This window comes from Mus musculus, chromosome 11 (genome assembly GCF_000001635.26).
Source record: "Mus musculus strain C57BL/6J chromosome 11, GRCm38.p6 C57BL/6J".
NCBI lineage: Eukaryota > Metazoa > Chordata > Mammalia > Rodentia > Muridae > Mus > Mus musculus.
In genome coordinates, this window is record NC_000077.6 from 104332372 (window position 1) to 104551620 (window position 219249).

Consider the following 219249-nt stretch of genomic DNA (forward strand, 5'->3'; position numbering starts at 1 on the left):
CGAGGACTGGGGCTGAAACAAACTCAAGCCAATCAGCTACAAACCCAGCACGCATACACAATTGCACTGCTGCCTTTGTGCCTTGGAATCTTACCACATAGAAATCAAGGAATATTTCTGCTGGAGATAGGACAGCTTCTTGCTCACAGTATTACAAAGGAAAAAAAAAAAAAAAAGACAACCCATAGTCTCTTGAGACAGGGTCTCTTCATGCAGCCCAGGCTGGTCTTGATCCTCCTGACTGCTGGGATTATAGAGGTGTACCATGCTGTTAATGAAGTGCAAGGTCCTCATGCATGCTTAGGCAACCCACCCTCAGGCCCAATTTCTTGTTGAATGCCATGGCATGTAGACAGAGTACCACTGCTGTGTGAGCCTATCCACTCTATGTTTGAGACATTATTTTCCTACACTTGTGCCATGTTATCTGGCCTCTTAGCTGCTTAGGGATTCTTGGGCCTCAGTTTCCCATCTCACATAGGAACACTGGGATCACGGATGCCTGGCTTTATGTTGGTTCTAGATTCAAATTCAGGGTCTGATCCTGCACTTCACTGAGCTGCCTCCCTTACTCCCCAGTTCTTTGGTAAATAGATCAAGGTCACGATCTTTAGATTCCCAATTTTAAAACATTTGTCTTCCTCAGTTCCCACCAATGCCTGGCCTCTGCAGACAGTTAATGCATATAGGAATTTCCTGCCTAAAGGCAGGAAAATGATCTAGGAAAGAACAGCTCTGAGCCTTGGAGAAGGTGCACCTGCTCACCAGCCCTGCATGTCAGAACTGGACCCTTACACTCTTTATAAGTAGCGGTAGTCTCTCCCAGATGATGTGCTTACTTACTTCCATTGATTGCAACACCTCAAAGAAGAAAAATCCCTATTGGCTAGAATTTGAAATTTTACCCTATTGACCTCTCAGAAGAAAGAGTCAATGCATCAACCATTTTCACTCAAGAACAGATAGTATTTTTCACCTTAGTGAACTGAACGACTGATCACATCACACACCCAGTGTTCCCACAACTGAGAGAGACCACCAGGGCTTAGCAATGCAGCCCCACAGAATGCTGGGGCTGCCATCTCTGTCAGACACACAGTCCAGTGTATCAAGAAAAGCCTGACAAAACTCTCTGTATCTTTTTTTATTATTATTTTTTTCATTTTTCCTTTCTTTTTTTTTTAAGCACTAGTCTGTGCTTTGCAAACAGAATCATGACATTAACAAAGATCAGCTTCTCTGAAGAAAAGCATTTCTATAGAACAAAGACAGCTACATGTTCGCTGCCATTACACAGCTCAAAGCAGGAAAAGAAAATATTTACAAAATACAAGTTTTTTTAAATTTTTGTCTTTTTTGGTTTTTTTGTTTTGTTTTTGTTTTTTACAATGCTAAAAGGGTTATTCAGAATTTTCAACCTTATAAATAGAAGAAGCACTTTATGCATAGGGATATGGTGCATTATTGTTGTTTAAAGAAACAATGACAAACCTTTTAACTTGCAAACAGAAAGAAAAAAAAAATCACTAATGTTGAAAATTGTGAAAAAACCCCAACCATTAAGCAGTCTGCCTACTATTTTTGTACGATTATAAAATGGCAGAAAAAGAAAATTCCTTTCCCCCTCCCCTTTTTTGGTGATGTGATTATACATAAGACAGGCACAAGGCTAACAGGAGGTTCATGGGGAATGATGGAAACCACAGCTAGGACCAACAGCGTTCCACAGGCAAGGGGTGTGGGGAAGTGGGAGGGTCTAAGTGGCTGTCTGACAGGGCTGTGAGGGAGACACGACATGTGAACTCGTCAGTGAAAACATGATACAGAAGTGATGATGTGTACTCCACAGACTTCCTAGTTTGTAGGGGAGTGGGAATGGGTCATAGAAGCTCTGACTGGAAGGACTACCGTTATCTGTGTGAAGGCATGGAGGGAGAAAAAATGGGGAAGGGAGGGCAGGGTGACCTGAGCAGCTGCAGCAGGGCACTGCAGTCAAAGAGCCAAGACGGACGACCAAATGCAGATGAAACTGAAAATGGGCCTTCCAGGTTTAGGTGACAAGGTGAAGCCAGCTATCCTGCTGGCCCAGAGTTCAGTGACAAGAACTAGCCAACAGAGGCTGGCTGGAAGGGTACTCCATCCTAGAAGACCAAGGAGGGGGTGACCAACCAGAGCTAAGCCAAGTCACAGATTAGAGGGAAGGGAAGAGCCCAGACTGCTTTTGCTCTACTCCCCTAATCTAAGGAGGCTGTGCTGATCTACCTGCTGCCATTTGGCTGGCCCACCCTACCCCACAGGTGCAGGGGAGAGGGGTGATCATCTAACATTCCAAGTCCAGTGATCCAACAGTGCAGAGGATATGCAGGACCAGGCCAGCAGGGTCTCTTCCTGAACTTGTCTGCCAACTGGAGGAAGTGCTCAGGTGTGACATGAAAACAGAACAAGAAAACAAACAACAAAACCAAACCAACCAAAGGAGGATCTAAATTCCTTAAATTCACTAAAAACTGTGAAAATTTCCAGCATATGATGTTTGAATATCAAACGCAGAGATTTCTGAAGCTTTAATGCCAATAGTAGTGAGTCTGTATAGTCTCATTTTCCGCTCATCTGTGAGCTGGGCGCTGAGCTGTGACTGTTGCTGCCAGATGCCGACTCTTGAGCGGGACAACAGGAGGCGAGGTGGGTGCCACCTCTGCCTCCCGGCCAGTCTTGCTGCCTGAGGTGCGGCGAGTGCAGCGGGCTGCCGTGTCCTGTGCATCCAGCTGCTCCTCACATTCTGCCTGGGGACTGTAGGCCAGAGGGAAGGTCCGTCGTTCCCATGGCTGGACTGACTGTGGACAGACAAGATGATCTGGTGATGACCAGTTTCCAGAGCCAAGGCCCTGACCTCAAACTTGGGGAGAAGTTTATCGAGACTGCTCCCAAGGTGGGCTTCCCTAGGAACAATGACCAACCACACTTCATTTCAAAACAACAGAGAGAAGAGCTTTATCTTCGGCACATGCTGCCCCCCTCCCTGTTCTACCTCATATCTTGCCCTCCCTCCACTCAAAGGAGATACCCTCTCCTCACCTGTTCATCTAGTCCCAGCTCTGGTGTGGAACATCGGGTGTCTTCACTGGCCAGGTGTCGCAGACTGTCCCGAGCCACAGGGGTGAGAGGGGCTGAGTGTAGTTCTGGGCTAATGGGACTCCTAGGAGATTGACCATGGGAGAATTCTGACAGAGAGTGGCTACTACTGACATCAGGGGACGCAGGCTGTGGGGTGGAGGGGTTGGCACTGCCCAACTGAGGGGTGGTCCGGCCGTCTGATGACCTGTAAGACCTATGAGCCAAGAAATACACCAATGAGTAAGCACTTTTTCTGCTTCTTTTTGGGGGTGGGGGTAGTAAGAGGAGTTATTTTAAAAAGGCATCTACACCAAAGCAGTTAACTCGAACTGAGAGCAATGGCACTCTTTTAAGATCCATCAACGGTACTTGCTTCCACTTTTACCCACACAGGGTAGGGTCCATAACACAATATGTAAGAGCCACGAGGAACTATCAGCCCTGCCTAGTGAATTCACAATAGGGACTAAAGTTCAGATTTTGAAAACAAGTCAAAGAAAAATAGGTGGTCTCCTACCACTCTTTTAAGGAAAATGGTTCATGAGACTTGGAGGGCAAGCACTTCTAACTCCCTAAGTCATCTAGAATGAAGATTGCAAAACCAGACCCCATCAAGAAGACCAACTTTTGAGGCCTTATAAATCACTATGATAACCAGTAGACCTTTAATCATATTACCGTGGCTACCATCCTCCCTCATTCAATAGGTACTGGGAACCCATGCCTGCCTATTACCTGCTGCCCCGACGCTGGGGTGGCACACTTGTGGTCCACAGCCACCTTGCCCTTTCCATCTCCTCACATTTGGCATGCAGGGCCGCAAAGGCTGCATCAGATAGGTCCTCGATCTGCAACAAAGCAGTTTTATCAATCTCTTTTCCCCAGGAAGCTAAGGTTATGAATCAGCAGACTAAGTCTAGAATCAGTCTCGCCCCATTGAGGATGCTGTTAGTCATAAAGAGAATACGACAAGCTGGCATATGATACCCTATGTCTTAAGGCAGTGAGTGTTGGGGTGGGTGTGCATGTTCTTCCAAGACAGTGTAAATAAATAAGGTAATACCTCCTCATTCTCTTCATCAGGACTCCCCTTCAGAGACTGAACATCAACCTCTCGCCAGCTGCAAACGGGAAGAAAAAAAAAATCACAGTATTGTAGGCAGGCAATGATGCTCCTACCTCTAAATGAAGCCCCACATGCAAACACACACAAAGGTTAGAAACAGCAACACAGAAGCAGCAAGCTGTTAGAGGTGAAGCCGATAAGACTGTCAATCTCAATTTTAAATAAAGAATATTTAATATTAGTTGATTCATATCATACAGAACATACTCTTTGAACTTTCCTAAAGAGACTTATTTTAAGAAATCTGGTTTGATGTTGAGACAATACATTCAGTATTTTTTTTTTTTTTTTTTTTTTAAAGATTTATTTATTTATTATATGTAAGTACACTGTAGCTGTCTTCAGACACTCCAGAAGAGGGAGTCAGATCTCGTTACGGATGGTTGTGAGCCACCATGTGGTTGCTGGGATTTGAACTCCTGACCTTCGGAAGAGCAGTCGGGTGCTCTTACCCGCTGAGCCATCTCACCAGCCCCTACATTCAGTATTTTAAAACATATAGTCTGAATGGACTGTTAGATTTGACCTTTGGGTTGGTGGATTTGTACAATGGAATAAAAGAAACAGAAATAATTTTATTCCTATCAGGTATTCCTCCCTCACCAATTTGCTCTTAATATATAGCCCAAGTGAGTAGCAAACCTCATGGCAATCCACCTGCCTCAGTCTCCCAACGGCTATGACTAAAGGTATACACCACCCATGCAAGAAAAGCTGCTCCCTGGGCTGGAGAGATGGCTCAGTGGCTAAGAGCAATGACTGCTCTTCCAGAGGTCCTGAGTTCAATTCCCAGCAATCACATGGTGGCTCACAACCATCTGTAATGGGATCTGACGGCCTCTTCTGGTGTGTCTGAAGACAGGGACAGTGTACTTACATCATAAAATAAATTAAAAAAAAAAAAAAAAAGAAAAGAAAAGCTACTCCCAATGAAAACAACAACTCCTCCTCCCACCCACTCCCCAAAACAAAAACCCCTCATTCTATAGCCTAGGCTGGCCTTGAACTTCTGCTGCTTCCTAACGTCTGGAATTACAGGCATGAGCTATCATGTCTTTTGACGCCCCTTTTCATTGTTGTTTCTGGAAATAAAGTCTAGACCTACAGCCCACAGTATTCTGAGGAACCAGGATGGACCATCATGCCTGTCCCCAAACCCTTCTTTTAAAAAGAAAACAACTTGGGCTGGTGAGAAGGTTCAGCGGGTAAGAGCACTGATTGCTCTTCCAAAGGTCCTGAGTTCAAATCCCAGCAACCACATGGTGGCTCACAACCACCCATAAGGAGACCTGACGCCCTCTTCCGGCACGTCTGAAGACAGCGACAGTGTACTTATGTATAATAATAAATAAAATCAGAAAGGAAGGAAGGAAGGAAGGAAGGAAGGAAGGAAGGAAGGAAGGAAGGAAGGAAGAAAGAGCAAGCAAACAACTCAACTCAAGGATAGGGACTGCTTGGTCAGAAGAGAAAGAGAAGAAGGAGGAGGAGCCGAGTAAAACAGGTCTTCTTCATACCTTGGAGTAAGGATTTCTTTGTATTGTAGTTTCTCAACACGAGTTGTTGCAGCAACAGACATTGGGATGACAATGTTGTTAATATCAAATGAGCTCTCTCCCCTTCTCCTCCTCACTGGCTGCTGTAAGATAAAAGTTTAAGTTTCAAGGGAGGTACAAAGTCACAAATTTAAAACCATTAGTCATATGATAGAATGACCATACACACAGGTCCTTGGGTAGCAGTGGCCACCACAGCAGTGTATCTAAACTCTTTGGAAGCAGAGGTCTTCGGGTGCACATGTACGGCTGCATGTGCGGCAGCCCCAAGGAGTAAACCCCATTCACAAGGCACTCTCCATAACCACCCTTCTCCTTCACTAGATTCTTATACGTGGGTATTCTAGATTTTAAGCCAATTTGGTGGTAGTGGTGGTGATGGAGTTCCTATTACTTCATTCTATTAACATTCCTTTTTTTGTTTGTTTTTTGTTTTTGAGGCAGGGTTTCTCTAGATAGCCCTTCATGTCCTGGAACTCACTCACTCTGGAGACGAGGCTTACCTCAAAGTTAGAATCCACTGTGCCACTACTGCCCGGCTTTAACATTCCTCTTTTTTTAAAATCTAAAATCCTTGTTTTAGAGCTGGAAAGATAGCTCTGTGGCTAAGAGCTACCCTTGGAACAATGGTAACTAATTATATTAAAAGCACTAAATTCTTTTTACCAGAAAAGAGGCTAAAAGAGTAAGCCCACCTTAACAAACCACTTTACCTTAGCTGCTGTGACAACACCTTCCCTCTTGAAGATCTCAACTCCTCAGCTAAGTCTGTACCAACCACCTTCTCAGCCCCCACATAACTCTCATCTTTCTATTATTTTGGGGAAAGAGAAGAGTGGAAGGAAACTGAAAAGAAGGACCAGTCTATAGCTTCCACCCCAAGAAGATGTGTTTCCACAGTAAGTGAGAACATTAAATCTTTGGGGAAATAATATTTCCAAGGGTCTAACAGAAGCAGAGTTGGGCATCTATGTTAGGACACTAGAAATGAATAAAACCAGGTGTAGTGCTATACACATTTTTAATCCCAGCACTTGAGTGAGAGGCAGATACAGACAGATCTTTGTTGAGTTTAAGGTTAGCCTGGTCTACACAGCAAGTTCTAGAAAAGCCAGAGTTACATAGAAAGACTCTGTCTTTAAAAAAAAAAAAAACAGACAGCCAGGCGTGGTGGCACATGCCTTTAATCCCAGCACTTGGGACGCAGAGGCAGGCAGATTTCTGAGTTCGAGGCCAGCCTGGTCTACAGAGTGAGTTCCAGGACAGCCAGGGCTACACAGAGAAACCCTGTCTCGAAAAACCAAAACAAAAAACCAAAAACAAAAAACAAACAGAGTGAATAAAGCAGCGAGCCAAACGATTGAGTCTCCTAGACAGAAGAAAATCTCTATTAGCTGCTTCTGCCCAGAGAGCAAATACCTTGTTCTGAAACAGCCTGTTAACTGAGCTATAAGAGGTAATAGGGAAACAGTGGGATGACAAATATGTTGTCATGGCAACAATACAGCTGGAAACACCCAAGAGGTCATACCCAGACCACCAAGTGTGGTCAGCCCACTGGGAGGGTTAGTAAGAAAGATAAGCTACTACCCCCTAATCAACTATTGTACCTCTTTGGAAGGTGAGATAATCTATTCATTTCATTATCTTAGGACACTATAAGAATATTAAAACACAGATTTTCAGATGGTGTCATGAATGATTTCAGGTCATCATATTTTAAAATTTATCCTATATCAGCAAGACTAAACAGTCATTGACCTCAGAAATGGTTGAGATTTTTGGAAACCTTATCCAGCTGAGTTCTATGAGTGAGCGTTAGTGACCCAAAGGCTTCTGTTACTGTTACACCTTGGCTTAAGTTCTCTGATCCACACAAGAAATGAATCTTGAAGGAGCCTTGGGAGAGACAGCTCTTCCTCTCTTAGTCAAGAACGAAGCTCCTGCTAGAAAGAGCTATGTATTTCTCCGGTACTTCTCAGGCCTCTAGCCTGCACCCTCTGCTTCTACACCCCCTTCTGCTAGCACTCATTTACAACAGAAACAAACAAAGAATCTGGCCTTTCCCCCTCTATTTAAGTATCTTTTGGGTGGTCTTAACTATGTATGTAGCCTGAGCTGCAAAACTCATGCTCCTCCTGCTCAATCCTACCCTAAGTGTTACTGTATGTCTGATTTTTTTTTTCCCCCCGAGACAGGGTTTCTCTGTGTAGCCCTGGCTGTCCTGGAACTCACTCTGTAGACCAGGCTGGCCTTGAACTCAGAAATCCTCCTGCCTCTGCCTCCCAAGTGCTGGGATTAAAGGCGTGCGCCACCACACCCGGCTTTTTTTTTTTTTTGGTATGTCTGATTTTTAAAATTTGCTAAGTATTTTTTAAAATTAACAGGATTTCAAGATGCACACAAAATAATCACAATGTGTTGAAAGACCATCCTGTTACCATCTTGCTTATCAACCTAAATTTGGCATATCACTCTGCTCATTATTCAATAAATCTTGATTCCCTGAATAAATGAGGCAATAAGAGCCCAAAAGGAGCTGGGTGTGGCAAATGTCTTTAACCCCAGCACTTGGGAAGCAGATGCAGGAGGATTTCTGTGAATTTTGAGCCAGTGAACTATAGGACTATATAGAGGAACCTTGTCAAAAAAGGGTGGGGTGGGGGCAGGGGCTAAAACATTAGCACGCTATGCATAAAATATGCATTTAGTAAGTTAATTCTAAATGGTCTAAGTCACCACTCTCCAGAATCATCAGGGCTGACAGAAAGAAAGAAAGAAAGAAAGAAAGAAAGAAAGAAAGAAAGAGACAGACAGACAGATTTACCAAGTCCTTAACCTTCGAGTCCATGGTTCTGTTGTTTTTAAATGAGAATTACTCTCATTACTCTTCTCTCTGTCTGATTATGTGAAACCCTTGGCTAGTGTGTGAGGAATACTATACACCTATTCAGACAGAGTCTTTGAGACGAGAAGGTGAAGGAAGAAGGCTATTTGGAAGAGGCTCTCTGTAAGACCAAAGAACAATGTGAATTTGTACCTGATTCCAGGAGCGTAGTGAGCACATTTTGTGAGCTTAGAGCTTCTCTGACACCCCATCTCAGGCCAAGGCTGTGTGATGTACTGGTCAGAGAGCTGACCTTGTAGTCAGACTACAAGGGTTTGAATCACAATCACACCCCTCAAACTGTCTCACCTTATGAAACACACACAACCTTGGGAAGTCTTAGTTTTCATGTCCACAAAAATCAGTATTCATAATGCTATCTATTTATCAAAGGACAGTATAATTTAAATGGGATGGCATGTATTATCTATTGATCCTCTTTGCCTCAGCCTCCCAAGTTTTAGAATTACAGACCTGTACCATCAAGACCTGTAGTGCAAGTGTTTAAAAAATATCACAGCAACAGATTTTATTATTACAAGTACAGTTACACTTGTTATTGTAATTACCATAAAGGATGGTTGGATAAGTATACCCGGCTATAGGTTTGTGTTTAACTAGGCAATGTTTGGAATGGTTATCCAAATAACTTCCAGAATGGGGTTTGATAGTGTAGAAAGTAGTGAGTATGCCTTAAATGGCTCCCCCTATGCACACACTAAGAGTAAATATGGCCACAGTAGCCTGCTGCATATTTCTGCTCTGTACACACGGAAAAAGCGTTGATTCTACCGTCTCCCTCATTCATTCTTAGCATCCCACTGCCATTCATCAATAGCAGAAACAAGAAAATTGTAGCCTTAAATGTCTAAAAATAGCTCTCCTTCATTCTTCTTCTCATGTTTACTTCTTGTGCTAAAAAGATTAGGGTGCCATGGTATACAAGTTCTGGGTGAAAACAGATTCCAAAGAGTCAAAAAGCACCTTCAGAAAACCTGTCTCTAGACAGTGTGTTGTAGGTCAGACCATGCCAACTATGGATAAAGTCCTAGTACTTTCCTGCTCAAAAATCAGCCAACTAAACCCATCAAAGTATTATCATCATTATCAGTAACAAGACCACCACCGCCACCACACACCCTTGCTGCTACAGCAACTGTCTACCCATGACTTAGCAGAGATCCACTTTTACTATAAAAAGCAACCATAAGAAAACTTAGCAGAGGATCAAGTATCTACATTGGTCTCTAGAACTATTATGAGTGCCCTGTAATCTGGAGAATGTCCTATCAACTCCACATAGGTACTTACAGATGTGCTGGCTGCAACTTGTGAGCCCGAGCTGGTGGGTGTGGAGGTGTCTGATGAGGTGGAGAGCTGTCTCACCAGGGGGCTGTGGGGTGGATGGTGGGTAGCTGTCAAGTAGCTCGGACTGCTCATGTCTGTGTGATGCTTCAACACTGCAAAAGTCAACAGAAAAGAGAGAAATACATGGCTAAATGGCTAGCCAGTTCGACTTCTGACATATGTTAGGAAGGCCAGCAATATACACTAAAGGCAAAAAGTGCTTTTTTAAGCCTAGAGGATAAAAAAGCTGCAGCAAACTAGCTGATGGGAAATAGGGGACAGGGCAGATATTGTAGCAGTAAGAAGTGACCTGCATTTAGAAGAAGCAACAGTGACCCTGCTATGCCTTTCTAGCAAGTGATGGACAAAGCTTGGGTTAGGGGTTTTAGAGAAGCTTGGGCTGTCCCAGAAAGCTCTGAGCAAGTACCAATGCAGGTAGAGGTGCCGGGCCTGGCCGTACCTTCACTTCTCTCAGATGAATGATCTCGCAATCTCATTTTGCTGTGGGTGGGGTCATGCACAGGTGGCGGCAGGTGGAGCAAGCGCTCTGCTTTTGGAGCTGTCACTCGCTCCACCATGGGCACAGCCCCCACGCCGTCTAAGTGCTGCCTGTGGGTCCTGTCAGGCCGTGTTTGCTGATGGCACAGCTCTGAAGAGGGGAACAAAAAAGAGCTGTGAAATACATTTACTCAAATCTTATTTGAGTGCTGAGCTCTTCAGTACTCCTAAGGCTATATACTCAGGGCAGCAGGATAGTCTGGGACTCGATATTCTAGTTAATGGTACAATAGCTAGGACAGGGACAGGGAGGGAGTCACAAACAGAAATGCTAACACTAGGCTTCAGAAGTCAACCTGCCCACATCATATTGCTGCTGGCTGTTCACTCAACATTTAAGGTCCTGCCTGTTTGAGCTTCCAAAGTCTATCAGAAAGCACCCCAAACAATCAGATGGAGTAAGCTGTGAGCTGAATTAAATAACTCAATGCTTTCCTCAATTCCAGAATACTGGTGTAGAAAACCAAAAAATATAAGAGGTAAAAATCGTAGCAATAGTGATTCCAGAGGATTCCTCAGTGCCTGGAAACTTACTGGCTGTTGTAAGGAAGGAGTTGACCAACTTGTGTCTGTCTTTACGAACTGGATCTGACAGACTGCATGGCATGGTCGCTCTGTGCTTAAGAGAAAACTTTTTGGTAGGTTTGATCTTGTCAAAAGGCTTGTTTTGCCACTGAGACTTCAGCATGCTCTGGAAGTGCAGGCTTGTGGGAACATCTGTAAGAAACATAAAACACTGCAGGTTAGTCCAAGAACCTGACCCTCCAGCTCCTTTGTCCTTAAAGTGTGTTCAGTTACTGACTCTCCAGAGGTCAATATACCGATTTCACACACCTTTCTGGTTTAACAAGTAGTCTCACTTGCCAAAGCAGGGGCTGCCATATGGAAGAGCCACTTATGTCATCTTTATTGTTGGTCATTCTATCATAAGTAGTTACCATCTCGGCCTTTTATTTACAAGTTCCAATAGGGGTAAAAATATAACACCTTTTTATACATTGATGGGAGAATTCCTTTCCCATGGATTACTCTAAGTTTGCTGGTCTTGTTGGTGTGGCATATTGTAAACATACCATTTCTAGACACTTATATTTAAACCTATTTCTATTTATGTATAAGCATGATATACTCACTGAGCAATTACTTATGCTGGCTTATGACATAGCACATCCTATGCTATCTGCAGCTATAGTTGGTATCCCCTTCCTCCAGTGCAAGTTATGCCACCCCCCTTGCTCTAGAACCCTATCATCTTGCCTTTTGACTATCTATGTTTTCTTTTAAAGCTAACTAGGTTTAAACAAACAAACAACCCCAAAACAAAAGTCACTCCCTCTGTACCCTCTAAGACAAAGTCTTCCTATGTTCCTTAAGCTCTAGTGATCCTTCCTCCTGCTTTAGCCTTCTGAGTAGCTGTGACTGTAGCCATGGACCACCATGGCTGGCTCTAAATTAATATGTATTTTCCTAAGAATTAAGTATTTTAGTAATTCCTTAGAAAATTAATTTTGAGGATCCCAATTATTTTCCCGTAGGCTTTAAGTTAGTCTTCCATTGTACTCTAATACTGAGTACTTAGTTATTACTAAAGACAGTATAACTGTTTTTCAAGCTTTTGTTAAAAAACAAAACAAACCAAATACCCAAGCACAGTGCCTGAGAAACTTAGGCAGGAGGACTGCTGTGAGATCTAAGGCTACAGCCTACGTGACTGTTTCAATAAAAATCAAGCCTGGTTCTTTAGTACCTTCTCAATTTTGGTGGCTCACTGTTCACTTAGTTTATTTCTGGTCTATACTATGGCTCATTTTGATTTTTTGTGACAGAGTCTATATGTCCTTTGCTGAACTTTGCTATGTACACCGGGCTGGCTGGCCAAACTCAATTCCTTGCTACTTGCAAGGAGACTGAGACAGCATGCATAACACAGGTTCAAACCACACAAACTGCAAAATTGGGAAGTGGAAGCAGACACAAAGTTCTACTCCTAAGCAAAAAGCTCTCTGCAACTGATACCTGCTGTAAAAGAAAAAAAAAGAAAAAATCCAGTTTTCTTCAATGGACTGTTACTAGGTGTATCAAATACACTCCAAGGCAGGCCCCATGCCCAAGAGTAATTTGGCCAACACAAAATGAACTTATGTCTGGTTTTTTGTGTGTGTCTGTTTTTTTGTGTCTGTTTTTCAAGACATGGTTTCTCTGTGTAGCCCTGGCTGTCCTCAAATTCAGAGGTCCAAGCTGGGCCACCACTGTCTAGCTGGGCTTCATGTTTTTATGTTCTATTTTGATTTTGTTCTGTCATTTTTGACTTATTGGTTTGCTTGGATTTTTCTTTCTCTTTCACTTTTTTTTTTTTTTTTAGAGAAAAAGAACATGAAGCTGTTATGAGTATGAAGATAGGGAGAAGCTAGAAGAGAGACCAAAATTACATGAAAAATAATGGTCTAACCCCACTCTACAGTTTTTGTTTGTTTGTTTTGTATAGCCTTGGCTGGCCTAGAGTCAAGAGATATCCGACTGCCTTTGCTTCCCAAATGCTGGCAATAAAGGCTTGTGCCGCCAACTTCAGTTCACATGGTGCTGGGGATGGAATTCAGTGCTTCATCCATACTAGGCAAGCACTATACTAACTGAGCTATATCCCAAGCAAAAAAATCCCAAATGTATTTTTAACTCTACCAATGAATGTAAGAAAATTTACAGCTGTTATCTGTACCATGTATGTATCTGGTGTCATTGAAAGCTGAAAGAGGATGTTTGAATTCCCAAAGGTGGAGTTTTAAATGGTTGCAAGCTACTACGTGGGTGCTAGGAACTGAATCCTGGGTCCTCTGCAAGAACAGCAAGGTGTGGCAATGGCACACACCTTAAACCTCAGCCCTTGAGAGGCAGAGGCTGGCATCTAGATCTTTTTCATGAGTTTGGCCAGTCTGGTCTACAGAGAGTTCCTGGACAGCTAGGGCTACTTGGAAGAAAGACCATAAGGGTCCAGAAGTTTTGTAGATTTTTTTTTTTAAATGAAATGAGGGTCAGGGCTATAGTCGAGTTGCAGAACACTTTTCTAGGATATGCAATGCCCTGGGTTCGATTCTAGCACATAAAAAAAGGAAGTAAGGGATAGAAGATAGACAAATGGAAGGGTAAGCTGACAAGGGAAAAAGATTCACCTATCTTAACCCCTAAAATAAATACACCGAACAGCTGAGTGTAATGGTGCATGCCTTTAAATCCCAGGATTTGGGTGGTAGGAACAGAAGAACTGCTGCAAGTTCAAGGCTAGCAAAGGCTACATATAGTGAGACCTTATCACAAAACAAACTACAAAACAGACTCTCACACACAGAAAGTACTGTATTTTCTTTTAATCACTTTTATAAAAGAATGGGCAAGACCCTGTTAACTTCCCCAATCAATGGACAACACAAGTTCCTAGGTGTTGTTGGTCTGAGTAGGTACACTATCTGAATGGTAGTTATCCTAAGGACATGGAAAAAGTAAAAAATCTGAGCATGGGCTGGGTTGTAGCTCAGTGTTTGCCCATACACAAAGCTCTCAGTTTAAAAACAAGTACTGAAAATTAAAACAAACTAGAAAGACTGGAAGGCCTGAACAAAGATAAAACATTTAAGATGATGGACGTGTAGCTTGCATGTATATAATCCTGCACTCTGGAGGGTAAGGTATAAGGGCCAACTACTAGTCTGAGGTCTGTATGAATACACATTTGGATACTCTTTAAAAAAAAATGTAAAAAACCACAAGAGATTCATTCAGTTGTAAGACATCCCACATTCCACTTATATAAGATTAATATGCTATTATTTAAGCAGATGTAATACCTAATCAGGTAAATAAAGGAAAATATAAACTGATTATCAACTCCATCTCAAACTACTACTTCCTTAAAGAAAACAAAATGTGACTGAAAAAGTTGAGTCTTCAGTTCACCAAGTTCTGATATTCTGTGTTCCTTGAAGGATTCTAGTTGTTATTTTCCACCATTTTCTCAAGCCTACTTATCTTGGTGTTTTGCAATGCTCGCTTATTCCTCCTGCTGAGAAGTCATATACCCTCAAGAACTCATGTTGGCAGTGTCTCAAAACAAAACCAACAACAACAAAAAAAAAAACCCAAAAAACAACAACAACAACAAAAATCCATCATAGATATTCCCAGCCACCAGGTGGCACTCTCATCAGGCCGTGTTTCTATTCCCAAAGAGCATAAAGATTTCCATTATCTCTAGGTCGGAACTAAACTGATAAGAAAACAAAGGCCATCCTGCTACAATATTAATAAATAATCACACCCCAGTCCCTCATCTTCTATAGCTAGAGATAAAGGTTTCACACAACTACTTAAAGCTATTTTTCAATTCTAGAGGTTAAACAAATGGTTTTACATATGCTAATAAGCAAGAGCTCTACCAACAGCTACAAGACCAGCCCTATTTTTACCTCCCCATCCCCAGCTTTTTGGTTGCTGTGGTTTTGAGATGCCCTGGGATTATAGATGTATGCCACCATAGACTTTCTGCTGAACAAGAACCATGCCTGTGCTTTTACTTGCTAAGAAGCCTCTTTCCTTCCCTCTTATGATCCTTTGCTTAATTAAGAAGAAAGAGATGAGGTCTCAGCTGGCCCTTTAATCCTAGCACAGAGGCAGAGAGGCAGGCCTGATCCACAGAGTGGCTGTTACACAGAGAAACCCTGTCTTGAAAATCTAAAAAGAGATGGGGGAATCTTACTATGTAGCCCAGGCTGGCCTAGAACTCAAGAGATCTATTTGCCTTGATTTTTGAATGCAGGGATTTATGGTGAACACCCCCAAACACTTTAATTTCAATTTCTTTCTCAGTTATTTGAGATGAATTCTCACTACAGTATAGAACTTGTTAACTTGTCAACTAGGTGGGTCTCAAACTCATGGGAATTTCCCCACTTCTCTCTCCCAGGTGTTGTGATTCTTAAGTGTGCATCACCATATCTGCCTCTTTTTAAGAAAGAGTCTATGGCTGGGCGTGGAGGCACACGCCTTTAATCTCAGCACTCAGGAGGCAGAGGCAGGTGGATTTCTGAGTTCGAGGCCAGCCTGGTCTACAGAGTGAGTTCCAGGACAGCCAGAGCTATACAGAGAAACCCTGTCTCGGGAAACAAACAAACAAACAAAACATAACAAAACAAACAGAGAGAAAGAGTCTATGTAAACAGCAGGTCTCTTGTCTTAGCCTCCCCTTAATAGCTAGGATTGCAGGACTGTACCATAAGGCCTATGTAGCTCAAATCTTCTGGATATTGCCAGGCTCAATTTCATATCTGGAAAAACATAATGGAAGCGCCTAAAATATGCCGAAGGTGGAAGACAAAACAAGACAAACAATGGCAGATGATTTTGGTCCCAACAACTCTACAATGAGGAAATACAAATAAAACACAGTGCCAGGCAGGGCAGCAGTGGTGCACACCTTTAATCCCAACACTCGGGAGGCAGAGGCAGGCGGATTTCTGAGTTCGAGGCCAGCCTGGTCTACAGAATGAGTTCTAGCTACATAGAGAAACCCTGTCTCAGAAAAAAACGAAGAAGAAAAACAAACAAAACACACAGAGTGCCACAGAATAGCTATCACATTAAAAGATTCTAAATGTAGAGGAGAAACCCCAATAAACACCCCCAAAATTAATAGATAATAAATTTGATGGAAATAGTAGGTTGGGGATGCAGAATGCTTGTCCTCTTAAAGCCCTGGGTCTGGGTCTAATGTCCAGCACCCACATAAACCCAATATGATACACATGCCTATAATTCCAACGCACTCAAGATGGAGGTAGGAAGATCATAAGTTCAAAAGTCATTTTGGCTACAGAGTGAATTTGAGGCTACAGAATACATGAGACCCTGACACACTCCCTGTTCCTAAGTGAGGACTGGGAAATCAATAGACCTAAATTCACACTATGGTTTAGTTAGAATGTAACCATTTATAACTTAAAAGAGTCAAAACAATACTAATCTTGTCTTTTAAAAAAAGTGGGGGCAAGGCATGGTGGCTCCTCTCTTTAATCTCAGCACTCCGGAGGCAGAAGGAGGCAGTGAGTTCAAGGCCAGCCTGGTCTACATAACAAGTTTAGAATAGCCAGGACTACAGAGAGAGACCATGTCTCAAAACAAAATTGTGGGAAATCCTCTACCTTTTACACCATCTTTTAGAGAAGAAACTGCAAGAGGGCAAGCCAAAGCAGCTCTAAATACAATGGACAGGAATTGAAGCAATGCAGTCACACGCTGACTTGCTGGTCTTCACTGGTGCACAAAGCCATTCAAAGACATTGGCAATTGGTAAATTGGCAATACCTCAGGGATGCTATTCATATAGACTACAGTGAGTATGGTGCCCTCTAAAGTTGGGCATGTCTGTTTCTGAGAACCTTTCAATTTATAAGTTAGGTGCATTCTAATGTGGCTGTTATTTCGACTATAAGAAAATTATCCCAACAGGAACATTATTAAACATGGTAGTTATACCTGTGATTGAAATTGCCTAGATCTGATCTTATAGGCAAGCAGAATATTTTAGAATCCTACTTGGAATGGTGTAGTACCTATATGTTCAAATTCAGTCCTGTAAATTGAGCTTAGTTATCAATTCTCTCTGTCTAAACCCCAAAACTATGGTTAGAAGTTTAAGTGTTACAAATATATTTTGAATCAAGAAAAATAAAATCTGGGGGCTGGAGAGATGGCTCAGTGGTTAAAAGCACTGACTGCTCTTCTGAAGGTTCTGAGTTCAAATCCCAGCAACCACATGGTGGCTCACAACCATCTGTAATGAGATCTGATGCTTCTTCTGTGGTGTCTGAAGTCAGCTACAGTGTACTTACATATATATAATAAATAAATCTTAAAAAAAAAAGAAGAGGGCTGGTGAGATGGCTCAGTGGGTAAGAGCACCCGACTGCTCTTCCGAAGGTCCGAAGTTCAAATCCCAGCAACCACATGGTGGCTCACAACCACCCTTAATGAGATCTGATGCCCTCTTCTGGTGTGTCTGAAGACCGCTACAGTGTACTTACATATAATAAATAAATAAATAAATAAATCTTTTTTAAAAAAAAGAAGAAAATTAAAATCTGGTAGGAAAGATAGCTTAGCAGAAAAGAGCACTTGTGGCTCTTATAGAAGATCCAGGTTCAGTTCCCAGCACCCACATGGAGGCTCACAATTAATTCCAGTTCCAGATTTGACCTCTGAGCATCAGAAATGCTCCTGGTACACATAGATGTGGCAATACTCACACAAAAGAATAAAATAAACAAACCTTGAAAAATTAAAATAATAAACATAAAAAAGTCAGGCTTGGTGGCACACATTTGTAATCCTAGCACTTGGGAGGCTGAGGCAGGAGGTTTACCTCAGACAAGTTTTTGTTGACAGAAAGTGAGTGATAGTAAGTGTCTGTTCTCACTGTTGTCTTTCAGCTGGAACCTTTTGTATCACTGCTTAGACTCTAGTAAACTCTGCTGTCTTCCTTACCATCTGGAAATGCTAGCACAGGGTGAACGCAGGAGTCCAACTGGGAAAGACGCTCTAAGAGAGGTGCTTCATAGTGTATTTCAGGAGGCATGGTGTTCACACTGCCTGAACCACACAGTGCACAAGAGGGATTCACATCACAGCCAGAGCGGACATTACGGTGAACCTGTGAAAAGCAAAACAAAACTGACAATTTGTCTCTGATAAACACAGTGGTGTATGCTTTTGATCCCAAGCACCTGGATCTCTCCAACCGTCCTCTACCTTCAAAAAAACAAAACACAACTTCTGACTACATAATGAAAAAAAATTATGGATGTTTAATGTTTCCATTATAATTTCTATATTAGACTAATCCCAAGGACAAATTATTTTCTTTAAATTTCCTTAACATATATAAGGACAAGCCGGACATGGTGGTGCATGCCTTTAATCCCAGCACTCGGGAGGCAGAGGCAGGCACATTTCTGAGTTCGAGGCCAACCTGGTCTACAAAGTGGGTTCCAGGACAGCCAGAGCTATACAGAGAAACCCTGTCTCGAAAAACAAACAAACAAACAAACAAACAAACAAACAGACAAACTGTTTCTCAGACTGCCCTTAAACACCAAAAATCCCTTCTAATTCCCAATGCTAGAGAATAGTATGTGCACCTTCATAATTATTATGTTTTTTTCTGTTATCCCCTTTTATGAAAATGTGAACAATAACTCACAGAGCCAAGGTTGACCCCAAAACTCCTAATGCTGCTTGCTTTCACCACCTTACCACCCACCCATCCACACACTGGGACTAAGTATCCTGAAGATGAGAGTGGGTAAACTGAAGGGAAAAATTCTATTATGTTGCAATGATAGATGCTGCTGAGAGAAAAAGATAATAACTGAATATGATTATCTTACCTGAACATCATTAATTACTATTTGATGACAAAATTACCCATCCTACCTAGTTAATTAGAGTTGCAGGTCTCTGTCTAAAAAAACAAAAAAACAAACCAAACCAAAAAAAAAAAAAAAAAAAAAAAAAAGAACAAAACACAACAAACCCTAAAAACCAAACTAACCAACCAAAACATCTCTCCATTAAAATAAAAGACTTTAAAAAATGAAAGCTTGCTGCTTGTGCAGAGACCTAGGTTGTTCCATAGAACTACCATTAAGACCTATTACAAAACAAAAAGTGTGTGTGTGTGTGGAGAGAGGGAGGGAGGGAGGGAGGGAGGGAGAGAGAGAGAAGCACTTGCCTTGAGTGTTCGCTCTTTCCACTAGGTTCCAGAGCAAAACTCAAGCTTGATGATAAGTCCCTTTATGGGTGGCTAAGCTATCCTATGAGACCACCACTGTCAGACTTTAAGAGCCTTTAGACTGCTGTTGCTCCAGGATTACTAACTAGAGTTGTTTGTCAGTGCTCACTCTCTTTTGCTCTAATTCATCCCCAACATAAACTATCTCCAGATTTATATTCCAACAAATAGTTTGTGACTCCTTCCTGTTGATTTTAAAATTAAAATCTAGAGGCTAAAAAGTTTAAAAAAACAACTCTGGAACTCAAGGCCTTTGATAATTTTCAACTATTTCCAACAAGTTTATCTTACTAAAGCCTTTGTTCTAACACTGGTACTAAGATCTACAAATGACAAACATGTATATAAAACACCCATCCACATAAAATAAAAATAAATATCTAAAAATTAACACCCACGAAAGTATTAAAGACAATGGGATAAGCCTATTATATTAGCATCTCAGGCTGCGACAGGAGGAGCACAGGTTCAAGATCAGATGGGGCCATTTAGTGAGAACTTGTCTCAAAATGAAAGAGAAATGAGGATGCAGCCACTAGTAAAGTGCTTGCTTAGCATGTACAAGGATTCTGCAGTCAATTGATAGTGCCATGAGAAAAGAAAAAAAAAAAAAAAACCATGAAGAAAAAGAAAGAAGGGGAAGAAAGGGAAAAGGAAATAGAATGAAAAAATGAAAGTTTTTTTAAAAAAAAAAAAGTACACAGAGGTTAGAGAATGGCTCAGGGGTTAAGAGCACTGACTGCTCTTCCAATGGTCCTGAGTTCAAAATCCGCCAACTCACAACCATCTGTAATGGGATCTGATGCTGCTTTTGGTGTGTCTGAAGACAGTTACAGTGGACTCACATACATAAAATAAATAAATCTTAAAAAAAAAAAACAAAACACAAAGACAAACAAACAAAAAAACCCACACGGCTTGCCTCCAAAATACTTTCATTGTGAATGAAGGTATTTTGTGTGAGTGTAAAAGTGTTGTGTTTAAAAGCATCAAAGAGGGCTGGCGAGATAGCTCAGCGGGTAAGAGCACTGACTGCTCTTCTGAAGGTCCTTAGTTCAAATCCCAGCAACCACATGGTGGCTCACAACCACCTGTAATGACGTCCTCTTCTGGTGCATCTGAAGACAGCTACAGTGTGCTTACATATAATAATAAATCTTTAAAAATAAATAAATAGATAAATAAATAAATAAAAGTATCAAAGAGAGGTTAGAGAAGATGGCTCAGTATTTAGACACTGCTCTTCTAGAAAACCAGGGTTCAATTCCCAGCACCATCACAAAAGCTCCAAAGTGTTTATAACTCTAGTTCCAGGGTGTATGATACCTTTTTCTGGCATCAGGATTGCAAGTGGTACACATATATACATATGGGCACACATTAAAAACAACAACAACAACAAAACAAGATAAAAAAAGCATGGTATACACTTTTAATCCCAGCATCTGGGGCAGACCTCTGAGTTCAAGGACAGCCTGGTCTACATAATGATTTACAGGACAGCCATTGCTATATACTGAGACGCTGTCTCAAAAAGCCAAATTAAAAACAAACAAACAAAAAAACCCACTGTGGTGACTTTCCAACAACTAATGCAACATTACCCACTGCTTCCTTTTTTTCAGATAGAGACCCACACTATTTGAACCCGTGAGCCACCTCCCAGTGTTGGGATTACACAGGCATGCAGCACCTTCATACCTGACTAGTAAAATACATTGTTTTCTTGTCATCAACTCTTCAGAAAAATCACTGATAAACAGGACAATGACGGAGAGACTCTAACAAATATCTACTCTTCCAGTTGTCCTGAGTTCAATTCCCAGCAACCATGTGTTGGAGCAAACCATATATAATGGGATCTTCTGGCATACAGGCATGTATGCAGATAGAGCACTCGTGCATAAATAAATAAATAAAATCTTAAAACAAGATACACTGTACAAATGTGTAATGGAACAAAGGACATTAGGTATTAAAATTCATAGTCCAAATATTAATGATTACTATAATCCTCTTTTCATTCAAAACCCTTTCACAGGAAATATAACAATTCCATAAAGATAGATTCTGCTTCAAACAGGCTACTTTTCTATTTTTCTTCTCTAGAAGTGTTGAAAACACTCTTTAGTTTTATTTTAAGCTTAGTTTCATTTTTTAGTTTTGTATGCCTATATTGTAGTCTGCACATACGAATCCAGGTGTCTAGGTAGTCCAGACGGGGGTGATATGTTCCCTGGAGGTGGATTGGTGACCCACCCAATGTGTGTACTTAAAACCCAACCTGGATCCTCTTTAAGAGCAGTATATGTTCAGTATATGTAAACTGAGACATCTTTTCAACTCCTTGGAAATATATTCTTTTTAATAACCTCGGTTCTTTTGGTCTTGTTATATCCTGAAGCCATTACAACCAGGTTTTCACTCATTTCCATTTATAATAACTGTTCACTTGAGGTCTCTAGTTAAGCTGACCCAGCCAGTTTCATCTTATTTCATATGTCAACAGCTTCTGACATGGAAAATCACACCACTTTTCTCTTAGAAACCCCTCCACCACACTACACTTCCGTGGATTTTTTTCCTTTCTTAGTCATTCTTGGTTGATTTTTTTCTTAAGAACTCATAGCCATACCTCTCCCTTCTCTGCCGTCCCCAACACTCTACTTCACAGTTCCGTACCTTTCCACACCAGCTACAGGATAAACTGGGTAGTCTATTGATTGATTTCTGTCACTAGTAGTTAGGTTATTTCATGAATAAGGATTTTTGTTTTTTTATCTAATATTGTATCATCAATGCCTAGAAGAGACTTAACTCACCAAAGTTCAAAAAGTATTTTACAAAAGAATCAATGTGTAAGAACAAAAAGATTCATAAAGGAAAAACTTACCAGACAGGTACTCCAACATATATTACATAGATTTCATAAATTTCAAACTAAAATAAACTTTGCTATTCAAGAAATAAGCAATAAAAAATTCATCACAATTTTGGAGTCATCGCCATTTTCTGTGGTAATTTAGAAACTTTACTGAAAGTTGGGCAAGACAGCATATGGCTGGCTCCATTTTTAGGCCTTAGGAGGTAAAGGCAGGAGACCTAGGAGATAAAGACCAGGCTGGCTAACAGAGACTCTGTCTCAAATCACAAAAAAAGCAAAGAACAAAGGAAGAAGGGAGGGATGGAGAAGAGCTAAGAAAAGATAATTTAGTGAAGATTCTTTTTTAAAAGCAAGTCTTTGTTGTTGGACAGATGGCTCAGCAGCTGAGAGTATGTTTAGCTCCTTGCTGAACTGGTGTTGAACATGGTAGTTTATAACGGTCTATAACCCAAGCCCCAGGGGGTCCAATATCTTTTGCTGATCTGAGAGTACTGTGTAACATACATGATACACATATAAACATTCTGGCCAAATAAACATATATAAACTTTTTTTTTTTTTTTTTGGTCCAGTGTGGTGGTGCACACCTTTAATCCCAGCGCTTGGGAGGCAAAGGCAGATGAATTTCTGAGTTCCAGGCCAGCCTGGTCTACAGAGGGAGTTCCAGGACAGCCAGGGCTACACAGAGAAACCCTGTCTTGAAACCCCAACCCCCCACAAAACATTTTTTTTTTGCTTTAGTATGTAATACTGCTTTTTATATAAAAACAAGAGTCTACTACAAATATAGAAATCATACATACTATTGCATCTTTAAGTAGACTTTAATTCCATTCAATTTCCAGTTAATTAGAAGGTCCCAGTTACTATAATTTAATGTATGTTTTTTTTTCATATTGATTAATTTGGAACTTTACATCATGAACCTCAAGTCCACTCTTTTCCCAGCTATCTGAGGCTCTGTGACCTACGCCCTCCCCACAAAAGAGCAGCATCAGCAAGCAAACAGAACCTCCAAAAACCCAAGTCCACTCTGTGCCCAGACACTTATGGCAGCACATGTTTAAACTTGCCAAACTCCTGGTGGCAAGTTCCTTAAAGACCACTGACACCAACAGGCAATACACACAGCACACATACAAACATTCAGGGAAAACAAGCACATTAAAACAAAATTCTTATAACATCTGCCACTGTCACTTCTGGCAGAGTGGGTGTGGTAGTGAATACTTGTGATCCTTCCGCCTAAGACAGAGGATCAGGAGTTCAGGCTGGCTTGGTTTACACAGGGAGACCTTGCATCGAAATAAAACAGAAACAAAACAAACCAACAATCTCAAAAGCAAGAGTCAAGCCTGGTGGTTCACACCTGCACACAGGAGGTAAAGCGGGAGTTTAGACCATCCTGGTCTACAAGAGATCTTGTCTCCAAATCAACACGTGGAAGGGAGAAGGCAGAGATGGCTTACTGCTCCACCCCTGGTTGTTAATTTTTGTTGGTTTACCTAAGACAGAGCCTTATGTAACCCTGGATGCCTTCAAATTTATTATTTAGTTTTTAATTAAGGCTGATCCTTTAACTCCTGATTCCTCCACTACTTGTCATGTACTGGGATTGTGCAGGTAAGCCCCAGCATGCCAGGCTTAAAACTTCCAATTTCACTGAGAACAGAGAAGATGAGAAATCCCCCTTCAAAGTGTTCATGGTAGAATTTAAGCTCTTCCATTTGTTTCAAAACTCAAGCCAGAAGTTTTCATATCTGCTTATCATGGTCTATGACCTTCCTATGAACAAAGCATAATGATACATATGAAACTATCACTTTAAACACGGCATGCTAACTCAAAATGTAAAAGAATTAAAAATAAAAAAAGCAAAGCAACTACACTAAGTCCTAGGAAGCAGGTTAGGATTCAGTAGTTTTGAAGGTTCACAGGAGAACTTGGGGGCTCGCCAACTCTGGAGAGTATCAGAGCTGACCTCAGACCGGTTCTCTGAGCACCTACCTTCTTAGAAAGAGGAACGATGCTGCTGGGCCTAACAAGCCTCCGTTTCTTACAGGTCAGTACAGGCCGGGTTCGGGCTGCGACACACGTGCCATCAGATGAAGAAACTAAATTCAGCCTTTGCTTTTTATGTAATTGTTCCTCAGCATCAGAGCTGTCACCTGGAACTTGGTCTGCCAGGACAGGCTGAAGACTACAAAAGGGGAGGAAGATACTTACTTTTCAGAACACAGAGGAAACAAAGGCTGTACTGTGGGTTCCTTCTCCTGACTTTTAAATGTTCACAGACACAACAGGTCAACTCTGGATAACAATGCACATTAATCTAAGTGTGTTAATATTTTGTCTATGCTTAGTCAGCAGGCTGTCAGTGCACAATATCTATTATGTCTGCAAGGTGCAAAGGTCAATTTTTCATCCGTAAGTTTTTCTTCCATAATACAAATGTGACTAACAAAAGGTAAGAAAACAATTTTGCAAATATTAATGAGCAGTCACAGTTCTATAAATAATGAATTCTAAGGATAATATGTATTCATATGCTCATGGAACCTATTAAGAACCTTCAAATAATTTGTAGGACTTTGTTTTACTCCATGGCCAGTCCCTTTTAGACAATGGTAGGTACAAGGGATTGCATGAACATACTAAATAAAGTATACTTGGCATAGTATAAAACATACAAAGTATGAATGAGTGGTAGGGTTTTTCCAATCTTGGCTGGGAATAACTAGGGGCTACAAATTCCACATTTATAAGAGTATTACGTTTTAGAAGTAGAAGAGCTAAAACATTACCTGTTAACAACTCCATTGACAGGTCGCGGTGCTCCACATGATTTGGTAGACAATGACTCTGTAATATTACTAACAAGGATACCATGGTTTTCTGATGGCTGAGAAACAGACTCAATCTGAGTAAAGAAAAGAGACAAAACACATTAATATTTATCTCAGCAGAGCCAGATGGTAGTAGTGCATGACTTTAATCCCAGCACTTGAGAGGTGGAGGCAGAGGCAGGCAGATCTGAGTTTAAGGCCTCCCTGGTCTACAGAAGGAGTCCCAAAACAGCCAAGGCTACACAAAACTCTCTCTCAAAACAAAACAAACAAAACCCTATTTATCCCAGCATCACCACGTCATTGAAATTTCTGACAGTGAACTTCAAAACCAAACCAAACCATGACGGGAATATAGTAATCAAGACAATTAGCTCTGGAGAAAAAAGGAACCCAAATGTTTATCAGATTACAAATAGTGCATACATATATACTGACAGAGGAAGGACCTCAACATAATTTTATAAAACAAAAGTTAAGCAAAACAATTACAGAGTAACACAACTCTTCCAAAAAGGGTAAATAACAATCAAGAGAGCCAAAAGGAAATTTCAGTATTATTAACTTTAGATGCTATAATATAAAAATTTGTTTTTCAAAAACTGTTAAACTTCATAGTGCTGGGAATCAAAACCAGTGCCAGAGCATGTCTGACAAATGCTGCAACACAGATCTAGAATCCTCAGTTGTATTTTATTTTAAAATAGCTCCATGGATGGACAGGACAGGACAGAAAACACACACACACACACACACACACACACACACACACACACACACACACACACACACACACATACACACACATACATTTGGCTTTCCCCCACTGAGAAAGGGTGTCTCTATGTAGCCCTAGCTGTCCTGGATCTTGAGTACATCAGACTGGCCTTGAACTCAAAGATCTGTCTGGCTCTGCCTGAGTGTTACTACCCAGATTGCAAACATTATTTTTTGACAGAAAACTAAATTAAAATCTCAAATGATGGCTGGGGAGATGGATTAGTTAGTAAAGTGCTGTCCAAATATGTGATAACCTGAGTTCAGATCCCTGAACAAACACTAAACTCAAGTAGTTCACATAAAGAAGTTAAGTGCAGAGACTAGAGACCCACACCTTTAATCCCAGCACTTACACAATAAAACATTAACTCAAAACAAACAAAACAAACAAACCAACCAACCACCCCCTACCCCCAAATCAAGCAAAGACTGTTTACTACTCTTGCAGTCTAGCTCCTAACACTCATATCTAGTGTCTCACAACTACTTGTAATTACAGACCCAGGGGATTTGACTCCCTTTTCTGACCTCTGTAGGCACTGCACTGATGTGAAAAACCGCACTCAGACACAAACATATGCACATAATTGAAAATAAAAAACAGAAATAAGAGGCTAGAGAGAGAGTTCAGAATTAAGATTATGAATGTTCTTCTAAAGGCCCAAGTTTGATTGCTGGCACCCACATGCCAGTTCACAACCACCTACAGCACCAATTCCAGGGGATCCTATGCGCCCTTTTGGTCTCCACAAGTAACAGAAACTCATGTGGTGCACAGAATTACGTGGTTGAAAAATACTCATATACATAAAAAACAATAAAATCGCATCCTAGAAATGTGGGTAATGTGAATATAGTCGGAGAGAAGACAGACAGGCAGACTCTGGAGTATGCTGTTCGGCCAGCCTAGATGAGTGTCAATCCACTGAGAGACACTGTCTCGAGAGAGAAGTGTAGTTACTAGGACATCCAGTGTTGCCTCCTGCCTCAGCACTTACATGGACACACATACGCACCCACTTGCACACATACACAGAAATTTCAAATGAAATCATCTCCTACTGTTTTATTTTCTATCTGGTTCTATGGATCAAACCCAGAACCTTGTGCATGGTAGACTAACAACTACCTTTATAGAAATCAAATATATATTTAGAATACAAATAAGGAAGCTGTTTAAGGAAACTCCATTAAATATAAAACAAATTTTATAATTACAGGTTATATATACTTCAGAAAAGGTGAGAGAGCTAGGAGTATGGTGGTAATCCTATCATCCAGGAGGTAAAGGCAGGACAAACAACCAAATGGAGGTGGGAGTGAGGAGTGAGTTTGAGTGTCAATCATATCTCTGAATTATAGGCAATAAGGGCAGAAATACAGATAATAATTGATTCTGGAGTTGCAGAAAAACAACACATAAATACAGTGATTGTAGTTTCTGATTCTTTACACTCAGAATTAGCTCTGGGTTATTCCGAATTTCTTGTAATTTCTAAGATGCACTTGATAGATCAATGATCCAAGGTTCCTACCCCACCCCCAGTCCCAGTGCTATGGATTAGTATATCCTAATCCAGTGTTTCTCAACCTGTAAGAGCCTTCTGGGGGTCGAACAACCCTTTCATGGGGGTCACCCCTAAAACCACTGGAAAACATATATTTACATTATGATTAAAAATAGTAGTAAAGTTGCAGTTATGAAGTAGCAACAAAAATAATTTTATGGTTGGTTGCTCTATAAAAGAGCACTGGTTGCTCTCCTACAGGACCTGAATTCTCATATGGTGGCTAACAGTTCTCATATGGTTTTAACTATGGTTACAAGGGATGTGACACATTTTTCTTGTCTTTGTGAGTATGTATCACATGTGTTAAACAAACAAATATACATGCAAACAAAACAACCTTGCACATAAATATTATGATTTAAAAATATACATAAAAATCATAAGAGTATTAGAATTTAAAATTTCCTTTACAACTGGGTAATTATATGCTTGCATGGTGACATAAGCCTGTAATCCAAGCACCGGGGAAGCAGAGGCAGAAATACCAAGAGGTCAAGCCATACTGAACTACACTGTCAAACCAGGTCACAATAACAAAGCCAGATAAACCCAAATCATCTCTGAAATGCTTGTGAAGATCTACTATCTGCAAGGAATCTGAAAAAGTACAAATATTACAGCAAGAAAAAGCAATGGGAATCAACAGCGCGGGCTGTGCAGCATTTGGAAGGGAAAGAGGACCAAGAGTTCAAGGGCATCCTCAGCTATGTGGAACCCAGTCTCCACCACCTGATCCTACTCTCCAAACCCCCAAAAACCAAGTATGGGGTGGGGGCACCATGAAAAAAAAAAAAGAGAAAAATGTAAGGTTTAGGTTAGTTTTAACTAGAGGATGTGCGACTGTTTGGTTTAGAAGACTATTTGTGGGTATGTACAAACAGGCAATTCCATATCCATTTAAAACATGGTGTTGTGAGGCAGAAGTAGGAAGATTTCAAGTTTCCTGAATTACATAGGAATTGGAGCCCAGCTTGGGTTAAGAATCTGGTCTCAGAGCCGGGCGTGGTGGTGCACGCTTTTAATCCCAGCACTCAGGAGGCAGAGGCAGGTGGATTTCTGAGTTCGAGGCCAGCCTGGTCTACAGAGCAAGTTCCAGGACAGCCAGGGCTACACAGAGAAACCCTGTCTCAAAAACAACAACAACAACAACAACAAAAACAAAACAAAACAAAAAAAACCCCCCAAAAACCAACAACAACAAAAATCTGGTCTCAGAAATAAAAATTTAAAAAATGTTTCAGCATAAAATTCTAAATTTGTGTTATCTAAATGTTGAATAAGTTACCAATATTGACTCTATTTAATTAAGGTTTCCTTAGAAGAAAGATTGAAAGGGTCATTTTTATCTTTGCTTTTTGACACAGGATCTCACAATGTATTTCTAGCTATACTGGAACTTGCTATATGGCTATCAGACTGGCCTCAAACTCAAAACAGCCTACTTCTGTGCTTTCTCAGTGCCAGGGTTAACTTACTTACTTTCTTTCTCTTTCTTTTTCTCTCTTTCTTCTTTCTTTCTTTCTTTCTTTCTTCTTTCTTTCTCTCTTCCTCTTTTTTTCTCTTTCCTTCCCTTTCTTTCTTTCCTTCTCCTTCCTTCCTTCCTTCCTTCCTTCCTTCCTTCCTTCCTTCCTTCCTTCCTTCCTTCCTTCCTTCCTTCCTTCCTTCCTTTTGAGACAGGGTTTCTCTGTATAGCCCTGGCTATCTTGGAACTCACTTTGAAGACCAGGCTGAGTGCTGGGTTTAAAAGTGTTTGCCACCACGCCCAGCTCAGAACTTTTAACTGCAAAGACACTTGGCAGAATAAGTGGTACTGTTAAGGCTTGCCCCTCTAGCATAGCTGCGCCATTTTACTCCATGTCTGCCAGTTATTCTATACTATTGCTATAATATGCCCACTAGTCACTGACAGAAAAATAACTTGACTCAAAGCAGTATCATGCTGATCACATACTGTTATGTTCTGAGGTTTGTTATGTTAAGAAATCCCACAAAGCTTTATGTAGGACCTATCAAATTAAAGGTCACTATAAACTATTATGTCTAAAACGGCTTTGGCTAGAGCCCACGGCCAGGGAGCACTTCCTGTAGCTGTGTGATGAGCTCACTGTGGGTTTTGTGGTTTTACCCTTTATAAGCTGACAGAAAAAGATGTTTGAGTCATAGCCTCAGTCCTGAATTTTGAATTACTGCCACTATGTGTTCAATAAACCCACCCTGTCTAGCTATTTGTGTGGTCTGTGGTTTGACTCTTGGACCCCAACAGTTACCATTCTTAACAAAAATCTTATTACAAAACACATTTATAAAAATTACAGAAAGAATTTGCCCTAAAGGGATAGTAAGGAAGTAAAATCACAGGTAATCTTATCATTCAGCAAATTTCTGCTCAGCAGCTACTTTTAATTTTGATATCTACAGATATACATATTTAAATACAAAACTGTTTTTTCTCTGATGTAACAGACAGGTGTTGTTATAAAATAACAGCAATGGAATTCAGGTGTGTTATACTTTAATGTGGATTTTAATTTTCACAAAGGAAGGTACATCTTAAATTATTTTATTCACAAATATGTGTGAAGTCATCCACAGTTCCTTAAACAAATTCATAACACCTTAAGACAAAAAGAACACACTCAATCTAGCAATCTAAAAGCTTCTAGCCGGGAGTGGTGGCGCACGCCTGTAATCCCAGCACTCGGGAGGCAGAGGCAGCGGATTTCTGAGTTGGAGGGCAGCCTGGTCTACAGAGTGAGTTCCAGGACAACCAGGCCTATACGGAGAAACCCTGTCTCAACACCCGCCCCCCACCCCCAAATAAAAGCTACAAAGATGTTAACAAATATTTCACAAACAATCCTGACACTTTAGGCTTGACCACTTCTACTACAGTGGTCTATCTCACTAGTGTTTTCAGAAAACGAAAGCACAATTCAAACATCTTCAACACCCCCAATAAAATAAAAAGAAGCTGGGTGGGTGGGGCATACACTTCCCTTTTTCTCCTTGTTTTTTTTTTTTTTTTGGGTGGGGGGCACAGGATTTCTCTGCATAGCCCTGGCCTTGCTTGATTGAACTCAGATCTGTCTGGCTCTTTTGGGATTAAAGGCATCTGCCACCACAGCCCCTGTGGTGAGACAGATCTCTAGAGTTTGACACTAGTCTGATCTATAGAGCAGGCTTCAGACCAGCCAGGGCTACATACTAAGACACTTTCTTAAAAAAAAAAAAAAAGAAAGAAATTATAGAAAGAGCCAAATATTCAGACTTAATTACCCAGAGAGTATGCATTATCGCTGAAGCTTCTGAGAGGTTTCTTTTTTTATTTAAATATTCAGATGAACTCTTTTGTTTGTTTGTTTGTTTTGGAGACAGGGTTTCTCTGTGTAGCCCTGGCTGTCCAGGAACTCACTCTGTAGATCAGGTTGTCCTTGAACTCAGAAATCCGCCTGCCTCTGCCTCCAAAGTTCAGGATTTATAGCTCACAGAGAAAAGCATAGGAAAGTTAAGGTGGCAGACAAAAATGCACTCATAATCCTCATCTGTCTAAGCAGGGCCATAAAGGATGGCCTTGTGAGAATTAGGTTTTTTTTTTTTTTTTTTTTGGTTTTTCGAGACAGGGTTTCTCTGTATAGCCCTGGCTGGCCTTGAACTCAGAAACTGGCCTGCCTCTGCCTCCCGAGTGCTGGGATTCAAGGCATATGCCAGCACCACCTGGCTATTTTCTTTTATTGAAAGAATCCAGTATAAGGCACAAAATATTTAACATAGTGATAGAAAAGGCAGGCACTGGAATTAATAATTTGCCCTCTTAGCTAATCCAAAGAAATGTGACAAAAGGTCTTGAAGAAAAATCCTATTAAGTATAAGTTTTATAGGGTATATGGGGGGCAGGGACAAGGAAGGATCTAAGAACCAGTGTCCTGAGAAGTATGTTTAGAATCTTAGCATCTGGAAAGTTAAGGGGGGGAGGATTGCTTGGAATTCAAGGTGTGGTCAAAACAGTATGAAAACAAAACCACTCAATTATCACCATACCATATCTTCTTGAACTATCATTTTCTTATACACATCATTTTTGTTTGGCTAAAACATTTAATAGTTTACAAGGCAAACTGGGTAACAGGGATTATGTTTTATACTCCAATGAGTCACTTCTTACTCAAAGCCCCCATCACCTCAATGATACTTAGCTCTCCAACTTTATGAAGGTGCAGGGGAACTGACCGCAGGGCATCAGGCTTTTACACCAAGTGCCTTTACCAGCAGTCACCAGATAGTTAAGACAGCTTTAAGTGAAAACAGCAAATATGGTTTGCTACATATAAGGTGCATCAGTAATTCCTACAAACTTAGCACTTTAGCCAGGATATTATTCTAAATGGAAGTCAAAGACTGTAAAAATTCCACATGCACTGAGTTACTTATCTGGTATCAGTTTGAGCATATTTTAAAATGAGGTCACACAGCTCACTGCACTTTACTCTCTGTGGGTTGATTATGGAGACACTTATTCATGGCTAAGCTTTGTATCTGACTGAGAATGACCTTGAGCTTCAGATACCTCGCAGTGGAGTGATAGCAGGTTTGGAGCACCATGTCTGGCTTTTATGGTGTCAGCAACTGAACCAGGGGTTTACATCCCTTCAATTACTTACTATTTTCAGAATTTCAAAAGGAATAATGTTGCTATGGATCAATATTTCCCAGCCAGTTTCTATCCCTTTAACTTTACCCCCAAACCTTTGTCAGGCCAAAACACCACTCAATATATTTCTAGCGATGCAAGGAAAAGAGGTTACTCATGACTAACCAAAGGTAAGAAGATAGCTATCCTGAACTACTGAAGAGCTTACATTTTCAGCATACTTCTCTCCTGAGAAAGAAAATTAATACTTAGTAGTTCAGTTGTTCTTTATATCACTTCTTTAAAGTAGCATGAGTATAGAAAGGGAAAAGATGATAAATATAGAATACTTTTTTTTTGTTGTTGTTTTTTGTTTTTTTTTTTTTTTTTTTTTTTTTTCGAGACAGGGTTTCTCTTTATAGCCCTGGCTGTACTGGAACTCACTCTGTAGACCAGGCTGGCCTCCAACTCAGAAATCTGCCTGCCTCCCGAGTGCTGGGATTAAAGGCGTGTGCCACCACGCCCGGCTAATATATAATACTTTAATGACATTATTTACCAATACTCAAAAAAGAAATGTTTTTACTAAACAAAATCCTCAATTTGAATTTAGGACTAAATAGTCATTTAAACAATATTTATACAAGGAGGAATTTATTTTGTTTTTAGAGACAAAATGTGTGGTAGTAGAGGATGCTTATGAATCTACAACTGAGTTTCTAGGCTATATGAGATCTCATCTCAAAATAACAACAAACATACACATACCAACAACAAAAGTGTACAAATACCTATTTGTGTACAAAAAAAGAAAAGAAAAGAAAAAGATAACCCAAAAGTAAAGATAGATGGGAAAGCAGCTAAAAAGAAAGAGAAAAATTGAGTCTATCTTTTAGAGCTTATTATTGTCTCCTAACCCCTAGATTCCCCAAAAGACCCCTCAACCATTTTGTGGGTGATTTGGTAAGTGGAATACAATATTTAAAAACAAACACAACTCTATCACAAAAAAACATCAACTACCAAAAAGGACATAAGGAAGGCAATGTATGGTGGCACATGCCTTTAATCCCAGTACTATGAGACAGAGGCAGGCAGATCTTTGAGAGTTCTAGGCCAGCCTATCTACACAGTGAGTTCTAAAACAGCCAATGCAGTGTAAAGAGACTTTGTATCAAAACAAAACAAAACCCCACCAAAGAAATAGGCAAACCAACAAACCCACAAGGGGGGGGGGACCCTAAAATTTCAGAAAGCAGTTTAGACTATACAATAGCATTAACATTCTATTCTGTACATGAACATTGTATTCTAGGTTAGTAAATTTGTTTCTCATATGATCTGGTAATCATAAAACTCTCTTTTCATAGGTATTCCATTGAATACATAATTACAGCTAAATGTGGTGGCACACATCTTTCTAGCTACAGCACTCAGAAGGTAGAGTTAGGAGGACTCCTTTGAGCTGGAGGTCAGCTTTGGAAAGCAATACCAAGTATCAAACAAAAACAGACAGGTAACTATCAACAACAAAGTGAAAACTATTATGATCATCTGTTAATCTTACTGTTTTTCATCTTTAGACTATTTTATGTGTATGAGTATTTTGCCTGCATGTGTTTATGTGTGACTCATGATGTGGGTGCTGAGAACTGAATGAAAGTCTTCTGCAAGCCCAACACGTGCTCTTAACAACTGAGCTATCTCTCTCTAGGTCCTAGTCTCAAACTCTTCATTTTTCCAAAGCCTTTTCTAGTATTGCTTGGTTGTTCCAACTCATAATTTTTAAAACATACAAATGAGCAAACAATAAAATAAAAATAGATGTAGTAAAGATGTATGAACAACAGCAGTTGGGTTTCCTGGCTACATCTATTGGGAAATCCTTTTTTTTTTTTTCCGGGGGTGGGTGGGTGGGGGTGGGGCTTCGAGACAGGGTTTCTCTGTGTAGCCCTGGCTGTCCTCGAACTCAGAAATCCGCCTGCCTTTGCCTCCTGAGTGCCTATTGGAAAATCTTATAACCATAATCCAGTCAGCAATGACTATAACCAGTGCACGTGGCCCCAGATCTTGGTCTCTCGACACTGTTTTCCAAAGGCCAGCCCATCTACACAGTTAGTTCTAAAATAGCCAGTGCAGTGTAGAGAGAGACTTCATATCAAAACAAAACAAAACTCTACCAAAGAAATAGGCAAACCAACTACCACTACCTCAAAATAAAACAAAACAAAAACTAAGATAAATAAGTAAACAAGTAAAAATGCCACAGGAGCCAATCTGAGGGAGTTCCCAATGCCATAACGAGGTAATTCAATCAACTGAATCTAAACCTATATAAAATAAGATTAATGGTAATCCTGGAATGAGTAACCAAATCAAGAGCTGTGCACATAGTAGGTTCAGTGTGTAAAACACTTGTCAGGCAAGAATGAAGACTTTAGTTTAGATCCCCAGTGCTTACATAAATCATGGGCTAGAGTGGCAGTCCTATAATCCCAGAGCTAGGGGAGCAGAGGCAAGGGAGCCCCAGAGCAAGCTCTCTGGCTAGATTGACTATCTAGTCAGACTGATGCTGAACTCCTGATCTGCTGCTGCAACTTAGCATGTGATGTTATTACAGGCATGTGCTATGACACACTCAGCTTTATGTCTTTCTCTCTCTGGTTTTTTGAAAGAGCTTCTTTGAATAGCTCTAGCTCAGCATCAGAGTTCTGCCTGCTTCTCCCTTGAGTGCTGGAAGCATAGCCAAAAAAAAAAAAAAAAAAAAAAAAAGCCAGTATTTTTTAAAGGAAAAATTGAGAAAAATGAGTACTCCAGAATGAAATTGTGCAAAGAAAGGAAAAAAGATAAAGAAAAGATCTGAGCTAGAAGTATAAATCGAAGATTATTAAGATACTTTTATTCTCATTATGAAATAAAAATCATTCATAAAAGCATTTATGGTATTTCTATGGTAAAAATCTCTGATCCAAAAATTTTCCCTTTGGTTTTTTTATTTGTTGAGAATTTTTTGTACAATATGTTTTGATACTTACACACACACTCACTCATTTCATCTCCTCCCTACCCGCCTCATCTAACTTTGTGTCCCTATTTAAAAAAAAAAAAAAAAAAAGGCCTGGTCATGCCTTCTGATGCATGCCTTTAATCCAAGCACCCTGGGAGGCACAAGTAGGGAGGATCTCTCTGTGTTAAAGGCCATCATGGATTACATAGCGAGTTCTAGGATAGCCAGGACTATATAAGATAGATCATGTCTCAAAACCCTTCCCCCCCAAAGTCTAATTGTGCTGCCTATATATTCTTGTACATGTGGCCTTCCACTGGAAAAAACAAACCCCTCTCGGCTATTAGTCGGCAGAAGCTCCTGGGGTATTAGGGGTAGGATTTTGTGCACAACTTCCCCTTCTTCTTTTTTTTTTTTTTGGTTTGGATTTTTTTTTCGAGACAGGGTTTCTCTGTACAACTTCCCCTTCTATGATGGTATTTTTGTCTGGGTAGAGTTTGTACACATCTTGTGTATGCTGTCATAACCATTTTAAGTTTACAAGTGCAGCTGCCCTGCTGTGATTGGAAGACTGGTTTCCTAGTTGCTACCCACCATCTCTGGCTCTTATAACCTTTATACCTTTCTTCCCTAAGAGTCTGTTTTTCTGAGCCTTTGGGGTGGGGTGCAACACAGATGATGTCCCACTGAGGACTAAGTACTCCTAATTCAACTTTTAATGTTTTGATTTTGTTTTTATATATTTGAGACAGGGCTCCATATTTTCTAACCTTGATTCAAGCTTACTAGGTAGCAAACCATGACCAATATTCGGATACTCCTCCTAAGCTCTAGGATTACAGGTGAGCACTACACCACACCTGGCTTATGCAGTGCTAAGAATTGAACCAGAGCTTTGCACATAACAGACAAGCCCTCTGTCTCACAACTTTATTCTCTCTCTCTTTGTCTTATGTAAAATGTGGCTGTCCCTTTGCTTCAACTTGTTTAAGAGCCTGTCCCCCCACCCATTATATTGGTCCAGAAAAGTTATCCTACTAAAACTGTATGAGTGTGTTACACCTATGTGCCCTGATTCAACCACTACTCTGTAACTTTTTATGTGGCTGCAGTTTCTTGACCTATTAAGAGCTATCTTTTTTCTTTCCCCCTTTTCTATCTTTTATACTTACCAATTTATCTCTCCCATGATCTGTCTTCACCTCAGAACTAAGTGAAAGTAAGTCTGTTGTATGATCTGGGAAAGGTGCCTCCCCAAGGACTATCAACCCCTGTAGGACAAAGAGTAGAAAAACAGTGTGAGTGGTATAAACTACCAAGTTTAAGAATTAATCTCAAATTGGTTGGGGCTCAGAGTTTTGCTAACCAGAGGCCTTTCCCTTATTCTATGGCTTAAAAAAAGCCTGAAAAGCAGCAACACTACAGCACTTGTACTCATCTGGGCAAGGCCCTGGATTCTTTTTCACTTATTTGTTTTGTTTTTCAAGACAGGGTTTCTCTGTGTAGCCCTGGCTGTCTTCAAACTCAGATATCCACCTGCTTCTCCCTACCACCTCCTTGAGGGTTTAAAGGTGACCACCATCACCCAGTCAAGGTCCTGGATTCTAACCCTGTCAAAAGGCTTCAACAAAAAGCTGAGGAGTGTAGCACAATTTCAGTAAGATGTTAGGATTCAAAACTGAGCCAGAGGGATGGCTCAGGAAGTAGAGTAGCTTGCTGCTATGCCCATAATATACACAGTGAAGGGGGAAAGCTGAATCCATGCGTTGTCTATTTGCCTACAAGTTTTCTCTGCAGCATGGGTGTAAACACTCATTATTAAATGTAAATTTGAAAGACAGATTTGGACACTCTATCCACTTTTTTTCACTTTAGGATATTTTATTGTAACTGATACAGTATAAACTCCACTTTATTAGATTAATACCATTAATGGGAGGGTTTCAGTTATATGTGTATAAACAATTACCAAACTGGGATGGAGAGATGTCTCAGCTATTAAGAGCACTGGTAACTTTTGCAGATGTCCTGAGTTCAATTCCTGCTTTTGGTGTATCTGAAGAGAGTAACAGTATACTCACATACATGAATGAATGAATGAATCCTAAGGGAAAAAAAGTCCCCATGTATTCTCCCTGCAATAGAGGTATCTGAATATACTAGAATGGGACTAGGGACACACTAGATAAAAAGTAAAGACTCCTAAGAGAAAAAGAAAGGTCAGTAATTCACATGGGAGAAACATTTACCTCTGGAGAAATGGGATTCCACACTACGTTGATACTAACAATTTTTATTAGTTCAAAAATCTCATGCTCAGTACATTAAGGATATAGTTCAGTGGTGTAGTTAGTCTGTGCTTAGTGTGAGGGTCTCTAAATTCAATCTCTAGTACATGAAAAAGTCCATTATGAAGCCACAAAAACAGGTATTTGAAAACATTATCATAAGTGTATGTATAAACAATAGTTTTTAAATTTAATAAAAAGTAGCATACTTTAAAGTTTCTCCATTAAAAAAAAAAAAAAAAAAACCTCAATCTGAATTTGGTGCCTCATACTCAACATCACAGCATTGAGGAAGATGAGGATAGAGGAAGGCCACAGATTCAAGGTCACTTTTCTGGCCCGTAATACAACTGTCTCAAAAACCAAAATCTTGACAATGTTTTCCTCCTTAATTCAGTAAGCATAAAATTGACCTCCTAAACCTTACCATTTAAAAGTAAAACCTGCTGGAGAGATGGCTCAGAGGTTAAGAGCACTGACTGCTCATCTAGAGGTCCTGAGTTCAATTCCCAGCAACCACATGGTGGCTCACAACCATCTGTAATGGGATTTGACACCCTCTTCTGGTGTGTCTGAAGACAACACAGTGTAGTCATTTACATAAAAGTAAAGCCTTTTTGTAAAGAGCAGAGTTTTTGTGCATTGTTTCTGAAAATATTCCATCTAAACTGGACATGATGTTAATGTCGGAACTTGGATGGAGTGACAAAATCATTAGGAGTTCCAGTTCAAGGACAATTTGGGATATATGAGACCCAACTCAGAAAACAAACAAATGAAATTCTCATGAGACTGAAGTATTTGGAGTAGAGATCAATGGTCAAATCAAGACAAGGCTTTGAAATACAGACTATGCTGGTTCTAAAATCATATCAGCCTTCAGAGGGTTGGGATTAAAGGTATGCACCATCACAGCCATCTAGGTGAAGTTCTGCTTTTAAAGACTGTCTCTGATCACAGACCCACTCCACTGTATCACCCTTGTATGTCTCCGATCATAGACCCACTCCACTGTATCACCCTTGTATGTCTCTGATCACAGACCCACTCCACTATCACCCTTGTATGTCTCTGATCACAGACCCACTCCACTGTATCACCCTTGTATGTCTCTGATCACAGACCCACTCCACTATCACCCTTGTATGTCTCTGATCACAGACCCACTCCACTGTCACCCTTGAGCTCAAGCTTCCCTACTCAATTAAGACAAACCAGAATCCACTACAAACTAAACTCTCAAGAACCAAGATAGATGAGACAAAATTGTCCATGACACCTAATAACACAAATAAGATGGGAAGCGCAATTGGCTTACAGTTTAAAAATAAAATTATACCTTCCTTCCATCTTTTTATTAAAATCAGTGTGTGTATGTATTTGTGCATAGCACAGGATGGCCTCAAATTTGAGGCAATTTTTTGTTTGTTTGTTTTTTGAGAGGGTTTCTCTGTGTAGCCCTGGCTGTTCTGGAACTCACTCTGTAGACCATGCTGGCCTTGAACTCAGAAATCCACCTGCCTCTGCCTCCCAAGTGCTAGGATTAAAGGTGTGCGCCACCAGTGCCCGGACTGAGGCAATTTTTGTGCCTCAGCCTCTTACAGACTAGAATTATAGGCCTAAACTACACCTAGCTTAAGCTCTTTTTGTATCCAAGTTTCAACGTTTTTAGATTTTTCTTTTTCCACAGAGACAATTTCTCTATGTAGCCTTGGCTGTCTTGGAACTCACTCTGCAGACCAAACTGACCTCAAACTGAAAAGATCAGAGCCCTGCCTCTCTCTGCCTGGGATTAAAGTTTCAATACATATATTCAAAAGAAAAAAAAACCCAAAAGAGTTTGTTAAAAAAATATTGAAAGACTTTAAATTTATCTGTCTGTTATTAACCTCTAAGCAGATATTTTACTCTGAAGCTTGGATGAACATGAACTTCTACACTGCTGCTGTTACATCTCCTATCCTAGCTTCTCTAAAGAGGATTTCACTTGAAAGCTATCTTAGCTACTCTATGGCACCTTACCTGAAACTTTATGACCGAAAAAACATTGTTTTCCCCTTTCTAAGACAAAAAAATCTTATGAAAAGGAGTGAGAGGGAGCCAACTATCTGACCTAGAAAAATTCAAAAAATAGCTTAAGCATGCCTAAGACCCCAAGTACAATACAAACAGTAACTTGGGCTGCACTCAGCAGGTAGAAGCAAGAAAATAAGTTGTTCAAGGTCCTCCTTGGCTACAAGTTAAAGGCAAGACTGTTTCCAAACAAAATAATGATACCACAGCATATAAAAGAGGAGGCCACAACTAGATGTACTTTTGTCAGAGAACAACAACAACAAAAACTTATTTCCAAAGGGAACTTTTGGGACTATAAAGTACATTAAGTCTTAGAAGGTAACAGCTAACTTTTGATAGAACAGAAATTGGTGTCTGGACCCCAAAACCCTGGTGGGGGGGAAGAACCAGCAACAATAACAAAAGTAGTCCTCAAACGATTCCTCTTTTGGGGTAATAGATTACTTGGAAACTTTAATAATTTTTAAAATTTATTTTTATTTTATGTGTACAGTGGTGTTTTGCTTGAATATATGTCTATACACCACTTGAATACAATGCCTTTGGAAGGTATTTGATGCCTTGGGACTAGAGGTATAGATGGCTGTGGGGTCTTATGTGGGTGCTGGGAATCAAAATCTAGGAAGAGTAGTAGTAGTCAATGCTTACCTGCTGATGCTGAGTGCCTCACCAACTGCTGTAATACATTACTTTTTTTTTTTTTTTTTGGTTTTTCGAGACAGGGTTTCTCTGTATAGGCCTGGCTGTCCTGGAGCTCACTTTGTAGACCAGGCTGGCCTGGAACTCAGAAATCCGCCTGCCTCTGCCTCCCGAGTGCTGGGATTAAAGGCGTACGCCACCACGCCCGGCCTACTTTTGTTTTTTTGAGACAGGGTTTCTCTGTATAGCCCTGGCTGTCCTGGAACTCAGTAATACATTACTTTTAAGAAAGGTAACTCCCAGCACTTGGCAAGCAGAGGCAGGCAGATCTCTGTGAATCCGAGGGCTGCCTGGTCTCCAGGACAGTCAGGGCTACACAGAGAAACCCTCAAAGAGATGGGAAGGGGGAGAGGAAGGAGGAGATAATATCAACATATAGCAAAGTAAATCAAGAGTGGCAATGCACACCTCTATAATCCCAGTGACTACAGAGACAGACGGAGGCAGAGAGGAGAATCCCAAGTTTGAGGATAACTTGGGGTACACAGCTGAGTTCCAGGCTAAAGTGTGCTATGTAAGTGAAAGACCATCTAAAAACCTAAACACAACACAGTACCACTTTAAAAAGGAAAACTAAATGCCAACTATTATAGCAGACAACTTTAACTTAAGTGCTTGGGAGGCAGAGGCAGGAGGATCACTTAAGGTCATCCTTGGTTACACAGTGAGTTGAAGCAAATTTGAGCTAAATGAAGATGTGAAGGAAGAGAGGGGAAAAAAATCTGAGCTCTCTGTCTGCCCAAAAATGCAAGAAAATTGATGCTAACCTATGGCAAAGACTTCTATGTCCCCTAATCTCCTACCTAAAGACAAGTTTACAACTCAACAGCCTGGGTTCATGGATAGATAGCATAATATTAGTGCTTGTCCAGGACACATAAAGATCAGGAATTCAATCCCCAGAATCAAGCTAATTAATTAAAACAAATGTGGATAATAGCAAAATTAGTAGAAAAAAAACCTAGCACATTTTTTCAAACAAGGACTCTATTATTATAGTGCTATATAAAACCCAAGTTCACATTAACAGATTACTGGACTAAGTTTTAAGGCTTATCTGATTAAGCTGAGCTCAGAGTACCCCTACAAAACTCATGCCGAGAACCTGAGGCTGTGCAATTATTTCAAAGTAGGATCTTTGCAGATGACATCAAGTGAAAACACACCCCTTAGTGTGGACCATAAATATAACATTCTTTATTTTTAGTATTTTAACTTAAAAATTTTTTTCGTTAGTTGTTTTCTTTATTTACACTTCAAATGTTATCCCCTTCCCTAGTTTCCCTGCCACTGCTTCCCAACCCACCCACCCACTCCTGCTTCCTGGCCCTGGCATTGCTCTATTCTGGGGCATAGAACCTTCACAGGACCAAGGGCCTCAACTCCCATTGATGACCGACTAGGCCATCCTCTGCTACATATGCAGCTAGAACCATTATGTCCCACTATGTGTTTTCTTTGATTGGTGGTTTAGTCCCAGGGAGCTCTGGGGTGTACTGGTTAGTTCATATTGTTGTTCCTTCTACCTTGGGTACTTTTTCTAGCTCCTTCATTGGGGACCTTATGCTCCATCCAATGGATGGCTGTAAGCATCTACTTCTATATTTGTCAGGCATTGGCAGAGCCTCTCAGGAGACAGCTATATCAGGCTCCTGTCAGTCAGCTCTTGTTGGCATCAGAAATAGTGTCTGTGTTTGGTGGTTGTTTATGGGATGAATCCTCAGGTGGGGCAGTCTCTGGATGGTCAGTCCTTTAGTCTCTGCTCTGAATTTTGTCTCTGTAACTTCTTAGTAATTTAATTTTTAAACTGTGTATATGCACGGTATGTATTACTATACATGCCATAGTTAAAGGATACCCTACAAGCTTTACCTGATTCTGAGAGACATAGGATACCAGGCCTGTATGGCAAGTGCCTTTACTCTCTGAGTCATCTTCAGTCTCCAAACAGTTGTATTTTACTAGGAAAATTTGGATCTAGAAATAGCTAGCCACGTGAAGACAGGCAACAATGAATACTGACATTCCAATTTCTAGTGCTCAGAACTTTGAAAAAACTTGTGCCTATGGTTCTAAGCTATTCAATTTGTGATGTTTTCTTATGGAAGCCTAGAAAAGTTCTTCAAACCAGGGGTTGGAGAGGTAAGAACACTGGTTGCTCTTTGAGAGACTTGGGTACATTTCATAGTATCCACATAGAATCTCATAACTGTTTCTAATTTGACACCCTCACATAGACATGCATGTAATATACATGTGGACCTGGGTTTAGTTCCAAACATCCACATGGTAGCTCATAAACAGCTACAACTCTAGTCGCAAAGGATATGACATTGATTTCTTATCTCTGTAGAAATCAGGCACACAAGGAGGTGTACATATACAAATCCAAGTCATATGTATAAAATAATAAAATAAATCTAAAAAAGTGAACTGTTAAGTAGAAATATTGGGCAAAATAGTGCACATATGTAATTCCAGCACATTGTATGTAAAACTCTAAGAATCAGAAGTTCAAGGCCACCACAAGCTACTTATTTACAAATAAACAACAAAAGTATATAAAATTATTAGTCATTTTTAATCAGGTAAAAATATTTTATCATAACATTCCTCGTGACATCATTCAAACAGGAGGATTTTCTTTTCTTTTCTTTTTTTTGGTAGTATTTTTTTTTAAATTAGGTATTTTCCTCAATTAATTTCCAATCTATCCCAAAAGTCCCCCATACCTTCCCCCCCACTCCCCTATCTTCCCACTCCCACTTTTTGGCCCTGGCGGTCCCCTGTACTGGGGCATATAAAGTTTGCAAGTCCAATGGGCCTCTCTTTCCAATGATGGCCGACTAGGCCATCTTTTGATACATAAGCAGCTAGAGTCAAGAACTCCAGGGTACTGGTTAGTTCATAATGTTGTTCCACCTATAGGGTTGCAGATCCTTTTAGCTCCTTGGGTACTTTCTCTAGCTCCTCCATTGGGGCCCTGTGATTCATCCAATAGCTGACTGTGAGCATCCACTTATGTGTTTGCTAGGCCCCGGTGTAGTCTCACTAGAGACAGCTATATCAGGGTCCTATCAGCAAAATCTTGCTAGTGTATGCAACGGTGGGATTTTCTTTTTTTAATTTACTGTCTCTCATTAAAGATGGATGGTTGTGAGCCACCATGTGGTTGCTGGGATTTGAACTCATGACCTCTAGAAGAGCAGTTGGTGCTCTTAACTGCTGAGCTGTCTCTCCAGCCAGAATTTTTTTTTTAATGCTCTAAAAAGAACTACATTAAAGTATGTGACTAGCCTAATAAGAGCTTGGGCTCTTTATGTGTTATTACCCCATCTCCCAGCCTCACTTCATTAGGAGGCATATACAGGAACAGCATGGAGAATCTGAACAAGCATGTAACATTTAACAAAAACAACAAAGTGATAGCTAAAGTCAAAAGCATTTTTTAAATGATAGGGAATGCAAGATGACAATATATAAAAATATATAAAAAATTGTTATATGCCTACAAGAAAAAAGTAGCTTCATAAATATATGTTATATACTTATACATAGACACATCTCAAAACTCTGTATTGGATTAACTTTTGATATGGGGGTAAAAGGAGTTGCCTAGAACATTCTAAACATACTTCTCTTTGATTTTTATATGTGCTTTCTAAAAGTTTCCTAAAAGAATCACTCCGAAGAGAATTATCAATCTTAAGCCATACATTTAGATATGTAAAGATTAAATTTTATTTTTACTTTATTTATGTTTGCATGTGCACGCCCATGCCTATAAGTACACCAGAGGACAACTCACATGAGTCACTTCCACCATGGAAGTCCTGAAGATTCAATTTGGGTCATCATGCTTGGTTGGCAGCAAGCACGCTAACCCACTAAATTACCTCACCAGCCCCATACTAACAGTTTAAAACACAGCATGCAGTGTGGAGAGACGGCTCAGGGGTTAAGTGCAATTACTGCTCTTGCAGATGATCCAGGCTATATTCCAAGCACAAATATCTGTAATTTGAAGTTCCAGAGAATTTGAAGCCCTCTTCAGACACCAGGCATACATGTGGCTCACATACATACATGCAGGCAAAACACTAACATACACATAATACAAGTTTTGATATATGCAAAATAAATGTAGCAATAAAAAAATGACTATATTACTAGACTCAGTTGTTACTAAGAAATTCTCATTCTCAAATATAAAAATGAACACTTATTAGTTGTGAAATCCCCGACACAGGATAGGCACAGATAATTGCTTCTTTTTGTTTCCATACCACTTGATATTCATGCAACTCATTTAAAATTTTCCTTTGTGAAGACCACTTAAGGAAACTCAAATGTTTGCTACCTCTGGAGATTTTTTTTTAGTTTTGCTCTAATTAATTTTTTAAAAGATTTATTTATTGCATGGATGTGAGTACACTGTAGCTGTCTTCAGACACACCTGAAGAGGGCATCTGATCCCATTACAGATGGTTGTGAGCCACCATGTGGTTGCTAGGAATTGAACTCAGGACCTCTGGAAGAGCAGTCAGTGCTCTTAACTGCTAAGTCATTTCTCTGGCCCTTAAATGTTTTAGTTATCTAGGAATAAGTTATTTAAAAAAGAACATTATAAGCTATGTTTCTGATGAACTTTTGGAGTGCAGAGAAAACTGAGTTCAACTGCCAAAACCCACACTTAAAAATAAATAGAAAATCAAGCAGTCTTCCAATTCTAGCGACACTAGAATGGCAGGGGATAGGCAGCCCCTTGCTTAGCCAGCTCCAGGAAAATTACCAATGTCTATGGTTATCAAAAAAAAAAAAAAAAAAGAAAAAAAGAAAAAAGAAAAAAAAAGAAAAAATGAGCAGCACCTGAGGAACTCATCTATAGTGTTGCTCTGGCCTGCACGTTTATGGAGGCATGTGTATACACATGCACACACATATTTTAAATGACTATGTAAGAGGGGACTTGTGTACAACTTCAGAATGACAGTACTGGAAAGTAATGCTGTTCACATTATAACACTTTTCTTAGGCCTCCTAAATATACTGCCTATAACAAGGAGCTATCACATTCACCTTTTAAGACTTTCAGAGGCACTGAAGAAGACACCCATGGCATTTTTAAGAACATTAGGCTTTATCTAAAACTATGTACCAGTCCAGTCATGCAGCTCAACCACAACTATTTGTTTTATTAATGTCTGTATGTCACTTGTGTACGTAATCTCAGAGGAAGTTGTGAAGTACAACATGAATGCTAGAAATGAATTAAGCTCCTAAAGATGAGCAGAAAGCACTCTTAACCACTGAGCCATTTCTCCAGTCTGCATCTTGAGCTTTGAGATGTTTGCATGAGACTTAAGAGAGATAATTTTGCTGGGTCGGGTGCTTGCTCCCAAGTCTGTTGTCCTAAGTTGGTTCTCTAGAGTCCCCAATCACAAACTATTACAAAACATGTTTTGCAAGAATGTAAGCACCATGAAAGTAGAATTTTTCTTCTCTAGTATATCCCACCAAAGACCACTGTATGTACATAGTAAGCATATAGCAGTTTAAGGGTTTGCTCCCTATGCAAAATTTTCCACACGTCAAAATAAAAAAGAACAAGACCCTTTTCAAAAATGTCTTTTCAAAAAAGAAAAACTGCTCAATGTCACTGTCAAGGTAATTATCAGTCCTCTCAAACAGAACACAAGAAAATAACATTTCTATCATCTATGTTGTGTCTTAGTTTCTGATAATCTTTTAATTTAAAAATTTCTTCAAGAAAAAGCTTATTAATAGAAAATATCTGATGAAATAAGCAAAGTGAAAAAGTAGTAGATATGCCTTTCCCAAATTAAAATAAACAATACAGTCTGTTAATATACTGCTTCTTTTTCTCATTTTGGCCAGATACCATTTTTTCTAAGCATGTCAGCTGGGGGTTATATTCTACTGTTTCCTGACCTACACTAGTACCATTAGACTCTTACATTAAACTGTTATACTGAACCATTAAACCATTTATCCTGACATAGTTAAAGAGTTATTGAAAGAATGGGAAGAGATGGAAGGGGATTAATGGAAGCATTCAGACTGGTTAGAATATACCAAAAATGTACTCCTTACCTTATTAGCACGTATCTGTTTGTAAATATCTGTTTGCTGACGAATTCGATATTCCAAGTCAGAAACATGGGCCTGAAGCCAGTTCCAGCGGCTGACAATAGCTGCTCGGTCTGCAGCCCATCTCCATTCAGACCTACGTTTCCTACAAAGAAATAAACTGAGTGAAATCCAAGAGCAATGCTAACATCTATACCACATGGGGAGGAGGATAGTGTGGGGTAGGTTCTTATACAGACGGACTATCATGTAAAGACACACACAAAAGACAAAGTACACAATCCATAGAAGACATGGGGTTAAGTCACTTTGGACAATTTCCTTCCAAAGTTGCCTAACTAGAGGTGCTAACTGTACCTGACACTGTGACAATGTTCTTCTGAAATTGTGTTAGATTCTCAGGAGATAAAAGGTATTTTCTGTGTGTGTGTGTGTCCCTGCCATCCAACCACCCATCCTTTTAGTCTTATCTATTTTGAGGGAGGGCCTCATTATGTGACTCTGGCTGTTCTGGAACTCAGGAGATCCACCTGCCTCTGATTCTCTACTGCTGGGATTAGAGGCATATATCAACATGGCTTGATCAACTATATATTTTTTGAATCCTTGAAGAATTAAGAATGACCGCAAGAATGGAAGTTCAGCAGTTTTTGAATAAAGATCAAAATAGAAAACTTTACAGCAGAGTAGGAACCTTCATTTTCTTAACATGTATCATAACACAATTTTACAGATAAAAATCAGAAAGCAATAAATAATCTATATAGATTATAGAATATACTTTTTAGTACTGTGATTCTCAGATACAGCTACAAATATTTGTTTCTAAACTCAATTAAATTTGGGTTATTGCTGTTATTGCTGCTGCTGTGGTTTAGCCTATCTCCTGTGTATCTCAGGCTGACCTTAAATTTGCTGTATAGATATATAGTTAATGATGTCCTTGAATTTCTCATCATCCAGCCTCCATTTTCCCAATGAAAATGATAGATGTGTGCTACATTGTCTACCTACTTCTTTTTTGGGGGGAGGGGAAAGGGGTAGGGATTTAAATTTTATTATTTTATGTGTATGGGTGTTTGCCTGCACGTATGTCTACACATAGTGTGCATGCCTGGTGCTCTTGGAGGCCAGCAGAGGGAGTTGGATCCCTACCATGTGGGTGTTAGGAATCAAAACCAGGTCCTTTTAAGAGTAGCCTGGGCTCTTTTTTTTTTCCCCCTGTATCTGGATGTAATTTGTCTCAAAACTGCAGCCTGGGCTCTTAATTACTGTGTCACCTCTACAGAACCTCTCAACTTGTTTTAATTGGAAGCTGAGAATAGAAATTCAGAAAAATATAATATAAACTTGAATAACCAGATATCAAGACATATATAAAGTGGTAATAATTAAAGTAGTATAAGATAAACAGAAGACCAACAGAACATGATAAAGACTCAAAATTTATAACTGGATACATGAATTGTCAGTTCTTTATATGGACAAAATTAAAATTACTTCTTTTTTTGTTATGTCTCACTGGCATTACTCTGGCTTTTCAATTTGCTTTAACCTTACAGCTAATACGAGTATGTGAGACCTAGACCAGGGAAGAAATTTCAAATAAAACACAAAAACACAATTAAAATTTCAGTAAACAAATGATCTAATGAACAAAGTTAAAAAAACAAACACTTGTTAGTAGAGAATGTCTGAATCAAGATTCAGTATCAGGCTCACAACTGTAACCCAGCTCCTGTGAAGCTGAGAGTTAGAAGGATTACCCCAAGACTGAGGGCTGTCTAGCCTACAGAGTGAGCGTCTGTCTTTTAATACACAACAATTCTTTTAAAGAAGGATGAAATATCAGAACATAACAGATATTGTTCAAGATTACCATAATAGAAATATTAAATTCAGTAAGAAAAACTCAAATATACAAACACATTAATTAAGTCTTTCAAACAGAGTGGAAACAGTACCATAAAAGGAAGAGTTAGTAGGAAAAACAGAACCCATATCTCATATTGCTGGTAACTGTAAAAAACTGGTAGAATCATTTTTACAGAGCAGTTTGACTAGGTTTAAAAGAAAAAAAGTTCATGCCCAATCACAAAAAAATTATGCTTCTGAGAATGTACTTTTATGGGTGCACAAGGAGAATAGAATATATATCATTATATAATCTAATTCTGCTAAAGAAGGCAAATAAATTATAGTTTATTCCTTAAGATATTCCTATAGTAATGAAAATCAAGGTAACTGAGATCTCTGTATCAATATGACTACATCTCAGAAGACAATGCTAAGAGGAAAATTCACACAAAGTAAAAATTAAGTGTAAACAATAGTGCAGGTACACACACAGTGTTAACAGGAAAACATGAAATTTAAAAAAGAAAAGAAACAAACAACACCCCCACAAGAGGACTGTTACTATGACTGGTCAATAAGAATGTATAAAGATATGCTTGGAGCTAACTGACATGCAGTTTCAGAGCTGGTGGATTAAAAATCTAGAGTCTCTGACAATGACCCTGAATTTAGCTTATAAAATAAACCTGTAAGTATCTCAGGATACTATCCCGGAAGAGCAATCACTTGAAACTGCCCAAAGAAAGATAAAGTTAGACGATTTAATTTTTTTGGTTACTGTCAAGTGGGTTAGAGGGAAAAAAAGCAAAAGTTTTAAAATCTGCTTGAGAAGAAAAACACATTTAATATAGCCAACTAAATGCCAGTTCTGGTTTACTAATAGTAATAGGTTTCTTTTTAGTTACCTGACCTTCCATTTTAATTGTTCTCAGATTTAGCAGACTATTACTACATACCTAGAACTAAGGATATTTTCCCCATCCAATACATAATATGAGGAAAAAATTTCATAAAACAAACTATAATCATTCTAAAACCATGCTAAATAGTAGCTGTTCTCTTTTTGAAAATTTAAGATTCAACTCAATGTTTCACTAGTGTGTTAAATAAAAAAGAGATTACTTTTTGCTTTTAGTTCTTACTCTGAGGTTCCTTAAGTATGGTGAAATCATCTTGAATGGTACTCTCAGTAGTAAAAATATTTTGTTAGAAGGAACAATAACCAGAATCATCTCTATTGATGTAAGAATCAGGGTCCTTCTGTTGTACGTATATATAATGGATCCTGAAAGGTATTCATATAATCTTCCCTACTGTACCACAGGAGAAAACAGCTCAAATCACTTGACTCAGTGATGACCACCATTAGTTTTGCTAAAATTCAAGTGCCAAATTAGCAGGATCATAGATCTCAAGACAGCCTAGGCTGCCTAATACAAGGCAAGACATCTTACAACACATACTTTTTACCCCCTGAGACAATGTGCAGCCTTGGTTGTCTTGAAATATGCTACGTAGATCAAAGCTAGCCTCCAACTAACAAAAGATTGGCTTGCCTCTGTTGTTGGGGCAACACGAACACTTTAAAACAGGAAGTGCTGAGTGATTTGATTTCTGCTCAGAAAATGAGAATTTGCTGTATTACCCATTTCACTCAATTCATTAGTAGGCAATAAATTCAAAATGAATACTGTATCAAAGCTATGCACTTTTATACACGCCATCTTCCGTGTTTACTAGTACTGCCCAAACCAGCAGAGCAATACACAACAGCAGATTCTTTTATCTGAGATAATCTACAGCAAAAGTTACTACTGTATCTAAACCTAACAAAACCCAGATTCTGAACAACACTGCAAATACCTGGCCCTCCTGTTGTTTTTACGTCTTCTAGTTTTATTCAGGATGGAAAATTTAGTAAATCCATAAAGAATGAGCTGGATAGGGGCTGGGGAGTTGCCTCAGTGGTAAAGAGTATACCTGTTTCAATTCGCAGCACTCACATGGAGACATGGAGGGCTTACTATCTCCACAGGCATCAGGCTTGTATGTGGTACACAGAGACACAAGCAGGAAAATACTCATAAACATAAAATAATAAAAATAAAGACAAACAAAAAGAACAGATCTATATTATATTTCTCTTCTTTGAGCTGGGGGGAAAAACACCTCTTAATCTCATTAAAGCAGCAATGACTATGTCAGAAAGACTTTTAAGGTGCTATTTCTGTTTTTGGTGTTTTTAAATCTGTGATTTCAATCCTGCCTCCAGTTCTTTCCTTATAATTCAACAAAGAAAGGCTCTATTAAGAAATCCAAAGTAGCCGGGCGGTGGTGGCGCACACCTTTAATCCCAGCACTTGGGAGGCAGAGACAGTCGGATTTCTGAGTTCAAGGCCAGCCTGGTCTACAAAGTGAGTTCCAGGACAGCCAAGACTATACAGAGAAACCCTGTCTGGAAAAACCAAAAAAAAAAAAAAAAAACCAAAACAAACCCCCCCCCAAAAAACAACAACAACAACAACAAAAAAAAGAAATCCAAAATAAAACGACTTTAAAACAAACTATAGATAACAGAGCTATACCCAACCAATAATTGGCAGGTAAGTTATTTCAAAGTGTTATATACTACTTCCAAGAGTGCAAGAAAAAAAGCTTGAAATACTTAAATTCTGAAATCTTGTTTAGAGTCATAAAACCAAAAGAAAAAAAAAAGTAAAACCAAGGCTGTCCCACAGCATGCAAAAAATACAGCTGCCAGCATTTCAGTTAGAGGCTTACAGCATCAGGAAGAGGAAACTCTCAGTCACTAACTCTAGGGGAAAGCAAGCAAGCAAGCAAGCAAGCAAGCAAACAAACAGAAAAATCAAAATCAGCTGGGCGAATTCAAGGTGTAGTTAGTTGAGTCCCATGACAGAGAGACAAAGAAAGCAGTGTAAAATAAAGAGCAGGAATATAATGTTCAAGCAATGTTACTGCTTTTTCCTTTTTATAATCCTGGACATGTGAACTGACCTTTGGAAATAAAAGCAATGTCTGCCTCATAGTTATGTTACTCATACAATGATGAAATCCCACTATCCATGCACAGTGTGTGTTTTAGATAAGAACATGCAATAACCATAAGCTTGGGTTATATTGCAATAACTCCCTAGAATCAAGGATACAAAAGAGAAAGCAGTGAAAGAATACGATGAAAAGAAATTTCTAAGACAAAATTAAGAAACATGTTTTCAGTTACCTACTGACTTTCTTAATCCTTGGGCTTTATAATCATTTAAAAGTTCCACCCTAATTGGTTAAAACTTCAGTAACATTAACCACTCCCCTAAAATTTATAAGAGGAACAAGACATAGGTGAAGGGGAAAGGACCAACTTATCTAGTGCAAAATAACCTTCAAGTTTAGAATAAATACAAGACTGGGCAAAGAAAGCCCTTTGGATAAAATGTTCTCTTGGCTTATTCTCTTTTTCCCTTCTACTAGGTTACAGCTTACTAGAAGTTTGTAGCCATAGAAAACCTGCTTCATAGGTGTTTTAACACTGCTGATGCATACATACATCTGCCTCCAGGTGTATGTAATTCAACATTTAATGTTTGTCTGTTTTACCAGATTACCTCTGGTGTTAAAATGTGATGTATGTATGTATGTATGTATGTTGACAGATTATTCAGTTAAAAAGTTAACACACTTTCAACTCTATCATTTCCATTAACAAATAATTATTTATGAGGGGTGATATTGGATGATAGAGATGTAAAAACCATGTTTGTTACATTTAAATTTCTAGTGTAGACAAAGGTTTATAGATTTTTTTGAGTAGAAGAGTGGTAATAATATGAAATGTTAGAATTAACCAGATTTAGATTTGTTTTTAAATTCCTACAGAAAAAAACCCAAAAAAACCAAAAAAACCTCAAACTTAAAGATTGTATTTACATATTTCCTGGTATTTGCTTATACCTGAGTGGTTTTTTTGGCCTCCACAAATGTTGATCTTATCTCAAATGACTGCAAGCATTTTAGCAGGTTTTTGGGGGAGTAGGATGGGGGTAAATGCAAAAACTCAAGTTGGCTTCAAACTTGTGACAATTCTCCTGCCTCAGTTTCCTAAGTACTCCCAACTAGAAATTATTACAAAGACAAGATATTCAACCACTGTATCTGCAAAGCTACTGACTAGACTAAAGCAGCTGCATAAATTTTGTTTCCTAAATGATAATCAAGAGACTTTTTAAAAAGTAATGATTCTTCATTTGAGCTAGACAAGGGTGAACTGTAGGATTCCTTAACATATACTAACAAGACCAATCATTTAATTAATGGAGGTAAGAGTAAAACCCAAGGAAGGATAGAGAAATTTCTGTGAAAGGCTAGAAAAGTGGATAGATTTAAGCAATCAAGTTCAATTCTCAGGATCAAGTAGAAAATCACTACTCTAAATACAGAACTATTTCTAGATTGATTTCTTGACCATTTTAAGAATCTATACAGTCTCTTCCCACTTCCATGGTTAAACTATTCTTTCTATACATAGACCAGTGGTTCTCGATTTTCCTAATGTTGTGACTCTTTACAGTTTCTCATGACCCCAACCAGGAAATTATTTATTTGCTACTTCATAACTGTAATTTTACCACTGATATGAATCATAATATAAGTATCTCATATACAGAATTATCTGGTATGTGACCCCCCACAGGTTGAAATCTACTGATGTGAACAATAAGGGTTTTAAGAAAGGACTGCTGCAAAATATCCTAAGGGTTTCATTATTTTAATACCAGAAAATGTCTCATATCAGCCTTAATACTTTTATTGTTTTTTTTCTATTTACTGCATATAGTTATTAACATCTGCTTTCTTTATTCTTATTACTATGTTATAAACATTACATGAATTTTCATTGTTGAATAGTTACAACATCTAATAGAGTGGAGAATATGAGGCACCAAAAGATTAAGTCGTTTTTCCAGAGTCACAGGTAAAAATCCTCACTCAACCCAAAAAAATACAGTTCCAGTGACTTGACTTGTGTGTGCCATAGAGCAGACTTAAAGGTCTGAGGATAATCAGAAAGTTAGTTGGTCCTTGCCTTCACCCATATTTGAAAAGGTCTCTTGTTCACTATTACAAAACCCAGACTAGAATGCTGTCCTAATAGTCATTAGAAGACTTTCTGTCTCCACTGGCCATCTCCCTGTAGGGATTATAGGCCTACGTTATGATGATTCTGGAATCTGAATTCAAGTTTTCACACTTATTTGGCAAATGTCTTGCCTACTTAAGTTACTTTCCTAGTCCTACAGTAACCTTGATTTTTTTTTTTTTTTTTTGGTTTGGTTGGTTGGTTTTTCGAGACAGGGTTTCTCTGTATAGCCCTGGCTGTCCTGGAACTCACTTTGTAGACCAGGCTGGCCTCGAACTCAGAAATCCACCTGCCTCTGCCTCCCGAGTGCTGGGATTAAAGGCGTGCGCCACCACGCCTGGCTAGTAACCTTGATTTTAACTACTATACTTTATCACCCAAAACTAAAATCCAAAGTCCATTTTTTTTACACTAAAGTAGTTCTTCCACTAAATGTGTCTATGTCAGGCAAAAAATAAAAATAAATAAAATTCTATTCACCTATCCATCCATATTATCTACCCACCTATCTATCCATTTAATTATTTTTCAAGACAAAGTTTCTCCGTAGTCCTAACTGCCCTAGAACTCACTCTGTAGACCACAATGGCCTTGAACTCAAAAGATCGTGCTTGCTTCTGCTTCCCAATGAGTGGTAGGTTTAAAAGTGAATGCTACCATGTCCAGCTCATAAATTATTTATATTAAAACCTGTGGTAACTAAGTCCTTTTACATTACATATCACATTCTAAATTTTCAGTTGTGATTGGTGAAACAGTTCAGTTGTTAAGAGCACTTGTTCTTGCTGAGCCTGGGTTGGATTCCCAGCATTCACATGGTTAGCTGAAAACCACCTGTCATATAACTTCCAGAAGATCCAATGCCTTCTGTGTATACTCTAAGGGTTCCAAGCATGTACAAGATGCACGTACATATATGCAGGCATACACATACAGTAAAATTATTACAATTTTCAGATGAAGTAAACATTCTGTTGTGATTGTAACCTAATCTCTAAAATAGCTACTACTTCACTAATTATTTAATATCAAACTCAACTTAGAAACTTTATCTATGACTTCATTTCTGCTTCTATAATTAACTATACTTAAAAGTGACAAATATTTAGTTCCTTATTTTTAAAAAAGGAGGGAAGGAGCAAAGAGAAGTGTGTGTGTGTGTGTGTGTGTGTGTGTGTGTGTGTGTGTGTGTATGTGTGGGACTAAGTGAACTGTTAAAAGGAATCTTACCAATAAATAACTCAAACACTGTAGAGCTCTCTCTTACAGAGCTGTTCAGTTAAGAAATGAGGCATCTCAACAGGAATATTTGAAAATCTAGGCTTTAGCTATTGAAACAATTCAAGGGACCTTATATAAACCTATTTGAAATGAATGAATGAGGGTGTCTCTTACATAGGACCCTAGTGTTTTCTATTTTGCACAAAAGCATCACAATTTTCTAAAGTACTTCTTTTATCTAAATCACTTAGTTTCCAGACAACATAGAGTAGCAGTCTACCACAGTGGTTTCAGCACAGCTCCTTAAAGCTAACTGTCTTATCCAGGCTTCTCACTGCTGTGACAAATACTCAGCTTAACACTAAATGAAGATACTGTATCTCGCTCTTTCTGTTTGATTTCATTGTAGATGGCTTCTTTTTGGATATGTAACAAAGCACTGTGTCCTAGCACAACATTGTGATAGAAAAAAGTGGCTTACTTAATGTCAGCAAAGGAAAGACTAGACACAGGAAAGGGTCAGGACAAGGTAGTGCTTCAACAGTATCTTTCCTCTTCTTCCTCAATATTGGGCAATGAATCTAGGACCACACATCTTAAGCAATTGTTCTATCTCAGTTCCCATTTTTATGTTTTGAGAAAGATCTTGATGCCCTAAATCCTAACCCTGGCAACCAAGAAGCAGGTCATATTCAAACTCTCTGTTTTTCAGAAAGGATGCTGCTATAATACCAAGGCTGGCCTCAAACTTCCTGTGCCCCTCTAGAGTGCTAGGCTCATATTGGAGTATACCACACTGGCTAGAAATATTTCTCATAAAAAAATGAAATTTTGAGAAGTAGCACTTCAAGGAAGAGCAGAGCAGAAGCAAAATAAACGTCAGGAATGAATTCAGAGACATGGTTATAGATAGACAATACAAAACATGTTACCTTCTCCCTAATTTAAGCCTGTTTCTTCTTGATAAAATAGCGGTACTACCCAACTTCAAAGTGTTACACTGACTTAATATTTAAAGCCCCTTCACAAGGAAAAGGTCATGCATTACACATAGTGTGACCTTATCCCTAGATTGTAGATTTATGTGCATTCATGTATGCACATACACATGGTTGTATGGTTGGGAAGAGTGGAAGTTAGAAGCTATCTGACTCCTTGAAGCTTGAGTTACAGTAAGTTTTGAGTTGCCCAATGTGGTTGCTGGGAATTGAATTCTAGACCCCTCTAAAAACAGCAAGAGCTCTTTTAGGGAAAATAATACAACTATTGTTTAACGCATCACATTATCTTTATTATTTGCCTCTTACTACTGGTGGAGAGGATGCTAAACAACAGTTGTAACAGCACAGAACTATCTACATACTTCTCAAATACATTGGCTTCTGCTTGGAAATACTAGTAAGATCAAAGGTGGAAAAGAAAAATAAATAAATAAATAAAATTTTAAAGTAATTTCTGCCCTGGAATGATAAAGCCTAAAATATCCTGGACCCGATATCACAACACTTTTAGCAAAAGAAAAAAAAGTGTTTGGGGGTTGGAATGATGGTTCAAGGTTCTTTTGACCTCTAGGGGCACCAGGTACACAGTGGCACACAAACATTCAACTACACACTCATACACATAAAATAAATCTTTTAAAAAGCAAATGTAGTCGAAGTGATGGCTCAATGGTTAAGAGCACTGGCTGCTCTTCCAGAGGAGACCTGGGTTCAACTCCCAGCAAACACATAGCAGCTCCAACACCCTCACACAGGCATACACACTGGCAAAACATAATGAACATTTAAAAAAAGAAAATAAAAGAGCAAACAAACTGGCTAGATGGTGGGGGGCCATGCCTTTCTTTTTTTTAAAGATTTATTTATTATATCTAAGTACACTGTAGCTGTTTTCAGACATACCAGAAGAGGGTGTCAGATCTTATTAAGGATAGTTGTGAGCCACCATGTGGTTGCTGGGATTTGAACTCATGACCTTTAGAAAAGCAGTCACTGCTCTTCCCCGCTGAGCCATCTCTCCAGCCCCAGGTCCATGTCTTTAATACCAGCACTAAGGAAGCAGAGACAGGCAAGACCTCCATGAGGTCTACAGAGAGTTCCAAAACTGCCAGGGCTACTCAGAGAAATCCTGTCTTGAAATTTTGGGGGTGGGAAACCAAGTGCATATGTATGTTGGTGGGACTGAAGAGACGGCTTATCAGTTAACATCACTGGCTTTACTTTCAGAGTACCTGAGTTCAATCTCCAGCAACCAAAGGATGGCTCATAATCACCCATAATTCCAGTTTTTATACTTTATTTTTTAGACCAAGCACCTAAATTATCACGTCTGTGTAGGTGACCACAGAGAATCGAGAAGGTATTGGATTCCCTTAGGGCTGAAGTTACAAGTGGGTGGAACCCACCAGACATGACTACTGTGAACCAAATTTGTACCTACAGAGAGCAGGAAACACTCTTAACTGAATTATTTCTCCAGCTCCTACTCAAAAGATTTCTATTTATCTACTCTGAAGTTTTTTTGCTTACGCACAAAACTGAGTATACTTCTTTGTAGCCTTATTTCCATTCAGTATGTTAAACATCCTCCACTAATCACAACATCATCAAATAACAGAAAAATCTACTAACTACCCTAGCAACATAAAGTATCTCCATTTTTTTAAAGACCTTGAATTCACATTAAGTGTACAGCTTTCATAAAGCTGAGGCAGAAAGCATAGCCTGTGCTACAAAGCAAGACATACCAAGAGAATACTCCTTTGGAGTACTTTGTAAAGCAAGACTCCAAAAGAATTTTTTTAAAAAAGATTTTACTTTTATTTTTTCTTTTATGTATATGGATATTTTGCTTGTATGGATATATGTGGACCACATGCATACATGGTGCCAGGCACTGGACTCTGTAACCAGAGGTTTAGGTGGCTGTGAGTTTTGAGTGCTGGAAACTGAATACTGGTCCTCTGCCTCTGCAGCCCCAACCAAAATAAGTTTTTAAAAGGAGGCCTAGGTGGAGCATGGAGACACACCTTTAATCTCAGCACATGGGAAGTGGAGGCAGGCAAATCTCTGGAAAATAAACTGAGTACCAGGACAGGATAAAAAGAAACCGTGTGTGTCAGAGATAGGTGTAGACAGGAGATGAAACATGAAAGAAAGAAAGAAAGAAAGAAAGAAAGAAAGAAAGAAAGAAAGAAAGAAAGAAAGAAAGAAAGAAAGGGAAAGGAAAGGAAAGGAAAGGAAAGGAAAGGAAAGGAAAGGAAAGGAAAGGAAAGGAAAGGAAAGGAAAAGAAAAAAGAGGCTTGAGAAAATAGTTCAGTTAGCAAAGCACTTGCATGCCTGAGGATCTGGGTTCTACCTCTAGTACATATGTTAACAACATATAATTCCAGCACTGAGAGCAGAAGTAAAGGAGAGTCCAAGGTTCTTAACTGCTCTGTGTCTCAAAAAAGATGGAGTCTCTTAGAACGACACCCATCTGAAACTGCCCTCTGGTCTGCACCTTTCATACACACAGCATGCACACACCTCCAGCACTTTAAAAGGTCTTATTCGTGATAAACTTGCACCTTAACTTACCTTAATGATGACCCTTCATATTACAATAAAAGACATTTAACTTTTTAAAACGCAATAGAGAGTACATAGCCTCATCTATAAAGTATTCTTGCCACCCTGAAACCAAGAATCAAATCTCTAACAATCTATCAGGGTAAATGAAGTAGTGGTAGGGGAGCTATTACAAATTAAACAAGGTTTAAAAAACAGAACAGAAAAATATAGCATGTATAAGACATTTTCTAGATCATGTTCAGAATAAATCCACTATCACGTATACACAAATGTATCTATAATACATATAATGAAAAATAAGGGCTGGATGAAATAATTTTAGTATGAAAAAGTGTACTTTCAACCAAACAAACCACTGCTCCTTGTAAGAATACATGTTAGCATATACAGGCAGAATAAAATAAAACGCATGAAATATGTATTTAAAATATAATACGCAATAAAGGCTAAGGGAAATAGGTGAAACATAATAGACCATGAATTGATAATTATTGACTTCTGAAAGTCAAACTGTCTCTTTTCTACATGTGTAAACCTACAAATGTTTATAAAACTATGACATAATTATACTTAGCTGGGCTTTTTGTTAGTTTGTTTCATTTTTTAAAATAGAATACTATTTAAAGATGCCAGACATGAGAGAGATGGGTGGTGCCCACCTGTAATACAAACACCTGGGAAGTTGAATCAGGAGGACTTTCATAAATCAGCCTGGGCTACATACATAGAAAGTACAGGCCAAACAGGGCGACAAAAATAAGCTATTGTTTCAAAACCGACAGGCGAGACACCTCATGCACCTATACACAGCTGTGCACATGCACACTATGCACACACTGCCAATGTAAAAAGTACTGTATCCCGAACCTTACTGACTTTCTGGTAGTTCTCTTGATGAATGGAACTTTCAAATGTTGAGGCTTAAACACAATTTTTCTAATGTCTTCTTGCTGTATGTGTGTGTCAGGCCAGGCACGGTAGTTTAATGCCTATAATCCCAGTACCTGGGCTGGAGAGGCTCAGCGATTATACTGACTGCTCTTCTGAAGGTCCTGAGTTCAAATCCCAGCAACCACATGGTGGTTCACAACCATTTGTAATGAGATCTAATGCCCTCTTCTGGGGTACCTGAAGACAGCTACAGGGAGCCCAAAAGATGGCTCAGCGGTTAAGAGCACTGACTGCTCCTCCGGAGGTCCACACAATAAAAATGTGTCTTATAGCCTTGATGACATTGTAATTCCACCATTAGATGTTTACTTTTTAATCCTCAATTGTAAACTTTAAGGAACAATTTTTTTACATTTTTTTTAAACCTCCCTGGATAGTCAAGATAATGAATAAACCTGCTACATAAGTCCACAGGGCACATTGCAAACCATGCATAATTCCTTGTATAAAATAATGTCTAACTAACTAAAATAAAATAAAATAAAATAAAAATCATGGATTTAAAACAATACATCTACGTACTTAAAATTTCAGAATTGTTTATAGTGGTACTAATCCTCCATTATAAAATCAACAGTAGTTAAAGACATAGCAATTGTGCTGATCAAATCTGAGGACCTTGTTTCAGACCCCTAACACCAAACACTCATGTACAAGCTGGGTATGGTAGTTAGCATTTATAGTCCTAGCACTGGAGTATGGAACTCACAGGCTACCCATCTATGACAAGTCAGTGAGGTCAGCCATCAGAAAGAAAACCTACTTCAAAACTTAAGGTAAAGCCAGGCAGTATGGTCCATGCCTTTAGTTCTAGCAGAGGTTGACTGAGTGAGGCCCCTGAATCCAAGGTTAGCCTGGTCATTAATGAATTACTGGCCAGCCAGAGCTACAAAGTGTGACCCTATCTCCCCCAAACAAATAAGCAAAACAGTAAATGAAAGGTAAATAGAAGATCCTCAATATTGACCCATGCCCTCTACAAATCCACCCACTCACACCCATTATGAACAAATACAAATAAAACGTATGTCCCTTTTTAAAAAAGAACAGGCATTCCATTAGAACACAATGAACAGTCCAGTCCACTGAGCTGACTCTGATATTAAAAAATAAAATAAAATCAATTAACTTCCTCTCTTAATTAAAATATAACATGTAGATGATCAGGCAACCCAGGAATACGATTACCAGGATTACAAAGTCTGGAAGATAAAAATCAACAAGTATCATGGTGAACTGGCAAGAAGAACATGACACTGCGAGTCACCTAACCATTTCATTTCACACAAGCCATCCTAAGTACCTCTGAAAAGATCTGAGAAGTTCCAGCTGCCTAGCCTCGTCTGCAGTGTAAAAAGAATTCCGGCTGGCTAAGGAACTTAAAGCAGAGCTGGACTATTACTAGTCTTAAGCAATAGTGATCTTTTTTGTAATAGAGTTTGGAATGGTTTTCAATAAATGAGGCAATCATGCACATATACAGAGGAAAGAGAATAACATTTCTCTTTTTACTACAGGATCCAGGGAACACAGGTTACCTTTGTGAATTTGAGGTCAGTCTGGTCTACACAGCAAGTTCAAGAGCCAGCCAGGGTTCCATAAAAGGATTCTGTCTCCAAATAAAATAAAACAGAGCTGGGCTTGGTGGTACACACCTTTAATCCTTGCACTCAGGAGGCAAAGGTAGGTGGATCTCTGGGAGTTTGAGGCCAGCGTGATCTACAAATCAAGTTCCAGGAAATGAGATAGACAGATATCGACCTAAATAGATCCTCAAGCTGTGAGGACTGCAACACCAAGCGTTTTACACGATGAACCATTTTTGCCATCTCAACGTTAATTTTTTTTTCCAATAAAACTTTTATTTCATGTATGGTCATTGTACTTCAGGCATATTCCAACTGACCCAAATTCAATCTTCACAAAGAAAGGCATGAATGCAAAGTCAAAGCCTGGCATAGTGCCACATGGCTGTAGTTCCAGTACTTGGGAACTCGAGTTTCAGACCAGTCTTATACACAGGAAGATTAGTTCAGTAAACCACCACAATTAAAGGAACTTTTTATAGGGACCATTGGTGATTGATACACATAGCTCAAGACACCTAGGAATGCTGAGACGCTCCAGCTGCCTAGCCTCGTCTGCAGTATAGAAAGAATTCCCGCTGGCTGGGGAACTTAGAGCAGAGGTGGACTATTACTAGTCACTTGGAAGTGAATGAACCAAAAAAGAACAACGAAACTGTACTTCCAAACCAGTTATCACTAAAATTCTACTTCTTACATGCCACTGTTTTTATGAGCCCTTTACTGAGTACAAATATATCCACACTCTAAAGAACTTTTGAGAAATATGCTATGAAGCGGGTCAATACTTAATCCATGACCAAGGAATAATTAAAATTATAAAGTAATTAGGTAGTCAGGTGGTGGAGCTGCACACCTCTAGTCCCAGCAATTGGGAGGCAGAAGCAGGCAGATGAATCTTTGAGTCTGAGGTAAATATGGTCTGCAGAGTGAGTTTCAGGATAGCCAGCCAGGGCTAGACAGAGAAGTCATGTCTAAAAACAAACAAACCAGAATAAAACAAGCCCCTTCCTCCCAAAAAACTACACCATGCATTGTTGTGATAGATTTGTCACAAATAATATACCAATAATCATGTTGACAAACATGTCCACAATTTACACTTAGGGTCTCTTTATTTTGAAAAACATGTAATGACATGCATTCAATAAAACTTATGTTATCACTCTCCCAAAAACAACCAACCAATCAACCAACCAGAGAATGGTGTTCTAGAAACTCAGTATCTTTATCATAGGAATGTGAGTTCTCCTGCCCTGACCAAAAATTCTAGGTTTTCCATCTCAATACAGAAAGACACCTCCTAACTATTTTCTGAGGCCATAAAGCTGGTTCTTCCTTTTCTTTTTTTAATGACAACAAATCCTTCTTAAGCTGTTGTCAAAGTATAGCAATCTAATTGTTAATTCACACACACACACACAAACACACACACACACTCTCTCTCTCTCCATAATCACCTACCTGGCCCAAGCCGCCATTTTTTTCCTCTCAGCATCATCCTACAACAATTGCCTGCTCCTATCTTACAGCAGCGAAGCATTCTTTTCAAACTAGACCAGCTCAAGAAAGCTGGTGCTTTCTTCTCATACCTTAGAGCAATGGGTCTTAAACCTCTTTGGGAGCTGAATTACCCTTTCACAGAGATCACCTAAGACCACCAGAAAACAGATACTTACATATAATTCATAACAGTAGCAAAATTAGTTCTGAAGTAGTAAGGAAAATAATTTTATGGTTGGGGTCATAACCACTGTCTTAGAGTAATAGCTATAATCCTTAAACAGCATACTTAACAGTCTCAGTCTTCCTTTATGTCTCTGACTTTACCTTCTACTTTCCCTTACTGGCTTGCATGCTTGCTGAGAATACTACATCTCTCTAATGTTTTGGCACCCTCTCCTTCTTTTGCCAGAAGCACTTTCCCTGTGTCTGTGTGATTGGTTGTTCATCTTTATACAAACAGCATGTTCACAGTTAGGCTCGAACCATCCTATCACCACTACATTAACCTTTGTTACTATCCTCTGTATAGCTAGCTTCCTTTTCTGCTTTACTTTTCACTAAAGTGTTTTATCATAATATATGACTATTAACTTATTATCTTGACAAACTCTGCCACAAGGAAATACAGAGTAGTGTTTATATGCTGTTTTTCAGCAAATGAAAACGTTCTGGCCTTCAAAAATAAACACTCAGCAATTATTTGTTGAATTAACAGTAAGGAGTACTGACTGATTCTTTAGGATGACGTAACTGAGAACTGGTGAGGAGCTGAAGCTGGGGTCTGCTCCGAGGCTGGGCTTCTGTTGTTGGGAATTCCGTTATCTGTTTCTCAGGCTCTAATACAGCAACTAAGCACACAAATGGTTTCACTCTACTATCAATAGTTTTGTAGGTAGATTTTTTTTTTTAAATAAAAAAAAAATACTTAAATGGGCTGGGTGATGATAGCACATGACTTTAAACTCAGGAGGCAGAAGCAGGCCGATCCCTGTGAGTTTGAGGCCAGCGTGGTCCACAGAGTGACTTCTAGGGCAGTCAGAGCTACACAAAGAAACCCTGTCTCAAACAAACAAACCAACAACAAAAACTTAAAACAGGTAGTCACTTAAAATAAAAACTTCATATTCATAACAGAAATGTTGTAAAATAAATTAGCTAAGAAATACTGTGTGAAAGGTCCCCATTGACCACAAAGATAATTTAGAATCCATAACCTATCCCAATCAAGCAACTTTTGTCTCATGAAAATGAAAGCACTCCTACTAAAATCAACTATCTAGAACAAATCAACCTATTGACAGACCTCAGCAGGTGCCAATACCTTGACTGGGGTAGGAACAATGTGTGCCTCTCATCTCTGGTCTTCCTTTCCCAAGGTTTGCTTCTAATTCAACAGATCCAATTCTGTGGTTAAGAATGAAGGTCAACGGGAGGCAGAGGCAGGCGGATATCTGAGTATATATAGAGGCCAGCCTGGTCTACAGAGTGAGTTCCAGGACAGCCAGGGCTACAAAGAGAAACCCTGTCTCGAAAAACCAAAAAAAAAAAAAAAAAAAGAAGCACACACATTTAAAAAAAACAAAAAAGAAAAAAAGAAAAAAAAAAGAGTTTAAAGAAAAAATGGGCCACTGACATGGCTTCAGCAGTACAAGTACTTGCTGGCAAGCTAGAAGATCTGAGTGAGCCCCAGAAACCACACGGTAAAAGGAGAGAACACATTCCCACAAGCTGTCCTCTGACCTTTACATATGTTCCAAGGCAGTCAGTCACCTAACAACTAAAAAAGTATATTTTTTTTAAAGTTAAAAAGATCAAACAACTCCCCCCACAAAAAGAAAAAAATAACCAAATAATAAACCTGGACATAGAAACACACATCTGCAAACCTAGCACTTAGGAAGAATTTGAGTTTGAGGTCAGCCAGAGCCCTGTCTGGAAAGAGAACAGTAACAAGTAGCTAAAATGGTAATTATAATGTTTCAGATCCACATGTTTGTCTTTAGTGATAAATTCTTGCTATCATTACTACCCATTTGAGTTCAGTTCTCAAGCTTTGAAAACTCCACGATGTTAAAAGAGGAATAAATTTTACATTGGTGTTAGTAATACTACAAGTAGCTAATACTCAACAAAGCTTAAAGAGCCTGGTACTTGACATAACATTATTTTCTATTCTTTCTAACAACCTAACAAAGTAAATATAATGTTTTAAGGAAGCGTACTATTGGAAATGGAATTACCTCAATAAACATATCTATTCAGTGCATGCAGAAAGTCAGCTTTAGATTTAACAGTCTACATGCTAAAATATAGTCAGTATGAGTTGGATTCTAAATAATAACAAGGAGTACTATCAATACACTACTGGAACAATTAAAAAGGTGGTTAAAATCTTAAAATACTTTAGTAAAATTTCTCAAATTCCTAAGTTTGGGTCTTTGATCTTTATGAAAAAGTTGAGTACACTAACCTTGAGTATTTAGCTGCTTTGATGAATAGGAAAAAAATGTCAAAATGTATCTGGTTATATATTCTAACAAAATTAATTATGATGAGAACAAAAGAGAACAAACAGGAACACTACAGGAATGTCGGTGACTTTGTCTTAATTTTTAATTTACTATTGTGTGGGGGTAATATGTGCGAAAGTGTGGGTGCACACGTGAAGGTCAGATGACAAAATCACAACTGTCTGGTTCGCTATGGGTTCCAGGGATTGAACTTAGGTCACCAATATTGTACATCGAACATCTTTACCTGAGTTAATTTGTAACTAGTGTAGTCAGTCTACTTAGTAGACCTATACAGAGATTAGACAACATTATAGCATTATGGAAAGAGACATATATATGACTTATTTATTATGTATACAGTATTCTGCCTTCATGTATACCTACACTCCAGAAGAGGGGAACAGATTCCATTATAGATAGTTGTGAGTCATCAAGTGGTTGCTGGAAATTCAACTCAGGACCTCTGCAAGGGCAACCAGTGCTCCTAAGCACTGAGCCATCTCTCTACCCCAAACAAATATATTTAACAAAATATCTGTTCCTGAAAGTGAGTTCAAAAGGTCATGTTCACCCCTCACCATTACTCTAAAGACAGGTATCCAATCACAGCTCAGGGGTTTTCTGAATAGAAACCTAACTACATTATCTAAAGAATCTTCCTTTGCCAAAAAATGGAAATAGGTTCCATAGTTCAAAGTGAGAGAAGAAGAAAGCAGAAAAACAGAAAATTGCCTGGAAAATATGTGCTCATTACCTTCAAAATGGCAACAAAGTCTTTAAAAGTCAAAGGTAAATATAGCATTCTCTGTAAATCTCAACTACTCTATTAATACACTTCCCAAGCCAGTTGCTTGTGAAGAACATAAGAGATCACAATACCACACATGTTAGACACAGTAACTACTTCAGGGATAGCTAAAATCCCCTTTTCTGCATCCTTACATGGCCCACAAAGTTCCTACCTGCTCTGGTTCCTGCCTGTATCAGGATCTTTAGGAAACACACTAAACTTTTTGTTTCTATGGTCTGGCCACACTGACAGTCCAAAGTAAAGGCAGGCCTTCTCATGGGGTCCTTATCTTAGGCTTTGCTATGCTCACAGTAACTAAGAGTTTTAATCACTAATGTTTATTTATTGAAAATCGTGGTTTTTTAATGAGTGCTGCAAGGCAAAACAAAATGGTTAATGAGAGAATGAGGTGTGTCTTTTAAAGCTAGATATCAACACCATATTTCCCCCTTTCAAATTGAAAGGTGGCAGAAACCTGAATAAGGGTAGTAAAGAATTGAATCAAGATGACAGATAATTTGGAGCAAAGCTTTTTAAGCACAGGGAACCCCAAACCAACAGGGAGGGATACACTCAGCTCATTGAGAAGATCAGTTTGACAGAAGCCCAATGACACAAATGACAAAAGGTCAGACTGTACAGCCAAAAGCAGAGCATGGATCCTGTGCGTACAGTACATTTTAAGAGTCTTGAGTTTTAGATTATGACAGGAAAATCTGAACATTTTGAAATCATGTGACTGTTATACTGTAGGTGATGAAGAACATCAGGGAGATGTAGTTCTGGGGTTGTCTAGGCAAACGACTAAAATATGGTGCGATAAGCTAAACTACAGAGTGCCATTTGAACTGAGAATGTAATTGTAAGGATGAGTCAACAGCTTTCATCAGTAAACTAGAACACAAGATATGGAGAAGGCCACACACAGATGACCCTAACACCTGTCTCACTAACAGGAAATGTATGCAATATGTTCTAGTTCAATGAATGAACAGTTCCCCACAGAAGTAAAATGATGCAATTATTTTGGTGAGAAAATATTAAGGTATTGAGTGTAGAAATTAAGGACTTGGGGGTGAGGGGGAACAGGATGTTAAACATCCACAAGCTTAAGAGGAGGTAAATATGTTCAAGTAGCTGAGCCTACTGGGTATACTTTTCATTCTAACAACCACATGTTTTATTGAACTAAAAAAAAAATTCAATTTGAAACACCTTATGCTTGAAAATGGAATACACGCATGGTCATTCATGGAGCTGGAGAGAGGGCTTCATGGTTGAGAGCAATGGCTGCTTCAGAATGACTTGGACTGGATTGCCAGCACCTATATGGCAGCTAAGCGTTAACTCCAGTTCTAGGAGATCCACCACACTCTTCTGAATTTTGAGAGCATTGCAGACATACATGGTACACAGACATATAAGTACAGGCAAAAGACATACACATAAAGATAATAAAGAATTTTCAAAAACTGCTCATTTATAAAAATAAATCAGAATTTATCCAACAGTGCTTGGCTACAAGATTACAATATTCTCTACATATGGAGAGACCTAGATTAGATTACCAAGTAAACTAGAGATTCTTGGCTCTCAGTGCACACGTGGAGGTCAGAGGACAAGCTTGGATGTTCCTCAGGCTTCTTTCCAGCTTTTCGTGGTCCTTAACTTCACCCAGAAAGCTAGGTTAGCTGGCTAGTGAGCTTTCCACCTCCCACCCCCCTGCTGCTGAGGTTACAAATGCTTTTTGCATAGTTTCTGGGAATCCAGACTCAGGTCACAATGCTTGTAAAGCAAGGACTTTATTAAGCTATCTCCACAGCATTAAGTTTGAAAAACAAGAATGCGGAGGGGGGAGGAGGGCTCCCTGGAGAGATAGCTCAGTGATTAAGAGCATTGGCTCAATTCCAGTTTCAGATGATCCAAAACCCTCTTCTGGCCTTGAGCACTGGGCATACATACCATGGACATTTATGCACCCATATATAAAATGAAATTTAAAAAAGAATACCAGAGACCAACCTTAGGCCAGTTAATAGATCAGAATCTAACTGAAAGTAATACCAAAAAAAGATTTTTTTTCTTAAATGCTTTCTAGTACCAACTCCTGTCAATAAATTAGAAGATTTGGGTAAAAGTCTTATCACAGTAATGTGAGTAGGCATTCTGGAGGACAAATAAAAGGCCTTGGCTTAAAGCCAGATATGATGGCAAATGTAGCTTACGATTGTTAAAATCCTTGAACAGCTATAGCAAAAAGTAATTTTGGACATGGTAACAGCACTGTGGAGATACAAATAGGAGCATCATGAGTTTGAGGCCAGTTTGGGCTACAGAGAAAGAGATGTATGAAACGAAACAATTTTAATAATGACTTTACTACACACATCCTTTCCCTGGCCTTGCATTTTTTAAATGTTATTCTAGAAGGCAGTAATCTTAAGAGTTAATGCCAGCTATTAGCTATTAATTACAGCTAAATCTATCTTCAGCCAAGTAAATCTTTACATAGAAAATATAAAATAATATCCAAGTTTTTGTCCTTTCCCCCTTCATCACATCAATGAGCTTTTATATTGAGATTTATACCATGTATAGCAGTTTATGACTAATCACCAAGGTTTAGCTACAACATAAACATTTAAGAAATATTACAACAGGTACTAGGTTGACCACTTTTCTTTCTTCCTTACAACAGCACCACTATGCTCCAGTGAATAATGAAAATCTGAGGTTCAGAGAGGATTTGTCAGTTTGTTAAATCATCAGTTTGTTAAGCCAAAATTCAAGCTGAACAAGTATATAAGCCCCAAACCCTTCACAAAATGGACTGCTGTGAGCTAACAGTACTGAAAGTGCCAAGACATCTCATTCTAGGATTCTTTTCTAATTCAAACTTACTACTTTAGCAACATTAATTTTATCACTAAACAATCATAACTTATTACTGTAAGAAACACTAAGAACAAAGATAGAAAGCATGACATTATAATTTTTTTAAAAAGGACAGGAAACAGCATAGAATTTTAGAAAAAATGGAAATGAGAGGAACTTGGGGAAGGGGTGTCGCTACGTAGATCAGGCTGTTATTGAAGTTAATAAAGCTCTCCTATCATTGAGCAATGTCCCACACCTTTCCCTCCACATCCATCTGAATCCTGGATACAAAACCAAAAACAATTGGTGGCACAAGCCTGTGATTCCATTATTCTACAAGTTAAGGTGGATGCTTCAAGTTTTACATCAGCCTAGGCTAAGTAGGTGCCCCGTTGAATGGTGTGTGTAGAAAGACAGGGAGGGAAAAGGGGGCTTGAAAAAGAAAAAGAGAAGTAGGAGGAGGAGTGTGGGGAGGGCGCAGGAGCCGGCTAAGGAGCTTTATCTTTTGTAGATAGATTCTAAAACACGTAATGAAATGCTAAGTTCTTTGGAATTGGCATTTGGATTTAGGCTGTTGCTTGCAATAACTAGGTCAAGCATACACGGGGGTTCTTAACATACATCTATTTATATCTTTGTATTTTCTACCACAACACATCAAAGGGAATGGTAAGAGGCTGGGGAGTTTAAAACAAACAAACAAAACACCCAGGAATCCACAGGTTTGACTTAAGACATTCTGAAGGAGTCACAGAAATACAGTAACTGGGAAAAACTCTCTCTTACACACACACACACACACACACAAACACACACCTCTCACAATTATAGTACCCATTTTTCAGTTCTGCTGTTTTTCCAGACATGATTTCTCTATGTAGTCTGGGTTGGCATCAAATCATGATTCTTCTCCCCATCCCTAATGACTAAGATTTCAAATTCAACTGTCCTTAAATTAGTTTAACAGTTACCCTCCACCACATTCTATGAGATGTATTAATCAGGGTTAAAAATTTAGAAGCCAGGCACACTGCAATCCTAACAACTTGGGAGGTGGAGGCAGAAAGATCATGGGCTCAGGGCCATTCTGGAGTACAGCTCAGGTTGCATAAGATAGTACCTAAATTAAAACAAGCAAGCAAATAACGGAAAGGAAAGGGAAGGGGAAGGAAAGTGTAGGTATTGTATTTTCTTTCTGGGTTATATAACCAGATATGCTACATAGGATACTGTTATATTTAAGAAAATAATCCATGGTAATCTTCATACAAATGATTTGAATTTTAAAATACTATTTTCTTTCCTTTTTTAAAAATTTTATTTATATGAACACACTGTAGCTATCACACACCAGAAGAGGGCAGTGGATCCCACTACTGATGGTTGTGAGCCACCAGATGGGTGCTGGGAACTGAACTTGGGGCCTCTGGAAGAGCAGTCTGTGCTCTTAACTGTTCTTAATGGCTCTTAGCCATTTCTCTGGCCCTCTAATTTTTTAGTTATCTAGGAACAAATTATTTAAAAAGGAATGCTATAAGCTATGATGAACTTTTGGAGAGCAGAGAGAACTGAGTTCAACTGCCAAAACCCACACTTAAAAATAAATAGAAAATCAAGCAGTCTTCCAATTCTAGAGTCACTAGAAGGCCTGGAGGATGGAAACCCCCCCCCTTTTTTTTTAAAGTGTCTGTTTTTTTTGTGTATAAGTGAGCACCTATATATGTGTGCCTAGTGACTGTCAAAGACAGAAAAGAGCATCAGATCCCCTCGAACTGGAGTTATAGACAGTTGTGAGCCATCTTATGATTCGGATGCTAAGGATTAAACCCCAGACTTCTGCAAAACAGCAAGTACTTTTAACCACTGAACCATCTCTCCAGCCGTTGAAGCCCAATGTCTTACTCATACTAGCAAGTGATCATATAAGCCTCTCTCTCCTTTTCTGATGTTGAGAAATAATCTGACATTATCAACACTCACATAAGTTATTTCCTGGACTGGCTGGATGGTTCAACAAGTAAAAGCACTTGTGAAAATTAGAATAAAGCACTTGTGAAAATAGAATGCACATGAAGGTACAAAAAGAGAACTCACTCCACAAGCTCTTATGACCTCCACATATGTGCACCCAACTCAAGAAATAGAAAGTTTAAAAAAAAAAAAAAAAAAAAATCAAGCCAGGCAGTGGTCGAGAATGCCTTTAATCCCAGCACTTGGGAGGCAGCAGCAGGTGAATTTCTGAGGTGGAGGCCAGCTTGGTCTTCAGAGTGAGTTCCAGGACAGCCAGGGCTACAGAGAGAAACCCTGTCTCGAAAAACAGAACAAAACAAAAATCATTTCCTCAATGGTAACAGATATGACAAACATTAAGTAGATTCCCACATTTTGTCCTGGTCTTTCCAACTGTCCTTACTCCCAAAATTCTTCTGGACATGTTTAAGGCAGCGTCTCACTATAGGTCAGGCTGGCCTCCAACTCAAAATTCTCCAGCCTTTACAGAGGGGCACTACCATATTTGACTTTCCAATCTTTTGCCATTGTTGTTTTTTTATTTTTTAAAATTCACTAGACCCACACCCTGCCACCAATAATCTTAAATAGTCAACACATTACTTAGCAATAAATTTTCTTTCTTTTTTTCTTTTCTGGAAGTGGGGTTTCAGACAGGGTTTCTTTCTCTGTCTAGTCGTGGCTGTCCTGGAACTCACTCTGCAGACCAGGCTGACCTTGACAGAACTCAGAGATCCACCTACCCCCATCTCCAGTGTGCTGGAATTAAGGAAAGTGCCAATGCCACCCAGCTTACATTTAACTTCTTTCATTATCTGATCTGGCATTTTCAGTGAAACCTTACAGCACAAATATAGCTAGCACTAAATATTTAATGGAAAAAAAAAAAAAGGCCAGCTCACCACCCCTCCTCCTTAATGAAACTTAAAACTTTCACAAGAAACAACATATCCTTTGGTGAAAAAACACGTAAGTACCCAGGTTTCTGCAGCTGTCCTTTAACAATCAGTTTTATAACAATCAGTTATAAAAACTGACCTGGCTTCAGGCTATAATTTATAACATAAACTAACAAAAAGAACAGAAATACTGAGAATATTGTTCCCATATATGAAAATAAACATTTACTTTCAGATCCATAAACCAAGAACACACAACTGTTTGGCAGACAAAACTAATAAACATGAATTTTAGCTCTAATTTGTAATTTTCTGATAAAAATTTATTAAACTTTAAATTTCACTTGACTGACTTATGGCCTTTAATTACAGCACTCAAGAGGCTGTGAATTAATGGCCAGCCTGATCTACAGAGGCAGTTCCAGATCAGCCAAGGCTATACAGAGACACCATACCTTGGAAAACTAAAAATAACAACAACAAAATAAAGTAACAAGAAAACAAACACCATACACACACACACACACACACACACACACACACACACACACCAATCCATTAAAAAAATTTTTTTTAAAAGTCAGGCTTTTTAAATTAAATGTATTCATTCATCAAAGTCTTGTGATTTCAATGAGATCAGTGTCAATTAAGGGAAGCAAAGAAATGTAAAGTACTGCTTTATACAGTAGTCTCAAAACACAGACTACCAGAGAGAACAAAGAAAAACAAATAGCTATACATTAGTAAATGAAAACACTAGCATTAATAAAGTCACGTCACCATACAAATATACAACCCACGTTTTATTTCATGGCTCCCCCACCCCCATCCACAGATTTAACATACTTAAGATTTACAATATTCAGGAAGGGCTCTGGAAGAAGGAGTCTTTCTCCAGTTCACTAGCCTGCTTGCACTCATAGTACCCCTTTCTCATTCTTAACAAGCTCAGTCTATTCCATGAGTAACTTTCTCTGACTCTTTTCCTGGTGACTGCAATGTTTACCTCACCTCATTTGTTTTATCTTAAACCCTAGTAAAACTGTCCTGAACGGTTTTTTTTAAGACAAAAATAAATTGCCCAGGGAAAAAGGAATCATGAATATGCTGAACATAAAACTTTGCTACCGGGTGGTGGTGGTGCACGCCTTTAATCCCAGCACTCGGGAGGCAGAGGCAGGCGGATTTCTGAATTCCAGGCCAGCCTGGTCTACAGATTCCAGGACAGCCAGGGCTACACAGAGAAACCCTGTCTCGAAAAACAAAACAGCTTTCTTTGTCAATACTGTCCAAGTAATGCAGTATTAACCACTTACAAGTAACATAACTTACTATTTACACTGCATTAGGTATTATCTAAGGAAGACTATAAGAGAGGATATACATACTAAACATACATAAGTTTATGCCATCTATGAAAAGACAGACTTGAGCATCCTTGGGTTTTGGATGTGTGGGGTGCTGCTGTCCTGGACTTCAATTCTCTGGATACCAAGTGACAACTGCCCTGCTCTTATTCATACCAATATGGCTTTGGCCACATTTTTGGAACCAAGTTTCAAATGCATTCACAAGCAAAGAAATGTATACATGCTTAATATATTTCATATACTATGCCAAAAAATTACTTGTTCTTATTAAAAATTTCCTAATTCTCTCAAGTCAAAGTTACTCATTTTAGTTTATAGTGTTAATTTTTCTATCACTTTCACCTGTGCCACTCACATTTCCACAAATGCATACATATCCCAACCACTCAATGAACTGCTGACTGTTTACTGCCGAGTATTAGACACCCAGAGAAATCTGGCTTTGAAGCAATACAACCCTAATCCTAATCCTTGTTTTCAGCATATTAATAAACTGTGTAACCTTTCTTTTCTTTTCTTTTTTCTTTTTGGTTTTTTGAGACAGGGTTTCCAGCTGTCCTTGAACTCAGAAATCCGCCTGCCTCTGCCTCCTGAGTGCTGGGATTAAAGGTGTGCGCCACCACTGCCCGGCTCTGTGTAACCTTTCTAAGTCATGCATCTAGTACATATTTTCCCACCTGTAAAAATGTATGTGTTTAATATATATAATAAAAACATAAATCCTGGGCTGCTGGTAGAACTCAGTGAGTAAAAAGCTTAGCATACAAACCTGGTAACATGAACTTCATCCCCAAACTGATAAGAGCTCTAACTCCAAAGTTGTCTTCTGACCTCCACACATGCAGACACCTTATACCACTTAAAATTTAAAATCATAATACTAAGAATAGGCGATGTGAACTTCCTTCCTTTTCTCCTGTCTTGTATACATCTTTTGACTTTGCAAACTAACTCTTCAATGGAAATGATTCTTAGAAAACACTGTCCAAAATACAATAAAAATGAACTCAATTTTTAAAAAGTATTCAAGTAAAAATCTCCCATAGCAACTTAAATGAATCAGGTCAATGCAAGATAGGTAAGATCTTGAATTGGCCACACACATAAAGAGTCTATAATACATTTAAGAGAGTAATATTAAAAAAGAAATTAAAAAAAATTCAGAATTTCTTCTTCATTTTGAGGTAGTCCTAGAAAACAGGCAATTTTGTTGATAAGGGTTTCCTTGAAATATAAGGCTCATACAACCACCCTCAATTTTAAAATTTATGCCTCAACAGTAATTTCTACTCTGAAACACTTGCAAAAGAAGAAAGTATTTTTAATACACATTCAACAAACTCAACATGAATCATAGACCTAGATAAGTTAAAAACATTAATCTCCAAACTTCCTGGAAGAGAACATAAAGCACAAATTTCTCATGACCTTATGCTAGGCAAAACTCTCTCAGGACACAAAAGGCAAAAAGGACAAGGAAAAACAGATGAACTACAGTAAGTATTGCTGCGTAATGAGCATGCATTTTTAGAAATGTGGTTAGGCTATTTTGTCTTTTTTTTTTTTAAAGATTTATTCATTACTATATCTAAGTACACTGTAGCTGTCTTCAGACATATTAGAAGAGGTTGTCAGATGTCATTACGAATGGTTGTGAGCCACCATGTGGTTGCTGGAATTTGAACTCAGGACCTTCAGAAGAGCAGTCAGTGCTCTTAACCCCTGAGCCATCTCTCCAGCCCTGGCTATTTTGTCTTGATCTAAACATCCTACTCTGTACTAGTCTCCTCATAGCTGCTAGCACAGCAGACAGTAGATTAGCAGTGTAAAGGGTGTGCAGAAACTGGGATTCGCATTCACAGTTAATCAGAATGTAAAATGATAGAACAGCTTCAGAATACAGTTTTTAAAAGTTAAACACAACTTACTCTACAATTCATAATTAATTGTACTCCTAGGTACAAGCACAAACAGAAACATGTTCACACTGTATATGAATTGTCATATCAATATTGTTTGTATAGACAAAGGTGGAAATATGTCAAAGCATATCAAAAGATGAACAAACAAAATGTGGCAGAACCACATACTGAAGTACTCTTGGATCAAAAAGTAGCTGGCTGTGGTAGCACATGCCTTAAATCCCAGCATTCAGGAGGCAGGGGCAGGCAGAGTTCTATGATTTACTGGTTTATATAGAGTTCCAGACCAGCCAAGGTCATGCAATGAGACCCTGTCTCAAACTACAAAAAAAACAGTAAATAATTAAGTACTAATATAGTCAATATTATTCATAACTGTTAAAAGAACCATGCCAGATGAAAATAACTAGGCAGCAAAGGATAGTACCATCATTCCATTTGTGTGAAATGTCTAGAAGCAAATCTATTCAGACAGAAAATCAATCATGGCCCAAGGGAAGTGGAGAAAGAACACTGCTTTGCTTACTGGAATATGATGTTTATTTACAAATAGTGAAATCTTCTAGAACATTGTGAATCTTCTAGAACATTGCAATTGTTGCAGAGTTATAAAACTTTGCAAATAAAAATAAACTGTGTGTTAAACATTTATTTGCTAAGGCAGAGGGATTTGTGGATGTGTGTTGAGATCAAAGGGCAATTGTTTGCAGGATTTGGATCTCCTCCACGTAGGTCCTGGGGAATCAAACTCAGGCCATTTAGGCTTAGGAATAAATGCCTTTGCCCACTGAGATACCTCGCTAGCCCCTATTATGCATTTTGAAAGGTGATATGACATGAATTATAGTCACACATCAATTTTAAAAAATAATAACCAGCCTGGCATGGTGGTACATGCCTATAATTCCAGTACCCAAGAGAATGGGCAAAAGAATCCTGAGTTTTAGGCTAAGCTGTCTCCGAGTGAGTGAGTGAAAGAAGAGTGAATGTGACTTGAGAGACAGCAAGGAAAGGTACTTGCCACCACACTTGACAATTTGAGTTCTATCCCTGGAATTCAGAAAGGAGAGGGGGTGGGGTAATGATTTGGACATGAGCAAATAGTTTTGTTTTTTTTTGTTTTTTTTTTTTTTGTTTTTAAAGTCAGTATTTGGCAATGTACAGCCTGGGCTATACTATCTCAAAGAAAACAAAAGAGAGGACAGTGAACTATATATGAATTCTTTTCAATAAGGCCGTTTTTACAAACATGAAGTATTTTTCTCACTTGATCTAAAAGGTGAAATAAATAGGTGAAATACAGTCAGTGTGGTATAGTGCATATCCCTCTAGACCCCCCAGTCCCACCTACATAATCCTTTTTAAATATTTCAACTGCCCAAACACCACAAACACTTAAGTATCACCATGTAAATTCTTTCTCTAATAGGATCTGAACCAGTGTGGGAATGAAAATATGTTCTTGGGGTTGTTGATGGCTCAGTTTGGTTATGAGTACCGCATCTGCTGCTCTTCCAGAAGAACTGATCCAGTCCCAGCACTAAGTAGCGGTTTCATAGGACCCCGTGCTCATTCTGGTCTCTGTGGGCATCACATGTATGTGGTACATATATAACCAGGCAGAACAAAACACCAATACACAAAGATAGTAAAAACAATCAAACCTCAAAATAATGAGGCAGAGAGCATGAATTAAGCACACGGAAGGACAACTTAAGTGGCAAGCCACACAGCATTTTTTTGACACTACTCTAACTTATTAGACAGCTTATTACCTTTGTTGCATAAGAGATGAAGAATGATCCTAGCCTTTAGAGCAACCGTGAAACCTACAATACTCTTCCTTCTGAATTTAAGAGGTTCCCCCCACCCCCGCAGGGGGATGGATGGGTTTATTCCCAGGGCATCACCACGGGCCACGCCCCTTAAAAGTTTTTTTGTTTTGTTCTGTTTTTTTTTTTTTTTTTTTTTTTTCCGAGACAGGGTTTCTCTGTATAGCCCCTGGCTGTCCTGGAAGTCACTCTGTAGACCAGGTTGGCCTTGAACTCAGAAATCTGCCTGCCTCTGCCTCCCAAGTGCTGGGATTAAAGGCCAGCACGCCCGGCTCCCTTAAGAGTTTTAAATAACACAAAAGATATAAATGGTATCCTCTTTTTTTGCCTTTAAAAGATGGTTTTCAAAACGTGCATCAGATTCGTCTAGACGGCTTTGTTATTACAACATGGATGCTTGATTGAGTTCCAAACACCCATATGGCAGTTCACAATTGGGTGTTATCTCTAGTTCCAAGAGCAGGTTGCTATGATCTCTTCTGACTTCTTCAAACACTGTATCCATGTGGTATGCAGACATACAAGCAGGAAAAGCATTCATATACATACAAGAAAGCTTCGGAGTGACACTGGTTGAGCTTTGAGGCTGTTTCGGAGACCACTTATGAGAATAACTGTGAGGTCAGATGGCACATGGTATAGACTAAAATTTGAAATAACTGTTGTTATTTGCACTCTTAACCAGAGTCATCTTTCCAGCTCCATTATTATGGTACTTTGATGATTACTTAAGAGTAAAATGCTCAAATTAGGCTTTACCTATGTTTTTTGTTTTTTTAAAAAAAAGAGGAAGAAAAAGAAAATATAATACTGCCCAAATTAGTATCTAGATCAAAGGTTAGAATTCATTATTGCTCAAAATGTTTAATTTTGTAACTCAGGGATGGTATATGTGTAATATATGTGGCTTTGGGAGAGGAACGAAGAAAGAACAGAAGGAAAATAAAAGACCCAGCAGCACCCACTCCTAGGTCACTAACAACATATCTTACTAACGTGACTCAACATCTCTCATCATTAGCAACATACCTATTTTCTAAACTAACTATTACTCAGCACCTTTTGATATACAAGTGTTCCATAAAATAATAACCCGGCCAGGTAGACCACAAAAAACGTTAATCTTTAAGAAAAGAGCAGGGTTGGGATATGGCAAGATGGCTCATCTAGGAACATCAGATAGCACATCAAGAAATGGTGTTTGCTGACCTCAGTATTAATTACTAAAAATTCACAGTGCTTCAAGATTACTACTTCTCCATGTTTATAAAGCTAGAGAATGCATGAAGCTATTAAAGTATCAATGGTTTTCTTTACAAGACTTACTTGAAGTACAAAATTATTTTAAAGTGAAAAAGAGGTTTTTCTTGTTTCCTGATCTGTAAATGTATACAAAGTTAAGCAAATGTGTTTAATCCCAATAGCGGTACTGAGCTAAAGACCACTCACATCTAGGAGTGGAGGTGGATCTGGGAAGAGATGCTGATGGCATCACCAGTGGGCACACAGCTGAAGGTAATGACTGCCCCATTCTCTAGTCAGTAGTTCTTCATGGAGGGTTAGCGCCCAAATTCATATCTGGTAGCTGAGAATTCAGAAGAGGGTATTGGGACCTGAACCCAACACCAAAAGCAGAAAATGCTCTTAACTGTGGCACTGTCTCTCCAGCACCACAACTTTCCTTTCTATCATATAACCAACTTGTTAATGCAGAACCTGGAAATTTGAGTAAATGCCTCAATTTTTTTGTCTCGAGTTTGAAAAGGGGCTCTGGGAAGAAAGCTCAGTCAGGAAAGTACTTTCCAAGGAAGCATTAACAATCTCAGAATCTCCAGTACATGCCAAAAGCTAGGCACAACAGAGCTGATGCCTGTAACACCAGGAAGGAGGCTCTCTGGGACTTGTTAGCCAGACTTTCTACTCAATCACTATACTCCAACTTCAGTGAAAAATTAGGTAAGGCAGAGAAACAATGGAGAAAGACATCACTGTCTACTTCTACCCTCTAATGTGTATAACATGCAGATGTATACACAAATATATACACAACAGTTTCTTTAAAGAACTTTGAAAAGAGCTAAATAGTAAAACTGTCTTCCTAAAGGATTCTTTTGTGCTTTGTTAAAACACTGCCCTTGTCTTAGGAGCTAATGAGCAGCTATTTAGCTTTTCATTTTCATCTACACAATAATTTTATATAATTTTTCATTTAAAAAAGAAAGTAAGGAGAGTTCTGGAGGGAGGATCAAGGCCAGACTGGTCTACAGAGAGTTCCAGGCCATCCAGGAGAGATTCTACCAAGAAGAATAAAGTATACAGGATCAAGGTAAACTCGCTTTAGAAACCCTTCCCATAGGGGCTGGCAAGATGGCTCAGCGGTTAAGAGCGCCGACTGCTCTTCCGAAGGTCCCGAGTTCAAATCCCAGCAACCACATGGTGGCTCACAACCATCCGTAATGAAATCTGATGCCCTCTTCTGGAGTATCTGAGGACAGCTACAGTGTACTTATATATAATAGATAAATAAATCTTAAAAAAAAAAAGTCAACCCTAAATTTAGGGGGGAGGGGGGAGGGGGGTAAGGGTGGGGAAGGGTCTGGGGGACTTTTGGGATAGCATTGGAAATGTAAATGAGGAAAATACCTAATAAAAAATATTAAAAAAAAAAAAAGAATTCCTTTCCATTGTGAGCCAGGTAGCACACATATGCAATCTCAGCAGTGAAGAGGTCAAAGCAGAACTCTGAATTCAAGATCATTGTAGCTACCACAGAGAACCCCTATTTAAAAAAGAAAAAAAATACAAAATGCAATATAAAACAAAACAACCTCTCCACCTCCATCTAAAAATGGGTCAAAAAAAAAAAACATAAGCTCTAAGTCAAATAAGGAAAAGATGTAACATTCACAACTGATGTGAAGTTTTCCTTTTCATTTATTCCTTTGTTCTCTATTCTATAAACCTAAAACGATATCAGTATCTGTGCTTCACAAAACCTCTCAGAAGGCACTCATTGTGAGACTAGATTATGAAGAGCACTAAGATAAATGCATCTCTATAGCATACTTGATCAAGCTTCTAGTTTTCAAAACTATTTGATCCGCTTTAAACACCACAGAAAACAAGGAAAGCTGTCAACCATATAGCATGTCTATTTTGCACAGGGAAGGTATTTTCTCAACAGGTGTGACACTGGCAGAAGTGGCGCTTTAATCCCAGCCCTTGAGACACAATAGGCAAGTGGACTCTTGTCAGCTCCTTCTATACAGTGAGCTCCAGGAGAGCCAAGGCTGAGGAGAGATCCTGTCTAAAAATAAAGTAAATGATAAATAAATAAAATTTAAAATGTGGCATTGCTTATTCTAAAACCATAAAGTGACTAAATGAGCTTAAATGAGCAAGATGTTACCTAAGGTTCTTTTCTCTCCATTGGACAAGGCCAAGTAGAGAATTCTCTTCCACATGAATTTTACAGTATTTAATGATTTTATTAAAATATCCCATGATGCCCCTTCCCAACTATCTCAAAATAAATAAAAGCCACACAGAAATCTAAAAAGCACTGAAGGAAGGGCATAAATCAACATCCTTTAAAAAATGTTTTATGTGCATGGTTGCTTTGTCTGAATGTATATGTGTGTGTGTAACATGTGTGCCTGGTGCCCAAGGAGATCTTAAGAAGGCATCCAATCCCCTGGCACTAGATTTAACAGATGGTTGTGAGTCACTATGTGGGCACTGAGAATTTAACCCAGATCCTTTGCAAGAGCAACAAAAAGCTCTTAACCAGTTAGTTAGTCATCTTTCCAGTTTCACTAAGACAAGTAAGTGTTGTCATATTTTATGGATTAGAATTAAAATATTTTATATTCTCCTACATTCACATCTATAACCACCACATAAGTTAATGTTGTCAACTTGACAGGATATAGAAATCACCTAGGAGAGAAGCCTTCAGACACATCTTGGAAAAATGATTTTGATTAGGTTAACTGAGGTGGGGAGACAAAGAGAAAGAAAACAAAGGCAAAAGAGATGAGTATAAACATCTTTTGCTCCTCTGCTTCCTGATGGTGGATTCAATGTGACTAGCCACCTCAATCCTCTGCCCCCAGAACTTCCTACCCATTATAGACTATTCCCTCAAACTATAAACTGAAATAAACTCTTCCCTTAAATCACTTGTCAGTTTTTCTTCAAAACAAAAAGTAACTAATATACCTAATCATCTGTCTAAAACACCCATAAATAAATAAATGGAAAAAATATTGTACGTCTGTGTTCCAATATAGCTCCATTTACCCAAACAAATAAAAATTAGCTTTGGGTGGCTACATTTACACTGCAGGACTAATTTGGTTAACTAAACCAATACCAACCTTCTAAATTCTTTGACAAACCATGACCTTTAAGTTTTTAAATTATTTATTTCATGTTGGGAACATGTGTCATAGTGCATATGTGGAAGTCAGAGGACAACTTAAACCATCTATCTCCCCTGTATCATGATGGGGTCCCAAGGATTGAACCAAGCAAGACATCCGATTTGGCAGCATGTGCCTTTACCCACAAATCCATCACATCACCTCAACCAAATTTCTGATCAAACGTCCTTTTTCTCACAAAGAAAGCAAAACACCCCCTTATCCATTTACTCAAGGGCTTTCTTCATGTAGGTTTTAATCTGCCATGGTTCTCTCTTCTTCCACTCTATTACACTGGCCTACCTGAAAGCCAACAGCTTCACCCTTGCCATTTTGTGAATAGGCTGTTTCTTCTTCTACTGTCACCTCTTGCTTCCTCAACTCTCATTCTAGAACTATAAACTACCTATGTCCCAGTTTCTGCTTTTTCAAAAAGCCCTCACAGCATATTAATTCTCGTTTGTGGAAATGACTGCTTTGTAATGGATTACTTCAGAGACCTACATAAATGTCTTAGTTTTCTTTAGGCTATGGAAAGAATCCAAAATCATTTATATTTCCCATAACACATTATATTCAAAAGCAAAAAGTTTTTTCAAAGAAAATATTTCTACTGAGTCTCTCTTATTTTGTATTATCTTTAAAAACTAATGACGCTGCTTTAACAAATTATGACTTTAGTCTCAATTGATAAGCAGTGGCAGCACATACCTTTAATTAAAGTACTCAGGAGGCAGAGACAGGTGAGTCTCTTGAGTTTAGGGCAATCTTTTCTGAGTGAGTTCCTGGACATACCAGGGCTACCCAAAGAAACTTGGGGGAAGGGGAGCAGTGAGGGAGAGATGGGGATAGAGAGATGGTCTAAGTAAGAGAACTGGCTGCTCTATAAGGGGACCTGGATTCAATTTCTAGCACCCAAAGCAATGTCTTTTTTTTTTTTTTTTTTTTTTTTTTTCGAGACAGGGTTTCTCTGTGTAGCCCTGGCTGTCCTGGAACTCACTTTGTAGACCAGGCTGGTCTCGAACTCAGAAATCCGCCTGCCTCTGCCTCCCAAGTGCTGGGATTAAAGGCCTGCGCCACCACGCCCGGCCCCAAAGCAATGTCTTAAAACATCTGTAACTCCAGTTTTAAATCTATTCCTTTCTTCTGGTCACTTTAGGCTTTATAAACACATGATAGCCACACATTCATGCAAGCAAAACACCACGCACATTAGAAAGATAAAAGTTTTTAAAAGGGTGGGGAAGGGGTAGAAAGATAGTAAGAACACTAGTTCTTCCAGAGGACCTGTGTTCAAAACCCAGCACCCACAGGGCAGCACTGGGCACCGTAACTTCGGTTCCAGATCTGACACTATCACATACACATGTATGTAGGCAAAACACCAACGCACAAAAGCCCTTCACTCTGGATGTCATCTTTAGTTTACCTTCTCAGACACCAACATCTTTTTTTGCCACTACCTTCCCTATTTTCATCAATATTCTGTCAGTTTTCTAACTAAGAACCAAAATCCAGTCATGATACCAAGTATGTTTAATTAAGGAAGGATATTGCGTTGGGAGTCAAGACCTCTATTACAACCCTGATTCTTAATATTAATAGTCTTTAACATGGAAGTCACCTGATGTGTCTCTTAAATTTCTTATCTATAAATGATGATTTTATTTTTGCCCCCTATCTCATCTCTAAAATCCTCCAGGATATCAATCTTACTTATGGACCATTATCTCTTCCATTCCACCTCCACCATTCCAATATAAAACCTTTATCCATAGCAAAGCCAGTACATTAGCCTCTCTGCCACCTTACACTACTTTTAGTGTCACACTATCAGAGAGCCACCAACTTTTCCAAATCACAATAGCAATAAACGACTCCTTTATGAACAACTAGGTCATTTTAACACTTACCTGGTTCTTCACCATTTTTGGCATAAAATTCAAATGTACTAGCCTGGTAATCAAAAATAATGTCACGCCGGTCGTTGGTGGCACACGCCTTTAATCCCAGCACTCAGGAGGCAGAGGCAGGCAGATTTCTGAGTTCGAGGCCAGCCTGGTCTACAAAGTGAGTTTCAGGACAGCCAGGGCTACTACAGAGAAACCCTGTCTCGGAAAAAAAAGTCACTCCAGCCTACCCTTCCAATCTCATTTTCTACTTTCTTGAACTTCTTATCTTTGGCAAACAGATCATTTTGCTATTTTAATTTAGAGGCTTTATTAGCTTCTATAATAAAATTCACGTAGGTAAAACCGTACATATTTAATACCATCTGTTACCCATGTATAAATAGAAAAAAATTAAGTTTGACATTTCTAGACCAATATGGCTGTTGATTTTTGTATGACACCATTGCACTCCTGTCCCTCTCTAAGATCCCAATTCTATGTAAATTCCTACAGGGCATAGCAGTCCACACCTTTAATGTTAACATTCATTGGACTCAAGGCTATCCTTGTCTGTAGAGTTCTAAGAGAGCCAGGGCTGGGGGCTGGAGAGATGGCTTAGCAGTTAAGAGCAATGACTGCTCCTCCAGAGGTCCTGAGTTCAATTCCCAGCAACCACATGATGGCTTACCACCATCTGTAATAGGGTCCGAAGCCCTCTTCTGGTGTATCCGAAAATAGCTACAGTGTCTTCATATACATAAAATAAATCTCTCTTTAAAGAGAGCCGGGGCTACATATAGATAGGCATCTCAAAAAACAAAACAGGATTGCAAGCTTGTACAACCACTCTGGAAATCAGTCTGGCGGTTCCTCCGAAAATTGGACATAGTACTACCGGAGGATCCCGCAATACCTCTCCTGGGCATATATCCAGAAGATGTCCCAACCGGTAAGAAGGACACATGCTCCACTATGTTCATAGCAGCCTTATTTATAATAGCCAGAAGCTGGAAAGAACCCAGATGTCCCTCAACAGAGGAATGGATACAAAAAATGTGGTACATTTACACAACGGAGTACTACTCAGCTATTAAAAAGAATGAATTCACGAAATTCCTAGGCAAATGGTTGGATCTGGAGGGCATCATCCTGAGTGAGGTAACCCAATCACAAAAGAACTCAAATGAAATGTACTCACTGATAAGTGGATATTAGCCCAGAAACTTAGTATAGCGAGATATAAGGTACAATATGTAAAAACATATGAAACTGAAGAAGAACGAAGACCAAAGTGTGAACACTTTGCTCATTCTTAGAATTGGAAACAATCACCCATGGAAGGAGTTACAGAGACAAAGTTTGGAGCTGAGACAAAAGGATGGTCCATCTAGAGACTGCCATATCCAGGGATCCACCCCATAATTAGCCTCCAAGCGATAACACCATTGCATACACTAGCAAGCCTTTGTTGCAAGGACGGTGATATAGCTGTCCCTTGTGAGACTAGGCCGGGGCCTAGCAAACACAGAAGTGGATGCTCACAGTCAACTATTGGATGGATCACAGGGCCCCCAATGAAGGAGCTAGAGAAAGTATCCAAGGAGCTAAAGAGATCTGCAACCCTATCAGAGGAACAACATTATGAACTAACCAGTACCCCAGAGCTCTTGACTCTAGCTGCATATGTATCAGAAGATGACCTAGTCAGCCATCACTGGAAAGAGAGGCCCATTGGTCAGGCAAACGTTATATGCCCCAGTACAGGGGAATGCCAGGGCCAAAAAATGGGAATGGGTGGGGAGGGGAGGGGGGGGACTTTTGGGATAGCATTGGAAATGTAATTGAAGAAAATACGTAATAAAAAAGAAACAAACAAACAAACAACAAAAGAACACACCACATATAATGCCCTTAACATGTACCCAGTACACGATGTCTATCCAATGCTTCCTTTCCTACTATGTTGGAGGTGATAAAAATTAATAAAAGCCCAAAGGACAAGAACCAAACTTTCAATTCTTGCATGTTTTCATCATTCCTTACTTCTCAAAGTGTTTCCTCGCCCTTTGAAAGCAAAGTTACTATGGATTAACTGCTGTTGAAAAGATAGTCTCCAAGTAATTAGAGTTATTTGAAAGTTATTAAAATTATTTAGTCTTTTGCTTAGAAAATTCTGAACTACTCTTCTGGAATGGCCTAAGGGACATTGTGACTAACCTTAGTATGACACATTCTGATTAACTACTAAGATAATTAAGATAACTCCTCGGAACCACGCTGAAGGACTTTTCTATTGAAGTGGCTGAACTTGAGTTTATGTAACAGTTTAAAAGCCATCCTGCAAGGTAATGTGAAAGCAATCCCATGCCTTACCCTTTCATAAATCCAGTCATTTTCATGGGTGAAGTTGGAGCTATTTGCAGATGTGGTGGTGTAATCACAGGACTTGGGAGTTGAGGCAGAAGATCAGGAGTTCAAGATCATCCTTAGTTACATAATCACTTGAAGGCTAGCCTGGGCTATACCTAAGACACTGTCTAAAAATATTTTTTAAGACAGAAAAAACAGAGCTGGGTATGGGGGTGGCACACCAATTTAATCCAAGCAATTGAAGGCAGAGGTAGGCAGATCTATGGGAATTTGAGGCAGCCTGATCTACACAGTAAATTTCAAACCAACCTAAGCTTATACCATCTCAAAAAAACAAATAAGAGATATCTGATCCACTAATAATCTAGCACTGTGTACTTAGAGCAAACCACAGAAAATTATATAATCTAACACTGCTTTAGACATTTATGGAAGTAAGCCTCATACTTAATATAAAACTACAGAAGGACCAGGGAGAAAGCTCCGTGTTTAGGAGCATGTACAGCTCTTCCAGAACCCCAGTTCAATTCCCAGCACCTACATGGCACCTCACAACCATCAGCAACACCAGCCACACTCTTCTGACCTCCACAGGCACATGTGCAGTACAGATATATGTCCAGGGGAAACACATTCTTATAAGTAAAAAAGTTCATAAAAACTATAGGGCCAGGTGAGGTGGCACACACCTTAAATTCCCATTCCAGGACAGTTACAGAGACACTGTCTCAAAATCGAAACAAAATGCAAACACACACACACACACACACACACACTTACTTTATCACTAGGACTGCGCATTTACCTTAAAATTTTCTTAAGTCACATTTGTGTCTCTCAACTCTAGAATGCAGAACTCACTTTCTGACACATTATCATTTCAGCAAACTCTTATTAAACAAATTGTCTACAAATACAAAATTAGCCTTTTTACTTACCCTTCCAAGCCAAATGACTTCCTTGAATGCCTGAGTGTATTTGCATATGCATTTCATATACACACGGAGAGCAACAGCTCAATCTTTTCATCCTGTTTTTATCTTATACAGGCCTGTCCTCCCGGCTTTCTGAAAAAGGATCTTGCAAAGTCCACTGTGTACAGAATGTGCGGAAAGAACACTTCTTGGGAAGGAAAGAACCTCCTGGGAGATTTGTCAGTTTAAAAAGAAAAAAAATTTTTTTCATTCAACTGGACAGCTATATAAACCCTGGACTGGGTAAGAACACCAAGCTTTTTTTCACCCCCAGGATAAAAATTTATAAAAGGCAAATGAGTCAATGAAGACGACAACTATGCTAACTTTATATGTTTAAAAGCAATATGTGAGTATGTGTTGGTAAAACTGGATCAGATGGCTTTATATACCTTATTTGTTCTTACATGTATCAATTTTACAATGTCACAGTTTTACTTTCAATTTTCATTTTTTTGTCTAGGGAATCAAGCTAAGAGCCTTAGGTATCTATCAGACTTTTAAAAAATAACTATTTCTGGGAGAGGGGAAAAAAAACTTTATTGTTTAAAATGAGGGTGGATCTGGAGTTGGTAACTCACACCTCTGATACCAGCAGAGACAGAAACTGAGTTTTGAGGCTAGCTTGGTCTACATAAAGAATTCCAGAACAGCCATAACTACGTGGAGAAACCCTGCTGCAGAAATAAAAACAACAAAAGGTGAGGGGAGCTGGAGAGAGAGCTCAGCAGTTAAAACAGTGGTCACTGCTGCTGCAAGTTCAGTCTCCAGCACCACACCAGGCTGCTCCTAACCGCCTGCAACTCCAGATCGGGGGAGCCAATACTTTGTTCTTTTCTCTGCAAGCATTGTATTCATACCCACACACATACAATTTTAAAGTATTAATATATGTACTTATTAATAGATATATTAAGACCAAAAGAAAACGGTTTTATTATTTTGCTTTTTGCTTTTTTTTTTTTTTGAGAAGAAAAATGATTGTTTTCATCAGGGATTTTCCCCCCAAATCTTATCACTCTAACAAGCAACTTCACTAGTGTTTTCATCTGGTAATAATCTTTCTTTATTCTTACTGTGCCCCACTATCCTTGTCCACTCAAAAAGCATAATTTTACTCAGAAATTTTATTTCTGCAGGTGAACTCACACCCACACAAAACAGTTACTATAAACACACAGAGCACTAAGCTTGCTGCCTCGTGAGAAAAACAAAAAGCTTAACTCCAGCCCTGCTACTAGCTCCCCTAGGCTCAGGCTGACTCCCTACTTGAGATTTAAGTGCTGAGAGTTAAGTAACCCTGACCCCTCAGCATATACCTCCAAGGACAATTTCTGTCTAACAATGAAGACAGCCATTCCCAGACAGGTAGGTTTGGTCCAATAATTACAAAACAAGGGAGCAGTAATAATTATTAAAAAGGCTGTAATCTGTAAATGTTTACTCACTCAAGCTTAGAAAGATTAACATTCTTTTTTTGTTTGTTTTTTTTCGAGACAGGGTTTCTCTGTGTAGCCCTGGCTGTCCTCGAACTCAGAAATCCTCCTGCCTCTGCCTCCCAAGTGCTGGGATTAAAGGTGCACCACCGCTGCCCGGTAAGATTAACATTCTTAAAAGATTAACACTCTTAACAGTGGTCAAGAATTTCTTCCACTATGCTACTCTCTTTAGGAATAATTTCACAAATGCTAAGGAAAGAAATTCTACAAAAATAAACATCAGATGTTAATCATAAACATAACTGGCACCGAAATGATAAAGTAGACGAAAACCAACCAGGATACTCTTCAATGTACCTTCATACCTTTCAAATTCGTGTAACTAACTAGATATGTAAGAAGAAACTTTCCTTTTTGAGACAGGGTCTCTGTCAGTGGTTTCTCAACCTGTGGGATGCAACCCCTTTCTTTGGGGGTTGAATGACCGTTTCACAGGAGACACCCAAGACCATTGGAAAACAGATATTTTCACTAAACTTATAAAAGTAGTAAATTTACAGTTATGAAGTAGCAACAAAAATAATTTTATGGTTGGGGGTTACCACAACACGAGAAACTATATTAAAGGGCTATGGCTTCAGCAAAGTTAAAAAATACTATTCCACATAGTCCAGGCTGTCCAGGAATTCTCTATTTAGAGTAAGCTGGCCTTGAACTCAAGAGATCCACCTGCCTCTGATTTCCAAATACTAGGATTAAAGGCCTGTGCTATCACACCTAGCTGGAAAAGATCATGGTTCCCAAATGCTGGAGTTACTGGGCTGTGTTCCCCATGCCCATTATAGGAATATATTTTCATAAGCAGCAAGCACATGCTTGTAAAAAATATCAGCTCTAAGCACATGGAAGACTAAATGAGAAAACATAAAATACTATCTAAAAAGATGCTGGAAGCTGGGGTAGGAGGTGTGGCTGAGTGACACCTAGAATTTATCTCCTTTCCTCTTATAGTATATATATCACCTCTACCCATTCTGACTGGTCTCCAAAATGTTCCCTAGACATCAGTCCTGTAACTCTTGAACTGTCTTTCCACTGTGTGTTATTCCATCTGCTTGTATTGATCAACCTCTTTAGACCATATTTCCAATTTTCTCCAAAAATCTGCCTATCAAAATCTAAACTACCATTCATGGTTCTAATATCCATTTTTTTTCTAATTCCATCTTTCTGCTAAAATCTCTTCCTACTTCATTTCTATCACACAGCATTTACCCTACATTGTTATGTATTGGACACTAAGTTTCACGTTGTCTCATGGTATTTTATTCTCCTCTCACAAGAATTCTTTCAAGTAAGGCTTAATTTATTCACCTGTAGAATTCCACACATTTGCATTCAGAAAAAGTGTATGACAGCCCTAGCTCAATATGAGTACTTTCTACTTTTAGAGAATGAAAACCAGTCAAAAGTTGCAGAAACAGGTAGAAGCTCCATCTGCAGTAGTTATTAGCCTTAGCCCTCCAACCCCCAATTCCCTTTACCTAACTTCCTTCAGAATCTCACAGCATCACACCCGCTACCTATTCAGAGGAAAGAGCTGGAGAGTATCTTTGTGCACACAAATCATAGAAAAGGAAGAGACATTAAATTCAAGATGTTGAGCAACCCAAATACCAAGAAACAATAACTTCAACGGACTGTTTTTTTAAGTAGTCATACTTAGTCCTACAGCCAACATGTGTGTTGTTGTTCAGTTCTTTGATACTTGGCACAATGTCTTTTGCTCATATTCATCATTAGCACCTCCATTTATCAGAGATGATAAGTTACTACTCCTGGCTGAAATTTTTTTCCTTCCCTATTGTTGTGGAAATGAAAGAATGGGAAAGTAACAAAATATCTGACTGCCACTTTTGGCAGCAGCATCTCTGCATCTTTAATTTAAAGAAGAAACTATAATATACAGCTTTTCAGAGTACCCTAAAAACAAACAAGAAAAGCAAAATCTATAAAACTTTAAGTGCTTTACTATCACTGAGGTGTACAACATCAAGTTTATTTTGGGGTAGCTGATTCAAAACAGCTTCAGGAGCAAATAAAGTACAAGTTAGCATAAACTAAGCCCAAAACTAAAGCAAGCCCAGCTGGGTGGTGGAGGCACACGTCTTTAATCCCAGCACTTGGGAGGCAGATATGAGTTTGAGGTCAGCTTGGTCTACAGAGTTCCAGGACTGCCAGGGCTAACAGGGAAACCCCATAGCCCTCCACCCCTCCTCCAAAAAAGGAATGAAAGAAAGAGAAGAGCAGGCATGTCATCCTGAGATTATGTATCATTTTACAAAACTAACAGATTTAGAAAGCAGTAAAAACCTTATCCAAAATATGTAACTTGCTGAATTCCAAAAAGTAAAAAAGAAAAGAAAAGCTGGCATGGCGGTACACACTTGTAATCCTCAGAAGACAGGATAATTCTGAGTTAAAGGCAGGACTAAAACTCCACATTAAGACTGGTTTCATAAAGAAAGAACAAGAGCCAAGATTTGTTTCCCAGCACATACACAGCTTATAACTTGTCTGTTAACACCAATTCCAAGAGACCCCATACTGTCTTCTGACCTCCACAAGCACTAAGCATACACATACACTTTTAATAATAAAATCTGAAAAAAGGGAAAAAACTTCTAAAACAAAACAAAAACTGATGAATCTAACTTTTAAATATATATATTTAATATATTTATATTTTATATTATATATATGTATAAGTTAGATATATGTACATACATACACGTGTATACATGTGTATACACACACAGTTTAAAGGAAAGCATCAAGAAGTAAAACGTGCATTACATAAAAAGGCAATGTTTAAAATATTCTGAAGCATTTCTAATCAGTTCTTAGAATATATGATACTATGAAATACATATTGGTCTTGCATGTCTTCCAGCACTAAACTTCTTTTTGGATGGTAGGTCGTTGAACTGATGGCTTCAGAGGTAATTTCAAGATGAGTGTTAGTCACCAAAAAGACTAAGGTGGGTTTAAACCATTGAAATTTTCAGTCTCAGACTCAAAACAGAGATGATAGGAAAAATCACTAATGACAACTGAAATAATGATTTCATACCTATATAACCAAAGTTCCCAGTAAAAATAAAAAAGGACAAACTTTAGAAGATTTCTGGATAGCTGGACACATTAAAGTTCCTTGAAAGCAGTGTCCCTTCCTCATAGCTCACCCACATACATGTATTCACCTTCTCCTTTGAAATATCATTTATAACAAAAACTGGTAAACATTAAGGCAGTGTTTCTGAGTACTGTACTGACTTGCTCAGGCAAACCAAATACGAAAACAAGCTATGGGAATATTAATTTACAGTCAAGTAATGAAAAGCACATATAAAACGATCTGGGGGTTTGCAACTGGCACCTGAAGTAGGGCAATCTTGACAACCACAGCCTTCCTAATGTGGGACCTGGCACTATTACCCATAAAAGTGTCAGAATTAAAATTAAATTACAAGACAACAAGCTGTTACACACTAGAAATGACTGCCTGTTTGTTGAGAGGGAGAAACTGTTAAACTCTTCATGGTCATGGATGCCTTCTCTATGCTGATACAGTCATTCTCCAACAGAAAGGAAATTTCATATTAAAATGACAGACAGGTATGCTTAAAGTTTAGTGGAGAGCACTACAAATTTCAATCAATTTAACGAAATCAACACTTGTCCCTATATCCCAGAAACATCAAAATGTCAAGTTACACATTACAGTTTAAAATATCCTGGAGTTTCAAAAGCAATGTATTCAGTTGTTTTTTTTCTAGTTTCTTTTCACTAAGTCTTAAAAAGGAAAACTTTTAGCACATAGCAACACAATATTATAGCAGAAATGCCTTCAATTTCTCCCCTTCAGGTATATATGCTTTTACTTACCTAAAACTAGGAAAAGATTAGTGCAGCCTAGTTGTCAATATACAAGAATCATATTCTTTACAAAATGGGGCTTTATTTAAATCTTGTCCCACATTTTTCAGGAATGACTGCATCATTATTCGTTCTACTCACAGGGGCACATGGCATTGCTCAGGATCAGCTCGAGTCAGTTCTTCCTCTTCAATGTCAGACTCCCCTCCGGAACTACTGTCTGTGACATCCGAATCAAACGCTTGCTCACTGCACCTCAGGTTGGCTATGCCACTAGCTGTAAATCTCTCCAATTCTTCTGAAATTGAATCACTTTTCAAAAAGTTGCTAAGTCCCTCTGAAGTGGCAGACTCACTGGCAGCTTTTCTCAAGGCAGCTTCAGCCTTTCGGGTCAACATCAACTGGCTCCGGGACCTTAAGGATTCCAAGTTTGGCAGTTTACTCAATGTCGTCTCCAAAAATCCACCCAGTTGGTGCTGTAAATGTCTCTCCACCTGCTTGGCTTGCACAACCTGTAATCGCTTCTGTAACCTTCGGGCACGGATCTCAATATCAGCCTGCCGCCTCAGTAAAGCTGTTATCCTTGTATCAGAGTCTAAAGCACTGAAAAGAATGGAAGACAGAGGAGACTTTTTGACTTCTAACTTCACATTTGTCAAGTTAGAGCTGGAGTCTGTACTAGGTGATAACCTGCTGCTTCCTTGAAGTGCCGGCTGGTCCATGGAATTAACAGAAGATTTGTTTGCAGTGCTATTATTGCTATATAGAGTTGTGTGTTGTATATCAAGGCTTCTATGTGGAAGAGTGCAATTGGTCATACCCCCCTTCAAGTTCCCAGAGTCAGGTCCCCCCACCTCACCACCTTGTAGAGATGACGAAGTGAGAGACCGTTTTCCCCCATTGAGGGAACTGGAATTGTCATGATCCGAATGTGTTGAACTTTTAGTCAATTTCTTAGCCAATCCATTTACAGGCGCTTGTGGCAGAGCTGTCTGACCACTTGTATTCATGGTTCTAAGGTTTTCTAAGGAAAACTCCAAAACTGGCTGCCTCCCCAGCAGCTCAGCTCGGAGTTCATAGGACTGAGATAAAAGAGGATGAGACTTAAGGACTGTCTGCTTGCTGAAAACGCCTTGCAATTTCAAAGACTCTTTTGCGGGAACAGATGTTACATCAGAGCAGAGATAAGATGCCACCAATGGCTGCAGCTTTCCCAAGTCTTCCTTAGTAGGATTATTGCGGAAGTCTAGACTGGGATCCTCCGCAGCAATGGCTTTTCTTTTGGTTCCGTTGGCAGAAATAAGAATATTGGCGTTGCCGTTATTTTCGGCACTGCCAGGGGACAAGGTGGAGGATGGGGGAGCCAGTTTGAACCGGATGTGGTGTGCTTCAGCTGCTGCGTCAGTGAGAGCGGGCGCCATCGCAGCCATTCAGCACAGAGAGACAGGAAGTCCAGCCTCTCCCAGTGCTGAGGCCAGCTCCACGGCCCCTTGCTGCCTCCCCTGAGAACACACTGAAAGAGAAAAAAAAGGAAGTTAGAAATACAAGCACATTTAAAAACAGCACACATTTCAACAGAAGCATCACATGAGACTATTGTCCAAACTCTGCCTCCAAAAAAGGGAGAATAACTGTGGAACCATTCTGGAGCCTGGAGATATCTTTTACCTAGGAGGAGAGGAACACAATCCTTTTACAAAAAATAATTTTATCCTTCATGTCACTTGTTAACTACAGACTGAACAGTGCCAAAACAGGAGTCTCATTTTGAAATAATCACAAATGGCTGTAATTACTTTATTTAAAAGAAAACCTCTTTGCCTGGCAGTGGTGGTACACATCTTTAATCCCAGCACTTGAGAGGCAGAGGGAAACTGATCTCTTGTGAGTTTGAGGTCAGCTTGGTCTACAGAGAGAATTTCAGGACAGCCAGGGCTACAAGGAGAAACCCTGGTTGGGGAGGGAGGACTGGGGGACACAACTGCTCTATTATTAACTGAATATGGCCCTAAGGTTATTTTTTCTGCCCAGGAATCTAGTTTTCATCAGTTTCTTCTTTACAAATTTATATTGTATTACTAGGCTAACTATATCATGCTGTAGTATCAGTTTTCTTTCATTCAGCATGTATCTTTTCTACTGGGCTCTTCATTTTCAGAGTAAATCTGTGTCTTTAAGAGTCCAACATAACTCTCTCACTTCCCCCATCCCAAAGCACTTCAAAATAATAGTTACAGTTGCCTTTATATTCCACTCTCTAGAATTTCCTATCACTCTAGGAAAGCTAACCAGTTATTCAACCAACAGTCATATTCTGACTTTTTTCTAAGCAATAGGTAGTGTGGACTTCTATGAAATTTTCTTTCCTGATATTCTTGGAACTATTTTATTCTCTTCTTTGCAATCCTCCTAAAATGCTGGTATAGCCAAACATCTCTTCCTTTTGCCTTCTCCTCAATTCACTTCCTTAGCAACAACTACTAGCATGAGGACCACTAACTCTCAGAAAAAGGTTTTCTGGGCTGCATTAACTTTCTAATCCTCTAGTCCTTGAAACCTCAGAATTGACTTTCTTCTTCGAGGTACTTTTTTCTTTTCTCCTCCTGCTTCATTTTCTTAAACCCTAACCCATTAATGACATACCTCAATTAACTGCTTCTTCTTCATTCCTGATTCATCTATTTGGGTCTGGAAACAAAGGGAAACCTATATAAAGAACTACACCAACTATCCCTAAAAGCACAATCTCTTGCACCCCTGGAGATCTCAAAAGATGCCCTCCCCAAATTATTTGGTTGTTGGCAGGGGTGTTGGTTGTGGTGGTACATCTTATGTGTGTGACGATCAGAGAATAACTTTTAAAAACTGGTTCTTCCTTTCCACAGTACATTCAGGGGATGGAATTCAGGTCTTCTGGCTTAGAAGCACTTATAGCTACTGAGCCATCTCACCAGCCTTCAATGACCATTTTGAAGGTCAATGTTTTCATAGTAATACTAAAAACATCATTTGCCTTTTTAAAAAATTGTATTTATTTTTAGGTGTGTGTGTGTGTGTGTGTGTGTGTGTGTGTGTGTGTGTGTACTCGCGCAGGAAGTCAGGGGGCAATGTGCAGGATTTGGTTCTCTCATTGTACCAATGTAGGACAGAGCAATAGAACTCAAGGCCAGTAAGTAAGTACCTTAAGCCCACCAAGCAATCTCTACTAGTCCTGGCCTTTACCTATGTTAACATTTGCAATGAGGGTACAAAAACAAAGATAAGGAAAATTGCTGGTATCTTAGAACCAAGACAACAGCACCAAACAATATTAATCACAGAATTCCTCACTTGCAGCTTGGGCCTGTTAGATGACCCAGCAAGTAAAGATATCTGCCATCACCTGACTACCTACCTGGGTTTGACCAACTCTTTCAAGTTGTCCTGATTTCTACACATGCACTATAGCATGAATTACAAAGTTCATTATTAGTTGATGTTTAAAAGATATTCTTGATGAAATAGTAAAGATTATGGATTTTATTAGTTGTTCTAAGGATTCGTACACATAGGAAGAAGATTTGCTTCATTAGTTACAACTGCCATAAAACAACACTTCAATTTAAGACTCTTGTTTCTTACTATTTTTAGCTTTATCTACATTTAAAAAAAGAAAGAAAGAAACACACAACTACTTCACAATGTGGCTCGTAAAAGGAAAACAAGCAAGATGTAGTGGCACAGATCAGTAATCTCAGAACTTAACAATAAACTAGGAGGATCAGGAGTTCAAGGCCAACCTTCATTACATAGAAAGTCTAAGCCCAGTTTGGGCTACATAAGAACTTTCCTCAAAAGTGGGTTTTGCTGCATGTATGTGCACCATAGGCATATCTGTTGTTCTCAGAAGTCAGAACGGGATATCAGATTCCCTGGCACTGGAGTTATAGATAGCTGTGAAGCATCATAAAGGTGGCTGAGAAACCTAACCCAGGTCTTCTGCAAGAATGACAAGTATTCTTAGCCATGGAGCTAACTCTCCAGACACCAAAATTAGGTTAAATTTTAAAAGTAAAACAAACCAAACGACCAAGAATTTAAATTATGAACTAGTCATATAACAACATATGCAACATAGAACACTACATATCTATATTTACTGATAGAAAATGTTTTATTAAACAAAAAACTGTTATACAATATAGGAGCTCCTTTTGTTTAATAAGGTAGGTAGTAAGAGTCTGTAATGTCTACACCATAAAAAAGAATTGCTTGTCAGTAAAAGGGAGAGAAGCAAAAGAGGAAAAGAGCCCAAAATACAAAGTAGAGCAAAACATTATACTACTCTTTCTTCACTTTTTAAACATCAAGACAGAATCTCCCTATGTAGCTCTGGTTGGCCTTGAACTCCAAGTACTGGGATTAAGGCTTTTAAAGGCCACTATGCCCAGCAACCATAATACACTTTCTTAAATTCAACAATGAGCAGAATGTCGATGTAAACAGTCACAGCAATGTCAGTCTTATAAATCCCAAAAAGCATCACTTAACAATTTAAAACCAGGGCTGGTGAGATGGCTCAGCGGTAAGAGCACTGACTGTTCTTCCAGAGGTCCTGAGTTCAATTCCCAGCAACCACATGGTAGCTCACAACCATCTGTAATGGGATCTTCTGGCAAAAAGGTACATGCATATAGAGCATTCATATACACAAATAAAATCTTATTTTAAAAATTAAAACCAGGGGCTGGTGAGATGGCTCAGTGGGTAAGAGCACCCGACTGCTCTTCCAAAGGTCCGAAGTTCAAATCCCAGCAACCACATGGTGGCTCACAACCACCCATAATGAGATCTGATGCCCTCTTCTGGTATATCTGAAGACAACTACAGTGTACTTACATATAATAAAAAAAAAAAAAAATTAAAACCAGAAGTTATTTCAGAGGCACTGATCAGGGTTCATTCCCAGAACCAATAAATGCTAAGGTGGAAGGAGAGAACCAATTCCACAAGACTGTACTCCACATGTACACTTGACACACATACAAAAGTAATTTTTTTTAAAGAGGAAAAAGAGACCAGAAGTCCTCTAATAAATAAAACAAAGAAACCCTGTCAAAGTTGGAGCTAGAAAGATGGATCATTGGTTAAGAGTACTTGTTTTTCCAGGACTTTATCTTGATTCCTAGCACCAAATCTCACAGTCATCTAACTGTAACTCCAGCTTCACGAGACCCAAGAACCTATCCTGACCTCCGCACATAGCAGTCATTCCTGTGGGGCACAGATTTGTACGTACACAAAATATTCATACATAAATTAATTTTTTAAAAATTTAAGTCAATTTTAAGCTTATGATAAATCACCTTTCTTTAAAGAATTCTAGGCTTTAAAAGCTATAATTAACTTTGTAATATTCATAACAACCAGGGCAATACATTTAGGGTAATTTGAGCTAAATAATACTCAAATTATATATACACAGAATAAAGAATTCTAGTCTGATGTGTGTTCATCTTTATCTAATCTAGAATACAATCTGTCAAGAACAGATGGCTCAGCAGGGCACTGTGATACATGCCTGTGATCCTACCACTTGGTAAGCAGAGGCAGGAAGATCTCTATTCTAAGCCAGCCAAAGCTCTGAAATGAATCCCAGCATCAGGAAAAAAACAAACAAACAAACAAACAAACAAACCAAACCAAACAACTATGCAGTACATGTTGTCATAGGTTCATCTTATGAAACAAGCTCGTAGAAATGAGAGGAAAGAATCACCAAACCAAGGTCTTTTAGCTATAGAAAAAGTGATCTGGGTGATAGTTTCTCAATTCCAAAGCAGTATTTTAGAGACAGAAAAGAAAATGGTTCAGCCAGTTAAGGAGTGAGCTCCAATCCTGACTACCTGAAATGATCACAGAATCCACATGATCAAAGGAAAGAACAGACTCCTGTGGATTATCCCCCTGGCCTCTACATATATATTGTGGTGTAATGGTACACACACACACACACACACACAAACTTTCAATAGAAAAAAAAATTAGAAAGCTTCCCTGATGGAGATTCACACAGCCCTTCATCATATTAAATAACTTTTTCTATTAAACAGGGCTAGAGAGATGGTTCAGTGGTTCAGAGCACTGACTGCTCTTCCAGAGGTCCTGAGCTCTATTCGCAGTAACCACATGGTGGCTCACACCCATCTGTAATGAGATCTGATGCCCTCTTCTAGTTTGTGTGTCTGAAGACAGCTGCAGTGTACTCATATAAATAAAAAACAAATAAATCTTAAGAAAAAAAGAAAACTCCTAATAATACAGGAGATGTAGGCACACACCTGTATCCCAGCACTCAGGAGGCAGAGGCAGGTGGATCTGAGTTCCAGGCCAGCCTGGTCTACAAAGAGTTCTAGGATAGTGAGGTCCATACAGAGAAATCCTGTCTCAAAAAATAAAGTAAACCAAAACAAAAGACTACTGATTCTACATACACCATCATTCTGATGAATGTAAGACTACATAGTGCAACTGCATGACTTCTTTGATGTTATTCTATTATTCTTTCTTTTGTTTTTTTTCGAGACAGGGTTTCTCTGTGTAGCCCTGGCTGTCCTGGAACTCTCTTTGTAGACCAGAATGGCCTTGAACTCAGAAATCCGCCTGCCTCTGCCTCCCAAGTGCTGGGATTAAAGGCATGTGCCACCACTGCCCGGCTTATTCTATTATTCTTAATTGTGACAGCTTCAAGGGGTAAATTCCTTAATATAAGTGGTACTTGGAAAACAAAAAACATATACCCAGAGGGCAATTTCTCAACGACAGCACTGCTAACATCTTGGTTGGGAAATTTTTATCACGCTGGGGAGTGAAGGGCAATTCTGTATGTTGCAGAGAATCTAAGGGCATCACCAATTAGATAGATAGGTATATAGGTATAGATACCAGTAGTGCCTTCTCTGAAAGGGGAGGAAAAAAATCAGGAAAGTCAAGCACACCCCCAATGACAGCAAAGCAAAACCACACACTCTCACAACTCCTTAAGACGTTTTGAAATAAGAATCTCTCCCCACTGTTCTCCTGAGCACTGTTAAGTCAGAACCTACATATGAACAAACACCTCGCTTTACTCTTTGTAATTCCCTAGTTAGCAACTCAGGTGCACAAGACTTACCTGTAAACATGTACCCTGAAGAAGAAGAAGAAGAAGAAGAAGAGGAGGAGGAGGAGGAGGAAGAGGAAGAAGAGGAGGAGGAGGAGGAAGAGTTGGAGGAGGAGGAGGAGGAGGAGACTACAGAGACCCAAGTTGAAGAGCTAAGGTCATCTGGTTAGCCAATAAGCCAAGTATTACAATCAACCATACTTATACTGAAAACAAAAGCAAAAATCAAATTAGAAAAAAACTCCTATTGCCCCAATGGGGTTTCTACTAATAAGGCTATCTCACCATTACCTCATTTTGAGAGGGGAGGGGGGAAACAAGGACACCTTTTTTAAGTGCAAGAAGGTTAAAAAAGCATATACAAAAAGCTGGCAAGTTATCAATTGAGCTATAAAAACATTAGTTAAAATTTCAGTATGAGAGACATGGACAAGAAAATGGTGATGCTCTTTTCTAGTTAGAGAAAAATGGCATGAAGAAAATGGCTCTAGGAAACCAAAGGACATACTAATATAGTTAATACAAAAGAAGAATGTTCTTAATTATATACCATATTAATAGAAAAGGCAATTTTAAAAGGTGGGAAAGTAGTCTGATGTGTGATCATGAATGGCCAGCATTTACTCAGGCTTGAGATAACTGTGTACCATTAAGATTCTGAAATGTGACCCGAGCACTACAGAGACCAGTTGAACAGACAGATTAAAAAGAAATGAGAAAAAAACAATCGAAAGAGCAAGGACTAATGAATACATGACCACAACAACAATGCAATGAAAACCTCTTGAAAGATTGTCATCAAAGCAAAATATTTTTTCAGATCTTAAACCAGAAGTATGAAGGGGCTGAGTTTACATAAAAGTCAAATACAGGATATATAAAAAATATGCAATATTTATAAGGACAACATATAATAAAGAAATCTCTCTTATCCAGCCTAACTTTACCTTCCTGATCAAATTCTTTCATTTCTTTTCTCAGGCTCAGATTTGGGATATTCTCTTTATTACTAACTAACCCCACCAGTGCAGCCCAAGCCCTCCTCAGCTCAGACCTAGATAATCCTAACAGCTTCCTGGCTGCTACTGTAGTTCCTTAATTGCCTCATTTCCATACTCTCCAAGTTGCTACATTGTTTTCCCCACAAGTTCAAATTGTTCCAGATTAAACTTGAAGTACTATCAGGCAAGTCTATACCAAGACATCATTCACCTAGAAACTCCTTTTAGTCCCAAACTTCTACATCTCCAGCAGCTCCACAAAATTTTCTCCAGCTACTCGATTCTTATCCTTTCTGCTTAAACTATACAACAGACCTCAAGTCAGTTACATTCAACTCAAATTATCTAAATGTTCCCCAACTGCCAATTTATTAACTCTAAGAAAAGCAAAATTCCTTGATAAGTTTCCTTCTTTTACATGCTTACCAACTTTATCTAGCTATGATAATCATTAAGTACCATCATGGATATGGTTAAGAGTTCCCCAAAACAGGCCTTCAAATACACACCACTTTGTTAAAAAGAAGATCTAATCAACTGACTAAAGAGAACTTGGGAGATGATCCAAAGAGCAGCTGGAATAAATCAGATTGTGTATTACAGCTTCAGGAAGAGAGGAACTGAAAAGTAATCTGTGATCAAGTAACTGGAAGCTACAGCCCAGGATAGTCTTTCAAGACAGGGTTTCTCTGTATAGGCCTGACAGTCCTGGAACTGGATCTGTAGACCAGGCTGGCCTTGAACTCAGAGATCCACCTGCGTCTGCCTTCTGAGTGCTGGAATTAAAAGCATCACCACCTCATGGTATTTTAAACATAAAAATAAGTCCATATATAATGTGAAATGTGCTAGAAAAGGGCAACAAAGTACTTTTTAAAAGTGGATGGGGGGCTGCGGTGGCTAGAGAGATGGCTCAGAGGTTAAGAACACTGACCACCCTTCCAAAGGTCCTGAGTTCAAATCCCAGCAACCATATGGTGGCTCACAACCATCCATAACAAGATCTGACGCCCTCTTCTGGAGTGTCTGAAGACAGCTACAGGGTACTTACATTTAATAAATAAATAAATAAATAAATAAATAAATAAATAAATAAATAGTGGATCTTAAAAAAAAAAAAAAAGTGGCTCTGACTACCTAAACAGTTTCCTAAAACAACTTGAGCCTTTTAACTGAGAATATTTCATAACTACTATGGGTATATTAACTGGGAGACAGGTTACTAAGAGTGCTGTTCATGAAGTGGGACAGAAGGCTCAGAAGGCAAGCTAACAGCAAGCCTGACTTCTTCAGTTTTATCCCTGGAGTCCAAATGGTGGAGACCCAACTTTCACAAGAAGTCATCTGACTTTCACATCAATACACCTTGGTACACATGTAGCAGTGCTTCAACACACACACACACACACACACACACACACACACACACACACAAACGTTAGACTTCTAATTACTAACATTAAATGTCCTTTTACTATGCCAGCCAATGTCTATTTTACCTATATTTTTATTTAATCTTCAAAGAGACATTGTTTAGTAAGTCCTACTGTCCTTATTTTATGAATGAGGAAAACTTGATGTTCCAAGATAAGTAATTTGCCCAAGGTCACAACTACTATGTTGCAAAAGCAAAAATCTCATACTTTTTAAAGAATTATTTTTATCCATGTATATAACTAAGGGTGTGCCTATGAGTTTGTAGGTCTAAGGAGGCCAGATCCCATGGAGTTGAAGTTCCAGACAGTTGTGAGCAACCTGGTGTATGTGCTAGGAACCAATCTCTGATCCTGCAAGAACAGGAAGTGCTTTTAACAGCTGAGCCATCTCTAGCCCCAGGCTCAAGCTTAAAATTATTATACTAGGCAAAGTTCAAGGTTAGTTTTAACATGGAAGGTCCTTAACTCTAACATTAAAACTTTAATTTTAGTCTTTAGAGAAAAATCAGTAAGAACACCCAACGATCTGTTATCTCAGATATATTTATTAAAATACATGTATCAATCAAAACACAAAGGATAACAAGTCCAGTAAAGGAAGACACAAGCAGAGAAGTAGTCAGCATAGGCTTTACAGAGGAAATAGGTCTTACGTACAAAGCTCATGCAAGACTCCTCTATACCAAAAATAAAGGGAAGAATAAACTGTCCCAACACCAAACTCAAAACCAATTTCTGCACTTCAATAAATATTCCCTGCGTAAATTGTGATGTAAATCAGTGGTCTGTCTTCTAACAAAACACCTCATGTGTTTACTAACATCAAACCACAGAAAGATTACAAAATTGTACAGTCTCACTAATGCCATAAGATATAAACTAAGTGTGAAGATAGTTTTGTGTGTTTTATCTGAAGGGGTTAAGAAAAGTTTCCAAGAAAGACACCCTGAATGATTCTGAGAGTGGGTACAGTTTACTCCATCCACTTTATGCAAACACTGAGTGGGTAACCAACTCACAGGCTCTAGAACCCGAAATCATTGCAATGGAGATGGAGTATGTCTATCCCACTTTCCCTGAGCATTCCCACTGTCACTTGAGCTGAATAGGTGCGTCAAAAAGCAGCTTCATCCTGAAGCAGTGTAGGATACTCTCAAGTTTTAAAAGCAAAGTGGGAAGGTGCTCAGTGGACGGAATGATCAACACATTCAAAATGTTTGTAGTGCCTCTGCCTAACTTCAGATCCTCATTCTGTATTACGATAATTAAGGCATTAGCAGTAATAATCTCCAGCTTCCCTTCCTTCTTCCATCCAGTCTTGACAAGCCTCCAGTCTTGCCTCTACTATCATACTGACTACATCAGAGGCAAGAATGGAGGGAAGGAGGAAAATCAAATCTGATTATGTGATGCTTAGACTAAGAATAAATTTCAGATTCCTTATCTACACCCTTAGCATTCAACATCTGAAGCTCTCTACACTGCCTTCACTACTCACCAGAATACATAAAATCCCAGGTTCTTCCATGCTCCTCTCTCTTTACCCATTCTACTCTTTCAAAGTTTAGCTTCAAATTACAAGATCATCCAAGTGTGTCTTATTCCTTCCAGACTGAGTTGGCATTCATAATCTAGCCTTATAATCTGTACTCCCTTGGCACACTGGGCAATAGCAGCCAATATAAAAAAAAACTCCCTTCCAGGCCAGCCTGGTCTACAAAGTGAGTTCCAGGACAGCCAGGGCTATACAGAGAAACCCTGTCTCAAAAAAACAAAAATCCTCACAGATTTCAGCCCATCATTCCTTAGGTTAAACATTTCTTAAATAAAAACAATATGGTTTGTGTTAAATCTATTTTCTATAAGGAGCACAGTGCCAACAGATAAATACAAGCTTTTACACTGAATGAATCAGATGCAGATCCAGTAGGAGAAAGTTAGCAGGAATGTCTGATCATGAGGTGACTCGATTGTGTCACAGTTGGTAAACCTCATCAATCTCCAAGTTCCACTCATTCACATAGCCAAATTCCTGTACCCAGACTGGAAAGCTTAAGATAAGGTTTCACTATGTTATAGAGCCCTGGTTGGTCTGGAACTAGAGATCTGCTGCCTTTGTCTCTAAATGCTGGGATTAGAAATGTGCTCCCACAACCATTTGGAAAACTTTTGACCTATTTTACCTACTATACTTTGACGGTAATGTCTACCAAATCTTAAATGGAATAACTCAAAATGTTATCTAGCAACTACACTTCTAGGAACCTACCCAACAGAAGTATTTTCATGGATACAGATATATATACCTAATCTCTTCACTTAAGAATAGTAATTTTAAAAAATAGCTTAAATTTTAAAAATATAAAGCCCTCTAAGAAGTTTGAGCCAATTTGTATATAAGACACAGAAACAAAGAGAGAAAGGAATGTGAGAATTTGTTATATTTGTCTGTGTGCACTTACAGAGGCCAAAAGGCAGCACTGGACTCCCTGGAGCTGGATGTACAGGTGGTTTTGAGGCCACTTAACATGGATACTAAGAACCAAACTCCAGGCTTCTGCAAAAACAGGAAATACTCTTAACCCCTGAGCTATCTCTCTAGCCCCAGATGTAATTTTTTTGAAGGATGATTATATAATCAAACTATTAACAGTGCTTATCTATTTCTACCCTATTGTGAATTCAAATTCCTTACCAGTCTTAAGTTCAGATACAAAAGCACAGGACTTTTATCTCTAACAAACCTAGTGGCTTTGAACAATCCTAAAATTTAAAACTTCTTGAAGAACCCAAGCCAATTCAAAAAGAAAAGAACTGTTCTTCATGATTCACAGTTAAATTCCAGAAATCCTACCAAAACCTTTTTCCCTTAAATTGAATGATTAAAAATATTTTCCAATGCCAGAGAAATGGTAAAAATTTATACTAGTAGCCTTCTTTTGTTCTATTGACAAGCCCAAGACCAGATAGTGTGGAATAAATTACCAACTACAAAAAGTACAAGTATACACATGCACACATATTTAAGGTCTATATATAGTCCCTATTCTCCACATATAAACAGCAGAGTCAAACTCTCAAGACTTAAAATGTATCTTTGTGAGTTTGGGTGCATGTGCGTGTGTCTAGAGATCCTACCCAGGACCTGACAAGTGCTAAGCAAGCATTCTACTAATCTAGACTCTCCCCTTCCTCCCCCCTCCCCCACTTCTAAAAAATCTCTGCACTAGTAAATGCTAAAAACTCAGAAACCAATCAGTCCCAATCCCTCAGACCCTCTAGTACTAACAAGTAGTCCATAAAAGCCAAACAAAAGTAATGAGAGAATGTGGGTATCCGTTAACAAAATTGTTACTCAACCATGTTATTCCTCAACATTTCCCCTCCAACTGAATTTAACCAGGTCTGACCTTAAACTGCTGTTTTGTTGGGTTTTTTTTTTTTTTTTTTTAGAAGAAACTAAAAGGTGAGGAACCTCATCAAGTTCATGGCCCTTTTTCCAAACAAGAACAAAATCTACTATATTTAAATTTTTAACTAAAATGTCTGTTCAAATTTCTGGTTCAAGTAACAATGTACAGTAACAAAATATTACACTGAATTTAGCTCAACTTTGCATTCTGACTCCATCATTTAGAGAAGAAATTTAAATACAAGACCCTAGAAAACAAATTCAGAGCCAGTAATTGTATAAATAATTCTGTGGTAGAAATCATTCAAATCCTAAATTTCTATGAAGTTAGTTTGAAATCTTAAAAAGATTTGTAGAAAAAAATTTTATGTAGGGAATGTTGGCATACACGATATAACCCCACCACCCAGAAGGCTGACGCAAGGTTCTTAAGTTACTGGTAGTGAGTTGCAGGCCTGCCTAATAGACGATGTTTTGAAGAACTAAGGGTTGGTATTACAGCTTAGCACCACTAACAAGATGCAACTTTTATTAAACAATTAGCATTTGCCAAAACAGAGTTAGCCAACAGAGGATTAAAGTTTAAAGAGGGAAGAGACAGCTCAGCCATTAAGACCACTTACAGTTCCCAGCACCCATATCAGGCAGCTCACACCACCCATAATTCCTGCTGCAGGAGACCTGATGCCTCTGGCCTCCTTGGGCATCTACACTCTCTTACACACTCACATGTAGACACACATACAAATAACTAATAAATACATATTTTTGAAAATCTGAAGAAAAAAAACACTTAAAATGTCCCCTTCAATCATGAAAAAACAAACTCACTTGGTTCATAAAAATTTATACTAGTCATTAAAATCTTCATATACAATCATTAAATTTTTCAAGCAGACTATTCATTCAAGTTTTTTTTTTTTTTTTAAAAAAGACAGGTCTCACTTTGTAGCTCTGGCTGTCCTGGAACTTACTACATAGACCATGTAGGCCTCAAACTCAGAGATCCACTGCCCATACTGGGATTAAAGGTATGTGCCATTCCAATTGGCTTCCAAGTTTGTTTTTCATTCACCTGCGAGCTATGCTCTCTAATTTGGGGAACTTGGTTTCCACTTTACATTTTGGCTTCACCTTTACCCTACCAAAAATTAGAAAAAGCTTAACCAAAGTAAACAAATAAATTAAATAAAATAATCTACTGTACTTTTGACTCCAAGCTTTTTGGTAAGCCACTACTATTATCTAGCTAAGGCTTTCCAATAGCCTACACACAAAGGGCCAGACCTGTGACTAAACATAAACATAACGCCAGAGCACTTTCTCCACTATTTAGTTGTAAACGACCTGTCTTTGTCCTCTTTTCTTCATTTTAAATAAGCTCCTTCCTTCATGAGTTAGGCTGTTCTGGTCTCAGGAAGGATATTTTACATTAGTGTCCTTTTCTTGCTCTCTTTACAGAGTACAGTGCAGATGTCTCAAATAAAATGCCCCAACACCTGGCCTGCTATCCTAGTGCAAACAAGATTTGGACCATTTCCCTTTATCTTAAAAAAACAAAACAAAACCTTTTTTTTTCCAGTTTTTAAAAAGAATCTACAGGAAGAATTATTTTTCAACTTGAACAGACATAGTTATAGTTTCAAACCTAATAAACTCTATAGTAGTTTACAGACACTAAAGTTGTGCAAAAACATTACTACCAGAGTGTAGAAATTCAGACAAAATTAGGACTCTTCTTGGTACTTCCATTTCTCAAAATGCAAGCTCAAAAACTGAGGTGAACAACAAAAGACAATAGAAATTAGGAAAGTACTGTAAGTAGAGGGCATCAACATTTCAAGTCTGCCAGAAGAGATAGGAAGTACTATCTTTTGAGTGTTATATATAGATTGAGAAGAGAATTGTGGGTCATAGAAATAACCAGAGATAACTGCTAGTTATACTTAATCTACACTATTTCTTTCCATCTAGATCAAGAAATAGACAGGTCTTAGAACTAGAGGCAATACAATACAATACACACACACTCTCTCTCTGTATATATACAATACACAAAAAAATTTCCAGAAAGACACTTTCATTTCTGTCTTAATTGCCTCACCAAAACAAGGTGGTGGGAAAGATGAGGCCTAGGAACCTTCCACCCCCACCCAAAGAAAATGAATAGGAAAACACACCATTTAAACCCAAAGCTTTCTCTGTACAATATAATGTTTTAAAGAGCATTTTGAAAAATTATTTTTCTAAACTAAGGGAACAATTTCACTCACAGCTACAACAACTCAATACTAAAATGCCTTTGAAAATAGGCATCACCACCTACAAAAGCCTTGTTTACAGATCACATAAAATAGCTCATATCAAACACAGCAAACCCCAAATTTGTTCACTGTAAAAGTAATTAAAATCTGTGGCCAAACTAGATTTGGTCAAAATCCAGGGGCTATACTATACAGAAACACTGATTACAGTGTAGCATTACTAGAGAAAAAAAGACATTGGTGGTATCTGAAGGAGAAAAAAAAATACAATATTCTTTCTTCTCACCTTAAAGTTCAAATAAATTAAACTGTTTTCTAGCTTCCAGAATTTTCCTTAACAGGACAGTAAATTATCTAAAAATCAAAGAGTGCTCTGCAGATTTAATATTACATGAACATGAAAGTCAAGACACTACTGGTCTGAATTGGGTTTTCATGAAAGATGCAGCAACCCAATACTTGCAGATTCCTATAGGTAGGAAAACCAAACCTCCAATTTATCTCAAAATCTGCATAGAACTGATGACTTTTGTGTACAGAAACAAATCATCACATACACTTAATTAAATAACTACCTTCATCAGAATAAAGATTTTAAGAATCTATGTGATTGTTAATGGTTCCAAGTAGATCACACTTCAAAAATAATGTCAAACCACCTCAAGTTCTGAGGTCACTAACAAATCAAATCAAATATTCTAAAGGTCAAAAGAACTGTACACTTGGTTGGCTAAACCTAGTGGAAATCTAATTCAGGATTCCATGACTAAGGGTCGTTACCAAATAGTTACAATACATTGTTTAAATTTCCAAAGGATGAGCATTTTTACCTCGCAATATTTTTAGAGCAACACATCACACTGCACCTATCACATGACATGATGTAACTGTTAGCAAAGAAAATGGCCCAAGCCATTGATAACATACATCAGGAGAAAACAGATCAATCATACTCAAGAATTACATTTTATATTTACTTTTTGAAGCTAGTAACTTACCTAGAAAAAGAAAAAAATGTACTTTAGCATTTTATAGTTAATATTTACAAGAAGTTATAACAACCAAGTAAGAAGATTGGAAAACTAGAATTAAAAACTTCTCTATCAAAAATGCAACAAAGAAACACATCAAAAGTATCCACTGTCAGAAGAAAAAAAAAAAAAAGTCTCAACTGACAACAGCTGCAGTTAATTGAAAATTTCTAAATTGGTAGGAGAATAAGACAAGAAACCAAGTACAGCCCATAGAAGAGAGGAAAGGGAAACACGCCCACTTTATGCTTTTGTAAATACTGGTACTTCAAATGACCTTAAAAACAAAAACAAAAAAGGGAGGTGGGGTGGGAAATATAAACTGCAGACCAGTCTAAGAAACAGAAATCATTTTAATATAACGATTTTCCTACTTGATTGAAAGTACTTTTGAGAAGAAGTTCTGTAACTATATCATGATTATGCAAGGCAAGGATTATGTAATTTTATCGTTTATTTTAAAATGTTCTCCGAATGTATTAAAAAAAAAAAACCCTAGAGCATTGTGATCTCTCTAATGGGCAGAGGGACACTTACTTGGCTACAGCTTAAAATATTAACATACACCCCCCCAAACAAACAAACAAAACCCCACAATGATTGCTAGCCACGTGACGAAGGATATGGCAACACCAGGATTGTGAATGGAGGGGAGGAAAGCTAGGTTGGAGGACTAGCGAGATTTCTCTTAACTTTGGGGACTGCAGGATTCGGGTTTCTCAATCTTTAAGGTACCAAATTCTAACCCCTAAGAGTTGTACAGCTAACACCCTCAAGTGCGGTTTTATTAATAGGTCACGGAAAATGCTCCAGTGACCTCCAGGATAAAGGAGGAAAAAACAGGCGGAGGAAAGAGCAATTTAAAGTGGCGCCATCATGTCACCCCTTTTCCCCTAAGGCAATCAATAAGCAATAGTTAAGTAACGAGTTTCTCTAAAAATCCACATTGGGATTCCAACATTGGAAAACAAAAGGATTTCTAGGTAAAACATGGGAGTAAGATTGTTTACAATACGGAAAACAATTATAAACTATTTGCTGAGAATCAAAGGCCGTCAGTCCGAAAACAGGCCCCCCCAAAAGCAGTAAGATTCCAACTCACTTAAAAGCAAATAAATGCCTCTTCCTCTTTAGTTGAAAAAAAGGGCTGCCTGAGACTAGATCCGAAAACGCAAATGACCTCAATATTTAAGCAACAAAAAATGTTAACAATCAGAGTTGTGATACAAACCGTGAGACAGACATGCAAGATGTGTTTGAGCAAAGAAAGACCTTTTGCAGTCAAGAGAAGTTCAAGGCGAGAGCAAGAGTTTGTTTTTGGTCTTTTTGTTTTTGCTTTTTTTTTTTTTTTTTTTCGGAAATAAACCAGGTTCTCCAGGCCGCCTTTTTAAATAGAACGCCAAAGGAAAGCCCAGCGAACGAGGCGGCAGCTGGTGGGGAAGGGCCCCCGCACACCCCCGCCCTTGGGGCGACTCCCAGCCCGGACCCGCAGCGGGGAAGCCCGGAGAGGCCATTTAAAGTTCCGGGGATTTTTCTTCCCCTGCCCAGCCTTTCTAGTTACAACTAACAAAGAGAGGGAGAAATGGGAACCACAGGGAGAGCGAGGAGAAGGAGAAAGGGCAGCGGGAGGAGGAGGAAAGGAGCAGCAGCAGCACCTACCACGTGATGGAGGAGCGTAGCCCGGGCGGATTCGGCCCCACAAAATGGGCGCAGTTTGCAAACAGCCCCCCGGCCTGGGCGCCGAGGACCAGCGGGCGGGGGCGCGCGGCTGCTGCTCCGGCCCGGCCCGCCGCTCTCCTCCCCCCCGGCGCCCGGAGCCGCCCTGACTTTCCGGGCGGGGGGGCGAGGCGGAGGGGGAGGGGAAGGCGGCGGCGGCGGGGAGCGGCTGCTTTTTCTTCTCTTTCGGGCCCTTTCTCCGGCCTTCCTCCGTTCCGACCCGGCCTGGGCACGGCGGGGACCGCAGCCCCGGGCGGGCGGGGGCAGAGGGTAAAGCTGCCCCCCCCGCCCCGCACAAACAAGCGCCGCCGTCTGCAGCCCGCGCCCGCACCCCGGCCGCCACCCCGGGAGCTTCTTCCCGGCCGGGGAGCGCACTTCGGCCGCCCCCCAAGCCGCCGCGGCGAGACGAGTCGGCTTCGCTACGGCGCTTGGTTCTCCCGCCGGCTCAGCGAGCGGTGGCGGTGGCGGCGGCGGCACTGGGAAAATGGCGGCCGAGCTCCTTTTCCCTCCCCCCCTTTAATCTGAAGCGGAGGGAGAATGGAGCGAGCAAGCGAGCGGGCGAGTGCCGGGGACACGGGGAGGAGGGACAGCAGCGCCTCCGCCGGCTGCGGCTGCGGCGGGCCGCTCCGCCCCGGCGCGCCGCCAGGGGGCGCCCGCCTCGCCGCCCCCGCGGGCTGCCAGGAGGCGCGGCCGCCGCCGCCTCAGTCATGGCTCCTAGCCGCGGCCGCTGCTTCTGCGCCTCTGTTTGCGGAAACCGGTGCCTGGTGCCTGATACGTGCGGCAGCGACACGCGGCACTGCGGCAAGCGACGCGGGGCCCTCGCTTCGATCGAGGTGAGGCTAACCTGAGGCGCTGATGCCGTCACATTCCCTCGGCTCTGTGGCTGGCGGTGCTGCGCGCCGGTTTGAGGGGAGGGCGGACTGACACAGCAGAGCTAGAGGACGTGAGCGAAGAACTGTGTGTGCAGTGAATGAAGAAGCTGCTGCGGCCACACTACCCCAGGGCCAACCGTGCTCTGAGACGGGCAGGAAGCTCCCTGACCAGTGACGCGGTCCCTGCCACCCGCCCTTTGTCCTACACCCTGCTCTGTACACTGCAGCACACGGCTGGCTGCTAGCCCTAGCGCCACGCTCTGCAGCCGCCAAACCAAAAAATAAGCGGACGCCATTGCGCAGGCGCGAGCTAGGACCGACTCGGGGCTAGCCCGGGCAGGGGCAGCTGGGAGCTAGAGGGGAAATGATGGCCCACCAGCGCCGGGCCCGCTGGGAACTGTAGTTTTCGTTAAGCCCGCGTGTTGTTTTAGGCTTCTTGATTTGTCAGATCCGCCAAAATAGGCAAAAACGCATTCATTACACAGTAATTTTTTTGTTTCCTGCTACTACCAAATTAAAGTTCACAGACCCGCTAAAAGTTTAACAATGAACAACAAAAGCAAACCTGTCATGTTCTTACCAGCGTTGACTTAAAAGTAGTGGCACCTAATTACTCTTGACTCTAGTTTGTCAGCACGATATCGGTTCCTTCCTCCCAAATAAGGTTTAATATCAGAGAACATTTTCTGGACTTAGAAAACTTAATATAACGCAAAGTGACACATTACACAGTACAAATCCACCACCCTTTAAAGCTAACCATGTCCAAAGATTATTAGGACTCACCAAAATCAAATAGCATAAAACTTGTTCCAACAACTAAATCACCAAGCTCAGCAGATGAGAAGAGTAGAGTCTACCAAAAGGAAGATGTAAAATGCTCAATACTTTGTGTGGTTTACCAAACCAGTATCCGGTGTTATGTGTCACTTCAGCTCCTCAAAAAAAAAAAACTATTGTTATAGACCAGTTTTCATTAGCCCACAAAGTCTCTAACTCAACAAGTTTCTGCAGTATCTGCATCTATATTTCTCTTGAATTTCCATCTGCATTTTTAAAATTACACTCTCAAACATGATCTTGGTTTTCAAATATCAAAGGCAGGAGACAACATAGAGTCAATACACAGGGATAAACTGATAGATGTATACATATTTACATATGCATCCAAAAAAGATCAATAGTTTGGGCTTTTTAACTTATAATACAGGTAAGATTGTGTGTTTGCATGTGTGTGTATGTATGTGTGTGTGTGTGCGCGAGAGAGAGAGCATATATATTCACATAAACAGTAATGCCACAGAGGATGTTTATACATAATTACAGGACCAACAGATGGTGACCTAGAGCCCTAATCTGAAGATAACAAAATCTAAATTAGCTGAATGAAAATAAGGCAAAGCTTTCTACAATATTCTTAAATTTAATTTCTTAAATATTAGTGAAAGAAACTCTTTATAACAATGTTATTAACTATCCAAACTCTTAAAATCTTGACTATCTACACAGTCATGGTGCTGCATGCCATTTATAATTTCAGCACTAGGAAAAGAGATGCAGGAGAACTCTGTGAGTTCAAGGCCAGCCTGTTCTACATACTGAGTTCTGTGACAGCTGGGTATAGACACTCAGGCAGATTTCTGAGTTCGAGGCCAGCCTGGTCTACAGAGTGAGTTCCAGGACAGCCAGAGCTACACAGAGAAACCCTGTCTCAAAAAACAAAAACAAAACAAACAAACAAACAAAAAAACCACAACAGAAACTTCACTACCTAACTCAAGCATATTGACACATGCATTCAATTCCAGCATTTCAGTGGGGGTGGGGAAAGCATGAAAATCCAGAGTTCCTGAATCTCAGTATAACCAGTCCAATAATAAAAAAATAAAAATACAAAAACACAAAACAACAACAAAACTAAGTACCAAGTTTATGAACAACTGCATTCAAAGTGAGCAACTACTGACAAAAATCTATACATAAGACAGAGTTTCTCATGTACCCCTAGCTGTCCTCTCCCTGTAGACTAGGCTGGCCTTGAACTGTGAGATCCGCCTGCCTCTGCCTCCGATTAAAGGTGTGTGCCACCACGCCCACAGAGGAGGTTTTGAAAAAGAAATGTATTTCTTTAAAGACTTCCGGTCTTAAAAAAAAAAAAAAAAAAAAAGACTTCGGTCTAAGTCAGACATGAAGAAACCCTGTCTCGAAAACCAAAAAAAAAAAAACCTAAGAACCTCCTCTAGAGACAGGCTTGGTGACAACTTCTCAAATTCTATCAATCCCAAGGTGGATCCGGAGAGATCAGGCATTCAAGGTCATCCTTAGCTATACATCAACACATAGACTTTCTAGACCAGCTACAGTCATATAAAATCCAAATGCTTGCTGGTACACAAAGTAAAGAGGGAAGACAAGACATGGAGCCCAGAATTGGGGGAATGCTAAAACACAGAAAAAAACAAAATTCCCCCAGAGAAACAATGCATGATAAGGCTGATTAAAACATGCACACAAAGCTGAGCTTGATGGTTCAGGATGTTGATCACACCCAGCACTTGGCAGGCAGAGGGGCCAGATTTCTGAGTTTGAAGCCAGCCTGGTCTACAGAGCTTCCAGGATAGCTAGGACTTTACAGAGAATCCTGCCTCAAAAAACACACAAGCAAACACAAACAAGGTAGCACATATCTATGATCACAGCATTTGGGTTGCAAAAGCAGGAGGATTACCGACAAATTACCAGGCTACCCTGGTCTACATAGTGAGTTCCAAACCATCAAGTACCACACAGTGAGATCTTGCTTCAAACAAACAAACAAAATCCACATTTATAACCTATTAGAACAGTCATAATTGATGTGCTCAATATCCATTCTATCCTGGGCAAATATTTTTACTTGGGACTAGTTAGGACTGAGCATGAGGTAAGAGTGGAAGCTACCTAGGAAGACTCTGAAAGAACCAAGAAGAAACCATTCATCTTAATATGAGATGGGAAAAAAAAAATAAGCACCGCCCCCACTGCCACTAAATAGTTTAAACTATTAAAATATTTTATTTCTTTAGGAGGCTATCAGCATCAAAGCAGACAGAATGGATAGCTGCCAAGAGTCTTCGTTCTGATGACAGTTACATCATAACAATTCTGACATCTGCATGACTTCTGCAATTCCAGCTATAAACAAAACAACAAAACATTTGATTATTTAAAACAGGTGAAGTTAGGTTTCTCACACCTTAAGATAGTAACAAAGATTAATTTCTCTTATTTTAGAGTATGTACTCCATGAAAAGCTGTTTCCAAAAAAGGTATAGCTTTCCTTTTATAAACTCCACCTTAAAAAAAACAAATTAAGGTAATTTTCCTCCTCATACTCCAGCTCTAGAATTACATAAATATATTCTCTCACCATAGAAATGATTTAATATTAAGAAAAAATTAATTCTAAAGCAACTTATGAATTAGCTATAGCAAAAACAAAACAATAACATTGCAAACACTAACTCTAAACATACTTCTAAAACAAAAAATAAACTGGGGATAATTCAAAAAATAGCATCAAAATTTAACCCAAGCCACCACAGTGGCACACTATCATCTCAGCTATCCAGGAGTCTAATGTAGAAATCCTGAATTTGAGGCCATCCTGAGCCAGAAAGGGTGACTCTATCATTGGCAGACTGATTACCTTACACGTACAGGATCCCTGCCAAGTCTGTCACTACATACACCAGACACAACAGGCCCAAACCTGTAAACCCAACACTTGAGTGGAGGTAGGAGTTATCATCTACACAGAGATTTGAAGGCCAGCATGGGATACATGAAACTGTGTCGTAATCAATCAATAAATAATTTTCATAAGTCAGTTGACAATTCTAAAACAATAACAAAACATAAAACCTGCCCCAGCCTACCTGGCTGTCCTGAAACTCACTCTGTAGACCACGGTGGCCTCAAATTCAGAGATCCACCTGCCTCTGCCTCCAGAGTGAGTGCTGGGATTAAAGGTACCACTGCCCAGTACTTTACATTATTTTTTGAGACAGATTTCTCACTGAACCTTAAGTTCACCCATTTTGGATAGGCTGCCGAGCCACCAAACTCCTAGGTCTGCCTGTTTTTGACCCCAGACACACAGTACATTTTTATGTAGGTGCTGGATGTTCCAACTTAGGTCCTTGTGCTTATACAATAGTGTATCTACCCACTGAGCTACTCTTCCTTAAGCCTTTCATTTTAGGGTTCTATGTATACACAAGAGTACAGTGATAGAATAAGAAATGTCTCAAGCTACTGAACAAAAAGGCTAGGCATGGTAATATGCACCTTTAATCCCAGCACATGGGTGGCAACTTTAATCCCAGCACATGGGAGGCAGAGACCAGCAGATCTCTTGAGATCAAGGTTATCTTGGTCTACACAGAAAGTTTTAGGACACCCAAGGCTACACAGAGAAACGAAAGGGGGTGGGGGGGGAGAGTGATCGATCTAGGATAAGAGACACTATGGGGGGGGGGGGACTTGGTTCAGAGTGTTAATTTAAATAAACTTTGTAATACAATCAGAAATACTTCTGCCACAATAAACACAACTATGTAACAATACACAAAACTGTCATCTTTTCCAAAACAGAGGGATTTTTCTTTATTTATGATTAGTATTGATTTTTTCTTTGAGACAGGGTCTCACATGTCAGGCTAGCCTTGAGCTCATGAACCCCCTGCCTCAGCCTCCCAAATGATAGGATCCTAAGTTTATACTACCCTGCCTGGCAGAGAAGACCGCTATATCAATAAGATTTTGGAGGCACCTGGAGAAAGAGGATAGCAGAGCAACTGGTTCAGACCATTCATAGAGAGGCACACCCAGAAAAGCCTACATAGATATAGCCTCTATTCAAATGACAAAACCTAAAGACATCTAACAAATCCATCATGGGTACAAAATGATCAAAACAATGCTATGTTTCTGAGAACATATGAACATGACTGAAATTCAGGAAATGCTAAAGTTCCTGTCTTATCTCTGTCATTTATCTATACAGAAAACCCTCTCATTTCCACAGCATTTTTTAAAATTTTTTGAGTTAGACTGACAAAATACAGAATTCAGATAATTTTCAACAGTATTCCAAACTAATTCTTGAAATCACATTAAGACATTAAAACACAAACTTAACAAAATTATTCCAAATGAACTAATTTTAAGCACATAATAAAAACCATAGAATATTAATTGAAACTATTTTCTGTGGAAAGCCAGGCATGCTGTTATTTTGTTTATAGTCCCAGCTGTTTAGGAGGCCAAGGTGGGAGGATATCACGTACAGGCCAGCCTCATTCACACAGCCAGACCCTACTTTAAAAAGCAAAGACAAATTAGACATGGCTATAAAGGACCTAGGTTTTTGTTTTTGGTTTTTTGGTTTTTTTCAGGACAGGGTAAGGACCTAGTTTTGATTCCCAGTACCCATATAATGCCTCACAATCATCCATAATGCCAGTTGCAGGATCCAACACCCTCTTCAGACTTTGCAAGGTAACAGGTATGCATATACATATATGCAAGCAAAACGTTTTGTACAAAGTAAATAAATCTAAAATAATTTTTAAAAGGTACAAATACTTTACTAGGCATGATACTACTACATACCTGTAATCCTAGTATTGGGGAGAGTAAGACAGAAGAATCATGTGTTCATGGACAGCCTGGGTAATATAGTGAATTTTGGGCCAGCCTAGACACAAACAAAATTGTGCTAAAAGAAAGGGGGAAGAAAAAAAAAACCCTCACAAATCCTAGAATATCAAGTACTATCACGACCTTTTCTAGCTGAGCATGGTGGTACACCTTTAAGCACTTAGGAGGCAGAAGTAGATGGATCTGTAAGCTGTAGTCCAGCCTGGTCTACATAGCAAGTTCCAGGACAGCCAGGGACACAGAGCAAGACCCTACTTCCATCCATCCATAAATAAATTCTGGAGAGATGGCTCAGCGGGTAAGGGCACTGACTGTTCTTCCGAAGGTTGTTTAAATCCCAGCAACCACATGGTGGCTCACAACCATCCATAATGAGATCTGATGCCCTCTTCTGGTGCATTTGAAGACAGCTACAGTGTACTTATGTATAATAATAAATAAATCTTTAAGCTGGAGCCAATGGAGCCAGCTGGAGGGAGCAGAGGTCCTGAATTCAATTCTCAGCAACCACATGGCTCATAACCATCAGTATAGCTACAGTGTACTCTTATACATAAAATAAATAAATAAATCTTTAAAATAAGTAAAATTTAAAATAAAACCTTGTTACTAATATTTATAGTTTTATAACAATGACAATACCTATATTCTTTTTTTAAAAGATTTATTTATTTTATGTATATAAGTACACTGTAGCTGTACAAGTGGTTGTGAACCATCATGTGTTACTGGGAATTGAACTCAGGACCTCTGCTCGCTCCAGCCCTGCTTTCTCTGGCCCAAAGGTTTATTATTATATGTAAGTACACTGTAGCTGTCTTCAGACACCCCAGAAGAGGGTGTCAGTTCTCATTTCAGATGGTTTGAGCCACCATGTAGTTGCTGGGATTTGAACTATAGATCTTCAGAAGAGCAGTCAGTGCCCTTACCCTGAGCCATCTCTCCAGCCCAATATGTATATTCTTAACTAAAAAATTTTGGGGGAGTTACTGTAGATTGAACCCAAGTCTCAAACAGGCTAAATACACAGTCAAGTAACAACTGTGCTATATATCCCCTGTCAATTTAACTTTTATTCGCTAAATATAATTGTTATCTCAGAGGCTTACTGCTAAATAAGCTCACCCTTTCTAGTTCTTTCTGAACTCTGGATGGCTGGTTCAACTCAGCTGTTCTGGCTCAAACTACTCTCCAAGCTGACTGATTCAAACTGGCTCCTCTTATTAGCTTCTGACTGAATTTCTCTGCTTGACTTCAAACTAACTCTGGCAATCTGTTCTAATCTTCTGACTCCTTTTCATTCTGTGGTTTGTTATGTATTCACCCGCAACCTGTCTCTGTAAAAATATCCCAATAAAACTGGCTCTGAACTGAACTCAACCAAACTCAGCTGCTGAACTCATCTGAACGCCATTGTATTGCCTGAACTCAACTGAAGTGAACAGAACTGCCTGAAAAGCCCTCAAATTAGACATAACCTTCGAAATATGGCTTCTTCCCTCTACAAACTTACTTTACCTATACTGTTTGGGATTAAAGGATGGTACTAAGGGTATTTCTATATGCCAGCCAGCTCACACAGACCTAGATCTTTGGATGTTATACCTTGCCAGAGCAGCCATGTTGCTAGATTAAAATTCTTCTACAATTCCCCATTCTATTTTAAATGTCACTAAAAATGGACATAACTTTAAAGCTCTATTATTCATTTTCTTTCATCTGTAAACATTTATCAAGCTCCAGAGGTAGGGGGGGCAGGAAGGAGATGGTTAGAAACTACATGGTACATACACACAAAAAACATTATTATCTAACCAATTTTTTTTAGATTTATTGATTATATGTATATGAGTACATATATCTGCATGTACAACGACGTAAGAGGGCATTAGATCCCATTATAGATGGTTGTGAGCCACCATGTGGTTGCTGGTAATTGAACTCAGGATTGGAAGAGCAGCCAGTGCTTTTAACCACTAATCCATCTCTCCAGCCCTCCAATGTTATTTTAAATGGGGACGGGGGGGGGGGGGGGGGAGATCAAAGCACTAGCCTGGTCTACAGATTGAGTTCTGGGACAGACAAGGCTATACAGAGAAACCCTGTCTCAAGAAAAAGGGGGGAAAGGGGAATCAAAGCTAATAGTTGCCAAAGATCAATCAGTAAAATTTTAGTAGGCTTATGCTTCCAATTCTTTCTTGTGACACCTTTTTCTGAAGGCTGCCTAAATCATCACAGGAAGTCTAAGATTAGGTGTTACTTAAAAACATAAACAATAAGAGGTAGCAATGCAAGTACCCCAAATAAAAGGAAAAGTTAAAAGAGCCAAGTAAGCAACAGGGACCTAAAGTGTTAGACTTGTCACCTCTACCCTAAATATCTCAAAATAAGCAAAAGGTCTCAAAAGGGAAATTTTGTGACCTAATCTAATTGTATTGAATTCTGTCTTTTTCATTCTCCAGTCTTTGCTGTTGCCCTAGGAGACATTTCTAGGTTTCTTCATTCTGTAACAAACTTTTAAACATTAGCTATACCTTTATTTTATCTTTATTGAGTATTTAGGCAATTAGACACATCTCAACTGGAGCCATTATTACTCTGATACCAAAACCAGACAAAAAACTCATGATAAAATTATACAGATCAATATTCTATGATATAGTTATAAAAATCCCCAATAAGGGGCTGGAGAGATGGCTCAGTGGTTAAGAGCACTGACTGCTCTTCCAAATGTCCTGAGTTCAAATCCCAGCAACCACATGGTGGCTCACAACCATCTGTAACAAGATCTGATGCCCTCTTCTGGAGTATCTGAAGCTACAGTATACTTACATATAATAAATAAATAAATCTTTAAAAAAAAAAAATCCCCAATAAAGCAAAAATGAATCCAGAAACATACAAAAAAGGATTATAGTTGCTAAGTCTGTTGTTATTGTATAATCTATTGTTAACACAAAGTTATTAGAGAACAAAACCATATGGCCAGAGCTGGAGAGATGGCTTAGCAGTTAAGAGCACTGGCAAGTAAAGGATAAAAATCTTCTACAACTCCAGGTCTAGGTGACGCAATGCCCTCTTCTGGTGTCCCTGAGCACTGCACACATGTAAGCACATGACATGTGAAAGCAAGCACCCATACAAATAAAAATCTTTAAGAATTTTTTGTAAATAAAAAAATCATGTGACCATCTAAACATTTTTAAAAAGCAGTTGGCAAATTTTAATAAAAAATATTTAACTTAGAAATTGAAGGAAACTTCTTCAACCTGATTAAATGGTATGAACAATTCACAGCTAAGATTTCTTTTTTGAAGATTTACTGTATAGCTTAGTCTGGCTTTGAACTTGCAGCTATCTTCCCACTTCAGACTCTGAATGTCGGAAGTATAGATTCGGGGGACGCAGAGATGCCATTTGAATAGAGATTTGCATGTATTGAGCAACTGACAACTGTTCTCAGTACACACTTTATGTTAGTTTTCCACAGTAGGAAGATAAATTTTGTTCCTTCAATTGACAAAAAGAAAGAAAGAAAGAAAGAAAGAAAGAAAGAAAGAAAGAAAGAAAGAAAGAAAAGAAAAGAAAAGAAAAGAAAAGAAAAGAAAAGAAAAGAAAGGAAGGAAGGAAGGAAAAAAGAAAACTATAGATTCACCAAATTCAATCTTCTTCTTGGACTGTTTCAGAGGGGCAGGGTCTCACTGTACAGTTCTGATTCACCTGGAACTTATATGGCGACTAGGCTTGAACTCCACTAGCCTCTGCTTCCCGAGTACTAGGGTTAAAGCCATGACCAGATTCAAATCTTGATAGAAAAAAAAGACAGCTCTCTAAGATCAAGAATGAAAACAAGGCTGTTAGCAGAGCACACCTTTGATACCAGCACTCAGGAGGCAGAGGCAGTTAGATCTCTGAAACTGAGGACAACCTGGTTTAAAAATGAGTTTCAGGACAGCCAAGCTTTATAGAGTAACCTTATCTGGAAAAAAAGAAAGAAAGGAAGGAAGGAAGAAAGAAAGAGAGAAAGGAGCAAAACAAGTGTGTAAACTATCAACATTTTTAGTGAACATTGTACTAAAGGTTCTAGTCTGTGTGGATAGTCAAGAAAAAAATGAAAATATAGAATGGAAAGGAAAAAAAATCTACTTTTATTTGCAGAGTCTATAATCATATATGGAAAATACTAAATAGAACTGGGTGTGTGGTACATGCCTGTAATCCCAGTATTTGAGCAGTGGAAGCAAAAGGATCATGAGTTCAAAGCCTGCCTCACTACTATATAGCAAATCTGAGTCCAGCCCAGAATGTGGGGAAGACTCTATCTGGAAAAAGGAAGTACCAGAAAAAACTAAGGGAATCACAATGTACTGGCACTAATTCCATAAGGGTATGTCAGGTCAATATACTAATGTAATTATATTTCTACTGGGGAGCTAGTTCAGTGGTTAGAGTGCTTGCTATGCAAAAATGAAAACCATTCAGAACCCTCAAATATGGGGTGGGTATGGAGGCCACCTGTACCTTCAATTTCAGAAGTGGCTCTCTGGAACATATCCTCTTATCTCTGGACACCAGGCACACACATGGTTCACAGACACACATGCAGGCAAAATACTCATATACATAAAATACTTTTTAAAAATTAAATTTGGGAGCTGGAGAGATGGCTCAGTGGTTAAGAACGCTGACTGCTCTTCTGAAGGTCCTGAGTTGAATTCCCAGCAACCACATTGATGGCTCACAACCATCTATACAGCTGCAATGTACTCATATACATAAAATAAATAAATCTTTTTTTTTTTTTTTTTTTGGTTTTTCAAGACAGGGTTTCTCTGTGTAGCCCTGGCTGTCCTGGCACTCACTTTGTAGACCAGGCTGGCCTCGAACTCAGAAATCCGCCTGCCTCTGCCTCCCAAGTGCTGGGATTAAAGGCGTGCGCCACCACGCCCGGCAATAAATGTTTTTTGAAAAATTAAATTTGTTGCCAGGTATAGCAGTGTATACCTTTAATCCCTAAAAAGGTAGGTAGATCTCTGAATTTGAGAGGAACCTGGTTTACAGAGTAAGTCCAGAACAACCAGAAAGCCTATCTCAAAAAAGTCAGTAAGTAAATAAATAGATAAATGTGTTTCAAATGATGAAGCTAAAATAATACTTAATTTCTAAACAATTTCACTTTGCAAGACAATGTACCACTTGTGAAATGTCAGAAGGCAAGCCAAACTTTTGCCCTTTATTTTACCTAAGCACACTAATGTGCCTTCATGTCATACTTGCAACTTCATTGCCAGTAGTGCATGAATGGGAACTTAGGTTTCCTTCAAATTTAAGCTATTCTAAATTACTCTTAAGAGAGTGAAATAAGAAGAGCAAGTATCACAGATATAATCAGTCATCTACCAAAATAATAACTTCTAAGAGTTTAGAACACAGTCTAGTCAGAGTTTAAGGGACAAAAAAATCCTAATAGTAGAATTATCTTCAGGGACTTAGGACTGGAATATACTATTATTTTAAAAGCTTAAACAAAAGCAACAATGTTATACACTGCCTAAAGACTATTGTAATAGATAGTTGGCAAAAAATCTGGCATTCTTGTCACCAAGACTATCCAAGGCATAAAGGTGTTCTCTGAAGTATAAGCATCAAGGAATGAGTTCTACAGAAGAGAATATGATCATCAGTCACCTCACTTTCAATCCATTCTAATCATTTTATCTTTTTCACCTATAAATCAACAGTGCTTGTTCTGCATATACTCTAACATAATTATGATTAGGACAGGTCACTGGAGTCTAATACATCACTGGACTAAGGCAATGATAGATGACACTTCAAGTTATATATCTATACCTGAAATAGCCATGTGATTTCTTTTTTGACAAATGACTTTATTTTCTAAATGTCCTCCTAAATATGAGATGAAGACATTTATTAGTTTGAATCAAGTTTTCTTTCGTTTGTATGAATGTTTTGCCTGCATAGATATATGTGCACTGAATGCATGCCTGGTACTTGTCAGAAAAGGAACTATGTCCCCTGGGACTGGACTTACAGATGGCTATGAGCAACCCTACAGTTGCTGGGAACCAAACCTTAGTCCTCTGCAAGAGCAACAAAAGCTTCAAATCAAGATGTCTTTTAACACTAAAGTTCACTGATTTGGAAACATAGAACGTACAATAACGATAATGAAGTAAGGTTCAATGTTCCACATGTTTAACAGCACAAAATTTTTGGAGAAATTATATAAATTTTAAATAATAAACACTGTTTTCTCCAAAAATATTAGGGTAGCTGCTCAGACAGACAGACAGACAGACAGGACCTGTTGAATTACAATCAGAAGTTAACATGTATGGACTGGGCTCAGTAATTAAAGCACTCAATATGCAAGTGTGGAAACCTAAGTCCTAGTTCCCAGAATTAGGCACAGTGCACTGGATCTGTAACACCAGCACTCATACTGTGAGATGGGAAGCAGAGACAGCAGACTAGTATATACAGCAGAGAACAACCACAAAAAAAAATTTTTTTAAAAGCAAGAGAGAGAGCCTGTCTCAAGCAAGGTAGAAGGCAAAGACTGGTATCTAAAGTTGCCCTTTGACCTACACATGCCTAATAGAATGTGTACACCCTGATTAACAAAATCATATACTCTCCTGTGCTCACACACACAAACTGACATATATGACCACTAGTAATATAAATAAAAACATAATTATCTGCAGTATATACACGGAGAACAACTAAAAATTGCCACCCAATTTGAGAAAACATATAATCCCCAATCTAGACTTTAGTTATGTAATTTTTTTTTTACTTAAATAGATGTGCACTATAAAGCAGAGATGGATTTTAAAATACTTTACTGAAAGCAAGAGATCACAAAATTTAGGTGTTCAACCAAAAAAAATCTTAAATTACTAGTAGCACAGTATAAGGGGTAAGAGAGTGGAAAAAAACTACTTTTCTCAAAATAGAAAAAAAATTGCAAAGGAGAAAAAGCAGTAAAAAACAAGGAGCCCTGAGACTTAGCAAAACCTAGCAGCTAGGTGTGGTACTTCAGCTCCTCATTCCCACCATTCAGAAGATTGCTAAGCAATCAGTTAGCCTGGGAGGGATATAAACTGAGTTCCAGGACAGCCTGGATTCAAAACCCTGTCTTTTAAAAAAAAAAAAAAAAAGCTTACAAGAAAATACTAAGCTACTAAATGACTGAAGGGACATTTGGTAAATGGATTTAATAATTGATTATTAACAGTGATCAAAGCAAAACATCTAACATACAACTGTTATTTACTACAATATTTACTAAGGAAGATATATGGGAGTAAAGCTATTTCTAAATTATTCTTCAAAGCATATAAATCACTGATAGTGAACCAAACTGACCAAACATACAAGATGCTTCCAAACTAATATACCAAATGTCAGAGAGACATTTAAAAGTGTCAATTATAAGACTGTCCAGGAAAACATACTAGCTGATGGTTGTTAGAGACTGGTTCTAATGTTTTGATTCAATAGGGAATCTACATGTCCAAATGGGAAAGGTCCCTGTCTCCAATTGGTTTTTGGTGGATCAATAAAGATGCCAGTGGCCAAAGGAAGACAGGGCTGGAACCTTAGAGATGTGTGGGCGCGGATGGAGGAGGAGGAGAGAGGATCACCATGATGTGCTGGGAGACAGACAGCTCAGCTTTAGAGCTGCAGGAAAGAGAGCCAACAGCCATGTAAGAATTCCAGTAAGCAGGCAGAGGATTAAAAGTGCCCGGCCATTAAGCTAGACAGCATATTAAAAATAAGCTAATGTGTGTGTGTGTCTTTCATTCAAGGATCCAGATTCCCTGGGCAGGAGGCTAGAAGCATGACCCACAGGGAGTAGCTAAAAACTCACTGCAACACAAGGTCATATGGGAGAAATGACCTTCTATAAGTATCAGGTGGACAGAACTAAAATCTATTTGCTCTAGCACCATTTACCCAATCACTTGTTCAACTCTACATATTAAGCTACTCAAAACACTTAATGAACAAAAGCGTCAATGTAAACTTCTGTCTACTCAAGAAACAAGCAAATCTCTTACAGAGATGGGATCAAGACATATTAGCAAGGAAAAGACCCGTGGCTCAAAAAGGAGAAATCACACACCAGCCTACCTAAATTCTCTGAGAAATATGTAAATACTATCTAAGTGTGCTTCTATGACAATCTTGATAAAACTCTAGCTGGGCATGGTGGCACACACCTTTTAATCCCAGCATTCGGGAGGGAGGAAGAAGCAGACGGATCGCTGTGAGTTGGAGGTCAGCCTGGTCTCAAGAGTGAGTTCCAGGATAGCCAAGGTTACACAGAGAAACCTTGTCTTGGAAAAAAAAAAAAAAAAAGAAAGGAAGGAAGGGAGGGAGGACGGAGGGGGAGGGGATGGGGAGGAGAGGGGAGGGGAAAGAACAAAGAAAAATATGTAAGAAATTTGTGTTGCAGATGGAAGTATGATCTTCACAAATATAAAACCACACTGAATTGGAAAGGATTTCTAAGTATATCACATGAGAAATATTTACAAAACACAGGCTTTCTTTTCAGCAGACTGACTATTTCAGCAAGGATGACCACTGCCTAAATACTGTAGTTGTATCAGCTAAAGAGAAACTACTCCTGCTCCAGGCAGTTCCTGTGCAGACAAAATTGGGACATTCCAGAGTGAACATCTGAAATCAAGTTTTCTAATAATGACAGCGAACTAACAAGGTAACTTTCATCTAAGAGCCTTCTGAGAAAAGACAGACTAAATATCACAGGCAGAAAATAGCAAGTATGCTACTGTAGTTAGTTATAGAATAAAAATTTAAGCTGTGTTTAAAGGATTCCTGTCTTCCAATCAAAAACTATTTTTAAATAATTATAGAATATTTATTACATTCTATAACATGCTCTATGCAGAGAGGGGAAAGAACATTTTTTTTTAAAAAAATTCTATTTACAACAAAGAAAATGCCACAAACAGAACTTATTTTCCTATTCTACCAAATCACAGTTTAGCTATATCTAAAACACAATCTCAAGTTTTAATGTTCTTTTTGGCAAGGAGGGGGCATATTTTGAGACAGAGTCTTGCTTTATAGCCTAGGTTGCCCTCCAACTCACTATGAACCCTAGTTGGCCTCAAACTCACAGTGATCCTTCTGCCTCAGTCTTCCAAGTGCTAGTATTTACAAGCATGTACTTACCCATGCAGTGAAAAAAAAAAAAAAAAGTAATAAAAACTAAAAACTATAGACCAGCAAGTCTAGCAGGTGAAGCCCTGGCTACCAAGCCTTAGCACCTGAGCTCAATCCCCAGAACCCACTTGGTGGAAAAAGAACTGACTCATGCAAGTTGGTTTTTGATCTCCAAACAAGTTCCATGGTATGTTTGTGTGATCTCATACATGCATAAGCATATACAGAAAATAAATATACAAAAAACTTTTAACAGAAAAATAAAAGTGGTGTAGGTGGTGTAGTTATAGTTGGGCTGGCAGAGTGCTTTCCTAGAACACATGAAGCACTAGAGTCCACTCACATGATCACATAACTATCCTATAGTCCCAAAACTCAGAAAGGAGAAGGAAAATTAGGAGTGAGTTGAAGGCCAGCCTGGACTACATGAGACCCCATCGCAAAAATCAAATAAATAAGAAAATACCAAGTATAGTAGTATATACCTGTAATACCAGCATTTGGAAGGCTATAATTCCAAGACTCTACCTCAAAAAACTGTAAGGGAAAAGAAAAGGTAGTTCTGGGTGATTATTATAAATCCAAGAGGGGAAATCGATTTGTCAAAGACCCAGAGAAGATCAAAAGCATGAAAATGCTGAAAGAGGTTTCCCTGAAGATTAAATTTAAAACCCATGCATCTTCCACTGAGAAAACATGAAGCCAGGGGACAATATGATTTATTTTTTAAAAGATAGAAAAATTCAGTATGGTAAATTCTAACCCACCAAATTTTAATACAATATATTAACCACTTAAGCTCAAAAGTTAAAATATGTCTTTCTATTAAAAAAATAACTAAATAAATAAGCCAGGTGATGGCTAGGCAGGCCTTTAGTACCAGGGCAGAAGGAGAGGCAGAGGGGAGAAGAGGGATACACAGCCAGGAAGGGCTACACAGTGGAACCCAGTTCAAAAAACGACAAAAAGAGACATACAAGAAATTTGTGGGGCTAGAGAGATGGCTCAGTGGTTAAGAGCACTGACTGCTCTTCCAGAGGTCTTGAGTTCAATTCCCATCAACCACATGGTGGCTCACAACCATCTGTGATGGATCTGATGCCCTCTTCTGGTGTATCTGAAGACAGCGACAATGTACTCACAAAAAGTAATATAATAATTCTTTAAAAAAAAAAATCTGTGGAATGGATTATCACCAAAAGGCATGTGGAACTAAAAACAGATTTCAAAAAATGCTTGTATCTATTGATAAATTCACCCTGGGTCATCTTATAGGATAGAAATAATTTCTAGAAGCACTAAGTTTCTAAGAGTAGCTCATTTTTCAGGTCAACGAAACAAAACTTCACCTCAACATTCATTAATGCCAATCCAGACAGATGAATTGCCAACTCAATGAAACGTCTAGTTATATGACAATGGATTGTCAGAAAATTGGTTCTCTCTTTCCAAAAACAAGTAAGTTCTTGACAAAGTTTCTTCCATTCTTTCTACCTATCTTTATATGTTATTTTAGTTAAGGTTTTACTGCTGTAAACAAACACCATGACCAAGGCAAGTCTTATAAGGACAGCATTTAATTGGGGCTAGCTTACAGGTTCAGAGGTTCAGTCCATTATCATTAAGGCAGGAGTACGGCAGCATCTATAGGCTTAAGCTTGGCTGTCCTGGAACTTGCTCTGTAGATTGACCTTGAACCCAAAGGTCTGAAGACTCTGTCTTCTGAATGCTGGAGTTAAAGGACTTGAGCTTTCTTCACCTACAACTTACTCTGTCCCAAGTTGGCCTAGAACACAGAGATCTGCTTGCCTCAGTCTCCTGGGATTAAAGGTGTGTGCATACCATCTTGCCTGGGCTTCAGCTTTTCATGGCCACTATGCCTCAAGATCTGAGTCACAAGTATGCCCTCCATTTCTGGATTGTAGTTCATTCCAGATTAAAAGTCCAAACTATTTCTTATTCAACTGCAAATGCAATCAGTAAATTTAGCTGGGTGAGATCTTGCTCTGAGATCAACACTCCCTTAATCTCTTTATCTCTTTGAACACAGGATTCAGCTCTATGTTACTTCTTGGTGCCTCTTTAATACTTAAACCATATATTTTATATTTTTTCTTTCTCAGCTTGCTCCTTTTCATTAAACTGCTCTTCATAAGAGGGAACTTTAGTAACCACACAAAAAAATTTATACCAGGCCAGGCTTGGTGGCACACACCTTTAATCCCAGCACTTGGGAGGCAGAGGCAGGCGAATTACTGAGTTCAAGGCCAGCGGTCTACAAAGTGAGTTCCAGGACAGCCAGGGCTACACAGAGAAACCCTGGGGGGAAGGGGGGGGGCTTCCTTTTTCAAAGCAATGAATCTAAATCTCTTCACTTTAGGCAGACTCTTAAGATAATGGCTAAAAGCAGCCATTCTTTACCAAAATACCACAAAACAGTCTTTACATCACATACTGATCTTGGGCCAGATCTGCACAAATAAAATCATGGTCAGGCCTATCACAGCAATACTCCAGTCCCTGGTACCAACTTCTGTCTTAGTCAATGTTCTATTACTGTGAAGAAATATCATGACTAAGACAACTCTTATAAGGACAACATTTAATTGGGACTGGCTTATATGTTATCATCAAGGCAGTAGCATGGCACCATCCAGGCAGGCATGGTGCAGGAGGAGCTGAGAGTTCTACATTTTCATCTGAAGGCCAATAGTTCTCCTATCTTCTGGGCAGCTAGGATAAGCTTAAAGCCCATGCCCACAGTCACACACCTACTCCAACAAGGCTATACCACCTAATAGTGCCACTCCCTGGGCCAAGAATATACAAACCATCACATATGTATAAGAAATACATATTCTTCTATTTCATACTTAGAATCTTTTATGTAGCTGTAGAATTCTCAAGCTCTGGAATCCTGAAATTCTCAAGGCATTAAAAAAATCCTCAAAAAAGCAAACATGAAGATGAACAGCTGTAATCCCAGCACTTGGGGGAGGGGGGAGGGGACGGTGCCACAAGCAAAATCATCAAGCCCTACCTCGTTTATTCAGAGTTCTAGGCAGTCCAAGACCACATAGTATAAAATTGTCTCAAGAAAAAAAAAATCAAACAATATTCAAGAGATAGACGTCTCAGCAGTTAAGAAGTTGTGCTTATGCTTGCAGGGGATGCAGCATCCACACGGTACCCCACAACTATCTGTAACTCTAGTTTCTGAGGATCCAACACCTTCTGCTGACCTCTGGGGCACTCAGTATGGTGGTCATATACTTACAAGCAAGCAAAAGATTCATACTCAAGAAAAATAAACACACCTAAAATATTGCTTTAATCGTCAAAAAAAAAATTTTTTTTCAGCAAGGCCTGTTAGCTCATGCCTTCAATTTCAAGCACTCAGAAGGTAGAGACAGGTAGATTTCTGTGAGTTCCAGAATAGCCAAAGCTACGAAGTAAAACTGTATCTCTAATTAATTAATTAATTAATTAATTTCAGCAGGGAGTGGTAGAGCATGCCTTTAATCTCAGGACTTGGAAGGCAAACGCAAACACATCTCTGTGAGTTCAAGGCCAGTATGGTCAATATAGTGTGGAGGGATGGCTAATCAATCAGTTAACAGTGTTTGCTGCTTTTCCAAAGGACTAAAGTTCAGTTCTAAGCACCTTCTTCAAATGGCTTACCACCACCTATTCAATTTCAGCACAGTCAATGCCCTCTTCTGCTCTCCTTGGACACTGCACACATATGACATACATAAATAAAAATAAATCTTTAAAAGTAAATAAATATCCCTGTATTCAATTCACAGCACCAAAGGTCTACAACAATACAGTAGTTCTGCAGCCTGAGTGTTTTCACTACCCATGTATTCAAGACATTAAAAATACTTACTCTTGCCAGGTTGTAGTGGCACACACCTTTAGACCAGCACTGGGGAGGCAGAGACACACTAATTTGAGTTTAAGGCCAGCCTATGACAGTTCATTTGGCAATTTAATAAATGAAATCATTAACTTTGCATACCTTTGATTAGTTATCAAAATAAAAATGCTTTTCATGTGTTTATATTTTCTTTTTTGTGAACTTTCATTATGTTCTTTGTCAATAAAGCTTTTTTCTCTTGAGAAAAATCAATTGGGATAAAGCCACATAAGCAACTTTGGCTCCCCCTGCTGGTCAAATATAGCCATAATCAAGAGGTAGATAGACTGGACACAACTATTGCTACAAACAACATATACACAGATAAGGGAAAGCTGTTTCTAAACTTATACTTAACATGTTCTAGAAAAAAGAAGGGAAAAAAATCACTCCTTACTATGAAAGAACAAATTTAGCAGTTCCCTACTAAATACATTGATTGGCTGGTACATTTCAGGTCCACATTATTAATGTCTCTCTATTTTAATAATATGAAACCATTCTGGTTACCTTTTGAAATTGACTGAATTGTCATCAAAAGCAAGTATATAAGGAGAAGTTAAGATATAACTCAACGATGGAGTGTATGCCAGCATAGTAAGGTCATAGGTTCAATAGGGGAGAAAAATATAAAGGAGAGGGGTGGAGTGCTTCCCTAATACAAATTAGGTCCTTGGTTTGGTCCTCAACACCACAAGAATGTAACTATAACTACTGCCTACCCTCATTCCAAACCTGCTTACACTTATCAAACCAGACTCTGTTTATTTTCAAAGAGTAAGACTAAGACTGGCAAATAGATATAACAATTCTGCTTTTCCACTGATCCTTTCCTAAAGATGCAGATTTCATTGTGTTTTGGGAGACTGAAGTGAGAGGATCACCACAAATTAAGGGACCAGATGAGCTACAGCGTGAAATCAAGCCAACATTGGGCTACAGAGTAAGACTGTCTCAAAAACTATAAAGAGTTAAGTTCTAAGTCTGGCAATGTCCTTAGGCAATCCATTTTAAACACATTCCAAATACTAAATATAAGAAATGAAAATTTTAAAAATAAAAATAAGATAAGATAAAATAACAAGAAACAGCTTTTGATCCCAGAAAACTTAGGAGATTCACAAAGTGCAAGAGAAGCGAACTAGTGGCCACTCAATATTAGATGTCCTAGGCTTGAACACCCAGAGCAAGCACTACAGGCAACACACACACTGAGGACCAGAGGTCCACAGGATACATCCAGTGGTACTTTCTGTTGCTGTTAATATTATGGTGATAACTGTTACTAAGAAATAGAAGACAGGGCTGGTGAGATGGCTCAGTGGATAAAGAGCACTGACTGTTCTTCCAACCGTCCTGAGTTCAAATCCCAGCAACTACATGGTGGCTCACAACCACCCGTAATGAGATCTGACGCCCTCTTCTGGTGTCTGAAGACAGCTACAGTGTACTTATATATAACAATAAATAAACATCTAAAAAAAAAAAAAAAAGAAAGAAAGAAAGAAATAGAAGACAGCTAGAGAGATGGCTCAGTGGTTAAGAACAATTTTTGTTCTTCCAGAGATCCATTTAGTTAACACTCACTATGCACATCTCATAGAGCTCACTCCAGTTCTTCAAAGGACCTGATGCCGTCTTCTGGCCTCCATTCACACACAAGGCATACATTCACACAGACACACACAAACATTAAAGATAAAGGGAAGAGGAATAAATTGCCAGAAGATAGTAAAGGCCCTTTAAAAAAGATAACAGCCTGTTTGAAGGCCCAGAGGGCAGGTACAGAGTACACAAAGGAAGCTGTTGAAACAACTGGAGCCAGGCAATCAGAGCATCAGCACTTGGCTAAAGCAACCAAAGTGTACCTCAAAAGCTGAAAGCCACAGGGAAAAAAAGGACATAATCATTCATAAGATCTACATTTACAAGAAGCTTGGAAGATAGACGGTAAAGAGAATAATGAGGTGACTCAAATGTCATGCAGGCAAAAAGGTGATGCTCTGAACTCAGAAGGGAGAAATGAAAATGAGCAGGAAACCATTTATAAACAACGGTAGTAGGCTGAAAAGATGGCTCAGCAGGTAAAGGTGTCTGCTGCAAAGGCTGACATCCTGGGTTCAATCAAGGAGACCCACATGGTGGAAATAGAGAACTGACTGATCCCTAAAAGTTGTGCAGGTGCAATACATAATTATCAGCTTAAAAACGAGTAATTCAAACATAAGCCTGATGATGCTTTAAAAAAAAAAAAGTGATGGTTAAGATGGCACAAGAAACGCTCTGGAGGGCTTCCAAACCCCTGACCTGAGTGACTGAATGGATAATGGTACTATCATCAGGGTATGAAGATAGGAAGAGTTAGACTTGCAGAAGTAAGTACTGAGAACTAATACACTATACACTGATTTTTAAATTAGATACCTAATGGGAAATGTCAAAGAAGTAATTGTGATTGGAGATCAGAAAACTAGTCGGAGCTGGAAAACACACACTGGCAAATCATCAGCATACAGACAGTAAGTGATTTACAACTTACAACAGACTCTGAGTTCCCACACAGAATGAGAAAAAGAGGATCAAGGCAAGGCAGGTGACTTTTAGGAACAAAAGAAGGAAAACATCTACTAAGACAACTGTGAAAGACTATTGAGAAATTGCCCTGATAACAGGATCAGCCATCACATTATATACAGTACTGCATAACAGACATTCTTTTTGTTAGTTGGTTTTTTAATTTTTGAGACAAAACGTTGCTATGTTGCCCTGGCTGACCTGGAACTCACTACCTAGACCAGGCTGGTCTTGAATTCACAAAGACCTGTCTGCCCCTGCCTCTCAAATGTTAGTGTTAAAGATGTGTGCCACCACACCTAGCATAAGTTCTTAATTCTTGGACTTACAGTTCACTCCTAAAAAGAAACATCAATAAACTCAAATCACTGGCCAAGAATGCTAGTAATCTCACTGCTCAAGAGGCTAAGACTCATCACTATGAGTTCAAGATCAGCCTGGCCTACCTAGTGAGTTCCAAGCAGCCAAGGTTACATACCAGCAACCTAGAGGGGAGAGGGAGTGGGGGGAGGACCCTCAGGACTAGAATGTAGCTCAATTGGAAAGATGCTGCCTAGGGTGCAGGAGATGATGGGTTGGGCTCACTAGCACAACATTAATAACCAGGCATGGTGTGGTAGGTCATACCTATCTATAATCCTAGCACTCAGTAGGTAGAGGTAGGGGGAGTTTAAAGGTCATATTCGGCTATATCATGCGTTTGAAGCAAGCTTGAGCTATATGATACACTATCTTAAAAAAAAAAAAAAAATCCAGGGGCTGGAGAGACGGCTCAGTGGTTAAGAGCTGGCTGCTCTTCCAGAGGTCCTGAGTTCAATTCCCAGCAACCACACAGTGGCTCACAAACATCTGTAATGAGATCCTATGCCTTCTTCTGGTGTGTCCGAAGACAGCTACAGTGTACTCATATACATAAAATGAATAAATCTTTAAAAAAAAAATTCTTCAGTACTAGAAAGGTATAGCAGCTGCTCTTACAGAGCACTGAAGTTTGATACCCAGCACTCACAACCACCTGTAACTGCAGCACCAGATCTGACACCCACTTCTGGCTTTCATGGGTACCCACATAAATATGGCACACAGACATACCAGACACATACATAAATAAAATTAACAATCTTTTTTTTTAAATTATTTCCTTCCAGACCATGGTGGTGAACATCCTTAATTCCAGAACTTGGTTCTAGGCCAGCTAGAGCTACAGAGTAAGACTTTGGCTCCAAAAAACTAAATACCCGCTCCCTTCCAGCACTTGGGAGGCAGAAGCAGTTGGATCTCTGATTTTGAGTTCCAAGACATCCAAGGCTACACAAAGAAACCCTGTTTAGAAAAATGAACAGAAAGAAGGAAGGGAGGGATAGAGCGAGGGAGGAAGGAAAGAGACAGACAGACAAGTAACTGCAATCTGATGAAAACACAGAAAAAAGGACTATTTCTCCCAAATTAAACATTGTAATTTTGAAATGTTCTTAAGTATAAAAATGGGAGGAAAATGTGAAGGAAAAATTATTTATGACATATGCCTATAATCACAACATTTGGGAGGCTGACTCATTTGAGTTCTAGGCCAGTTTGGGCTATATAGCAAGATTCTATCTCAAAACAACAAACTTTAGATTTAACACATTTTTACACCAATCAAAGGATTGGTAGGGAACACTAAACTAAACAGCTATGCAACTACATTCTCAAGTAGTTAACAGATAATTCATACACATTATAAGACAGACTTTTGGTCTATATTTCAACCATGCCAAAGGACTCTGGTCCAAAAATAGAGGTTACAGTAGTATAATACCTCAGATTTGCCAAGAATTAGAGTTAAAATCTTAAACACTATACATCATCTTTTAAAAGTATGCCTCAATATACCTAATACCTTAAATCCAAGGAAACTTGATCATAGAGGCCAGCAAGTTCTGGCACAAAACAACTGTTAAGAAGTGGAAACACAATTATCCAAGGTCCTCCAGTTCCTAGGCACTCAGAATTTCTGGCTGTGTTCTTCATCCAACCCTTCCAAACTGTACTATGGGGGAAAGGCTGGGAAAAAATGTGTCATTTTAGACCCCTTCATATTAATATAAGCACCCACTGTCCAACAACAGCAGCCAGAACATAATGAGGGTAAGATTCAGTCTATATGTGAGACTATGCCGGGGGCCTAGCAAACACAGAAGTGGATGCTCACAGTCAGCTATTGGATGGGTCACATGGCCCCCAATGGAGGAGCTAAAGAAAGCACCCAAGGAGCTAAAGGGAACTGCAACCCTATAGGTGGAACAACAATATGAACTAACCAGTACCCCAGAGCTCTTGTCTCTAGCTGCATATGTATCAAAAGATGGCCTAGTCAGCCACCACTGGAAAGAGAGGCCCTTTGGACTTGCAAACTTTATATGCCCCAGTACAGGGGAACGCCAGGGCCAAAAAGGGGGAGTGGGTGGGTAGGGGATGGGGGGGGGTATGGGGGACTTTTGGGATAGCATTGGAAATGTAAATGAGGAAAATATCTAATTAAAAAAAAAAAAAAGATTCAGTCTACATTACCTAAAGACTTCCCAAAAGTCCAAATAGTTAGGTCACACAGACTTCACTATTCTGGTTCACCCACTATGCTATGCTGGAATCACAACACAGTCTTAGCCACACCATTATCTAAGTACCAAGGCGAGGCTGACAGACTTCACTATTGATCATGTCTTGGTCCTTCCTCTCACCTCCTCACTTTTCACAGCTTTGTCCTCTGCTCAGTCCTACTGGAGAGGTATTTAGCCATCTCTGAACAGAAAGAGCCACAAGAGACTTGAAGAACAACTATCATTTTTTATCAAATGGTCACATGTCCACAGTGCCCAAAAGAAGTGCACCCTGTGAAAGGAATGAGCACAATGGCCACCTGTTGAAAACGAATAGTATAAGAACTGAGCACTGGCCTGAGGAACAGTGGGACATTTGAAGACTTGTACACATGAATCTTAATATACTATATGAAACATAGGAGTAAACAAATGGTTAATGACACATCTTTTGTAACACATGAATCAGCTACTGATTTGCAAAAGTGGGACACACCCAAGTTCATATGACCCTAAAGTACCTGTTTGAAAATGGACCTCAAAGTCTGAATTGCCAACATATCTACCAGGTTTAGAACAGCATTTTACAAGTATGTAAGCTATAATAAAGTAAAAAGTTGAACTCATCCTTATAATGAGAGCTAATTTAAGAACTTCATTAATATCTGAATAGCAACAATACAACAGCAATAACACAAACACAAATCCTAAGAAGCTAATAGTTCTTAGGATGAGTAAGATAATGGAAGAGCAGCAAGTTCAAGAACATTCTAGATAGATCTAGACATAGTGGCAAACACCTATAATCCTAGCATTTGGAATGTAGAGGCAGCAAATTCATGAAGTTAAGGGCATGCTCAGCAACCTAAAAAGTTCCAGGGCAGCTTGGACTCTGAAGCCCTGACTCAAAAAACAAATATTCTTGATTCTAAAATATGTATATGAAATAACAAAATAACAGAAAGCAAATATATCTTACCGTAAGAGGCATCCAGATAGAGTACATAGTGTCAGGAGGAGTTCAGACAACTCAGAAATAAGCAGGAGGAGACTAAGTATTGCCCAGTTCCCACGGATAAGGACGTAGGGAGATCTGAAAAGGAAGAATTTTTTCACTTAGATGGAAAATAGTATAGAAGATGTAAATAGCTTACTCTGTCTGGGAAGGATGTTCAATACTAGTTGCCTAAAGAGTGCACAAGTGCTGGGCGTGGTGTGCTGTAATCCTAGCACTCAGAGGAGGCTGAGGCAGGCGATTATCTAGGAGTTCAACACCAGCCTGGTATACACAGTGACTTCTGGGCCACGTAAGAGCTACTTATTGAGATGGTCTCAAACCCTAACCCCCAAAAAGGTACAATATAAAATTCCCTTTTTAAAGGGCACATGTGTATCTCTATATGTATGTAGAAATGTATTTATGTAAAACATAAATTTTAAATAACTGAAAATTACTCATCAAAGATTCAGGAAACTAAAATCGCAGAGGAAAAAAGTTATTACTACCAACTACCAGAGTATTTCATAAACACTACTGAAAATGATTAACGATCTAAAAAGATGTACCAGTATTTTATTTAGTAAACTAAAAAACCTCTCTAACAATTCCAATGTTTTAACTTTTCTTAAAATTGTTTCAGAGTTAATACCACATTAAAAAATTAAGTAACTTCTATTCTTCACTGAAGTACTACACAAGCAAAAAGAAAAGACCCTTCTTTTCCAGAGATTTTTTAAAAAGCAGACCAGAGGGATTAATTTTGAAGATGGAGGGTGTTAAGTTGCAAGGACTCAAAAGGATGGACTATATGACCCCTTGTAGGATCCTTATGTCCTAGGCCTGAATGAAAATTCCAGCTTAACCAGTTACTGCTTCGCTTAAAATGGAGGCTTGCCCGAGTAGGAACACAAAAATAACACACTCACCTCTTTAAAAATAATTTCTTAAAATCAGAGTCGACATCCCCGTTTTAAAAATAAAGTCTGAGAGTGGGTTTGCTGTCTCCACGTTTGTCACTTCGGTTAGGGACACTTGGCATCACTTTGCCTAGCGCTCATTGGATTTTGGGGGGTGGGGACGGGAGGAGTTTGACTCTTGACCCGACTCTCAGGCAAGCCTGGGCGTCCCCACATCCCACCCCGCGACGCGACCCCCAGCTCTACAGGACCGCGGGGCCCATATCCCAGCGAGCTCGAGTCCGCGCCCCTCCCCCGCCTCGGACCCTCGTCCCGGAGCCCTCCCCACCCCCCGCGGCCCACGACTCCTCCGGCCCGGTCCCCATTGTTAGGAGGGGGCGGCCGTGGCCGTGGCTCGCGGCCCGAAGCCCGTGGCCGTTGACCGACTCGCCTCAGGAGGGGGCGGCCCACGGGATGCCGCTTCCCGTCCTGCCCTCCACGGTCCGTCCCACCTCGCTCGGCCTGGCGCCCCCGGGCTCCGCTCCGCGCCCCCCCTCCCCAGGCCCTATGGCCACCCGTCGCCCGGCACGCCGCGGCCCACGGCCCGAGGCCTTGAGGGTGGGCGCCGGCCGGGGGTCCCCGCGCCCCACACGCGTCCCCGCGTCCTCAGACCGGCCGCCTTCAGGGCCCTCGGCGGCGCCCGCTCCCGCGACCCCTCAACCTCCTGCCGCCCCGCGGCGGCGTCCCCCGCGGCGTCCTCGGGCCGAGACGCGCCACTCAGCGTCACCATCACCCCGACCCGCCGCGCCCCCACCCCCCGGGGCAGCAGTGCCAACGGCAGCTCCCCCGGCCCCAGACCTACCTGCACGGCTCAACCAAGCCTAGAGTGGGGGGCGGGCAAGCTTCCGCCCTCCTCTGTCTCCCATTGGGCCGCCGAGGGCAATTCGCGAGTACCATTGGCTGAGAGTGGACGTCCGTCAGGCTGTGGGGCGGGATGGGGAGGGGGGGTGAGAGATGCTGGTGCCTCGGCGTCTCTGTCTCTGTATCTCTCTGTCTCTGTCTCGGCCCTAGGAAAGGAGAGGCTTGGGCTGGACCGAGCTGGAAGGGGGCCTAGTGGGAGAAATAAGACTAGGAATCCCTACAGTGCTTCACAAGCAGTTCACCACTCATCCCCTAGCCTCAGTCCCTCAGGTCCTCTTCTCTGTCACCCCCAACCCCTGCCCCTCACCTCACCCTTCCAGGTTCTTCATCCAGGAAGCGATGTGATGAGAACCCGGCCCGGAAGGCCATAGGGAGAGATTTTGTATATGTACATAAAATATACACATATATAAATGGTTATTTTTAAAGTCAACCAGACCCGAGGTCCTGAGGGCCTGGAAAGGCCACACATCTCACAGACCAGGAAGGAATTGAGAGAAAGCTGAGTCAAAAATCCCTCTCAGAGGTGGGAACAGTGGTCGCCTCCTGGGACAGACGACATGGAGTTCTCAGCAGACCAAGGAGGAGGAAGACTTAGTAACTCAGGCACATCCTTTGTAGATACTGATTTTTGTGCCACCCATAAACATTACAACTAGAATAATATTAATTAGCAGAGCATGGTGTCATACGCTTGTGATTCTAGCACAAGAGACTAATGTAGAAAATTATTAAGTTCAAGAGCCAGCCTGGACTACAAAGAGACTTTTTTTTTTTAATTTTTAAGATCTTTTTAATCAAGTCGCAAAATCAGAAACGAAATGGTTATCCAAGAAAACCAGGACAACGTCCGCATATACTGGAGATTCTTGCCTTTTAATTTGTTAAGTTCAGTAATAAGTGTTTGTGTTCTGAGGAATTCTGAAATACAGGAGAGACTAAAGAATTCTCAGATGAGTCAATGTACTAAAAGATCGACTTTCTCAAGTCGAAAAACAAAAACAAAACAGAAAAACAAACAAAAAACCAGCTAAAATAATGGCGAAACAGCATGAAGGCAGAGGAGCAAGGGTCTGTTGCAAAACAGAATACCAAAACTATGAGAGAGCCTTAGGTCTTGAGGCTACACTTAAAGGACTGTCTGTGGGACATGGTAGACATGTGACAGAACTAAAAAGAAAATACCCATAAATCAGAAATCTTAACTTTTCCAGTCTTAGCGACACATAGGACGCTCTTTCCCAGAACTTTGTTTCATCATATCAAACGATCTAGGTAGCAAGAGGAAGCAGACCAGATTTACTTCAGAGGCTTGTCTGGGCTACAGAGAAACCCAAAGAACTCTGTTTATACTAAAACATAGTTTGTTTTATAAGATATTTATTTTTATGTGTGTGAGTGGTCTGCTTGAATGTATGTAAATCGCACCTTGTACTGGCCTGGTCCCCTCACAGACCAGAAGTGAGCCCTGAGCCCCAAAGTAAGTAGAATTATAACTGCTGGAGCCACTGTGTGGGTGCTGGAAACCAAACTTCTGTCCCATGCAAGAACCGGCAAGTGCAAAAACTGCCAAACTATCTCTCCAGCCCCTAAAATATAGTTTTAGGAGAAGCATGTCATTAATGGCCATTTACCAAGAACCCAGAAAGCTGTTAGAAAAAGAACCAAGTTTTAAAAAATTATTTCTAAATAAAAATATTTCTAAAAAGTACATATAGCAATATAAGTGCTTTTAAATAATCAAGTAATTAGTTGAATGGCCACTTTAACTTTGATAGTTGAGTCATTTTTAAAGAGAAAAATCTGAAACAACTGTCATACAATGTGAAATTATAATATATTAGATGACAGAGCCATGGGTTCTGCTAAAACTAAGGTTTGTTGTCTCCAATCACAGTTGGAGGGAATGTACATAATCTCTTGCATTAGAGAAAATTCATGGAATTCCTACTCCTCTGTGGACCACAGACACACACACACACACACACACCAAAAGCAAAACACAAAAACCTAACATTACGCTCCCCACCGTCCACAAACTGTGGCTCCTCCTCCTCCTATGTCTCCTCTCCCCTGCCAAAAGATACTTTCTGGTTCATACTCACACCAGTAGATGTCTGACATCCCTGCCACACAATGAGAGGTGAAGAAGGGATATATATATATATGCATCTTGTCTTTCTTCAAAGAAAAAGAAAGGGCTGAGGGAATGGTTCAGTGGGAGCGTTCTGAGCATGCCCAAGGACAGAGGGAGAGAGGACACCTGAGGCATGTTGCAGATCTATAATCAGGAGGAAATAGAGGCTTGGATGGGACGTCATTAATTCCTAAGAATAACAATAACCTGAGCCAGGTATGGTGGTGTCAACATCCCGCACTCGAGAGGCTGACACAGGAAGATCCCAGCTGTAGACTACTTTGGGCTACATAGCAAGACCTGTCTTTATCTTACCTTATTCTTGATCCTGCCTTTTAATTAAAGAGGAAGTTGTGAATCCAAGAGGAAGTAGAAGGGACACAGAAGGGATTAGACATAGGGATGGAAAGGATATGAATATAATTCACGTCAAATAATTTTTAAATAAAAGTGAAAAGTTCTCTCTCAATATTTCCTCCGTTGGCTAATTCTGCTTAGATCACCTTCTCTGTAGCTGCCTGGTATCTGACTAAAAGTAGGGCAGAGCAGGGGATAGAGAGGTGGCTCTGTAGTTTAGAGCAGCAGCTGCTCTTGAAGAGGACCTGGGTTCAATCTCCAGCACCTACGTGGTGGCTCACAACTGTAACTCAGTTCCAGGGGACCGGATGCCTTCACCTGACTTTCACAGGCATGCACATACCTACATGTAGGCACAAACTCATACACAGAAAATAAAATAAAATAAATCTTTTTTTTAAATTTACTGGGTTAGTACTGGGTTGCCTAGCATATTTAGGTTCAATCCCCAGAACTAACACATCCACACGTGCATACATAAAAACATACAGAGGATTAAGTTGTGTAACACATGTAATAGGTTTGGGTATTTTTGGTTTGGGTTTTTGTAATTGTTGTTGTTTCTTTGTTGATTTTATTTTTTCAAGATAGGGTTTCTCTGCATAGCCCTGGCTATCTGGAACCCACTCTGTAGACCAGCTTGGCCTCAAACTCACAGAGATCTTCCTGCCTTCGCCTCCCCAGAGCTGGGATCAAGGCATGCGCCACCACTGCCCTGCTTGCAGTGGGGTTTTAAAATCCCAAAGTTATAGATTATTTAGTTTGTAGTACTGCATTTCGCTAGCAAGCGTGAGGTCCCACATCTCCTCTCTAGTGTAGAAAGGAAAAAAAAAAAAGCCTGATATAGACAATGTACTAAATGCTTAAATATCATTTTACCATATTTTTGGGCATCTTCTATTCCAGGCCAGTCCATGAAAATTCTGTGCTGATTATCTGTATTAATGTTATGGAAGACAGCAAGTTTAATTAATAATAAGAATGATGGTGATGATAAAGTTTACCTTAACTCTTGTTTCTCACTTAAATATTTCAGCGTTAGACTATTCCATTTTTTCCAATTATGTTTTCCCATTCCTGTGGGAAGGAACACCAGTGTCTTTTTCAAAGCCTTGCAGACTCACTCAGTGGGAAGGGGAGGTTGCTCTAATTAAGAGAGATTAATTCCCGAAGGCATCGCTAAATGACTAAATAAAGTCAATGCTAAATGACTAAAGACCACCAGCCCCTGTCGCTGCTGGATCGGCCCCCTTAGAAAAGACTGTGATATCATCTCGGGAAACTGAAGATGCCCATACTCGGGGTCCAGCAGCCCCACTATTAGCTTTACAGAAAATGTAGAATCATATTAGCAGTGTTGCCTACAAGAATACTCACAGGAGCAGTGTGTGCCACGGCCTCCAACTGGAAATATCCCAGCTGTCTGACCATGGTGTGCTTAAACTGTGGGATTTGTTGGGCTTCTTGTTTGGTTTGGTTTCCTTTGATTTGGTTGGTTGGTTGATTTTGGCATTTGGTTATTGTCTGGGGGTTTGTTTGTTCGGGTTTGAGATTTGTTGTTCTTTGTTTATTTTGAGACAGGCTCTTCATATGTAACTTAGGTTAGCTAGAAATTCATTACACAGCCCAAGCTGGCTTAAGTCCTAGTGACCTTCCTCCAGCAACTTCCCTGGCGCCCAGCTTTAAATTGTGGTTTGGTTTGGTTGTTTTCTTTTTTTCTTTTACGATTTATTTTATTATTTATTTTATGTATGTGAGTACACCATTGCTCTCTTCAGACACACCAGAAGAGGGTGTCAGATCCCATGGTTGTGAGCCACCGTATGGTTGCTGGGAATTGAACTCAGGACCTCTGGAAGAGCAGTCAGTGCTCTTAACCACTGAGCCATCTCACCAGCCCCTGTTTGCTTGCTTGTTTGTTTGCTTGCTTGTTTGTTTGTTTGTTTGTTTAATCATTACTGTGTGTACCAGTGTGGGCCACAGCACTTGTGTGGAGGTCAGTGGAAAACCTTCAGGAACTGTAAACCTGGCAACCGGAGTTCAAGCCCTAGAGTCCACTTGAGGGTGCCAGGAGAAATCCAACTCAAAAAGTTGTCTCCACCTCCACAGTGGGCCAAGGAGGCACAGCATTGATAAATAAACATTTTAATTAAGCTGGGGAGTGGTGGCCACAAGCTTTAATCCCAGAACTGGGGAGGCAATGGCAGACAGATCTCTGTGAGTTCAAGGACAGCCAGGGCGACAAGGAGAAACCCTGTCTCCTCACTTCCACTAGCCCAGAAAAATTTAATTAAAAAGAAACATACAAACAAGTCATACATTTATGTGTTATGTTTAACAATAAAAATAATTTTTTAAAAATTTAAAATCCCTCCAGGCGGTGGTGACGCACGCCTTTAATCCCAGCACTTGGGAGGCAGAAGCAGGAGGATTTCTGAGTTCGAGGCCAGTCTGGTCTACAAAGTAAGTTCCAGGACAGCCAGGGCTATACAGGGAAACCCTGTCTCAAAAACAAACAAACAAACAAACAAAAAAATTAAAATCCCTACAGAACAATAGACCAGGAAGTAAAAATCAAAGAAGACTTGAGACCAACAGTATTGACCAGCTAGCTGTACCAGCAAGCATAGCTCGGCCTCCTTCACTGCCCATTAAGTCATATTTATATCCCTCCAAACATCACATGTCCTCCACGGATCTTGCCTCCACAAGGGCCTTGCCTCAGCACGTGAGTCTGTCTCGGCTGACATCACTCTGCCAGTCAACCTGAGTCCGTGGAAGTGGCAGGAAAGTGCAACACACCACCAGAAGTTTTTTGGTGCATTTCTCTATGGAGTCCTGACAAATGCAGCTCAATTACACATTGTAAGGCAGACTAATACATTACATGGGTGTCATTAGCGAAGAATCCTTCATCACGTGTCCTTTCACCGTGCTTGCTTTAGCAGAACATCCTCTCTCCTGTGTCTGCTTCAGCTAAACGTTCCTTCATGTGTTTGTCCCAGCAAAACACCATTCAACTGACTTTCCAAAGACCCCGTAAATTTCCACTTCCAAATTGCTTTGGGGCCGGAGATACTCAGCACTTGAAAGCACTGGTTGCTCTGGCAAAGGACCTGGGCTCAGTTCCCAGCACCCACGTAGCAGCTCACAGCTGTCTGTAACTCCAGTCCTAGGGGATCTGAAGCCCCCTCTACCCTCCATAGACACCAGGCACATGATGCACAGACCTGCAAACAGGCAGGAAATGATGATGAGTCTTTTAAACTTTTAGAAGTGTTTTATTATTTTATGTGTATGGGTGGTTTACCTGCATGTATGTCTGTGTACCAGGTGTGCCTATGGAGACAAGAAGAGAGCCTCAGGTTCCCTGAAACAAACAAAATATTATGAGCTGTCGTGTGAGCGCAGAGAGTTGAACCCGGACCATCTGCAAAAGCAACCAATGCCCTTAAATGCTAAATCTGATGGGCCAGTGAAGAAAGAATTAGCAGAGGTATAGGACAGTTAGTGTCATCCTTCCATACAGACTTGTGGTGGTCTAGTCCATGGGAACAGAATTCGAAAGATCTGTAATGGATAGGAGTTTGACGGTGTCTGTAAGGTATGTTACCTGTGGGACTGAGATGCCAGCCCTGCATGCGAGACACGCTTTCCATACAAACCAGCAGAGCTACAGAACATGAAGTTCTAACAGAGTGCAGCACGACTTTTCTCTGTTTTGTGTTGTGTATGTGTGTGTAAATTTTATTAGTCCTCTCTTTAGAAATCTGCACTATCTTGGGCTTGAAAGCTGGATGAGCAGTTAAACGAATTTATTGTTCTTGCAAAGGGGCAGATTTCAGTTGCCAGCACTCACACCAGATGGCTCACAAATATCCATAATTCCAGTTCCTCTAGCCTGCGTGCGGGGACCTGCATACCTGTGGTGTGTATAAAAACTTGTATAGGGGGCTGGAGAGATGGCTCAACAGTTAAGAGCACTGACTGCTCTTCTGAAGGTCCTGAGTTCAAATCCCAGCAACCACATGGTGGCTTACAACCACCCGTAATGAGATCTGACACCCTCTTCTGGTGTGTCTGAAGACAGCAACAGTGTACTTATTTATAATAATAAAGAAATCTTTGGGCCAGAGCAAGCGGAGCCGACTAGAGCAAGCAGAAGTCCTGAATTCAATCCCACAACCACGTGAAGGCTCACAACCATCTGAACAGCTACAGTGTACTCACATACATAAAATAAATCTTTAAAAAAAAAACTCGTATAGGCACACACATACACTTAAATTAAAAAATAAAAATAAATAAATATTTTCTAAAGGAAAATGTGGGGCTGGAAAGATGGTTCAGCAGTTATGAGCACTGCTGCTCTTCCAAAGGACTCGAGTTCAATTCCCAGCAACCCCATGGCACATACAGACATGCACATAGGCAAAACAGCAATGTATGTGAAAAAATTTAAAGAGTTGAAAAAAGGGGGAAAAAGAATGATATAAAAGCAAACGGGAAGGAAGTGGACCATCACTGAGCAGATGAGGTCACCCCAGTATCTCTGCTCCCCTCCTGTCACTCACTCTCCAGCTCACCTTTGCCAGTCTCACTGTTGGCTCTTCCAGTCAGTCCCCTTGGCTACCTTCACTCTGTCCTTGGGTTCTTTTCATTGTTTTCTTGAGGTCTTTTTCTTCTACAGACCACATCTTAGGAGCTTCATTGGTATTTGCATAAGGCAAGGAATCATAAAATAACTCAGAAGCCAGTTGTCTTTCCACCACAAAAATGGGATCTGGATCTAAATTCAGAGGTGACATCTGGTGCTGTTTGTTTGTTTGTTTGTTTGTTTGTTAACATTTTGCCTAGTTTTTCCCAAAGCTGTGTTTGGCACTGTTGCCTCCCTGGGATTAGGGATGTAGACAACCATTGTTTTCTCTGACTTGGATGGCGGCTGGTCATGCAGTGCCTGCTCCTTATGTCTTTCATGACATCAGTCATCTTTGAGCAGGAAAAGAGGATCTGGTTATATATATATATAAATATATATATATGTATGTATATATATATTTAAAAGATTTGTTTTAGTTTTTGATTATGTGTCCGTGTGTTCATGTGACTGTATGTAAATACAGATTCCCTAGAAGGTCAGAGAAAGGCACCTGATCTCTTGGAGCTGGACATCGTGAGCCACTCCACACGACCATAAGAGAATCATGGGTCCTTTGCCAAGCAGCCAGTGCCCTCAGCCACAGAGCCATTGCTCAAGTCCAATTTGCTTGTCTTATTGTTGTTTATTTGTTTCATTTTTGAGAGAATCTAGGCTAGCCCAGGCTGGCCTCTGAACATAGTTTTACTGCTCAAATTATGATCCTACTGCTTTGGGAGACTACAGCCATGTGTCATATGATTAGCTCTCAAAATGTAATAGTTCTTTGTGAGCCTGGTGTGGTGGCGCATGCCTTTAATCCCAGCCCTCGGGAGGCAGAGGCAGGCAGATTTCTGAGTTGGAGGCCAGCCTGGTCTACAAAGTGAGTTCCAGGATATCCAGGGCTATACAGAGAAACCCTGTCTTGAAAAACAAACAAAACAAAACAAAACAAAACAGTTCTTTGTGTTATTGTTGCTCTTTTTGTTTGATTGGTTGTTTTTGTTTATTTTGAGACAAGGCCAGCTGTGTGTGTATTTTGAGACAAGGCCAACTGTGTGTGGTGGTGCATGTCTTTAATTACAGCATTCACAGACAGGTGGATCTCTGAGTTTGAGGCTAGCCTGGTCTACAGAGATGTTTTAATTCCAATTGTGTGTGGTGCACACATACAGAATATCAGGTGTTCTGTCCTCTTACTCTCAGCTTTGTTTTCCCTTGAGACAGAGTCTCATGCTGAGCCTTGGGTTAGGCTGCTGAGCAGCAAGCCCCAGAAATCCTGCTGTCTCTGTCCCCACAGCACTGGGGTCATAGACACAGAGCACAGCAGCTAGAGATTCGAATTCAGGTCCTCATGATTGAACAGCAACACTCTTACTCAGTGAGCACTCTCCCCAGGACACTAGACTTTTCTTAATTTGTGTGTGTGTGTGTGTGTGTGTGTGTGTGTGTGTGTGTGTGTGTGGTGTGTGTTTATGTGGTGTGTGTATATGGTGTGCATATGTAGTATGTGTTTGTAGTATGTGTGTGGTATGTGTGTATGTGGTGTATACTGTGTGGGCCTGCGTGTATGTGGTGTATATGGTATGTGTCTGTATAATCTTTATGTGTGTGGGTACAGGCATGTGGGTGCCACAGAGCATGTGTGGCAATCAGAAGACAACTTGCAAGAGTTGATTCTCTTAAAATATTTTATAAACATATCAAAAAAGTTTTCACCAAATTGCGCTTAAATAATTCATGAAAAACGAATTATTGAGTGCTCACTTTATGTTTAAAATGTATCCTAGTTTGCTTCTCTCTGTTGCTGTGATAAACACCAAGACCAAGAGCAGCGTGGGGAGGAAAGGGTTCATTTGGAATACATGTTAAATACAGTCCATCATCCAGGGAAGCCAGGGCAGGAGCTCATGGCGCAAACCTAGAGCCGGGAACTAAAGCAGAGACCATGGAAGGATCCTGCTGATCTGCTTGCCTTTCTATTTATATAGCCCAGGCCCCCACCTTCCAAGAGATGGCACTGCCTACAGTAGGCAGAACCTCATACTTCAATAAGCACCAAAGAAACGCCTCAAAGACATGGCCCAAGGCCAACCAATCTTCAATCTTCTCTCCCTCTCTCTCTCTTTCTCTCCTTCTTTGGTTCTTTGAGAGACATGGTTCCTCCATATAGCCCTGGCTGTCCTGGATCTCACTCTGTAGACCAGGCTGGCCTCACACAGATTTCCACCTGCCTCTGCCTCTTGAGTGCTAGGATTAAAGGTGTGCACCACCACTGCCCAGCAATAATAAAAGTTAAAAAAAAAAAAAGATGATACGCTTGAACCATTAGCATAAAAGAATCGATCCTGGCATGACGTGTTGTCGTATGGGTTAGAGGGTAAGGAGATGGCTCAGTCTTCCGAGTGCTTGCTATACCCCCCACCGCATCAAAGCCAAGCAACGAAGCACATACCTACAATCCAACACAGGCAAATGGAGACAGAAGGAGTCTTGGGATTTGCTGGCCAGTCAGTCTAGCTGAAGCAGTGAGCTCCAGAGAGACCTTGTTCTCAATAACGTGCAGAGCGTTTGAAGAAGACACCCAATGTTGACCTCTAGTCTCCATGTACACACGTATGTATAGAAAGAAATGAAAAGATGTATTTCTGAATTTAAGCATAATATAAACCTATCTGTTTGTATTTACTTTCCTTTATTTATTTATTTATTTATTTATTTATTTTACTTTCCTTTATAATAGCATATGTTTATCACTTCCTCTGTCCCGGTTGTCATGGATTTAAGAGATCATTGTGCAGCCTGGTATGAAGGTGCAGGCCTTTAATTCCAGGAGGCAGGGACAGGTGGATCTCAGGACAGCCATAGCTACAAAGAGAGACCCTGTCTCTAAAACCTGAGAGACAGAGACAGAATTGATTATTACACAGAGCTATTCAGTAGTGCTGGAGTAAAACGCACACAAGTGTAGTGATTCTGTTTACTCCTAGGTAACAGCACTGCTTACTCAGTGTTTCTAGAGTTCCAGCCATTAGAGGTCACCTGACGTCAGCTGTTAGGCTTCTGTCCCTCTGTAGCACAGGGTTGGTTACGGAAACAATAACTGAGCACCTGCTATGAACTAGTGAATGGAGTGAGGTGCCTTGTAGGAAGCACAAAGGTCATTGTGCTCACAAACAAGCACCCAGGGAACCTGCAGTGTTACCCACGTGGGCTATGGCTTCAAAGGAAGGCATGCATTAACCTTTTATTCACCCAGAAGGCTGGCAGCAGACATGGTTAACAGCCTGATGACCCCTGCAATTTCAATGTGGCCACACTAGATTCCCTCCCAGCCCCTAGTCATAAGCTTATTTTTCTCAGTTAATCTATAGCTTGACTTTATGAAAAGTGTCACATGTAGTCCATCTACAAAACCCATCTTTATGGATGATGTTACATGCACTTCACAAAGAGTTTGCACGGAGTCACATCCAATCTATTTAGCTTACTTTGTTTCCCAAGGAAGTTTTTTGTATGCTTTATTGTACGTGAGACTGAGTTAATTATCATCAAAAAAGTTTTCACCAAATTGTGCTGTGCTTAAATATGCCTAAAATGAACCACTCGGAGTCAGATTCCAAGAGTTGAAGCTAACACCAGCTATTTAGTCATATTGAATCGTATTTCCTTCTTGCCCACCTTAAGGTGTTACTCTGCTAGCCCTGGTGGTCACAGAGGCCCCTCAGTCTGTCTACCAGAGTATGAGGAGATGTGGAAGACAGAGAAAGAAAAATGAGCAAAAGCAATCCAGTGAGGTGAGATCAGGCTAACGGGAAACAGAAGACTGTAAATGTCCCTTTTAGCCACCTGATAGAATTGTCTTCTTGGAGGCTTATTGATGGGTAAGCTCACTCTTTCTAGTTCTTTCTGGCTGGCTGGTTCAACTCTGCTGTTCTGGCTCAAACTCTTCTCCGAGCTGACTGATTCAATCTGGCTTCTCTCAGCTTCTCACTGAATTTATTCTGCTGGGCCTCAAACGAACTCTGGCAATTTGTTCCAATCTTCTGGCTCCTTTTTATTCTCTGGCTTCAGCTGCCTCTGCTGACCTGCCCTGAACTGCGTGAGCTCAGGAAGGAACTGAACTCCACCGCACTGCACTCACTGCGCTGACCGAAACGACTGAACCGCCTTCACTTTTGCTGTGCTGTTCTCTGGAGATTTGGGCGTATCCTATCTCTAACTAACTCTATCGAATCTTTGATCCATCGCTTTGTCTGTCCCTCAATTAGGAGTCATTGTTTGGGATTAAAATGTGTGCTAAGTGGAGTGTCTGTATTCCAGCCAGGTCACACAGACCTGGAAGGTCTTTGGATATGATCAGAGCAGCCATGTTGCTGGATTAAAATTCCTCTATGAAGGGCAGTGAATAACTAGCAGTGCAAGTTCCAGAAGGTGAGGGGTCAGTGTATCCCTTTCTAGAAACTGGTAGCTTGGTGTTACTGACTCATGGAATACAAGAAAAGATCGGAGGGAAATGGCCCAGGGTAATATTAAGGTTCTTGTCACCAAATCTGATGACCTTAATCCAATATCTGAGATCCATATGGCAGAGGGTTCCCTCAAAGTTGTCCTCTTTCACATTTGTGTCATGGCACAAGTGCACTGTACACACACACACACACACACAGAGAGAGAGAGAGAGAGAGAGAGAGAGAGAGAGAGAGAGAGAGAGAGACCAGTGAATAAATGTAATTCAAAAACAAGAAAGGAACCAAGAAATTAATCTTTAAAGATAACTCTCATGATCTGGTGCTCATGAAAGTAACTCCTGAATCCTGGAATTGTAGGCACCCACACCACGATTGGCTCTTTAGTTCTTTTTTTTTTTTTTAAGATTTATTTATTTATTTTATTTAAGTACACTGTAGCTGTCTTCAGACACTCCAGAAGAGGGAGTCAGATCTCGTTACGGATGTTTGTGAGCCACCATGTAGTTGTTAGGATTTGAACTCAGTACCTTTGGAAGAGCACTTGGGTGCTCTTACCCTCTGAGCCATCTCACCAGCCCCCCTCTTTAGTTCTTTTTTTGTAGTTGTTTTTGTAGTACTGGGGGTTGTACCCACACCCACCACGGGAGCAAGCAACTGAGCTACATTGCCAACCCTTTCTTCTCAGCTCCTTCCCTTTATCTAAGAGAGAAAGAAGGATGGAGAAAAGGGGAAGGAAAGACAGAAACCCCTGAGTCTGAGCTCCCTGTTTTGTTTCCTTCCTGTCCAAGACCATAAATATTTGTAACTGTCCCCCTTAAATGACAATATATCTAAAATTCATAAAATGACCAAAACCACCCACCACAATTTAAGGGGTTGGGATGATAGTCTTCTTATAATTGCTTCCTGCTAATTTTGGATGATTTGTTATGGGCACAGGTGGGAAGCTGTTGAAATCCTATGTTGCCCATAGAAAAGCCCATGACAGTTTCACAGGCCGCCCTGTCCACCGGCCTTCAAAGACATGGAGAATTTCCATCTGCCATTTTCTGGAACCCCCTCCTTCAGCTCCCAGGGCCACGTTTGCCAGCAGACGGGGAGATCGCTGAACAGTTTTGGAAGGAAACATCCGTATGGGCACAAGGTGTTGCTTTAGTGGTTCTAGTGAAGAGAACTGGAGATGACAGTGGGAAAAGAAGAACAGCCTTGCCAGGCAGTGGTGGCATACGCCTTTAATCCCAGCACTCGGGAGGCAAAGGCAGGTGGATTTTTGAGTTTGAGGCCAGCCTGGTCTACAAAGTGAGTTCCAGGACAGCCAGGGCTATACAGAGAAACCCTGTCTCGAAAAACAAACAAAGAAGAAGAAGAAGAAGAAGAAGAAGAAGAAGAAGAAGAAGAAGAAGAAGAAGAAGAAGAAGAAGAAGAAGAGCCTTTCGCCAGCCAGGAGACGCCCATGTCTCTCCTCCCCTGTGCTTCCGTGGTAGAGTAAGCATGGGAGAAGCCCTTGCTCAGGCTTGGTGAAGAAGTGATTTGGTTCATTAAGGTCTAACCTCAGCACTTCCCTGTGCTACCTACTCATCAACACCCATGTTGGGCAGCTTACAACCACCTGTAACCCCAACTCCAGGAGATTCCATATCCTCTTCTGGAGCCTTTACACACACACACACACACACACACACACACACACACACACACAATTTTGTTTTAGAGAAAAAAAAAATTTTTTGATGCAACAAAATATAGAGGCACTCGTAGCAACGAGGCCTAGAAAGAACTTCAATTTGTCTCCATCACCCCAGCTTAACCCCAAGGCAGGAGAAGGATGACCTGTCCATCACCAGGTGGGCGTGACCTTCTGCTCTGCGGAATGCATTGCACAAAGGCATGTAGATTACACTAAAAAAGCTACCATGAAGGGCCTGGGACAAGTGGAATACCCAAAGTTAACAAACCGAGAGGTGCTTCCCAGGTCAGTGACCTCTTAGAGTGTACAAGTTACGGAATCCAGAACATCTGACAACCCTTAGATAACAGCTGTGCATCTAAAAGGCAAAGGGCTGAGTTTTAAATGTGTGTATCTGATATACTTCCCCCCCAGATGCTTGTACTGACTCTGAACTTGGGACCCCTAGGCAAGATGGCTTTTTGGTTTTTGTTTTGTTTTATAGAAATATGTACTTATTTTTATTTTTGTGAGCCTGAGTGTTAACCTGAAGGTATAGATGTGTATTACCATACCTGAGGAGGTAGGAAGTGGGGGCATTGGAGTCCTTGAAACTGGGACTAAAAATGGTTGAGAGTCACCACGTGGGAACCAGGAACCAAACCCGGGTCCTCTTTAAGAGAAGCACATGCAATCTCTATAACCACTTTTGTTTTTATCGTTTTGTTTCATTCATTTTGGAGAAAGGTCTTGCCATATATCCCAGATTAACCTCCAACTCATGGTGATCCTCCTGCCTCAGCGAATATATGCTAGCGATCCTGCCCCACTGGTCTTAGTTAGTTCAGTCTTTGAGCTTCATTTTATTCATTAAAATTTAAAAAGAGAGGATGTAGTGATTTGAATAGGTATGGCCCGCTTTTGACTGCTTGGCCCACTCGAGTGGCCCTTTTAGGAGATGTGGTCTTGTTGAAGTAGGCGTGGCCTTGTTGGAGGAAGTGTGCCATTCTAGGGATGGGCTTTGAGGGCTCCTATGCTGAAGCTCTGCCCAGAGTGGAGCACAGTAACCGTCTGCTGCTGTGGATCAAGATGTATAACTCCTCAGCACCATGTCTGTCTGGACTAAACCAGTTTCAATTAAATGTTTTCCTTTATAAAAGTTTCCTTGAACATGATGTCTCTTCACAGCAACGGAAACCCTAAGATAGTGGGAATAGGGAGAGGCTCTGTGGGTAAAATGCTTGCCACTAAAGCAGGACTTGAGTTCAGACCTCTCCCCCACCCCCACCCACAGAAAAAGCCTACCTGCTGGAAAAGGGGTCAACACAGCTGGGTCCCTACACTTTTCTTGGCCATCCATTCTGAAACAGTGAGTTTCAGGTTCAATGAAAAGATTCTATCTCAAAAATAAGGAGCAACTGAGGGAGACACGAGATGTTGACCTCTGGCTTCTACACGAATGTGCAAGCATGCTTGTGTGCGTGCTCGTGCGCGTGTGTTTGTGTGTGTGTGTGCATGTGTGTGTGCATGTGTGTGTGTGTGTGTGTGTGTGTATGTGTCATGCACAAATTTCTTGTAATTCATTTGGAGGCCAGAGGACGACTTTGGAAGGTAATTTACTCCTATAGTTCTGGGAATCAAACTCAGGTTGTCAGGCTTGTGCTGAGAGCTTTTATTGTTGGGTCATCTTGCAAGTTCTTATACTTTACTTTTTATTAATGGCATTTCCTGGAAGTTAGACTACAATAGTCCCTAGAGACCACCTTCATCCCTTTCACGGCCTGAGGGTACCCTATTGTCTATGCATTAGAGTCTAGCTGATCAATCTCTTATTTCTGGACATTTGTATAATTTCTAATGTTTGCAAGTATAAAAAGTATCCAGAAACTATACTGTGTGTTTATGTTTTTCTATTGCTAAGATGTATCACGGCAGGAGAGACAGCTCTTGCAGAGGACCTGAGTTTGGTTCCCGGCTTCCACATGCTATGGATGGCTCACCACCATTCATAACTCCAGTTTTGGGGGATTCAATGCTCTCTGCTGAGTTCCATGGGCATTAAGCACGTGTGAATAACAACATCAAAGAACTCACTGATTATGGTGCCAAGGGTGACCTTGAACTTCCATTCTCCTGTGTCTACCTCCTGAGAGGTGGGATTACAGGCATGCCCCACCAGACTCAGTTCATACATACAGTGTTGGAGACTAAGCCCAGAACTTGGTACGCACCAGGCAACTGCTCTACCATCTGCCTTTGCATCCCAAGTGCTGGGATTAAATTTGTGTGCCACCACTACTGGCCTTTTGCTCTCTGTCTCTCTGTCTCTCTGTCTCTGTCTCTCTCTGTCTCTCTCTCTCTGTCTCTCTCTCTCTCTCTCTCTCTCTCTGTGTGTGTGTGTGTGTGTATGTGTGTATGGCTTTTTGAGACAGGCTTTCTCTATGTAACTTCCCTGGTTGCCCTGGACTCGGTTTGTATACCAGGTTGGCCTCAAACTCACAGAGATCCTCTGCCTCTGCCTCCTGAGTGCTGTGTTTAAAGGCGTGCGCCACCATACCTAGCTCCTTTTGCTCATTTTTAAGAGATGGCTTCTCGGTTGCAAAGATGGTTTAGTCCTGCACAAGTGTGAAGAGTGAAGTTTAAGTCTCCAGCGCCCATGTTGGGTGGGTGTGGTAGACAAGGGATGTCTAGAGTAAGCTAGCTAGCCAGTGAGCACTGGGTTCAAGTAACAGGCTCGCTCTGTAAAGTAAAGTGGAGAGCAACTGAGAAAGACACCCAACATCAACTTTTAGCCTCTATATGCAGACAGACAGACAGACAGACAGACACACACACACACACACACACACACACACATACACGCACCACATACATTTGAACACTCATACAAACACAAGTACACACACCACACACATATAATATATGCAAATTAACTCGGGGAGTTCTGGAAAGAGAGCTGAAGTGGAAGCCTGAGGGGTTTTGGAAAGTCAGTTGGATGGGGTTTTGCTGGGACACACACATGAAGTAACGTTTAGCCGAAGTGAACACAGGCGTGAAAGGCTGAGGCAGACTCGTGAAGGAACGTTTCTCTGAAGCAAACACAGGAGAATGTTCTGCTATAGCAAGCACATGAAAGGACATGTGATGGATTCTTAGCTAATGACACACGTGTATTGGTCTATTTTACACTGTATAGTTGAACTGCATTTGTCGGGACACCATAGAAAGAAACGCATCAAAAAAAACTTCTGGTGGCGTGCTGCGGTTTCTTGCTGTTTCTGTGGCTGATTGGATGCACATGCTGAGGTAAAACCCGTGCTGAGGCAAGGACTCCATGGAGTGACAGAGTTTGGTTTGCTGATCTTTGCTTCCCTGAGAGGCACAGCTGAGAAATTCTCCTGGTGTCCCTCTAGGTCCCTCCTGCTGACTTGAGCTGAGGCTGAGGCCTGGCTGTTTCTGCTAGGTTGTGTCACCTCTGTTGCTAACCTGACTCTACTGAACTGGACTGCTGGTGTATCTGTGAAGTGTTTGTGAGTGGATTGAGCTGCTGCTGCTGACCTATGAACCGAACTACAGATTTTGAGACAAGACAGATGCTACAAAGAACCTTTCTAAATAGGTCCACTCCAACCCAACCCAACCTTTCTTTTCCACTACCTCTGGTGGATGATGGGCTACAAGGAAGGTTAAAGTATTTAAGAACCGTCATTAATAATAGGACTTGAAAAAATTAAAGTTGCAGTTGGCTCAGTGGTTGAGTGAATTTGCTGCTCTTTCTGAGGACTGGGGTTTGGTTCCTAGCTCCTGTGTCAGGCAGCCTACCACTGTCTGTAATTCTACTTCCAGGGGATCTGACATTCTCTTCTGGCCTCTGCTGGTACCCACAGGTTTGTGGCATATGTCACAGACACACACACACACACACACACACACACACACACACAAAACCTTAAATTATTTTGTTAAAGATTTTTTTCTTTTTTCCTTTCCTCAAAATTTAAATATTTTTTTACAAAATTGGCCTTTTTGAAGAAAATTTAATAACCCGATATTTATTTGAATGTGCAGCCCATTAATTGTATTTTATCTCCAGAATATTGATTTTTATTAAATATTTTAAATTTTTATTTTATTTTTATTATATGTACATTGGTGAATTGATTGCATGTATGTCTGTGTGAGGGTGTCGGGTCCCCTGGGACAGGGGTTACAGACAGTTGTGAGCTTCCATATGGGTGCTGGGAATTGAACTCAGGCTTTCTGGAAGAGCAGCCAGTGCTCTTTACTGCTGAGCCATCTCTCTCCAGCCCCTTTAATAAAGATTTATTTTTATGTGTATATGTGAGTGTTTGCATGTGTGTGCCTCATTTATGCCCATTAAGGCAAAAAGAGGGCATCAGATTCTCTGGTACTGGAGTTACAGACCATTGTAGGCTGACATGGGGTGCTAGGATAGAACCTGGGTCCTCTGCAAGAGCAGCAAGTGCTCTTAATGGCTGAACTGTCTCTCCAGCCCTTTATCTATCTACCTATCTACCTATCTACCTATCTACCTATCTATCTACCTACATATCTATCTATCTATCTATCTATCTATCTATCTATCTATCTATCTATCTATCTATCTATCTATCTATCCATCCATCCAGGGTCTCACTATGTAGCTCTGATTGGGTTGGAATTCACTATGTAGACTAGGCTAGCCTCAAACTCACAAAAATCTGCTAGTCTTTAGCTCCCAAGTGCTGGGACTAAAGACATGCACCACCATGGACTAGAATAGTAATCTTTTTTGTTGTTGTTGTTGTTTGTTTTTTGATTTTTGTTTTTCGAGACAGGGTTTCTTTGTATAGTCCTGGCTATCCTGGAACTCACTCTGTAGACCAGTCTGGCCTCGAACTCAGGAATCCGTCTGCCTCTGCCTCCTGAGTGCTGGGATTAAAGGCATGCACCACCATGCCCAGCTTTTTTTTTTTTTTTTTGTGAATAGTAATCTTTAATCTTTAATATACTGGTAAATATTTTCTTCCCAATTAGTCACCATTATTGTTTTGTTTTGTTTTTCCATACAAAAGCTGAAGGGTCAGGCTGGCAAGATGGCTCATTGGTTAAAAGCACTGACTACTCTTACAAAGGTCCTAGGTTCAAATCCCAGCAACCACATGGTGACTCACAACCACCCATAATGAGATCTGATGCTCTCTTCTGGTGTGTCCGAAGACAGCTACAATGTACTTATGAATAATAATAAAAACAAATCTTAAACAAAACAAAACAAAACAAAACAAAACAAAACAAAACTGAAGGGTCAAGCACAGGGCCTACGCAGATCTGGACCAAGTCCTCTGAATATTATAGCTTTTAGTTTAGTAATTTTTTTCTAGATTTATCTATTTCATGTATGTGAGTACACTGTTTTATCTTCAGACAGCCCAGAAGAGGACATCAGATCCCATTACAGATGGTTGTGAGCCACCATGTGGTTGCTGGGAATTGAACTCAGGACCTCTGGAAGAGCAGCCAGTGCTCTTAACCACTGAGCCATCTCTCCAGCCCCTCAGTTTAGTATTTTTATGGTACTCCTGAGTGTGTGAACAATCGAGTCTCTAATTCTTGTGCCGTCTGTTGGGACTCTTTCCCTTGCTTTGCCTAATTTTGCTGTAGTGGTTTTTGTTTTATCTTACTTTGAGACGTTTTATTTTTAATATGTAGAAGTACTCTGTCTGCATGTACACCTGCACACCAGAAGAGGGCACCAGATCTCTTTATAGATGATCATGAGCCACCATGTGGTTGCTGGGGATTGAACTCAGGACCTCTGGAAGAGCAGCATCATCCTTAACCACTGAGCCATTCTCCAGCCAGGTTCTTTTGTTTTTGTTTTTATTTTGGTATTTTTTGTTTTTTTTGTTTTTGTTTTTGTTTTTTTTTGTTTTTGTTTTTTGTTTGTTTGTTTGTTTTTTTGAGACAGGGTTTCTCTGTATAGTCCTGGCTGTCCTGGAACTCACTCTGTAGACCAAGCTGGCCTCGAACTCAGAAATTCACCTGCCTCTGCCTCCCGAGTGCTGGGATTAAAGGTGTGCGCCACCACGCCCGGCTCTCCAGCCAGTTTTGTCTTATTATATTTTGTTATGTTTTGTTGTTATCCCTTAAAAGCCTGTTCTTTTCTAATGAGAGACAGAAAGGGAGTGAGTCTGGTTGAAGGGGATGTGGGGAGGAAATAGGAACGAGGGGAACGTGTAATCAGGATATATTGTATAAGAAAGAGTATATTATTAATAAAGGAGAGAAATAATTCGTAATAAAACCAAAAATTTTGGAAACTTAAACAAATGTTTCAGTATTATTGTACACATTTGCTCATGCATTTTCTTTGTTTTGTTTTTACAAATTTAAGGGATTTAAAAAGCTTTATCACCATTTAAAAGGATATTTCTTTATTTTTGTGAGGTTCCCTTTAATCCATAGTTTTTACTTTCTACAGTAGGTTTTGTTGTGTGTATGCTCATATATGTGTATAAGGTTGCACCTGTGTGTGTGTGATGTTGTGTCTGTGTATCTGAGGTTGTGTCTGTGAGTATGAGGTTGTACCTGTTTGTAAGGTTGTACCTATTTGTATATTAGTTTGTGCCTATGTGTGTATGAGGTTGTACCTATATATATATATAAGGTTGTACTTGTATGTGTATGAGGTTGCACCTGTGTGTGTGTGTGGTTGTACCTGTGTGTATGAGGCTGCACCTGTGTGTGTATGAGGTTGCCCCTGTGTGTGTGTGAGGTTACACGTGTGTGCGTGTGTGTGTGTGTGTGTGGTACCTGTGTGTATGAGGTTACATGTGTGTATGTGTGTGTGTGTGTGTGTGTGGTTGTACCTGTGTGTATGAGGTTGTGCTTGTGTGTGGAAGCCAGGTAACCTTGGATACCCTTCCTTAGGTGCTACCTACCTTGTTTTTTAACCTTTGTTTTTATATGTATGTATGTGTGTATGGTGGTCCTGCATCCTGCATGCATGTCTACATATCACATGCATGCAGTGCATGCAGTGCCCAGTGAGAGAAGAGGACACTGGGTCCCCTAGGACAGTTGCAAGCTGCCATTTGGTATTGAGTAGAGCAGCCAGTGCTCTTAACTGCTGAGCCATCTCTCCAGCCAGGGTTTGTTTTGTTTCATTTTGAAGCAGGATTTCTCACTGGCCTGATGCTTATCTAGCAGGCTAGGTTACACACACAACACATACACACACACACACACACACACACAGACACACACACAGATACACACACACACACACACACACACACACACACACACACACACACACACACACGAGTGGTGGGATTAATGTGCACCCCATGGCTGGCTTAGTTTGTTTAGAGACAAGATCTTTCTAATGTAGGCCAGGCTGGTCTCAAACTCATGGAGATCTGCGGAAATTAAAGATGCTAGCTACCACATCTGGTTCTGGCTTTTTAAAATACAGGCTCTGGGAATCAAGCCCAGGTCTATCCTCGTGCTTGCAGGGCACGGGCTTACTGAGCCATTCCCCCCGTCAGGCTTGTTTTTTTTTTTTCCCCTGAGACAGGGTCTTGTACAGCCTCTGTTGGCCTCAAAGTCAACTGACAGTAAAGATGAGCTTGAATTCGTGATTCTCCTGCCTCTCACGTGCAGCCGTCTTAGCAATGTTCCACCACAAGGACTTCGCTACAGTTGTTCTATACGAATTCTTTACTCCAAATTATTCAATGGTAGAATGCTGACTTAACTCCTGTAAGCTAATCAATTTTAAAGTTTATGTGTACGCACATCTGGGTGTATGGGTGTGCGTGTGGTCCCTCATCTGTCAGCCTTGCCTGTGACGGCCATCGTTGGGGTTCAGGAATCACCACTCAAACCATATGAACATTGATCTCTGTCAAGCAAGAATAGTTTATTGAATGCTCACCCTAAGACTGATCAATCAAGACCACAAAAAAGGGACTCCCGAGCCTAATTGTGGTCCCAGGCTGTTCATAGGGCAGGCTTTTTATAGGAAGACGCAAGTCCACAAGAAGGCAAGGGTGGAGGTAGTTCTATCAGCTGACTTGTAAGCTGATTGGTTGTGAGTTAAGAGGGGTGGACTGGTGGGAGGGGAACAGCGCTGAGAAAACAGAGCGTACGTAAGACCGCGTTATGGCCTTTTAGGAAAATCTTTCCGTGTCAGCTATGGATAATTACTTCTGGGAAATAGAGTGTGAGAATCTGAATTTAATTTCACTTTATGAGCAAAATGGAGACTGAATACAAAATGGCTACAGTTATGTTCAAAGGAACAGGCAGCTATTTGGAATGAGGTGCGTACCTGTGAGGGGTTTTAAGCCATGCGGTTGCTGGGAATTGAACTTATGCCCTCTGGAAGAGCAGCCAGTGCTCTTAACAAATGAGCCATCTCACCAGCCTGGAAGGACTACTTCTAATCCTGTTCTAATCCTTTGATTTACAAACACAGACCTTTAATCTGGATCTTTTTTTTTTTTTTTTGGTAAACTAAATGTTATTTATTATTAATTTAAATTACAAAAGCCCACATGCTTAAGACAAACTCAGATTCTCCACTCCTGTCACTGTCAAGAAAAAGATGGGCAGATATTTGTGTTAGTCAAGAATATTTTGTTAACTATACAAGTAGTACATATTTTCATTTAAGTACTATCCCTTAGAAATTGTTACCCCTTCCCAGCCTTTTTAACTCAAAAGCAAATCAGGTCCACTGACTGGTTAGTAGTCAAGTCGGTAGTTACATCGGTTCATTTAACACAGGATGAAGGATCTAGGAAAATAAAAGGAGAGATGTTGAGCGCAACTGTCTTGGGCTGCTTGGCTTCTGCAGGTGCCAACTGCCTGATGGGGGTGTACCTGTTCTCCGTGGGCATCTTTGACATCAAGTACCGAGGCAGTAACGGAAGTATGTGCTGCTGCGGGCTGCTGCCTGTTGGGCTTCCTGTCCTCGCTGTCCACGGAGGTCTTGGTGCTGCTGCTGACATTCCTGACGCTGGAGAAGTTCCTGGTCATTGTATTCCCTTTCAGCAACCTGCGCCCATGCAAGCGCCAGACTGCTGTGGTCCTCACCAGCTTCTGCGGGTCAGGATTTCTCATAGTGGCCGTTCCCTTCACCAGCGAGGAGGATTATTTTGGCAACTTTAATGGGAAAAATGGAGTCTGCTTCCCACTTCATTACGACCAAGCATTAGATTTTGGAAGTAGAGGGTACGTTCTTGGGATTTTCCTAGGTAAATTTCATCTTTGGTTTCAACGAGACACCACCATCTTTCTGTGTTTTTTTCATAGTTACAAGTCAGTGTCTCTTGCGCGCACCGGATTGGCCAGCAGTAACGACGCTGCAACAGGATCCTTCTGCACACGTTTATTGGGAGAGTTTGATTGCAGAGGTGAAGAGACCCCGAGCCCAGAACTGGTGCTGCTTATATAGGCCTAGGAGAGGAGTGTCTCACACCTGGATTGGTTATGCACTACGCCTCATTTGCATGATCCTCATCTGATTGGCTACTCTCTCTCTGTACCTCACAGAGCCTCATTATCATACCTCATTTGCATGTCTCACACCTGATTGGTTATAGTCTCAAAGCCTCATTATCATGCCCGGGCCAGGCAGTGTCTTTGCAAAAAACTTTACTGCATATGTACACATTGGTTGTTTGTCCAAACTTATGCGTGGTGGCCAGCAGTAGTCAGTGCCACTCTGCAACGGCACATGTGGCTTCCCACATCTCCCCCTTTTTGTTTTAATAAAATGAGGCTGGACTAGGCCTGTGCAATTATGTCCATCCGCCGTGGCTCCTGTTTTAGGTCGTTCCTCTAATGTCAGCCTTGCCCGTCATAGGGTAACCCTATCGCCACTGGGCCCCGTGTCTTAGGTTGGACTGTGCACGAGGAAAGTTGCCCGTCTCTGGATACCGCAGTGCTGTGTGACAGTAACTGCTAAATGACCTAGGGCAAACTCTGTAAAAGAGGCCAGCCAAAAAAATGAATTAGTGGGGAAATCATGATCACCCTATCGCTTGCAATGAGGAAACCTCAGTGATGTGCAAGGGCTGATCAATGATCATTGAGTCTCTCTCATCTCAGTGCCGTGGAGTGCAAGAGCAGAGAACTCAGATGCCGACTAATTCTTGAGCATAGATAACCAAATTTCAGGGGAGGAGCCGTTTTCATTAGCTAAAAGTGCCTGAGTTATAATTACCTTGTCACGTTTTTATTGGGTTCTGAATTTGCATACCAACCAGAGCATGAACACCAGCATATGGCAGCACCAAACAAAATCACTCCCACCCATTCCTTAAAGTAAGAAAAAGCAGAGGTAAGCCAAGAGGTAAAGTCTCCGAGGGTCACTGGTTCCACTCTGGTCCCATTAAGGTTCAGGATCTGTATCTGCAGCCTCGTCTGCAACCTTTCCAGCTCCTGCGACCAGTTCCCCTTCAGGTAATTCGATAGGTCTGTACTTTTAATAAAAGAATTATTAATGTACCTATTGGGAGTGATGCACACATGCAAAGTGGATGCCACACAACTCATTTGTATGACATCCATCATCTGTTCCATGTCATGTTGTAAAATATCCACTCTGATTCACTAACATTAACCCTGAGGTGATATGAGAATCCACCCTTTGCAGGGTAAGCAATGCCTCAGACTTTTTTGTTTGTTTGTTTGTTTGTTTGTTTTGCTATCTGACTTATAGTGTCAGCAGTATTAATTTGATCTGCCCAATTAGAGATAATCTTTTTCTTAAAAAATATACAGGGTGTAAAAGGTTTATCTACATTATGCACAAAGCATAATGTATAATTTAAATGAAAACTAGTACTCTTATACACCTGTGGCTCTTGAGGAGTTTGTCATGCATAAGGCACATCCAAAAAACATTCCTTTGCAAAAAACAAAGGCTAGGTAGAAGAATTGGAATGTACCGGTAAAGGTACTGGCCATGATCTTACTATGGCCCATAAAGGTATACTTATCCCGGTTTCAATCATCAGAAGCAGGAGAATCATCTTGGGGTTCATCTTGCTCTTTCACGGTCCTTGTCAGTCGAGTCGGGACCCAAAGTGGATTTTCTTCACCCTGTGGAAAAACACAAATAGCTCCCCGGGATCTGATTAAGATAGGATCTGGGCCATACCATTTATTATCAAGGACATTTTTCCATTTGACCATTTCATTGGGCGATTGAGGCCATTGTCCGTGCCTTTCAGCTGGTGATCTTCCAGCATCATCCAATTTTAAAAAATTAAGAGTAAATATTGTAAGGGATAGAGCCATCTTTGGCGTCATAGCCTCTATTCCCCCTTTCTGTTTTTGCAAATATTGTTTCAGAGTGCGATGGGCTCTCTCAATGATGCCTTGGCTCTGTAGATTATAGGGCAATCCAGTAATATGTTTCACTTGCATTTGTTTGCAAAATTGGCTAAATTTAGAAGAAGTATATGCAGGACCATTATCTGTCTTTAACACTAGGGGCTTGCCCCATGCAGCCCAAGCCTCTAAGCAGTGAGATATGACATGAACTGCTTTTTCCCCCGTCAAGGGAGAGGCATGTAGGACACCAGAACTGGTATCGATGGAATCATGTACATATTGTAATTTCCCAAAAGATGTGATATGCGTGACGTCCATTTGTGTTAATTGTCTCAATGAGGTAATATGTGATTCTCCTTCTAAAATTTGAAATAAAGGTTTTAATTCTGAAGTAGGGATCCTTAAATAAGGTCTAATCCAGTTTATATCTCCTAATAATTTTTGAAAATCATTTAGTGTCCTTAGATGATCTTTTCTTATACTAATTTTTTGTGGGGTGACACATCGTAAAGAAATAGTGGCTCCTAAAAAATGACTAACATTAGACTGCTGTACTTTTTCTGGTGCAATAATCAAGCCATTATTTTTTAAAGTTTCATTAAGCAAGCCATAAGCTTGCTGTATACTTTCTTCTTCTGGTCCACCTGATAACACTGTGTCTCCTTTCTTTTTCCTTTTTCTTTTTAAGCCCTTCTCCTCTTCCGACATACTTTCTTTTTGCTCTGTAAGGATTTTCTGACCTGTCTTGACTGCCTCTACACACAGTTTCAAACAGTAACAGAGTCCATATATCAGAACAAACAAGACCAAAACTATCAGACCTACCCACAAAGGGTCAATGGGAGAAAAAAGCATAACTCATGAACCTTAACTTGTCCCAAAGCCGGAACCTTATTGTCTCAATCCTTTCTTTCCTTCTCTCCTCTCTTTCCCTTTTCTCTTTCCTTTTTTTCCCTTTCCTTTCCCTTTCCCTTTCCTTTACTATTTCCTTTTCTTTATCACTGATTCCTTTTATTTTTTTCTCCCTTTTCTTTTTCTTAAAAAACATATCCCCCTTTAACCTGGGGATCAATTTGGGAGACTTACCGGTACCACCGTTCCTCAGCTGAAGAGTTCTGAATCCACGCCAGATCCTTCTCAGCAGTCTGTTTTACGGGAACCTTTATTAACCGCTCCTTCCCCGTGATGCAGTTCTGAATCCTCCCTGTAGCAGGGGGTCTTCTTCGCTCGTGCCTGAAGATGTTTCTTGTCCCGGGTTTTCGGCACCACTTCTTGTGCGCGCCAGACTGGCCAGCAGTAGTCAGTGCCACTCTGCAACGGCACATGTGGCTTCCCACAAGTGTCTTGTCTTCGTACTGGAAATACTGCATTTCCAGGAGGTCAGAGTCCATGAGCATCACGGTGAGGCGCATGGCAGCAGGCAGGCGTGGCACTGAGGCAGAAGCTATGAGCTCACATCTTGATATAATATACTATTATTAAGCTGGCTCTTTGGACTTCAGATGTGTCTTCCCATGGTGTTTTCGTGGATCCTCTCTTTAATCTGGATCTAAAGGTGGTAAGACACACCTTTAATCCAGACTTTTGAGCTGGAAAACCCTACCTCTAATCTTCTGCTGGAAGCCTATCTACAGACATGAAAGAAGGAAGCTTTTGATCTTTGCCTGCTTGGACTCACTAGCAAGCACATTCCTTCACTGGCATTTAGAGCCTACTTCTTCAGGATTCCAATCTACTAGATTATCTATATTTATGTATATTATACATATATAATGTAGTATATGAATTCATATACATTACATAATGTAGTATATTAAAATCTTGAAGTAGGCTCTATATTATAAATTGCATTATATATGATACACATTATATATTCATTCACATATATGTGTGTATATATATATGTGTGTGTATATATATATATATATATATATATATATATATATATATATACTGTAAGCTTTGCTACGCTTGAGAATCCTAATACATAGTCCCTCCTACCTAATTTAGGGATTTTATGAGTGAGGTGGGAGGTGACATGCCTGCTTGTTTCTCTTGGAGTCTCCCGCCTTTTCCCCTTCTTGGGATTGCTTCTGCTCTGGACACTACTTCCAGTCCCACACACTTCTTGGTCCTTTCCCTGGAGCCCAGGCTTAAGGGGAATGCTGGCCAGTCTGTGCTCTTCTTTCTGCCTTTGGGGTTTCGACTTTTTCTTCCTGGAGACACTGTTCTTTGTTCAAGTTCTCTACTCCATTCCATTGTGTTCCCTGGAACATCTGTACCCTTGCCCCCCTCCCCCAGGCTTGTGGTAGCATCACTATCCTACTGAAAAGGTTTTCTTTACTGACAGGTGATTGAAGTCTCAGTGACTACTGTAACATATAAGCCCTGTGTAGTGTTCATTGTATTTGATTCTGGCTTTATTATTCGTTGACAATTTCATGCGCATTATATTCCAGTCACTTTGCCCCCACGTTACTCTCATTGAGCCCCTCTCTCAGTGCAGGTGAATGCTTTGTTTGGTTCTTGCCTATGATTTATTGTAGAGTGTGAGATTCATAACCAGGCTACTATTATTCTCTACCCCCTGGTTTCAACATACTTTTCTTTCTTTTATAAAATATGTATCTTTTAAAATATAGTGAGCTGGGTGGTGGTAGCACTTGTTCACCTTAAATCCCAGCAGAGGCAGGTAGGTAGATCTCTGATTTCGAGGACATGCAAAGCTACATGGAAAAAACTTGTCTCCAAAAATCAAAAAATTGTGTGTGTGTGTGTGCGCGCACACACACACACGTGGAGACCAGAGGACAAATTCCAGACAAATTTCTCTCCTTCCACCATGAGGTCCTGGGGTTTGAACTCAGGTTGTCAGTATTGGGTGCAGATGTTTTTATCATTGAGCTATCTCTCTGGCTCCTAACATGCTTTTTTATCCTTCCTTCCTTCCTTCCTTCCTTGCTTCCTTCCTTCCTCCCTCCCTCCCTTCCTTCCTTCCTTTCTCTTTCAAAGACTATAATTGGCTGTAGAGATGGCTTAGTGGTTAATTCTCAGAACCCACATGGCATCCCACAACTGTTCTCCAGATGCAGGTTTAATGCACTCTATTGGCTTACAAGGGCATCAAGAATACACGTGGTGCCCATACACACATGCAAACAAAGTACCACTCACATAAAAATAGAAATTTAAGAATTTAATTCCATTTATTAGGTTATTATTTACTTGTGTATCTATGTGTATGTGTATGGGCTCACACATTGCTGAAGTGGGAATTTCTGATTTCACTGGAGACTTGGTTGTGTCATGTGGAAGCTGTCTGGTGAAAGGGCACATGATGTTTTTTCTGGAGTGGATGCTTGGGATGACACGTGATGTTTGGAATGAGTGTAAGTTTAACTCAAAGACAGTGGCGAGCGATGCTCTGGCATTGGTTTGCCTTGCCGGTCTTCACAGATGATGCTGTTGCATCATTTGCCTTGCCCTTTTCACTGATCTTCACTTATCGTTGACTTTGGAGAGAGAAGCATACCAAAGAAATTCTGGTGGTGTTCTTGCTGCTTCAGTGGACTTGTGCAGATTGGCAGAGCCTTGTGGTTTCTTCTGGATCGAGCCAGTGCTGAAGATTCGAGTGGACTGGGCTTCAGGCAATGAAGATTGGAATCACCCCCAAGGAACTCCTTCTAAACAGTTCCTATTAGCCATTTTTCTCCCCCACTTTTGGTTGGTGGGCTATAAGTGAGGTTGACACATTTAAGAACCTTTATTAAAGTAGGTTTTGAAAAATATAAGCCTACAGGAGAAAAACATCACATCATACAACTGAGTCTCAAGGAAACCAGAAATTGTTGCCATTTCACATGGCAGTCAGAGAGTTGCAGACTTTTGTCAGCCTTGATGGCAGGCTCTTTTACCTTCTGAGTATATGCTGGCATTCAACATGCTTCCATTTTTCCTTAATTCAGATGCAGTTTAGGACTGAGTCAGGATGGAAACTATTGAAAATTTCCAAGAGAAAGGATATGGCTAATGGTTATGACAGACAGTTAAAGTACAATTGAATGTTATGAACAGGAGTGGCATTGGCAAAGGAAATATACTGTAATGTTAGTGGCTTCACAGGGCATCTAGTAGAAAGAAAAATTAGGATTGGGGTTCTTGAGAGAGGGCTCAGTGGTAAGAGCTCTTTCTGTTCTTGCAGAGGAGGATCTGAGTCCACTCCCCAGTATCCACGTCAAGCGGCTCACAACTGCGTGAATTCCAGCTCCAGGAGATCCAACACGCACTCACGTGGCATATACACACAGGCACATTAAACACAAAAGGAAACTGAGAACTACTGTCAAGTGTTGCTTCCTGTGTCAGAGATGTCCCAACTGACCAAGTACTGAAAAACACCTAGCACATTATATTTGTTCTTTGGGTCGGGTGTCTTTAAGAGGTTATGAAAATCCAGCTATAGGTTCTAGATTAGGGGTCACAAAACTATTTCCATAAAAGTGCCATTATAAATATCAGGCATGGGGGTAGCCAACGATAGTCCAGTTAGAGAGGAAGGCAGAGGCATCCATAGTAATTCAATCAGCCCAGCCTCCATTAGACCTGGTCTTAAAATAACAGCAAAAGCAAAATACAACTCCCACCCCCAAAACAAAAACAAAAACAAAGCAAGCGGGGGAGGAGGGGGTTGAAAAGAGCTCAGAGGTTAGGAGCACTGGCTGCTCGGGAGAAGAACCAGGGTTGGGTTCCTAGCACTCACAAGGCAGCTCACAACCATCTGCAATTCCAGCTCCAGGGGACCTCATTCCCTTTTTTCTGAACTCCAGGGGGACCAAGCATGCGCCTGTTGCACAGACATACATGCAAGCAAAACACTCATACACATAAAATAATAAAAAATGCTGGGTGTGGTGAGAACGCCTTTAATCCCAGCACTTGGGAGGCAGAGGCAGAGAGATCCCTGAGTTCAAAGCCAGCCTAGGCTATAGAGTGAGATCCAGGACAGCCAGGGCTACATAAAGAAACCCTGTCTCAGAAAACCATAAAAAATTAAATAAAAAAATTTGAGAGTAACTTAAAAAAACCAAACCCTCAGTCAGCAAAACCATGGAAACTCAAAATTCTTACAATAACCGTTAAAACTTTGTAGATTGTGTGATAATTTCACCACAGATGAAAACACCCATAGGAAATATGTGAACAATAGTAAAATTGGTAGCAGTTGACAAGTGCTCCACATTGAATCCAGATCCAGGACAGTGTTTTGGGGAACGTCTCATCAGTTTTCTGTATCATCTCCATTTGACTAAGGCCAGGGTGTTTGCAGTGCACTGTAGTCTTACCGAGCACTACTGAGATGAACATGTAAGACTGTCAGAAAAGTCCTGACAGGTTGCTAAGGACAGAGTTTCTCTTTTGTACCAATGAGAAAAAGTTCACAATTCATTAAAGTTAACTGCTCTCGGTCACTCTGCTAGTGAAGGGTAAGACTTAGTACACTCTTATGCCTTCAGAAAATATGGGGTTCCAGGGCCATGGAGATGGCCCAGATGAGAGAAAAGGTACTTGCTGCCAGGCCTGATGATCTGAATCCCGTCCACGGGACATTCAAGGTGGAAGGAGACGACTCTTAAGAAGCTGTCCTCCGGCCTTCACACACATGCTGTGGCATGTACACGTGCACTTACAAAATAAATAAAAAATGTACGGCTCTAGATTAGGTAGTGTATGTATATCATTCCAGCATTTGGGAGGCTGAAGTAGGAGAGACATTGAGTTTGAGGCCAGCCTGGACTACACAGCAGATGCTATTTCAAAAAAATCCCAAACAGAAAAAAACAAAAAACAAAAATAGCAAGCCAAACAAAACACAGGGTTATGCAGTCCTGTAATCTAAGCTACTTGGGAGGTTGAGGACAGAGGATCACAAGTTCAAGGCCGATGGGCTACAAAAGCCCACGGTCAGCCTGGACAATTTAGTGAAAGTCGGTCTCAAACTGAAATTCAAAATACAGAGTTCCAACTCAGTAAGGAGAGGCAGGCAGGTCTCTGCAAGTTAAAGGCTAGCCTAGCCTACACACAACAGCCAGGGCTATAAAATAGGAAACTTGTCTTAAAAACAAACAGGGAAACAAACAAGCAAATAAAACCGAACCAAACCAACCAACCAATCAAAAATAACCCCAAACCCTCTAAACCAAATCACCAGCCCCCAAACAAAACCAAACCAAAGGCATGGGTCCAGATGTAGCTCAATGGTAGAGCACTTGTTTCACATATACAATGCCTATTTGATTCTCAGTATATGAGGACAACCAAAACAGCAGGGCTGAGTGGGGGAAAAGTGCTTCCTGGGCAAGCATGAGGACCTGAGTTTCAATCCCCAGAATCCACTTAAAGGTCAGATACTGTGTAAGCATCTGTGACTGCGGCACTCCTACAGGCAGGCAGGAGGCAGAGACACAAGTCCCAGCACCCCAGCCACCCTGCTCCCAGAACCCACACCAGACAGCTCACAAATGCCTGGAATTGGAGGCCTAGGGTACCCAATACCCTCGGGCTTCTAAGGGCACATAAATTCATCTAGGTGCACGTGCAAACACACTTTTTTTTTTTTTTTTTTTGAGAGTCTATGTAGCCCCGTATGCCATGAAACTCTTGGCCTTGAACTCACAGACCTTACCTATCTGTCTCCAGAGTGCTGGGCTAAAAGGCGCTCACTACTATGCCCTGCACAAATTAGTTTTAGGCTATTGGGACAACATGGTGAGACCTATCTTCAAGAAAATAATTCTTTTGAACAAGAGACAGTGTTTTCATCCTGCTCTTTCCCACACCATGCTTAGATGACAGGAAGTGACATGTTCCAGGGACGTCAATGCCCTTGGACCCGCCCAGTTCACACTTCATTTGCTTTCTGTGTTGCTGTTCTTCTCAAAATCCTAAAAGATCCCTCCATTTCTTTCTCCAAGACAACCTAAATAAACAAAAGGTCTGCAAACTATTGTAAAACTTAATTTTGTACATTTTACTTTTCTTTATAAAAAGATTTTGTTATATGTAAGTACACTGTAGCTGTCACAGATGGTTGTGAGCCACCATGTGGTTCCTGGGATTTGAACTGAGGACCTTTGGAAGAGCAGTCAGTGCTCATACCTGCTGAGCCATCTCGCCAGCCCCTGCTTTTTTCAGATCTTAATGTTCATGTCTGTCAGAAATCTGCATGCCTCTGCCTCCCGAGTGCTGGGATTAAAGGCGGCGTCATCAGAGGAATGTTTTTGTACAGAATGTAAAGTTTACCCTTGTTATTCAAATACTGATTTCTCTGCCCTCATAATCTCAATCCAACACAGCATTGTAATGCTTATAAGTCTGTGTAATTGATTTTTACCCTTTATTTTCGCTTTGTCAATAAATGCTGATCACCCAATGGCTGGGCAGAATGGAGAATAGGGCAGGATGTCTACCAGCCAGAGGAAGGGAAGGAGATTCAGATAGCAAAGATGGAGGATTTGGAGCCATGAGCAAGGGGTCCAGAGAGAGATCATAGAAACACACGAAGCCCAAGGAGCCAGATCAGTATTAATATGCATGTGTCAGGGGATAGGGCTGGGAGGTAGCTAGATTAGTTTAGAAAGTAAAGGTTGATTATTGGACTGCTCAACTATGGAGGTGCATCTGTGTGATTACTGGGGACTAACAATTATTGGGTAAAGAGTCAGTTTACCTTACTAAGGTGACCTTGAATTTGACCTTCATGCCTCTAGCTCCTGAGTGCTGAGCTTCTAGCCATGGGCCATCATGACCAATTTACTGAGGGACCCAACCAGGTCTTTGCATACAGGCCAATGCCCCACTCTCTTTACTTATCTTCAGCAGTACTGAAACTGTGCCACTCTATCCCCGAGCTTTATCTTCAACCCATAGTCACCTTTCTTTCTTCTCATTTCTCTCCTCCCCCCCTCTTTTTGGTGTGTGTACATACATATGGACCTGTGTGCATGATTGTGGAGGCTAAAAGTCACCCTAAGAATATATCTCCTTTTTTGAGATAGTCTCTCTGAAACTGGAACTAAGTTAGCTAGACTCAGGATAGCCAGGTAGCTTCAAGGATCCTCCCACCCTGCGTCCCAGCATTTTACATGGTAATGTAGATCTAAGCTCAGCTCCAACCTTACCAAGCAAACCATCTCCCCAGCATCCACCCCTGCCCCCCCCCCCCCAAGTCTGAGATCCCAGGTTGCCTTTGAGCCACCATGGCTAGCTTCAGATGTTAAATTGTAACACAAAGGCTGTGTCCCCTGAGGGAACCTCGGAAATGACATCATTAAAGAATGAGCTGTTAACTAGGTGACCTGCGAAGTTGCAGCTGGTGATAAGAGAGGTTCTGCAGTTTCAAAATAATATATTCTAAAAATTACCATTGGATTTTTTTGTCATAGTATTTATTTTGAAATTCCAAATAATACTAAAAAGGGTATGAACTTTAATATATTATATATTAAAAAGTGTAAGTAAAAATTAGAGAAACATTGTCCTAGGCTCTTGTAGAACATAAAATGTGATCTGTCATCACTATGCTGCTGTGGCTCAGTATAAAAATGCAGATGACACAGCTTTTACATAGCTTTAACACCTTGATTATAAACTGCTTTCAAAAGTAATTTATTTGGATTTTCCATATCCTTTAATGAACTGTAAATATATTAACAGAGAAGACTTTCCCCCCAAAGACTATACAATTTCTGAAATAAGTCAGGAAAAGCAAAAAAGACGACACAAAAGTACATTGTTTCAATGCAAATAGAACACACATGGCACACCCACACTTGCATTTTCCCAGGTTTTCCCAAAGAAAATGGGCCTTCGTTTTTCTCAGTGAAGACCCATAGTGTACTCTGGCTAATCAGAGACTTCGAAACTGTTTTCTTCGAAAAGAGTGTTTTTAATGGACTAAACACTGGTGATCACTGAGTTATTAAGGTACAACAGCAGCATGGTTCAAATGTTACTTGCAGTTCTTGGGTAAAATAAAAAATTGTTAAGTAACGAAATACAGAAAGAGTTAAGAGACCTTTCCTTATTTTGAGTACCATCTGTTCTCTTGAAAAAAAAAATATTCATCCTGGTGCAGTAATAATAACCATTTCCACGAAGGAAAAAAAAACCCCAATGCTCTAATGTACGTGTGTGTGAGTGTGTGTATCTGTATCTGTGTCCTTATGTGTAGGTGTGACAAAGACAAGGAGGTACTTAGGATTCTTAAGTCCCTTCAAAGCAAGCTCTGAAATTTGAAACAAACAACTTGCTTACCAAAATGTGTTTGTTTATCTGATCCCTATTCTGTGGGAAAAAAAAAAAGCAAAGGAAAGGAAAGACACAAAGAAAAAGAAAGAGACCCAAGAAGCAGTTACTATGTGGAAATAAGGCTTCCGCATCTAAATGCTGTTAAAAGCAGGTGTGAGGAAACTGTGAAAGCAGGCCAAGTGTCTGAGTGCCTTCCAGCCAGCCACGCCACAACCATCCCCTATCCTTTGTCTTAAAATCAGCACCAGAAGTCCCTCTGGCACAGGACATAAACTCCTACTAAAAAAAAAAAAGATAATTACACTTCAGTAAATTATGCTCTGAGCTTAGCATTTTCTAGGTCTGCAACAGAACTCAGGGTAAAGCTTGCTATGAAACTCTAGATCTGATAATGTAATATATATATGTATATAGCTGGCTTACGATTTGCCAATTAAAAAAATAAAAGAAATGAAAATTAAACTTTACACAACTAATGAATAATAAAATGGAATATCTGTTAGAATTGAAGTGCTAGCCTATGGGAATTTTTTATGATGGTCATTTATTCCCAATTTTCCTTTTGCACATAAATTATTATTTTTTTAAACGGCACATACATAGATTTAGTCAGTAAATTATTTTAAAATGTTTCCCTGGCACCTAATACCTAACCCAAGACTTTGACTTTATGATGGTCTGTGTCTAATTCACATCTGGATGAGAAGGTTAAGTAACTGACAGAAAATGACTGAGTCTACAGGCTAAAACATTCTTCCACATCGTCTGTAATCCACCTTATTTTCACAGCTTGACTTACATATACAAGTGACCAGTAGGAGAGGTTTTCCTTCATCAAACATTCCAAAATAAGAACTGCAGGCCTGTCACCCATAAGAAACTATAATCTGTTATATTCTGACATTGGCACTTAATAAAATGTTAACTAAGGTTTCTCTAAAATTTTCAATACATTACAATAAAGGAGATACACAATTTAAGACTGTTTAAATCTGTTATTGTGAAATTCCAATAATTCCCATTTTTATACGCATAATTAGATCTTTAAAATTGTGGCCAGTCCCCAAACACACAAACCCATATTATGATGAACTCAGGAGAGAATTTGTCTCTTTCATAAGAAACTTTTTCCTAGGTTAAAAATGTTCAGTATTTTAAACCCAATTAATTACGCCCATGACAAGTTGCAGTGACTCACACTACTGACAATTACGAAGTAGAGAGCTGAAAGAACGGCACTCAACAGAGGTCACCATGCGTGCTTGCACTCCTGGGAGAGAGGCAGACACACGGTTAGGGACAGCTCCAGCTGTATTAAGGCTTCTCTATCATGATCTCGAAGGTTTCTCTTTAGTGTTCTCATACTGACTCTTCTGGTAAACACAGTGGTTATTAAGGGCCTGCTTGGCTTTTCATCAGGGAACCACGCTACCATCTCTGAGTGTTGAAGGCGATCCCAGAGCTCAAGGAGTAAAGCCAGTATCGTCAAGACCAATTTTAAAGTTTGCAATACCAAGACAACAATGATCAACACTTTGAAGCAAGACGAATAAATTAAAATTCTTGGTTAGACATTAAAGCATTCTTGCCAAGAATAAGTGTACACTGTATGGAGGGATATTTGACTCCTCCGTATGAGTCCGAACAGGCCCACTGCATTTGCTTATAGGAGAGACTCCAAGCTTAAGGTAAGCTATGTTCCTTGGCAATGAACTTTACTCTGTTATAGGCAATGTCTTTTATTGTTCCATCTGGCACTTGCTAACACCATTCTCGAAGACCTAGAAATGAAGGCCAGTTACTCTGTTTATCAGGAATAGAACCAAATAAAAAACAATTTTGGAAAAATGACCAAGAAATTCTGGTTCATCACCATTTCCGTATCTAATGGTTCCTTCAAGATAAAACATAACTCTTCCTTCCATGATAGATTTCCAACTGAAGAGATTAAAGAAAAAAGAAAAGTTCCTCACCCCTCCCCCAAATTGTCATTCATACTGGTAAAAGAGCCAGTCTTGTTAGCAGCTAAGTATCGCACTGCCTTCCATTCTGTGTACAGTCAGGGTCCAATGAAAGTGGCACACTCATGGTCTAGGTGACGAATGACGGCAATGGCGGCTCAAGAGTTGAGACTCAGTGTATGGAGGGACAGGGACATGTCAGCACTAGCACAGTCAGAGTCTGACTTCCACAAGTTAAAATTCGTCACTTTCCGCCGCATGAAGTTGTGTGTCATCTGCATCTGTCATGCTGCTCTCCTGGGATTCATCTGTCCCCACTGCACAAATGGAACAAAAACATAAGGTATAGGGACAAGTATAACTTCTTGGTTCACAAAACTAAGGAGAATTTCATTACATTCAGAGATGAGACCCCCCAGACCATACAATTCCAAATGTTATCTTAAAAAAGCATTTCAAGTTCATTCCCCACGCCCCTCCCCTGGTTTTTCTTTTTCTTTTTTACTTTTTTCAAATCTTTATTTCTTCTGCATTAAGCCCATGTTTATTTATTTTTTGTTGGATATTTATTTACACTTCAAATGTTATCCCCTTTCCTAGTTTCTCCTCCGAAAACCCCCTATTTCCCCCCTCCCCCCAGCCCCCTTGCTCACCAACCCATCCACTTCTGCTTCCCAGTCCCGGCATTCCCCTACACTAGGGCATCGAGCCTTCTCAGTGCTCCCATTGATGTCCAACAAAGCCATCCTCTGCTGCATATGCAGCTGGAGCCATGGGTCCCTCCATGTGTATTCTGGTTGGTGGTTTAGTCCCTGGGAGCTCTGAGGGCATTGGTTGGTTCATCTTGTTGTTCCTCCTATGGCGCTGCAAGCTCCTTCAGCTCCTTCGGTCCTTTCTCTAGCTCCTCTCTTTCTGTGGTTTTTCAAAATGGAGTTTTCTTATGTAGCCTGTCCTGGAACTCACTGTGTAGACCACTGGTCTCTTAAACTCAGAGATCCACCCGCCTCTGCTCCCCAGTGCTGGGACTAAGGGCGTGCAATATTAGTTCTACGTCTCATAGCATGCCTGGAAGTTAACTTGCTGTATTTAACTTTAAAAAATATTGATAATAAATAGTTCTTTGGGGACAGCATCTCATGTAGCTCAAGCTGAACTTGAACTTACTATGTAGCCAAGGTTATCTTTCCACTGCTGATGCTCCTCCCTGCATTCACCTCCCATGCTAGGATTACAGGCACATGTAGCACTGCATCTGATTTATAAAGTCTGGGATAAAACCCAGGCCTTGTCTCTGAGACATAAAAATAGATATAGTAACAACAACATCAAAAAAGGCTAACATTTCTGCTAACTCCTAACCAGTGACTTAACTTTGCAGACAGTTCCTGACAGCATAAAGAAATGTGGACTATAACCTTCTCTTTAAAAGAGCAGTACCAGGATTGTAAATTTTACTTATGAGATGTTCACTAAATTTTATGGAGCAAAAGCTAATCAGAATTTACCTCAGAAAACTTCCAATTCTCTTAGTATTTATATAAATATTAGTAAGTATGTACTAATCACACACCTAGACTTTTGGATTTGTCCAGGACTAACTAGAATGTAAGCAACTGCCACCACAGAGCTGAGGTTCAAGGCCACACAGCACACCGGATTTAGGAGTAATTACATTTAGAAGTAATCTCATTTTCTGTAAAGAAAATGCCAGTTTGGAAAGTGTAAAAGCCACTGTAGCTTTCTGAATGCTATGGAGCCTCTGTAGGATACTCACTGATCTGTTCCTCCTGGGTTATTGGCTCCTCATCATCTGGAAGGTAGCGCTTGTCAATTGCCTCTTTAATCTGATTATTGGCTCCTTTAGGATCTAAATCCATAGCCCAAGAGAAATTCATCAAGGCGAGATGAGTTTGACCCAACTTCTTGTAAACCTAAAAAACAGGAGCACTCAATTCTTTACCTGTAAAATCTTAAACCATAAATCAGGCTTCTGATCTTTGAAGTACAAGCCCATTCAGGTGGGAGGATGCTTTTCTCCAACACATGACTTCACATTTAAGTATTCTTTATACAATCAGGAGTTGGGTTCAGAATTCCTTGCCATTATTTTTCAGGTAGGAGTTTCCAGTAAACCTCACCAACTGGAACCCTGAGCACAGAAGCAAGGACTACCGAAGCTGCTTGAGTGCCTTTCATTTATACAGCCTTATGCATGCCAGGTACATGATCTACTAATGAACTGCAGTGTCTCATTATGTAGCTCAGGCTGACCTTGAACTGAGAACTTCCTGCTTGTGCCAGTCCTGAGATTATAGGTACAAGACACAGAGCCTGGATCCAGGTCAAGGACATCTGAAAACATAGGCATTTGAGATTGCCCTTAGGTCCACATTTGGTCTTGTAAGACAAGATGTCCATGGCTACATAGTGAGAGACTGTGCAGTTCATTAGTAGATCTGCCTTAGCATTCCAAGTGCTTGGATCACAGGGACACACCACCAGGCCCAGCTAGAACATCGTCTTTTTAATTGCTACTGCTAAATCCATCCCCCTGGCCCCCAGGGCTCTTAGTCCAGGAATTTTGCTAAGTACATGCCTTGAATCCTATCATTAGGGAGGCAGAGACAGGTGCGTTTCTGAGTCCCAGAACAGCTTAGTCTACAGAGCAAGGACTGTATATATAATACATATAGTATTTTTCAAAATTTAATAGTTGTTGAGGTTGGAGAGATAGTTCAACAGTTAAAACTGCTTGTTGCTCTTCCAGAAGATCTAAGTTTAGTTCTTGGAACCTTTCTCTGTGCAGCACTGGCTGCTCTGAAACTTGCTCTGCAGTCTAGGCTATCCTAGAACCTGCTTCTGCCCCCCACTGCTAGGATTAAAGGCATGCACCACTGCTGCCTGGCAATAGAAACAAACAAATATTTTAAAAAGTTAAGAAAAATAATTTAGTATTTGTTACAAGCTGCAGCATAACTTTTACCTTTCCTATTAGGAAGTAAACGAGGGACTCTTTGGGGACAATCTGCTTCAGTTCCTCGAGTTCTTGTAAAGCAGACTGAAAAAAGCAGAGAACAAACTTAGAGGAGCAAACTTTTATACAATTCTGACCAAACAAATGCAGTCAGGCACCACACAGAGTTAAAAACAAATATTCAATATATAGATTTAAACAAATCAATGTTAAGGGTGGAGAGATGGCACAGTGAATAAGAACACTGATTGCTGTTTCAGAGGTCCTGAGTAATGGGATCTGATGCCCTCTTCTGGTGTGTCTGAAGACAGCGACAGTGCCTCTCTTCCCCCCACCCCGTTTTTTTTTTTTTTTTTTTGGTTTTTTTCCTGAGACAGGGTTTCTCTGTGTAGCACTGGCTGTCCTGGAACTCACTCTGTAGACCAGGCTGGCCTTGAACACCACCGCCCAGCTACAAATGCACTACCCGGCTACAAATAACATTTCTTAATTAACTAATTTATTTTTTCCTTTTACTTCCCCAGTGCTGATACTGCAGGTATAAAATACACAGGACTTTGGTGCTGTTTGACACTGAACCCAGCCAGGCCTCTGCACCTGCTAGGTGGGTGCTCTACCACCTGACCTCCCCCTCCCCACCCTGTTTTCCTACTTCTCTTTAAAGACTAGGTCTCATTTGATCTAGCCTAGCCCTGAATTTGTGACCCTCTTGCTTTCTTCTCCCCTGCCCTGGGATTAGGTGTGTACTAATACACCCAGCTTAGTTTTTACTCCTCTTTATTTAGTAAGAATCTAAATTTATTCAAACAGGAAACGGAGATTCAAATAAATAAATTTATATGTTCATCATTTATGATTGAATAAATTATCAAAAAAATTCATGTCACTTCATATCTTTTTGTCACTCAATTTTCTTTGTATTTATTTTCCACACTTTAAGGGGTACTATATTAAAATTCTTAAGGCAGGAAATGTGATGGCATTATTTACCACTGTTTTCCTAGTACCTGACAGATAGCAGATACTCAATAAATATCTTTTCTTCCCTCTTTTTGGAAGCGGTGACTTGCAGCCAGAGCCTTGTGCATTCAGGACAAACACCCATCACTGAGCTGACACCTCCCAGAGTGACAGTGAGCATGCTAGGAGGATGCTTCAAGTCTTTAAGACAATTCTGTGGTGCATAAAAGAGCCTTACTAGCCATGGACTCCATACACATGTCTGAACCCCACACCAGTCCTCTCTGGGTGGCACTGCTACTTTGTTTTTTGAGACAGAATATCACTCTGTAGCTTAAAATGGATCCGGACCACTCTGCAGCTAAAGTAAACTTAATGGCAATATTCCTGTCTGAGCCTCCCAAGTGTTAGAATTATACCTCATTTCATAGGAGCAATTCATGAAAAAAAATGAAACTACACCCCACCCCATGGCCTTTAAAAAATAGGAAACAGTTTCCAAAAATAAAAATCCCCCACATTAATAACATGTGGCTTTTAATTTTTGTTTTTTTTGAGACAAGATCTCTCTATGTAGCCCTGGCTATCTAGGAACTCACTATGTAAGCCAGGCTGGCCTTGAAGTTTGTTTTATTTTTTTTTTAAAGACTTATTTATTATATGTGAGTACACTGAAACTGCTTCAGACACACCAGAAGAGGGTGTCAGATCTCATTACAGATGGTTGTGAGCCACCAAGTGGTTGCTGGGATTTGAACTCAGGACCTCTAGAAGGGTCAATGCTCTTAACTGCTGAGCCATCTCTTCAGACTGTTTTTGTTTTTTTTTTAAAGAGACATAATACAGTGTGGAAGAAACTGATATAAATCTCACCTTGTATTTTTCATTTGCAAATAAAACCGAGGCTCTGTGAAATTTGCATAGAGGGTTCTTGGGATCGATAACAATGGCTTTGTTTAGGGTATCCAAAGCCTTCTCAGACTTCTTTAGTGCATGCTGAACCTGTAAGAAATAAAGACTCGTCTTGATATTAATGAAGAAAGCCGATAATTTAAACCTGTGGCGAAGAATTGGCTTTGGCTCCCAGCAGGTCGCTCTTGTAGCCACCTGTCAGAGCCCTCTGGATTCTCAAATGAAAGACACAGTTCATTTGATATGCCTTGACTAGCCAGCTCAAGGGTTAGTCAATGGCTTGAAGCTTAATGGCTAGAAGCTCAATGGCACTTCTAAATTTCCCTGAGGCTAGCAAACGCCGCCCTCCGGTATTCCCGAGTTAATATCTTTTAAAATCTATATTTCACCTCTGCTACCTCAGACCCACCTGGGGAAGTGACCTCTAGGGCCACTTTCCTGGATTCTTGCACGTCGGCAGGCCCTTAAGTTTCATTTTTCTCCTGCCCTGTGATTCTCTCCTCTCTTTCTCCCAGCCCCTTGCCTGTGGAATCTAAAAGTCCTGCCTCTGTCTTCCAGCCCAGCCATTGGATGTATGGCAATTCTTTATTATCAACTGAAGCCAGCAGGGGGCAGTGACTCTCAGGGCTGGAAGCACAGCTTTTTGGGAGCCAAAATAAGACAAGCATTAGAATCTATCTCACTTTTTCTGTCCAAATTAAAAAACAAACCCAAAAACCTCTTCTCTTAGATATAAATTGAACATAACCATAACAATTGTATAGATAACAAACTATAATATATAATTAACATCCAGTCCATTATAATTGTCAAATAAAGCACTCTATCATCTGTCCTAACTTAAAGAGCTTACAAGTCTATATCTAAGTTTTGAAGATAAAACTTTTAGCAATCAGGCTGTGTAATCTAACTGGATTGTCTACAGGGGTTTAAGTGTCCTAAGTAATTCATTACTACCTGTGTTGTTTAGAACAAGAACGATTCATGTTTGAGTACTGGTAGGGCTGTTTGGATAGGATTGGGAGACCTGGTCTTGTTGGAGGGGGTGTCACTGAGGGCAGGCTTAGAGGTTTCAAAAGACCAGTCCATCCCAGTTTCTTTTGTTCCTTTGCTCCACCACCCTGAACTTTAATCCCCTGAAACTGTAGCCAAATTAAACACTTTCCAAGTTGCCTTGGTCTTGGTATTTTATCACAGCAACAGAAAGATTAGACACAAAGTGATTAACATATTATCTGTAATTTTTTCTAAGTCTAGCAAGTGCTCCATTTCAAAGAGCACTGAGGGCCAGAAAAACTCATCTGTGGGTGAAGACCTTAATCATAGTTCAATTCCCAGAACCCATGCACCCATGTAAGGTAGAACAAGAACCAATGTGACTGTCCCCTGACTCTCCCCCCAAAAAATAATTTTTTAAAAAAGCATCCTGTGCCGGGCGGTGGTGGCGCACGCCTTTAATCCCAGCACTTGGAAGGCAGAGGCAGGCGGATCTCTGAGTTCGAGGCCAGCCTGGTCTACAGAGTGAGTTCCAGGACAGCCAGAGCTATACAGAGAAACCCTGTCTCGAAAAACCATCCTGAACTCCAGAGATGTTAAATAATTTCTTACAGGATTAAAACCTAGGTCCTCAGACTTCTAACCCACCAGTGGAAGCCGAGGATGATACTCATGATTCAATATTTTAAAAAAGATTGATTCTGAATTACTTGTGTGTGTGTGTGTGTGTGTGTGTGTGTGTGTGTGTGTGTGTGTGTGTGTGTGTGTGTGTGTGTGTGTGTGTGTGTGTGGAGCTGGAATTACAGGCGGTTGTGAGCTGCCTGAAGTAGATGCTAGGTACCAAACTTGGGTCCTCTGCTTAACCACTGAGCCACTTCTCCAGCCCCATGATTTGATCTTTACAGCAGATAATTACCATGAAGTCTAAAAGTAAAACTTGGTTTTACCCTTCACAAGAAAAGCAGATAACACACTTTTAAAGGATTATTATGACCCTCTAAATATTAACCTGTGTTCAAAGAACTTGTTCATGAATCCCGTGTCACTCAATTACACCTTACAGCCTGGAGTATGTAAAACTGTCTCAAAACAAAACAAAACCCAAAATGAGTCACTGGAAAGACGGTCAATGCTTTTGTCTAAGTGCAGCTTGTTTGGTCCCAGCACTCATGTCAGGTGGCTCACAACTGTCTATAACTCCAGCTTCAGGAGACCTGATGCCTTTGGCTTCTCTGGGCATCAGTTAAGTAACGAAACAAAACATCATCTGAGACACACACACACACACACACCAAAACAAAACAAAAAACAAATAGAAAGAGTATACAAACACAGGGACTTCCCCCAGCTCCTCCTCTCTGGATCTGGAGCCTCACAGTAGCTCCGAGCTGGCCTTAAACTTGCTTTGTTTGATGAGAATGACCTTCAGTGTGAGTCACCTGCTCCTCCTCCTCCCTCTAAGAAGTGTTAGGCTGTAGGTGGGAGGGTGCTCAGTTTTAAGACTAAATCTATGGCTCCTGAGCCCCATGAGGCAGAGGCAGATTTCCCCACGATAAGTCGAAGGCTCTGGCTAAGCTGCAAAGACTCTTGAGACCCTGCTTCAGTAACAAGACAGTTGACTCTCCAAGGCAGCAACCATTAAGTCACCTAAACTCTTAATAGGGAGGTAACAGCAATGTTTACAAAATTACTTACTACTCCAATGTGGCAAAGTAAAACTGAACTCTGAGGGTTGATATCAAGTGCTTTCTGGAAATGCATTTCTGCGAGGCTGAACTTCTCTTGCTTGTAATAAATCATTCCTAAACCATACCTGAAATTATAAGAAAGTATGATTTTAAGGACACAAGTTTTGGCTTCATATAATAAGACAGTTTGGGTATCTGGCATTTCAATACACAATGGGAAAAAATAATGGACAAAAAATATTAGTTATAATAATAATCAATGAAACATTTTAGAAGATACATTTTTATAAGTGTAAACAGTAAATTACCCAAACAGGCAAAACTATGATAGAGAAAAGAAGCCACATCTTGAAACTCACCACTCTAATGTAGACAGAACAGCCAATTCCTGCAGTGATTATATATGTAGCAAGCACTTTGCTAAATTATTCCCTTTTCTTTTCTTTTCTTTTCTTTTTTTTTTTAGACAGGGTTTCTCTGTGTGGCCCTGGCTATACTGCCTCACAGAGATCTGCCTGCCTCTGGCTCCCCAGTGCTGGGACTAAAGGGGCACAACACCACTGCCCAGCCTAAATTATTATTTTTTTAATATGCCTAAACTTGTCCTCAATTTCTGGCTCAAGCAATCTTCCAGTCTCCTCCCAAATAGCTGGGAAATAATTGCATGTTCCACTAAGGCTGTCTGGTTCTGGAAACTCAATCTATTTCTTTCTCTACATCATATTTTATTGTATGTAGACCCAAATTGTTTATACAGCAATATAACTTACATATTAAATAAAATACTTTAATAGGGTGGTTTAAACAAAAGAAAAAATGGAGTGGGGATTGCAGGTTAGAAAAACTCTTCTTCCAGAACATTTTTGTTTTGTTTTTTTAATACAGGGCTGCTCTGTGTAACCCTGGTTGTCCTGGAACTCATCCTGTAGACTAGGCTAGCCTCAAACTCAAAGATCCGCCTGGCCTGCCTCTGCCTCCCCAGGGCTGGGACTAAAGGTATGTGCCACTCTCACCTGGGTGAATGTAACAAATCCATTCACTGACTATGTTTAGTTTCTTTTTTCTTTTTAAAGATTTATTTATTTATTATTAGACATAAGTACACTGTAGCTGTCTTCAGACACACCAGAAGAGGGTGTCAGATCTCATTACGAGGAGTGCTTGTGAGCCACCATGTGGTTGCTGGGAATTGAACTCAGGACCTTCGGAACAGCAGTCGGTGCTCTTACCTGCTGAGCCATCTCACCAGCCCCTATTTTTAGTTTCTATTGGGCTAATGGTTCATAAGATTAAAAAAGAAAGACCAACTTTTCATAATCACCGTCTCAAAGGAATATCGTATCATTTGTAAAGTTAAAAATGGCTCTTGGTTTATAAAGGAAGTGGAATCCACACATCCACCGCAAAAAACCAAACAGAACAACAACAAACAACTTACAAGTTGAAACAGAAAAATATAAGTCTTATATCTGCTTCCTCAACTCATATATCCTTTTGCCCAAACTCTGCCCTTTTTCTTATTACCTAATAGTACTTTTTCTTGGCTCCTTTCTAAATTTTTTAGACTTTACCTACATTTAGACATGTTCACACATATATTAATATACTACAGACTTTGATCTTTCCTATGATTTCTTTATGTTTTATTATTCATAAATGTTTGGTCTGTGAACTATTTATTTAAGAGAGGAAATAAATGCAGTCTAGAGGGGCTGGTCTCCAATTCACTATGTTGCCAAAGATAACCCTAACCTTTTTGTTTTGTTTTGTTTCAAGATGGGGTTTTCTCTGTGTAGCCCTGGCTGTCCTGGAGCTCACTTTGTAGACCAGGCTGGCCTTGAACTTAGAAATCCACCTACCTCTGCCGCGCAAGTTGCTAGGATTAACTTTTGCCACCACTACCTGGCAACCCCGAACTTCTGATCCCTGTTTCTACCTCACCAGTACTGGGATTACAGCATAAACCATTAAACCTTATCAGTATATATGGTTCAGGGGCTAGAATAGGATCCAGGGCTTTATGTCTGGTAAGAGGCAAGCATCAGCTTCTACCTCCAGGATCCTACTCAGTTCCTGTTCCTGACTTCCTCTGAAAATTAACAGTAATATTGAAGTGTAAGTCAAATAAGCCCCTTCTTCCCTACTTGCTTTTTGGCAATGATATTTGTTGCAGCAATAGTAACCCTAACTAAGACATCAGGCATGTATGTGGCAATACATAATACACACACATATAAAAGCATTACAGGCATACCTATTAAAAAAAAATCTTATAAAGAAAAAAAGTGGGTAAAGGCGCCTGTTGCCAAACCTGGCAAGCCCAGATCATCCCTGGAGAAGGACCAACCCTTGACATTATGTTCTAACCTCCATGTGTGTTGTGGCCCACAGAGCCTATACATACACAATACACACATGCAAACAAATTAAATGAAATAAATAAAATGATCTTTAGTAAGACTTTGTCTCTTCACTTACCATGCATTGTAATGTCTGGGATTTACTCTTATAGCATTTCGAAAACATGCTAATGCTTTATCTAGTTCTTCAGTTAACACAAACTCATGTCCTAATAGAGTATAGGCGTAAGCGTAATTTGGATCGACCTGGATAGCTCTTTGGAAGAATTTAATTGCTATATCATGCTCTCGTTGTAGACTGAAACAATTCCCTGCAGCACACCAGGCCTGACAAAACAGAAACAAAACCCAATCAGTTCAAACTTTTTATGCCCTATAAAGAAAATTATTGTCAAAAGTAAAAACTTAGGATTTAAATTTTTTGTATTTGAATTTATTTTGACCTAAGAAACTGTGTGGTGCATGTGGATCCTTGCTGTCCTTGTTTGAGGCAGGCTCAGTGTTGTTTGTGTGTGCAGTAGGCTAGCCGCCTGCGAGCTTGCAGGGGTTTGCAGTCTCTGCTGCCCTCTCCTCCCCGCGGAGGGAGGCGCTGGGACCGCAGCAGTTTCTTTACACTGCTTGGCATTTCTGTGGGCTCCGCAGGTTCAGATTCAGGATCTCATCCTAGCACAGCCATTTTTACCCATTAAGTCATCTCTCTGAAAAAACTTTTATTTTCCTTTTTAACAAAACCAATTCTATAACTAAAATCAGGCCTCAGATTTTATTTAGAAGAACTGAAGAAATTGAAATTCCTGACGACCATTTTCTCTTTTTAAAACCTCTTACTCATATACAAAGCCACATGTGCAGGTCAGGGCAGTGTTTTTCTTTGATAAGAGTTTCTCTGTGGAGTCCTGTCTGTCCTGGAACTCACTCACTAGACAGACACCAGGATGGCTTGGAACTTGGAGATTTGCCTGCCTCTGCTCCTGAGTGTGGGATTAAAGGTGTGTGGCGTCACAACTGGCTCAAGAGAACAGTTCCAGGAAGCTGTTTATTCCTTCCACTATGGCTTCTTGAAACCCAACTCAGAGCGCCGGGTGTGCACAGCAAACTCTCACCTGCTGACCCATCGTCTCACCAGGCCCACAAGCACCTTCTGAAGTTATCTTACTGGGCCTGTTTTTTTTTTTTTTTTTTTTTTTTAAAGATGATAGATTAGTATTAGTATTTGTGTCTGTGAGTTTGTGCACTTGTGGAGTCTGCGGAGGCCAGATGAGAACAGCAATTTGAATCCATGTTTATGTGCATTTCACAAAAGTATCACTAAAAGCCAGGTGAATGCCTATAATTTGGCTGTGGGAGATCCGAATGGGAGGCTCAAGAATTAAAGAACAGCCAAGGCAAAATAGCAAAATTCTGAAAAACAAAGACCTTCAAATAAACCCTCACTAAATATGTTTGAGATGTCCTGAAATACTTGTAAGATTAGTACATGAGTCAACTCTATGTCTTAAAAATTGTCTTGCTGGCAATTAAGGGCCAGCAAGATGACTCTCAGTGATGCCTGATGACCTAGAGTTAAATCTTTGGAGTCCACATAATTTAAGGAAAAAAATGGATGGCCAAATGTTATCCCTTAAAATCCAAATATACTCACTATGGCATATATGTGCTCCCTCACACAGAATCTGTTTTGTTTTTTCTGAAGATCAAGTGTCCCGTTTTGTTGTCTGGACAGGCCTTCCAAGAACTGAGGTTACAATCATGAATCACCAAGCATGACTTTTTTGCATGTGTGAGGTGAGTCTTCTCTGAGACAATCTCATGAAGCCCAGAGTTAGTATCAAATTTGCTGTGCAGTAAAGAGTAACTGAACTCTTGTGTAATTGTATCTTATGACGCTTTGTGAAAATGACAAAATTACCTAACAACACACTTGTCAGAATATATCATTAAGTGATACAGGACTAGATTTGTTCTGATGATCAAAAGCTATGCTGGGGTCAAGGATGTTAACTCAGAGTTAAGGATTATGTGCCTAGCATACCCTTAGTACTGGGTTCCAGACCAGCACTGCACCCAAAAATTAAACAAGTAAAAGCTAAATGACTATATAAACAAATTACTGGTAGCATACCTCTGGTGAATTCTTATCCATGTCTGTTAAATCTTTTGAAAGAACTGAAAGAGCAACGTCTTTCTGAAGATGCCAGAGTGTTGTAGAGTAGATCTCCATTCCTTCAACTCTGAAACTCTCAATCCTTCTAACCTCTGAGAATATTCTTTCAGCCTAAAATTAAAGCACAAGTAAGTGAAAGTGTCCGTACAGGCTGGTGCAGTGCCGCTACTGTCTTCCCAGGACTGAATGTCTGCTATAATTATGAGAGTGAGAAACAAGAGAAATCGTTGTGAGATTTCAAATACGGAGGCAATCATACTTCAGTTAGCCTAGGTCCTGCATTTTAACTAGGTTTAAAGACATAAAGCCTGGGGCTGGAGAGATGGCTTAGTGGTTAAGAGCACTGACTGCTCTCCCAAAGGTCTTGAGTTCAATTCCCAGCAACCACATGGTGGCTCACAACCATCTGTAATGTGATCTGATGCCCTCTTCTTGTGTGTCTGAAGAGAGTGACAGTGTACTCGTTCGTATACATGAAATAAATAATTCTTTAAAAAACAAACAAACAAAAAAAAGGCATGAAGCCTGAAAAGAAATTTCTATTTAAAAAAAAAAAAGACAAAGATGGGGATGGAGCAACCGGATAAAGAATACTGGCTGCCTTGTAGAGGACCTGGCATTGGTTGGCAGCTTATAACTACCTAGAACTGCAGTTCCAGGGAATCCAATGTCCTCTCTGGTATCAGGTGCATGTGTGGTACACATACATACATGCAAACACTTACATAAGGTATAATTGTGAAAAGAGAGAGAGAGAGAGGGAGGGAGGGACAAGGGGAGGGGGAGGGAGAGAAAGAAAGAAAGAAAATGAAATTACTCAAAAGCTTAGCTGAAACTTTTAGAGGCTAAAAAGGTGAATGGCTGCCAACTGTATGGCACACTGAATAATGAACAGCACCAAGCACCATGCTGCTGGATGGACAGTACCCACTAACCCTTTCTATGCCTCCCCCCCCAGGTCACTTTTTTCTCTCTGAAAATATTTACAGTTTCTAGAACTGTGTTTCTTATAAACTCTATAAAAACTTCACATTTTTGTGTCACCTAGTTTTGACACCTTAGTAAGTTCAAAATGTTCAAAGTTGTAGTTCAGAATAAGGAATGTTTGGGTTGTATTTAATGAAGATGACAGAAACTAAGGGAAGAACTGTTATTTGCTTTTATGTATGTGGGTACCTGAGAGGCCAGAAGAGCCCATCAAAGCCCTGGAGATTGAGTTACAGACTACCGTGACCCAACTGGGTGCTGACAACGGGACCTCAAGTACAGCAAGTGCTGTTAGCTGCTGAGTTACCTCCAGCCCCGGGAAAGGACATTTACAAAGCCCCAAACACAGTGATCTGCCATGTAGAATCAGTCCGCTGTTTTATAAGCCCCTCAAATCTCTTTAAAAGTTGTGAGTGCTTCTAAAAGAAATAGGTTATATAACAAAGAAATTAGAGACACAAATACCTTTTGGCTTCAAAAATTTCAGAAGCTATAAAATCAATTATCAGCTAGGACTGAATTCAAAGTAACAGGCCTAGCAAGCTAAGGCCAGCCTGGGCCATGTAGTGAACTCAAGGTGGGCCAGGACTACATAGCAGGAACTTGTTTCCAGGATAAAATAAAAAGCCTGGTGGTGGCAACACGTGTGTTTAGTCCCAGCACTTGGGAGGCAGAGGCAGAGGCAGGGGGATCTTTGAGTATAAGGCCACCTAAGGTTAAACAGAAAAACCTTTCTCAATCCCCCCACCAAACACAAATAAAACAAAAACCCTAAAACCCCCCCAAAAAACCAAACTAAACTCCACAAGTGATTATGACCTATGAGAACAAAAAAGAAACCAATGAATTAAGTTGAATGACTGATGATAGAGCTCCCTCTCAGTTGGAAAGGTTGGCTTAGAATGTATGGAGCCCTGGATTCAACTCCTCCACGGGTTCATAAATCAGGGATGGTAGCAGACACCTGTAATCCCACAATCTAAGAGGGAAGGGAAGAGAATCAGGAGTTTGAGTAATCCTGTCTTAGAGTTCAAGGACAGCCTGCCTGCATGAGACCCTATCTCAAAAACAAAACCATCCAGGTATGGTGGTGTATGCCTTTAATCCCAGCATTAGGGAGATGAGCCTGGTCTATATAGCAGGTTCCAGGCCAGCCAGAGCTACCAGGTGAAAAGAAAAAATAAAGAACCTTGTTATTAGGACATTGTATCTTCAATATATTCCTCTTCATAGCCTTAAGTTTATAAAGCACACTAAATTCAGATCAGCGCATAATTCTTTTTTTTTTTAAGATTTATTTATTTATTATATGTGAGTACACTGTGGCTGTCTTCAGACACTCCGGAAGAGGGTGTCAGATCTCGTTACAGATGGTTGTGAGCCACCATGTGGTTGCTGGGATTTGAACTCAGGACCTTCGGAAGAGCAGTCGGTGCTCTTAACCACTGAGCCATCTCACCAGCCCGCAGTGTATAATTCTGTACACAACTGTAGAAAGAATTTGTATTAACTTGATCCTCTAAAATCCTTTTCAAGAAAGCCTACTAAGTTTAAATTATCTCAATATAAGAAATAATTTTATTTATAACTCTGAAAGAAAAAATAGAACCTCAACTGAGGAAACACCTCCGGAAGATCCTCTGAATGTCTGAATGGCATTTTCATAATTAGTGATCGATAGGGGAGAGCCCAGCCCATTGTGAGCAGTACCATCCGTGAGTTGGTAGTCCTGGGTTCTGTAAGAAAACAGGCTGAGCACGAGGATCAAGCCAGTAAGCAGCATCCCTCCTCCGCATCAGCTCCTGCCTCCAGGTTCCTGCCTTATCTGAGTTCCTGATCACTGCTTTTATTTATTTATTTTTTTAAGATTTACTTATTTTATGTATATAAGTACACTCTTGCTGTCTTCAGACACACCAGAAGAGGGCATCGGTGCATGAGTGCTGGGAATTGAACTCAGGACCTCTAGAAGAGCAGCCAGTGCTCTTAACCGCTGAGCTGAGCCATCTCTCCAGGACTCTCACTACTTTTGATGATGAATTGTGAGCAACATAAAGCCTTTCTTTCCTCCCCAGCTTGCTTCTGGTTGTGGTGTTTCACCACAGCAATAGTAATCCTAACTAAGACAATTATACATACTAGGAAAATAATTATATAAACATTATATAATAAATTAGTAAATATTAGCCTTTATGATCCAGCCTTAAGCATGAAAGTTAAATTAATTCTAGAAGGATATATGTATCTTTGTATACTTACCTGCATGTATTCTGAAAGTTCAAAATAAGCCCGTCCAATCTGGCATAGGACCCAACCAGTACTGTAGTGATGAGAAGGTAGATGGCTCAAAATATTGATAGCTTCTTTGCAGTTGTATGAACACAAAGCTAAATAACCTTTTCCCATTTCACGAAGAAGGCTCATCAAACCTTCTAGGAGAAAACAACATGATAAACAAAGGAGAAATACATACAAGTTTGGTTTTCTAAAACTGCTAACTACAAATTATTCCTTTTTAAAAAATTCCAGTATTTGGGCTGACAAGATTGCTTTGTAGTTAGAGGTTCTTGCCTGAAGACCTGCGCTTGATCCCTGAGATCCCACATAATGTTCATACACATGCTCACTCTTTCTCTCCAAATGAAATAAAATAAAATGTAATTAAGTTAAAAAATTTATTTAAGGGGGCTCAGTTGTTAAAAGCATTTTTTGTCCAGTTCCCAGTATTACATGGCAGCTCACAACCATCTACAATTCCTGTTCCATGGGATTCATGCTCTACTTGGACTTCTTTGAGGATAAGCATATCCATAGAAATAGGTAAAAGACAAATTTTAAAACATAAAAATATCCATTAAAACAATTTTTAATGCCAGTATTAATCTAAAAACAATAAAGGCATGAAGAAACGTAATCAAAGAAAGTATAAAATAAAAGTAGAAACACAGGAAGTACAGTAAGCATTTACAAACAGACCTGCTGCTGCCTTTTGTAGGTTAAATGCCTGGATCTGAGGTGTGACTGTGGTTATTTTCCCTTCTGAAATGATAGAGGAGTCCAGTTTTGTAATTTCCAGACTATCGTTTATGCTGGGCTGAGTTAGTCCTCCTTTATTAGTTTTACTTTTTGTTTTTCTGTTAGGGATTTTAGGTGGAAACTTCATTTTTAACTTTTTGCTATTCTCCTGTAAAAAGGAATAAAATTCCACGCTTATCATACTCGTTCTTCTAGATGTCTCCATTAACATTTCCTACAAGTACTACACAGAAAAGAAATGCATAGTCCTCATTAGTCTTTTTGTTTTTCTCATCAGAAATTTTATAAAAACAAGTCTTCAAAACCAATTTTTTTGCTTATTTTTTGTTTTGAGACAGGGTCTTACTTTTTGGCCTGGAACTTGAAGCAATCTTGCTTTACCCTCCCAAATCTTGGAATTACAGGAATGAACCAGCATGCCAAGAGTCACTGCATTGCCCAACTAATAGTGACTGAGGTCAGTCTGTACTAAGGGCAGATCTTTTCTGAAAGTGTATCACATTCTCATTTATTACTTAAAAATAAGACAACGCAATACTAATTATATCAAAGCACTACCATCACATTATATCAAAGCACAAAATCACTCAAAGGTAACTAATTATTCATGTCAGTCAGCAGATCAAGACAAAAAAGGTCCCCCCTCACATCTTTGCTTTTTAACTTTAAAAACATTATTCTAGAAAGATAGTAACAAGACCAAATGCCCACTCATTCTTTCCTCAGTGATAAGATATAAAGCACAAACCCCATAGACATTTCCCAGTTTTAAATGAATTCTTTTGCATGTGTATATATGAGCTATGTAATTTACCAAAGGCATTTGTGCAACCAACCATAACAGTTATGAGACAGAATTATTCTTCTAGAACTAAGAAATCCTTTTGTACTACATTTAAATTGTTGCATCTTTCCTCCAGTCTACTTCCTGAAAAAAGCCACTAACATTTTTAATCATTTTAAATGATTTGGTCATTTCAAGACTGACCTATTTACCAATGACCAAGGAGAATCACAAAAATTATAGCTAGGTTCTCCAAATAAATTATTTAGTTCAGCGTGGTGGTGCATCCCTGTAATCCCAGAACCCCAGAAGGTAAGGAAGGCAGGAAGATGGCAATGTTCAGACCAGCATGATGTATATAATGAGCTCTCTAAAAAAATTAAAACAAAACCCTTTATTTATTTGAGATGAAGTTATGAATGAATAGAAATTTCAAAAAAAAAAAAAAAAAGAAATTTCAGCATAGGAAGTTTTAAATAAATAGGCAGAAATCTTTACCTTGGTTGTAGAACTGTCACTAGTGAAAAGGCGGGAACTTCTCCGAGGCAATGCGTTTGGGGGAGATGTGATAGTGGGGCTCAATACCTGAGGTGTTGTACTAAAAAAACAAAAACTTTTTTTTAACATTTGGCTTATGACCATTGCCTATTTTCTTAATTCTGCTTTACTGAAATATGCATTCATCATAAATACTCTAAAACTGGTCTTTTGGTTAGTTTCTTTGGGTCTCTATGAAGACTTAGGATTTAAAACCTTTCCAGGCTAGAGGGACAAGTTGCCTGGGTAAGAGGACTTGATGCTCTCCCAGAGGGCTCAAGCTTTGTTCCTAGTGTCCATGTTAGGTGGCTCATAACGGCCACTAAGTCTAGTTCCAGGCGATGCTGCTATCTTTTTTGGTCTGAGTGTACTTGCAAGTACTAGCATGAACATCACACACACACACCCACCCACCACAATAACAACATATATAGGCAATTGTCTAGAGCACACGTTGGCAACTACAAAATGTTAAATAAAAAAGTTGGACATGAATCACTTAAATGTGGTACCTGTCAATAAACAATAAATATTACAAAACTAAACAAAATTACTAGAATAAACAAATTCAATTATAAACTAATAATTAAAGGTTTATTCTACTTAGACGATACCATGATCATTACTTGCGCACAAATTTACTTGAAATGCAAACCATAAGAATTCTACTTTAAAATTTTATTTTCATGGCTATGAATGTTTTGCCTACATGAGTGTACCACAAGCAAGCCTAGTGCCTATAGAAGCCAGAAAAGAGCACTGTATCCCCTGGAATTACAGATACAGTTACAGGCTATGGTGAACCACCATGTGGGTGCTGGAAACTGAATGGCGGTCCTCTACAAGAGCAGAAAGTCCTCTAAACTGCTAAGCCATTGGTCTGTCCCAAATGTAACTTTTTTTTTTTTTAAATAAAAGGTCTTACTATATATCCCTTTTTGGCCTGGAGTTCTCTATGTTCTAATATGACCTTGAACCCAAAAATCTGTCTGTCTCTGTCTCCTGAGTGCTGGAATTAAAGGTGCATGCCACCACGCTTAGCTAAGAGTTAATTCCATTTTTAAGATTTGGTTTATTTAATCTAGTGACAGGATCTAACTATGTAACTCTGGCTGTCCTGGAACTCATTATATAGTGCAAGCTGTCCGTGAACTCAGAGATTTGCTTGCGACTGTCTACCAAGTGCTGAGATTAAAGGTGTGTACTTCTACACCAAGATTTATTTTATTTTATGAATATGTACAAGTGCCTCCATATATATATGTGCACCACAGGTAGCTAGAAGAGGGCATCAGTCCTTAAAACTGCAGTTACAGGCAGTTGTAAGTCACCCAAAGTGGGTGCTGGGAAGTGAAGCCAGGTCCTTTGCAAGAATAGCAAGTGTTAACCACTGGGCCATCTCTCCAGCACCAAGAATTCTATTCTTAGAATGCAATTCAACTTAGTTGGGCGTGGTAGTAATAATGCCTGCAATCCCTATACCAAGGGAAGTCGAGACAGACAGATGGTTCTCAAGTCATGGACAATCTAAAATAAATACCTTGTCTCAAAAACAGAATAGAACAAACAGAAAACATAGTAAATTTAAACCTTAAAATGATCTAATTAAGACTTGGGTAAGGGGTATTACGAGACCCTGTTTCAAACAGAAAACAAGAAGAGTCAGCAATGAATGGGTCTGAGATGGCAGGGTGCCTCCTCAGTATTCACAAAGCTCTAGATTTGAACTCTAGGTTTGAACTTGGTTATGTTGCACTGATTGTAATCCCAGCTCTTTGGAGGTGGAGGCAGGTGGATTAGTAGTTTAAGGTCATTCTCAAGATACATAGCAAGTTTGCAGCCATCCTAGGATACATGATACCCTATATAAAAGGGGGACGGCAGGAAGCTCATAGACTAAATTCTTCATAAAGAATGGGTAATTCTACTAGTTATCCATCTTGGTTTCTGAACACTTGGCAAAGCAACCTCAGAGACAAAGAATTTTATTTTAGGTCACAAGTAGATTATGGTGGGGTTAGGAGATGTCATAGCAGCATAAGCTCTAGAACGCTAGCCACTTGGCATTCATAGCCAAGAAGCAGAGAGCTGTGTTCAATTCCTTCTCTCTGGTTCAATCCAAAGCCCAGCCCACAAACCAGTAGCATCTATATTCAAGTGGGTCTTCCCACCTCAACTATCCCTATTAGGAAAGCCTTTCAGACATGCCCACAGGGCAGCCTACTCTAGACAACCCGTCACTTGTGATTCTAAACCCTGCCAACCTGACAAGTGACATCAACCTTTGTATCACCTGTTCTGGTCAACGTTTCTAAAGCTAAGATTTACACGTGCAGAAGCGTGCAAAGGCCAGAGGAGGGCATCCGCTTCCCTGAAGCTGGAGTTACACACTTGTAGCCCACCACAGGACCCAACCCTAGCCCTCTCTGCAGGAGCAGGTGACATTCTTAAGCACTGAGCCAGGAAACAGATGGCTTCCTTTTACTCCTTTCTACCCAGTTTAAAGGCGTGTGCACACATATGCACCCTCTAAGTGCACAAGGCCAGGCCAGATGGAAGTGAGTTCTCTGCATCCTCCTGCCTACACCCTTAGTGCTGGGGTTCAGATGAGTACCTGCCAAGCCCACGTACTCACTCTTTCACAAGCAAGCAGTAATAACTGCCTGCCCTGTAAAACAAAAAAACCCCATGTGAACCACTCAGTCAAGTAATTCTTATAACAAGACCCTAGGCAACCACAGTCTGCTAGCTGTGTTCCTGATTAGACCCTAACATTACAGGTATGTTGACTCCTTTAAGATAGTTAAGACTGTAACGGTGACAGTTTTAAGGCGACTGTATCTGAAGTTCAATTTTATGACCAGTGTGCAGAGAGAATGAAATCTGTATTTGCTGTGCATTCTGGCACACACTTTAAATCTCAGCACTTGGAAGGCAGAGGCGCCACACCTCAGCTTGGCCTATAGAGTGAGTTCCAGGGCAGCCAAGGACTATATAATACAGACTCTGCCTCAAAAGTAAAACAAACAGCTGTGGTGGTGCATGTCTTTATTTCTAGCACTAGGGAGGTAGAGACAGGCCTGAATTTGAGGCCAGCCTGGTCTACAGCCAGGGCTATGCAGAGAAACCTTATTCCCACCCTCCACCCCCCAAAAAACTCCACAAATAAATAAACGCTACAAAAAGAAAGAAATCTATGTGTACTTGCTCTGAAGGTTAAGTGTCTATGAACAAAATAATTTAAGGAGCATATACATTACTTTGACAAAATAGACACCATAATAAATACCTTGTTTGTGGGCCAGAACTTTGTGTTTGTGCAACAAGTACTGGTGTGACCTCTCGACTATTTCCACTCTGTGAGAAGACAGACTTTGTTCCAGTTTGGCCCATTCTTGCAACAGACTGTAAAACACAAAAAGTCTAAGGTTTGTGATTATAGATTGCACTGCAATGGCGGAAAGACACTACGGTGCTCCTGTCTACACTTTCCCGTGGAGAGCTCAGGACAGCTCATGCCACCCCAATACAATCATCACTGTCACGATATTGTATTAAAATTTTTAAGACAGCTATTATTTTCAATATTTATGTATTAATTTGCTAAATATAAAGAATATGAAACAGCAAGATTTTATACTATTCCTTTTGCACTTAGTAAAATAATTAACTAAAGAGATTAAAAAGAGTCCGCCTGCTCCCTTCCTAAACGATAAAGATGCTGCTTTGCATCACCAGCTCTTCCTACTTTTTCTAATTTTTTTTTCTGCTTGCATGGAAGGAGAAGAAAAAAAAACCTTCTGCTTGCCTCTTCTGACATAATTGTTCAACGTGACAGAAACAATCTTAATTTAGCTTATGGACACTTATATAACTAGATATGGAAAAGAACTAGATGTGTAAGTTGAAAAAGCCAACATCCACGAGTCTGATAGAGGCGATAGGCTATGTACGATAAGGACATTCTTCGGTGGTCTGTCAGTAACTCTAAGGAAGTAGTGATTATATTAAGCTGGATTCTCTTGAAATTACCTTAATAGATTGTAGTTTTAAATACATATCTTTAATCAATACCCAAACTATATTTTACACAGAAAATACCTTTTTTGTAGGTGCTCCGGTGGGTGCCACATCAATTACAGAAGGTGTATTAGTGTAGTTTTGTAAATAGGATCCATCTCCAGGACTTGGGGTTTCTAATGGCAAAATCCCAAAACTGAGAAGAGGTTGAAATCAAGGTGTCAAAAAGTCATCAAGGCATATACAAAGCAGCAGTATACTTAAATTAGAAGGTCTAAAAGGAAGAGAATGGCAAGTCAGTCTCCAGGGCAGAGAGGACCTAAGGGGCAGATTTAACATGAGCTGTGAATGTAGAGGGCTCCACCCCCCCAGAACCACAGAGACAGGACAAGGACCTGAAGAGAACAGTGGCTACTGATTTGTGACTGCCTGTTTAAAAGCTAGGATACAAATGATGACATGAACTCCAATTTTTGGAACAATTTAGACAATGTCCTAGAGAATATTGGTAATTACTTAATAATTATTGATACAGTTACCCATTGGTCTCTGCAGATACCCTAACCAATCTCCTGGTCATGCTATTTTAATAGCTTTCTGGCCTTGAGACTCCATTTATAGTCTATTCTTTCATGAGTTTTGTTTGATAGTTTTGATATGTTTGATGTGTTATTGTATACACATATAATATACTTTTAATAATTTTGACAACATATTTTCCAATGATAAGTGTCAACTCCTCCTTCATGTTTTAGAAAAGAGAACTGGAAATGCTGCCATAACCAACCAAACGTACAAGTGGAGGGATTGCTATCTGTAGATGCACAGCCATAAAGATTGTACCCCCCCCCCTTTATTTTGGTTTTTCGAGACAGGGATTTCTCTGTATAGCCCTGGCTATCCTGGAACTCACTCTGTAGACCAGGCTGGCCTTGGAACTCAAAATCTGCCTGCCTCTGCCTCCCGAGTCCTGGGATTAAGGCGTATGCCACCACACCCAGCTCAAGATTGTATCTTTTAATACATATACTAACTGGTGCATATTTAAAAGCTTTAATATTTTTCCTCTGCTTAATTTTATTTTGAGAAAGATCATGACATATCATAAGCTTTGACTTTCTAACTCACAGTTGAGGATGAACTTGAACTTCAGGCCTTCCTGCCTCCACTTCCCAAGTACTAAAATTACATGCATTTGAAACCTTGCCCAGTTTACAGAGTGCTGAGAATCAAGCCTGAACCTTGTGCACACTATAGGAATATTCAACCAACTGAGCTACACTCTCACTCTTTTAATTTTAACTCAAAAATTTTATAGATGTATTGTGGCTTTTTTTACTTCCTTTTCTGAAAACAGAATGCCACTCTGTCATACTGATTAGAGAAGATGCTGTTTAAATTAACTTATATTATTCATAATAGGATTCACTAAAGATCATTTATATATTAGAATACATTTTACAATATCTTGTGTGACTTACCTTGGGGTTAATGGGCTAAGAGCAGTTGGTCCTCCTAATAAACTTCGACCAGTTTTTGGTTTATTTTGAACCTGTTTAGATAATATGGCAGTACCAGGTCCAAGGGGGACGTTATCTGGTGAAATTACAGTTGAATCAATGTAAGACACGGAGGAATCTGTATTCAAGGAGTACTTTGAATTGGAAGATTCTAAATTCAGTCTGTTTAATTCCTGAAACAGAAATTTTCTACTATGTCACTTATGATACACTGTTTAGTTCCAATCATTCTTGTGGGCTTTTAGAACACTTTGAACATAGAAGAAACACACTTACAATTGTGTCTTGGGGTGTTTCTGTAAGGACTGTCTCAGGCTGTCTGTGAGATAAACTGTGATTAGATACTAGAGTTGTACAAGTGTTGGGAAGACAACTGCTAAAATTCTGTAGAGATGTTAATTTAAATGTTTGGTCAGGATCTGGCTTCTCACCTGTAAAAAGCAAAAGACAAAACAAAAACCTTGCCTCTGAGGGATAATTTCTTTTCAAGTACACATAATTAGGTGCAAATAAAGCCTTGGAGTTTCAAAATTCTCCTGCCCACTTATGCACCCAATCTCACCTCGCTAAAGCCCAATCATTAATTTATTGTGGATGTAAACCCTTAAAGATGTACATTTGGAAAATAAACTAAATTATAAATTTTAAATATCACCAATCAAGGCCAGCAAGGTTTAGTGGTTGAAGGTGCCTGCTGTCCAACCTGAAAACCTGAGTGAATTAAGATTTGTTCTGAGATAGAGTGGCCTGTAAGCTCGCCTGGCCTTGAAGCTGAATGCAGCTTAAGCTGGCAGTAAACTTAAGATCCTCTTGCCAGGAGGCGTGGTGAACTCCTTTAGTCCCAGCACTTGGAAGGCAGAGGTAGGAGATCTCTATGAGTTCAAGGTCAGCCTGGCCTATAGAGTAGGTTCCAGGACAGCCACAGCTACACAGAGAAAACCTGGACTCAAAAAATACAAAACAAAACAAACAAAAAGGAGAAAAAAAGAAAAGAGAAGGAAAGAGGAAGAAGAGCCCTCCCGGCACCCCGCGAGCTTACCTATTTCACATAACGATTCAAAGGGAGACCAGAGGAAAGGATTTAAACTAAGGCTCTTTTGGTAACATTCTGACCCTTTGGCAAGCCGATCTGTCTTGCTGTGGAGAGAAACAATGGATTAAACAAACTATAAGCCCCATAGCTTTTCTTACAATTTTTGATATAAAAACCAGGTAAACTTTATATAAATCTTTACAGCACTCTTTTTGATGCTTCCTTAAATTCTAACTCTCTAAAAGCAATAAGTTATAAGTAGCAAATCAATCCATGGGTATTAACATGAATTAATTAATATTAATCCAAGGTTAAGGAAAAGAAAACTACAGGGGCCATGGCACAAGCACAAGGACCTGAGCTCAAACCTCAGCACCCATGTAAAAAGCCAAGTGTGACCATAGTGGGTCTGTAAGCTCAGTGCTGTGGAAGGTGAAGTCAGAGGATGGATGCGATCTGCTGACCGCCATGCTGAGTGAGTCAGAGAGAAGAAGTAAGGTAGAATGATGTAGAAAGGTAACCAACAGGGGAGCCTGGCTTTAGTGCAAACATGCTATACACAGAAAATAAGTTCAATAAAACGAAAACCCCAGTGAAATCTCAATGTCTGAGGACTGACCTAAGCTCCTGTGACTATCTTAGATTTGCTTTTGAAAATTCTAAAACATGAATATTTTTCTATCTAACCTAATCATATTTTAAAAGAATTTCTGTATTTTCCCTTAAGATTTTTATTTTTCGACCCTCCCCCATCACTCCCTGTAAATCATTTATTGCCCTCAAACATCTATTTCTTTGAGAAGTCACCTTATATAAAAGAAATGACTCTTTGCTCTCAGCTCTCTTCCAGGTACCTTCTGTTCCTCCCCTCCCCACACGGCACTGAGAATGGAACCCACAGCTGCAGCACCAGGCTGGGCAGGGGCTCTGTCACGGAGTCTTTTTTTTTTTTTTTTGAGACAGGGTTTCTCTGTATAGCCCTGGCTGTCCTGGAACTCACTTTGTAGACCAGGCTGGCCTCGAACTCAGAAATCCGCCTGCCTCTGCCTCCCGAGTGCTGGGATTAAAGGTGTGCGCCACCACGCCGGGCTGTCACGGAGTCTTTTATTCCTAATCAATTAAAACCAGCATTCTCTCACGTGGCCAAAATACTGCCCAAACCTTAGGATACCTTTCAATGAAATAATAAAAATCTGATCTACTGTTTCTTCCTTCTCCATTACACAATGTGAGTTATTTCCTCTTATAGTCCCAGGACCAAGTGTATACTGTGCTCGCAGTAATAATCATAGCTGGATGATACTGGATGATAGCACCCACTTCATGGGTTTGCTTTGTTTTTGTTTTTTTTCTATTTTTGAGACAGTTTCTCTGTGTAGCCTTGGCTGTATTGGAACTCAAGAGATTCATTCACCTGCCTCAGCCTCTCAAGTGCTGGGACTAAAGATGTGCACCGCGACAGCCTGGCTTTCAACTCCAATTTTAAGTAAGTAAAGATTCTAGCCTTTCTTAGTCTAGCTCACAAATGTGGTATGAATGATTTGACATCACCTGAAAATAACTCCCTGTTTAACCAGATAAGGTCACAAAAGGTCATTTTAAGTTTACTTATTGTTTGAGACAGAATCACATTATGCATGCCTGAATGGTCCAGAACTCACCACATAGACAAGGCTGGCCTTAAACTCTGCTTTCTGAGTGCTGAGAATAAAGGGATACACCACCATACCTGGCTACTTTTTTAAAAAGTTCTTTCTTTCTTTCTTTCTTTCTTTCTTTCTTTCTTTCTTCTTTTTCTTCCTTCCCTTCCTTCCTTCCTTCCTTCTTTTTTTTGGAGGAAATAGGCTTTAATCACTTCTCTCATAATGTATAACATCATGTCATTTTGCATTTATTACATGCAAAAATATCTCTACAGGCAGTTTTGAATATTTTCTATTTTTCTCAATTTCAAAAGTATTTTTTAAAAAACAGGATCCATGTTACTATTATATACTAATTCTGAGTTCATGTATGGTAAAAATTCTTGTTACACACTTCAAAGGTTACTATATTGGAAGAAAATAATTAATACTTAATTTGCATTACTGAAACCTGCCTTCAAGACTCTAAGAAGACGCAATGGCATTTAATATTAAGGAAAAGAAACCACTCACTTTCCTCAGTGATTAGAACTTGCTAGAGCTGCTACAGCTGTTATCACTAACTAGGCTAAGTAGCGGGTAAAATGGGATCAGCATCCTTACTATTTAACAAATGTAATGAGGTCATGATGGGAAAGGTTAGGAACTACAAAGCCAGCTGTGTCTGTAAACATCAATATCAAAATGGGCACAGTGCAGAGCACGTCTATACAGGGGACTCTTCCTGGAGGTCTTGAGTCACTTGCACTTACCAATACACATGTCCCAACAAGGAAAGAGTGAAGCAAGCTGAATCTCCAAACTCAGTGACAAGGTCGTCATGGCTTTTCTGCTTATTAAACACTCCACCAGATAAGATCTGTTCCCCTTCTGCAAGCCTTTAAAATAAAAATTTATTTTAATGTCAGTATAAAAAGCACTTCATGAAGCTATCTTTCATTATCTTTAATCGTTCTTCTAGAGGTGCTGAGTTCAATTCCCAGCAACCACATGGTTGCTCACAACCATCTGTAATGGGATCTGATGCCCTCTTCTGGTGTATCTGAAGACGGCTATACTGTACTTATATACATAAAATAAATAAATCTTTAAAAAAAAAAAAAAGAGTATCAATCACATTCTTTGGAACTGAAGTTACAGACGGTATGTGCTAGTAACTGAACTCAAGTCCTTTAAAAGGGCAGCCAGTGCTCTTAACTGCGGAGCAATCTCTCACAGACACAATTATATATATATATATATCACATATAATATATAATTATATATCTATGTACTTATATATATTTATAGAGATCTCTCTCTCTCTCTCTCTCTCTCTCTCTCTCACACACACACACAAAGATCTATATCTTTTAAAAGAGACAGGGCCCAGCTGGCCTGGAATTTGCTCTGTAGACCAGGTGGGTCACAAACTCACAGAGATCTACCTACCCCTGCCTCCTTAGTGCTGTAATTAAAGGTATGCATTACCACACCAGACTTTTTACACTGAGGGTAAATAAACCTCATTACTAGGCTGAACAATGTTTCTACAATAAGATGGATGGATTCAAAAGACAATTGTTCTTCTCAAACACCAAATACTAAATTGCATTCAAGAAAAAAAAAAGGGGGGGGGGCTGGAGAGATGGCTCAGTGGTTAAGAGCACTGACTGTTCTTCCAGAGGTCTTGAGTTCAATTCCCAGCAACCACATGGTGGCTCACAACCATCTGTAGTAGGATACTATGTCCTCTTCTGGTGTGTCTGAAGACAGCTACAGTGTACTCATGTACATAAAATAAATCTTTAAAAAAAAAAAGAATCCCTTTTATTACAAGTGATAAGATTTACTGGGGAGCGTGCACAAGTCATGGCAGTACCTGTGGCAGTCAGAGGACAGCTTGCAGGCTGGGTTCTCTCTTAGCTCATTCATCAGAGGATCAGCTCAGGTTGTAAGGTTTGGCAGTGCTTGTCAGCAAGTGCACTGACCAGCTAAAACCTCTCTGCTAGCCCCATTATGTGTAATTACCTAATACACAGCGTCCTGTAAATATCTTCCAACCTCAGTGGTACTTGTTTTCTTCTTTTCATTAAGAAGTTGATTTTTAAGATTTCAACATTGAAATCTTTGTTGGGGTGGGGGAAGAGAGAGAGAGAGAGATTCTACATAGCCCTGGATGTTCTGGAACTATGTAGACCAGATTGGCCTTGAACTCACAAGAAATCCACCTGCTTCTGTTTTCCAAGCGCTAGGATTAAAGGCATGTTCCATTACATGTCCAGCAAAATTTTTGGATTTTTAAATAATCTAGTAATAAATAGCTAATTCAATTACCCTTTATAGAGCTTGATCTGGTGCCACTTGTATTCAAATGCTAAATTCTGTACCCCAAGATCTGGTTGCTCCAAGATGAGCAAGGAATACTAGCTTTTATTGTATAAACCTTGTCCCCAAAGTTACCACTGACTGGTTAATAAAGATGCTTACAGCCTGCGCTGGGCAGAAGAGAAGGGGCAGAGCCGAAGGAAGGTGCCATGGATCATGAGTATATGGTGATGAGGGCTCAAGGGGGAACATGGCAAGTGATACCTCGGGATTAATGAGAAGTAGACAAAATAGCATAGAGGGTTGATATCTGTCCAGCTCTAGTGCCTTAATTAAGGCTTACTATAAAGATTATTGTGTATTTTATTTGGGAACTAAATGATCTACAGCGGGGTAGAAACCCCCAAATAATATTTACCACAACAACCCTTAAATAAAGTTAGTTGCTAGACAAATAGCATAGCTACTTACATGATAATTTAATGAAACTTACCTGTAACCTCTATATACAATCTATAAGCAACACACACACATATAGAGCCCTGCTGTGGTGGCACACGCCTTTAATCCCAGCACTTGGGAGGCAGAGGTAGGTTGATGTCTGAGTTTGAAGCCAGCCTGGTCTACAGAGCAAGTTCCAGGACAGTCAGGACTATACAGAGAAACCCTGTCTAGAAAAACAACAACCTCAAGAAAACCAAGACAAAACAAATAACAAACAAAAAACCCAAGACATATATGGGCTAAATACCTGTTCAGACACTTTTGCCAGTATTTCATCTGTAGATGAATACATTTGCCAGAATTTAATCTGTAGTTCTACCTGCTACCAGATCTGGAATATGGTCAGATGACTGTTTTAACGGTAGTGAAACTTTGGTACGTCCCTTACTTCTAGTGGTAGAGATGGGCAGTAATTCTCCAATGATCTCAAAAGAACACCATATATGACCTACCTTTGTGAACTGTCATGGCTTATTCTAGGCTTATTTAAATTGCCTGATCATGAAAGCCAAGGCAGAGGAAATGAGACTAAGGCTCACTTTGGAAGCTGGAAAGAATTAGTTACAACTTAAACTTCTCTTAAATTGTATTTTGGGACTTACAATGTAGCTTAGCTGGTTCTGTTTGACAGTCCCAGGAATTGAACCCAAAGCCACATACATGCTAGGCAAGTGTTTTCCCACTGCGCCATAGCCCTGTGTAAGAGTGAGTGTCTAGCTTATATGAAGCCCAGGGTTAAAGATCTCCAGCACCAAAAAAGAATTGTTATTTATCACCATTATAATAAAATCTTTCCATGACCAAATTAACACCTTCGTCCCTGGGGCAAACACTTCAACTGTTACTCAAAAGAGAGTAAAGGGAAGTCAAGAGTTTAATGTTGGAAGAATTTTATCCAAAATCCAATGAAAGTCTAAGCAAACTAGATAACGTAGACTGTAATACTTACTTGCTGAGGTCAACACAACATTTTGCAAGCAGGTATTTACACTGTGGGGTGGTACAACTGTGTCCTTTCAAGAGTCTATATGCTTTATAAGCCTTTCCTGAGCGGTAGTAACAGGTTGCCAGTAAAAACAAGGCTTCTTCTGAATGTACTATGACATGAAAAAGAAAAGAAGAGAAGATAATTAGCTACTAGTCAGTCTGCCAGCAAACAAGTTAAGTAACAAAAAAATTTAGCATGTCATTGACATTTAATTCAAAACAATTATTAATTCAAATTTGAATTATGGAGAAATCAGTTGTTGATAGAAGAGGTAAGGTTGGCGGTCCACATCTGTAATCTCAGCGCTCAGTGGGCTGAAACAAAGACATTAAGTTCCAGACCAGTCAGGATAGACCAAAAAAAAAAAAAAAAAGAAAAGAAAAGAAAAGAAGAGAAAAGAGCCAGTTTGCCAGTTCCTGATCATCTATCTCTCTATTATAAGAACTAAGGTATCAATATGATAAAGACATTCCATTTTCTGTAAATATGTAAGCAATGCAAACACACACACACACACACACACACCCTCTACCCTTAAGCAGCCCGCTAGGAAAGCACCTTCTTTTAGATAGGATTTTTAAGAGTCCTCTTAGGAAGACGGAAGTTGAATTTTACTATGAAGGGAAAATAAACCTAATTTCTGTGGTGAAAAATGTTTCTACATTAAAACGGACAGAAATATTAACACATGGTCTGGGAGATGGCTCAGTTGGTAACAACGCTTACTGCCAAGCCTGAGGACCTGAACTAAATTCCTGGACCCCACATGGAGGAAGAAAAGAAACAACTCAAGTTATTTTCTGACATCCACACAGGTCATAGCACATGTCCAGCTCATTAAAACAAACAAACAGGGGCTGGCGAGATGGCTCAGCCGGTAAGAGCACTGACTGCTCTTCTGAAGGTCCTGAGTTCAAATCCCAGCAACCACATGGTGGCTCACAACATGGAATCTGATGCCCTTTTCTGGTGTGTCTGAAGACAGCTACAGTGTACTTATGTATAATAATAAAGAAAAAAAACAGTAAAAATATTTTCTGGAGGAAAAAAAAACAAGACAGGCATGGTGTCTCTTGTCCCTCATCCCAGAACTTGGGAGACAGCGGAAGGACAGTTGAGAGTTTAAGGCCAGTATGAGATACAGAAAACTTGTGTCAAAACAAAAACAAAATAGCTGAGAAGTCAGTAAAATGTTCTTGCTTCTTAGGACCCTATGAAAAAGCTGGCACATGCTTATAATTCCAGTACTGACGAGGTGGAGGGAGAATTCTGCGGCTCAGTAGCAAGACAGCCTAACCTACTTGACAGGTTTCAGGCTACTGACAAATCATCTCAAAAAGACAAGTAAAAGGTGCCAGAGGAAAAATACCCACCAAGGTTGCCCTGTTTTCTGCCATACTCAAACACCACAGGAGTGGGCGCACCCAGGCACACGTGCGCGCACACTCACACACACACACAGATACACACACACACACACACACACACACACAAACACACACAAACACACACACACACACACACACACACACACACAGAGGAGTTGGAGGGATAGCTGAGCAATTAAGAACATGGAGTTGAGATTTCAAACACATTTGGGAGGCTCACAACTCTTTTAACTCTAGGGGATTTGATGCCTTTGGTCTTTGAGGACACTATTTTTAAGAAGTATCCATACACACATATATATACACATAATTAAAAATAAGAAAAAAGTTAAAGACAAAGAATGAAGAAAGAACCTTGCTAGTCACAAAGTGATGGAATTCCATCTATTTTATTCATTTCTGGTTCTATACAAATGAATAGATCACAAACCTTCTGCATATAGTCGTTCTGCGAGGAAAACTGCATCTCGGTAAGCATAGTGGTTTAGCGCTTGCCATATAGCAGCCTGTAAGTAGAGAAGCACATAAATATACACACAGTGACTCTGGCACCGTCTTGAACATAATATTCAAGTTAGTACTCGGAATTTGTTTGTATTATTTCTTCATTTATTTATTTACTTTGGTATGTGCATGTGTGTGTAGCAGGTGGGCATGTGCGCGCGGGAAGGAGGTCAAAGATAACTTCTCTCCTACCATGTGGGCCCAAGGGAACTTACTCAGGTCACTGGGCTCAGCAGCAAGTTTGCTAACTGATGAGGCATCCCACCTGCTCAGGTCACTCTTATCTCTCTCTCTATCTCTTTCTGTGCCTTACGTATGTGTGCAGACAGCTGCTGAGGCTGGGGCGGGACAGATCCCTTGAAGGTAGTTATCAGAGTCCAGATGCAAGTGCTGGGAACCAAGCCTGGCTCTCTATGAGAGAGGCAAGTGTTCTTATCAAGTGAGCCATTTTTACAGCCCAATTTCACTAATTTAAGTGATAAAACAGTAAATCCAGTGTGCTACATAAAGTTTCTCACTGTAGGCTTCTAATATATATTTACTCTTAATCCCTACATGAATCCAATCTTCTACACTTCTTTTTTTTTTTTTTTTGGATTTTTGAGACAGGGTTTCTCTGTATAGCCCCAGCTGTCCTGGAACTCACTCTGTAGACCAGGCTGGCCTCGAACTCAGAAATCTGCCTGCCTCTGCCTCCCAGGTGCTGGGATTAAAGGTGTGCACCACCACTGCCCGGCTTTTCTACACTTCTATATACCCCTTTTCTTCACCAATAACTTGCTCATCTCCTAAACCTAGTTTAAAATAATTCAATATATACTAACTTCTTCCTAGCCCATTCATCCTTCTCTTCCTCACACTCCTTTGTGTGAGACAGATTTTAAGTTTTTACTAATTTTATAAGGAAAAAAAGCTATTTAAAAAATAATAAATAAGGGGACTGAGAAGATAGTGTGCCCATGCCAGGGAGAGTTAGCCTCTTCTCTTCTCAGCCCTCCTCCATCTATATGTATGTGTGTATGTGTATGCATATATATGTGTGTGTGTGTGTGTGTGTGTGTGTGTGTGTGTGCGTGCGTGTTTGAATATATTTCTCTGCCAGCAGTTGAACATGATTATTTTAAAACACTTTCATACAGATCAATTCAGTAATACTCAACCTCATGGAAAGTAATATTTATATTACTGATTATCAGACCACACTAACGGGACTCATTAGGGCTAGAGGATCTTTTATTGTTTGGGAACTAAAGATGAGATGAGGCCACTAAATGAAAACAGGACTGTTAGAAAGCTTTGTTGGATTACTCTAGGATTCTGCCACATTTAAAGCCATTTAAAAAGTACTGAATATATGCTGTGCAGGAACATCTAGAGCCCTCATAAAATGTTCTACCATATTTGCCGCTAATTTATCCACATGCTATTACCAGACTCTATTCCTTCTTACAGAATCTGCCTGTAATAGATAGCAACATACTTATCTACTCAGAGCATAACCGTAATACTTTGTGTGAATATTGTTTTCTGATTCTCCCTCCAGATTCTGACAAGACTCACTACTGCTCATCTCTAGCCCACTCTTTCTTCTTCCTTCCACTCCTTTTTTTGAGACAGGGTCTCACCATGTAGTCCTGCCTGGCTTTGAATTCACTATATAGACCAGACTGCCCTCAAACTCAGAGTGTAACCTGCCTCTGCCTAGATGTGCATTTAGCAAGTGAACCATCTTTCCATCCCAGAATTACTAATTTAAGTGATAAAACCACAACACCCATGTGTAAAACCCATAGTGTACTAAATACTAAAGTAAAACTCTTGCTTTTTGTATACACTTTTTGTTGTTATTTTTGGTTTTGTTTTTCAAGATGGGGTTTCTCTGTGTAGCCCTGCCTGTCCTGGAACTTGGTCTGTAGACCAGGCTAGCCTCAAACTCAGAGATCTGCCTGTCTCTGCTTCAGAGTGCTGGGGTTAAAGGCGTGCGCCACCATCACCAAACCTACTTACACTCTTTTAGAAATCTTGTGAAAACTACAGACCTCCCCAATAAAGGCACATATAGTAAAAATATGTATTGAAAACCTGGTATATACTTAAGGTTTGGTATAATTTAAATATATACTGAAATGTATACAATCTGAGATTTATAAATACTCTCTTCCTATAAGACGTACTGATATAGTTCACAGGAACCTACTGTGTGTGTGTATAATAGACTTCTAATAAATTTTTGCAGAATTGGTTTAAATGATTAAAAGGGCAAAGTTACCAACCAAAGGAGTTCCTTTTTAAAAGAAAAATGTTTCTTAGATTTATTTAAGTGCTGGGTGTTTCATCTGCATGCATGTCTGTATACCATATGCATGCTTGGTGGCCAAGTTGGTCAGTGTAGGCTTTTGGATCCCTTGGAATTTGAGTTTCAGATAATTGTGAGCTAGCTGCCCTGTGGGTGTTGGGAACAGAACCTAGACCTCTGCAAGAACAAGAGTTCCTCTCCAATCCTAGAAATTCCTTTCTCTTTTGTATTTTGAAGACAACTGTATTAACAGTGTCTTCTGTAAGGACAGAGAAGAAATGGCTTTTAATCATACCAGATCACAGGTGCACAAGTTAACAGCTGCACTAGTGATTCGAATGCAGTCCACATTGGGGAGGTCTTAAGTGACTACTGGTCAGTGAATCTAAACAATTTACAGAACAGCTCATAAACAAAGCGAGATTAGGGCCAGAGGACATGCCTTTGATTCTAGCACTCGGGAGACAGAGGCAGGAAGATCTCTGAGAGTTCCAAGCCAGTCTGGTCTACAGAGTAAATTCTAGGCCAGCCAGAAATAGAAAGACCCTGACTCAAATAAAAGAAAACAAACTTTAGTCCATAACAAAATTTTCACTCCTTAAAAAACTTTCCCTTAAAGTTTCCACATAATTGTTTTTGAGCCAAGCTACTAGTTCAGAGCATAAAAAAAAGAGAAAAACGAGCCTCCCCAAAAGACGTCTCATTGTACAGACATAACAGTATTTTCAGCTTGACAATAGTAAGGTAATATGACACAACACATATATAATGTATACATGTATACATTATCTCATGCAATTTATTATTATCCTAAAAAAAGCCTCCTCTTGAATTTTATTTTGTCTTATTACCAGCTTAAACTAAAATCCACTGAGGGATAGGATGGATTGGCTTTCCAGCTTGTGTCTGGCTTTCTGAGACAGAGACTCTTACATCTCAAGCCGGCTATAAACTCACTGCTCAGCTGAGGATGAACTTCAGACCTTCTGTCTGTGACCCAAGTGCAAGATCACAGACCTGTACCCTTACCGTGGTACACGGTGCTGGAGTTGAACCAAGGACTCAGTGCATGCCAGGCAAGCACTCTACCAACTAAGCAATAGCCTCAGTCCTCAAAGTTTACTTCTCCTTGCACACAGATGCCAGAGATCGATGTAGGGTAGTGTCCTCAATCACCCTCCACTTTAGTTTTTTGAGACAGGATTTCTCGGTCTGGAATTCATGATCCAGCTAGGGCTGGTCATCAAACCAGAGGGATCAGTCGTATTTTCTTTCTCACACTGGAAGTACAGGTGTGTGCTGCCACACTTGACTTTTGACATAGATGCTAGGAGTCACACTCAAGTTCTCAGGTGTGGGGAGCACCTTACCAAGTCATTTCTCCAACGCCTTAAAGTTCACTTAAAAGAAAAAAAATTACATTAACTTTATATGTATGAGTGTTTTGCTTAAATATATGTATGTGCCTAAAACCCAGGGAAGTCAAAAGAAGGCACTGGATCCTGAAAACTGGAAGTTACAGAAGACTGTGAGTCATCATATGGTGCTGGGAAATCAAACCCAGGTCCTCTATAAAAGCAACCCAAACAATCAAGAGTTCATTTTCTAATCATGCAAAATAATAGCTTCCATTATGTCATTTTTGTATATGTGTATAATTTTGTTTATGTTTGTTTCTTGTCCAGGAACCAGTCCTTGCTGAGAAGACATGAGAGATGAGGTCAAGCACACAAGACTGTGGAGAAGGAGAAGACTCCTTTAAATGTATAAACAGTGTCCTCGGTAGTCCTGCAATCCTCCTACCTGAAAGCTGTGCTGTAATCATCCCGTTTCAGTATTACCTTCTTTAAACAACTATCACCCCTGGGAACACAAGACAACTGCCAAGGACTTGGGTTCAAATCCCTGAACCAGCTGTGTCTTGAACAATGACTCTTGCAGGAAGACAATCTATTTATTTATATTTTGTACAGTGCTCAGTGTGTTTCTTCATTTAAAAGAAGAGTCAAGGACTGGAGATGTGGCTCAGCAATTAAGAGCTTGTTCTGCTCTTGCAAAGGAATGGAGTTAAATTTCCAGCACCCACATCCACAGGCTCACAACTACTTGTAACATCAGTTTGGGAGGCGCCTCTACCCTCCACAGGCATCTGCACTCATGTCCACACACTGTCCCCCCAATTAAAAACTACAGGGAAGAACAGGAGTTCCTAGCACATAGCTGTAACTGCAATGTGTTCTAGCCACTGTCAGTGTTGTCTTTCTGATACCATCACACTTCTTTCCTCCTCAAATTATTCTCATGGAAAGCCAGAGTTTACAAAATAAATATCTACAGAATAAAGCACAAGCTCTTTTTAGATGTTCAAATCAATTTCATTTTAATTTTCCTTTAACAGGATTTCAGATGCATTGGTCTGAAACTAGAAAAATTCTCTATTATTCACTTAAAATTCAATATATTTTCAGTCTTCAAATTTTTTGTAGCCAGGTGTGGTAGCTTATGTTTGTAACCCCAGAAACTTAGTAGAAGGAGGCAGGAGGATTGAGTTCAAGACTAGCCTAGGCTACATGAAACCTGTCTCAAACAAAAACAAGAAACCTCTGTGCAGGGCTGGGGAGATGGTCAGCTGGTAAAGCACCTGCCTGGCAAATACAAGGACAGAGTTTCATCCCCAGAATCCATGTGAAAAAAGAAGAGGGGGTGGGACATAGTGGTGCAGGCTTCAAATTCCAAAACAGCTGGTACATTTCAGGGCTCACAGGCCAACTAGCTAGCCAGCCAGCTAACTTGCAAAGTTTAGGATCACCAGAGAGCCTGTCTCAGAAAAAAAGAAAGAAAGAAAGAAAGAAAGAAAGAAAGAAAGAAATGAAAAAGAAAAGAAAGGGGCTAAAATCTAGCAAGAGTTAAGTCAGCCTTCAGGCCGACAGTGGTGTGATCTTTACACACCTAGAAGACAGTGCAGGACTTTCTGGTCTCGAGCGTCATATGTGTCTTCATACTACTCAGCTCACTACTGTTAGAAACATCATTCACCCATTAAACATCAGGATCTCACACCTGTCGCGTTGGCTACATGACCCTGATTCCATACAAAACAAGTTAGATCCGGCTCAGCAGATAACAGCACTTGTTCTAAGGCTGTCAACCTGAGTTGGATAAAACAAGAACACTCTTCCCTTCACCCTCTTTCTCTCTAACTACACAGTCACTGCTATCTAGCCTACATGGAAACAAGGAGGCAAAAGCATCCTTGGAGAAAAAAAATGGTCTAGTCAACAAACAGTGATGGTACAACTGGATTTCTTTCCACAGAGAACAAATTAGATTTTTATTTTTCACCTGCATTAAAAAAAAAAATCAATGTAAAGTGGATCAAAGACCTTAACTTAAAACCTGAAACTTTTAGAAGAAAATACAGAGAATACCGTTAAATATACTGGGTAGGTAAGAACTTTTTTGAGATAAGGTTTCTCTGTATAGTACTGGCTGTCCTGGAACTCGCTCTATACACCAGGCTGACCTTAAACTCAGAGATCCACCTGTCTCTGCCTGCTGAGTGCCACTGTGGCTGGCAAGAACACCAGTGTTGGTATTTTAAGTGGAATACCAACAGCACAGGAACTGACTCCAAGCTCAACACGTGGGTTGGTACTACATTTTCTTTCTTTTTTTTTTTTTTTTTTTTTTTTTGGTTTTTCGAGACAGGGTTTCTCTGTATAGTCTTGGCTGTCCTGGAACTCATTTTGTAGACCAGGCTGGCCTCGAACTCAGAAATCCGCCTGTCTCTGCCTCCCAAGTGCTGGGATTAAAGGCGTGCGCCACCACGCCCGGCTACTCTTTTTTTTTTTTTTCCCCTACATTTTCAACTACATGAAAATTCATGTTTCTATACAGCAAAGGAAACAATCCGTGGCATTAACAGCTCACAGTATAAGAGAAAATCCTTACCAGCTCCACTTAGGACAAGGAGCTAATATCCAAAATTTAAATACCATAAACTACCAGTTAACAAATGGGCTAATGAACTGAACAGACAGTTTTTGACAGTCAGAATGACTGTCATCGACAAATCTTTGACAACAAATGTAAAGAAACTTTATTCACATTGGTAGACTGCAACTTAATATAGACATTGTAGACTCAGCTACTCACTACTGGGCTATCCAGAGAATGCTATACCCTTCCACAGGTAGGTATCTGCACCCTGTGTTTATTGTTGTTTTATTGGATATAAAGAAATCACTCTTATTTATAATAGCCAGAAGCTGAAAAGACCCCAGATGCCCTTCAACAGAGGAATGGATACAGAAAATGTGGTACAGGGCCAGGGTGGTGGCGCACGCCTTTAATCCCAGCAATCGGGAGGCAGAGGCAGGAGGATTTCTGAGTTTGAGGCCAGGCTACAAAGTGAGTTCCAGGACAGCCAGGGCTACAGAGAAACCCTGTCTCGAAAAACCAAAAAAAAAAAAAAAAAAAAAAAAGCAAATGGAACTAGAAAATATCATCCTGAGGTAACCCAATCACAAAAGAAACACACATGGTATGCATTCACTGATAAGCTCGGAATACCCAAGATACAATTCACAGACCACATGAAGCTCAAGAAGGAAAGCCAACATGTGGGTGCTTCAGTCCTTCTTAAAAAGAGGAACACCCTCATAGAGGTGGGGGAAAAGGGGGATGGAATGGGGGGTTTCCTGGAGGGGGGAAACTGAGAAAGGGGATAACATTTGAAATGCAAATAAAATATCCAAGTGAAAAAAAAAAGACGTCAACAATATGACTACATAAACAAGACATGAAAAATAACACCAGCAATTGACATGCCAGCGTGGATATAAAAATACCACAAGTACCCACTCTTAGATGAAGTGCTACATATTTGTAAATAAAAATGAAATTCTTTGTTTGTTTGTTTGTTTGTTTGTTTTTGTTTTTCGAAACAGGGTTTCTCTGTGTAGCCCTGGCTGTCCTGGGACTCAGAAATCTGCCTGCCTCTGCCTCTCAAGTGCTGGGATTAAAGGCATGCGCCACCACGCCCGGCTCGAAATTCTTTTTACTGTAAAAAGAAAAAGAAATTACTGGAACCAACCAAGTTTTCCACCAACAGATAAACAGATAATGAAAATTTGGTATATATGGAATTTTATGTAGTTGGTATATATAAAAACGAATACAAAACAAAACAAACAAACAAAAATGGAATACTACTTTGTTCTAAAAAAATAAAGTTTACAAAAACTACAGGAAAATGGATGGACCTAAGCATTATACTAAAATATTATGTATTTATGCAATATTGTAAAATATATAATATTAAGTTCATACAATCTCAGAAAAAAACATGTTTCTGTCATTTATGAAATCTAGCCAATAATAGATGTATGCATATAAATAAATGTCCAAGTAGATACAGTATTACATGAAGAAATGAACAAAAAGGCAAAATATAAAAAGAGGAGGAAGGACTGGATGTGGACATCGTTATGAAACAGAAAGCTAATTGTTTTTCTATTTTCTAATTCTGTCATGAAGATTCAGGTTTTGGTGGTAGATAATGTATAAAATATATCATACAATAGTAAAATATAATGTGATAACTGCAGATGTTCTCCTTAAAGAACTTTACTGTTTGGATTATATAACAATCTGCCAAAATATCACTCAGAAAACAAGAGGACGAAGGAAGTTCATTTTAGCCTGACTCAGCAGTTATCTCTTGAATGTTCTCTATATAGAGAATGACCTCCATATCTAAACCCAGGCAGATGAGGACGATTGCTCTGTATTAATCATGTGATCAAGTCATTTCTGAGCCTTAATCACAGGAGCTAAATAGAACCAGGCAGACTTGGGGCAAATAATAGTAAGATCTTGTGCCCAAAATAAAGAAATTAAGGAGGAGGAAAAGGAGGAAGAGGAGAAGAACACAAGAAGCTTTGCGCAGAACCCCAATCCCTCATAAGCACCAGCAAGGAGATGGGCCATCCCCTATGTGCTGTTAACCCTCCATGCCTGAGTGACATGCATCTCACCAGGGCGATGGGATGTGAAATGGTCTGTTCTCATCACTACAGACTAGTAGCCGATGATGAACACAAAGCTAAACTCATCACCCTGTCCAACAGATGGTGTAGGCCTCCCCGAAAACAGCACCCAGGGCAACAGTTCTACAGATTAAAGCCAGATGGGTGACAAGTTGCTAAGGCGAAGTTAGGAAGTCAAACAGCAGCATTCTTTCCTTCTTCCTTTCCAACAAAATGCTTAGGAGACATTCCACTGCGGAAACTAATGACTTAGTCCTGGGCTGTATTCATTGAGAAGATAAAGCAAGAGCACGGAGCTGCAGATTGTTACTTGTGATGTATTCTTTGTGTGCACTGAGTAATCTATTCACGTGTGCAAGGAGGCCTGAGGTCCACGTCGGCTATCTTCCTCAGTTGCTGTTCACTATTTTTTAGCTGTACACTACTGTATGCACATGTGTAGGGATATGTGTGCATGTGTGCAGATGTGCACAACTGTGCAGAGGCCAGAGAAGGATATCCGGTTTATTTCTCTGTTCTGCCTTATTTCTTGAGACAGGGTCTCTCTGATTAAACAGAACACACACACACACACACACACACACACACACACACACACCCTTTCTTTCAGCTAGGCAGCTCGGCCATACCTGGCTTTCTGTATGTTTGTTAGCGATCTCAGGTCCTCACACATCACTCATCTCCTGAGTCTTCTCCCTGGTCCCACCATCTACTCGGATTACTAAAGTTTTTGGGGGGTGGGAATAGGGAATTGGCCTTGTTTCTCAAGCCTGAGGATAGCTTTATTAAGAAGAGTTTACAGGAAAAAAAAGTATAGATTAGGTGGAAATTCTCACAGCTACCATGAGAAGAGATGGAGGAAAGGCTGTGTCTTTTATGTTAAACATGGACTAGAAAGAGGAAACTTACTATAAAAAAAAAAAAAAAAAAGGGAGCTGGAGAGATGGCTCAGTAGTTAAAAGTGCTTGCTGCTCTTTCTTCCTGAGGAACTAAGTTCAGTTAGAGCACCCACATGGGACAGCTCACAGCTCCCTGTCACTCCAGCTCCAGGTGGTCCAATACCTTCTTCTGGCCTCCAAGAGCACCTGCAAACACTTGGGGCCATGTGCATAGATAAACACACAAACAGATCTTAACAAAAGGCATTCTCAAGAGTAAACATGGGCTAGTAAACTAAGGAAGAGACCTGAAATGGAGGTGTCGGCTGTGTGGTAGAACACCTTTCAACTCCTTTTCTTGCCTCTGCCTCTAGAGCACCAGGATTACAGGCTTGCACCATCACAACTTGCTGAAATATAATTTTATTTATGTATTTTAAGACAGGGTCTCTAACCGGCTTAACCTGGCCTTGAATTCAAGGCCCTGCTTCTGTTTTCCAAGTCCAGGGAGTCCAAGCGTGTAACCATCACACCCAGTTCAAGTATTTAAAATGTACAGTGTACTCAGATTTAATTTGAACTGCTATAAATTGTTTGGTTTTGTATTTGACAAAAAGAAAAAATAAGAAAAGTTTCATCAACAAAAGGTATGAGAAAGGGAGGAAAGGAGGGAGAGAGAAAAGAACCTTAACAAAAAGTATCATTGTAGAATTTTCATTTTATACAACAGAATCTAATTTCTACTTCAGCAACCCTAGCTTTTACTCATTGAATTGGTTGTTTTCTTTTTAAATTTCTGCTTTTGAGACAGGGTCTCCTTTTGCCTAGTCTGATCTCAAACTTACAACATAGCTGAGGCAGGCCTTGAATTCTCCACCCCTTTGCCTCTATCTCCCAGGTGATGGGATTACAGGCATGTTGTAGCCATACCCAGCTCTGATCCTTAGGTTCCACCAGTTCTTTATCTAGGTGGTTCCCTGACCCCACATTTAGCCATGACTGGTAGGAGGCCTTTTTGGCTAGCACCAATGGTAGAGACATGTGGTAAAGAAATGCTCCTTCACACACATAACCCACTCCACTTTCTCCAAAAAGTTAATCCTGCCAAACTTAAAAACACAGTCCACATTACCACTGGCTGGTTCATCCTACTCATCTATCTATGTATCTAACTCTTGTCTTTTCTTTCTTATCAATAAAATTAGATTAATATCCCCAACACATTGCTTTCATTACATAGTTCTTTATTGAAAAATCTCTTGCAGACAGCACTTCAGAGGCAGAGACAAGATAGAAAATTAGACGCTAGCCTAGGCTACAAAGAGGGCACAAAGCCAGCCCAAGATTCATTATTAATACACTAAACCCAAACCCAATCTGATCAGACAGAAAAACATTTTTCATTTTTCTGAGGGGTTAATTTTAGTTTTTAGGAGTTATTGAGTTTTGTCTTATTTTGATGAAGCTCTGGCTAGCCTGAACTTACTAAGTAGACTAGCCTGACCTTGAACTGAGATCCACCCGCTTGGACCTCCCAAGTGTTGAGATAAAAGGCGTGTGCCACCATGCCCAGCCAGTCATTTTTGAAACTAACCCTAGGAAGCCACCCTCCCTCCTTGCCAATGTTTGAACAGTTCTACTCTCCAAGTAGTTTCTTGAATTTCTATCTCTAAAACCTTTATCTACTTCTTTCTCATCCCACTTAGCTGCCTTCAGCCCAAGGCAGTGGTTTTGGTCTATCTCACTATACCTCTCACATACACTCTGTGAATCAATCTTATATGCTTCTTGGGGAAATGTAATCTCAAGCCAAAAGAACTTCCTACTATTTTATCAAACTCTAAAAGAGTGATATGTACCTAGTACCCAAATCACGGTATGACTCTGTTTTGTTTTTTGAGATAGGACCTTCCGCGTCCTTGTTCAAGGCTGGCCTTGAACTTCTTACCTTCCTGCCTCTGCTTCCCAAGTATAGGGGCTTCAGATGCAGGCTACCAAGCCAGATTTTTCCATAGTAAAATCATTTTCAAAAGTCTTATTTCCATTCAATACTTATGTGAGGCTTTACTTGCAAAAATAATTGATATCGTTTTATCAGGTGACGTATCTCTATAACACGCCGCTTACAGCAACATCAGGGCTGGTGAAATGGCTCAGGTGGTAAAGATGCTTGTCACCAAGGTTCACATATGCACACACAATAAATAAATAAATGTTAGACAGAACATCGTATAAACAAAAATGCTCCCTATTTTATTAAATAAACTTTTACAGGCACCCAAATTAGTAATGTGGTACATGGCTTTAATCCCAGCCAGGACTACACAGTGAGACCAAGCCACGAAATAAATCTTTGCCTTGTAATATGCAAAAGTTTTTGTAAAGAGTCAAATACAAAGTAATAGTTCTTCTCTAAGAGCTGACGTGGGAAGGGGCTTATATTTAAATCTGCTTGGCACATAACACTGGTTATTCCATGTAAAAACTTTAAAGGAGGAAGAAAAGTAGAAACTCACATGTAATCATTATTTATTTCTACCCACTTTTTCTTATACCTGGAAACACCAGGAAGAAAGCAAAGAAAAAAATTTCAACACTATTTTTTCCCCAATACATGGAACAAGTACTGTTCTAAAAAAACAACTATCTTACTATCTCTTATTTCTTGCCCATTTTCGGCAGCATTCCTGGTCAAGGTTGTCATTTTTGTTTTTTGTTGCTTTGGGGTTTTTTGAGACAGGGTCTCAAGCAGCCCACACTGGCCTTGAACTTGCTACACAGCAGAAGATGAATGACCCTGAACTCCGAATCTTCTTGCCTCCTTGCCATACTATAAATTACAACCCAAATCCTTACCTCCTCAGACCATTACCCTAAAACCTATTATGGAGGAAAGGGAGGTAAATTTTACTCTTTAGTCTTAGTGATATTAAGTGTGTTATTGCTAACAGCGAAGAAAACACAGGAAACACTTTGGGTCCCATCTAGCAAAAACAATATTTTGATTCTCTCCTGCTTTTATATAAAGTAAAATTAGTAAACAGTGGTTTACATGCTCTCATTACAACTACCATAACATTTTAGAAGTCTTTTCGGTCATGAAATGCAAAAGAATCATTAAGATCAAACTACAATCTGAAATAAAAAGAGACATATGAATAACCCTCTTTATCTGCTTAATTTCATGATAGGCCTCAAAAGGGCCTTACAAGGCTCTCTACACTAGAAGAGACATGGGAAAGAAATGCAGTTTTGTAAGTTCAGAAGTTATAATCCTGAGTTATAGAAATTCAAATACTAATAGCTGTCACCATGTAAACAGCTGGAAACAAGGCCAAAGTAGGGAAAATGGTGTTTTACGCTGGGATGAGAAATTAAGGAAATGTTGTACTGACGAATTAGAAGCATTTACCATTTGTTGTCACAGACTTACCTAAGGGGATTCACAATTTCTAAAATCGGTTTGCTTTATAACTTCAAAATAAAGTTCATAGCTTAATGACAGTAACTAATGGAGGCCAATTCTTTCTATCATGTCAAAGATCATACAGTAGGATGAAAATCTCCCAAACCTGGTCCATCACCAACCACCAACGGACAAAAGGTTCAGTTTCTTCAGATCTGGCAGGGGGGAAAATGACTTGGCGCTGCATCACACACTTCAAAACCCAATAGGGTTTCTTCAATGACAACAACACCGTGTACGTCAACCCATACTCTGATGTGCTTTCAGGAATGGACGGATATTGAAATGGATGGGAAAGCAATTATTATTTCTAATTTCCTAAGCACCTTCTAAACCTGCATGATAAATGCCCCTTGACCCAAACCGCGGTAATGAAAATCCAGACCTGCCCTTTCGCCCACTCCCCTGCTTGGGTGTTTGCACCGCAGCACTGGGCCTGAAAAGGGGAGTTCCCTTCTCAGATCGTCATTGTCCGGTGGGAAATTCACTGAATGAGAACTACCGTGGACGAGAAAGTGCTACCGAGACAAAAACTAGTACCAAAAATAAGGATTATAAGGATTCTACCTTCTTCTCTCGACCATCTCACGTAAAACAAAACCAAGAAAATGCCAACAAACTTGCCCCACTACTGTGAAATCCTACTAAGCTCGGCTCAAAAAGCGCTTCTGTGCCGGTCCCCGGGACTCCATCTGAGCCCCTGGTCTCCCACCGCAGGCAGGGCCCGCGACTACCAGGGGGAGGAGGATGGCCGGACGCCAGTCCCGACGGAAAACGAGTGACTCCCGCCGAACCCAGCTCGCACAGGGGGCGAGAAGTCAAGCGGGAACCCGGCTAACCTCGGCTGAGGCCGCGGGTGAGGCATCGGGACTGCCGAGAGACCGGCAGGGCTCGCCGAAAGGGAGGCGGGAGAAGCCGGGCCTAGGCCGCAGCAGGCCGCGAACTCGCTGTTCGCTTTGCGACCCAGGCTTGGCGCCAGGCCTCGGAGCAGGGGCTAGCATTACCTGGACAGGTTCCTGCAGCACCGTCATCCTTGAGGCTCAGACCCACTTTCTGCAGTGCCTCAGGCCCCCCCCGTAGCGGCTCCAGCCCGGCCAGCCCCGGCTCATTTAAACTCACCAGCGACCGTTACCGGGGGATGGGGGAGGCCGAGTGGCTGCCGAGCTCTTCCGAGCGAGACACGGAAATAGCCGAAGTGGAGAGAGAGAAACGAGAACAAGACGGAAAAGCCCGAAAGAGGTCGGAAAGAGCCGAGGTGAGTCGGCGGAGGCGGAGCCTGTGGCCGGAAATTACCGAGTGCTACCGGAAACTGTTGGGTTGGATCCAATAGGAAGTGTCTCTTCTCAGCCACGCCTTCGCCCAATCAGCCATCCTAACTGGGCCACGCCCAAAGAGCAACCGGTAGGGTGGGCATGGAGGGAGGGGTCCCGCAGAACCGCGTTACATGGCGGAACCTAGGTCTGGTTTTGGCCCTCCGCCGTTCTGCTTTGTGGTGCACGGTAGATCCAGTGAAGGATAAAATACTGGTTTGGGGTTGAATTGAATGAAGTCTTCTGAGTTTAGATCATTATCTACTCTTGGACTTCCTACTCAGGCCTCTAGGATATTCTAGGAACATTTGGAACAGGGCCATTCCCCAAATACACAGGATTCCTGTAGTCAAAGACTTTATGGTTTGTTTTCAAACAAACAAACAAACAAAAGAAACGACTAGGCAGAGTGCTTGTTTAGGATTCATGATTCTGCAAGGTGGATCGCCAGTACCACCTAGACCTGGCATGTGTTGACATTACATGCCAGCCTTGGCTGGTGAACGCAGAAGAATCTAAAGTACAAGACAATTAACAACTAGATAGCAAATTCGAAGCAACCCTGGGTTGCTATAACCTAGCTTATAAAAGAGAAAAAAAATCAGTGTAACTGAGAACTATATTACATGCTGCCTGTTATAGGTGATGTAAAACTGCAACTTCAGAGAAGAGGGAAATAAATGCGGATTAAAACTATGGATATAGCTGTTGACACAAACAGAGGGTTTAACTTTATGCTTTCCTGTCACATCCTCAAAATAAACCATGGGACTATTAAAAACTATTGTGTTTCCTCAGACAAGGGAAACTTTTGAAAGTTGATTTTCTGTTTGGACTCCTCTAAGCTAGTTGTGAAACTGGAAATCTTTACCCCCTAGACGCTGAGGATTGAACCTCTCAATTCTGTGCATAGTAAGCAAGTGATCTACCATTGAAATATGTCCCCCATCTG

At 40.1% G+C, this 219249-nt stretch overlaps 3 protein-coding genes across 24 annotated transcripts in view; 1 reads left to right on the top strand and 2 right to left on the bottom strand.

The window, feature by feature from the left end:
- Window positions 1-1129: 1129 nt before the first annotated feature.
- On the bottom strand, window positions 1130-137137 carry Kansl1 (KAT8 regulatory NSL complex subunit 1). Of its 12 annotated transcripts, none has more exons than XM_006534447.4 (16): window positions 137047-137137; window positions 135268-135381; window positions 91551-92922; window positions 46314-46455; window positions 36309-36407; window positions 25110-25225; window positions 24313-24505; window positions 18116-18281; window positions 11120-11302; window positions 10488-10676; window positions 9992-10140; window positions 5755-5876; window positions 4178-4235; window positions 3850-3962; window positions 3076-3328; window positions 1130-2834 (listed from the first exon to the last, which is right to left on the bottom strand). In XM_006534447.4, exons 3-16 carry the CDS (start codon window positions 92837-92839, stop codon window positions 2607-2609), a joined length of 3300 nt encoding a protein of 1099 aa, XP_006534510.1. In that variant the 5' UTR covers window positions 92840-92922; window positions 135268-135381; window positions 137047-137137; the 3' UTR covers window positions 1130-2606. The 12 variants fall into 12 exon arrangements, with proteins under 12 accessions (XP_006534510.1, XP_006534509.1, XP_006534512.1 ...); XM_006534446.4 differs by lacking the exon at window positions 137047-137137 and adding an exon at window positions 136215-136547; XM_006534449.4 differs by lacking the exons at window positions 135268-135381; window positions 137047-137137 and adding exons at window positions 94053-94097; window positions 109354-109551.
- Window positions 137138-170152: 33015 nt separating this feature from the next.
- On the bottom strand, window positions 170153-218249 carry Cdc27 (cell division cycle 27). 7 transcript variants are annotated; one of them, NM_001285989.1, is made up of 19 exons: window positions 217992-218249; window positions 204224-204299; window positions 202367-202514; window positions 199359-199484; window positions 196970-197067; window positions 196207-196361; window positions 195892-196103; window positions 194492-194606; window positions 193680-193795; window positions 190352-190451; window positions 189010-189217; window positions 188293-188462; window positions 185005-185157; window positions 183001-183209; window positions 180530-180647; window positions 177800-177928; window positions 175976-176050; window positions 174767-174923; window positions 170153-173309 (listed from the first exon to the last, which is right to left on the bottom strand). In NM_001285989.1, the coding sequence occupies exons 1-19, from the start codon at window positions 218016-218018 to the stop codon at window positions 173227-173229; spliced, it is 2475 nt and encodes an 824-aa protein (NP_001272918.1). In that variant the 5' UTR covers window positions 218019-218249; the 3' UTR covers window positions 170153-173226. The 7 variants fall into 7 exon arrangements, with proteins under 7 accessions (NP_001272918.1, NP_663411.2, NP_001272917.1 ...); NM_145436.2 differs by having other exon boundaries at window positions 188293-188465; NM_001285988.1 differs by having other exon boundaries at window positions 193680-193813.
- Myl4 (myosin, light polypeptide 4) overlaps window positions 213646-219249 on the top strand; it is a 41199-nt gene continuing 35595 nt past the window's right edge. Inside the window, exon 1 of one of the 5 annotated variants that reach the window (XM_030245638.1) lies at window positions 213646-218242. The gene's annotated coding sequence lies outside the window, so the exon portion shown is untranslated. Of the gene's footprint in view, window positions 218243-218291; window positions 218389-219249 lie in introns of those variants that run through there. The other 4 variants (XM_030245636.1, NM_010858.5, XM_030245637.1 and 1 more) reach the window with 4 other exon arrangements.

What these genes read in the sequence shown, in the direction of transcription:
- Kansl1 (XM_006534447.4), bottom strand. Translation starts at nt 92,839, where the DNA reads ATGGCTGCGATGGCGCCCGCTCTCACTGACGCAGCAGCTGAAGCACAC. An exon ending in AAAGAAATCCTTACTCCAAG is followed by an intron (nt 4,236 to 5,754) that starts GTATGAAGAAGA and finishes TCCCGTTTGCAG; the next exon opens with CTGGCGAGAGGTTGATGTTC. An exon ending in AGCTGGGACTAGATGAACAG is followed by an intron (nt 2,835 to 3,075) that starts GTGAGGAGAGGG and finishes GTCTGTCCACAG; the next exon opens with TCAGTCCAGCCATGGGAACG.
- Cdc27 (XM_006533050.3), bottom strand. Translation starts at nt 218,018, where the DNA reads ATGACGGTGCTGCAGGAACCTGTCCAG. An exon ending in CCGGAGCACCTACAAAAAAG is followed by an intron (nt 193,814 to 194,491) that starts GTATTTTCTGTG and finishes CACAAACCTTAG; the next exon opens with ACTTTTTGTGTTTTACAGTC. An exon ending in AGTTCTGGCCCACAAACAAG is followed by an intron (nt 190,452 to 193,679) that starts GTATTTATTATG and finishes TTGTTTTTTTAG; the next exon opens with TACAACACCTCAGGTATTGA.